General features: G+C 36.1%; 16 protein-coding genes and 2 long non-coding RNA genes across 30 annotated transcripts; 10 read left to right on the top strand and 8 right to left on the bottom strand.

Annotated features, from left to right (window-relative positions):
- The first annotated feature begins 3,367 nt into the window (after nucleotides 1-3,367).
- ackr4a (atypical chemokine receptor 4a) lies at nucleotides 3,368-6,679 on the top strand. Its single transcript, XM_026206311.1, has 2 exons — nucleotides 3,368-3,470; nucleotides 4,393-6,679. The coding sequence occupies exons 1-2, from the start codon at nucleotides 3,378-3,380 to the stop codon at nucleotides 5,503-5,505; spliced, it is 1,206 nt and encodes a 401-aa protein (XP_026062096.1). The 5' UTR covers nucleotides 3,368-3,377; the 3' UTR covers nucleotides 5,506-6,679.
- Nucleotides 6,680-7,736: 1,057 nt separating this feature from the next.
- Nucleotides 7,737-15,587, bottom strand: e2f5 (E2F transcription factor 5). 2 transcript variants are annotated; one of them, XM_026206307.1, is made up of 8 exons: nucleotides 15,255-15,583; nucleotides 13,978-14,087; nucleotides 13,037-13,198; nucleotides 11,966-12,074; nucleotides 11,519-11,804; nucleotides 10,149-10,283; nucleotides 9,996-10,034; nucleotides 7,737-8,772 (listed from the first exon to the last, which is right to left on the bottom strand). In XM_026206307.1, exons 1-8 carry the CDS (start codon nucleotides 15,450-15,452, stop codon nucleotides 8,663-8,665), a joined length of 1,149 nt encoding a protein of 382 aa, XP_026062092.1. In that variant the 5' UTR covers nucleotides 15,453-15,583; the 3' UTR covers nucleotides 7,737-8,662. The 2 variants fall into 2 exon arrangements, with proteins under 2 accessions (XP_026062092.1, XP_026062094.1); XM_026206309.1 differs by lacking the exons at nucleotides 7,737-8,772; nucleotides 9,996-10,034; nucleotides 10,149-10,283 and adding an exon at nucleotides 10,408-10,567 and having other exon boundaries at nucleotides 15,255-15,587.
- A 100-nt stretch (nucleotides 15,588-15,687) lies between these two features.
- lrrcc1 (leucine rich repeat and coiled-coil centrosomal protein 1) lies at nucleotides 15,688-25,821 on the bottom strand. Of its 2 annotated transcripts, none has more exons than XM_026206305.1 (20): nucleotides 25,709-25,821; nucleotides 25,047-25,124; nucleotides 24,731-24,936; nucleotides 24,494-24,559; nucleotides 23,556-23,723; nucleotides 23,202-23,371; nucleotides 22,925-23,077; nucleotides 22,583-22,782; nucleotides 20,870-21,044; nucleotides 20,576-20,724; nucleotides 19,453-19,657; nucleotides 18,873-19,012; nucleotides 18,541-18,742; nucleotides 17,845-18,030; nucleotides 17,528-17,702; nucleotides 17,288-17,451; nucleotides 16,897-17,105; nucleotides 16,597-16,734; nucleotides 16,366-16,501; nucleotides 15,688-16,200 (listed from the first exon to the last, which is right to left on the bottom strand). In XM_026206305.1, the coding sequence occupies exons 2-20, from the start codon at nucleotides 25,088-25,090 to the stop codon at nucleotides 16,090-16,092; spliced, it is 2,997 nt and encodes a 998-aa protein (XP_026062090.1). In that variant the 5' UTR covers nucleotides 25,091-25,124; nucleotides 25,709-25,821; the 3' UTR covers nucleotides 15,688-16,089. The 2 variants fall into 2 exon arrangements, with proteins under 2 accessions (XP_026062090.1, XP_026062091.1); XM_026206306.1 differs by having other exon boundaries at nucleotides 22,925-23,074.
- A 378-nt stretch (nucleotides 25,822-26,199) lies between these two features.
- On the bottom strand, nucleotides 26,200-39,075 carry ralyl (RALY RNA binding protein like). 2 transcript variants are annotated; one of them, XR_003276022.1, is made up of 10 exons: nucleotides 38,979-39,075; nucleotides 36,836-37,106; nucleotides 29,965-30,037; nucleotides 29,790-29,840; nucleotides 28,666-28,838; nucleotides 28,190-28,303; nucleotides 27,109-27,239; nucleotides 26,978-27,015; nucleotides 26,832-26,883; nucleotides 26,200-26,471 (listed from the first exon to the last, which is right to left on the bottom strand). XR_003276022.1 is itself a non-coding variant. In XM_026206310.1 (9 exons), the coding sequence occupies exons 1-8, from the start codon at nucleotides 39,045-39,047 to the stop codon at nucleotides 26,983-26,985; spliced, it is 915 nt and encodes a 304-aa protein (XP_026062095.1). In that variant the 5' UTR covers nucleotides 39,048-39,075; the 3' UTR covers nucleotides 26,200-26,471; nucleotides 26,978-26,982. The 2 variants fall into 2 exon arrangements, 1 of the variants encoding a protein (XP_026062095.1); XM_026206310.1 differs by lacking the exon at nucleotides 26,832-26,883.
- Nucleotides 39,076-50,748: 11,673 nt separating this feature from the next.
- On the bottom strand, nucleotides 50,749-54,687 carry and2 (actinodin2). The gene is made up of 4 exons (XM_026207218.1): nucleotides 54,543-54,687; nucleotides 53,075-53,119; nucleotides 51,933-52,081; nucleotides 50,749-51,773 (listed from the first exon to the last, which is right to left on the bottom strand). Exons 1-4 carry the CDS (start codon nucleotides 54,685-54,687, stop codon nucleotides 50,997-50,999), a joined length of 1,116 nt encoding a protein of 371 aa, XP_026063003.1. The 3' UTR covers nucleotides 50,749-50,996.
- A 2,941-nt stretch (nucleotides 54,688-57,628) lies between these two features.
- retreg1 (reticulophagy regulator 1) lies at nucleotides 57,629-69,028 on the bottom strand. Its single transcript, XM_026206303.1, has 9 exons — nucleotides 68,716-69,028; nucleotides 67,825-67,931; nucleotides 67,683-67,713; nucleotides 62,218-62,344; nucleotides 61,702-61,786; nucleotides 61,264-61,386; nucleotides 60,890-60,960; nucleotides 60,624-60,747; nucleotides 57,629-59,507 (listed from the first exon to the last, which is right to left on the bottom strand). Exons 1-9 carry the CDS (start codon nucleotides 68,955-68,957, stop codon nucleotides 59,050-59,052), a joined length of 1,368 nt encoding a protein of 455 aa, XP_026062088.1. The 5' UTR covers nucleotides 68,958-69,028; the 3' UTR covers nucleotides 57,629-59,049.
- Nucleotides 69,029-70,944: 1,916 nt separating this feature from the next.
- rnf182 (ring finger protein 182) lies at nucleotides 70,945-72,441 on the top strand. Its single transcript, XM_026206304.1, has one exon. The coding sequence runs from the start codon at nucleotides 71,336-71,338 to the stop codon at nucleotides 72,080-72,082; it is 747 nt and encodes a 248-aa protein (XP_026062089.1). The 5' UTR covers nucleotides 70,945-71,335; the 3' UTR covers nucleotides 72,083-72,441.
- A 912-nt stretch (nucleotides 72,442-73,353) lies between these two features.
- Nucleotides 73,354-87,989, top strand: ranbp9 (RAN binding protein 9). Its single transcript, XM_026206302.1, has 14 exons — nucleotides 73,354-74,001; nucleotides 76,550-76,661; nucleotides 77,408-77,460; nucleotides 77,707-77,874; nucleotides 78,103-78,125; nucleotides 80,332-80,516; nucleotides 80,637-80,749; nucleotides 80,972-81,080; nucleotides 81,173-81,327; nucleotides 81,820-81,958; nucleotides 83,879-84,000; nucleotides 84,193-84,344; nucleotides 85,542-85,653; nucleotides 86,707-87,989. Exons 1-14 carry the CDS (start codon nucleotides 73,785-73,787, stop codon nucleotides 86,835-86,837), a joined length of 1,791 nt encoding a protein of 596 aa, XP_026062087.1. The 5' UTR covers nucleotides 73,354-73,784; the 3' UTR covers nucleotides 86,838-87,989.
- Nucleotides 86,881-89,327, bottom strand: LOC113045709 (uncharacterized). The gene is made up of 3 exons (XR_003276021.1): nucleotides 89,205-89,327; nucleotides 89,029-89,084; nucleotides 86,881-87,015 (listed from the first exon to the last, which is right to left on the bottom strand). It is a non-coding gene; the product is annotated as an uncharacterized LOC113045709 (long non-coding RNA).
- A 1,566-nt stretch (nucleotides 89,328-90,893) lies between these two features.
- Nucleotides 90,894-92,976, top strand: epdr1 (ependymin related 1). The gene is made up of 3 exons (XM_026206301.1): nucleotides 90,894-91,285; nucleotides 92,045-92,253; nucleotides 92,338-92,976. The coding sequence occupies exons 1-3, from the start codon at nucleotides 91,047-91,049 to the stop codon at nucleotides 92,526-92,528; spliced, it is 639 nt and encodes a 212-aa protein (XP_026062086.1). The 5' UTR covers nucleotides 90,894-91,046; the 3' UTR covers nucleotides 92,529-92,976.
- Nucleotides 92,977-93,836: 860 nt separating this feature from the next.
- On the top strand, nucleotides 93,837-104,442 carry LOC113045706 (STARD3 N-terminal-like protein). The gene is made up of 9 exons (XM_026206299.1): nucleotides 93,837-93,943; nucleotides 95,862-96,137; nucleotides 96,301-96,378; nucleotides 99,526-99,603; nucleotides 99,825-99,878; nucleotides 99,963-100,080; nucleotides 100,248-100,346; nucleotides 103,397-103,452; nucleotides 103,552-104,442. The coding sequence occupies exons 2-8, from the start codon at nucleotides 95,934-95,936 to the stop codon at nucleotides 103,447-103,449; spliced, it is 684 nt and encodes a 227-aa protein (XP_026062084.1). The 5' UTR covers nucleotides 93,837-93,943; nucleotides 95,862-95,933; the 3' UTR covers nucleotides 103,450-103,452; nucleotides 103,552-104,442.
- A 696-nt stretch (nucleotides 104,443-105,138) lies between these two features.
- On the bottom strand, nucleotides 105,139-123,148 carry LOC113045704 (immunoglobulin kappa light chain). Of its 4 annotated transcripts, none has more exons than XM_026206295.1 (6): nucleotides 123,071-123,148; nucleotides 122,400-122,714; nucleotides 107,584-107,625; nucleotides 106,662-106,973; nucleotides 106,316-106,426; nucleotides 105,139-105,568 (listed from the first exon to the last, which is right to left on the bottom strand). In XM_026206295.1, the coding sequence occupies exons 1-6, from the start codon at nucleotides 123,117-123,119 to the stop codon at nucleotides 105,420-105,422; spliced, it is 978 nt and encodes a 325-aa protein (XP_026062080.1). In that variant the 5' UTR covers nucleotides 123,120-123,148; the 3' UTR covers nucleotides 105,139-105,419. The 4 variants fall into 4 exon arrangements, with proteins under 4 accessions (XP_026062080.1, XP_026062082.1, XP_026062083.1 ...); XM_026206297.1 differs by lacking the exon at nucleotides 122,400-122,714 and adding an exon at nucleotides 117,008-117,319 and having other exon boundaries at nucleotides 123,071-123,118; XM_026206298.1 differs by lacking the exons at nucleotides 107,584-107,625; nucleotides 122,400-122,714; nucleotides 123,071-123,148 and adding exons at nucleotides 107,114-107,173; nucleotides 118,399-118,707; nucleotides 118,800-118,842.
- Nucleotides 123,149-130,814: 7,666 nt separating this feature from the next.
- Nucleotides 130,815-157,377, bottom strand: amph (amphiphysin). 3 transcript variants are annotated; one of them, XM_026206292.1, is made up of 26 exons: nucleotides 157,262-157,377; nucleotides 152,172-152,252; nucleotides 149,636-149,690; nucleotides 149,458-149,552; nucleotides 148,098-148,193; nucleotides 147,815-147,922; nucleotides 147,591-147,676; nucleotides 145,226-145,301; nucleotides 144,055-144,137; nucleotides 142,175-142,313; nucleotides 141,892-142,014; nucleotides 141,672-141,773; nucleotides 141,491-141,514; nucleotides 141,200-141,226; nucleotides 140,682-140,858; nucleotides 138,836-138,868; nucleotides 138,172-138,213; nucleotides 137,657-137,815; nucleotides 137,187-137,240; nucleotides 136,571-136,618; nucleotides 136,288-136,341; nucleotides 135,964-136,005; nucleotides 133,784-134,080; nucleotides 132,972-133,145; nucleotides 132,150-132,251; nucleotides 130,815-132,063 (listed from the first exon to the last, which is right to left on the bottom strand). In XM_026206292.1, the coding sequence occupies exons 1-26, from the start codon at nucleotides 157,328-157,330 to the stop codon at nucleotides 131,959-131,961; spliced, it is 2,451 nt and encodes an 816-aa protein (XP_026062077.1). In that variant the 5' UTR covers nucleotides 157,331-157,377; the 3' UTR covers nucleotides 130,815-131,958. The 3 variants fall into 3 exon arrangements, with proteins under 3 accessions (XP_026062077.1, XP_026062078.1, XP_026062079.1); XM_026206293.1 differs by lacking the exon at nucleotides 138,836-138,868; XM_026206294.1 differs by lacking the exons at nucleotides 133,784-134,080; nucleotides 138,836-138,868.
- Nucleotides 157,378-161,885: 4,508 nt separating this feature from the next.
- On the top strand, nucleotides 161,886-166,116 carry otulinb (OTU deubiquitinase with linear linkage specificity b). 2 transcript variants are annotated; one of them, XM_026206290.1, is made up of 10 exons: nucleotides 161,886-162,001; nucleotides 162,246-162,412; nucleotides 162,540-162,746; nucleotides 163,370-163,420; nucleotides 163,949-164,019; nucleotides 164,124-164,230; nucleotides 164,313-164,453; nucleotides 164,602-164,718; nucleotides 165,042-165,311; nucleotides 165,495-166,116. In XM_026206290.1, the coding sequence occupies exons 2-10, from the start codon at nucleotides 162,345-162,347 to the stop codon at nucleotides 165,750-165,752; spliced, it is 1,290 nt and encodes a 429-aa protein (XP_026062075.1). In that variant the 5' UTR covers nucleotides 161,886-162,001; nucleotides 162,246-162,344; the 3' UTR covers nucleotides 165,753-166,116. The 2 variants fall into 2 exon arrangements, with proteins under 2 accessions (XP_026062075.1, XP_026062076.1); XM_026206291.1 differs by lacking the exon at nucleotides 163,370-163,420 and having other exon boundaries at nucleotides 161,888-162,001.
- A 1,500-nt stretch (nucleotides 166,117-167,616) lies between these two features.
- ankhb (ANKH inorganic pyrophosphate transport regulator b) lies at nucleotides 167,617-183,986 on the top strand. Its single transcript, XM_026206289.1, has 12 exons — nucleotides 167,617-168,382; nucleotides 170,694-170,910; nucleotides 172,503-172,621; nucleotides 173,591-173,674; nucleotides 173,971-174,141; nucleotides 174,347-174,481; nucleotides 175,022-175,114; nucleotides 176,163-176,258; nucleotides 177,631-177,760; nucleotides 178,665-178,788; nucleotides 178,922-179,021; nucleotides 182,870-183,986. The coding sequence occupies exons 1-12, from the start codon at nucleotides 168,287-168,289 to the stop codon at nucleotides 183,008-183,010; spliced, it is 1,506 nt and encodes a 501-aa protein (XP_026062074.1). The 5' UTR covers nucleotides 167,617-168,286; the 3' UTR covers nucleotides 183,011-183,986.
- Nucleotides 183,987-185,661: 1,675 nt separating this feature from the next.
- Nucleotides 185,662-187,742, top strand: LOC113045699 (transcriptional regulator Myc-B-like). 2 transcript variants are annotated; one of them, XM_026206286.1, is made up of 4 exons: nucleotides 185,662-185,815; nucleotides 186,483-186,930; nucleotides 187,198-187,320; nucleotides 187,602-187,742. In XM_026206286.1, exons 2-4 carry the CDS (start codon nucleotides 186,492-186,494, stop codon nucleotides 187,661-187,663), a joined length of 624 nt encoding a protein of 207 aa, XP_026062071.1. In that variant the 5' UTR covers nucleotides 185,662-185,815; nucleotides 186,483-186,491; the 3' UTR covers nucleotides 187,664-187,742. The 2 variants fall into 2 exon arrangements, with proteins under 2 accessions (XP_026062071.1, XP_026062072.1); XM_026206287.1 differs by lacking the exon at nucleotides 187,602-187,742 and adding an exon at nucleotides 187,447-187,584.
- Nucleotides 187,743-191,569: 3,827 nt separating this feature from the next.
- LOC113045698 (transcriptional regulator Myc-B) lies at nucleotides 191,570-193,820 on the top strand. Its single transcript, XM_026206285.1, has 3 exons — nucleotides 191,570-191,761; nucleotides 192,070-192,694; nucleotides 192,957-193,820. Exons 2-3 carry the CDS (start codon nucleotides 192,079-192,081, stop codon nucleotides 193,481-193,483), a joined length of 1,143 nt encoding a protein of 380 aa, XP_026062070.1. The 5' UTR covers nucleotides 191,570-191,761; nucleotides 192,070-192,078; the 3' UTR covers nucleotides 193,484-193,820.
- A 24,763-nt stretch (nucleotides 193,821-218,583) lies between these two features.
- On the top strand, nucleotides 218,584-246,586 carry LOC113045700 (uncharacterized). Of its 3 annotated transcripts, none has more exons than XR_003276020.1 (3): nucleotides 218,584-219,507; nucleotides 242,841-243,064; nucleotides 245,455-246,586. It is a non-coding gene; the product is annotated as an uncharacterized LOC113045700 (long non-coding RNA). The 3 variants fall into 3 exon arrangements; XR_003276018.1 differs by lacking the exon at nucleotides 218,584-219,507 and adding an exon at nucleotides 222,628-222,683; XR_003276019.1 differs by lacking the exon at nucleotides 218,584-219,507 and adding an exon at nucleotides 235,533-236,311.
- The last annotated feature ends 41,772 nt before the right edge of the window (nucleotides 246,587-288,358 follow it).

The raw sequence follows: 288,358 nt of genomic DNA, 5'->3' as shown, positions 1-288,358 counted from the left end.
CTAATAAAAATCTTCCACATGGCCCATCATTGCAATAATGTTATCTGTTATCTTTTTTAAGCATATTTTCTCTTGTCCTAGTGCTATTAGTGTCACTGATCTGCAAATTTACAATTTAAAGTTCAAATATTTGTTTTTGTTTTTTTCGACTTAAGCTTAGCCACATCTTGATTTAGTCAGCTGGTTTTAAACAATGGCACAGAAAGGCCAAAGTACCTTGAGTTTTCTTTACTCTGCCTCTTTCTCAGTACTCATAGAGAAAGAAACATTTTTCAAGATCAATTTTCACTTGTTTTCGTAAAAAAAAAAAAAATGATTATGTAATAGCTATCATCTGTTTTCCTGCAAGCAGAGATTTAAATCAATAGCAAAACCGAAAGCTGAATGGAAAAACACAATAATAAGTGCCTTATGAGATACTGCCCCTCGGCCATACAGATCAGTCATGATTAATCATCATGTGTCCCAGTATTAAAGACAGTAATTCATTATATAACTAAGCAGGGTTCTTTTTCAAAGCTGCAAGTGTGTTTCAAAATGTTTTCATCGGAGCAATTGTGTTACTGCCCCATTTTTTTTTTTTTGGGACATCTGGTAGTGATTAAATGTGAGTATAAAGCAGATATGAAGTGCACTTGGACTGCAGAAAGCAGCAGGATGAAGTGGAATGTGTGCCTAGGGCTGCTGTGTCTCAGCCTGCTTATCTTCAGTCTTCATGGAGAAGAGACAGAAAACAGCAGAGAATTTCACCCAAATTTTAATTTTGAAGAGCCGGATTTTAATCAGCTTGAGGTGAGTGATGACTTTGGTGGACATGCTTCTAATGAGGTCAATCACACTGGGGTGAGAGGGGCATTTAAGGGACCTATTTCTTGAGGCATGAATCTCCCTAAATATAGTTTATGACTTTTTCAAAGGGATAGACTGCATGAATGGCTTATTTGTAACCTAATTCCATTAGTAATTTTGCCTTAAATACTGTCATTAATAAGCACTTGAACATTTGTGACTGAGGTAATGATAAACAAGAGTTTCTGTGAATGTATTTGTGTGCTATCTGAGATCATTTCAGTGGTATACACAGCATGTCAGAGCATTACTGATACCATTCTGCAGATATTATGAAAGGGGCTAATGGTGCTTAAACAGGAAAAATATCTATGTATGATTTTTGGTGCTTAAACAGGAAAAATATCTATGTATGATTTTTATATGTTTGTGTGAATTTTGCTTACTTGAGCCATTTATCTTTTAACAATCCTTTTGCAAGATGTACAGAGTAAAACGACAGACGGTCTTCACAGAGGAGAAAAATCCAGCAAAGACCCTAACTGTTGTAAGTACTGATGACGTCATGTGTGCCTTTGCGCAATCTTCTGAGATGATTTTTCCAGCTGCAGCTTTAACAAAATGTAATAAACCCCCTACAGGACATAATTAAGGTTTCTCTTTGATAACCATTAAAATGCCTGTGGTCCTGCTTGTCACAAATAACTACACAAAGAAAAGATTTCATCTGTCAAAAATATCATCTGAAGCTTTGCTTCATAATTGTTCTACAATGCAGATAGCCATGTAAAATGTGTTACCAGAAATGTCATGTTTTCTATGTTTTTTTTGTTTGTTTGTTTGTTTTTATCTGAAGGTGAACAGCAAGACTAAAAGAAAACCACTACATCCAGGAAGTCTCAGTCCTTTAGGAGACCAGATTGCAGAACCAGTGGTATTTACTGTCCTCTGTCAGTTCATTAAATAAAATAAAGGTTATATTTACTGTAAATGGAGAAAAATGCTTTTGGAGTTTTGGACCATTATCAACACATGCTTCACGAGTCATGATTTTTATATTCTAAAAATATATTGAGTTGCTTTACACTGAACTGATCAATTGTTTTTCTCAGGAACACATCTATCACCGCACCAAGAGACAAGAAAGGGGTAAAAAACGGAAAAATTATTCTGGAAGGCTGAGCATGTTAGCAAGAATTGAAGTTACAACGGTACTCACTATCCTCTGATCAGCCTTTCAGCGTGCCATTTAAACATATTAATAGTAATTTTATATTATAAATAAAGACTGACTTGCCTTGCCTACCTCAATTAAAGCAGGCCCAGCTGACTGACAAGATGGATACAGAATGAAAAAGTTAAAGCATTATATGCATTCAAGGCTCCTTCCCAGGTAACATGTTGCAACGTATTTGCATTATATGAAGGGAAAAATGGTACTAAACAGACATTATTGTGGGTTCTCTCCTTACAGGTTCCCTGGATCAAGAAAAAAAGGAATATATCACCATGTTTCATAAAGAGTGTTTCAGGCTCATGTTATGCTTATGATAATCATTTATATTTCTATATCTTTTCTTCTCCAAGTATATTTTGGCTAACTAATAATCTCTATGGAAAATAAAATGTATTTACTGTACTGAATTCTCCCCCGTGTGTAATTCTCATTCGCATCACTAGGGGGCAATATTTACCCAAGAGATAAGCACTCAACCAGCTCGGCTTCTGTTAAGACGAAATGTTTGAGATCTGTTTATCTTCATCTCTTAATTACAATAAAGCATTTGTGTTAAAAATGTCGCTCTTTTATTGTGTGGAAAACACTGTAGATGACGAATGGCTTTCTATAAAGTTTTTACTGTCAAGCATAAACAGTCTATGTGTGTTGACCGATTCTCTGGGATATAAACTGCTTAACTAGTCTATCATTCCTCTTTTGTGAGTAGTTCTGCCAGTTAAATGTGCCAGAAAATAATTTTTGTGCCAGGAATATGTCAAAACACTTTGACAGTCCAAAATAAATAAAAAAGCAACACCCCTTCTTCCTAATCTACATAATCCTTGATAATAACAAAAACTATTACCTGCACCATTCACATTGTTGTTTAAGAATCTATAATGTTCTGTAAAAAGAAAAAAAGAAGAAAACATTTTTTTTGAATGAGATCACACAAGGCCAGTGAGTAATAACATCACTTTCACTCTGAGCCCCAAAATCAACCAAGCAACCATGCAAAAGACACATTTTGCACTTACACAGCTATGTACAATGTAAGTAGTGCAGGTGTTACAGTCAAAAGCACTGTTTTCTAAAAGCCAGTAAGCCAGAAAATTCAATACAATTAGGCTAAATATAAAATGAAATACAATAAATCCAGTTTTAAATAAAATCAGTGTTCACAAATTATTTTAAATAAGACAAAAAGAAACTTCACGTCAAATATGTTATGGCATTGCATTTATGTGATGCGCCTTCTGTTAATCTTTTAAAAACGACTTTAGGAGTATTTTTGTGGACAGCTGCTGGAAGCACATAAGAACAGATAGAGTCACATTATGTTTAGGTGTGGGAGCAAAGCTCTGCAGGCATGAGTCACAGTACTAAACAGACTCTGTTCTCACAAGAAGAGCAGACAGAAACACTCTACTCTGCCTTCAGGCAAAACCCTGAGTCTTTCAAGGTAAGAAAAGCTTTGCATTATCAGTTTTAAAAGATTATTTCGTTTTTGTTAAAAGTTTAATATGATCCAGATGTTAGTTGGTGAATTTGCACACTGTTTGGGAGATAAGTCTTCAACAATACTCATGCAATTACGTCTAATTTGAACATTAAGAAACAGTGCCATGAACTGTACTAAAATGTGAGTATCTGCTATTATAGTTTGTTTTTTAACTGATTAACATATATATAATGTTACAAATTACTTTGTAATTATTATCATCAAGCATGACTGAAATAACACTCATTTATAGTATGATTATATGTCTGATTAGTCAAAACATTTTTTGCTGGAATGACTGCTTAAAATGTAAATGTATAAAAAAAAATAATGGAAATGCATTCATGTGACCTTTTATTTATTTAAGGAAAAAAAAACACTGCACTTCTCTGGAAGAGGGAGTGTTTAAAGAGAAACATTAAAGTTTATTACTTGTTTATTTATTTATTGGTTTATTTATAGGGACCATGCATATTCATAAACATTGCTCTATAAATATACACTATGTAAATATGCCAGAATTAGTAACAATAATAATACTTTTCATCTGCATGAGATCTGCATTCAAGAAAATGTTGGATTACACAGGAAATCTGGAAAGGATTTACGATGTTTAACTGAAATGCATCTCTACCTTTTGCTTTATCTGTGATTTTAAGCATGCATTGAAAAGGCCATTTGATAAAAGCGGAGAGGGAATGTTTGGAATGAAAGTACTGTTACACGCCTGTGGCAATAAACATACTGTCTGGTAGCCATCTGCTTTCTCTCTGCTTTTTTGGAAGAGAATAGATCAACTCCTTATCTGTAAATCTGAGAAAGCATGTCTCTTTGCATATAAAAACCTAAAAGCTTTCAAACAAACCATTGTTTTTCTTTTCAGAGCTTAAGAAGAGGAATGGAGACCTCAGAGGAACACTATTATGACTACCTTGAGTACGAAAACAACAGCTCCAACTTCAGCTACGATGACTATCAAACCATCTGTGAGAAAGGTGACGTGCGCTCCTTCATGAGGATCTTCCTCCCAGCTGTTTTTGTGTTATCTCTAGTGATCGGTTTAGCAGGCAACGCTCTAGTTGTGGCTGTGTATGCATACTGCAAGCAACTGAAAACGATGACTGACACATTTATACTTCACCTGGCTGTGGCAGACCTGTTGCTGCTCCTAACCTTACCCTTCTGGGCTGCCGATGCCATCCACGGCTGGGAACTTGGGGTCACCGTCTGTAAACTCGTGTCTGCCCTCTACACCATTAATTTCACCTGTAGCATGATGCTGCTGGCCCACATCAGCATGGATCAGTACTTGGCTTTGACCCCAGGAGCCAGAAGCACAGGCATTACGCGTGCTTTTCAAAAGAAGCATTGCAAAAAACTCTGTTTGGTGGTCTGGACCGTGGCGTTTTTTCTCGGCATCCCTGATTTGGTGTTTTCAACAGTCAGAGAACTTCCTCATAAAAAAAGCTGCATCGCAATGTATCCATCGGACATGGCTCTCAAGGCTAAAGCTAGTTTGGAAGTGGTGGAGGTCATAATAGGCTTCTTGCTACCTTTATTAGTTATGTTGTTCTGCTACACCTGCGTAGGCCGAGCCCTACTGAAGCTCCCTCAGGAGAGGAGATGGAGGAAGTGGAGGTCCATCCGTGTGCTGCTGGTGATGGTGGGAGTCTTTGTGGTCACACAGCTGCCCTACAACGTGGTCAAGTTCTGCCGGGCCATGGACATCATATACACCTTTGTGACTCACTGTGGGGTTAGTAAAGAGCTGGACAGAGCTACTCAGATCACTGAGAGTCTGGCACTGACACACTGCTGTCTAAATCCTGTTCTGTACACTTTCATCGGTTCCTCCTTCAGACAGCATGTATTGAAGTGTGCCAAAGCCTTTGGAGACAGGGGGAGGAGGATGGCACGTGTGAGAGAGCAACAAGAAGTGGATATCTCCTTGAATTCTCATTCACAGTCCCAAGAGACCAGCACTTTCTCCATCTGAGCAAACTAGAGTAGATGTTAGAGTAGAGTAGATCCACCTGCCTGTGGAGCTTTAACTCCCACCCCCCTGCCCTTTACAAAATATGTACATACAAAAAGTGATAGCATAGGGATGTACAGGTTTATTTTAGTCAAGACATAAGGCTGTACTTTTTACCAGAAGAGTACAATTCTAACTCAAGTAAAAGCTGAGATGCAAAATGTCGATAGTTGTGTTTGTACAAAGTCCCTTTTCTATAATCTTTGGTTTTTATGAAATGAACGGAAAAAGAACAAGTCCGCGGAGTGATAAGAGAGATATGCAAGTGGCGCCTGACTACTAGCAGACTGATGATGAGTTCAAGTCATTCTTTATGCTTGAACTTTGGTCGAATCAAGACAAGATGGCAACAGTGGTGCCTGCAGTTGTACAGCCATATGCACTGTGCTGATTTGCCCCGTATACATTTCAGCAGATATTATAGGCAGCGTTTCTGTCGACAGAACCAGACATGCCATTAATTATGAATTTATCAGTCTTTTACATGCCAAAGTTAATTTCTGCATTAAATATTACACTAAAATAGAAGCAGAAAATCGTGCTATTCGCACTTTCATGAGATCAGGTTAGCATTTGCTGCATGGATAAAAAAAAGGGCTAATATCAGACAAAATTGCATTGCAGCAAATCCTTTTTTTTAAGGTGTTCAGAATAGAGCGATAGAATTCAGAAAGCAGTTATACTATTATAAGAAAGGTTTTGCATATAGGCTATGTCTTTATAATTTTTGTTCTATTTTTTTATTGTAGTCTATAGAATTATAAAATAAAATGCAAGTTATAATCGGGCCTGTTTTAGGCTTTTCCTTATTTTTATATTTTAGACAGCCATCAATTAATATGGTGATGAAAAAAAAAAACATTATTCGCCTTTTTTGTCATTGGATGTGCCTTTAGAGAAAAATGCACAGATTACACAATGAAAAAACTTTCTATTTTCAATTTTAATTATTTTGTTTTAAAGTAGCGTAGTAATTTAAAGCTTTCTATATATTTCTATCATGCCTTGTGAGGCAATTCCTTGAGTTTGTGAAGCACTCCTGTTCCAAGACTGAAAGCATTTGTTTTCTTTACTTTATAAAAGCACAACGTCTCATTGATATTGTGAGTGCACACAAATAAAACCCTTTACAGTTTAGAACGATGCATTACTCTTACCTTTATGAGCAAAAATGACTGTGTATTTTAAGTTGTTTCCACTGTTAGAAAAAAATGCAAGAGATCACACTGGCACCTCCATGTCCTACAGAGCGGGCTTCAGCTTCCTTCAGCACACTTCTAACTCAGAAACTCAGGGTTTAAATAAAGTGTAATTAGATTACATTAAACTTCATCCCTAAAACATTTTATTTATTTTTTTTTTGTGTGATTTTTCATCATAAGACTTCATGACTAAACGATGAGGCCAATTCTCTTTGGAACTAGCATCATCATAAAAGAATGTTCCTCTATGCAGAAGAAGATCATGTTCACTGACACAATCTTTTAGTTTATCACATACATTGTGCACATTTTCAGTTTTAATTGGTTCCACGCAGTTCATTCTTCAATGTACTGTATCATTTCAAGATGTTCAAATATGTTCTGAAGAATTTAAGAACCAGAGCAGCAGTCTTGGCAAACTGCTATGGGTCACATAACACTTGTATGAACACCAACACCAGCTGCAAAATCCAAACATTCTGAATGAAATCCATCGGACCTTTCTCTATACTCATAGAAGCCTAGATGTTTTATTTCTCAAAAGATACTGCATTTTAAGACTTTAACAAATAATATGCATTTAAAAGCAAGCATTATTTGACTAGTAGTTTTTAAAATAAGAGTTTTGAAAAGAAATGTTGCATATACAGTAACAGATGTTTTCATGAAATATTTAAATGGTATACCCTTACCTTGCTTTTGTCATTTTACTTCTTTGTGAATAACGTTCCTAATAATTTTTTATTTTTCTCGCTCAATTCTAAAATGTGTAAAATAAAGTAGGCCTAGTTGTGACGGAACCTTTGACTGTACATATTCATATAGAGGTAATTAATACTTATAAAGTACAATGGCCTTTAGAGACAAGACTATTTCTAAATTGAACACTTTTTTAACCCTGTGCTAAAAAGACTGATCAGAGGGAAGCAGACATTTACATATATAAGACAAACTACTGATAATAAACAGAGGCCTTGAGCAATATTGTGACACATCCCAAAAGAATGCTTTATATGTGATATATTGCAGTGTTACAAACAACTGTAGGTTTCTTACTACAGTTCAAATAATATTCTTTCACTTTTTAAATTAGGTAGGATTGCCTCTACACGAACAATGAAAACAATTTAGCTTTTCACAACAAGGTGAACAGCATAGTGATATTCCAACATGGCAGTCAGCAACGAAGACAAACAATAATGAGTTGGCAGTGTTTCTATCAATGGACTTCCAAACAACCAACATACAAATAGTTAGTGTTGTTATTAAATAGTTTGACATACGATTAAGCATTCAAATTAAAGTGTGTGTATGTGCTGTTAAATTATATTATACATTTTAATGTCATATTGTAGAGCTCCAGCTTACGATGTCATAAGATAAAAAGTTTGAACTGTTTATAACGTATTGTGAATAATAAGACAGGATGGCACAGAAAGGACAAGAATAATGAACAAAGAGGCACATGTTCCAACAAGTGTACAACCAAAACATAGTGTGTGTCATGTTTGGGTGGTTTTAATTCCTCAGATTACATTCAACTGCCCTCCATTCACCCCAGTGAATTACACCATCACTCATTAGGAACAATGAGCGAAGTCACAAAACTGAAAGCAAACTAATAACTGTATCAAACAGAAAGACAACACACACACACAGGTGTCTAAAGTACGGGTGGGAGGGGTTTATCTTTCCTGTCGGTTTCTCTGAAACAGTCACAGTTGAGGGAAGAGAGGACAACACTGTTAAGGTTTTAAGAACCCAAGCGAAGGATGAAATGTAAATGAATGTGAAACTGAGTGCAAGCCAAGGTTCAAGGAGCAGGCGCTGAGGCAGGAATGCAGCCGTTGGCAGTGTGTGTGTGGGGGCTCATTACCTCCGCTTTTGTCCTATGAAAGCAAGTGTGGACCGGTGCTTTAATAATTAAGAATCTGCACATCAAAAAGGTCACAGACTCCCTCGTTGTCATCAAGGTTGAAATTGTAATCCACACCAGGGTTGGGTGAAAGTCTCAACAGGGGGAAAACTACCGGGGTCAAACAAACACACACAAAGTTACACACAGAGTGCAGATTGGAGTCTATCCAATACAGATGGACTAACTAACTAAACAAATAGATAAATCTATAGAGATATACAGTACTATTAAACCAGAAAATTGAGGGGTCAAAAATATGTTTTTGAAGCTCTTATGCTCATCAATGCTGCATTTATGTATTCCAGTAAATTAAATTATCAAAAAAAAAATTTTTTAATTTAAATTACATTTTCATAGTTTGTAAATAATCTCTGCCTTTTTTCACTCCAAGGCTCCCCTCCTAATCGAATCAGCACTGAAATACTACATTGATTTAGAATTCTTTGAACAGAAAGCAAAACTAATAGATATATGCTTACAAAATCTTTTGTTGATCTTTAAAAAAAACATGTGATTTCCAATTTTATTTTTATACCTTTCACAACTTAAACTCATAACAAGGTTGCATAATGTACATCAATGCCATAAAACATCAAGCCAGAGGCAAAAATGCTGAGGAAAAACTGGCATGCATTGGAGAACAAAACATTGAGAAGAACCATCACTCAGCTGCTGTAACCCATCCTCCTCTGGTCAGGACATTAAAAAGATTTATTTGCACTGCTAGCTGTATGATTAATTGATAAGGACGGCAGTGAACTGCTTCAAATCAGAAATATGTGACCCTGGACCACAAAACCAGTCTTAAGTGTCAATTTTTCGAAACTGAGATTTATACATCATCTGAAAGCTGAATAAATAAGCTTTCCATTGCTTTATATTTGTTAGGATCAGACAATATTTGGCCGAGATGCAACTATTTTAAAATCTGGAATCTGAGGGTGCAAAAAAAATCTAAATTCTGAGAAAACTGTCTTTGAATTTGTCCAAATTAATTCTTAGCAAGGCATATTACTGAACAAAAATTAAGTTTTGATATATTTACAGTAGGAAATGTACAAAATATCTTCATGGAACATGAAGCATATACATACATTTCTCAGGGGTACACAATATTTAAAGAGAAAGCAAAATCATTAAACGATTTTTGTCATAAAAGAAAATTTGATAATTTTTTGACTATTGCTAAAAATATACACCAGTGACTTAAGACTGGTTTTGGTCACATATAACCAAAAGAGGCTGTTCAGTGTGACCACAAGGGGGCTGTGCAGAAGGCCGGCCAGCACTGACGCAAATAAATGACTGGATAACATTTTTTAAGAACTTACCATCTGAAGACATCAGTTCATCAATAAGGTTCGAAACTCCTGGAGTAAGGAGAAAATGGCAAGTGTAAATGTCCTTGAAAATACAAAATATAACCCTTTTTTTAATTACTGCTTCGGAAAAATCATATATTGTTATAATGGAATCCGTGTCACCTTCTCTCTCATCCCTCATTTCTTCAAGCATGGACTGCAGATCCTGACCCCCCATCTCCCTCTGCTGTTCTTCCGGACCACCTAGAGACCCCTTCATCAACAAACACTGACTGACAGGGGACTCAGAGTTGCATTCTTTAAAAAGAGAGAAGAAGAGAAATATATAAATAAAAGCAGTCATATTAAAATGCTGTGTAAAATCTCAGATGCACAGCAGCTGAAATGTTTGGGATCGGTATGACTTTTTTGAACAGTAGTGTATATCAGCGGTTCTCACGACCCCCAGCTCTGCACATTTGTTATGTCTCTCTTTGTTAACATTGCTGATTTAGATTAGTGGCTTGTTAGAAGTGAGCTCCGTGTATGAACTGTGTTTCCATTGACATGGTCTCTACACTGTGTTCACTGCTCCCGACTCCCTGAGCAGGAGAAATCTGTTGAAGTTTACCTCACTTCTCTTAAAACATTCATTCACGGATTTGTGCTGTGCAACGTCTTCACACAAGGACAAGTGTGACATAATATACCTCTGTAAATAAATACAATTTAAATTCACGTCTCGCACACTTCAATGCACTTAAAATGGAACATATACATTCACTTCGAACTGGAATCATGGCAAAATATCCTGTGATGTCCACTTCTCCCATTATTATAGGAGTTAATATATACACAATGTGTGTTTTTCACTAGCCTGCACAAATTATTTTTTTATTTATCTTTTCATCTGTATTCTCTCGTTTGTAAATCAGAGTAGTATTAGTGGTGTTCAGCAGTTTAGTACAAGTGCTCTGTGAAATGGGTGATTTGTCAGACTTCCAAAAACAACAAATCATGGAAGCCTGTGTACTAGAAGCGTCTGTAAACTTAATGGACTAGTTATTTTTGTATTTTAAGAACATCAGTCTTTGCCATTTTGACTGTGTACACAAAACACGCAAGACTTCATCAGTGAAGAATAGCAGTGGAAAAGCGAAAGTAAATGATAGGGACCATCAAACACTAAAAGCACAGAACTACTGCTACAAAGTGACAGCATACCACAAAATTCACCTCTAAGACTGTCTCTCCACAAAAAAAAAAAAAGAGTTTCACAAAGCCAGCATTTACCAAAGAGTGTCATATGAATCAGTTCTAAGGTTGGAAGCTGTATTAAAGACAAATGGTGGCAAACACCTTTAAAAAGAAGTATTGCTAATTATTTCCAACTGTATATAAGTGTCATATAAGGTTGATGTATGTCATTTTTTCATTGATGAATCATTTAATGTTCTCCTATCCTATTTTAATATGCAGAGAGAATAATGACTGATGCTACAAATGTCAATCATACTTTAAGGAACAGGGGCATGATTGAATAAAAGTAGTACCCATGAGCATGTCGGGGGACGTGGAGGACTGTGTGAGTTGGTGCTCTGCAGTGGGGCTTTTGAGCGGCCCACGCTTTAGGTCACAGAGCTCTGCTGAAGAGATGGGGAACCTCTGCACCCCTGCTGGAGTATTAGGAGGAGTCAGTATGGCAGAAATGTCATCTATAGGTGGGACACAGACAACAACAGGCTTGGAGCAGCTCATCTCTCGGTTTATCAGCATGACCTGGATGGGAGCCGAGTGACTTCGCAAGTTCACTTGGTACTTTTTCTGACCATTTTGGCCCTGAATCAACAACAACAACAAAAAATGCATGGAGACTATAAACAGCCAAAAAATGCAAACAAAAGCAAATTAACACTTAATAATATACACATAGATGTAAAATTCACTAAAAATATTCTCAAGTATAAATGGTGAATAAGCTCAAGGTTGGTGTTACGTACCATCTCAGGCACTGGGACCTCCAGTTGTGTTCCTGATGGTGCCATGACAGTTAAAAGAGTATCCCCACTGAATGCATCACATACGTCCTCATGTGTCACGTAGCTGTATGTACACAATGCTAAGGAACATAATCCTCTTGTATATTTTTTCACATATAGAAATGTACCCATGATACAGAGATAACATACATACATATATATATATATATATATATATATATAATGCAAGCAAACCCAACATTTCCCAGGGGAACACAATATTTAAAGAGAAAGCAAAATCATTAAAATATGAGATGGAGAAAACTATAATTCAGTGCTTTTGCATTCTCCTGAGCAACATGCATTAATTAGCAAAAACACAAACTGAGGATTGACAAAATACGAGGTGAGAGGAAAAAACATTTCAATGGTTTTGTGATCGCAAGCAAAGTTTCTCAGGTGAATGCTTTTTTTCTTGAGAGAGAATGCAAAAGCATCACAACATGAGATGATGAAAACATTTTAATGAATTGCTTTTGTGTTCTCCCAAGAATGTTTTCAACTGAAAGGAAAATCTGAGAAAACTTTTTTATTATTATTATTTCAATGTTGTTGTGTTCTATCAAACAGACATGTATTTTCTCAATGGAAAGCAATATTTTTTTCAAAGAAGGCAAAGGACTGCTAGATAATTTTTCCTCAAATCAAATTATTTCCATCACCATGTTCCCTTAAGAAGCTCTGTTTCATGACATTTTAAGTTCTGAAATAAAAGGCTGAACTTTGCATAAACCACTTTAATCCGAAGAGGAATATCTGGTGGGGTGAGGCTTAGGAAACTCTAGCATGAACCCACAATAGACTACAGACTGGAAAAACTGGACTGGGGCCACTGAAACACCCAACAATAACACCCCACAGTCAAAGAAGGACAGGTTATAGCACTCAGCATGTAATTAGGTGCACTCCTTTCACAATGGCATTTTACTGGAACTGTTAATTACCAGGGGAACCAACCAAAAAATTAAAAATATCAGACAAGACTAAAAAAAACACTACTTTTTCTGGCTGATAGACTGTGCATAAGGATATCTGCAGCTGGAGGAGTCTTCATTCAGGTGTTTGATGCCCTGTTGCAGACACGCTTTCTGCATGTCCAGTTCTCTCTCTTGAATCTCCAAATCAGCAATATTTGCCTTTAGAAGTTCTACCTGCTCAAGAACTTCCTGAGACTGGCAGCCTGAACTCTCCCCTCTAATTAAGACAAGCAAAGGCTTTAGAGCAGCGTTTCCAAACCAGGGTGCAGTGTAAAAAATATATTTTTTATATTCTTAAATTGCTAAAATGTTCAAAAAATGGCAAATACATTTATTATGTAATATCCATTTTTGATGTCGCCACTAATTATATATGCACCGAAATTTTGGCTGCCGAAAATAAGTTCACCACACAGGTTTCACTTTCACGTGGTGTGAGGCTCTGTGTATTATCCCGCTCTATGCGCTCTATTCATATAAAATTAATTAAACCGCCATGTTATGTTCACATGCTCTGATAATAATAGCTTTCTAGGACTAAACATTATATGGATAATGTTTTTTTTTTTTTTTTTTTTAAGCTAAATCTCTTAACAGCTCTGTACTGTTAGACCTACCTGAAAAACTAAAAAGCTATTTATTTATATATGTTTATTTGTGATCTCATTAGTAATTTGTTTATTTGTTCTTATTACTGTCTGCTTATTTGTAATTTATTCAATTCAAAGTTTGAAACCAAACTTGTGCTGCTGCAACAAAATTAGAAATTCAAGTATTGTGACAAAATAAATTTTGTAGAGTGCCACAAATTTGTTAAAATTTCCAAAGGGTGCTGCAACAAAAAAAAAAGGTTGGGAAACACTGCTTTATAGAATGACACACCTCAGCATATGACACTAAGCATGCAAATAATTCACACAACAGTACAATATGCATATAAAATGTTAGGGAAACATTTGATAGCACATTGACAACTTCTCTAATGTTTGTACTCACTTCCATTGAATGGTGTTTTTGGTCTTCTTTTCGATGAGCCCAACACCTTCCAGAACATTGGTGATATCGTAGATTCTCCTCTTCTGTTTGACTGCCAAACTGTCTGCAGCCTATGAAAATATTCGCAATATTATTTTCTGAGACCATCCAATCAGATAAGAGAAACTGACTATTTAGGGGACCAAACAATAGCTTGGTTTGATATACAGATTGATAATGGGTTTAGATAACTTAGTAGCTCTTGTAAATTATCAGAAGAGTTTATCGGGAGTACAGTAAGTGTGCCATGATGATAAACATGGACAGGGGTTAGCAACGGTCACACTGACGAAATTCACATAATATCTCCATTATTTGTCCTTGTATGACAGCTGATGGGAATATAATGGAAAAAAGCTGAAATATTCCTAAAATAAATATAATCCTCAAATATTTTTTTAAATAACTGAAAAAGTTAATTACAAAACATTAATACAAATAATTAATATTAATAAAAACAAAATCATTAATAACTAACTGAATTACTTGATGATGATGATGCAATTTTCTCCGTTTGTACATAAAATTTATTTTGCATTCAGTAGTAGTAACTGTCGGTTATGCTACTGATTAAAAAATATCTAATATTTTCTTTAATATGCAGAAAGTAATACATCAAAAACTAAACACAAACAATAAACAGGTTTCAAAAAATAATAAATAGAAATAAAAAATATGATGTGTGTGTGTGTGTGTGTAAAATACAAGTCAATGAATAACTACACACAAACAATAAATATACAGGGTAATATAAATATTTCAAACTTCTCGTTTAAAACTACTGCTGGAAGCACCATTTGCCAAAAGATACATACCGGTACATAAAAAACACTTTTAATTTTCTTTGGAGTTTAATGCCCTTTTTTGCTCCACATGAACGGAAAATAGCAGGTGATTAGACTGAACAATGTCTCCAATGATTTCTCATAGTGCGTCTCTGCTGCTTCAAGCGTCAGGTAACAAACACCTGCCGTGAGAGAAGCCCACGGGATTCTGTTCAAAATCCCCTGTCACAATAACATGCCATTTCTGTTCGCCAATTAACACTTTTAATTAACGAGCCAGACACGTATTTCTGTATATATTTAATACGATATATGTAACAAGCCTCTCTGGACAGCGAAAGTCCACTCAGGTAAGAACTGCTTCTTTGTGTGACTCCTGACATACCCCAGTCCTCACAGAACAGCCTGCCAAGGTTCATTCATTCCGCCACTTGTAAATGTATTTTAACCCACCACTTTGAGATCGAGCACTCCGTCTTTGGCCTCTTGAAGCAGAGTAACGAACTTGACCGTGAGCAGACCCAAACTCTTCTCATGGCGACTGGACCCGTTCGGTGTCGTGTGAGAACTCGCGCTGTTCGACTCAGCCATACAATCCAAAAGCCGGGAGTTCTCAGGGATGTAATTCAAAATCTCTATCTTTTTTCTCATTCAGATGGATGGAGGTTTTGTTTGTGAGGTTGAGCAACAATCATTTCTTGCACTTTTTTTTTTTTTTACCTCAGGCTACAATTCTACTGATGGCTCGAGGGTTTTTAAATGAGAGGAAATGACGTTGGATTACCGTTACTATGACTACGTCTCTGCCTGAGCGTTCGACCTCGAACATACAACTGAAGAATTATTTTAAATTTTAATAAATCTTCTAAAATTACACAACAAACAGTGACAACAAGTTAATAATTTAATTATACGATAATAAAAAAGCCTATCGTATATAAAAAGTGCAGTATATATTGCTTTATGCTCAAGTTACAAACGTTTTTGCAAAAAAGATGTACATGTATTTAACTGTATACATATACCGTACACATTATATATATGCATACCCAATTTATGAATTATTTTATAATAATAATAATAAAGAAAAAAAAATGTACAGTCTCTACGATTTTCTATATAATTTGAAGCACAAAGCCAAAAAACAGTAGGCAATACAGTAGGCTAGACACTCAGAAGTACAATAATTTCAGGACATGTTCTCAGCCAGACTGAGAGACATTGACATAAATCTTGAAAAAGACATCTTCCGAGTTTTTGTTGTCTTTGGCTTGTAACAAACAGGAGGTTAGAAGTCTTTCAGCACTTGTGTGAGGCGTCTCATTTTCTCCTCCATTACCATTTTATTACTCTCGGTTTCCTCAAGCAGCTGGCGCATTTCCTCTTCCACCTGGAGTACCTGTGGTTATTAAAAAAAAAAGAAAACAAATAAATATGTTCTTGAGAAAGCTTTCTCCAAGTAAATCATCCAAGTAATTCTAGTAATTCCAGTCTGCACACTTTGGTCTAGCATGTACCGACAATAGCAATATGAATGACAGTGAATCAATAGTGGCAGTAATACCTTCTGATTAGCCTTTTCTATTTGTTTCTGTTTGTCATTTGCAAGGCGAAGTATTTCAGCTTGATGGGAAGCTTGCAGAGATTCTAGTTGTCTACGGAAGGCATCATCCACACTGTGAAGCTTCTCCATTGCCACTCTAATAAAATAAAATTCAAAGAAGTTTCATATGTAAACTACTGTATACTGTATATGCTTCCTTAGCAAAATTAGGACCTGCTGCCCATCTCATACCGGTGTGCTTGTGAAGCCTTATCTTTTTCCTCTATAAGGGCTCTCTCTTTGGAATCAAAACCCTCCTTCATTCGCTTCACCTGGCTTTCAAGCCTGTTCAACAGTTCTGCCTTTTCCTGCCATTTTTTACTTGAGGCCCTGCAACATTAAAAATATTGAACATATTACTAAGCAACTGTGTGATGGTGTGAGTCATCAGCATACACCCTTTCAAACAACTAAATACTGTCCGTAATAGCAAGTTAGGGTGAAAGCTTGGAATCATGAGATGATAGCAGTTTATCTAGTGTTATTCCATACCTGTATGTCTCTTTAACCTCATCAAGCTCTGCCTCCTTATCAAGGAGCTGTTGTTTCAGCTCCTCCTTCCTGATACTGAGCTGCTCCACTGTGTCCCTGAGCTCCACTGCAGAGGCCATTTCCTCCTCCAGCTGCTGCTTCAGCTTCCGCTGGTCCTGCACATTCTCATCACGAAGTTTACGGATCTGATCATCTCGCTCCAGCAATGCCTATAGAAGGAAAACGTCAGAGAAAAGTCAGCCAGGCGATGAAACTATTACAACACATGAGATTTTTCACTTAAGAAGATGTAATAACATATTTTCTATAAATTTGAACTACATTAAATATCCATCTAATTTCTATCTTAGTTTATAGTTTAGTTTTTTTTTTTGAGTAAGTAGGACTTTACCTCTTTTAGTTTACGAATAGTCTCTGTCTGGTCCTCGACAATCTTAGCTTTAATCCTGAGTGCATCATTGTCTCGCTCGTTCTGCTTCTTTTGCGATTCCAGTTCACCTAACAAAACCTCAATTCTGGCCTCCAGTCGCCCACGGTCCTGTGCTAAGGATGCACCTAAATAAATGGACAAATACAAAAAGTAATGTCTGGGTTATACTTTCTATAAGTTTTCTTGAGGTTACTGAAGTACCTTGCTGTGCAAGTTCTTGGCCCCAGATCTTCCTCTCTGCCCGTAGTCCATCTATGACAGACTCTTGAGCAGTAAGCTGGGAGAGCATCTTGGACTTGTCCTTTTTCAGTAGCTCCACCTGTAGGTTTAGTCGTTTATCGTCCTCTAACCTGGATTCCAATGAGTGTACACGAGTCTAGCATACAAAAACAGAGCATAATGTCATTTATAAAGCATTACTAAAGTGATCGAAATCTGATATGTGATGATTTGACAAAAATCCACAAAGGACACAACAAAATCGAGAACTTTTTGTGAGTAAAATCTTTTGGTTATACCTTGAACTCAGCAGCAGCTTCACGCTTGGCTTTGAGGAGGTCAGCAATGCGTGTTTTCTGTTCTTTGACCATAGCTGTGAGCTCCTGCACCAAAGAGGCTGACTGCTTCTCTTTCTGCTGAGACTGGCTAAGACTTGACTTCACGTCTAAGAGTTCAGCAGATACCTGATCAAAACCCTCCTTTACCTACAAATCACAAACACACACACGCAAACGCACACACACAGAAAGGGTCACCAGTCAGAAAAGTCTGGGGCTCGTGTCATTAACATTTCTGACATTTCATGCAGTATTGTTAACTAAAACTTTTCAAACATTTTTGTTAACTGAAATACAGCTGAACAAAAATAAAAGTACTAAACTTACTTCTAAAATAAAAAAAATAAAAAAAATGAATAAAAACTCTTCAGAAAAATTAGGAAAATAAATTATGACAAAAGAACAGAAAATAAAATATAAAATTACTAAAAGCTGTAATAGTACATACATAATACTAAAACAGCACCGTTTTGAAATACTGCACTGACATTCACATCAGCACTGTTGTTTATTTCTGTTTTCTCAAAACTGATACATTTAACTTAAAAAGTTTTACAAATAACTGTTCTCCTCCTCAGTTGGTATCATATTTAGCATCGATCCAAGCAAAAAAAAAAAATTTCAGACTTAAAATGTTACCCCACAATTTAGATTTACCTCTGAGAAACGCTTTGCCTCAATGGTGAGAGCCATGCGAAATTCATCCTCTAGAGCAGCATACTGTCTCCTAGCATCAGAGATCTTCTGTTCCAAATCAGTCTGTTTCTGAGCAAATCTCTGCTCTATCGCCACCACTTCTTTGGCTACAGCCTCCTTAAACTCAGTCCCACCAGGAAGCAGCCGCGTTGCAAGCTCTTTCCTGTCACACAAAGTCAAACAGGTGCAAGATGAAACAGTTGAAATTTCCTGTTTGTAAACTGAACCATTTTCAAGCCATTACTCTTTGTATTAAATGATCATGGGCATGATTCTATGTGGTGCCTGTGTACCTGTGCATCTCCTCCCTAGAAGCCAACAGTTCATGCAACTGCTGCATCTTCTCTTTGTGCTGTCGAGCTGATGCGCGGAGTATTTCAACTTCCCTTTTTAAGGCAGATGCTTTATTCCCTAACTCCTGAGTCCTCTTCATCTGAAATAATACAGCAGGTCATTCGCTTGAAATGTTATATAGAAAACTATTTTATTTTGAAGAGTGGTTTCCAAGTAGATAACTGTTCAAGTAGCAGCATTCTCATGGCAGCCATTCAAACACATGCAAAAGGTCAAGTGTAAATATTCCCCTAACTCAATTCAAAGGATTGAAATGTCAAAAAGAAATTGAAACATGTTTTTAATTCCGCCATATGCCTGTATTTTTATCTGGGAACTGCTTCTGGAACCATCCAACAGAAAATGCCCTTTAGATGACTACCAGTATTTCTTTATTTAAGCATTCTTGTAAGTAGGAATAGTTCTTGTCGGCCCGTGAAGACTGGATGTATGGTTCAGACATTCTTTACATTATACTGGAGCACTCAGTCCATGCTATGGATCCGTCAATATTAAAGATATGGACTGCAACTGTTCTACCTCTTCTGCACGCTGCTGGACCCTGAGGGCCTCGGTTTTGGTCATGCTGTCCTCCAGACTGCGCAGAGCCTTCTTGTGTTGGTCTTCCCGGTTGTGCAGCTGCTCAAGCTGCTCTAACGTAGACCTGTATCTCTCCTCCAACTCCTGCAAACGAGTCTGCAATGCTGCCCGATCAGAGCGCTCTTTTAACAACATCTCCTTCAACCTAAAGGAATAAGACAGATTGAGCTGCTTCTTCACAATATCTTGGAAAATGCGTTCTCTTTCGCCATGCGTATTCATGTACACTTCCATTCAAAAGTTTGGAGTTTTGGAGAATTCAGATTTTTAAATGTTGCCAACATGCTGCTGCTACACACACTATGCTACATCTCCAATACACTGAACAATCGTAATGAATGAAAACATCAGTAAAACTTCTGTTTGAAGACAAATAATTCATGACACTATTACATTAATTTGCATTCTCACACACTCGGAAGAAGAAGAGTTAACAGAACAGACACTGGACTGTGAGGCGAGAGTCATTAGCAGCAAAGTGCTGCAGGGGTGGCAATTAGGATTGATTGATGATCTGTGGCAGACATGTGCCTGTCACCATGAATTTAATCTCCATTATAATTCAAATTTATCACAGTGGGCTATAATATTAGAGCACAATATCAGGGCCGACATCACGCCACAGAAACTGCCATGCAGGTGGGATGGCAGAGCTTCATACATCAGGACCCTGCAGTAGGGTCTCTGGAAACTTCTAATAAAATGTAATTATACTCAAGTGTATTCAGATCTAACATTTCAGCTGGAGCCGACACCAATTAGGTGCAATACGTCAAGCCAAAGATTCTCTCCAAACACTTGGACGGCTGAAGATTGTTAAGGTGTCCTTGATGGAAAAGAGTGCTTGAATGAGTGAGATAATAGATGTTGCAGCTAATTGCGTTTGTTGGTAATATATAAATATATATTGCTTTGACTCTCAGCAGTAGGACTCTTAATTAGGCTGCTCAATTTGCATTCATTTTATTATTCACACTGGTTTCAATGCAAAAGTAAAACAGAACACAGAGACAAAGTGAAACTATATTTCTCAATATTAACAGAGGACTCTACATGCCCTCACCTGTCTGTGGTGTGTAAGGCCAAACTTTGCAAGTCCTTTTCCTCGCTGGCTCGAGTCTGCAGGTTCTTGACCTGGTCAGAAAGTCTCTTTGCAGCCTGCTCTGCCTTCCAGCGCCGCTCACGCTCCTGGTCGCGCTCTTCCACAATTGCCTGCATGTAAACACACACTTAATTACTCTTTGCAAATATTAATTTTGCTCAATAAAGAGAAATGTTGGACACACACTTAATTACTCTTTGCAAATATTAATTTTGCTTAATAAAGAGAAATGTTGGACCTGTGAAGTTTGCATACCCTGTAGGTTTCCTCTTGAGATTGAGCTGAGCTTTTGTTAGGACTGGCTTTGATGTTTTTAGGGCACTTTTTTACAGACTCTGAGGTTTCAACAGACACAGAGCTCTGGACAGACGTCCTCCTACGGGGGACAACAGTCTGCTTTGTGGACTTCTGCTTTTGTGTATTTGGCACGCTGCAATGGAAGAAAAAAACATCAGCGTGAGACTGCTTAATATTAAATATTTTATATATTAATATTAAAAATAAAATAAAACATTGAAATGTGAGAATTACTGTATGTAAAACATAAAAATGTAAATGTGAATTGTGAAATTATTATTACAATTTAAAAGAACTGCTTTCTATTTTAATGTACTTTAAAATGCAATTTATTCCTGTGATGGCAATGCCAAATTTTCAGCAGTCATTTCTTCAGTCTTCAGCATCATATGATCTTTTATAAATAAATCTTAATGTATGTATTGGCATCACAGATATAAATTACTTCTGATAAAGCATTCTTTGGACGGCTGAAATTAAGATCAACCTGTACCAGAATGACAGGAAAACAGAAGTATGGAGAACATATAGAACATCATCTCTGAAATATGGTGGATCAGTGTGATGGCATGAGCATGCATGGCTTCCAGTGGCACTGGATTACTGGTGTTTACTGAAGACGTGACAGAAGACAGAAGCAGCCGGAAGAATTCTGAAGTGTATAGGGATATACTTTCTGCCCAGATACAGCCAAATGCAGTAAAGTTGTTTGGACGGCACTTCATAGTACAATTGGACAATGACCCAAATCATACAGCAAATGCAACCCAGGGGTTTTTGAAGGTAAAAAAAGTGTAACATTCTGCAATGACTGGGTCAGTCTCATGACCTCAACCCAACTGAGCAAGCATTACACTTATTGAAGACAAAAAGACAGAAAGACCCACAAACAAATAACAACTGAAGTCAGCTGCAGTAAAAGCCTGGAAAAGCATCACAAAGTAGGAAACCCATGATGTCCATGAGTTCCAGACTTAAGGCAGTCATTGCCTGCAAAGGATTCACAACAAAATATAAAAAAATGAACATTTTATTTATGATTATATTTATTTGTCCAACTACATTTGAGCCCCTGAAAATGGAAGGACTGTGTATAAAAATGATTGTAATTCCTTAGCATTTTATATTTGAATTAAAGCTTAAAGTCTGCACTTGAATTTCATCTTCACTGATTCATTTTATATATATATATATTTTTTTTATTTTTATTTTTTTTACATACAGTAATGGTGCATTAGTGTATGTTGCTGTAACTTTTCAACAGTAACTCTCTCTACAGATTCATGTTATTGCAACTTTAGTTTTGATTGAGTTAAAAGAACTGAATAGTGACAGTGTAATCATTCATGTGTACAAGCAATTTTAAGTAGGAGGAGCAAGGACAATTTATAAACTGCCCTGATTACTGAACCACTGCAAAGCCTTTGTCTAAAGGCTGGAGCTTTTCTATGATTCTGAACCTAAAGTTAGAAGAAAAAAACAAGTGAACAAGTAAATATTTTGAAGCCTCTCAAAACACAATTCAAGCTCTGTGCTGGAGCAAATTACATTATTAATCAAATCCAGTAAACTGTAATGAGATGTGTTTGTGCAACTCATGTCAATAAGCACTTGAAATTCAGTTTAAGACTAAATGCATTTATCAATATGAATGTGTACAAGTTACTTCACCAGTCAGATTGTTTGGGTTTGGTGTCCTTGGTAAGTTTTTTCCCTGCAGAGCCTCTGGGATGAGACAGGACTCTGGAAAGCCGTTGGTTCTCTTTTCCACTGTCACATTCGCTCGCTGATGTCTGATCGGTGTCTCTTTTTGCTTTATGTATCACAAAAGATACAGCGCTGTTTGTTTTAAAGCCATCCCCTGTAGGAACCTGAGTTCAAATATATAATTTAGATTTATACTATTTTTAAAATTTGGGATTGTGCTATTTTTATGAAAAGATTGAATTAGTGATCATTAATAATGAAATAAATGATAACTGAAATGTAGTAATCCATTTTCCCTTTCTTTACCTTCTGAATGAGATGGGAAACCTGCTGCTCTAGTATTTTAATTCGCTGCTCATTTTCTTGATTTTCTGCAGTTGGTTTTCCACCTCGTTGTCGAAACTGGGTCAGGATTTCATCAATCCGCGGAGTAGTGAGAGGAGCATCTGATTTTGCCTTGTGACCATGAACATAAACATGTCTCATAACCACCTCAAAATGATTCAAATGCCATTCTCAGATTAAAAACAAATAAATATCTGAGGAGTTTGAGAAAATAAACAGTATCATAAAAACAGTTTACCAGTTCTTCATTAACGCTGGCGTCTGATGAAATTAGAAACTCAAGAAAGTCCTCAAGACCAGGAACATCCATAGGACTGTCTTCTGCTAAAGGAGATGGATTTCCTATGCGATCAACTCCATCCAGTGTAGAAACTTGGTGCAGAGACTGAAGAACCATCTCTCTGTAGCCTACAAACAAAGGAAGAACATACTAGTGAAAAAAGTTGCCAACGTTTTCTATCTTTTACATATTTACTTTTTGGCCATTTTAGACCAAATTTGAGATTTTCCACACCAGTTCCATTGAATGATTTACAGTTGCCTTGTCTGAAAAAAATTTCTCGATTTTCCTTCAGGGTTTTTTCATACAAACCTGGCATTGAGCAGACTGGATTCTGTGCACCATCCTTGCTAAGAGTAACATCTTTCAGATTCTGCAGTCCCACCATGCACTGCAGCAGGTGGTTCATGCTATCCAAACGATTGCTGTGGAGCTGCAGGTACTTTAGTTTGTACTCTGCTCCATGAAGATACAAGAGACCTGAAAGCAAAGAGCAGTGAGTGAACAGAAAGTTGTCCATCTGTGAATTACACCTTCGTTCATAAGTTTGGGGTTCAATAATAATAAAATTAAATAAAAACGTTTTTTTTTTTAAGCAGGCGTGCATTGGTAAAATGTGACAAGAATTTAACATGGTTCTATTTCAATTAAAACCCATTCTTTTGAACTCTTTCATCAACAAGTCTTAAAAAAAAAATATCACGGTTTTCATAAAATTAAGCCACACAACTGTTTTCAACATTGATCATAAGAAATGTTTCTTGTGCACCAAATCAGCATATTAGAATGATTTCTGAAGGACCATGTGACACTGAAGACTGTAGTAATCGCTGCTAAAGAATTCAACTTTTGCTTTAAATTACATTTATGAAATATATTAAAATAGAAATAGCTCTATTATAGTCAATAATTATATATATCTTAATAAAAGTGTTATTTTACATTTTAATAATATTATGCAAAATTCATAAAAAAATCGAATAAAAAAAAAACTAATCAAAAGCAGGAAATGTTATTGCATGATTCACTGAAGAAGACATGTTGACAAAATGTTTGATTGTTGATTTCTCTCTTGCAAAATACATTTCAAGTCATTTAGAAGATACAGAGAGTGTGGATCCTGACAATAAAATCAAAATTACCAACCCCAGACTTTTTAATGTTAGTGGCATTTCTTATCTTACATGTCAAATGATTCAGAGAGCAAAAACAAACTACTCACACATTGATGGGAATGCAATCTAACCTACCAGTTAGGTCATTTATTTGATTGTAGGCCAAATTCAGTCTTGTGAGACTTCTCAGTCCATTAAGCCCTGAAAGAAATCCATGTATTGACAGATTACAAACCAAAGACACCTAATTAGAAATAATAACAGGAAGGAACGGTTCAAGATCACATTGAAAACAGACACGCTTTCAATTGACCATTAAAATTATATTACAAATTAACCACATTTTCTGCCCTAAAAAGGTGTTTTCTTTACCTTCTACTTTGGTGATTAAGTTGCAGGACAGGTTTAAGGTGCGCAGTGAGGACAGAGAAGCTAATCCCTCTATACGACAGATGTGATTTGATGACAGATCCAGATGTCTTATGTGCCATGCTGCCGTCAAGCCCTCAATCTTAGTGAGGCGATTACAGTGAAGATTCAGCGATGAAATACTGGGATTCAGTGGGACCTCTAGTAGACTAAAAGTAAATATCTTCAGTGAAGTCACAGTCACATACTGTAGTTAAAATACTGTCCAGCCTGTTAACAGGCACTTCTGCTGTAAAACTGGACTATGGGATAAACTGACCTTGAAATATCCCTATCAATTAGACAGAGCTCTCCAACAGCCATGATCTGCTACAGACAGGTTTCTGTCGTTATCAACCTGTCAAATATATAAGCAATAATCCACGACATCTGGGGTGTTACCTAACTGAATGTCACAACAATAATCGATGAAAGGGATACATTAAGAACAACATAACGTGTTTTTCTTTCACACAACTAGACGTTTATATACATTGCTGCTACAAAACGATTGAAGCTTAATCGAAGTAAGTTAACTGTTAAATTGGGTCTTTTAAATCAGATAAGACGAACTGACATACGTTAAGATTTATAACCTGGGCGCCTGACGGTTCATCACCTGACAACACAACACACAATGTAAACAAAGCCCAGACTGATTATGTACACAAATTTGATTGCGTAATTTGTGTTTATAACAGGTCAGTTATTCTTCTTAGCAGAGCTGCCAGGGTTGTATAAAATATACCTATTGATAGGTAACAGTTAACTTAAAGTTTTAATACAACTTTAATTTCAAATGCAAAGTGATGTGACGTTGGTTCGTTTTAAAGTCAGTTCGTCTGATAGCCTCGTATTACTTTTTGTTGATTTCACGATAACTTCCTCTTCTATTATACTATAAATGATATGTATAAAATTATGGGTGTTATAATTACCTACCTGACTTGTAGTAAACTCGAACTTGCCTGCGAAAGATTCAAAGATTGTTTACCGCTGTAGAAATTAAAAGTCCCGCTTACCAATTCCTACTTCCGGCCGGGTACTTAGTCACTTCCTAAAGACGGCTTTTGTTTCAGAAGTTTCAAATGAGCTCAGATGAGTCCCAAAAGACACTTACTATCAGTTGGCTTACATTAATTCACTGCTACAAATTGATGTTTGAAAATTGATGTTTGTCCGATTTTATTTCACAAATGCGTCACACAATTTTAAACAAACAAAAATATTTTCACTTTTCAGAAAAGTTATTATAAACTACAATAAAAAATAATACACAAATAGAGATGCAAACGTAGTTTATATTCCTAATAATGGGCGAGACATAAATCATTTTATTAAAGTTTACTTATACATAATTGTGCATTCAATAAACATGATTTAACTCTATACATAATTACTATGTCCAAAAAAAAAATTAAATGCCCATAAAATAAATGTTGTATTTATTTATTTGCAAACCTTTATGACAATTGACACTGAAATGAATAATATTTGCACGATAAAATACATTAATTATTATACATATTAAGTTACGTTTTTCATCCTTTCATTTTGTCTGACTATACATACTCATGTAGGTGCATGCATGACCAGTTGTACATGAAAAATGCATATCAAAAAATAAATATACATGAAAGGTTGAACAATTTGATCTTGATATCTTCCAAAAATAGTAAACTTGATAGCTGTGCTGGTCCCAGTCCTACAGAAAGGAAGAGAAGTGGAAAAAAAATAAAAATAAAAAAAATAAAAAAATTATATATATATATATATTTCTAATATAGAAATATCACGTAAATTCTGTTTATGCTATATTATTACATAATACATTCATCAGTATTTTAAAAGAAACTGTTGGTTATGTACTGAATGAAGCAAAAGAGGACTTTCTGTTTGCTGAATACTGAAGGTAAAATGATAAGACATTTCAGAGAGGTCAATACTCAGATATGAATGGCTAAAATTACTTTTAGTTTACAGGGCATAGCTTATGAATGTTTCTCATAAATTCTGGTTGAAAATAATGAGTGCAATGAATTGCACAATATTATGTTTTTCTTACATGGACAGCAGGGAGTCTCAAATCACAGATAGTGACGTCATCACACAAAAATCTTGAAAGACAAAGGCAATATATTTTTTCGATGATGTCAAATAAAAAGAGAGAAGAATGTTAAATATAAAGTGACATTAATTTGTGGTACAAACCTTGCTCAGTTGTCTACATCAGATATGTGGTTTTCTCTCTGGGATTTAACACACAGACAAATGGGTCTTGCTGATATATCAAATAAAAACAAAAGACATTTCATATTCAAATGAGTTCAATTACATCTCACCAGTTCACTGTTAGCCCGGTCACCTTCATCAGTCACTTCCCAAGACCCCGCTTCCTGATGTTCCTGATCCACATCCTCTTCTGTCTCACTATAGAGAGATTGATAGGCCTTCTCGTGCTTCCTGTGGGTGTCTACACAATATTGAGATCACGGACAGAAAGGTGAATGAGATAATGAGATTTAAATGCAGCCAACCGCTACAGTAAATATTTAAAGAAACTGTACACTGTTTAATGTTAATAGACTGTAAACATGCTATAGTAAAAACCTGTTATTTGGTTTATGGTAAATTCCCTTATTCTCTCTGGTAAAAAAAAAAAACTGTAATAAATCTAACAGGCCATTTAGTGTCATTTTATAATGAAATACTGTTACTGTACATTTACAGTTTTTAGAAGTGAAAAAGAACAAGTCATTTTATGAATTACAGAGGGAAAAAAGGACATTTTGACTATTATCCGATTTACCTGTGAGAAACTGTAAATTTGATGTTTTTTTATAATTTAAAAACATGTTTTTTTAGTATGTTACTTCTTGGTTACATTAGGGTTTTGTTACATTTTATGTTGTCAAGTTAATGTTTATTACATTATTGTTATGTTATGTTTGTTACCATGGTGGATTTTGTATTTGCATGTAAGACACTGTGCTCCTGTGTTTACCTCATTTGTGGAAAAGCTACTTGTGATGAGTTTTGATTCATCATGTGGCTTTCGCATGACCACCTTTGTTTTTTTGATGGCTGTCAGCATATCATAAAGGTACAAAACACATTTTAGTACTTCAGGAGGTTGGTATAATAAATTGTAGTTTTTTTTTACATCCTGGCAATCACAGCTGCAGTTTTTCTTGTAAATTTCAGTGTTTTTTTTTTTTTTTTTTTTTTTACAGTGTAGCAAACTTTCAGGAAAGTAAAACTAGAACAGTTATATGGATGTTTTTGTGTGTGTGAAGACACGATTGGTGCTGTTTTCGATTTCCTGCACTGACATTGCAAGTGAAGAGTAAGACAAGTGTTTTTAATCTATCTCCTGCCAACATGGCCTCTACCCTGACAGCAATGTTCATTTCATCCCCTTACCTGCTTCTGCTATCTGCTTCTGTTCAATCTTCTCTAGCCTTCCCAGTAAGGAGTCAATCTTAATCTTTATCTGGAACAGTTCTTTTTTGATTGTCAGGAGCTGATCGGATTTCACTTGGATAAAAAAACAAAACAATGTGATTTTATCAGCTCAGTTTAGTTTTAAAATGGTAATGGTTGGAAATAGATTATGAACTGTATGGACATGTTTTGTGAAAGTCCAGGTTAATGAACAGTTCTTAAAAGAAAATTTTTTTCTTAATGTGGAGTTCATTTTTTTATAATCTAAATAACCTTTTTTGACTGTAAAGAACCTTTTGTGGAATACAAAGATTCTATGGATGATAAATGTTCTTTGTGGAACCATTGATGCTAATAAAGAACCTTTATTTTTAAAAGTGCAGAGTGTTAGGTGCTAAAAATATGATAATGGAAATTGAAATATGACACAAATTGACTTTGAATGATGGACAAACCCATAGAGCATAAGGAACCTGAAGACAGCGTTCTTAGATAAGAAGAGCAGGTGGACATCTTTGGATGGAATGAGTTTTTTGTCCTGCGTGTTGAGAGTGAAACCAAACGGGAATGCTTGATAGGCATCACGGCTCGAGGGGAGGGTGCTAATTTTCCATGAATGTCAAAAATTCTGAAAAGACAAATATTTGATATAAAAATGATTAAACTGATATAATAGTTTGGCATCATAGGAAAAAGTTAAATTTTAAAATATATTACAATAGAAAGTAGTTAAATTAAATTGCAATATTTCAAATATTACTCTATTTTACTGCATTTTGATCAAATGAATTTCAGCCTTGTAAGCAAAAGAAGGTAAAATTACTTTTTTATATGTATATATATATATACACATTAATAATTCCTTACTGATTTATTCATTAACATGTCACTCAATTATTATTATTGTTGTTGTTGTTGTTGTTAAAATCTAAAATAGTATATACTTTAAGCTAGTTATGATAAAAAGAGAATACCTTAATATAATATAAAGAGAATATCTTAGTCTACATGCAAAAGAGCAAGATCACTTTTTAGTCCCTCTCCCCTGAGATAACACTTGATGAGCATAATTAGCTTTTACCTGCATATTTTTAAATAACCTCACTGAAGGAATTTCGCTCATTAGCACCCATATATTTTCCATTGAGATGTATAAAACTCAGCTCAGCCAAATGAGGTGTGAAAGCAAACACATGAAAATGTCAGAGGAAAGAAGCCTGCGCTGCTCAGTTAACGACCCAACAGCTTTCTGACATTCAGCTAATGTCTCACAGGAGAGGACTGCTCATCATTAGCCTGAGCAAAGGATCGAAGTCAAACCAATAAAATGACATTCTTTATGGTTATTAGAGGAAGCTATTCCTCTACTTTTTAGCTTTTAATTTTTTCTACACCTTACCTCAGTTTTTCATAACAGAGAAAAGGTCATACAAGACCAGGTGGATCTTAACAAAAAATGTAATTAGCAAAACTCTTGTAAGAAAGATCTTACCAATTCAACTACTAAAACACCAGCGTAACTGTATAAAAAGATTATCTTTTAATTCATGCATTTGCATAAGAGAATGCATATACATACCTGGTATAGAAATCGTCCCTGTAGAAATCATAATCAAATTCATATCCACTTATAAATAAATAAATAAATAAAAAAGATGAGAAAATGTTATTTCAGATATTTTCATATGTACTGATCACAATGCAAAAAAATATATTTTTTTTCTTTAATTTTTTTATTTTATTAGGTGGTTCACCTGTATAAGGAGAAAGGTCGCTTGGATCCCACTTTTGGCCTGTAAGGACGTGGTTCTCCAGCCATGTTAATGTCTGTGGGAAGAGCAAAGGACACTGTACAAAAACAGTATACGTTTTCCCTTTTAATCATAGTCTCCTTCAAATGAATGACTAACAATGGCCGGTGAATAAAATGGACTTAGAAAAGCATCTGCGCCCTGAGAAAGTGAATAGGCATTATGCCACAGAATAAATGACTGATGGCTCTCATCTGTCTCATCAGAAAGAGAGATGCTATCAGAGCAACAGCCTCAACACACTCACACACACACACACACACACACACACACAATCACTCCTGAGTGCCTTTCAAGGTCACCCAGCACGTTATCCAGAAGGACGGGCTGCCTGAGTGCCTGACTAAATCACAATTTGGGGCTTTAAGACATTTACAAGCAATTCCAGCCTTCACTTTGATGAAGCACAAAACAAACACTAAATCTGTGAAGAAAAATAGTGCACTTTCAGAGTTTAGATTAGTCTTTGCCTGACTGAGCCAAATTCATTATGGAAGCATACAGACCTTTCAAATGGAGACAGTCACGCTCTGAATATATTTATGAGACTGAAGTCTCAAAACATTTGAATTAACATATAGGCTATATTGGAAAATACATTCAAATTGAAAAGCAGGAGGGAAAACAGTTGACAGGGAAGATCAGGTTTGTTTCTTCCTCTTTAATTAGCTGTTTCTAATTACAGCTAAACTTCGATAAGAGCGAACATTTTGATTAATAACACAATCATTAATTTGACATTAACACAAAATCATTAAAAAAAAAAAGTTATCTTCAAATTAATGTAATTACGTTGACTTAAAGTGTTTGAGGTTCAAATGATAGCTCCATGATATTGATTTCGTTGTCTAACAGAGAAATCTAAAGGGAAAGCTGATACAGAAATTTAAATTCTGTCATCATTTACTCAACCAAAAAAGTTTGACAAAAAAAAAGAAAAAAAAATATTATATATTATAACATTATATTTAATGTGTCTTTTAGACAATTTTATCCAAATGTATTATATTACAGTGTTTCCCATACAGTGATTTATTTGTGGTGTCAAATAGATTTTTCAAAAGGCTTTGACCCTGTTGAATAAACATGAGCACTGCACGGTTTAGACAGTAAAAGAAATGGACACAGCGGAGACAATTAAAGTAAATTAGAAGCCCGCACTTCCTGGGGGTCGAGCCTACTGCACAGACTCAAACTGAGCTTGATGACGTAGATGTCACGTGAGCAACCTGTAAGTCTTCTAATCGCTGTGCCAAGAGAAATCTGAATCACCAACCGAATCTTGCAGAGGTTGTTGGATAATTTTATCCCGTTTTAATTTTATGGACTCTCTATGGGCTTCTCCCTTGACTTCATGCCTCCACGTCCCCCCGACTACTTCATAGACTAGTAAAAGATTGCCTGCGAGTTTCTCCTCCTGTCCATACGGTAATTTCTGCTGTGCGACAGAGAGTCGCTGGTTATGACGCAATCATTAGCCTATTTCTACAAAAACTGCTTTTATGGGGCCACAACGTAAGATACAAGGTAATGGGGCCTTTTATACATTTTCGTGTTTCTTTAGAAATAATAAATGGACAAACGGAGTCTTTAAACACCTCAGATGTAAAGTTATTTGCTGTCAAAGTGATGCCAAAATGAATGGGAGTCAATGGAATGCTAACAGCAGTTGGGGGTCCGCTAGCCAATGCCGGCACCCAGGGCTGCTTCAATAAAATATTAAACCCTGCCCCCCTGTTTAAAACCAGCTTCCAACGATCCAAACTCCCGAAGGGTGAAATCAAGTCCCGCCGTCTCATTTCAGATGCATTTCACTCAGATATACATCACAGCTGAGAAGAAAAGACGATTTCCGTTTCATGGTAGTAGCCCGATTCCGCATGAAAACCACGGACTTGGCAACACTGAACGTTTGTTTTTGTTTTTGCCACACATTTTGCCAGTAACATTTGACATTTGCAAAAATAGTATTATATTCCACGAAAGTTAGCCTTTAGCAATGATTAAGAACAAACAATCTGTTACGAGGGATTTAGAATAACAGAATTAAAAACAAATATCCAGATAAAATAATAAATAAACAAATAATAGACAAATAATAATAAATAAAATGTACTTTTCTTTTTGACTCAAGTAGGGGGTAGGAAAGCTCATCTAAAGATTATATCTCAATTCACAGGTGATTCAAAACCTTATTTAAAATCTGGTATGGTAAAACTGGAAGTTTGTGAGAAGAGCGCTTCTTTGTGTACAGCCGTTACCGGGGAAACCTCTATCTCTCCCACTCTACAAGCGCCTCCTGCTGGCAGAGAACCCAGACAGCAACATAATGTCGGCTCAGATCTGACCCACATCTGGCCCATGTGAAATACATGTGTGGGCCAGATCTGGGATGACACTTGTTGCAGTCTGGGAATGAATTTGCTATAGAATTTGAATATATGCTGCCACAAATAGACTATAAGTCTTTGGGAAAAACTGTATTATATACTTTTGACACAATACATTTATTTGAAATAGTCAAGCAAATATCAGAAGGTTTCAGATGAGATTTTAATATTCTGATCAAGTATTTTTAGGTTCTCGTTCTCATTAGTGAACAGTGAACTTTCAGATGGTGACACAATGGTTAATCAGTACTAATTTACATAATACATTGGCATACACTTTCCTCCAGAGTCATACATTGCATTCAAGCCATATATTTTTTTTAGTTCATACATTCCCTGACAATCAAACACTTGATGCTAGTGCAATTCTCAACTTTTTGAGTTACAGGAACGATTGATTTCCTATTTTGATTTGTCTATTTGATGACATTAATGGGGAAGCAAGCAATCGAAGTTCTCGATAATGGTTTTGTGAGATCTTAATAATTGTTTCTTGGGAGTCAATACGATCCAAAACAGGCTGAATCATCCAATAATCAAAGGATGGTCCCACGTCACTCCAGACATTTCACTCGATATGTGTCGACCATCTAAAATACCACCAGACGTGGAGCCATATCAATACTTTGAGTTAAGTTTACCAACAGGCCTCCTCTATTCAGTATGCTGTTCTCTCAAAGGTCTGTCAGGCTTAGCGTAGAGAGAAGATTGGCATTTCTCTTAGTGATGACCTCTGCTTAATGTCAATGTGTCTGCCTGTCAGCTTAAAAGAGTTAGATCATTTGACGATTCACTTTGCAGTCACAAAATTCATATAGTTCTGTTTTTGCTAGTAGCCTATGAGTATTATTCAGACACCTCTGGTATTTGTTGTATCTCTTTTACTAATTAGTTTTTTTTTCCATACATGACCTACTTATCAAACATCTTTTTCACTTCCTTTATTCATTCTTTTTGTGGCATGATGTAATTCAGTGACTGATGTGCGCAATTGTCTGGAACGGTTTGTACACTTGAGGAGATCATATCCATTTTCAGTGCCGCTCATTATCCCTGGAGTCTTGTGTGTGCACAGCTACAAATGCTGTCTACGATGCTGTCTTTCATTAGACACACAAAAAACATGGATGCTCATCATGAATAGATGCAACTCACATGCACAATTAACAGTTTTTGGGGTTTAGGAAATTGTATTTCTGAAAATGTCTAATTGGTAATTTATTTTTTAACTACTTGGCCTGTTCAAAACTGCGTTTCAAATTGTCTGGATTAAGTCAAAGAGTGTGAAAAAGTTAAAGGACTAAACTCTGTAGTCAAGGAGAAAAATAAATAAATCATGCCTAGTCAATAAAAGGTGATGTTTTGACAAAAAAATCTAAAATTTCAGACAGATCACAACATTTTTTAACTAGTACAAGATTCTTATGTATTTCCTCCTTGAAAGCTTTCAGCAAAGTTGAACAAAAGGTGGTAGAAAGAGAGAAAGAAAGAAAGACAGACAGAAAGAAAGAAAGAAAGAAAATATTTATAATCTTAAAAATATATATATTTCATCTGGCTACATTGAAATTTACTGAAAATGAAATATTTTTATGGTAAAAAATAATATTTTATATTAATTACTGTTTCACATCATTATATTAAATAAAATAACATTTTAATATATTAGTATTTTAATATTGTTAAAATTTATACTATAACTACATTAGGTTGCACTATATCATTTGAGATCAAGTAGAAATTACTTCTTAAGGAAACACCTGCATGAAAACCTCTCACTTTTTACAACATGTGAGTACATTTGGTTACTTGTCATTTAAGATGCCTTCCATGGGAAACAAACACATTTTTTATATGCATGTTTTAATTGCATTTAATTGCATGTATTTATTAATAATTAAACATATTTAATATATCAAAGAAAAACAGGACTATACTATTGTGTAATTACTAACATTTCTTTAAAAATTTAATTTACAAAACTGCAAAATAATTTTTTATAAATAGTCATATTTTATTGATTCTGTTACAAATCAAGAATTAAAAGCCCTTATCAGAATTATGGTACTTATTTGTCTGTAAAATACTTACATCTCTGATTCCGCTTCCCTTTATGCATTGTTCTTCTGTACATGTCCATAAGGTTGTGCATACTATATTTTAAGGAAAAAAAGACTCCTTTCCCCTTGAACTCACTTCACCGTAGTGACACTGTGAAAGACTGACTCAATAGAGTTCAGCATACAGGCATGCACCATTCCAGACCGTACCACCAACACATAACGGGGGTGTTGACAAATATGCAATAAAAATATTAAAAGAATCAAAACAATTATAATTTACTAATCAGGACCCAATAAATACTGTGGTTTTGGATCAATACAAACTAAATAAATAAAAATAAATAAAACATTATTAGAAAATATTGTTTTGTGTTTATCTATGTTTAAGAACATACATATCTGTTATAAACATACAGTATGGATAAATGTATGGCTAAATATATATGAACAGTTGATGTAGTTTACACTCTTGTCTCAGATTGTCTTTAATCGTGGATCATATTGTACATAAAAATCAAAATAAAATAAAAAACAGCATCCCACAGCTGCTGTCATTTCTTTGAAAAGTTTTAGTAGTTATTGACAATGTAATCCCAGAGGCAATTCATGCAGGAATATGCTTTTTCCTTTGAATTAATGACAGGCTCTGAAATTGAAGACATTGTGATGCCTTCATATCTGTCAGAGGGTTTTGGATATAGAAAAACTTATTATAGTGACATGAATACACACGCACCTGACAGTGATATTCTTCTAAAAGCTTTTTAAGACAAGCTAAAGAAAATAATGAATACAAAGTCTTATACTGAGGTCTGAGAGATTCTAAATTGTCAGAGAAATTTAAGGTCCTATATCTGACTCATACTAATTTTGAAGCTTACATAAATCTTAAGTTTGACACAATATGGTGTTCTTCAAAAAATCTGACAAATATCAGATTTTTTAATATCAGCTTTTTATGAGCTTTTAGTAATCTTCTGGAATACTTATAGATTCTGCTATATTTTAAAGTAAAAGCAATCCACGTGAATTGAATGTGGTCAATAGTTATGAATAAATCCTCCACAATAAGCGTTTGTTATGACTTGTCTTTGCTATGATGCACCACATAGGATTTAAATCAAACTTCGATTATGAATACATAAACACGTGCATATACACCTATTAATTACTCACACACTACTGGATGTTCAAAAATAAATATATGAAATACACGTGAACAGTAATATGAAATCTATACCAATACATATAATGTTAGCAATGCATACACACTTGTTCACCTGTATTTCATATATGTATATTTGAACATCCAGTAGTGTGCATGTATATGTGAGTAATTTATAGGTGTATATGCACGTGTTTTATGTAGCCTATGTATTCATAAGCGAAGTTTGATTCATAAGCGCCTCATAGCCACTGCAGCGCCATGGATGTCTAGAGTATATTTATATTGCCATCTAGTGGTTGACATTGGCCAATTTTCATTTAGTAAAAAGACATTTAGATCTTTTGGAAAAACACTGCAAGAATTGCACAGTGCATCTCATTCAGTCGTTAAACATAGTATTGCACAAAAATATGTTCTCCATAATAAAATGCACTTATGAAATGCAGACTTTCTTCTGTGTGTTCTTATATTTTTTTCAGCTTTATGGTTCATGCCAGTTCACCTGTACTTCCTCTTGCCAACATAGGGGGGCAATAAAGCACTGTAAATATGAGTCACAATATGTATGTACAGTATGTATGTATGTATGTATGTACCATTGTATGTTTATTTTAATAATACTAGACTGCTTTGGTTACTATCTTACAAATTAAAATAGGAGCAGTGATTTCTCAACTGATAAGTTGGAAAGAGCCCAAAGTCATCTAAAACCTACAAAAACATTTGAATTTTCATCAAAATACTTTTTTTCCTGAAATTAAACAAAACAATTTGCTTGTTACAAATACTCTGCTCTGTATAAAGTATGAGTATGAAAAAACTAATATTTTTCACAGGAAAAGATCAATTCTCCTGGGGAGGGGAGTGGGGCGTTAAATGTAACAGTTTAAAAAAGTTATATTAACCTTAAGGAAAATCAGTCCAGCACAAAATATCCATTGGAGTTTAACTCAAACCGCTGCTGCGACATTGCCAGCAGGAGTTTAATATTTAATAAAGAATGACAAATATTTACCAGGTAGTCATGGGAACGGCTATGACCAAAGATTAACTGTCTCTGTAGATCTCACATCTTTCTGTCTTTTTCTCATTTTCTCCTGCTCTGCTTTTTCTACCTTCCTCCTCATTTTCATTGAAATCCTATTTGAGTCCAGTCATTTATATCAATACAAAGAGAGATTAATTTCACTTACCTAAGGTCTGTCCAGCCAGGACCCTGGCGTTCTCACCAGCCACAGCCGATCGAGCGTTCCTCTCGCAGGCATACTGGACGAAAGCAAAGCCCTTGTGCACAGAGCAGCCGGTGATCTTCCCATACTTGCCAAAAATGAGCTCAATGTCAGTTTTCTTAACCACAGCAGTGTTGAGGTTACCAATGAACACTCTGGAATTCAGTGAGCGAGCATCTGTCTTGTTTGTTATATTGCTGGTTTGAGTTTTCCCAGTCATCCTTCTCAGGATGTCCTAAAACATACATAAAACAAATGTGTTTGAAACCTTAACATTTATATTGTTTCCATATAACACAAAGAACTTGAACAATTTTTTAAATAATTAAAGTAACTGTATCTCTGTCCTGATAACTCTCTGAAAACAGAGTGTAGCGTGGTAATATTGATGGTAATGTTAATTTGTGTGGTCTTGGAATAGATCTGCTACACTGCTCCTGTAGCGGCAGAGCAAGTTCCAAGACTCTCTACTTCCAATATATCCACAGACATGGTGCAGTCAGCTTTTTCAAGATAAAAAAGGGAAAAATGACATAGGGTAAATTCAGTTTTACATCGAAATTTCAATTGCAAATACAATTGCTAACAAGATTTCTGAATATTCTATTCCATTCTGTCTATAGAATCTTTATAGAATATTACTTTGCATACACAGTGTATATCATAATTTCATTGGAAAGATGTGAAAAGATACACAAAACTATCTAATAACTATTATTTATATTATAAAAAGGGAGCTGACTTAGATTCAAAGCACATGTATTTGTAATTTTTTATTATTTCATGTATTGAGTTATACAGTGGAGCTTCAGCAGACTTATTCATGATGTACCTGTTCATTCCCTAACCCATCTCAATGGCAACATACATAAAAGTTTATGATAAAGAAAGACATTTTTTACTGTACCTACTCCACCCATTCACACCCTCCTTCCAAATCAAACTATTGCTAATTAACTGCAGTTGCTATACACTGAGCAAATCTATATATATATATATATATATATATATAGGTGATCCTGTGATCACTCTTTTCATGTATGCAGAGACTATACATCTGGCTGATGTGGCAGCACTATAGGGTTGACACCAGAGAAGACTCCAGTCAGGATGAGCTGTGAGGAGCACTAGAGTGTGAGAAAGATGAGACGAGTGAAGTTCACACTCAAAAAAAGCTTCTGATATACTGTTAGGCTTCTCTTGTCTGCCATGGCAAGTGATAACAAAGTGTTTCTTCAGGAATCTCTTGTATGTTTTAATTGTAAATATAACCAATAAAAAAAAATCATTGGTGTCAAGGGTTTAGCTGACGTGCTTTATGACTAACACATTTGAACAAGTTAATCAAGGTGTTCAAGGATACTTGAAAATTACAGGCAGGTGTTTTGGAGAAGGGTTGGAATGGAGTCTACAATGATTTCTTTGGTGAGATCCCCGGAGAGGGGATTTTCTCAAAATAAAACATAGCTTTATTTTGGTGAGACTGTATCAAAAAAAGTGAAACAACCACTTTCATCTATAATTATATTTCGTGGCATTTAGTCCAAGTCCGTTAGCTTCATAACAGACAGTAGGGGTCAGGAAGATTTTTTATTGTTCTTAAAAGAAGCCTGCAATGCTTTCCAAGGGTGAATTTGTTTGAATAAAATTAGAATAGAACTGTAATATTGTGAAATGTTAATAGAGTTTAAAATAACTGTTTACAATAATATTTTAATATATTTTTAAGATTTTTATTAAATTGTGGAAAAAGCTAAATTTTTAGCAGACATTAATCCAGTCTTCAGTGTGTCACATGACCCTTCAGAAATTATATGTATATTTATTTTGTGCTCAAGACACATTTCTCATTATTATCAATGCTGAAAACAATTATGTTGCTTAATATCTTTGGGGAAACTGTGATTTTTAAGTATACTTTAATTTACAGAAAGTTCAAAGAAACAACAATTATTTAAAATACAAATCTGTAACATTACAAATGATTAATTTTACTTTTAATCAATGAAATACATTCTTGCTGAATAAAATTATTTATCTTTCAAATTTATTTTAGAATAACATAGGCTTTGTAGTCAGTTGGACAAATTTTTGGGGCAGATCTCACCTGTTGAAAAGAGATTGTCTTCATCCCTCCTGGGGTGGTGCGGCTCTTCTCTCTAGAAATATGGCACATAGTCTTAGAGTTTCTAATGTTGACTAATGGGTGCCCAGGTCAGGAAGCAGACAGACTGGCTAAACCGACTGTCTGCTAGCGACCTCACGTCACAGAAGTCAGTTAATTCTTAGCACATAGAGACTCTTTCACCTAGATATCTCACTATAGAGACTGTGCCTGTTCCCCGAACTAGAAAATACAAAAAACGTCCAAATAAATTTAAAAGTAACAATTGAATTGATGTTCAACAAATAAAAAACAGATGTAATACAGACAAACAAATGATAAAGCTTAGCTTATTGAATATCAGGTCCCTGTCTACGCAAGGACTTTTTGTAAATAATATGATCACTGATCATAATCTAGATGTGCTCTGTTTGACAGAAACCTGGCTAAAACCTGATGATTACATTATTTTAAATGAGTCTACCCCCCAAGATTACTGTTATAATCATGAGCCACGTCCAAAAAGTACAGGGGGAGGTGTTGCTAGAATGTATCACAATATTTTCAGTATTTCTCAGAGGGCATGCTTCAAGTATAACTTGTTTGAAGTAAAGGTGCTTCATATAACAGAATCCAGTGAAGAAAATGATAAATCCACTGTGATGTTTTTACTGGCTACCATATGCATGCCACCAGGGCACCAAAAATATTTTATTAAAGAATTTGCTGATTTTCTATCTGAGTTAGTGCTGGCTGAAGATAAAGTTTTAATTGTTGGTAATTTTAACATACATGCTGATAATGAAAAAGATGCATTAGCATTCATAGACATTTTGAACTCTATTGTGGGTTAGACAACACATCTCAGAACCTACTCATTGTCAAAATCATTTTCTAAATTTAATACTGTCACATGGAATTAATGTTGATGGTGTTGAAATTATGCTGCCAAGCAATGATATCTCAGATCATTATCTAGTCTTGTGCAAACTTAATAGTTAAAACTGTTAATTCTTATACTTGTTACAAGAATGGTAGAACCATCCCTTCTAGCACAAAAACTGATTTGTAAGTACTCTTCCTGATTTATCTTAATTCCTCAGCATATCCAATCTTTCAGAACAACTTGATGATTTAACAGAAATAATGGACTCTCTCTTTTATAGCATTTTAGATGGTTGGTTGCTCCTTTACGTTAAATAAGATTAAGGAAAACAGTCTGACACTGTGGTATAATGAGCACATTCGCACCTTAAAGAGAGCAGCCCTGAAAATAGAGCGCAGCTGGAGGAAAACAAAACTAGAGGTATTTTGTATTGCTTGGTGGGAAAGTCTATCCTAAGTATACCCTATCCTACAGAAAAGCATTAAAAACTGCTCTGATTACTTTTAGTCTTTTTTTGAAGAAAAGAAACATAACCCCAGGTATTTATTCAATACAGAGGCTAAATTAATGAAAAATAAAGCATCAACAGGTGTTGACATTTCCAAAAAACACAGCAGTAATGACTTAATGAACTACTTTACATCCAAGATCGATACTATAAGAGATAAAATTGTTACCATATACCTATAAGCTACAGTATCACATCAGATACAGTGTCACATAGATCGTTATAGATCCCCTGAAGAACAGTTCCACTCATTCTCTACTGTAGGAGAGGAAGAACTGCATAAACTTGTTTAATCATCTAAACCAACAACCTGTATGTTACAGCCTATTCCATCTAAGCTCCTAAAAGAGGTGCTTCCAGATGTCATAGATCCTCTTCTGACTATTATTAATTTGTCATTGTCATTACGATATCACTCCAAAACCTTCAAACTGGCTGTTATTAAAGGGGGGGTAAAATGCTCGTTTTCACTCAATATCCTGTTAATCTTGAGTACCTATAGAGTAGTACTGCATCCTTCATAACTCCAAAAAGTCTTTAGTTTTATTGTATTCATAAGAGAAAGATAGTCTGTACCGATTTTTCCCGGAAAAACACGACTGACTGGAGGCGTGACGTGTGGGCGGAGCTAAAGAATCACGGGCGCCAGTAGGCTTTTGCGTTGAGAGCGTTTGGAAGCTGTGACATTACCGTGAGGAAAAAAACCATCATCCAAAACAAACCATGGCTAACAGTCAGATTCAGCGTATATTTATGATCCAGAGGCTGAAACTGAACGAGAGCAGCAGCAGCAACGACTTGCTCCGAGCGGGGCCCGAACCCGGGTCTCCGGCATGGGAAGGGACGCACTAACAAGGAGGCAGAGATATTTTAAGCAGTTTTACTCACCGCCTGCGGTACAAACACACAATTGTGACCCTTTTTCGTTGGGATTGCATCATCCTTAAGAAATAAACGATACACAAATCCGTCGTCAAACTGGGCCTTGTTTGTAAAACAAGCATCTTCGAAATGCAGGGAACAAACAAAAACACTTGCACCTCTCCGTTGATGCTCTGTAAAAATAAACTCCATCCACTGGTCCCTTAATGCTGTTTTTTCTTTGGTAATCTGTGCAGGGTTGTCTTGCCCTGGCAACCAAAAACACACTCCTTTTGTGACATTTCGCGACGCTCTCTCTCTGATCAGTGATTGTCTGTGCTCAGCCTCTCATTGCTCTCATTGCACCGATGGAGTTTTGGTTTGCCGCTGTTGCCTCTGGCTTGCTTAGTTGGGGACACTTAATATCCAGTGATATCGTCATCTTGATTAAACAGATACTATTTGGATAAGTGTTTTGACACAATCTGTATTGTTTAAAGCGCTATACAAAAGGTGACTTGACTTTTTAAAATCTTACTGACCCCAAATGTTTGAACAGTAGTGTATATGCTAAAAGTTAACTAAGTAAAGCCTTAGCAGGTAATGTATGTGCATTTCAAATGTACAGTCTTTCACAGCCAGGCTCTTCCCTGCACCCTCCAGCTTTTTGTCCAGTCAAATGTTCTTTAGAATGAAGATGCCTCTCCACTTATTACTAACTTCTGAATAGTAAACCAAGTTCATGACTAAACAAAAGTATTTAAGCTATAAGAAAATAACTATTTGTGATTAAGAAATGTGCTTAAATTGTGATAGAGAAGGAACAATGTAACTTTCTCAGAATCCTTTATATCAGATATACCATTCAATACACTACAAAAAAATAACTATTTCATCTGTGAGACAGGGAGTCTGTTATTCTATCACATTCCCCATTCAAACTTTCTTTAAAGTACTTCACACTTCTCCTATAGATTTAATGGTTAAGGGTGAATGTATGTGACCATCAAAACTAAATAAATGTGGCATCAAGCCATCTCATTTCTCTATTAAAAACATCTCATACATTTGAATAGCTACATTTAGTTATAAATTATTGTTCATCTTGGTCCTAATGGTTTTGTTGTGCATTGCAACATTGTTTTTAAATACAGATAAGAGTATGAAAAACGTAAATCAAAGTTTTATATGTCCACATATAGTATTTATTTATTTAACCATACTGTACAATAATCAAGATACTATTGTTGCACTTACAGTATTGTTCAAAATAATAGCAGTACAATGTGACTAACCAGAATAATCAAGGTTTTTAGTATAATTTTTATTGCTACGTGGCAAACAAGTTACCAGTAGGTTCAGTAGATTGTCAGAAAACAAACAAGACCCAGCATTCATGATATGCACGCTCTTAAGGCTGTGCAATTGGGCAATTAGTTGAAAGGAGTGTGTTCAAAAAAATAGCAGTGTCTACCTTTGACTGTACAAACTCAAAACTATTTTGTACAAACATTTTTTTTTTTCTGGGATTTAGCAATCCTGTGAATCACTATACTAATATTTAGTTGTATGACCACAGTTTTTTAAAACTGCTTGACATCTGTGTGGCATGGAGTCAACCAACTTGTGGCACCTCTCAGCTGTTATTCCACTCCATGATTCTTTAACAACATTCCACAATTCATTCACATTTCTTGGTTTTGCTTCAGAAACAGCATTTTTGATATCACCCCACAAGTTCTCAATTGGATTAAGGTCTGGAGATTGGGCTGGCCACTCCATAACATTAATTTTGTTGGTTTGGAACCAAGACTTTGCCCGTTTACTAGTGTGTTTTGGGTCATTGTCTTGTTGAAACAACCATTTCAAGGGCATGTCCTCTTCAGCATAGGGCAACATGACCTCTTCAAGTATTTTAACATATGCAAACTGATCCATGATCCCTGGTATGCGATAAATAGGCCCAACACCATAGTAGGAGAAACATGCCCATATCATGATGCTTGCACCTCCATGCTTCACTGTCTTCACTGTGTACTGTGGCTTGAATTCAGAGTTTGGGGGTCGTCTCACAAACTGCCTGTGGCCCTTGGACCCAAAAAGAACAATTTTACTCTCATCAGTCCACAAAATGTTCCTCCATTTCTCTTTAGGCCAGTTGATGTGTTCTTTGGCAAATTGTAACCTCTTCTGCACATGCCTTTTTTTTAACAGAGGGACTTTGCGGGGGATTCTTGAAAATAGATTAGCTTCACACAGACGTCTTCTAACTGTCACAGTACTTACAGGTAACTGCAGACTGTCTTTGATCATCCTGGAGGTGATCATTGGCTGAGCCTTTGCCATTCTGGTTATTCTTCTATCCATTTTGATGGTTGTCTTCCGTTTTCTTCCACGTCTCTCTGGTTTTGCTCTCCATTTTAAAGCATTGGAGATCATTTTAGCTGAACAGCCTATCATTTTTTGCACCTCTTTATAGGTTTTCCCCTCTCTAATCAACTTTTTAATCAAAGTACGCTGTTCTTCTGAACAATATCTTGAACGACCCATTTTCCTCAGCTTTCAAATGCATGTTCAACAAGTGTTGGCTTCATCCTTAAATAGGGGCCACCTGATTCACACCTGTTTCTTCACAAAATTGATGACCTCAGTGATTGAATACCACACTGCTATTTTTTTGAACACACCCCTTTCAACTAATTCAACTAATTGCCCAATTGCACAGCCTTAAGAGCGTGTATATCATGAATGCTGGGTCTTGTTTGTTTTCTGAGAATCTACTGAACCTACTTGTAACTTGTTTGCCACGTAGCAATAAAAAAATATACGAAAAACCTTGATTATTCTGGTTAGTCACATTGTACTGCTATTATTTTGAACAATACTGTATCTAATGCATCTTTTAATTCAAAATTTGTGTTTGTATGTCTACATACCAGTAGCTGTTCCTGGTGCTGTGCTTGTCCAGATGACAATCTCTACATAAAAACTATCAAACACTTCACACAGAATACATAAAAAACAATCTGAGAAATCACCACAAAAGCTTTTACCATTCTAGTAAACAGCACACCTCACCTACACTAAGCTTTCACATCTACATTCATGAGATAATGAAGGATAATTTGATGTTTATGTTGTTCTTAAGAAAATCAAAAAAGATATAGAAGGCATAATGTTCTTTTGTTAACTATTTAGTGCCATGGCATTCTTTTAAAACCTTCTGAAAGTAAGCAGACATTTATTTAGCTCTTAAGTTACTCTTTCTGCTGGGTGATCCCAAATAATATCAACCAGGCATGTGTGAGTGGGTCACTAGAGCTGGTAACACAATGAACTGCAGTTGACTTGACAGGTGCATGACAAAACAGGATCAATTTAAGGTTTAAATCCATTCACTATTATATGAACAGGGCACTGAAATAGTCTCAAAACATCTCCCTGAGGTCATATTTGTGTCAACATAGATAACAACAGAGTCTGCTGACATCACTAATAACTCAGAAAACAAAACAAATAATGGAAAACATTCACTGCATCTCTGTGTGTGTGTGTGTGTGTGTGTGTGTGTGTGTGTGTGTGTGTGTGTGTGTGTGTGTGTGTGTGTGTGTGTGTGTGTGTGTGTAAATAAAACATACCTAAAAATATCCAAAAACAAACTCACAAGTAATATAAAAGGGGTAATTCACTGCTTGCAATGTGACTGTATTAATTTTCATGTTATGATGAAAATATTTGACCTAATTTGTGTAATTTGGTTAAAATTGCTTGTCAATCTCTCATTATGCTACATTATCACCAACTTTTGGATTAAGTCATTATTAACTTGTTTTCTTTCAATTTGCACAAGTTTTGAATTTAGTTTATATCAAGTTTTTGAGGGAAAGCACCAATATTAGTGGATAATTTTAAGTTACAAAAAACAATAAATCAGCGATGTTGGACAATTTTATAGAAAATGAACCGGGAAAGTTCACGCATAGACAAGATAAGTGATTGAGATTAAAAAGTATATAAAAAAAAAATTAGAAAATAACTGATCATTTCACGAGATAAGACCCTTCTTCCTTGGCTGGGATCGTTTAGAGCCCTCTGATGATGCATTTAAACTGCATTTTGGAAGTTCAAACTCGGGGGCACCATAGAAGTCCATTATACGGAGAGAAATACTAAAATGTTTTGCTCAAAAAAAAAAAATTCTTTACGACTGAAGAAAGAAAGACATGAACACCTTAGATGACAAGGGAGTGAGTACATTATCTGTAAAAAAATAATAAACGTTCTTGTTTGTCTTTATGGGGTGCAGTCTAATGAGTTAATACTTCGTTTATATATATACAGTATATATACATCGCTCTGTCCTTTCTCTGAGAAACACGCTGATCATTTCCTAATGATTTTGAAACGTGTGAATCCATCAGAATCATTAGAAGACAGAATGGCGATTCAGATTACGTGCACCTCTAGTTTTCTCTTCCTCTTCTCTAAGGCAGTGCAGCATGGCCTCGTCCCCTTTTCCCCTTTGATCTATCCACCTTTTCTAAATAAGCATATGGCATGATACTTACATCTTATTAAAATTGATAAGTTAATAAACATACTTTATCTTTATTCAGGTTTGTGGAGCAAAGCTCTTATGAAGACTCAAGAATTCTCTCCAGGTATCGTATGGTATATACTCCCATCCCTTCTAGAATTCCCAATGAGAGATAAGCCTTACTTGGGGAAAGAATATTTCACGGCTGGCTTCCCCCACCTTGACTGACACATTCTGAATAGTAAATCATTCTTCAGAATAACCTTCTGCACTACCATTCTCGACTCTAAAAGAACAATATTGATTAAAGAAAATGGATTTGCAGGAAGACTGTGTGCATCTTATCTTGTTGAGGATATGATTGATTATTATACTTTTATATTTTATATTTACAAAAGGAATATTGCAACTGGCTGAATAAAATAAAAGGCAACTCTGTGAAAGTCGTATGATTTTCTTAAAACTTTGCTGGAGGTTTAGGGTTTTAATTCTCAGTAGTATCCTCTCATAGACCAATCCTTTTAATAAGGTCAAGACCATTCATAGCAAGGCTATGCAGTGAATGAGACTGTCCGACTGTGAAATGCAACCGATTTAAATAATTGAAGTGACAAACGCAGATAGTTGCATGTTCAGAAGGTTTTTCATTTCACACTAGATTCTTCAAGTTAGGCGTATTGGGTTTTGAGTCCTTAAATCACAAGAACATACAGTTGCCAATATTTTTAAAGAACAAGAGAACACTTAAGGTTTTAATTTGGTATCAAATAAAAATAAAAATTAAGTTTTTAGCTGCTATACCTTTTTATTCCTATTAGAACTATCTTACAAAATAATATAAAACAAGCAAGAGGCTGAAGCTACTGCAAACTTCGGAACCAACTTAAGAGTCATTAATCATGCATGCATTAAAAAAAATTATAGCCTACAGGCCTTGCTCATAAAATAAATAGACTAATTATAGTTTAAAATGAACGTCAACATGATATTTTAGCCATCCCACGTAATAAAAAAGAATCTAGCACCTCTTCGAAAAATAAACCTCTAAAATCTCAAATTAACTCAAGAAATACAGGACAAGCATCTCAACATTTGACAACGATCTAAAATAAATCGCGAAAGACAGCAGCTGAAACACTGAAGCTACTCACCAATCAAAGAGAGCTGCATCAGATGAGACGGAGAGCGAGTGCAGAGCTGCGCTTCTGGATCGCTCCGATCTCTGCTTCACTGGATCACGTGACAACGACTGCTGTCCGCTTCCTCATCATCCACCTGTCCATACTGCATCCATTCATCCACAGCTCACTTATTTGCTTTATATAGCTAGGTTTCATCAACTTCGGGCACTTTTATGTCCCAGGGGTTGGTTTGTATTAAAATTAAGATTACCTTATGATACTAATCTTGGTGGCTGATCAAATTACACTTAGCGCAAAAGCAGTTTAAATAAAATTTCCACCACGTAATGATATCAAACACTATTAGAGATCTGGTGAAAATGACCTGAGATGACCTTTAACCTTGATTTTTAAATCTTTCTAATTGGCTAGACTGACTTCTAATAGGGCGAATGGCGTTCTGTTAGTTTCCCGCTTGTGTCTACACCTTACGTTACCCCAACCCTAAACCTAACCTTACAATAATGCATGCAGATACGGTAATAATATATATATATATATATATATATATATATATATATATATATATATATATATATATATATATATATATATATATATATATATATATATATATATATATATATATATATATATATATATGAAGAGTTCAGATGCAAAAGCCTCTAAATGCCATCAGAAATTTTCATCTAAAATTGGGATTTTTATCAGGCTCCTATATTTATGTTCAGTTATTTCACTTCAATAGTCTGGAAAAGGACCTGCACATTGCCATTAAGGTAAAATGACTCAACCTAAGCATAGGAGCTTGATAAAAATCCCAATTTTAGATGCAAATTTCAGATGGCATTTAAAGGTTTTTGCATCTGAACTCTTCATATATATATATATATATATATATATATATATATATATATATATATATATATATAAAACCTGTTTTGGTTATATTTAGCTACTCATTGCAGGACACCAAACTGCAAACATGTGGGAAGAGTGGGAACAGCTCCCCCCTGTCAATAATCTAGCACCCCTCAGCAGCTGCCTTCCGAATTCTCTGGCCACCCCATTGGTGTATTAGAGCAATCTAATCACGACAGTGAACATCACTCATTTAACTGTAGGGGGACCCAAAGTCGAAAAAATACACACACACACACACACACACACACACACACACACACACACACACACAACTATGTGCAGTTGCTTTATTTAGGTTCGCATAGCCAGACCTCAGGCTGTTATTAAGCATTTAAATATTTACAAGCTTTGCATAGTGCATAGTTTCTGCTTATTTAAACTGATCAAACTCTTTCACTAAAACCCAGTAAGAAATGGAATTTAGGAATTCAGGAAATCAGATTGTAATTTCTTCCAATATCAATCACATGTCTCTGATTCAATAAAGAATTACATGTGTTGCAATGATTCAGACTGTCTAACTTTTTTTGTAGATTCTAGAGGAGCAACAAAACTACAACTTTATCTTAAATTAAATCTTTGAGAATAACCTGAAGTGTACCAGACAACTCCGTCTGAACCAACAGTTAAAAATGTTCCTCTTGGGTTGTCAAGCATTTGCACGTCATCACATGCTTCAGAGCCTGCATGACGAGGTTGACATCTTAATATGTGCAACAGTGCTGACTATCTTCTCTTCTTCTTCATACTCTGTGAGCACATTTTACTATGCTAAAATTAATCTCTAACACTTTAGCTTTTAATAAATTCCTGCTTTTATAGGAACAGACACACTTGAATGTATAAATAAGTCATGTCATTCTATATTGATGTTATTTTTTCCTAAATTAAATTAAATTGATGAATTTAGCAGACGCTTTTATCCAAAGCTACTTACAGTGCATTCAGGCTAAACATTTTTACCTATCATGTGTTCCCGGGGAATCAAAACCCCAACCTTGCGCTTGATAGTGCAGTGCTCTACCAGTTGAGCTACAGGAACACACCTTATTATTAATAATAAAAAAAAAAATTACATTTAAATTTAATTTAATTTTTTAATTTAATAAAATATGCATTTTCTCATTTGAAGCTCAGTACAAAGAATCTGTCATCAGTGTTCTGTAAGCATGTCACCCAGAGAGATATAGTTAAACTATAGTTAAAGTATAGTTAAAACTGTTCATGTAACTAGGGCATCTCTCATTTCGCCAAAAGGTTACCTTCAGTAGCCTTCATTAGGCAACTTACAATGGACAGTTTTAGGACTGTATATGACTAACATCTGGTTTGAAAAACCCAACCGAACATTAGTCAAAGTCAAAATGCATTTGTCAAACAGCAGTATGTGTGTTATTTTACACGCTCACTATTGAAAAAGAAAAGCTTAACTTTAGAACTTTTCAGTGGCAACATTTCACTGTACAGAAGTGCAATCAAACTGTTCAAGGCCAGATCTTCTTACAGTCCCTTTCAAGAATGCAGTTCTACACAAACTCACTTACTGACCACATTAAAATGAGAAACTCTGCAGCACTGCTAAACACAGCAGACAGAAGTACACTGCTAATTTCTGTGCGTTTATGCAGACGACATATTTACCCTCATTACCATTCAGGAGCTTTTCACATCCGCTTAATGACATTCAGCTGGTCCCGCAGGTATGCAGGCCATGGAGAGGTGCAGTAAGCACAAACCGGACTCATGCTGACTGAGGCATTAAGCAACAGTTCAAAGTCTCATATTTACTATATCCCGTCTCAAAGCCCACCACAAGCCAATTAGACAGTGAGGAAAGAACCACAACAGACGTGCCAGAGGTATGAAATGCAAAGCTGCTGATCTGCACTTGGGTAACATATCCCAACTAATTTCTTGCACTCATGTTGCCTGGCATAATGAAGTATGTCAATAAATTCTACAGTTTGTCCCTGGGAGAGTGTGTTGGGTAATCCAAGTATTAAGTATATTGTGTGTGCTTTATCAGTTCCTTTTTAGTTTTAGATTTGCTCGCTGAGGAATCTTCTGAGAGTGACATATTTACAGTGCACTTGCAGTTAATGCATATTTCAATATGTTCACTGTCTGTGTGAGTAGTCATTAGTGTCATATTGGCATGCCAAGCTCCATTAAAACGGTTATCAAGTGCACTCAGTTTTTATCAGCCTGAGGGATCATTTGGCTGAATGCTGTTGTGAATAATTTAAATATCGGGTATTGGGTACTAATGTTTAGAATAAATGACATTTCTATTCCACACAAACCTGTCTACAGCAGGCATATATGTTCAAAATAATAAATAACTACGTAACTTGTAAGTTGTATATTGTATATTATGAATGACTTATTTATTTCCCCTTAGAAAATATCTCTTTGAGCTCTTTCGTCTATTTTCTTGTTCCCCTTTTAAAAGCCATTGCATAACCAATCAACTTTATGTGTTGATTCTGCATTTGCAGGATTCAAATTATGTTAGTAACTCAATACATTATTTTTGTTGTATTAGATATACCAATCTGTCATTTCATGGGTTTTCACTTGTATGTATATCAAAGTTTATATTGTGAACTTTAGGATTTACTCAGAAAATGTATTTTGAATGCATGAATTCCTGTATTGCAATATGATGAATTTGTTTCGCTGTACTGAAACTATGAAGCCGTTGTGATATTTTTGATGTTAATGCATGTTTAAAAAACACCAGCTTTAATTCAAGTCATTTATTTTTTAATGAAAATATTAAACAAAAAAATGCATTGTTTTTATCAAAGTAGAAACTACATTAAATATATATATCAAGAATTCACATAACACATTTTGAGAAAAACTACCATACAGATTTATGTATCAGTATTATTCAAATACCCTAACCCTACATTATATAATACATAAATATATATTGCTTCACATTACCACTAACAAAACCCCCAAATATATGGATTTGTTTCCCAACATGGCATTTCAGACAGAATTATGACCTGAGACATCTCTAGAGTTACTAAAACATCAATGCAAAAACTATTCCTGGATGATACATAACTTGTTTCTTTTGCACTGACCTAAACTGGTGCTAAATCTGTATAAACATGATTGAATTTGTAAGTTCTCATCCAGTTTTTTCTTCTCATTTCTTGTAGCCACCCATATAGCCTCTCAGGAAGTCCTCGAATCTTGGAACTGCGTACTCAGGGGCCACATTTTCAGGGAGATTCTCTTTGGGGTCTTCCGCGTTGCTACTGGTCCGGGCTGCAGGTGCAACTACATTCACGACGCAAAGGGGGTCAGTGGCGGGGTTACAAGTGGGGTGCAGGTGATACAAACCTGTAGGTGATCTGGCCACCAGCTTGGGCTGACAGTAAGGATCTTTGGTAGGATCACATCCAAGGTGAGCGTAGGAGGGCAGAGGTCCAAGCGGGGACCTGTAGCCATAAGCAGCGCGCAGGTGGTACTGCAAACACTCGGTGTCTGAAGGATTGCAGATACGCAACAGTTCCGCCCTCTGCTCAGCTGGCAAGAAAGGCTCTAAGACTGGAGCGTAATAGTAAGCTGGCGGGGTTTTAAGAGACAGAGGAAGTAGAGGGGACAGAATTGGAGCAGGAACCTTTTCTGGGGCGAGAGAAGGCTCTTCTTCTTCTGCAGCTTTTGGTCTAACAGCATAGAGGCAGTAGGGGTCGAGGTAAGGGTTGCACACTGTCACAGTAGCTTGCCTCACGGGAACAGGCATGACCATCTTGGCTTTGGGTTTGCTGGTGGATTCTGCAATGCAGTCTGGGTCATCGGAGTTAGCACAGGCTTTGTAAATTTCGCTCAGGTGAGTGAGGTAATGGTTGTAGGAGCGTCCCTCTTCTACTCTGTGCTTGTTCTGCAGGTAAACAAGGTACATGCGATCCATGTCCTCAATCTGTGGGGTTAATCACAGAGAAACAAAATTGGGCTAATAAACAGCTCACAAGAAAGTTTACTTCTTTTTAGGACAGTTAGCCTTCATGAAGTCATAGAAAAATCTCAAAAAGATTTTGACCCTGATTAGCAATCTCTGTTTTCGTTTAAGGCTACTCACTCCCTCCTGGTTGTTGGTCTGCATGAAGTATTTATACCAGCCCCAAAAATCAGGCAGACTCCTGGAGTAGGCAACATTCCTCCTGCTACGGACCAGCTTTTTCAGCGATGACATGTTGTCTGTCTTCACCTCAGCAGCGCCATCCATAGCTGAAACAGCACATGACAACACTAAGAATCATTTTAGCATAATTTAAAGGAATAGTTCCATGTCATTCCAAACAAGACCCTTGTTCATCTTCATATTTTTGATGAAATCCAAGATCTTTCTGACCTTCTCGGAGTTAATAAAAAATATCTTAATTAGTTTTCCAAAGATTAACAAATGTCTTAGGGGTTTGAAACAACATGATGGTGAGCAATTTATGATAGCATTTTCATTTTTGTGTGAACTATCCCTTTAAATACTATTCAGACAACACATCAGTATTTTTATTTATTTATTTAATCAAAATCTGACAATAATGTATTTTATTACTTAGCATTTTGACGACTTCACTATTATTAAGTGCTGGGTAATGATTAATCACATCCAAAATAAAAGTTTTTTGTACATAATATATGTGTTTGTACTATGTATATTTATTATGTATACATAAATACACTCACGTGCATGTATATATTTAAGAAAAATATGTTATGTTTAAATATTAAATATATTTATATATATTAGAAATTGTATGAATATAAATATATACATGTAAATGTTTTCTAAATAAATACTGTGTATATACTGTGTACATAATAAGACAGTACACACACATATATTATGCACACAAAAAACATTTTTATTTTGGATTAGATTAATCAAGATTAATCATTGGCCAGCAATACTATTATTATAAAACATGAAAATCTCTGACATGATTTGATTGAATTCTTAAGAAATATTTGGATTCTTAGCTTTGCCAGTGTGTCACAGTTTATAATGTACTGTATAACCTAAAATGAAAATAAGAAGGAGATTCTATTTTGAGGCGAAGATGTAGAGCAGCTTTATGTGAGACAATGAACCACTGGCATTTTGCAGGTGTGCAGCATAATGATTCATGTTTAATGGCATTATCTAACATCTGAGCTTTGATGTCAGTGCCATTTACAGTATACTGCTGATGATATAATTGCACATAAAGTCCAACTCACCATCCTCTTCTTCATTGCGTCCTACAGGACCAGCCTTCGTAAAGTCTGTTTCAGACGTTAATAAAAAAAAAAAATGCTTATAAAACAAAAGAAAGAAATAACTAAATTGAATTGTTATGAATCAAATGTCACACTTCTGAAATAAAGTAAAACGCCAACCGACAGTCAGTTCACAGCAGGCATTTTTTCTGTAAGCGAAGCCTGTGTCTTATTGTAGTGATTACCGCTCTGTCTCAGCTCTCAGAGCTCTAAGTGCTCTAAAATGGGACCTACACTTCCTTGACCCCCTACAAGTGTACCTGTTAAACTTCAAAGGGATTGGGGAACCAGCCCACAGGCTGCTGCCATAATTACCACTGGTGTAAAATAAAATGAAGGATGTAAATTGGTCTGTACATGCAACATTATTTGTGCCATATAGTATGTCTGCATGTACAGTCGGTCTCTTTCGATAGCTCATGGAAAATATACAGTTTGCTACAGTTGAAAGTCTCTATTTAGAAACTGTTTGACTGAAATCACTTCACAAAGGTGTTCACAAAAAGAATAACAATACACAATGCACATTTGTTTTCTGTGGTTTTGTAAATACTGTGAAGTTTCTGCAGTAGAAACCAGATGTGCTTTGTTTCAGAGATGGATTCTGAAACATTTGGTTCATGTTTTATAATGCTAATGGTGACTTACAGTGATTTATGATGCTTTATATTCCTACGGTTCACAGAATGTTTTTATTTATTTATTTATTTATTTATTTATTTATTTATTTATTTATTTATTGGATCAAAATGGATTCTCACCTGGCATAAAGACAGTTGCAAAAGCCATTCCACAGAATATAACAGATAATGTAAGTCTGGCCATCTTTCTTGATTAGTTGAATCCTGAAAACAAAAGCTGAGAGAGTGATCCATATCAGGGATTCAGGGATATTCTAAATAATAGTTGGCCAATTGGGGTTTTCAATGTAATTGGGATTTTTCATTTATTCTTATATAATAATGAACTTTTTAACTATTTTAACTTTTGAACCATCAATGATTTGTTTAAAATGATCTGCTGTTGTACAAATTATTTTTAATGGACAGACTTCAATTCATATTCTATTGTTCTAATATGTAAAAATATAAAATATAATATGTAAATTTTTGTTTTGTTTTTAAAATTGTTACTTTTTAGATTTATAAGAATTTCTTAGGCTTTCCCTGCAATTGTTTTACGTCTTTTTGAATATACCTGTCTTACATAATTCCCAAAATGTGTTTTTTTTTTGTACATTGTTCAGTAATGGGGAGGGGGGGACAAACACATCATGAATAACACAACATAAATAGAAATCCATGTAAGATTATCAAATAAATAAATAAACATTTTGAAAATAACAATTTCCCAGTGCTCATACCTCCACTTCATTTATTAAGAATATTTTGTTCTATATCAGTCAACTGAATGAGAAAAAGGATCTTACCTGTTCTAGGAGAAATATTTGAAGATACTCGTAAGGTGCTGGTGGGCTCTGAAGGGGCGTACTGAACTCTGCACACAACCCCTGCGCTCCCCTTCAAACCCTCTGAACTGCTGTGGTGAACGGCAAAATTTTTAAAGTGCTCCATGATCATTAAAAAAAAAAGGCATGTCATATGTCAGGAGCTTGCTGTTGGCCTTTTCGGGATTGGCTCTTGCAAAATCAGCTCAGTGACCAATGAGAGTCCTGTAATTAGGGAGAAAAGCAGCAAGATCCAACTTGGAAGATGGAGCCAGAGGGATGCAGACATAATCAAAGAAATACATTTTTACAGATTGATGAATGACGTGCCACATCTTCCACTGAGACACAAACACGACACAAAACCTTGTGATACTGAACAAGTAATACTTTCTCCATTCTACCACATGAATTATGACTTTATCGGTTCATGCACTTAAGATTATTTCAACAAGAGTTTAAGAGTTTATCTTATTCTCAGTATTATGCAGATTTATAAAGTAAACTACAGCTCTATGGAATTCCCTTTTCTTTTTTATATATATAAATTAATCTAAAAACTTCTTTATGTTATAACATATAAATGAGTTTTGTTTAGGCAAACATATTATTTAATATTACTACCCTAACATAATTTACTAACAAGAAACTCTTATAGTATTGACAAAAGTATCATTTTTGTGTGAAAAATCTCTATTTAGAAACCTTTATACAATAACGTTCAAGCACCCACATCATCTTCCTCATTCAAGGTTTTTAGGTTTAAGTCATCTATGGCAAAGTGACAATTGCCTAATGTGAGCTAATTAAAAAACAGACTGCCCCCCCCCCCCCCCCCCAAAAAAAAAAACTCTCTCCAACAAGCAGATTCCTGTCAGCAGCTTTTGAAGGTGTTATCTGTCAGTTTCTTCACACTCACTAAAGATTCCACAGGAAAAGCAGAAAGCGTCGGCCGACACTGTCATAAGAACCCGAAGGCCAGAAGGTTACAGGCACACCAGATTTATACAGGGGCACGAGCTCCAGTAAAAGTGGTCTAGCAACACCCCTGCAGGATGCTATAAAAAAAATCAGGTTTGGGTTAACGATCCAACTACTTTTTTGACAAGAACATCATAGATCAGAATGATAGCCTGTCAAGTATCATTTTAGGTGACTCCTTCCCACCATATATTTCTGCAAAAATCTATAGGTGAAACTATATGGTGGCTGCTCTTGATTTAGAAACAACATCTGCAACATGCAACTCTCTTGGCATATACTGTACTGTATGTGACTGAATGTTTAATAGTGTCCACTAAGATCCATTCATCGTGATGTTGGGATGGCCAGATCAGCATGTCCACTGTTACACATATAATTAAATGTCAGGCCTTCTGCAAACAGGTGTTTTACATAGCACATAAACCTGCAATCCAACCTAGAAGCAGCTGAGCACGCAAACACGATATGGCCTCATAATTCCAACATACCGCATGTAGAAGAATGTGACATGTGCTCACAATTTTGGAACACCTGGCGCCAGGAAGAGTTTAAAAATCACTTAGAAGACAAAAAAGAATTCTTTGCCCTTCCCGGAAGTGATTTTTATTCATATATACATTACCTATATTTACCATATGTCTACATATCGTTCCACAAATATCGAAATGCCCTGTTTGTGACTTTTTGTTTAGCTTGTTACAGAACAAGGGTGGCTGGAAGGTCAAGGTGGAAAAGCTCTGAGGAATTTTCACTTCACCTGTATGTCTCTGTAGAGTTTAACAATTGCATTTTATGGAAAACCAAAGGCCTAGAAAGAACTCAGGCTTGTTTTCATGTAAGAAAAAAAGCCAAGTAAACAGAAGTTATGTGCATGTCACTGTGTAATTTAGGACAAGTAACTGTATAATTTCAATTGGTGACATGAATCAATGAGATAAAAACATTATTAAGCTAAATGTATACAAATAATATGTTAATGAAACCTTTTGTGATATGGTTATCTGTATTTATCTATATTGTGATAATCAAAGTAATACAACAGGTCTGTCAAACTGTGCAGACAATCATTTTTCATTTTTCTCTTTCTTTGAAGAACATTGCGATTAATATGTGTGGCAAATTAGAGTCTTCATTGTGGTTTGTTTGATTTTTATTTTGGTCCTGAGACACAAATCACAGCACATTAAGCCACTCACTTCAGAAAGAAGTTCTGCGGTAGTAAAAACATCTCCTGCTGCGCCTGAATCTTTTAAAGGACTACCAGATGCAGAATTATGGAAGAGTTTATTTCTAATTGTTTCAGTATGTTAAGCTATAACCTATACAGTCAGTCATGTTGCATCTTGTGCATTTGTTCAGACTGAATGTAACTGAAAATATTGGTGTTGTTCTTTTTTATCTGCTTTATGCATGTAATTATAAACATCTCTCCATAAAAAGCTGTCATAATATTTATATTCTTGATAAATTATTTCAGATTTGAATAGTCGAAGCAGTTTAACTCATGTGCATTGGATGCAGTCCTGAAAAGTGATGAGTATAAATCATACACATTTGAAACATGACTTTATTTTGGTAAAGTTTAGATGATGTATGGATAGTGTGCTTTACAAGTGTACTACGAGTAAATCACTGGGTGCTTTTTAAAAGTATCAGATTTATGAAGAGGACTTTTCCTCCCATTTACCTATAGTGAAAACACTAGTACCTGGATCAAATGATAGTGAATAAATGTTTCATCTATTTAATCATGCATTTGGTGACAATTAACAATACAATTAACAATTGTAATTATCATTACAATTTAATTAATTATAGCTTTTTAAGTTAAATTTAGCTTTTCCATTTCAAAATTACAAAACATCAAGTTTTTAAGTCCTTAATTTCTAGAATTAATAACAATTTGTTTTAGAATTTATATACAATTATAATTAAAAATATAAGTGTAAGTGAAGAAAAAAAAATTTAAATGTGAAATTTAAACCAGAATGATTATGTTTTGACCTCATTTAGGATTTTTTTTCAAAGTCACTTAAGATTTTTCCATTGCAAAGCCTCATTCAGAATAATGACATTAACCACAATTTTGAATTGTACGGTTTTAATTACATTCTGGAGATTGTTTATACAACTACATTTTGCTTATTCTCTTCTGCTCTGACAGACAGACTTGCACAGGCATATAAGGCAATCATATGTGCGTGGCAGCAATCTAATAAGAGAGATATATAGGAATAAATAATACATTTAAATAAAAATAAAAAATGATCAAACTGACACTGATTAGAATCATTTTTGGATAGCAGTCATTATAGTGACTGGCAGAAATTCCTATTCGGCCAATGTGTTATAGAAAGCGTTTGATACATCTCAAAACAAAATTCATTATACATCAGAAGTTTGTTAGAAACACTAAATTTAGATACACACCAAGCAACACACTGTGAACAGAAACACTCTTGGTTATATGTCCATCTGTACTTACATTGATGAAAAGGCTATTATGAATAATGGGTCAGTTGATAAAAGACTGAAAGCATGATAATGATCCCCAAAGAGACATTTTGATTTATAAAACTGACTAAAAGTACAAGTGTCTTCCGTCTACATTTTTCTTGGGGATTAAATACGTTTTACATTTTTGCCTGAAAAAAAAAAAAAATTAAGGTCTTTGTGTACATTAAAGAGAAAGATTTCACCCAAAAATGATCATTATTTACACACTTTCATTTTTTTTTTTTTCAAATATTGTGTTCTGTGGAACACAAAAGATAATATTTAGTGTTACTGTTTTTTTTTTTTATAAAATGAAAGTCAATGGAGTCTAAAACAACATTAAACACCATTTATGACAGAATATTCATTTTTGGTTGAACCATCCCTTTAAGCACTATTTGATGAATATCTAAATCATAATCTAAACTTTGGTGCATATGTGCTCTAGTGCCTAGTTGGTTCACTCTAAAAAAATATTAAAATAAAAATACATCCAGTATTTGTCACACGTGTACTTCTCTACAATGTGTTTCTGTTTGCTTATAAGTGCATTCCTGATTGTCAGTTAGTGGGAGGCCCTTACACTTTGGCCATGAAGCTTAATTTTATGAGTAATTATAGGAAGTTGAAAAAAATATTTGGCAGCAAAATAAGGAATATCCTGTATCTACCAGCCCTTTAACAGCTAAACAAATGACTTTACTCTGGTCCATAACCCTCTGGTCATTGGCGGGTTGGAGGTTGACAGGAAACACTGTGAAAACCATTTCCTCCAATGACCCACTAAGATGGAGCTACGCCAAAACCAGCCACAATCACCTTCCCAGTGAAATACATAAATAGCCTCCTTCCACAGATGACTTTGTTTTTATAGCCAAACAACTGAATCACGCCAGCAAAGTAAAACAATGGAATACCTTCATTACTCTGGACCTTTCCCTGTAAACCCAACATTTATCCTCCCACCCACATCCCATCACAGAGGGAAGCAGAACCCCTCTGAATAAAATCATTGGTGCCCCAGTAGTTTGGACAGAAAGCCTGAGGAGGGTTTGTTAGATTTAGACGTTTCTGAACGGCTCGAGCGGTCCAGCCCCAACTCGCCCTCCAGCTGTTCCAGCTCTGACTGGTCCAACAACTCGAAGTCCTCCGCGTCGCTGTCCGATTCCTCAGCCAGGGCCTGGACCAGCGCAGGTGCTACAGCCGCCTCCAGACGTTCCTGCATGGCCGCGGTTACTGCTGCTGTGATTACATCTCCAGCCAGCCTCTGCACAACCTCCAGGGCTTGGGCCACGGGTTCCTGCTCTGACTGTGTGGACCTGACCCTGCTGGGATGGGCTGGAGGGGTGGGCATCCCAATGCTCAGGTCTTCATCGTCATCTCCATTTGTTCCCAAGCCATTGTCCAAGGAGGGAAATTCCGGCAGTCCACCGTCGAAGACTTCCTCGTCACTTCGCCGGTCTGAGTCTATTTCAAATAAATAATATGGAAAACGCTCCATTAAAAAACAAAAAACAATGAGATATATAAACAAATGCAACTGGAATACAGTTTAATATAATATATATTATTGAATGCCTCAAACCTATATACGCCATCAAGGTTTTAGACATTACATACTTTTACAAAAAATGGCTCTAATACATAAAGAAAAATTTTTGTTTTTTTTAGAAACCTGACATACATTCAATACTTAAATCTCCTTTTTTATAATCACACCATGCTGCTGACTAATTGATTCCAGTGTACTAGTACATATTTATTTAGACTTTATTTATAGTATGCAACATATAATATACATTGAATACAAACAGGTCAAAAGTTTGGGTCAGTAAAAAAATTTAATGATACAGTTCATTTAAAAAATAAGGTAAACTATTAATATTGTGAAATATTATTACAATTTTAAATCACTTTTTAAATAATGCTAATTTTTATCTATAAGTATTTTGGATTTAAAAATGCAGTTTATTCCTGTGATGGTAAAGCTGAATTTTCAGCATCCAGTCCAGTGTCACATGACCCTTCAGAAAAATTAATTCTAATATGCTGATTCCCTGCTCAAGCAACATTTAACATCTCTTACTGTTATTAGTTAAAAAACAGTTGTGCTGCTTAATATTTCTTGTGGAATGAGAAATATTAGATAACATTTTAGATTAGGGAACACATAATCAATATTTTTCCCCTCAAACTCCTAATTTGTGGCTTTATGTTTAGGTATTGGGTAGAATTAGGAGATGTAGAATATGGTCATGCAGAATAAGGCATTAATAAGTGCCTAATAAACAAGGACTAATAAACAGACAATATGCTAGTATTATGCATGCTAATAAGCAACTAGTTAATAGTGAAATAGTATATTATATATATATATATATATATATATATATATATATAGACACACACACACACATACATACTGTACACACAAACACATACCAGTTTCTAGAAGTTAATTTGCAGGGGGTGGGGGCTTTGTTATGTATAGTCTATCTGTATCATTTGTTATATTTAGACCATATTTGGACCTGGAAAGTCACCCACAAACAGATATTTCCGGAGAAGGTAAGAGAGCTTTACCTTCAGAGTTTTCTGACTGAGGTGTGTGTCCCTCTGAAAGGTTAAAGGTGCCATTGTCAGTCCATGTTATTTCAGAGACCTCTGTGTCGGATACAGACAGCTCTTTGCACACGGTGGAGTCCATCTGTATTAGATACTCAATATCAGTTCACACACAGACAGGAAATGGACATATTATGTATATGATATTATTGTCATATCCTAAAGCCCTCACAGTCTTCATAAGCGTGAGTGACAGTAACTTGCCAGTGTGGCAACTCACTGACCTTGGGGAAAAGTGCCGACAGATCTGCTTCAATGCTCTCTCTCTTGGCTTGTGACTGGAGTATCCTTTTCTCTTAAGCAGGAAAGGATTGAGGAAAATGCAAGTCAGCCATTACTTGAAATATAACATTAAAAACCAAACAGAATCGATAAACAATACATTAGTGTAATTTAAAAACTGCGTGTATACTATGCTTTATGTGCTTATTAATGGTTTGCCTTGTTAGCTTAGCAACATGCTAATGCCAAACTCCATTGAATTCATTCAGATGAGTCACCCTTACTTAGTGTTAAGTGCAAATTGTATTTTGGGGTCTAGCTACGCTGGAATTCATGTAAAATTCAGTAATTTTCTATGTGTGTATTTTAGATGTACCATGATTCTCCTTTATTTTCTGAAGAAACTCGCCCACTCCAAAGTCCAGTTTCTGCAGAACTGGTTCCAACCACATCCCAAACTCATGTGACGACACCAAAGGCCAGAGAAAAATGCCCAGCACTGCAGTACACAGATGTAGAAACTATTAAAGTGTGCGTCACTCTTACCAGTGCGTTTATGAACCTACTGACTGCCAGGAAGAAAGAGAAACCAGAGACTGACTGGGAATATCGTCATGGTAACATTACTAGGAATCCACTATCACATGACAAACAGACTGCTGGATGTTATCGAGTGTGCTGGAGGTAAATCCAGGAAAGGCTATGCTCACCTTAGCCAATAGTAGCAAACAGTTGTACAAAGACTTTAATGAAAAGACATAGCAAAACCTATTAATTACCATCTTTTTTGTGTAGGACCTAATTTGGTGCTTACCTAAGATGTATGAAATAACAACCCCTGGAATGTAACGTCCAAGTATTGCCAGAAAAGAACACATACTGCACACCAGCAGACAGAACTGCAATGAGACAGTCATTTAAAATAGAACAGTTGACATAAAATACTTTAGAAGAGTCAATAAACTGCGGTGTGGCATGCTATACTTTAAATCTATTTTAAATATAATTTTTAAAATTATTTTATCATTATTATACATGCTTTTATGATATTCATTTATATATATACTTTTTTATGCATTAAAAAATTTAAATATTACAAATATGCTTTCAACATGCATCACTATTTGATGCACCTGGAAACATCATCAGTGATGATATAAATTAATATTAAGACCACTGTCAGACCATGAAAAATTACAAAGAGAAGGCAAAATGGTGGTTAAAATGGGGAAAATGTAGAAGTAATTAAGAACATTTGATATGATCCAAATACAAATTTTAACCTAGCATAACCTACACAGTATTGAAAAAAAACTAAATCTGTCCATACTTTGCCTGGATTCTGCTGCTTAAAAGAGGAAGTCTCCTCAATGAAGAGCTTGAGGCTCGTCCAGAAGTCTGTGAAAGGAGATCCTGATCCAGACTTGCCCTCCTGGACAGAATCAATGACCTCCCAGCTACAATTAAAAGAGCAGTAAAATAAATGATCATCAAAGTTGAACCAGAAGTTAAGATGCCCCTTTCTGCAAAAGCACATATTCATTCATTAATTCAATTAAACAATGTAAACTTTATTTATCATTGCATATCTTTTGAACACATTTGCTGCTATATATTTGTAGTCTCAACCTCTGGAACTGTGATATGACACAACATGCCTATACACTATACAGGACATGTAAATTCATGTTATGGAGGATGGAAAGAATTAAACAGAAATGTAGACCTTAGTCCATTATAATAAACTGCTGTCAGTGTCTATAACATTAGACAGTGTATAAGCCTTTGAATGCAGATTCTAGCACTATCAGAGCAGACACTGCATTTGTGAAATACTTCTCAGTCTGAGTGATGACTGCAGAAATGTACAAGAGGATTCTTATAATATCTAAAATGGGTTCATGAGATAACTGTAAAGGAGGCACCCTGCAAACGCCTGGTTTATAAATGAGGGAATCACTGCCAATTGTAAAATTTGCCTTCACTTATTTAACGGTTCACTCAAGATTGTTTTAAAATATGATTACATATCAATCTTTTTAGATCCTTGACTGGCAGCGTACATCGTCAAACATATTTTTAATTACATGAATCACTATTCCATGAGCCTGCTGAGACTCTTTGCCGAGTTTAAATCACATTTTATGTTATGTGGAAAGTTCCCTTTCATGGAAAGTATAATAGCTTTATTAATAAATATTGGGCAGCTAATAATAACATCAGGTAAAAAGTCAAGTAAATATTTCTTTGGTCAAACATTTGGCTGTGAATGAATTAGCATGACTTTCAGAACGGGGGAATTTCTTGGCATCTATTAAAAGGCGGCTTGTTAATGCCCTTTATCTGTGGTAATGCCCCCTATCCCATCCCCTCACAGCTGTCGCCCAATGTTTCCCATCTCCAAAACAAACTGAACAATGCCACCTATAAGTCGAAAACATTTCAAACACAAAATCCTTCAAACAAACAAGCTTCACATAACCCATGCAATTAGGAACTCTCCTACAGATCCGTTTCCTCCAAAAGGTCGTAAACCACCTCCAACTTTACAGAGAAATGTTTCCCCGGAGGTTTCCTATTAAACAGAGCACATGGGGGGCATGTGACTATGAGGCAACAGAGCTCACATTAGCATTTCACCATCTAAGCCAAAGTGCCAGAGAAAGTGAGGGCAGGCTCGCCCAACCCAGACCAGAGCTGATGACTGGAGATCAATGAGGTGTAATGCTCACAACACAAGTGTTAAGAGATTTCATCAGATGAGATCTTTTTTACATCTTTTTGGAAATCTGCGTGTTGACTAACACTACTTGTTGTTTGATAGTTAACGCTATTTGAAATCATACCGCATCACATGCTTGCTACTGCTTAATGTTATCATGTGAAAACCAAATAAAGTTTGCTGCCTCAAGAAAGTCCAAAATCTTTTAAAACCAAAGAAGATGGGTAGAAAAGCCTCTAATGTCTCTGCAAATGCCAACAACAGGTGACTCTGGATTCTGAGAACCAAACCACTCGACTAACTTTAGCTGACTTCCATGCTAATCGCTAAAACAACAAAGAAAGGTACTTATCTGACACTCAAACAGACCCAGTGACAGAGCACTAAAATAGCTCAAAACAAACAGCTGGGGAATGCCTCTGACAATCAATAGTGTCTCTTAATATTTTACAATAAATGTAAAAGGACCTTTGGCTTTGGCAATCGCAGTACTTTTACAATGTTTTTAGCTGTGGGCCTGTTCAAGTACACTTTGTCGCACATGACTGACAGGTTCCATGGCTGTGTGGTATACATGCACGTATCAATACCTATAAAGCACTTTTGACAATCGACATGATCTTCCTCCTAGCAAATGTTCCAAAACAAGCGTCACTATGGAGACAGTCCCAGATGCATGATGACTGACATTTGTAATAATTTGGAACGAGCTCTTATATGAAACCTGACAAACCTAACTAATGCAAGTAAGATAAATTACTCGATTCAAATAAAGTTTTCCTAAAAAAAAAATTAAGGAAATAAGACACAAAATAAATATCCAAGTCATATAAACAAAACTAGACACTTAAGTCAGGTATAACTCACACTGATTCCTAGTAAGTTAACAACCACTCTTTGAAAAAAAATTTTTCAGTAGTGTATGTGTATGTGTATATATATATAAAATTTTTACCTCAGTGCTGATCCACGGTCTTCAGCAGTCATCTCAAAATCTCTGGGTTTCAACATGAAAGGCGTTCAGGTAAGTCAGAAGGTGAGTGTGTGAGTGTGATAAGTTCCAGAGTTCAGACAAGAGTCACAAATGAAGTGTTGCATGAAGCCACACTAGCTAGTGTTTATGTTGACCAAGGCCTGAGCTTCACTATTTCAACCGGTCAGGTCTAAAAATACCAGAGTCACACAGCATTCCACAAGCAGGCATCAGAGAGACAGTGTTGGGGCATGAACACACACACGTACAAACACTCCACATAATACCCCCTTAATACCTCTCTTCACAGAATGAGACCCTCTCAGAAGAGTATTTAATTACACAAATTTTTCTCAATGCAAGTACGTGTGTAACAAAGAATCTCCCTGACATCACAATAATAATAATCTCTCTGTTAATCTCACTGATTTGTAATAAATTACGGTTTCATTGTGAATTGTAAAATCTCATTATATTTCAAGATATTTTACATTTATTTATATGTTAAATTATATTTTAAATATAGAACCTCTTTAGCGCAACATATATAAGTTAATATTATACAATATAAATAACACCAAACAACTGAATAATAAAACTAAACTAGAAAACATTCCGACGAGTCAGCTATATCATGAAAGCAAAATCAATTTAGTAATATTCTCAGGACATGGGTATTTTTTGTAAATGTCCATTGGGGGCAGGTTGTCACGTTTTTATTGTTTTATTATTATTTCCATGCATTTAAAATATGCATATATTAAAAATTTCCATTTGAGACATTTTTGTTTTATTTTAAAAAATTATAAAATGTATTTTATTTACCTGTGCTTAACAATTAAATATTTAATCTTCACAAATGGTATGAAATAATTTTCATAAATATGTTTGAAATGGTCAAAAATTTTGTCAACAGTTTGCTATTTTTTTATATTTAATATTTTTGCTTTTCATGATTGTTTTATTGTTTACATTTTGCTTACCCCAGTATCGTTTGCTTAAACACAAAACCATTATACCTAGTTAATAACTTTCAAAAACTGTTTTCTATGCAATACTTCAGACTATAAGTACAGAAACTGACTTTCCAAAAATGACATTCCCAAATAATGAGAGTAAAAAGTGTAAAAACTTGCCTAGTCTCCCCTGTGTAAACAGATAACTGTTGTCTTTATTATTTATATGACCTCTTTATTTGTATCATTCTATCTGTTATGATGATTTGGTCACTTGACTGTGATGAAAGGACCATGACTTGTCAATTGGTCAGCGAACAAATAATACCAGTCATCTAAACCTCACTCATCCTTCCTCCAATGGGCCACTGAGTGGAGGACACACCCTTTGTTAGCTAATATCCTGTGATGTGATTGGCTTCTCTAATGGGACCCTCCAAAATCCTCCCAATAAGAATGGCGAGGAAATGCACTCTTGAGCACACAAACGGCTGTGTCATTTTACTCGCCGTGTCACCCAGTCTGAAACATAAACTCAAGTTTCACAACACGACATGCTTCCACAAGACAAAAACAACCCACTCCAGTGCATGCGTCACAATCTACAAATAAACATCACTACAGATTAAACATATAAGTACATTTGTACTGCAAATATATTGTGAAACATTTGTAGAAAAGAAATAGTAACTAAATTTTGTATTACCATATAACTTCTGTTTCATAAAAACACAAAAGTTCTTAATGTGGAACATTCATCATCATCACACTCTATATATAAATTAACTTCTATGAAATAAACAAAACACAAAAAGTAGGGCACAACTGAAAGCTATGGGAGGGACAGGGGGCAAAGGTGTCAGAGTGAAGATCCGGGTGAAGACAACTGGTGGAACAAGACTCACATCAACAGCAGCCGGCAGAAATGAACGAGCTGAGGCAATCCTGCAGCTGTTGGTCAAGTCCCCAAGGTTTTAATGAGACCCGTCTCAAATGAACACCACACTGAAGATTACTACATTGGCATCTCACCCACTGGAGCACAATGGTGCCATTGCTTTTGTTTTTACCATAAGCATGTAAACAATGACAGGGAAACTTTGGTCAGAGTACAGCACGACACAAGCCAGATTAAAATAATGGAAAGCCGAAGGCCATTGATAAGCAGTATTGGATAAATTCATCAAGCCTCCCACTAATCCAATACTTTAATAAACTTAGGCCGACTTTTGAATGTTCTCATATGCAAGGATTTGTTGATTATATAATCTTGGTTCACTTGGACACACTCTTCAAACTGCTGCATAAGAAATGTTACCAGTGTTGTACATTTCTAAGTTTCAAAAGGTCAGGAATGCTTTGTTAGATTTCTCAATTAGTCTTGTTCTCACAACAGCTCCTTCACAGAAGCACTGGATTTCACTGACATTTCTAAACTCACATGACAGGCTTTATGCTGTATGTCATCAATAATGCCAATCAGAGGTATAGGACGCTCTCTAGTGGCTACAGACTGGACTGTAGCTTATGATTGGGAAAAATACATTTATAAATACATAATACATTCAAATGTGTGCCCAAATCACATTTTTGAGTCAAGTAAACTTTAAGCGCAACTATTACTAAAATTCTGTCATGTTGTTTCAAACTCATATGAATCCAAAATGAATTATTAATGAAAATAAATGCAGCTTTTTCTCAAAATGAAATAATTATATATATATATATATATATATATATATATATATATGGTGATCACTGTTGATCAGTTAATTCGAAAAACTTTTTTCAGAAAATAATACTTTTATTCTGCAAGGATGCATTAAATTGATCAAAAGCCCTTTTTAATGTTACAAAAATTATATTTCAAATATTTTTGTTCCTTAAGGAATCCTTTAAAAAGTGTCTCTTGGTTTTTTTAGTGCTAAATTTTTTTAGCACTAAATTAGCATATTAAAATAATTTCCGAAGGGTTATGTGACACTGAAGACTGGAGCAATGGCTACAGAAAATTCTGCATTGCCATCACAGAAAAAACTACAATTCATAATATATTAAAATAGAACTTTTTTTTACTTTGAACAATATTTTATCATCAATAAGTAAACATAGCCTTTGAACAGGTGTGCGAGCTCTAAATTTACCTGCTTGTCATACTCCTCCATAGAGCAGCTCCTGTAAGATGAAAATAAACATCCATGGGATCTACACTGGTGGTGGGCAAATGTGTTTCTATTCTTACAGTAACAACAGTGACACATATGAATATATGAAACAAACCCACACCTCTGGATCTGGAAAGAGACACATCTCCCATCAACTGTATCATCACTAAGAGAGCCACACACATGGAGAGGAGGTTGAACACCCGACAGGGACTAAGAGACACAAACCTGCATGAAAAAAACAACAACAACAACAATCAGGTTTCCCATCTTTAATCACGTGCACAGTTACAGTAAACGGACATCTATCTCTCTATCACTTTCATATGTATAGTGCTTGTTTTTGTTTGTTTGTTTTAAGATAAAAGTTGCAAAATGATCTAAGATCTGTCATCATGCTTTTAAAAACAATAAAACTAAATGCTCAAGTGTGGTTATTAAATCTATGTATGATTTACATGACTTGTAATAAATAGAAATAATAATAACTTATTATTATTTCTATTTATTACAAGTTATGTAAAATCATGTGGTTTGAGGGTGAAACTAATTCCTAATCGCACTCCAAATAATGCCATGTTAACCCAAATACAGTATTTGTCCACATGCCACAACAAGATTTATTTAAAACAAACAAATACCATAAACATATTGACAGCTTGCATGCCTGCAGGGAAATGCATATTACATTTTTGAAAGTTTGTCTTCAAAAAAGGTATCATGCAATGCAAAAGAAACAATTGTCACTAGCACAAAAGGTCCTCCACAGTACGAACAACTGTGAAGTCCAATGGAACCACAGATAGCCTACAGAGAAAATGGTCAAAGGAAAATGCCTTAGGTTAGGCCTGCTGATTTAATTAGGCAGAGAAATGTAGAGCATTGGAATGCGACAAAGACTGACCCATTGATGCAATATTTTATTTAAACTCCAACATCACTATGTCTTAAAAGAAAATGTGATATCTGCATTCATGCATGTAATAAAAATATGCTGCGTCATGTGTCTCACCAAAACGCTATATTTGTAGTTGCGAAGAAAGCGGAAGTCCATAAGGGTTTTTTCCAGTTAATCAGCTTTGATATACGGCACAGAGGATCAGTGTCTGCAGGGTGTCGGACTCTCGAAGGCTGCTCTTCCTCTTTCTCCGCCATCTCTCCTCCTCCACCTGAGCTGACTGTTCTGGAGGAAGTCTTTCCCACCGACTCCACCTCTGAAGCATCCAGGCTGTCGCATCCACCCTGATTAGCCATCGCAAGCCTCGCTCCTCGCGCGCGCTGCCAGCTGCTGTTAATTTTGTTGTTGTTTAGTCGCTGACGTCACTCAGGGGCAGCCCCGGGTTGCTGTTGGGAACTCTTACGTCATCGTTCAGTCAGCTGTGCTCTGGATGATTTAGGCTCTGCATGCAGTTTATTGCTCAAGATTACAGCCAAATCAACGTTTTGTTTGAATGCATTCATACTGCAAGAAAAGGATGCGTTTTTTCTATTCGTCTTTTACTTCTTCTTTTAATTCATCATTAGACATCATTCTGAGGCTTTGAAAATATTTATTCTTTAGCCTATACATTCTTCTTTTACAGTCATATGTAGACATATGACTCATATGTAGATCTGATACTTTATTTTGAAGACAAAAAATATGAAATTAACTTGATACGCTCTTTAACCACTAGGGAGCAGTCTACATTACTGTAAAGTGCTTGTAAACAGCCATTTGCAGTGGAAAAATAAATAAATAAATAGAATAATATAAAAGTATAAAATCTCTAAATAAAACATTATTGAAGTATTATTATTTTTTACATATCGTTGCCCTTCTTCTGCTGTTTAATGTCGTGAAGTTGTGACATATGTATGTGTATAAGTATGTGACCCTGGACCACAAAACCAGTCATAAGTAGCACAGGTGTATTTGTAGCAATAGCATTGTATGGGTCAAAATGAACGATTTTTATTTTATGCCAATAATCATTAGGATATTAGGTTTAAGACTATGTTCCATGAAGGTATTTTGTAAATTTCCTAGCATAAATGTATCAAAACTTTTTTATTATTATTAGTAATAGTCAATGTATTGCTAAGAATTCCGTTTGGACAACTTTAAAACCGATTTCTCAGTATTTCGATTTTTTTGTACTCTCAGATTGCAGATTTTCAAATAGTTGTATCTCAGCCATATATTGTCCCATGCTAACAAACCATACATCATTGGAAAGCTTGTTCAGCTTTCAAAATGATTTTTAACACATATAATTTCAGACAACCTACTTCCATAAGGCAAACAAACTACATTAATATATAACAAAACATTTATACTGTATTTAATTAATATTTAATCATTAAGTTAATATAATTATGGTATCAAGTGCGACAATTGCCCTCATCTCTTTTAATGCCAGTGTTGTGGAACTCCAAAGCAATACCCTTTTTTCATTTGAGAAAGAAAAAAGAGCTTGCTGAGACATACAAACATATACAAAGTCTTGTATATATTATACTTACTTGATTGATTACATTAAAAAAACGAAAACATTTGAATGTTTATGCAAATGTGACATGTGACATTATTTAATTAAATATGCACTAGTTTGCATAATTTTCTAAACCAGAAACCTGAATATTTGATAATGTCAGTTTCAAAATTCTCGTTTCATTTTGCTGACATATTGCAGTTAAAGGTTTTTACAGAGGGGATTCTGGATATTTATTTTTATCACTCTAAACAGCCAAAAAAAAAAAATGTTATATGGGGGTAAAATGTTATATGAACTCAGATAATCTAAAATAATATAAACAAATCTTTCTGAATATAGATTGTTTAAAATAAAATGGTAAAGTCTGGTGCATTTAAATGCAAATTAAGTGAAGATTTCTGGTTCATTGCATATAAAAATAATCATTTTGAGAAAATTTTAAGCCTTTAAAGATATGCACTGAAATTGAAATCTATAGATGCAAACAGATAAAGTGGATTAAAAAGCCCTTAAAGTGTATTTTGAATGTTTTCTTTCCTCTGGTCTGAAACATCACATTATAAAAAGCCAAATAGTCATACCTGCCTTTGAGTGACAGACTCAGTGAACAGTACTGACCTAATTTTTGATATTACATCGTGAACTGGCAGGTATTCAAAATTATTGCTTGAGAAAAGTTTTAAATAAATGTAAAATATTTCCTATTATTGTATAATTCCGAACTTAACATGATTTCAGATAAACGTCTATTTCTGTTTGGAATAATCTTGCATCAAGTAAGCAAAAGCAGCACTGTGTACCAGAAAGAAGTGTGAACCACTAATTGGACTGAAATTCAGTGGCAACAAAAGCCTTGGCTAGAAAATTCCAGCCCTGGTTTTACAGGGTCTGCTTTGTTGCAGCAGTGTTTGTTCTCTACTGCTGTGTTAACAGTTATCTTTTCGGTGGTGGCCTCTCCCCACCCTTCCACACAGTGCATGAAATGTTCCTCAGCACAAACCCGTCCAGAGACACTGTGGCACAGTACAGGTGATGCTCCGTTCTACATAGGACACCATCCAGACACCAGGAGTGGCCCACCAGCTGCTCACAGCCATGATCCCACACAGCTTTGACTACAACCAGCCGATGAGAAAGCGTTGAGAAGAAGGAGACATGATGGGACAGTTCCAGGAAGATGTGGTGGGTGGCTTCACCGCAGAGGAACTGGAATGCAAGATCTGCTACTGTGCATACAGCCTGTCAAGTCGACGGCCCAAGATCCTCGAGTGCTGCCATTGTCTTTGTGCCAAGTGCCTTGCAAAAATCCTCGATTTAGGTGAAACCTCTCCAAACGCAGTGGTCTGTCCGTTCTGCCGCTACATCACAGAACTTCCTGGAGAAGATGTGGACAGTCTACCAGATGAGTATAACTTGGTGCTGGCACTGCTGTCCATCAAGACACAGAAGCATCAGAACCTTAGTGACAACCAAGGTGAGATTCTCCTCAGCCCCAGACGCCTCAACTCTCTGGTGGGACACTCTGCCTCAGCTTCTCCCACCTCGATTCGTTCCAATTACGTGGTAATCACCATTATGGAGCCTCGGCAGGAGTCTGTTATTCCAGCTCGGGGTAGGGATTACCGGTCTTCCAGCCAGGACTCCATGGCCTCGGTTACTCAGAGATGGACAGTGTGGAACTGTGCGGCCCTGTTGTGCCAGACTTCAGCACGTGTCCTGGTCTGGCTGCTGGGGCTGCTGTACTTCAGCTCACTGCCTCTAGGGGTCTATCTGCTCATCATGCAGAATACCACGATGGGGGTGTTAATGGTCAGTCTGGTACCTGTCAGTCTTCTCATCGTCATGGTGTACGGCCTTTGCCAATGCCTGTGCCGTGAGTTTTGGGACTGTGTACTACCATAATGACCAAAGCAAAAAGTGTTACTGTTATGTGTGGATATACAATGATTGGATGGTCCTGCCAGTTTGTGGAAACTCATGATTTTTTTGGTTAATTGGGTAAACGATGTACACTTAATTGAAAAACAAACAATAAACTTGCACAGATTTAATTTAGTAGGCTATCATACAAAACAATGTCGTGCAAGAATGCCTGAAAATAGTATCCACCTCATCAAAATTATCCACTGCATACATCTTTTTTATAACCCGTCTGATTGTTGAATGTGCCTTTTCCGGGAGTGGCTCTAATGGATAGATCAATAATTATGTCCTATCTAGGATTGTTGATGTACTTTTCTCTGTCTGAATGATTAACATACAATAACTTTTACAATAAGGTCCCATTAATTAAAGTTGGTTAATGCATTTACTAACATCAACTAACAATGAACATTATATACAGTATGTTACATACTGTTTACTAATCCTTGTTAATGCTAGTTGATAAAAATACAACTGTTAGCTCATGTTCATGTGCATTAAATAATATTAACAGACACACTTTTGATTTATTGAGTAAATGTGGTATTTAATCAGATTAATTAAGTAATATTAATTAACTACGATTGCATAACAAAGATTAATAATGAATGCGGTTAACAACAAATTGAACCTCATTGTAAAGTGTTACAGATGATTGCTATATAAGGCCTACAACATCTCATACCGAATCATGGGTAGGACACATATTTTAATATTTTAATCATGTTTATTAGTTTGACTTTTCCATGTTTTTCTTGGAACACAAATACAGTACATGTGAAGAAAGAACATGTCTGAGCATATTTTAAAGAAACTAATCTGCATATGTTTTTACAAACACAAGTTTTTTGTGCTATGTGTAAACGAACACAAGTTTTGTACGGAAAACACCACTATTTACATTTTTATATAAAGAAATTGTATATATTGTGTTTCATAAAACTTTTGATGCTATTTAAACAAGATTAAATGCACTGACACTGGCTTTTCAAGTTTTAGGCACAGAAAACTCTCAAAGGAGGTCACTAAAAAGGCCCCAATTGTAAGGGGACCCTAATATGCACCCTAACTGTAATGTCCCATGATGTATAAAAATTATGAAATAAATTAACGAAACATTATCATATGTAAGTGTGCATATATTCTCACTGTCACAGCCGTCTCAAGCAGATAACAACCCAAGTGAGAAGGAGGACATGTTATTGGTAGTCTGTGTCTAGTCATGTACCAAGTGCTCGAGGAAGTGTGACTGGACCTTCAGAGAGCCAATCAGATCGCTGGATCTCACACTAACAACAAACAAAAGATCGGGGTTCCCTCAGCTACTGTCTTTCTGCTCATTTTACGCATTTTACGTCTGTCCGATCAGTTGGATGTCGTCTTAAATGACAAGGATCAACTTTCTGGAAGTCTGTTATGTTTTTAAATGCTACCGTTTCTCTGTGTTGTGATTAATTCTCTCTAGCGTCTTGCTAACTCTATCAGAGAGGCTGTTTGCGGGCTAATCGCAGTTAGCTGGCAGGCTAGCCGTCCTCTTCGAATAAAACAAGCCCAAAATCTCAGCAGCTCTTCTCCTGTGGTGTCTGACAGTGGTCGCTTTAGCCACTGGACACTGATAGAAAGCTGTCCAGCTAAAGATAGCTGGCAAGCCGTTGATATCGGCGGCAGGAATCGGATCGCGATGTCAGGACCGTCATCGGGCTGTGGGTTTCTGATGTCGGTTGTCGTTCACGGAGACTTGGCTCTCAACGAGCAGGAAAAAGAGCTCAACCAGCGGCTTAGACGCCTTTACCCGGCCGTAAACGAGCAGGAGACCCCGCTCCCCAGATCCTGGAGCCCCAAAGACAAATTCAGCTACATCGGCCTGTCTCAAAACAACCTCCGGGTGCATTATAAAGGTAACCGAGACTAGCCGCAGCAGATGAACACAAACACCAAGTTGTTTACCAGCTAACGTTAAATGTTGAAGGCATAGGCCAGGTTAGCTCGTGTCAAGTTGCCCCTCTGATTAATGATATAAAAATACACTTCTGTTAGCTTCTGCGTACTCGTATTGTCTGAATCGAACCTATTTTTAGTCACACAAACTGCTAAAATCGTTACGAAACGAATGATTTAGTGTGATAATCGAGCACATTAGCCGATATAGTAAACGAAATGTTTACTAGAAACTTTAATTACTAATAACTCGCTGCTTAGACGTTTGAATAAAAATAGCCTCCCTTTAGCATTATTTAGCACCATTCCTAGCAGTCAGCATTGTCCAGATTATGTACTGTACTGCTTTAATATGTTTTATTCAGAACGGTGTTTGTGTGTGTGTGTGTGTGTGTGTGTGTGCATGTATTACACGTTGTCTTTGAGAATAAATGATAAAGTTATTAAGTTTGAAAGTATAAAGTTCGTGTACTGTAGCAGCGAGCTATAAAGCTGCTTCTTCAGACATTTCCGGAAGCACCTACTGTATGGAGTTTCACAGTTGAAATGCACTCATTGTCAGCTCTTTTGACAAAACGATCTGTGTGCAAAGCCTATGTCTTAATACACACATGCTGTTGTAGGTGGAGATCGAGCCTGACGCAGAAGCTCTAGGAAAGGCCTGTGTGGGTTTATCTGCACAGGCAGGTTTTCTGCCATTGCGTGTATGTAAGACTGTTACTAGGAATTCAGCAGATAAAGAAAAGCTGTAATATATGTATAATTTGATTACAATATTTAGTTATTAAACAAGCCTCTGTAATCCAGTGAGGTGTCTGCCATTTCCCTCAGCTGAGTCATAAAGGTAGGCCACAGAGGTAATTAGGCCAGTCAGTGCTGACGACAGGTAGGTTTCAGGTAGACTGCCTTAAATTACCAGTAGGCCAAGATATCTTAATAAACCTACAATCTACATATAAGCTTATGAATTTACTTCAGATAGAAATCTGATTATCAGAGGTTCAGGATTAAAATGTTACAAAAATTGACAAAGATGCATCACATATTTCACTCTGTATAGCCTCTGTATATATGTTTTTAATTGAATTGTTAATTGGATATATTTTAAATAGTCTCTATATGATTTATATTTTGTTGTATATTTGAGACATCAGGCATTTTGGTTTATATAGTATGAAAAAGTGAGAATATGGAGCTCCAACACAAGAGAAACAACACCTTAGTTTTATGTAGAGGCCCAGACTGAGCAAAAATTAGTAGTTTGGTGCAGCAGTTGTTGTTATTTAGCTATATAATCAAAAAGTGTGATTGTAAATTATTCTATTGTAAATCAGTGAGATCTTTTAAACAGTATAGCAGAATAGCATAAATATCACTTATCACTTTGAGTCCCAGTAGTACGTCTTCGTAAGAATATATTTAAATGCTTACTTTTGTAATAATTGCTATGTAGTTATAATTTCGGGGGGAAACACATAATGCAATGCAGTGCAGTAAAGTGATGTTTGAGAGATGTACAAATAAGCATTCCAAAAAGTTGTTACTGAATTATTTACAAAATATTATTACAAAAAATTGAATTACTGAAGTTGCATCAGTCCAGTCTTGTGATATTAGTAATGATATATAAGTTATTATTATTTTTACTTTATAAAATAAGATTTCACAAACAAAAAGTATTTTTAGAATTTTATTTAGAACCTTTTTTGTAAAAAATAAAATAAAAATAAAAATGGAACATTCCGAGGCCAGAAAGCATAAAGAGTATTCAGTAAAACAGGATTTGATCATGTTTGTCAGGTAGAGGGCATAGAAATTCATGAGTCAAATATGATGCAATAGGCTTAATAATGTGTGGGAAAAATTTAGTTTTCTATTTCATGCCTGTCTAGTTATGTGTTAATAGTGAGTAAATAATGGGTTTAACGCCTCTACAGACACTATAGTGACCTATAGCTTTAGCTATACTGTATGCATTTGCAGTCTCTGAGGTGTTTTTGATAAACTGATTTACTGCTACTTTTGTATTTGATGTTGGTCACTGACATATTTGTTCAGAAAATTAGATTTTTTTAAAAGTAATAATAGTTTCAACTGTCTGGAGTATTTGACTTAAATGAGGTGGCATGCCTTTTAATAAATAAATAAATAAAACTTTGGCTGTTAATAATAATAAATAATATTTTTAACAAATTTCTGACATTGTTTTGTTGGTTATTGCTAATTAAAATGACAATAAATAGGAATCCCCAAATTTAGAGCATACTCGCATGAAACAAACTGCCATTTTTAAATATCAAGCCGAATGTGCAGTGTCTTCGCTGTTGCCAGGCAAAATATCATCAGCCTAAAGTGTACAGCTCTCACAGCAAACACATTTATTATTTTGCTAAGTGTTTTTTTCCATGGCGACCTCTGGCGATGTTATAACATTACAAATGTTCTGGTGCTCCTTGTGAGTGACACAAGCCATTAGCAGTTGTAAATGATTGTGTTTATGTCATCCAGGTCATGGAAAGACCCCAAAAGATGCGGCATCTGTCCGTGCAACACACCCTATTCCAGCTGCCTGTGGGGTCTATTACTTTGAGGTGAAAATTATCAGTAAAGGACGAGATGGGTATGTGAAGGATTCAGTATTTTCTTAAATGACTTTAAGAAAGTGAGCATTCCCTTTTAAGGGAACATTTAAAGGTGCACTCATTAACTGTTAGTTTATGTGGCTGTGTGTAACAGTTGTCTTGAACTTGTCTTGAACCTAGTGGCTTGGATGTAGCATAATGCAAAATCTTCAATTACTAATATCTTTGAATAAAATCTCTATTAGAAGTCGGCCATAATTAATTTATTCGGAGAGTAAAATTTTGGATAATAAGAGGCTTACAGAAATGATTAGTATGTGATCTCAACATGGCTGCTCCCATGAGGTGACCTGTTCCATGAAAAATGAACAATTCAGTCCAGATTTTTCATAGTTAACTAAAACTAAAACCATATAACTCTTAAAATAAATGTGAACTGAAATGAAACAAAATATTTTAGCTGGTTACTAACATCTCATTTTCATATAGTTAAACAGGATATACTAAACTAAAACTAAAATATAAAACATTTATATAATGTTTGAATAAAATTAATATGTAAATGTAAAATATACAAATATGAAATGAATTATTAGTGATAATAAAATAACTCAGTCTCATGTAGGTATACATGATTTTTAAATCAGTTATTCATTTCTATAGGGATAACCTTTTCCTAATCAGGAAAAAGTTATTGTGTGTACCTTTTAATATTTAGGCTGAGCAGTTTTAACCTTCTCTGCTGCAGAACATTTGATCAAATAAACGCTGTTTTTGTGAGCAGGTACATGGGGATTGGCCTGTCAGCTCAAGGTGTCAACATGAACAGACTGCCAGGTAAAACCTCATGTTTTCAGGTTGTTTTTCTAAAATGTCTATGATCACTATAGATGTATTATAACACAGTCTATATAACTATTTTGTAGTTTAGATGGAGCTAGTGGGCATGTTAAGTTGATGTGTTCCCTCTGTGAGCTCTGCATCTTGCCAGGGAAATAAAAGTTTAGAAAGCTTTGAGTTTCTTTTGTGTTTTTGTGGTTTATTGTTTCCAAAAAATCAGCAGAATGTGTACAATGTCCTTAGGTTGGGACAAACACTCATATGGATATCATGGAGATGACGGCCACTCCTTCTGCTCATCTGGCACTGGGCAGCCCTATGGTCCCACATTCACAACAGGCGATGTGATCGGCTGCTGTGTGAACCTCATCAACAATACCTGTTTCTACACAAAAAATGGTCACAGTCTAGGTAGTAAACATTTGAATTGCACATCAAGATCAAATGCTTAACTGTGGATATTTGTTTTTTATTTATTACTGGTCATCAATTCAGTGAGCACTTTAATACACGTCTGCAAGAATATTTTTAATTTAATATGATTTAGTAATTTAGCTATTAACACATTTTCTATTCCCACCATTTCTTGAATTAAATCTTGAATTTACTTTAATAATAGTCTTTTTTTTTTTTTTTCAGGGATAGCTTTTACAGATTTACCGGTAAGTCTTTATTTTTCTTAAACACCTCTAAGCTTGAAATTATTTTTTTGGTTCATTATTATTTTATACACTACCATTCAAATGTCTGGGGTCGATTTGATAATTCATTTGATCAAAATATACCAAAAGCAGAAATATTGTTGTGGTTTAAAATAAGCTGTCTTTATATTATCAATGCAATTTATTCCTATGATGGTAAAAGTTAATTTTCAGCCGTCAGTCTTCAGTGTCACATGATCTTTTGGAACCATTTGGAAACCATTGTGTTGCTCAAAATTTTTGTGGAAACGGTGACACTTTATCAATATTCCTTGATGAATAGAAAGTTTTTTTTTTCTTTCTTTTAGAAACGGTGGTGAAGTCATTTAAGTTTTGTTGTGGTTTGTAGTATGTAGTCTATCCTCCAATAGTTAACTCGGATAAATCTATGGCTGTTTACATTCTGATTACATGCACATGTGTTTTGTGAAAAAGTTAAATTTTTTATTGTTGTTGTCTAAATATTGAACTTGTAGTGACATATCATTTGTAGCTTTATAGATATGTTTTTGTGTTTCACTGCCTGGAGGTCATGGGGTGATTGATCATTTGTATATTTTTCATTCTGTTGTAATATTTTAGATATTGTTGAGGAAGCTGTTTGCTATTGTTATGTCTTTCCTTCTTTCTTCATCATTTAAAGATGTTGGACTGACAGCTCCTAAGCATTGCTCTTGTTAAATGAACAGAGGGCCTGTTTGGGGCTAAAACAATGATCCATTCAACAGAAAACACAGTTGGCTGGGGACCAGCATTCATGCTACTCTGAGTACTTCTGTGAAGTATGTCAGTTTAGCAGTTCTGAGCTTTCTTTCTATTGGAATATGAGCACAAACCCTCCCAGAATTATTCTACAGAAAGCATCAGAAAATGACTAATATGGGTCTGCCCCCGACCTGACCGATAATTATGTAATCTTGGTTTGAAATCTGATTAAAATCTGCTGTTTTTCTGAACGCCCATGCTAGACATAAACAAGACTGGATTGGTAATGGGGCATACCGATCATTTTCCTGGTGTAGAACGCACTTAAGGGGCCGACAGAATTCTTATTTATTTTGCCAAGGACCATCACGCACGGACAGCCAACAGCCAGTGGCCCATTGGTTTGTCTCCTGTATTGACAGCGTAAACAATCCAATCCAAATGCGCTATTAGCGGAGCATTGAAGTATTTTGCCCATCGTTTATAAAGATCGCTTCACCCCAATTTAAATTATTATTATTATTATAGTTATCAATAATTAAAACAGAAATTATAGAAATGAATACTTTTAGCAAGGATGCTTTAAATTGATAAAAATGATGATATAGACATTTATAATGTTAAAAAAAAAATTATATTTCATATAAATGCTGTTCTTCTAAACTTTCTATCCATCAAAGAAACCTGAAAAAAAATCTACTCCGCTGTTCAACATAATAATAATAATAATAAATGTTTTTTGAGCAGCAAATCAGCATATACGAATGATTTCTGAATGATCACGTGACACTGAAGACTGGAGTAATGATGCTAAAATTTCAGCTTTGAAATCACAGAATTGAATTAGATTTAAAAATATATTCAAATAGAAACCAGTTCTTTTAAATAGTAAAAATATTTAAAAATATTATTGCTTTTGCTATAATTTGAATTAAATAAATGTGGGTTTGGTGAGCAGAAGAGACTTCTTTAAAAAACATCACAGATCTAACTGTTCAAAAACTTTTCTTTTGACTGGTAGTGTATATCATATATACACAAACACACACACACACACACACACAGAACTGTGCAAAAGTCTTAGGCCACTAGTATTTTCACCAGGAAAAAATTAAGTCAGTTATTTCTATCTTTTGCTGTAATGTGTCAGTAGTAAACATCAGTTTACATTTCATAATTATTACGATTAATGGTGAAATTAATTTTTGTTTGGTGAAAATATTAGTGGCCTAAGACTATTGCACAATACAATGATGGTGGGCCGCCTGAACCAAAAGATGCCAGGGCCCATTTTTTTAGTCCCAGTCCAGTCCTGGACATAAACAAAGGCATATTTTTCATCATCTTTTTAAAGATCTCATTGTGTGTATGTACACATCATTAGTAATAAAAAACTGGTAAATTTAAATAGCCAGTAACTAAATAGTCCACATTTATTAAAATGTGCTTATTTTGCTTTTAGCCCAACCTGTATCCCACAGTGGGTCTACAGACCCCAGGGGAGGTCGTGGACGCCAATTTTGGGCAGCATCCGTTTGTCTTTGATATTGAGGACTACATGCGTGAATGGAGAACCAAAATCCAAGCCCAGATTGACCGTTTCCCCATTGGGGAGAGAGAAGGAGAATGGCAGGCCATGATTCAGAAGTGAGTACTTTTGATTTGGAATATTTTTATAAGGTTTATATTTTCAAAACCTTTCCAGAGGTAATGTATGGATATGCTGTTTTGTCTTTTTTTTTTGACCTGTTCGCTCTCTTTCATTAGAATGGTGGCCTCGTATCTGGTTCACCACAGCTACTGTGCCACCGCTGAGGCCTTTGCCAAATCAACTGACCAGGCTGTACATGAGGAACTTGCTTCTATCAAAAATAGACAGAGTGAGTCTTCACAGGCAAAACAAATATATTATCCTTCAGACTTGGGTCTTATTTTGGGTTTGTATGATTGTTAAATTCAACATGAAATCAAATTGGCATAGTTTCTGGTCCAATAATTGAAATGAATCAATCTGAATAATTTATCACTGCATCTCAGCATGCTTTCAGAGTCGAACATTCCCAACTCCGTGCCGAGTAATGATTTCACATTTGTGACTGCAGAGATCCAGAAGCTGGTCCTGTCTGGCAGAATGGGAGAGGCTATAGAGACCACTCAACAACTTTACCCAAGCCTGTTAGAGAGAAACCAAGACCTCCTGTTTATGTTGAAGTAAGTGTGATATATGCCATATTTTAGGAATTAGCTAACATCTTCAGTAAAGAAACCAAATGCATAATGTATCTACATCTCTCTTTTTCCAGAGTGAGGCAGTTTATTGAGATGGTGAATGGCACTGACAGTGAGGTCAGGTGTCTCGGTGGGAGGAGCCCTAAGTCACAGGATTGTTACTCGGGCTCCCCCCGTCTCTTCAACAGCCCTGTTAACAAAGCCAGCAGCTCCCAGACCTACCAGACAGGTACGTATTATATCCACTAATACAAAAAAGGAGCTTTTCACCAGAGAAACATTTTAAGTTCCTATAAGTACCCTCATTTTGACGTTTCAGCACCACAGGAACTGGGAATTGTTTTAATTGAAGGAATGCCTTTTGCGGAGACTAAATTGGCTCTTACTTCAGAGTAGGGACTAACTCAGCATAATGGGAACTACCAGGGGCATAAGTGTATGTTGATTGACCCAATGCATGCCATACAAACTATTAATTAAATTGTTTAAATTGAGTTATATTTGCGTAATAAAATAAAATGCTGACAAACACCAAAAATAAAGATGTACATCATTAAACTGACAGCATAACAGTTGTACCAGAGGGATGTTGGCTTAGATAGGTGGACAGACAGGGGCTTTGGAGTCAAAAAGGTTGAGAACTGCTAGTTAGGTCATCTTTAAATCAAAGCTAGTCCTAAGCCAGAATTCACTGATCATTTGCACTTTCCTCTTTCTCCAGGTTTTGATAGTAATTACTGTAATGGAGTTTCAAGTAAAGGCCACACCTCTTCCCATAGTCACAAGTCATGTCCCCCTACCATGCCAAGCCCTGAGCTCGGCGTCCTGAATGGCAGTCGGGGTCAGCAGACCAACGTTAGGTACGTCTTTGCTCCACAGCACATTGAAATATCCTTCAAGTTTACATGAAATGAAAATTCACCTTGTGTTTTGAATATGCATGTTGAAATTAGACATGTGCCGGTGTTCGGTAATGCGATATATCACGGTAATGAATATGCACTGTATTGTTATCGTGGGCACTTCTAAATACTGTGAATGATTATATATTACAAATTATTCCAAATTTGGAATGCATTTTAAGAATAGTATTCCCATCAACTGGTCAAAATGCACAATGCTGCTTGAAAGACCCATGTGCGCTCTGATGTAAACAAGCACTGCATGAGAAGCACATAGGGGACCACATGAAATGTAGAACACACTGAATGTAAGCACATTCACTCTCTGAAAACAGGTGGCGCTAAACTGCAGAAAATGCAGCCGCTACCCTGGAAGCCCCATAAATAAACCAGCTGCACCACTTTCTAAAACTTGCTTAAATAAATTTTAATAGCCATTTAGATTTGTTGATTTGCTATGAAGTTCATCAGAGTGCCAAATACTTAAGCATTCTGACTTACTAGGCTATTTATTTAAAAACATTTTTTTTTTTTCATTTTAATCTGGACTACAACATGCCCTAGATATTGCTTGAAAGTGTTTTGATTCTTTATTTTTTAATTCAAAATTTACATTAGGGCTTCATTAGTCAATTCATTAGTAAACATAAACTGCCAATGAAAAATTCTTCTGAACATTCATTAATCTTAGGTATTCCAATATTTAATAATGCATTGTTAAAATCTAAAGTTATAACTGTTTTATTTAATGAGCTAACATAAACTAAGACTTGTATTTTTTAGCAAATGTAGCTATTGCTCATTGTGAATGTTAATGGTTAACTAATGAGGTTTTATTGTAAAGTGATACCTAATGGTCTTTATAGTTCTTTTGCACTTTAATCTATGCAAACGTTATATATTTTTCAGTATTGCTTTGTTTTTAAATGTTCTGTTATTTTTGTTATAAGAAAAAAATTATTTAACCTGTTATACTTTTTAGTTATTTTAATCTAAATTTCAATACCGTGATAATAGCATGAGCAATTAATCGCAACAGGAAAATTTAATACCGGCATATCCCTAGTTGAATGAACAGTTTGTGTGGGTATACATTATGTTTACCTTTTTTTTTTTTTTTTAACCTATAAAAATGTATATTTAAAATGTAAAAAAATTTAAACTTCCCGGTAAAATTACAGACTTTTCTACACCCACATCTCAAAATCTGAAATTTGTGGTAAAATCTGTCTGCTTTCCTTGTCCGTGTGTCAGCGCGCTGTTAATACTGCGGGAGCTCTCAGTCTCACTACAGCTTATAACTTCAAAAATTCACTGGCGATTGCATCCTTTTGTACAGATACAAGTTGTAATGTTTTGTCTATGTTATGTATCTAAGTTAACTGATAAATATCATAGGATGTGTCATAGAATGGGCTTCAGTTTATTGTTATAAACTCCTCAGGAGTTATTGTCATTTCACCTTAGGTAGCTATTCCTTTTTAGATGCTTGTTTTTTTGAACATTGCTACATCATAATCATAATAACAGTGTTCTAATCATGTTTTCATGTCATATGTTTATTTTTAACATTCATTTTCATAACAGTCTTCAGTTATTTTCATCATCTCCATTACGGCCATGCCCCACCCACTTCACATGCCCCGCCCCCGAGTACTCAATTAGTCGTTTTTGTAACTTATTGATGATTGAAATGAGAAATTGCCCAAAATGCCTAAATCTGTTCACTCAGATGCATGTACGTCATAATACAGAGGAAACGTTGTCATTGCTTCAGTTTCATTGCAACTTTAAATCTGACGGGCAAAGTATATAGGAACAAAGTAACTGTACAGCACAAAACAAGCCTGTTGTGTAAATGTTGACTCTTCCTTGCAGTGCTGAGGTGGAGATGGACGTTGATCACTTCTCAAACGGATTGTCTGAATCCTCTTCAAATGGATTTCTGAATGGCAGCTCTACTCACGGGATAGACTTGGAGGAATGTGATGGAGATATGGGTGAGAACATTAATTGGGCTCAGTCTTCTGATGATTTCCTGTGTGTCTGCAATGAAGTTTGTTGTGGGTCAAAGGGTTTTCCTATGTGATCTGTTTATTATATCGGATGTTGTGCGTGTGAATTTAGTCAATTATGTTTCGCAAATGAAGCTTGTGTTCCATTTTAAAAAGGATTAAATGTTCTTTACACAGAAGTGGATAGTGCTCAGTCTAAGAGGCAGTTGTGCGGAGGGAGCCAGGCAGCCATTGAGAGGATGATTCAGTTCGGCCGAGAGCTACAGAGCATGAGTGAACACTTGCGCCGTGAAAGGGGAAAAAACTCAGCCAATAAGAAGATGCTCAAGGTACTTCCTTTAATATACACCAGTGGCGAGCTGTGACTTTTTTAACAGGGTATGCTGCTTGATAAGATTAAGACAATAAGAAGATATAACAAACACAGTGGCAGGTGTCGATTTAAAAGTATGCACATTTCCTACCTTATTTGTAAATGAAATTCATCTTTAAATCCTTCTTCTACTGTTTCAGGTTTATCCATAGTTATTCAAATGCTAGAAAAAAAAAATTGCTGGTTTTCCAAGTAAAAATCACCAAATAATGTTTACATGTAGTTACATTATGATACATAATATTCAGAGGGTGGGGAAAGGTCTCTGTATCTACTGAATTATTTTTTTATTCCCAGTGAATAGGAGTCAAAACTCCCACAAAGGTGACACTAGGCTACCCTAATATGCAAATTACCCAAATATTGCCAAGTTGCAATGTTGCAAACAACAATAAAATCAGAGAAGGACTTTAGCTGCAAGCGACATGAGCATACGGAAAACAAAGGGAACAATAACATCTTAATGTTCAGAAAAATGTTCAGAACTTTTTTCACAAATGTGTTTTCAGTGGACTTTTAAAATTTACTTTGCTTGAGAAAACAAAAATATAGTTACACAGTTGTTTTTTTCCTTTGATTCTGGTGAGTTGGTTTTGCATCAAACACAATGTGACTTTCGGCAATTGAGATCTGACAGCAACAGCTAATTTTTCCATTCGAGTGCTTCACGAGTGCTTCGCGGACAGCTACCCTCGCACAAGAAATCAGCCACAGGCCAGCAAACCAATGAGAACACACTACAGTCCTGACGAGTCATAGTGACAGAGCGGAGGCGACAAGTCATCCGGAAGCTTCCGTAACTGACGTAGATTCACATAAAAATACTGCCGCTTAGAAAATAAATCATATTACTTACTCCTAACTCTTTAAGATTTAAGTTACATTTTAAATGACAAGGGATCAACTTATAATCATGTTTATATTAATAACCCCATTAAATTATTCTCTCAAATGGCCTGGGTATGTGGAGCATTCGCATCTTATATATACACTTGTTCTGAAAGTTGAATGTATGGGCGTTTGTACTTATAATCACATATATGATTTAAAATGGTCTTTAGGAAAACATAGTATAAAGTGTATTAATGCTCAGTAAGCATAGAGATGTATATACGTTTTATTCTAAAACCTCTTACTGTCTCCGTTCTTGCAGGATGCATTCAGTTTGCTGGCATATTCAGATCCATGGAGCAGTCCTGTGGGCTACCAGCTAGACTCCATCCAGAGAGAGCCTGTCTGCTCAACACTCAACAGTGCAATATTAGGTAGGCACCACTAGTTTTCTTATGTTGGAACATTTGTTCTCAATCTTTTCAGGCCAAGTACCACCTTTGAACAAATCAGAACAACTTTGTCACCACAGTGATCCCTTTTGTTGCTTTCAGAATTAAGAAAAGTGAGCAACATTATGCTGTATTTTGATAAAAAAAATTTTAAAAAACATTCATGGTGCTACAGATCCCTCATCAGCCCTTTTGTAGGTCTATAGAAGGATCCTGTCACATAACACATGAACAGACTGTTTAGATATTTTGCAAATATTACAACATTAATATTCAAAGTTTACAATCCAAACACATTATTTATGAATTGTTTTAATTTTATCTTCTCGTTTGTTTTTTCTCATCTCTCCCAGTCAAGTCTTCATTTAATGTTGACAACATGCTCAAAACTGCATCCAGTGTATTTGAGCCAAAAAAAAAACCTCTTTTCCTGAAACTAAGCTAGGTGCTTATTGTAGGGAACAATAAGGATAATATCTTTTTTGTTGTTGTTGTTCGATCACTCGTTTTTTTTGCTGATCAATGCAGCTTCCGAACAGTATACTCGGTCCACACTATGATGTCATTTGTGTATTAGATTATATTTATATGGCATGAACCCTAGCATTCAAAACAGTAATATTGTGAAAATAACCATTTCATATTTCAGTATATTTCAAAATGTAATTTATTCCTATGGAAAGCTTTATTTACAGCATCATTACTCCACTCTTCAGTGTCACATTGCTTATTATTATCAGTGTTGAAAACAGTTGTGGTGGTTTATATTTTTGAGTACTTTTTTTTCAGGATACTTTAATGAATAGAAAGTTCAAGTGAACTGCGTGTATTTAAAATAGGATGGTTCTGTAACATTATGAAAGTCTTAACTGTCCCTTTTAATCAGTTTAATGCATCTTTGGTAAATAAAAGCATACATTTATTTTAAAATATACTTGAATGGTGGTGTGTATTGCTGTTTATTAAAGCTTATTCTTGAATCTAACAATTCAACATTGGCATTTAGCATTTAATGTAACTGTTTCTCTCATGCAGAGACTCATAACCTGCCAAAGCAGCCTCCGTTGGCGCTCTCCGTCGGCCAGGCAGCTCAGTGTCTGTCCCTCATGGCTCGCACAGGCAGCGGATCCTGCGCCTTCGCATCAGTGGATGATTACCTGCACTAACCTCTGGAGAATCATCCCTTTAAATGACCACGTGAAAGAGGCCCACGTCATCCCAGACTACCCCCAAAAACTGGGGCCAGCTTTGAAACCATGGCCTGATGAACTGAGCCTCCACATGGCCAGACCCATCCTGGCTCTCTGACGAGACTGGACCCTCTTCACCCGGACCTAAACTGGCCTAAAGACACATTAGGAAGAGGGGTTCTTAAAAGTCAGATAAAATCCCCAATTATTATGGTCTTTATTTTTTTTTCCTTTTGTCTTTTTTAGTTTGGGGGAGGGGAGGAAGTTTTGGGTGGGGGGTGGGGGGAGGGGGGCAGCAGGCTCTGATTGTTGTTTCCTAATTTACAAGGCATGAGGAAAGTTATTATGACATAATTATTGTTATTATCAGTAAACTTGCATATAAGATATATTTGTTCTTGGTTGAAAGCTGGCAGAGTGAGCGAGACCGAATAACTATGCTCCCACCTCGGCAACATCCTGCTATTTTCAGGTCTCAGCTTGTGTAATTTACCATTTATAAAAGAAAAAAAAAAAGAGAAAAAATATTGCAATTATATTAACATGAGGAGTGGAACATTTAGTTATCTTAATGTAAAAAAAAAAATTCCAACCCAGAAAACCTAACACTGCTGGAGTCCTCCTTAGTGGTGGTGTGTAGTGTAGAGCGTTAGTGTGAGCTGTCTTGAGTTATGCCCTTTTTTGTGCAAGCGCACCTTCCCTCTGCCAACTGCACAGCAGGATTGATGCAATGTTCAGACACTTTGATTTGTAATTGTATTGATGTCTATGGTCTTTTCATCCACCCGATCTCTTACTCCATCTTTTTAAAAGTCCATGTTCAGGCGTTCTGTCATCATCGTTGCCTGAACTGTTTTTTTTGTGCAGTTTGGATGTGCGACGGGAACACGGTGAAATTAAGGTCATATGCCTGCTCGATTGTTTTTTCTCCTCTTGTTTACCGGTCAATCCCTCAGATCATCAGTACTTTTAAAACAAGGAGAATGGTACAGTATTGTCATCAGCACTGTCTTATCATTTTCAGTAATAAAAGGTAAATACCCAGTTGAACAAGATATACCCGTCTGTTTTGACACATTTCAGCGAGTGTTTTAACGTTACACAAGACCATTAAAAAAAGCCAAGTTTGATTTGTCTCGTCACACATTTAAAGAAAAAGTTCACCCAAAAGTGAAAATGGTGTAAATTCTCATTTACAAAAACTTGTGAGACTTCGGTCACTCTTTCGTCACATTAATGAGGATGTTTTTGTTGAAGCCTGAGAGGTTTCGATCTCTCCACTTCCAGGTAACCAACACTTTAGAGATCCAAAAACGTGAGAAACACATCGTGAAACAATGCATATGAATTAAACAGTTTAATGACTTTTTTTTTAAGAGATGGAATAATTTTATAGGATAACCAGATTTAATTTAGGCTTTTATTTACATATAAATGATTAACACACATTTAGCGAATCACATATGGTAAACATGGAAGCTTGTTTGTCTGTATATTTGTGAATTAAATATACCTCTTTAGAAGACTAAACTGCTTGATTTTTATATTAAATCGTTTTATAATGCCTTAATAATCTTTCTGAATCTTATAAGTTGTGGTTACCTAGACTTTTAATAGAGGGACAGAAACCTCTCAGGTTGTATTTAATCTTATCTTATCTTAATGTGTGTTTTGAAGATTAAGCAAAGCTATATGGGTTGTAAACCCAACACGAGTAAATGACAGAATTTTTATTTTTGGGTGAACTTTACTTTTAGCTTCCTTGTAAAATGCTATAACCATAACTTGGCCATCATAGTCATTTAGTTTAATCAAATTAATATTATGTACAAAGTAACTGACAAATGAACTGTTGATCTTTAGATCAGGTTTAAAATTATTGAAGTGTAGAGTCAATTTGCACAGTGCTTCTTCCACTATTAAAAATGTTCCAGTTTCAGTTTAATTTGTACACTAGATATAAGGTGAGTCATTTCTTTTTAAATGACTTTATCTTATTAAATAATAAGGTTTATAAAGTTTTTTTTTGGCTCGCACCCCGTTTCTTTTTGAGGGACAGAAGCTCTGCATCTGAAGATTAATATACACAAATGAGGAAATGACAATCTATGAAGTTTGCTGAATGATTAAAGGAATCAAATGGTTTCCATTTAGCTGGAGATCTTACTTTTGGGGTTCTTTATCAAATTCATCCGAGAGCTCTCGAGGAAGACGTTTTCTCTTCTGTAAAACAGATATAACGTTTCATGATATTTTGACGTTAAATACACAATTTACTGTGAACTACGTTAAGAGTGTATGAGCTTTTCTTGGAAATAATAATGTAGTAGACATCCTGATGACCTTTTGTTCTTGAAATTTGGAGCCGTCTGGACCCAGTGGACTCACTCACAGACCTTTCGGCTGCTTCCAGTTCATCTTTAACTCTCTTCAGAACCATAGACAGTAAAAGAAATGGACACAGCGACCCCATTGGAACTCAATTGAGACAAATGAAGCCCAGTTTTAGCGTTTTTTAGCACTTCCGTTTCTGACGCGCAGACTCAAACGAAGCTTGACGACGTCAGCAACCTGTCTGTCAGATGTAAATCTTCTAGTGGCTGTGCGTGCAAACTGCCATCGTTAATCTTGCAGAGACGGCGAGTTTGAGCGGGGAGTTCTTTGTCGTGAGTGAGCAGGAGTAAGTATTCAGATTAATTATTTTGTATAGTATTTTAAAATGTAACGCCAGTACGCCATATTAAGTTAATTGCCTGCGAGCTTCTCCTCCTGTTTGTACGGTAATGCGACAGAGAGCCGAGTGGTTATGACGCAATCGTTAGCCTATTTTTTACAAAAACTGTTTCTACGGGGCCATAATGTAACATAGAAGGTAATGGAGCCCTTTATATATTGTCGTGTATCTTTAGAAATAAATAATGGACAAACAGAGTCTTTAAACGCCTCAGATGTAAAGTTATTCGCTGTCAAAGTGACGCCAAAATGAATGGGAGTCAATGGGAATGCTAACGCAAGTGAAGTTCTGCTAAAAGATGGCAGCCCCCACCCGACTTCAACTTCCGGTCGAGTTCCTTGCCCCTTGTTCAGAACAGCACTCTTTAGCGCATCAAAGGCGACCTCCTGTGGGAGATCATCATCACTGGGTTCAATCTGTGAGTCTCTGACGATCAGACATTCTGTCAGTCTCTTTAACCAGATTTTAGTACACACGAGACGGGACTCGCCATATTAAAACCATAGACAGTAAAATAAATTAAAAAGACAACAACTCTAAACCATAGACAGTAAAAGAAACGCAGGCAGACTAAAGTCAAAAGTAATCGGCACCAAAAGATGCTGCCACCTTGTGGTCTGGATGTGTCAGTAATATAGGCTCGTAAGCAAACTGGTGCAAATGGCGGCATTTATAACCTATGATAATAACCATAGACATTAAAAGAAATAATAACAGCACATACTGCTGATACTGACTGTGTGGTCAGATTTGTAGGTAACATGTTATTTCAATGTACAGAGATAAATTGTTATTGTTCGTAATTTTCTAGATTAAGAACAAAAAAGTAGACACTAAACAACATATGTTGTTGTTGGTGCTGTATTTACCACCACATAAACTATTATTTATACTGACCGTTTAAATTGTGTGGCATTATAATGATAAAATCTTATGGTTCGAACAACAAAAATGTAAATAACGCATGAAATTTGCAAATACTATATAATAATACTATACATTAATAATAGCAGAGTATATTAATAATACATTTATTATTATAAGGATTATTAAAAATACTTAGTATTATTATGGTGAAAAATATTTTTTTCTTCAGAAACAATTACATTTTCAAATTATACGTTTTAATATTTTAATTATTAATAAAATATACAATAATATTATTAATAAAAAGTAATAATATTACTTATATAGTATAATATATTATGATATATTATTTTTTCAGTTAGTGAAAAATAATGAAATAGGTTTGTCATGCGACTGGATATATCTGACCAATCAGTGTTTCCGACGTGTTTGTGACATGGATGCTGGTGCGGTGAGTTATTTTGGATTAGGCACCGGCGCACTGGCGCAGACACTTGCTGAAAAACCCTCTCCTTCACTTACAGGCCTTGAATATTTATGGGAATATTTAAATCTTATTTAATTATATCTTATCAGCGAAAGACATGTCAGGCTTTGTAGTTTTTGCGCTAGTACTCTCATTATCCTCGATGGTGCTTTGTGCGGTCTTTCCTCGGTCAGCAGCGGCGCCGCAGCCCTGTCTCGCGCCGTTACAGTGGGAGGGTCGCACCGTCGAGTATGACCACGGGACGGGACGAAACACAAGGGCAGCGGTCTCCTATGATGCGCAGAATCAGCGAATTAGGGTCCTGGAGCAGAAGACAGGACACACACCATGCAAGAAGTACGAATTCATCAAATGCTACGAAATACATTTTAATAGGCGTTCTTATCACTTCAGCAATGTTTTTGTCTTGTTTTCTATCTAAAACGTCGATACAAATGTATCTGATAAGTAAAACAACGATTTGGAAAGTCTTATTGCAGAACAATAAATCAAGATTAACTATTATCATCATAATCATTAAAACAAAAATTATCTATAATTGTAATATTGGTCATTCAGTAACACCACCAAATCTGGGTAATAATTTAGGTTAAAAATATCAAGGTAATAATTTTGGAGTATACTCTCTCTCTCTCTCTCTCTCTCTCTCTCTCTCTCTCTCTCTCTCTCTCTCTCTCTATATATATATATATATATATATATATATATATATATATATATATATATATACACACACACACACACACACACACAGAGAGAGAAAACAAACGTGAGGTATGTAAAGTCCTGTTTTCTCAAAAGATTAATTGACAAAATAAACAGATATTTTGTATTGTTTTTAAGCATAAAATCATTCAGATTTAATTCTGAAAACAAGACAAGTAATTTATTATTATTATTATTTATTAGTTGTAGTAGTAGTAGTACATTTTATTTTGGTCCGTGCAAAATATGATTGCTTGAACTGTTGTTTACCATTGTATTATTGTCAAGATTAGAATGACCACATACAGCTGAATCAATATGACATTTTTTTTTAATAAAGTTAAAATGTGCTTGTATTAAAAGTATTTGGATTGTGCAATTGTCTTTGAGGTTCTTTGAGTACATCTACTTGTTCAAGAGTGGAGTGCTTTTCCAAATAGAGGAAATTACTAAGCAGTGTGCAAAGATCGCTCTGACGGAGGCCTGGGACCCTTATGATATTCCCCTGAACTCCACATACGAGGACCAGTACTTCATCGGAGGACCTGGAGACATGATCGAGGTCCAAGAATGGTCTGATCGGAAACCAGCTCGCAAAAGTATGTTTATTATAAGTATGTTTATACCATTATATCCTGATTTGCATGGTCTGAACTTTGCACATTTTTTTCTGTCTTTCACAGATGAAGCTTGGGTTGGAGTGTATACTCTGAAGGACTGCTATCCCGTGCAGGAGACATACACCAAAAACAGTAGCGTGACCACGTCCACTCGCTTCTTTGACCTTCAGCTGGGCATTAGTGACCCTGGGGTGTTCGACCCACCCAGCACTTGCCAGTCCGCTCTGACTGAGAAGATGACATTTGACTGTTGAATACCTCGCTCTGCTTTACATGCACAATAGACATTAACCACAATACAGTAGGCTTTAATAAACAGATTCTAAATAAATTACATAAGACTGTCAAAGAGCACACACAATGATTGCAGGTACTGTTAAATATATTCAGCTTTGAAATTAACAAAAATATCAGTTTTAGGTTCAAAAGTTCTTGTTGATTTACAGTGAGAACTGTGCCTCATATTATTGAAGTCTCATTTTTAATATCCCAAATTTGGGGCAAATTACAACTGTGTGTTGTTCTGATCTAGGATGGACTAATGTGGCACTTAATGTTTTGTTTGACAGTTAATATTCTGTTTGTCTACTTATTGTTTTATTTAGCCTTTAAAATGATTTACAATGTGGATGTTTACAGTTTTTTTTTTCAAATGTTATTAAAGAAATGTATTTGATTTAAATAAAATTGTTTATCTCACTACTACCGTTGTTGGGCAAATTAATTTAATATATACCTTTTATAAGACAATGTTTTGCATAGACAAAAATTAAAGCTTAGGTGTTTTGCTCAAATCTGTAGAGGTGTGAAATAAATAATCTAAATAATTAACAGTATAAATGACATGAGCTAACATTATGTTATCAAATAATATGATAGCATTTTGAAGAGATGAATACGATTATACAGTGACTCTAAAACTAAAAATGTCTATATTTGCATTAAAGACGTCACATCTAATCTAATATCACATCTATCATTCCGCAAAAAGAGTAATGAAATTATCATTAGAATCAGAATGAGCTTTATTGCCAGGTATGTTTACACATACGAAGAATTTGTTTTCATGACAGAAATGTCCACAGTGCAACAGAATGGCAGAATAAAAACACAGATAAAAAAAAAAAAAACCTTTAACAAGTAAATAAAGAATAACAATATACAAATGTACAATTGTATGTGCAGGTATATTACAATGTACAGTTTTGAATGTACAGATAAATTGTGTGCAAATTTGAAGTGCAGACTAAGTGAGTTTGTTGATAAATAAGTTAGATAATGATAAACTACAACTTCCAGTTGATTAAAAGTCAAAAGTTCATTCTTAGAGAAGCTGCAGCATTTGTCTGTAGATGCTACCTGTCTTTCTAATTCAAAGGAATTCAAACAGCTTTCTTACAGCTATGTTATTGTTTGTTATATATTTAGTGGGTGGTGTAGAGCTGAATATAATTAATGAATTACAGTGGAGCAGTGGGTAGGTCTGACTCAGTTCGTACTTGTACTACATATCCCAGAATTCCCTTTCCAAAACAACACACGCTATTTCCTGTATGACCGAAACGAGTGTCATCAGATGATGCGGAATTTTTAGCGATACAGGTGCATCTTCACTGCTTTATCGTTTGACTGTAATACAAGGCGTACTTTTATAGGATTGCACAGCAAGGTAAGCGACATGATCGATATCTCGCATCTATTTTGATAAACCGATGCTAAAATGACAAGAAATGAACCTTTGATGTTCTCTAAGTTGACTCGATGTAACCGGAGATATTGTTTTTTATTAGAGATTGTGAGTGTGTGTTTATTTCGCTTGTTACTGTCTTAGTTATCATGACAGACATTTGTGATGTATAATTATGACACAGTGTTTCAAATTTTGCTTTTCCTGTTATATTACAGTATTATCATGCTAGGCCATAGCATGCAAATTGCTTTGGCAGATCTCTGAAATAATCACTTCAGAACATAAACAAAACTAACATAATTAGTTTGAGTTATGTCCGTTGTATTCTTCAGCTTTCCTTATTATGAAAGGAACCAGGCCCAGTTTATATCAGCTGGGGCCAGCATTGAAGCCAAATTATATTGTCAGTAAGGGTAATCCAAAGTTATATAAAGTACAGCATGAAGTTAGAAAACTTCCCACGTATACGTCTTTTTAGGGGAAGCACATGTCCTGCCTAGTGTAGTTATGTCTGTCTTACAGGCATTGTCTCCTCAAGGCATGAAAAATTCCTGTGCTGTGGTTTTTGGTAAATTACATAAGTAAGGGGAACTTGTCCCAGTAACCAACAGTTACTGTTCTCTTAAACTTTTGCCTTTTTTATATATATATAATGTTTTTAGATTACTTCCTCATGATTTTCCTGATAAGACTGGACTACATTTTCAATTGTAGTTACTATCCACTTACCACAGCAGACCTTGCAATTGAATTATAACAAGGTTTGTTGATTTTAACAGGATTAGTCCTGGCTTAGTTATGGTTGATAGTTTTGTAATTCTTAGTGGCATGATGTAGAACAAGTTGGAACATTGTTGTCTTTTCATCATAATTTTACATTGTCCTGTTTATTACACAGTTACTTACAATAATAAATACTATATATGGACACAAAATATTAGAGTGAGTTAAAATTATTATTCAAAGAATAACAGAAAACCAGGGTTTCCTGAACCAAGTGGTTAGTTATACATTGTCTTCATTGGCAGCATGTTCTTATTCTACATATTTTACAGCTGAATGCCTCGTTCGTCCAATCAGAATTGAGTAACCCAAAAAAGCGTGTCATGGAGGGCAACAGTGCCCACCTATATTTCCAGCAGCCCTGTTTCTGAAGTATTTTCCAATTCATTTTCTCCAAATAGGTCACTGTTAAATCGTTGCATGCTATGAACCAACTATGAGAAGTACATTACAAACAACAAGATTGTCTACTTAACAGCTTTAATGAAGATAAGAACTACAACCCCCAGAATGAATTGGAAATGACAATGAAATGAAAACAACAGATGAATATAAAAATATTGATTTAACGATGTTAATTGTGTATATAGAAACAACATTTAAAAATTATTTCCAAAGAAAGTGTTCTGTTTTGGTGCAATTTGCTTGTTTTAGTTCTCTGATTGATGGAGAATCATGGGTAATGTAGTTTTTCACAAGGAATTCGGCTTTTAAACAAACTTGTTTAAAAATAAGTTGAAATAATGCAGACTGGTGGTTTCAGAAAAAGCATATACCTTTAGTCAACAATATTGCAACTCTGTATGTGTGCCCTTAAAAAGTTATTAACATTATTATTATTAACTTTATTGTTAAAAATAAATTCCACTTTGCATAAAATGAATCTGATTTTTATATCTGGAACCCATGCTGCATTCTATAATTGGTGTTCATGTTTCATCACTTTCTTTGTGTGTGTTCTTTGGCTGTGTGTTTTATAAATCTATCCACTGAGTTACTATGTTTAATGGGTCTGTTGATTTAAAGACGTCACAGAGTCCTGATCAAATGACAGTAATAACTATAAACCTTTGATCGCTGTGTTAAAATGCCTCCACTTTGTGTGTAATTTCAGAACTAGGCATGAGCACAGAGTCTCACTCTCCAGAAGAGTGAGTGTGAATGGAGTGACACGAGTGGACGAGTCATGGACAGCCAATGCAGCAGCAATGTGGGTTCACGGGCAACTTTAGGGGGTGTGGGCAACATTAACCCAACACCCATTTCGTCCCGTATCGAGTCCTATGAAGGAGGAGAGAAGAAGTGCATCTCTGATGTCCGAAGAACCTTTTGCTTGTTTGTGACCTTTGACCTTTTGTTCGTCACCTTGCTGTGGATCATTGAGCTCAATGTATGTTGTAGTAATACATTTCCACTATATAATAGTAATAATGTGAAGTTCTTCGCATTTTTTAAATATATGTGAATTTGAATACTTATTTAGTTGCAGTGCATTTAGTCTGATACATGCATGAAGGTTTGATTTAATTTTTTTTTTTTCTATATTCATCCAGGTTAATGGAGGCATAGAAGTGCAGCTGAAAAAAGAGGTGCTGGACTATGATTACCGTAAATCTTTTTTTGACATATTTGTGAGTACTGGCTTATACAATACCTTCTATTTCTGAAATACTAGTTTATTATTATTTAAGATGTGTTTTAAATTAAATATTTTAGGTCAGATGGGTTTGGCTTGAAAAAAAGTTTGGGAACCCCTAACTTAATACAGTGCAAATACATGTGTGCACAAGTAAACAGGACCAGCTTTGTAAAATACATTACATTTTTGATGCTTTAGCAGGGAAATCACCAGCATTTAAAGGTGTGAATTCTGATGAAACTGATTGTGGTAAAATTTTAGGGCCAGTCCATCCCACAGTTCCTGTTTCAAAGATGACTCCTCTCACTTAACATATGACCTCACGTATGCTCTTTCAAACCACATAGTTTCTGTCAAGGAAAACAGAGGTCCGGTTTCATAGAAAAGGTTTAGATTGAGCCAGGATAAGGCCTGTGTTTAATTTGGTGTTTTTTTGTTATGTTTGTTTGGGGGGGGGGTTCCATTTGTTTTTTAAATGTGCCTTAGAAAAAGCAATCTTGATATAAATCAATGTCACTAACATATTTTAAAGGGATAGTTCTCCCACAATTGAAAATTCTGTCATTAATTCCTCACCCTCATGTCGTTTTAAACTCTTAAGATCTTTGTTCATCTTCAGAACACAAATTAAGATATTTTTGATGAAATCCGACAGCTTTCTGACCCTGCATAGACAGACAGCAACACAACTGACACATTCAAGACCTAGAAAGGTAGTAAGGACATCAGTAAAACTGTCCATGTGACATCAGTGGTTTAACTGTAATTTTATGAAGCTACAAGAATACTTTTTGTGTGCAAAGAAAACAAAACAACTTTATTCAAAAGTTTAAACCAAAAAGGAAAACCTTACAGGTTTGGAACAACATGAGGGTGAGGACATGATGATCTAATTGAGCTATTTAACCCTTTTATCTAGGGGTCACATGCTTATAAAGTGATATGTTTCCTTGATATACACGTCCAGTGGTTCTGAAATGAGTGTTTAAAACTTTATTTTGAATTGTTTAAATGTGAGAGTTCCTGCCTTAGTGTGATGCTGGATAAAAAAATAAAATAAAAACAATGTTGTTTTTGTTTGTTTCTTTTTTTCTTTTTTTTTTCTTTTTTTTTGACAAATTCGTATTTGGGAGATAAGCCTGTAGACTTTGCCCTGAAAGCCTGTGTGTTTTGTTAATACACTTGTGCCATTTTTAAAATGCTACCTTCATTGTTTAAACTTAAAAACGAAAGTTTTATTGTAACAAATCATTTATGAAATGTTGATAAACCAGTCCTGGAATATTGATAGATGTCAGTATAACTCTACAATACAAAAATTTGCAGAAATATTGTAAAATACTATTACAGTTTAACCCTTAGGGGACTAAGCCCTTTTTGGTCCGTTTTCTCTATTTTTACATTTCGGCTTATAAACCATATGTAATGAGGATGGACCACCATGTATTTGGTATCAATGGATTCAGAAGACCCTAAGCTACCATAAGCATGCATGCAATATGTCTATAAAGGAAGTATGACTGAAAAATTGTACAATAAACTAGAGAATTTCAAAGACGAAAATGAGATTTTTGTCAGTTATTACTGAAAATCCTACCTCACACAACAATAGTTAAAAGTTTTTGACCCAAAAATATATTTTTCAAACTCTTTGCTTGACATAAATGGGTTAATGTTCAATCAAATGTGTAAAGATCAATTAAATAATTAACTTTATTTACAAACAGTCCTAGGCCGTTCTTTTTATTTTTGGGACTAAGCCCTTTTTGGTCTGTTTTCTCTATTTTTATATTTGGGCTTATAAATCATATGTAAAGGAGATGAAACATCCTGTGTTTGGTATCTATGGATTCAGAAGACCCTAAGCTACCATAAGCATGCATGCAATATGTTTATATAAAGGAAGTATGAGTGAAAATTTTTACAATAAACTAGAGAATTTCAAAAACGAAAATTAGATTTTTGTCATTTATTACTGAAAAACACACAATATAGAACAGTTTTTGAACAAAGAAAATATATTTTTTCAAACTTTTTGCTTGACAGAAATGTGTTATTGTTTAATCAAATGTGTAAAGAACAATTAAATAATTAACTTTTTAAAAAAAACAGTCCTAGGCATGCCAGTGAGCAAAGAAACGCCTGTCCAGGCCTTTCCAGTAATTGTTCCAGAGCTTGTTCTGCCGTAAATCTTTTACTGCTTGCCATTTTGATAAAACAATTCTGTAATAATGCTGTATCTCTCTCGAATTTATCTCTTTGTGCTCGCCAACACTCCTATCACTTTCTGCTATCTCCACGTGATGCTGATTCTCCGATCGCTCGAATTTAGCTCTTTGTGCTCGCTAATACTCCGATCGCGTTCTGCTTTCTCCACCCTGATGCTGATTCTCTTAACGCTTATTGATTACATGTCTTTTACTTAAGTCCAGCCAGCTTTTACAAGGCTACAGCAGAGCTACAGAGTCCTCTGAATCGCTAGAAGACATAACCTTCCTCTGATTGGGTTAGAAAAAGACTCCTCCCAGCGGCAATTTTTCCATTGGCTGTTGCGTGTTGAATCTGCCTAGCACAATCGTTTTCATTGGCCTGTTTACGCAGTGGTATTGCGCAATAAGGGAAGCTTTTATATACAAACTGGACACCGCTGTTTTCAGCGGAATCTGAGGAAGACGGCAAAAAAACCGCATCTCTCTAGCATTAATAGTTTTTGAGATAACTACACATTTGTAAAAGTATGCCATTTTGGGCGGTACCGCCTAATCCGTCCCCAGAGGGTTAAAAAAAAAATATATATATATTATATATATATTTATTTAAAATGTAATTTATTCATGTGATGGCAAAGCTGAATTTTTAGCAGCAATTACTCAAGTCTTAAATGTCAAATGATCCTTCCTTCAGTGGTCAAGAAACATTTTTTTAACTATGTTGGAAACAGGTGTTTAATAGTTTTGTGGAAACCATTTTTTTCTTCATTTATTCTTTGATGAATAGAAAGTTCAAAAGAACAGCATTTATATTAAATGGAAAACTTTTGTAACATTATAAATGTATTTACCATAAGTGTAATGTATAAACTGTATATGTTGTATGGACGCAAAATATAATGTTGTCGTATGAACGTTTCCCTCCTCAGGTCTTGGCTGTGTTCCGCTTTGCAGCCCTGATTCTGGCGTATGCGGTGTGTAAGCTGCGCCATTGGTGGGCCATTGCTGTAAGCGGCTTTCTACTTTATGTTCCTCTGTCCTCCACCAGAGGGCGCTGTTCCTTTACACATTAATAACTTGCTGTATTTTTTTCCTCGTTCAGTACTTAACGTGAGTTGCTTGCTCAAAACAACTCGACTGAGCTTCGCTTAAACGTATATTTATATGGTTTAATCAGATGTATACATTAATGTAATGATCATCACATTTCCTCATTTCTTTATTACAGATAACTACAGCAATCACCACTGGTTTCTTAATAGTGAAAGTGGTTTTATCAAAGGTATGAGATGTTTATCATTCAACTTTTTTAAATGGAGGTTTATTCACTTTTTACATTAACCACAAATGTCCTTGTGTTGTCCAGCTTCTGTCACAGGGAGCGTTTGGGTATTTGTTACCCATAGTCTCCTTCATTCTGGCATGGATAGAGACGTGGCTGCTGGACTTCAAAGTCCTGCCCCAGGAGGCCAGTGATGAAATCAGTGAGAAGCTAATATATAATCACAGTGAGACGAGCAAACAGGAATAATCTGATCTATTTTTATGTAAAGATCATAGATCAGTAAAGGCTAATGGATATTGTTATAACTTATGTTGATTGTGATTTGCTCATACAGTATGCGGCTAACATGCGTGTCCTGTGTGGTAGGGTATCTTTCAGTGCAGAATGCGCCAGATCGAGAGCCTCTTTTACACCAAGGACCCGTCCCAGACAGCCAGTTCTACTCTCCTCCTGAGTCCATGGCAGGTAATAACTCACTAACCGCTCAGTACTAGCTGGACAAGCATGGAGATAGTTATGTGGGCCACATAGAAATCATACAGTCATGTTGTAATAACTCGTTTTCCTGGTTCTGTCACTTGATAGCTTCAAAGATCAGTGACATCCTCTTTGCAACATTTTCTTTATATTTATGGATTTTTGTTAGTTTGTAAACATTTTTGTAGTCAGTTTATTTATCACGTGTCACGGTTACATACTAGAGATATAGTACAAACCCGCTACCTTTATACAACATTAACAGACACGTATTTTCCTGGAAATGCCACTGTCAGAGCTCAGGTGCACTGCGGTGAGCAGTAGAGATATTCAAGGAAAATGACATTTAGAGATGTTGCAGCTGTATTAAAGTGCCTTGGGAAAATATACCATTTCCTATTGATAAATTGTAGATGTTGCTCCACTATGATTTTATATGTAACACACACTAAAATTGGTTATTTGAATGGTAAAAATCATATATTAAGCTTGGTGTGTTTTAGCATATTTATAATAAAACCCATCATATTTAATTGTTACTACTGTAAAGCTACTTTAAATAATTATGGGATCCCCTTCAGTACTTTTGGGATCATTGCTTTTTGAAATAGTTTTGATTCTTGTATTGCGTCAATGAACATTTTAATAATAGTATATTTATTGAACAAAAACAAATTATTTATCACAATAAATAGAAAATAGTACAAACTTTGCTATCATTGTTTAATAATTGATTTGAACAACTATTAACTTGTGATACTATTCTAAACATATGACTTTAGCTAAAGTATAAATACTTTGCGCCTTTTGTCTAATGCTGGTGACTTTTAGTTTTTACCCCCCTGTGGCCCACCTTCCCTCGAATATTTCTAAGATGTTTCACTTTTATGATTTATATTCACACAAAATCTGTTGCTCCATCAATATTCAATAAAAAATATATTTAGTTAGATAAAGGTGAGAACTGAACTAAAGTGTGACCATTTATTTTTGTTTAGTTTTGTTTTCATTCTTTGCACTTCTTAATAATTGAATCAGAAGTGTCCATTCCATTGTGGGTAACTAAACTCTTTTTGACATTGATGCAGTGTGTGTCCCTTTCATATTTTATGCATTTTAAATGATCGCAGATGTCTTTGCATTACCCTCTGCCTTCATGTGCTTTAGATTCACAGCCTAGACAAGATCCATTTTCTGTGCTGATTTTATTCAGATGGATGTTGTTCATCTTATTAAACAGAGCTTATACACACACACACACAAACACACACACATACACACAAGTTTGTTTTTTTGAAAAGTGGGGACATCCCATAGGTGTAATGGTTTTTATACTGTACAAACTGTATATTCTATGGCCTTCACCAACCCTACCCCTAAACCTAACCCTCACAGGAAACTTTGTGCATTTTTACTTTCTCAAAAAACTCATTCTGTGTTTTGAAAAATGGGGACATGGGTTATGTCCTCATAAGTCACCCTCTCCTTGTAAAACCTGTGTCATACGCATGTCATTATACAGAGTTGAGTCCTGATATGTCACAAAAACAAGAGCACACACACACACACACACACACACACACACGCGCACACACACACACACACTGTGGCTTTGGAGTAACCCTTGCTGAATCTGTGAAAATGTGATTAATTTAAACAAAATAAAAGGGATCATACAAAATTAATTTTTTTTATTTAGTACTGTCTTGAATAAGATATTTTACATAAGATGTTTACATTTAGTCCACAAGACAAAAAAAATGCTGAAATTATAAAAAATGACACCATTCAAAAATACTGTGTGTGTTTACCTGGATGATCTACGACAGTTTTTTTTGTTGTTGTTTTGTGATGGTTGTTCTCGAGTCCTTTGTTTGTTCTGATCAGTTAAACTGAGCTCTGTTCTTCAGAAAAATCCTCCGTGTCCTGCAGATTCTTCAGTTTTCCAGCATCTTTTGCATATTTGAACCCTTTCCAGCAGTGACTGTATGATTTTGAGATCCATGTTTTCACACTGAGGACAACTGAGGGACTCAAACACAACTATTAAAAAAGGTTCAAACATTCACTGATGCTCCAGAAGGAAACACAATGCATTAAGAGCTGGGGGTGAAAACTTTTGAACAGGATGAAGATCTCCAAATGTTTCTTATTTTGATTAAATATATTCATTTTTTCATTTAGTACTGCCCTTTGAAGGCAAGAAAAAATACTAGCATGTTTTCTGGAAGACAAGTTAAGTACAATTTACCTTGATCTTCAAATTCAAAATCTTAATGTATCGTGTTTCCTTCTGGAATATCGGTGAATGTTTGAACCTTTTTTAATAGTTGTTGAATCCCTGAGTTGTCCTCACTGTGTAAAAATGGATTTCTAAATCATACAGTCACTGCTGGAAAGAGTTCAAATATGCAAAAGATGCTGGAAAACTGAAGAATCTGCAGGACATGGAGGATATTTCTGAAGAACAGAGCTCAGTTGAACTGTTCAGAGCAAACAAGGGACTCGAGAACAACCATCACAAAACAGTTGTACTGTAGATCATACAGCTTACCACTCACAGAATTAAGAACCAAGGGTTTCCAAACTCTTGAAGGGGGTTATTTAAATCATTTCGGCATTTTTTTTTTTTTTTTGGACTAAATGTAAACATAATTTATGTAAACTATCTTACTCAAGACAGTACTAAATAAAAAATAGCATGCAATTTGTATGACCTCTCTTTTTTTGTTAAAATGATTCACATTTTCACAGATTCTGCTAAAGTTTCACAAACATATATATAAAATATATATATATTACTACTTCCTGTTTCCATCAATATTTTTTCAGTTGTTGCTTAGAAAAACATCACGGGCAACAAAATTGTGTACTTTTTTTTAACAAGAGAAAATTGGAAGTGTGAATATTTTGATGAATCTAACATATCTTGTGCATTTATAATAACATCCCCACTGCTGTTTTTAGGCTTGTTTGTTTTGTTCAAACAACAGCCATGTTCTGTTAATCACACTAAATCTGATCCTTTGTTTCTGTAGACTCTGATGAAGACTTTGATGATAAATATGATCTTGAGAAGCCCATCGTCTAGCAGGTATCAATATTAAGTTAGTTTTAAAAAAAATATTAATTCCTCAGTTGATCTAATCGAAGTAATCATAATAATACATTGTTATTTTGCTTTTTTTATTAGGAGCTCCGAATAAACACTGATATTCATAGTTCAACTTCCTCGACCTCGGGCCGTGTGTCTTACTATGGGTTTTTGTACATTGGTGACCAGAACTAGACAGTCACTCTGCCTTAAACCAACGCCATGAACAGTAGTTTGTTTGTTTATTTGTCTCTTTATGCCCACTTAGTGCAATCAAATATTATTTTTAATTTTTTTTGTGTGTGTGTGTGTGTGTGTGTGTGACTTAATTTTTATGCAGAGTTTATGCAGTACTTGAATTGAAAAAATGAAGGATTTTAATGTGTATTTTGAACTTCAGTGTAACTAAACGACTGCTATCTCACGTTTACGCTCTTATATATGTGTATTAATATTTCCATTCTTCTGATCTCACATACATCACCGAAGTTGACCTAAATGTGAAAAGCAGTATAGTCTCTGGTCTGCACTGACACTCATCATTGTAAAGATTTTCACTGTCTGTTTGCTTTTTAAAAAAAATGCTTTTTCTACCAGTCTGTGAGTTTTTGGAATGAACAGAGAGATGATAGAGGCTTGATTTACTTGCAAAATAAATTTTTGCGTGAAATGCATTTGAATGAAGAAATATATTACTTGTAATGATGCATGGAAATGTAATACGTTTTAATGTTTGTTTTGGCTCCTCTTCAGTAAGCATTCTTAAAACATCTTAAGTAAAATAAATCTACTCCCTGTTGAGTTTGCTTTTGCCATGCTTACTGAATAAGGGCTTATGTACCTGGTGCAGGTCTGGGACCTCCGGTTTTCATTAATTTATTTTAAGAATCTCTACAATATGCACCTATCACAAAGCCTCAGATATGCAGGATGATGGCAGATTGTATTCTTCTTTTGTTGTGCATTAAAACAATTACTTTTTTTATTAAATGTGAGTCTTTATGCATGAGTTTTTACCGCCTGAAAGCGTGGGGAGCGGAAACCCCAGCTGAGAGTCAGTTTGTGCTCTCACGGATAGTGCAACCTCCTCACCCACAAATAACAGCTTCGATCAACAAAGACAAACATCCTGCAGCCGCTAATAAATTATCAGCCAATCATGCTGTGGTTAAACTGCTGCACGTTGTCTTTCCAGTAAGCACCTCTGCCTGCGGTGTGTACATATCCAACCACATTTTCCTACCGCAGCAGTTTCAATCAGCATCTTGATGTTTTCACATTCAAGTATGTTTTCACATTTGTGTATTAAACTTAATTAATGCATAAAATCTGATTAGGGAAATTATCTTTTGTAACGTAGTAAACTATATGAAGATGTTAGGTGTAATTGTTGTTTTAAGTAATAAATTATCTGTAGTAAAATAGTACATTTTAGCCAGTAATTTAGCAGACATGATAGGCAATTTAATACAATTATAATAGTATTTTTTTTTATTGTGTTTATATGAAATACTGGTATCTAATTAAATATTTATCTGATTCATGCTGTATTTTATTGGTATTTTGATTTGTTGATGATGCCTGGGATAATATAATAATGTTAACAGTCATGATTTTATAAAAGAGCATTCATAATTGAAAAAGTGCATTTGTAGTAGAAAATAAATTTTACTACACATGTAAAGATAACATTCATTTCATGAGCAGATTTTATTCGACAAATTCAGAGAATGCAACAAAAGCATTACAATGGGAGAACAAAACATTTTAAATTTTATACATTTTTTTTTATCAAAATAATTCATTTTAAAGATTCAAAAATAAATTGTGCAAAGCGGATCTACAACAAATTTAAAAGCCATACATTTGCGCAGAGATAATATTGCTGCGGATATGCATCTATTCTTTAGTTAGCAAAATGTGCTTTATGTAATAAACCTTTGCTTGCTTGATATTTATCTTATGCATTAAGTCTCTGAGCTTTTTTTGTCTTTCTTTCCAGCATTTCTCTGTAATAGAAATATAGACACAATGCAAAAAAATAAACCGTTCTTCACGAGCATGACTCCATATGCATAGACAAACAGGGACATGCTTGGAATTTGCTCTGAATCTCCTGTAATAGAGAAAAAATAAATCAGTTGTTAATGATGTATGTTAATTTTATTCATATTGAATATAGGTATAGCAAGCCTAACATATCTGTGCACATTTTTGATAAACACAGGTAACAGTTTATGTGAATTAAATGTTTTGGCATGAAGCTTTGTCTTTTCTATTTGGTCCCTTAAGGTACAGTGTCAATAAAATGTAACACTTTACAATAAGGTTCATTAGTTCACTAGTTTACATGAACTAAGATTGAACAATACTTCTGCAGCATTTATTAATCTTAGTTTTTGTTTTGTTTTTTTTCAGTGTTTACTAATGCATTATTAAAATTCCAGGTTGCGCTTGTTAACATTAGTTAATGCACTATTAATTAACAATGAACGACTATTTTTATTTACTAACATTAACAAAGATGAGTAAATACTGTAATAAACGTATTTCTCATTGTTTGTTAGTTAATACATTAACTAAAGTGAACAAATGACATCTTAATTGTAAAGTGTTACCCAATAAAATTGTAAAATAGGATCAGTCAGGTCATAATGGTTCAGTGACTCTATAATAATAATAGTCAGCATAAAAAAAAAATATGCGCAACTGATTATACTCTTAATTTAACTGATCCTTGCAAAAAAGTATTAATATAAAAGTTGGCTCGGAGATTTTGAAATACAATAATTGTTACAAGTCCTTCCAATTGTATCTTCTTTCAAATATGTATACATTAATCAATTCATTTTTATTTATTCACCTGATATTTGCATTATGTTGGGCTCCTTGTTGCTGGATGTAGGACATCCGATGTAGGATGTCCGAACATCAGCTTTATCAGGTTTAGATTCCTCTGCCGGCTTACTGTTTTCTAAAATATAACAATACATTGACAAAAATTTAATATATATATATATATTTTAGTTTCATCCATATGTTAACTGTAATGTTTAATTCAGATAAATATAAAAACATGTTTTATACATAAGGAAACTTTTTTTATAATGAAAAGCTGCAATTTTGTATTTTATGTTTTTATAATTAAAATATATTTCCACATAATTTAACCCATATGACTGTAGTAAATCAAAGTTTCTTCAAATTACCTATCTTGATATCAAGATTCTGAGATTTTCCTTCATGGGTAACAGTGCATCTGTAGTCGTCGTTTTTGACCTTGTCTTTATCCATAATCAACATACTTGTCACAGTGACCTCTGAACCTTCGTTATTTTGCTCCACAGTGTTTCCCCCTGGATCATTCCATTGTCCTCCATCTTTTTTTTTCCACTCAAATTTCACCAAGTTAGGAAACATGCCTCTAGCCTGGCATAACATTGTCTGTCTGCCGTGGTTGTCTTTTTTCGATGGTAGGTATCCAGACAACTTTGGTGGCTTGATTTGGTCATTTCCTCTTTCTTAAGAGAAACACATATTGAACATAGCTTCAGCGATTAATGAGGGAAAAAGCAAAAAGAGAAAGACTGGCAAAGTTTTGACTTCGATATTATACAACTTTATACAGTATGTTTGAAGAAACTCTGACACTCTTTCCTACCGGTTACAATCAGCCGTGTTCCAGATCCAAATCTTTTGATCCAGCTCACCCAGATTAAGTCTATTACATATACTTCTGAATAATGCTAAATCTATAATTGATTTTGACCACTGTTCCTGATGGTCTGCATTATTTTAAAGGGACAGTTCACACAATAATGAAAATTCTATCATCGCCCTCATGACGTTCAAAATCTGTATGAGTTTATTCTTCTTTATAGATGATATGAGTGTCAGTGATATGAGTGTCAGTAAATGATGGCAGATTTTTCATTTTGGGTGAACTGTGACTATGACATATTTTCTCCTTCATTATGCAAACAAGCAGACTAATGAAGCAGCCTTTAACTGCTATTCTAGCTATTCTGCTCTCTGTCTCCAGCTCAATTACACAGGTAATTAGTGTGAAATTAAGTGTACACTGTTTGAAAATCGGCTTAGAGGACCTTAATTATATAAAATGTTTCTTACCAGTCACATAAAGTCTTGTACCCGTACCAAACTCTTTCTTGTTCCCACAGTCATTTGTTCTTGAACAAAAAGGTATACAGCTTGTGTTGTTGCTTCATGTTGTAGAATATCCCTGTAGACTCTTTATATACTGACTAAAAAAGGAAAAAAAAAAACCAAATAATTATCTTGATTTTGGTCACTGAAGTGCTTAACACTTTTAATTAACTTCTTCATTGAACAAATCCAGCAATAAAATTCTGTGCAGTGTCATATAACTCTATTACCAGTAGGGCTACAATAGTTTATTTACAGGTCTTCTGACTCACTCAGGGCTAATACTACTGTAAGTGCTCTGTAGGGTCAGTGGCAAAGGCGACCCTCTAAACTTTATGTATCTAACCCATTTTTAAACCTTTTGCTTCTTTTCCCAAGTTCTCAGGATCGGCAAACAGCCTTTACAATTAATTAAATTCATATGTTTAGTATTTATGTTATATATATATACAGTCTTGTTCAAAATAATAGCAGTACAATGTGACTAACCAGAATAATCAAGGTTTTTAGTATATTTTTTATTGCTACGTGGCAAACAAGTTACCAGTAGGTTCAGTAGATTGTCAGAAAACAAATGAGACCAAGCATTCATGATATGCACGCTCTTAAGGCTGTGCAATTGGGCAATTAGTTGAAAGGGGTGTGTTCAAAAAAATAGCAGTGTCTACCTTTGACTGTACAAACTCAAAACTATTTTGTACAAACATTTTTTTTTTCTGGGATTTAGCAATCCTGTGAATCACTAAACTAATATTTAGTTGTATGACCACAGTTTTTTAAAACTGCTTGACATCTGTGTGGCATGGAGTCAACCAACTTGTGGCACCTCTCAGCTGTTATTCCACTCCATGATTCTTTAACAACATTCCACAATTCATTCACATTTCTTGGTTTTGCTTCAGAAACAGCATTTTTGATATCACCCCACAAGTTCTCAATTGGATTAAGGTCTGGAGATTGGGCTGGCCACTCCATAACATTAATTTTGTTGGTTTGGAACCAAGACTTTGCCCGTTTACTAGTGTGTTTTGGGTCATTGTCTTGTTGAAACAACCATTTCAAGGGCATGTCCTCTTCAGCATAGGGCAACATGACCTCTTCAAGTATTTTAACATATGCAAACTGATCCAGGATCCCTGGTATGCGATAAATAGGCCCAACACCATAGTAGGAGAAACATGCCCATATCATGATGCTTGCACCTCCATGCTTCACTGTCTTCACTGTGTACTGTGGCTTGAATTCAGAGTTTGGGGGTCGTCTCACAAACTGCCTGTGGCCCTTGGACCCAAAAAGAACAATTTTACTCTCATCAGTCCACAAAATGTTCCTCCATTTCTCTTTAGGCCAGTTGATGTGTTCTTTGGCAAATTGTAACCTCTTCTGCACATGCCTTTTTTTTAACAGAGGGACTTTGCGGGGGATTCTTGAAAATAGATTAGCTTCACACAGACGTCTTCTAACTGTCACAGTACTTACAGGTAACTCCAGACTGTCTTTGATCATCCTGGAGGTGATCATTGGCTGAGCCTTTGCCATTCTGGTTATTCTCCTATCCATTTTGATGGTTGTCTTCCGTTTTCTTCCACGTCTCTCTGGTTTTGCTCTCCATTTTAAGGCATTGGAGATCATTTTAGCTGAACAGCCTATCATTTTTTGCACCTCTTTATAGGTTTTCCCCTCTCTAATCAACTTTTTAATCAAAGTACGCTGTTCTTCTGAACAATGTCTTGAACGACCCATTTTCCTCAGCTTTCAAATGCATGTTCAACAAGTGTTGGCTTCATCCTTAAATAGGGGCCACCTGATTCACACCTGTTTCTTCACAAAATTGATGACCTCAGTGATTGAATGCCACACTGCTATTTTTTTGAACACACCCCTTTCAACTAATTCAACTAATTGCCCAATTGCACAGCCTTAAGAGCGTGCATATCATGAATGCTGGGTCTCATTTGTTTTCTGAGAATCTACTGAACCTACTGGTAACTTGTTTGCCACGTAGCAATAAAAAAATATACGAAAAACCTTGATTATTCTGGTTAGTCACATTGTACTGCTATTATTTTGAACAATACTGTATATATATATATATATATATATATATATATATATATATATATATATATATATATATATATATATTTATAACCACCTGAGACCCAGCAGGCAGAGTAATACACTGCCCATTGCTCATCTTTCAGTTCAGATATTTTCAGAGCCAGATTTGACGGTTTCCTTACTATTGTAAATGATTCAGGACCAGCATCATTGTCTGTAGTTCTACTTGAAATTCCTTCTTCTTAAGGTTTGTCCATACTTTAATCGATACCAGTAAATGTAGTCCCTGCAGTCTGAAGGATAATTACAGTCTATAACAACTGTCTTATCCACAGATTTAGGCGATGACATTTCCTGTTGCAGCTTCACATCTCCATCCACTGCAACAAAATAACAGTCATAAAAACAGTATGTTGCCCTATTTGTAAGATATAGTATAGATGTAATAATGTTGAAAACTTAAAAATGAGAACACTCACCTTAACATAAAAGGTAAATAAGAAACAAAAAAACATAACTGCATTTGAAGACTCATGATGGTAGAGAGTGTCTGGAGAGCTTCTGTCTTCATTCTGGCATGAGGGGAGGTCATATGAGAGGTTTATGATATTAAGTTTCCGGGCTTCATGCTAATCTGAGTTTGTTTTGTGGTTCATGTTTCAGATGTGACAGATTCTACAACTTCTACTTTTATCTATGAACATAATAAAATTAGCATAATGTGGTTTTGATGTTTTAGGAAGAAGTCTCTTATGCTCAACAAGGCTGCACTTGAGCAAAAAGAGATATTCATACTATTTAAAATAATTGTTTTCTATTTGAATATATATTTATTTATTTTTTCCCCAGTGATGGCAAAGCTGAATTTTCAGCAAATCAGCATATTAGAATGATTTCTGACAATTCTGGCAATTCCACAGTTTTGCCATTAAAGATTAAAATAGAAAACAGTTATTTTAAATTGTATATAACAAAATGCATAAATGCAGTCTTGGTGAACATGAGAGACTTATTTCAGGAACATTACTAATGTTAATTATTACAACCACCAGTGTACATAAATTCTTGTCAACTAACTTTAAACTCATCTTTCTTTATATGTGCAAAATGTTATTTCACCAACAAGGTATGCATATTTTCAAATCCCAGACATACTTTAATAATTTCTACTATGTAAGTGCAGCTATAAATAATGGGTTTGTATACACATCTGCAGTCTACTGGTGTTTTTCACCACATTTATGAAGACATCCAGCAGGTGCCACACCAGAACCCAATTTCTAATAATTTCGATATCAACTGCATATGTTTCCCATCCTCATGCTTCTGAGTTTGTATTGAGGTTCATGATTAGGATGACACCTCAGACTCAGAGCCCCTTATTCAAAAACAGTAAATTGAATCTGGTCAATTTTTTTATTTCTCTGCATTCAGTAACAGCTTCTGCATTCAAGATATAGATGTTGTAGTTTCATGTATTCCCTGAATTAAACCCATTGCCTTGGTGTTATTAGCAGCATGCTCTACTGTTTGAACTACAGTACTACATTAATGTTTATATAAAGTTCAGAGAAGGGGTTGTGGTTTCTGATCAAGACAGGAACCCTGCAGTTTTTGTGCAAAGCCTCAGTCTTTATATTTACTGTGCTGACTGAGCTGTAATCCCAGCATGCACAGTAATACATCGCTGAATGCTCTTTTTTCAGCTTGGTGATTTTTAAAGCAAAATTATTAGATGCTTTCTTTTCTGATTTGAACTCATCACCAGCATCATTCCCTTTTGTGGATCCATCATTAATGTCAGCATACAGAATTCTCTTGAGTGTTTCTCCATCTTTCTGCTGATACCAGTGGATGTAGCCCCAGCAGCGCATATTTAATTGACAGTCTATAATTGCTAACTTTTCCACTGCTTTGGTCAGTGAGATTTTCTGTTGCAGCTTCACGGCTCCATCCACTATACCTTAAACATATATTTGTGCAATGTAATTATAAAAGTAACACTAACATTTTCTGGGTAAAAAGCATGTAATGGGTAACAGAGAGATGATATGAAGATTAAAAGGCCCAACATCAAAAAACTTACCTTTACATATAAGGAGAATAAAGAGCAAAAAGTTTAGTTGTAGCTCAAGTCTCATAATGGCAGATATAAGGCTGGTATGCTTCTGACTTGCTGGGATGGCAGTGGATTTAATTTCTATGAGCAGCAAACAGGAAGTTGTTTTGTTATTGAGTTTCCTGTCCTTCTGTTATTCTGAGGCTTAATGTGATACAGCTCCACACTATGTTTGAGTCTTTTTTGGTTCAAATCAGTTTTTTAATATTACATTGTGACAATTTTTTTATAACAAAAGGTACAGTTGGTACAGCTCAAATGGAGCAAGCCTATGAAAACTTTTTTATATAGATGAAAAAAAAAATATTTTAACTTGAAAATGTTTAAATGCAACAAACACAAAGATTAAATTTCTTGTGTTTTGAAATGCATTTTTAAAATTATAATTTCCCATCATTTCATCATCTCAGATATCCTTATTTGTCAGTGACCCACAGACAGCTGCTTATTTCAGAACTTCAGCGATATGTTTCATATAACAGATATTAGAATATATGTAAGAAGTAGAAGAGGCATTGCACAAAATAATATAAAAAATCTGACATTAAAATGTGACAATATAATAATAATAATTAATTGTGTGAAGTTTCATTCTGTGAAAGCTTTAAAAAAGACTGATTAATTTTCCAAAGGCAATATGCATTATTGATTGTTCTGTAAATCTATGTAGTGGAAAAAAAATTGCAGCAAATATTTGAGAACTATAGAAAGTGCACTAAATTATTTTTGGCAAGCCCCCAGACAACATCCATACCACAACCACTCAACATAACATAATTGCCTTCGCCTCTCTTATCGCTCGCAAGAGAATTTTGTTATTGTGGAAGTCCCCTCAACCGCCATTAATCAAAGTTTGGTTACATGACATTTTAGGCCTTTTGAAACTGGAGAAAATCTAATTCTCACTTAGGGGGTCAACTGGCAGGTTCTATACTCAGTGGAGACCACTACTTAACTATCTAGATAAGCTGCCAGCTCAAGAATTCTCTTTGTAAAATCCCGCTATATGGTTATATAGGTACTGTTCCTTCTGTCACGGTCCGCCAGCGGCAGATAGCCCCCTGATTTTGTTCTGTTCACCCTGAGACACTCCAACATAACAGATAACTCGATTTGATGTCCGAGGAGTAGGCAGCAAGTCTTTGATATTTACTTTGTACAGTTAATGATTAACACTAGCAACTTACATTGATATCTTTAATTATTACTGTATAGGTATAGGTGTATATAAATGTATATATGAGTACATATAAAGGTTTATATATATATATATATATATATATATATATATATATATATATATTCTTTTTTTATGCGTAAGTAAATTATGGGCTTGGGAAGGGGGGAGGTTAAGTTCATAAAAAGAAAAAAAAAGACATTGTATTCTTGTAGACACTTCATGTTTGTCTTTTGCAATTGATAAATAAATGTTATAAAAAGAAAAAAAAGAAAGTGCACTAAAATTGCAAGGAGCCACTTGGAATTGCTCTGTTTATTTTATCATGAGTTTTTGTGTGGGGCTTCAGTTTTTAGACTCACTGTGTTGCCTGAGACCCAGCATGCACAGTAATACATCGCTGAATGCTCCTTTTTCAGCTTGGTGATTTTCAAAGCAAAATGATCTGCTGCTTTCATTTCTGATTTTATGGATTCAAAACCAGCATCATTTTTTGCAGATCCATCTTTAATGTCAGTATACAGGATTCTCTTTAAGGTTTCTCCATCTTTCTGCTGATACCAGTGGATGTAGCCCCAGCAGTTTCCTTGTAATTGACAATCTATAATGGCTAACTTTTCCACTGCTTTGGTCAGTGAGATTTTCTGTTCCAGCTTCCCGGCTCCATCCACTGCAGATAACAAGTCACAAATCAGATTTCCTTTTCATTAAGCCTATAGACTATTAGGTTAGATGCATAATAATAGTTATTTAATACACAATAGTTTTATAACACAAAATCAGTTATAAGGCTACACGATAAAATACTCACCTTTGCTTATAAACTGAATAAACAGGAACAATGAAAGCATCAGAGGAGCATTCCTAGCATTCATGGTGGCAAAGAAAGTCTTCTTCTGTGTTTCCTCTGTAATGAAGGTGGATTTAATTTCAGTGAGCAACAAACAGGAAGTTGCAATGCTATTGTGTTTTCTACCCTCATGCTAATTGAGTTATAGATGTGACGTGATCTGAAGCTCTAAATTTACCTTAAGTTTATTCTTTTCCATCAAGGATTTATGCATTTAAATGATGAATTTTTATAATTTCTACTACTTTTGAATCAGCCTGTTAGTTTGCAATGAGAGTGATCTCAAATGGTTTTTAGAATGCCTCAGCACCGAAAGAAATAAGTAGCCATATAAATATAATTTAAATATAAATATAAATATATTTGGATGTGTGGTTAAAGTTCTTTGTGATACATTTGTGATACACAAAGTGACATTAAAGACATAACCAAACATTTCTGGCTGTTCATGAATTCCCTTTTGCTTGTTGAAGGGAACAGACAAGGCCTGCATGTTTCCACTAAATTTCATAAATATCATTCTACCCTGTATTTTTGGTTTTGTTATCTGCAATCACATTTGTTACCCTAAACAGCAATATTTTTGGAGTAACTGTCTTTCATGGTTTATGTAAAAGATATTAAAGTGTTCTCTCACCGTCCCTGCGTGTACCTCCTTTGTTTCTTTCAGTTTTATGCCATATGCCAATACAATGTCTTTTGCTTCATTTATAGCAATCCCAGAACCCCAATCTTTTAAATGTTTCACTATCTTTTTTATGGTTCTAGTGGAGAGAATTACCAGAGCACAAGCCTGTTACCTCACATTTAATAGACAAAGTGTTACCTTTAAGCTTCACCAAGACCTTTTGAGGTTGTTTTAAGCTCAAACTTTCCACACCTATGATGAAGTAAATAGAAAATCAGTTATTTTAACTAAGTATTCATGGTTGTTTTAAGGTTTACTTACCATGGATCATTGTGAGAACAATAGTGCACAAGTTTATGAGCATCGTTCTTTTGGTTATGTAAGATTATATATGGTTCAAGTTTCCTGTACACTTCTAAACAATATTTAGCAGAAATCTTTCAGTTACACCTTGATGATGTCATTTCCTGAGGTGGAGCTCTAATAAATGTCAATGTGCTTTCGTGATGCAATTTGCAAGGTACTTTGGGTAAAGTATTAAAAACGATAAAATTATACTTTTCTACAACACTAAACTAATTTTGATATCTCATCTGAATTCTCTTCAATTTATTATTAGTCATTAAGTAATTTAGTACAATAGCACCATCCACTGTTAGAGAGCTGCATGTTAAGCAACTGTTCAAATATCATAAACATAGCAAATTATTTGCAAGTTCTTCAAGAAAAAGTCACTCCCAAAACAGCTGCTTTGAGTAAACAATTTTTTTCCCCAATACTATTATAGATAAATCTGTAATCATCAGCTACATTGTTCTCTACTATAGAAGAGGAAGAATTGTGCAAACCCGATTCCAAAAATGTTGGGTCACTGTACACATTTTGAGTAAAAAAAGGATTGGAATATTTTACAAATCTCATAAACTTATATTTTATTCACAATAGAATATAGATAACATATAAAATATTGAAAGTGAGACAATTTGAAATGTCATGTCAAATATTGGCTCATTTTGGATTTTTATGAGAGCCATGCATTCCAAAAAATTTGGGACAGCAATAAGAACAGCTGGAGGACAAATTTGAACTTATTAGGTCAATCGGCAACATGATTGAGTATAAAAAGAGCCTCTCAGAAGTCAAGATGGGCAGAGGATCACCAATTACCCCAATGCTGCTGCGAAAAATAGTGGAGCAATATCAGAAAGGAGTTTCTCAGAGAAAAAATCCAAAGAGTTGGAGTTATTATCATCTACAGAGCATAATATAATCCAAACCATATTGGATGCCCGTGATCTTTGGGCCCTTAGACGGCACTGCATCACATACAGGAATGTTGCTGTAATGGAAATCACAACATGGGCTCAGCCATACTTTCAGAAAAAAAAGCCATATCTAAACATGATCCAGAAGCGCATGCATTTTCTCTGGACCAAGGCTCATTTAAAATGGACTGTGGCAAAGTGGAAAATTGTTCTGTGGTCAAACTAATCCAAATTTGATGTTCTTTTCTGGAAAACTGGACCCAAGTTGTTATCAGCGCTCAGTTCAGAAGCCTGCAATCTCTGATGGTATGAAGTTGCATGAGTGTGTGTGGCATGGGCAGCTTACACATGTGGAAAGGCACCATCAATGCTGAAAGGTATATCCAAGTTCTAGAACAACATATGCTCCCATCCAGAAGTCGTCTCTTTCAGGGAAGGCCTTGCATTTTCCAACATGACAATGCAAGACCACATACTGCATCAATTACAAAATCATGGCTTCGTAGAAGAAGGATCCGGGTACTGAAATGGCCAGCCTGCAGTCCAGATCTTTCATCCATAGAAAACATTTGGTGCATCATAAAGAGGAAGGTGCGACAAAGAAGACCTAAGACAGATGAGCAACTAGAAGCCTGTATTAGACAAGAATGGGACAACATTCCTATTCCTAAACTTGAGCAACTTGTCTCCTCAGTCCCCAGACGTTTGCAGTCAGTTATAAAAAGAAGAAGGGGATGCCACACAGTGGTAAACATGGCCTTGTCCCAACTTTTTTCGATTGTGTTGATGCCATGACATTTAAAATCAACTTATTTTCCCCTTAAAATGATACATTTTCTCAGTTTAAACCTTTGATATTTCATCTATGTTGTATTCTGAATAAAATATTGAAATTCGAAACTTGCATTATTCACAATTTGTACAGTGGCCCAACTTTTTTGGAATCAGGATTGTATAAACTTGTTAAATCGTGCTTCCAAAAGTCATAGATCGTCTTCTGACTATCAATTGTGATCAATAATTCTTCATTGTCATTAGGATATGTCCCCAAAACCTTCAAACTTGAAAAAAGCTGTTAAAGCTGTCTAAAGTGAATTAGGTAAATAGCGTGTTTATTAGAGTTCACAAACTAGGCTATTTAAAATATTTTAATTAAATAATGAGCACAAACATCAACATCACAATTAAAAGATGTCGAATGTCTCCCCTGCTGCTGCTGTTTTCAACAGCTTTTCTGATGAAAGCAGGTTTTTGCCACGATTTCCTCTCAGAGATAGCACTGTGTTGTCTCCACTCCATTGCACGCAGTAATACGAGCCAGCATCACCGGACTCCAGTCCTGAGATAGTCAGTGTCACTAAATCAGCGTTCACTGATCCAGAATATTTACTGGGGACACCCAGATCATTTTTGCCTGTTTTCGATCCAGCTTCGAAATACATTAATCTTTGGAAAGCTTGATCGTTGAGTCTGTACCAGTGGAGAGCGTTGGACTGAAGGTTTGATGAACCCACGTTGCATTGGATTCGAGCAGTTCTACCCCTTACCTTAATCATCATATCTGTTAGATATTTAGGTTCTCCATTTGAGCAATCTAAAACTATAAGAGAAACCATTAATATGCAATATTTGTGTTCACACAATGATCAGGCATAGGCTGTATAGCCTTTTATGTACAACGGCTTTTCAAATGTTTATTAACTAAGAGTTAGCATTAAACAGAAGCTTACAAACAGCCTCGCCATCTTAGCAACATTAGCTAACATACACCGCTGGAGCGTTTTCTGTTAGCCTACAACCCATAGCGAATTGAGGCAAATTACAGTAGGCCTACTGTAATTGTTTATGACTTTATAACTACTACTACGTATTACAAGTAGACCAATAAATGGTGTTTTGCTTCAGAAGTTTGAAAGATCTGGATACGCCAGACGAACCTCAAGAGGAAAAAAATATATATTAAAAAAATCACTGAATAATTGTTAACTGAAATATGTTAACAGAAATCTCACCTATTAAGACTACTATCAACCCAAATGTTATCATTCCAGACAGTGCCATGTCTACATCTGTCGTTTTGGAGTCTGAAGAATTATGAAGTGCATCTGCCAATCAGAAGCTAATGATAATGGCCTTGTGGTTTCCTCTTTGCACATATATCTCGTCGTCACTATCACAAGAAGGTTTTTCAAACAAACTAAAACAAAGCTGTATAAATTATGGATGATGGGAATCAACACTCATTTAACACTTGTAATATTAAAGCACAATTTAACTCTGCTAAAAACTTTCTGTGCAGATGCAAACAGCTATTCTTCAGTGGCGCTATATGCATTAAAATATTGGTAAACAGGTTAAGAACTTTTGAGTGAAATATTGTTCAAAAACATTCAATAATATTATGATATAATAATTAGTAATATATCGTGTGTTTCACAGTGTGTCTGTGTATTTAAAAAGTGTTACTGCTAAATTGGTCACAGAGATAAAATCAAGAGTCAAAGAGTAATATATAATAGTAATATATTTTGTAATATAAATTGTAAAATCTACTTATATGATTTTTTATTTGTTCAAATGCCAAATCCTGTACATACACAGCCTAAGTTGTATTAAAATGACAATTTACAGTAAGTACAGTTTATAGTTCATGTATAGGATGTGAGTAAATCTGCTCACTGTGGCTGCTTGAGTCCCAGTAGGTGCAGAAGTAAACAGCAGTATGAATCTTCTGAGTGTCACCCAGTTTTAGATCATAAAGCTTTGTTTTGTCCACGGAGAAATCATTTGCTTGAGGGTTATTGTTATTACGGGTGACTTCACCTCTTGGATTGATATAGAGCAGCCTCGATGGGGCTACACCATCTTTCATTTGGTACCAATGGATATAGCTCCGACTCGTCACATTGCAGGGCAGATACACAGTTTTCCCCTCTGCCTTAAGCAAAGCCTTTTGACCTCGACCAAAACTCACTCCCAGAACTGCTGCTTTGATTAAACAAAACTCTTTACATTAAAAATCAATGCATTTAAATATTTTTAGAGTCCTCATTTTTAAACCCCTAATAAATGCCACTTACCTGGCATCTCTAAGAGAATAACAATATAGATGTATAAAAACATCATTTATCTAGTGATTTCTTTTCTGCTTAGTGAAATGCTTTCTATCAGGTTTCACACTGCTTTTGTATGAACTGCAAAAATGGGGTGCTGATGTCATTTCCTGAAATGGAGTTACCTTACAAGCAATTTAGCATGAGCCTTTTACACTAATTGAGTTTCAAATTACTTTATAAAGTATAGCAATAAGTGCTTTATAAAGTATAGCAATATAAAATATGGAGTTTCCTATATTATCCCCATATATAAGATATATGTTTATTATTAGAAAGATGGACCTTTTTCCTGTAAATATCATTATATGAATGATACCAATTCTTAAGGTTATTTTAATTAATGTAAATTTTTTGTGAGATCATAAAACTGATATCTATTGTATTTTGTCCAGTATTAACCATGATAGTAATGTTTAGCTTTCAGCATGTATCCTTTTTTAGTTTAGTTTTGTTTTTCTATTACAGTTATTGTATAATATGTTTTCTGTAAAATGTGAGAATTACAAGTGTCCAATTGCTTTTAGTGCCACTTTATTGAATTTTCCAAGATCTGATTTATGCTTTATTAATTAATATCAACCTATTTTATTTGACCTATTTCACCACCTTCAAGTTTTTAATCTTATTTAATTTCATCATGGATCATTATGAGAGAAACAGGTTTATCAACATCGCTCACTCAGATATGGAAGACACGAATATTGTATTTAAAGTTTCCTGTACACTTCTCAACAATATTTTGTAAATCCCACTGAAGAAAATTGTTCAGTACCCTGATGTCATATCCTGAGGTGGAGCTCTGATAAATGTTAATGCTCTTTTAATATGTGGTTTGATCAGAATCACAATAAAAAAAAAATCTAGTAAAATACAACTTATTAGAAGTAATTACATTTTTTAATTTAACTTGAGTAGAGCTTTAATACTTTTAAAAAATATTATCTTTTCCAGCTCAATAGCACCATCCATTGTTGGAGATCTGCATGTTAAAAAAGCAAATGTTCAAATATTGGAGATATTTAAAAATGTAATGCAGAAAAAATAAAGCATCCCTGCTGCATTGCTCTTCAAGATGCATGAAAAGTCACATTATGTCACATTTATATTTAGAAAAGTCTAATGAAATCTAATGAATGCTCTCAATATCTTTAAGTTAATGTACAGTATGTGCGTGAATGTTTTCACTGTGGTTGTTTAAGTCCCAGTAGGCACAGAAGTAAACGGCAGCATGAATCAGTTTTGTGTTGCTCAGTTTTAGGTTATAAAGCTGTGTTCGGTCCACGGTGAAGTCATTTGCTTGGGGATTGTTGGTATCATGAATAAAGCTGCCGAGTGCACTGATATACAGGAGTCTTGATGGGGCTTCACCTTCTCTCTTTTGGTACCAATGGATATTATTCCAAGGTTGCAAACCGGTCACATTGCAGGGCAGATATGAAGTTTTGCCCACTGCTTTGAACAAAATATGTTGACCTTGTTCCAAAGTGACTCCAACAACAGCTGCTACAATTAAACATAACAGTTTTTTTTTATTTTATTTTTTTATGAAAATTTCAAAGGCTTAATTTCAAATGGTACCTACCTGAAATCTCTGAGAGGAGGACAATATACATGTATGCAAACATCATTCATCTAGCTGAGAAAGATGTTTGGAGTAATGCTCTGTTTTACTGTTGTACACAGCTGAGCCGTAGACGTTCAAATACTGTTTGCTGATGTCATTTCCTGACATGGAGGTTCCAGAGCATAATATGTCTTTCCTATACCTCTGTTTTAATCATCACATTTTAAAAATAATGCCCTTTTAGAGATCTAAAATAATTGAGTAACTGATTTGTTCCATCATCTGTTTCCACACTCTTTTTCCACAGTATTTTTACCTTAAAATGCTGTAACACTTTTAATATTAGCAGTGTAGAATGTTTTCTCAGAGGTTTTATATGATGGAAGGTATTTAGGCTTAAACAATCATTTACTGTTGAAAAAAAAAAAAAAAAAAAAAAAAACAGGCATTAAGGAAAGGCCTGCAACATAGTAGGTTGTGTCATGATTTGTTAAAATCATTATCATTTTCACAGCAATATCATTACCATTACATTTTACACTGTAAAAATTTACAGGATTAAACAGTTTTACAATAAATAATTGTAGTCAGTAATTTACTGTGAAATCAATAAATGCTGGCTCATTTTCTTACAAATTACTGTAAATGAATGGCACAATGATGCTAACATCACAGTAATTTACTGCACTTGTTTTACTGTGAATTCACATTATAAAGTTTTCTGTGACTATTAGAAATGTAATTGTTTGCTGTAATTGTTTTGAAGTCACAATAATGGTGATCAGTTCTTATTAATTGTTTGGGATCTGGGACCTTGTATATTCATGTTCAAATTTCTTATTTAGTCATGTCAGAAGTGTAACAAATAAAAATATTTGTCAAAATGATGACATAGAATATAAAATAAGCTAATTGCATGACTAAGTTTTTTCAGATTGTTCTTAACACAGACATGAGGATTTTATTTCAGCATTATTTAAGCATGAATATTAATCAGTAACTTATTTTATATTCATAACTGTTGGTGGATGGATCTTTCGTAATAGTGAAGCAACTGCTGAGATACGTCTTTGAAATATGTGATATCAATACTCAACATAATTAAACACAACAATTGTAACTCAACAAAAACAACATTTACAGCATTAACCACATTACAGAAATGAACAATGGAAATTGCTAAAAGTGATCCAAAAACAAGTTCAATAGCACAAATAAAATCATCGAGAACTAAAAAGAAATCTCTACAGCATTGTCTATTCATGCTGCATTGCATGCTGGGTGCCTTCATGCACTGTAGAAACACAGCTGTTTATTACTTTGAAAGTAATGCAATTATTAACCTGCAGTATTAGCTTCGCACAAAATATTTTACCAGTGTTTGATAACATTCTGAGGTGGTATTTTTATTTATTTATTTGTAACCAAGTCCATAAGGTTTTCCATAAAACTTTATTATGGTCAAAAATGTTGATTATGGAGGAAGTGATGCCAAAACTGTAATTTGAATGTGCATATAAGTAAATAAAACAAAATACAAATTCGTCGTCATATTTTCTAATTAAGATTAACAGTTTTGTAACAGATGTAAAATGGAAATGTAATTCTTGTCCCCATACATTTCACTAATTAAGATTGATATCTGGAACTGTGACAAGTAAAAATGAAAACAAAATCTATGCATTTTAGAACATTTAAAATACTGCATAACGTAATTATTGTAATTTTGTTCCATATTAAAAAATGTAAAATAACTTTTGATTGCCAAAGAGACCGTTTTAGCCTTTTGTCAACAGTGCATCTAAAAATATTGTGTTTAGGGCTCTTTCTTCTGAGACGCTTTTGGAACATTTAATAAAATAAAATATTTATTACCAAAAGCAACATCACAATGATATTATGTCTAATGTCTCCTCCTTGCTGCTGTTCCATATAAATGCCCTTTGATGATGAAAGCAGGTTTTTGTAATGATTTCCTCTCATAGTTAGCACTGTGTTGTCTCCACTCCAGTACGCGCAGTAATAATATCCGTCATCACTGAGCTCCAGTTTTGAGATTGTGAGAGTCAGTGTCACCTTATCCGCAACGCTCACCGATCCACTTATTTTACGGTTGTCATTTTCGTCTTTTTTTAATGTTTTCGATCCAGCTTCGACATACATTAATCTTTTGACAGCTTGATCCTTGAGGCTGTACCAGTGGATAGCGTTGGACGTATGCATTGCTGAATTCATTTGGCATCTGATTAGAGCAGCTTTACTCTTTGCCTTAATCATCACAGGTTCCGGATACGTTATTTGTCCATTAAGATTATCTAAAACCATAAAAGAAACCATTAAAATTCGCTGAGTGTCAATGAAGCACTTATATTTTGAAAAGCTCACGAACAGCAGTTGCTCCCTCCTGAGTAAAGCAGTTGTATGCTGCTCGAGTGTTTTCTCTTAAGACTTGTTAACTATATTTACGCTTAGTACAAGAAGGTCTATGCAACAACAACAAAACGTTTTTGTTTAAAATGTTTTCAAGATAGCTTGTGCGAGACAACCCTAAACTGAACATACCACGAAATGGCTAAGTGGAAATGCCTTTTAAAAATCCAAAATCTGTGAATAATATTGAGCAATTGTGATTGTATTATTTTAGTAAATAAACAGAATACTAAAGTCTCACCTATTAAAACTACTATCAACCCAAATGTTATCATTCCAGACAGTGCCATGTCTACATCTGTCGTCTTGGAGTCTGAAGAATTATGAAGTGCATCAGCCAATCAGAAGCTAATGAAAATGGTCTTGTGGTTTCCTCTTTGCGCATATCTCGTCGTTTTTACATAGGCTGAAAAAAATCTATGTTAATGATGGGCGATGTGAAGCAAAATACATATAACACGTGTAATTTTAAAGCGCAATTAAACCCTGATTAAAATCTTCTCCAGGGCAGTAATCAATCAAAACTGCTCTTCCTCAGCAGTTCTATGAATTCAAATAATGGTAAACAGCTGAAGATGTTTTGAGTAAAATTCTGATCAACAACATTCAACGATAGCACTATGATATATTTAATAAGTGCTATTGCTAAACTGGTCGAAACGATAAATAGACTCTTTTTTTCTTCTTTTTTTGTGTGTTTATTTTGTAACATATGCCTAAATTGTAAAATCTATTTAAATGGTACTACATTCGGTTCATAGGTTCAAGACTTGTTGAATAAATCATTATGTTTGTGATATGTCGGACATGTCTCTGGAACTTATGCAGAGCTTAATTTTCATATTTTTTGATACAGAACTTAAGTGAAAGTCAGGACACTGCTGTTGCCACAATTTATTTTCACCACAGAAGGACAACTGATATTTCAAGCAAGCTCTTCGTCAAATTTGAAGAAATTACAAAACCATAATCCCAATATAGACAAATATTTCATGTACATATGTCTCAACATCTGTTGAGATGCACATAACAAATATGTTATACATTTGACACATTTGGAGTTACCTTGGAAGCCATCTTTAAACAAATTTTAAGAGATCCACCTTTTTCTTTTGATATATGTGAAATATAGCAAAGCTTAAGGTTTGGTCTTTTATAGTGAGGTTGATATTAATGTATGGGGAAAACAAAACATCTGGAAAAAACCAACAAACAAAATAGGAAATACACCCATAAAACAGGCAGGCCAGATATATTTTTTTTTTACTTTTAAATTATTTATTTTTTTGTTCAGGCTAGTATTAGCCTATTAATCATGAATATGATGTAATGTTTAATTTACAGCAAGTATCCTTTTTTATTTATCTTTGGTTTTGCTAATAGCTATAAATTATTTTATCAAATGTTTTCTGTAAAGTAATGAGAATTTCAAGTGTCCAATTACTTTTGGGTGCCATTATATTGGGATTATTAAGGTCTGATTTGATTATAAAGGTATTAACCTATTTAACCCTCTTTAAACCTCCATTATGAGAACAACAGTGCACAAGTTAATGAGCATCATTGATTTGGTTATGCAAGATGTTAAAGTTGATAAAATCCTTACAGTTACACACATAAGTTTGATGATGTCATTTCCTGATGTGGAGCTCTGACAAATGTCTTTGCTCTTTTTCATAATGAGAAACAGCTGCATTTCTACCACACCTGACTGATATGTATGGTATCTCATCTTAAATATATATGCTTTTCATCTTAAAGCTGAAAATACTATTTTACGGTTCAGTGGCACCATCCTCTGTTGGAGATCTGCATGTTAAACAAACTTAAACTTCAAATGTGACATATATGCTCTTCAGAATGCATGTTGGACTCATTGGAAAATCTTCTTGCATTCATTTTAAGTTCTCTTTTTTTCCACACATAAAAAATCAGCTCTAAGAATATCACATTTATAGAAGAGTAAAACCTAATCAATGTTGTATAATGACAATATCCTTAAGCTACAGGCGCATCTCAATAAATTAGAATATCGTGGAAAAGTTAATTTATTTCAGTAATCCAACTAAATTTCAACTTGTTAAACTCATGTATTAAATAAATTCAACACACACAGACTGAAGTAGTTTAAGTCTTTGGTTCTTTTGATGATTTTGGCTGACATTTAACACAAATCTACCAATTCACGATCTCAACAAATTAGAATACTTCATAAGGCCAATAATAATAATAATAATAATAAATAAATAAAAATAAATAAATAGTAAATTGTTGGCCTTCTGGAAAGTATTTTATTAACTGTACATGTATTCAATACTTGGTAGGGGCTCCTTTTGCTTTAATTACTGCCTCAATTTGGCGTGGCCTGAAGGGGATGAGTTTGTGGCACTGCTGAGGTGGTATGAAAGCCCAGGTTTCTTTGACAGTGGCCTTCAGCTCATCTGCATTTTTGGTCTCTTGTTTCTCTTTTTCCTCTTGACAATATCCCATAGATTCTCTATGGGGTTCAGGTCTGGTGAGTTTGCTGGCCAGTCAAGCACACCAACACCTTGGTCATTTACCCAACTTATGGTGCTTTTGGCAGTGTGGGCAGGTGCCAAATCCTGCTAGAAAATTAAATCAGCTTCTTCAAAAAGCTGGTCAGCATTTCTTGGTAAATGGGTGCATAGACTGTGGTTTTCAAAAAAACACAATGGACCAACACCAGCAGATGACATTGCATCCCAAATCATCACAGACTGTGGAAACTTAACACTGGACTTCAAGCAACTTGGGCTATGAGCTTCTCCATCATTCCTCTAGACTCTAGGACCTTGGTTTCCATGTTAAATACAGAACTTGCTATCCTCTGAAAAGAGGACTTTGGAGCACTGGGCAACAGTCCAGTTCTTCTTCTCCTTAGCCCAGGTTAGATGCCTCTGACATTGTCGGTTCAGGAGCTGCTTAACAAGAGGAATACAACAACTGTAGCCAAATTATTGACACGTCTGTATGCCTTGACCCCAGCCTCAGTCCACTCCTTGTGAAGTTCACTCAAATTCTTGACTCGATTTTTCTTGACAATCCTCATAAGGCTGTGGTTCTCTCAGTTGGTTGTGCATCTTTTTCTTCCACACTTTTTCCTTCGACTCAACTGTCTGTTAACATGCTTGAATACAGCACTCTGTGAACAGCCAGAGTGTGTGGCTTAAGCCATGTTTGTGGCTTAACCTTCTTGTGAAGGGTGTCATTGATTGTCTTCTGGACAACTGTCAGATCAGCAGTCTTCCCCATGATTATTAAGCCTAGTGAACCAAACTGAGAGACCATTTTGAAGGCTAAGGAAATCTTTTGAAGGTGTTTTGAGTTGATAAGCTGATTGGCATGTTACCATATTCTAATTTGTTGAGACAGTGAATTTTGTTAAATGTGAGCTCCAATCATCACAATTAAAAGACGCAAAGACTTAAACTACATTTCATTTATTTAATTAAGGAGTTGCAAAATATGAGTTGAATTACTGAAATAAATAAACTTTTCCATGACATTCTAATTTATTGAGATGCACCTGTGTGTGAATGTTTTCACTGTGGTTGTTTAAGTCCCAGTAGGCACAGAAGTAAACGGCAACATGAATCAGTTTTGTGTTGCTCAGTTTTAGGTTATAAAGCTGTGTTCTGTCCACAGAGAAGTAATTTGCTTGGGGATTGTTGGTATCATGAATAAAGCTGCCGACTGCACTGCTATACAGTTTACTAGCCTTGACAGGGATGCACCTCTCAGTATATCCATAATTGGATTGAAAGAACATTAAGGAAAGGCCTCTAACAAATTTCATCCATATGTCATTTTTTCTTTCTTTTTTTTTTTACTATAAATGCACACAGTCAAACAATATTTTCACACTTTTTGGAGACTTAATAAAGCTTAATAAAAATATTCTGTTCCATCAATTGTTTAAGTGCTTTTTTTCTTCACACATCTCATCTCATATTTTTCTTCTTTGCCTTTATCTTTTTTGTAACCATGTCCATAAATATTTAATAGAGCTTTATTATAGGCAAACATGTTGATTGTGAAAGCAGTTAGCCACAGCTTTTTATATAAAATAAAATGAAATAATTGTCAATATAGTTATTATGATTAAGATTAAAACAAATGTAATATGATTAAGATGAAAATGATTGAAAATTAAGATTGAGTTGTGAAACTGTGACACATAAAATAAAAGGAAAACCTATTCATAAAAGACATTTTAGAAAAAAAAATAGAATTTGAATGTAAGACATATAAAAATGAAGTAATAATTTGTGTTGAAACAAAATCACATTTTAATTAGCAGAAGATTATTTATTATTGTTAACAGTCAATATGGTACAGTGGCCTGTCTAGCAAACATTGTAAATTGTGCTTCTTTCTTCTGAGACAATACACTTTTGGAACATTTAACCTAATTCTTTAATTAAATCTTGACAACAAAAAGCAAAATTATGTCTAATGTGTCCTCCTTGCTGCTGTTCCGTATTAATGTCCTTTGATGATGAAAGCAGGTTTTTGTAATGATTTCCTCTCATAGTTAGCACTGTGTTGTCTCCACTCCAGCGCGCGCAGTAATAATATCCCTCATCATCGCGCTGTACATTTGAGATAGTCAGTGCCACTTCATCACCTTTCACCGTTCCAGAAAATTTACGGGGGGTATCGCTGTCTTTTGTGGCCTTTGACGAACCAGCTTCGAAATACATTAATCGTTTGAGAGCTCCGTTTAATGGAGCTCTGTACCAGTGGACAACGTTGGACTGAAGGGTCGATGTATCCACTTTGCATTGGATTCGAGCTGCTCTACCAATTGCCTTCATTGTCATAGGATCAGGGTGCGTAATTTGTCCATTTAAACAATCTAAAACCATAAGAAACCATTAAAATGCGATGTAAACCATTAAATAAACACAAGAACCCACTAAATAAAAGCTCAAGGACCGCAGTTGCTGCTTAAGCGTTTTCTGTTAGCTGTAGCGCTACTTGTAGACAACAAAAACCTTTGCGTTTAAAATGTTTTCAATATAACTATGAAGTCACTGAAAATACCACGAAATAAGTGGAAATGTCTTTTTAAAATGAAACAACAACTGAATAATAGTGAGGTATTGTGATTGAGAAATGTTTATAATTATAAGAGAATACTAAATTCTCACCTATTAAGACTAGACACAACCCAAATGTTATCATTCGAGACAGTGCCATGTCTACATCTGTCGTCCAGGAGTCTGAAGAATTGTGAAGTGCAGCAATGATGATGACCTTGTGGTTTCCTCTTTGCACATATCTCGTCGTCATCACTACCACAAGAAACAATCTAAAACAATATGTATACATGATGGGTGATGGGAAGCGACGTTCATTTAACACGTGCAATTTAAAAGAACAGTAGGGCTAAGCTTTGGGTTATAAAACTGCCTCCTTCTCAATAGCACCGTTCTTTTTTCTTTGCTAAAATGTATGGATTCAAGTGTGAAGAGGTTTTGAATAAAACTATTAAAATAATATGAATAATAATAATGATGATAATTATATTATTTGTAATAAACTGATACACTAAAATCTATTTTAAATGATACTATTCATGCATTTGTTCAGTTAGACTATTTATTTAGTATTTTACCAGAATTTATTTTCACCACACAAGGACCAGTGCTATATTAATATCACTAAGATTTTTATGTACTTTCTTAACGTTGTTGTTATTCTGTCAGTTTTATTTATTTTTGTTTGTCTTTATATGCTTTTATTCATATTTATTTCAGCTTTAGTTTGAGTTTATTTTAAATTAAACTAAATTGAAATGACCAAAGTTGCCATGGCTGAAATAAAGTAAGCGTGTTTTAAATGGAATTTTATTTTAGTGTTGTTGTTTTTTCAAGTATTTTAAGGAACAAAAAATTAGAAATATTTAAGTTGTAACTATAATAACCCTGACAATTGATATTTCAAGCAAGTGCTTCATCAAACTGAACATTACAAACACTTAAATACCCATAATCTCTAGACAAGTAACAATGACATGTTTCGTCTTTTAAAAAATGTTGACACATGTTACAGATTAGATACTCTTGCAATATTCCAAAATCACAAATCTAAATATAGTGTGTACAAAAAAATAAAAAAATAAATAAAACTAATAGAAACATGTATAATGTGTCCATTAACACTGGGGCAATTGTAATTAAACAGATCAAAATAAGATCATCCACCTAGCCTGTGCATACAGCTCAAGTCAAATTGAGAAGTTAAACAGAAAATGACAGTGCAAGTACATGTTTGCATTCAACATTTGCCAGTATAGTTCACGTATAGGATGTGAGTAAATCTTCTCACTGTGGCTGCCGCTTATGTAGATCCAGTAGGCACAGAAGTAAACGGCAGCATGACTCTTTTGAGTGTTTGTCAGTTTTAGATCATAAAGCTTTTTTTTCTCCACGGTGAAGTCATTTGCTTGGGGATTGTTGGTATCAAGATTAATAATACCTCCATGACTGATATAGAGCAGCCTCGATGGGGCTTCACCCTCTTTTACTTGGTACCAATGGATATAATCTGAAGAGCCCAGACCAGTCGCTTTGCAGGGCAGATACACAGTTTTGCCCTCTGCCTTAACTAAACCCTTTGGACCTTGATCCACAGTCACCCCCAGAACTGCTGCTATGATTAAACAAAAGCAAACTTCAATATATTACAAAAAAATTACATTGTCTATTTATCATAAATGTCACTTACCTGGAATCTCCAAAAGGAGGACAATATTAATGTATAGAATCATCATTCATCTGGTGATAAATGTTTAGAATTGGTGTATTGCTGTCTTTGAGGTTTTCACAATGCTCTTGCATGAACTTGTGCTGATGTCATTTCCTGAAATGGAGTTACCTTAGAAATCATGTTAATTAAATTCAGCATGAGCCTTTTTAAGTTTGGCACACTATCCCCATCTGTAAGATATGATAAATCTTATATCTTATATACTGTATATATATATATATATATATATAAATACACACACACACACACACACACACACACACACACACACACACACACACACATATATATATATATATATATATATATATATATATATATATATATATATATTATGTGTGTATCTGTGATTATGATGATATCAATAAATTAAGAAAAAATTAAAATTAAGATATTATTTTTTTCAGAAAAAAAAATAATAAACTGACAGCCAGATGTTTTGAACACTAGTATGGTACAGGAACGATAGACATGATACAATATTTCGGACATACAGAAAGTGTATGTGTTCATTTTAAAAGTGTCTTGTAGCAAAGTTATTTTGTAAAATGTTTTCTGAAAACATAATTGTTTAATTTTTTATTTAATTAAAAAGGTTTTTAAGACTAACAATGAGACATTTTGTCTAACTATTGATCTGTGGTGTATTTTATTGACAGGGGATTTGAACTAGGATTACTAAGATTCTTAAAATATAACAATGTGTGGTTACATTTAATTTGATACCAGATTTTGCTGAAACTTTACTAATTCAGGGTCTCAGCTGTTAACATTAATTCATGCAGTGAGCATATATATTTTGCATTTATTAATCTTTTTATGTTAAATTATAAAAAATAAAATTATTCATTGAAGTTCATGTTACTTCAAAGTAATAGACTAATAGTTTACAAAAAAGTAAATTAAATTAAATATAACTAAGATTATTACATGATGTAAAATTATTGTTCATACTATAAGTGTCTTTGTTTAAAGCAACTTCACATTGATAACGCAAAATTTCATTGGAAAAGGAGAAATGTACCTAAAGATAAATAAATGTCTCCCCCTTGCGTTAATTGGATGTCTTTACAAAACATAATATATATAGATATATATATAGATATATTTAATTTACGTGCCTATACCAGCATGTAAATATGATATTTATACTGATGCTGTTTCCATTCGTGAAAATGAACCACAATACATATGAACTATTCTTTATTCAGTTTACAGATAAATTAGCACAGATATGTAGATCACAGAAATGCTCTACAGTGAGGCTTACAATACGAACACAGGAGTGATGCTGTTTTTCCATTTCAGAACCAAACAATGAAGACAATGATTACTCTATCAACCAATTACATATATTGCATATTTTTTTAGATTCCCCACCCCAAACTTCCCCGTTCATCATTGGCTTAAAAAATATAAAGTTGAATAAATACAATTTCTCCAAACATAAAACATCATTCACAAATTAATATTTCCACGTCCATATTCAAGGATAAATTCTGCATTTATGTCTTTGAGAATAAAATACACATAATGTCTGTAATTATAGGGAGCTACATGTTGTGTTTTGCAAAGCTGTATTAGCCAGGTGCAATATTTCAGATTTCTTCTCACAACATTTCTCATGCTGTAAACTCAACACATATCCATATTCATCAAGAGGACTTTGATTAATTTGGCATAAACACTGAAAGTCTCGGCCATAAACTATGTCAATATCAAACATATGCCAAATACCACCACCACAGCTGCACACGGCCAGCCGTGAAACTACAGAGAACACTAACGATGATGCAATGTCACATTTATATCTGAAATATCTCAAAGAAAACACCTAAGTTTTGTGTAACACTTAGAATGGTTAAATAGATCATATCACTACAAATTCTGATAAGATTCGCTGTAGAGCAACAAAGTCAATACAATACACTTGGTGCAGAGAGGAGAGGGTTACTTTTTTGTCTTTAGAGGGGAAACTCTCACTTTAGTTCTTCTTTAGACAGACAGGGATTACATGTGGAGGTCACCAGAGTTCCAACAAAGCACACATCAATTCGTTGCTGCTCACAGGTAAACAAACAAAAACAGGGATTTTATCTTGGTTTGCGAGAAAAGGTTGCTCATACTATTACGTCATGCTTGGTTATTTTCTTTATGCTCTGAGTAGGTGTCTGTGTCTCCTCTTGCTTCGTTTAGTCTGTTGTGTTATTTCCTCTTATGTGGTATTTGCCTAGTCTGACTGACAGCTGTCATCAGTACTTTAGACTTCACGGCGAGTGGCTCTGTCTGCAAACGTCCAGATCCATGCGCCTTCTGACGACACACTCAACCCATTTACTCCAGATGCTGCGTAAAGTTTTCAGGAAACAGTCCTTGTTGAGCCGAGGAGCCATGCTGTAGCCAGTCGCTCTCTCTGATGCCAGTGAGCCAGCCGGCATCCTGACGAAAGATCAAAATGAGCATCAAAATCAGGTTATGATTATCATAAGAAAAGAGAATCATTCAATACAAATCATATAGCCTACCTGATCTTCAGTTAGCTCTGTGGGTACTACCAAAACAATGTCTCCTTTCTTCAGCTCCAGTTCGTCTGTGTTTGCTGCTTCAAAATCATGCATCGTTTCAACCTACAAGACAGCATAAGAATAAGAAACATAATGGACATTAAAGCTCAGTGTTCATTTTCACCACACGGCTCTGTAGAATACATTATTCTGGTGTGTCAATAGCGCCATCTGGCGGTCACGTGTTTCATTTGATTGGCGGCACTTTCTTTCAGTCTCTCTCTTTTTATAAATATCGGCGTCATCTTGTGTCTCAGTAATCGATTCGATTGTAGTTAATTAAAGACTACAGCAGGCTATAGGTTAATTCTGCAGTGGTCTTCTTGTTGGTAGGCCGACTGTTTTTGTACAGTGCAATGAGCAATTTTTCTCTTAGAGAAAGCTTTAAAGTTACTGTATAGCCACGTTATTTTTCAACTAAGTTGATTGTGCAAGGCTTCCGGTTTCAGCCGCTTAGTTACTGTAGCTCTGCAAAACAGTTTATTTTGCTGCTTGATATTGCAAATTGGTATTTGTTATCATAGTATGCTAATTTATAATCATAATTAGAGACAAATTATTTTTTTACCGTTTACTGTATTTTGTATTCTGTGATTATACAGTTACTAATCAATTGGAAGTCTTGCATATTAGAATATGGAACATGGATTTTATTACCACGTTTATTAATTTGGCGATTAGCCGCGTAATTACCTGAATAACGTAACGTTACAGTCAGCAGTTGATTGTAAATGTACGACTGTACTTTATCCTGTACTTAAATGGTGTTTGCTTTTTATCCACCTTGAAAAGGTATCCAGGAGGCATTCCAGAGGAGATGTCTTTGGTTGTCTGGCATTCTGGGATCACCCCATTGCCACTGGTTGCAATTGGAGATATGATATCACCATCACGGTCATCATCACCTTCATTACTAGAGGCAGGCTCAATAACAACAGAAGGGATAGGCATCTTTTCCTGAGGTGAGGCAAAAAAGAAGCAGCATTACTCAACATGCAACTCAAATGACAAACCTAAAGGTAAGGTTTGCAAATACATTTATGTCAAGTAGCTTTTCACAACTAAACAATACACATGAAACAGACTACACATACATAATACATACTTAAATGTAATAAATTAAAATCAACCGAATAAAATAAAAATGGATAACACTTTACAATAAGGTTTCAGTTGTTACTAGCAGACTAGAACTAGCAGTGAACACTACTTTTACAGCATTAATTTCTACATTTACTAATAAAAAAAATTTAAATCAAAAGATGTATCTGTTGACATCAGTTAGTTTGCTGTTAACCAATGTGAACAAACAATGAAAATGTTTATTTTTATTGACTAACATTAACCTCTTCTGTTGCATAAAGACTAAATGGGGCTGTTGTGAAATATTACCAAAAAATAAATGATGACATTTCACACATCAAGATACTAAATAAAAACTCAGCAAAATAGTTTTGTGTTATAGCATTTTGATTCAAATCTAAGTATCAGAGAGTTTTAAAGTAAGGTTCAGAATGGTTCCATAAAGAAACCAGGGTCTCGTATAAAGACCAAGGCCTGCATACCAAAGTGCAGAATCACAGGTGAATATCTACCTCCTCTTTCCCATTGTTTGTAGCACCCTCCTTACTGGTTTCATCCCCTGGTTGGGGCTCAACATTATCAGGAGCATCTCCTGGTTTGGGCTCAGTATTATCAGGAGCATCTCCTGGTTTGGGCTCAGTATTATCAGGAGCATCTCCTGGTTTGGGCTCAATATTATCAGGAACTTCTCCTGGTTGGCTGTCAACCTTATCAGGTTCATCTGTTGGTATGGGCTCAACATTATCTGGTTCATCTCCTGGTTTGGCTTCTAGTGAACTGGCCCCTTCCTCTGATTTGGCATCTATAGTCTGGAAGAGGTGCTCAGGAGTGAGAGCCAGTGTTTGAACACTCAACACAAGCCACTCATGTGATGGATCGGTTTATAACACCATGAAGGGGAGCACTCAGAGTATCACAACGAGGGGTGCAGGGACCAGTTTAACTCCTGAGGTTAAAACTGTCCCTAATGTGGAATGGCAAGTCAGTTCTCAAAAAAAAACTTGAGTTGACTTGAGTTTCACCAAAAGTCAAGTAACGTACTTTGGTTTGGGGAAATGTTCAACAGATGGCATGAAGGAACAGGGTCGCGATTCATAGTGGATTGACCACTATCTACTGGATGAAGAGGAATGGGTGAACATTCCTCAGATCATAGTGACTGTATGATCTCAATATACATGTGAAGAATTCATCTAAAAGTTCAACCACGAACCAAAAATAAATGTAAAATGTAACCCATTTTTGACCTGTCAGCAAGTATAAAAATTCCAAAACCCTTTAGAATTCAAAACTGCTGGATTCAGATTCAGCTATGCATAGATAATATTTACACCTGAATAAAATGTGACCAGGGACCACAAAGCCAGTCTTATAAATCTCAAAATTGTTATTTAAACATCATCTGAAACTGAATAAATAAGCTTTCCGTTGATGTATGGTTTATTAGGATTCTGACATTATTTGATCGAGATACAACTATTTTTAAATCGAGAATCTGAGGGTGCAAAAAAAAGTAATTAAAAAACTGAGAAAATGGCCTTTGGTTTTGTCCAAATAAATTCTTAGCAATGCATATTACTAATCAGAAATTAACTTTTGATATATTTATGGTAGGACATTTACAAATTATCTTCACGGAACATGATCTTTACTTAATATTCTAATGATTTTTGGCATAAAATAAAATTTTTTACCTGTACAATGTTTTTTTAGCTACTGCTAAAAATATACCCCAGAGACAAAAGACTGGTTTTGTGGTCCAGGGTCACATATTTACTTCACTTGCTTAGCCATTTAATGAGCTTAGAAAGAGAGAATGTAAAATTACTGCCCATAAGAATGGAGTCACCATGGAAACCAAAAATAGTGATTTGGGGGTAATAATAGTCATCAGTTAAGTCACTATTTAAAGGTTCAGTAAGCAAGGGAATTGTCGAGTTATGACATCATCTCTGTTTAATGGGCTTTAGTGTGTGCAACCTTATGTGGATCAAAACTATTGTAACCAGGGAAGAAAACATGAAATGAAACTAAATTGAAGGTACAATCAGAAATGGCAGAAACAGTGGCAGTGTTAGTCTTCTAATTATCTCTTATGTCAGAACTGGATAGTGTTTGTTATTGTGCTGCCAGGTGTTGCAACTGCTCATTGTACCCTCAAAAACGTAAAATAATACATACACATAAACAAAAAGATGGGTTACAGGTATTGATTAATGCCACAGCGCATGTTAGAAGTCTCCATCCATCAACACGTACTGTTAAAAAAGCATTCTGCGAGGCTAAATGACAACATGTGTGACTACCATCCTGTCCCAGTGGATCAGTTTGGTAAACACACCAAATTTCACATGAAGCCAGATGATGATTTAATATCAGACTGAGACTCTATATAATATCTAAATAATTCTGTTACAGGGTATTCTACAGCACTCACCAAGAATGGAAACTGAAAAGGAATCCAAGTTAGTAAGGAAATATCCTACAATAACAGTGTTTAAATAAACTTCTTCTTTTAAATGAATGTATTTTCATATGGCTTCATGATGATACAAAACAATTAGCGAAAATAAATAAATATACATATGTACGCATACATGGATAAATAAAAATACAGTAATTATTTAGACAGCAATGTTGAACTAATAGAATGAAAGAAAAATATAAACTCTATTAAGACTTAAATAGTTACCGGAGTCTCTTCAATGGGAGACTCTTTATCCTCAATAGTGGCCTACACACAAAGAAATGTGGTTGTCAGCATTATTACACATTCATTTATTCAAATGATTAACGACACATACTGCAATGATTAGTCAACAAATCTGTCTGGTCATGTCAGTGTCTGGCTTCCCTTCACAACCGTTACTACTTCATCTCTATCAGAGCCTGGATGCGTATAAACATTTCTGTGAACTACTGGTCAAACAAAAGTGAAGCTAATAATAAAAAAGCAGTACTCCTAATTTCTTAATTGGAAGGCAGTGAAATTATAAAATTATTGAAGTGAAATTACCAGAGGCGCCTCTGTAGGTGACTCCTTCTGTGCTTCTTGGATGGAAGCAGATTCCTAAATGCAAATACAAAAATATGCATGCTATCTCCAATTTCTGTTATCCTTCCAAATAACACCACCTGTTTTCCTATCATATCTTGCATTTTATACATAATTCATTTGGACACATTGCAGGCTATTTCTACAGAGAACAAGGATTTGTTAGATACAGTAACTAACCAAGTACATATGTGACAGTTCTGAGTTTCTCTTATGCAATTCATTAGACATAAGTTATAGTTACCGGGGCTTCTTCACTGGGTTGCTCCTTTTCTATGTCCTCAACTGGAAGCTAAAGAATGGTTGAGACTTTTTTATAAACAATAAAATCTCAGGCTCAACCAAAGTCTTAGCAAAAACTGTTATTTTAAGATCCACTACATAACTGTGCTTCTGACATTTTTCTTTTCATAATGCAAAGTAAAACCAATACTTAAAACTGATCCCAAAGCATGTGTAAATTAAAATGAAAGCAATAAAAGGAATAATAATTAGTATGGCATTTTACACAAATTATATAATTTGTGTAACATATATAAAAATAATTTATGTAACTGGCTAATAGAAAAAAAAAGAAAATTCAGAGCTTGCCCTCATAGCATGCAATTTCGTGTTATGGAAAAAAAAAATCTACATGCAATTTAAAAAAACAACTATATGTACAGGTATGTACACTTATGTCAATAATATCAAAATAATATCAAAACATTTGTTAAATCAACGTTAAAACAAATCAAATGTTTTAAATAACAGAACTTGTGGGTTCCAAAACAAATGGGTTTTACAAAAAATACAAAAGGCAAAATGGCCAACACGTAGGCACTGTGTTTTGAATTATTTTTCAGAGGTACTGTACATACCTCAGCCTGCTCAGCTGCCTCAGTCTCAGCAGACACTGGAGACTCCACAGTGGTCTTTATAAACAAGAGTACACAGATATGATCAATGGCTACAGATCATTTATGAGGGAATACATGTATATGTAGCCAAAAAGATAACACGGTGATCATATCATTACAGCAAGGGCAATAATCATGTTTTATGCACTGACGGAGAATGATAATGATGATGAAAATGTTTAAAAACAAGGATATTGATGAAAATTATAAAAAAAAAAAATAATAGTATCATCAGATTGATTTTAATTAAGATGACGATTATGACAACTTTGATGAGAAAGAAGATGTTGCGATGATTGTTATCACAATAATGATGGAAAGCTTTGATGTAAAAACGTTGACAATGGTGTTGATGATGATGATGATGATGATGATGATGATGGCGATGACTATTTCTGATGACTTTTATAGTTGAACTCTTTGTCACTCACTGTGGCCATCTCTGCAGTGGGGCTTGAAGCCGTGATCTCTGCTGGTTGTGTGTCTGTAGGAGGAGTGGTGACAGGACTCTCCCCACCCTCAAGTACAGAGGCTGGGGCTGCTTCACCTTCTCGTTCAGCTACATCACCCTCTGTGGCCTCAGCCTCAGACTTTATATACATTTATAAGAGAACAATCAGAAGGAATGTCCAATGACACATTCACTGCTTGACCAGTATAAAACCCTTAAGTTTAAAACCACTTTGAAAGATCCATACTTTGCAACAGTAGTTGTACAGTCAGTACAGTGGGAATTTTAGGCACAACGATCATGGGAGAGCATGGCAACAAAATTATGTGAAAACAAGAGGAAAAACGAACTTAAAATATAAATATATATATTACAAAGAAGCATTCATGGAAATAAATAAATGGTCATTGACACTCATTAAGTAAGAGTTTTTTAAGGGATAATACAGACCATTACAATCCAAATCTTTCCTTACTATCAAATGACTCAACTCACCGTCTTATCAAACTCAGCCACAAAAGATGGGACTGTTGCATCCTAAAACATAACAGAAAATAGAGTTAAGCAAATCAAATTTACTTGTGAAATCTGAAACAATCAGCTACAGTAGGTTAGACTGGAAATATATATATATATATATATATATATATATATATATATATATATATATATATATATATATTTTATATATAATTCCTGGGAGAAATGATTTAATGGATCTTTTAGGGAAAAGGAATAAGTAGGGAGCATTACAGCATTCAATATAAAATAGCATTAGGTATATTAAAGCAGTGCCACAGTTATTTTTAACACCGGGTTCTGCATATTAATTTTAAAATTAGGGTAATCATTTACAAAAATAATTTCATTTGTTACTTGTAAGAATAAAAAAACATATCAGGAATAATTTAGAAACTCCCTGGGGTAAATTTAGTTGTAAATGGTGAGATCCATAATTTTATTCTTAACTTTTTTAAAGATATTCTTAAATTATTTTAAATTCATTTGTTTTTAAACAAAACCACCAATTCTATACATTGCAAAAATGCTATCTTGCTGGCTGTTGTGTATGGCCACATTGACAGTAATTCATAATGTCATTAAGAATTCTCTTTTAATCTGTTGAAAAGTTAGATTAACTTTCTAAGCTCCTATTTACCTTCGAAAATCCGTTAAAAGCCTTGTTGGACACCTAAACCGAATTAAATAAGTAATTAGCATGTTAACCCTTAAAGACATGTATTTTAATTACACAGACTTGGAGGACTGTAAATTCTACTTGAATTTATTAAAACCAACAAACTATGAAAGCAAGCAAAGGAGAGAGGAGAGAACAGGTCTTGGGACTGATGTCTGTGGGAGGGGCTCCAGGGTCCAAAGGGTTTTGTAGCAGGAAAATAGTAATTCATCTGCAGACAGGAAAGGAGGGGAATATTCTTGCCGTAGTCTACTCTGCACTAAACTAAGCCGAGTGGCAGGAAGTCAGGTACCTCTTCCAGCTCTGTATCTATTTCTTGGTATAACTTTCCATATCTCCGGTTTGCAACTTCATCTTCAGACAGGTCTGAGTTCTCTGGCTCTTTATGACAGGCCCGTCCCTCTGCAATCGTACTTTTAGGATTAGAGGTGTCTTGTTGCCCAGGAAAGGACATAACAGGGTCTTGTGATGGAACAGCCTCACTTGGCCAGCCTGCTGTAAAGTTTCCTTGGCCATCAGAAGAGAAGAAGCCACTGCTATCACTCACCTCCTGCCAGGAGCCTTTACTGGAGTTCTCAGAGTCTGCAGCTGGTGCAGGAAAAGCTGCCCACTGGGCAAACCCATTGGCATGTCCAGTTTTGTCATCAGTGACATCAAAGTCTTTTTCTTCTCCACCAATCTCCTTTGTCCCAGTGGTTTCCCAACCCCCTGCCCACCCCTGATTGTCCTCACTGGTAAATGGGTCCCCAACGCTTTCATTGGAAAAAGGATCAGATGTGACATCATTAGCAAATGGATCCTGATTGCCCCCAGTAGCAAAAGGGTCTGATGTGAATTCAATGGCAAAGGGGTCTGTTGCAAACCGTCCTTCACCTACTGGCTGGGTCTCTGCAAATGGATCGGAATAAAACCCACTTTTTGGACTCTCGGTTGATAACCCTTCAGTACCAAAAATATTGGTTCCTGGATCACTTCCAGGAAAGCCACTGGGATCTTGGTCCGAGTTGGCAAATGGATCCTTCCCATTCCCGAACGGATCATCCCCTGTTGATGCAAAAGGATCATCCCCTGTACTAAATAGATTATTACCTTCAGTGTCAAATGGGTCTGAACTCGGAGTAGATTCAAGAACATTTTGAGGTGTATTTGCTCCTGCTTTGGCTGGGTCTGAATGCGAGCCATCCAAGCTTTCATTTTTAAGCTCTGAGACACACAGTGTTGCTTCAGGCTGATCCCAGTTAGCTGCAAATGCATCACCAGCAAATCCAGAGTCAGCAGAGGTAATCTGCCCGGGGACACCATCAACCGTGCCCCAGTCTGCAAAGCACACTTGGGCCACAGTGCTTTGTTCTGATGCCACAACTGGATTCTCATTCTCGGCACATTCAAGCTCATCATCTGCACTGACCCACCCACTGTTTTGTCCCGGGACATCACCCCATTCTTCAGCAGTCTCGTACTCTGACCCAGATCCATCTAAATCAACCTGGCTAGACAGGCCCCATCTGGAACTATCTCCCCCTATGCCCTCCATGGTATCCTGAATCTCCTGACCAAACTCATCGGTGAATATGATTCCAGGCATTGGTTGCAAGCCCACTGTCTCCTCTTTATCTCTCTCCTCTGACATGCAACCTGCCTTTTCTTCTGCCCATTCCACTTGATTTTTAGCCCAATCTGTCTGACCTTCCTCTACTATCTCTTTCCCCTGTCCTGGATGCTGTTGCTTGACCTTGTCACCCCCCACAGCACAGGGATTACAGTCTGGGTTTGGCTCAGGATAGTTTTCCGGATTCCAGGCTCTAACCTCATCTGTGGCTGCCTCTTCTTGAGGCTGTGATGCTGCCTCTGTAGGCCAGGCTTCGGCAGGTGGCCATCCCTGCACATCCACTGCAGGTTGAGCATTTCCAGATTCCTCTGTACCCGTGGTGGCAGAAGAGCCAAAGTCAGCTGCCCAGTTGGCAGTGAAGCCAGCATCTGCTGCCTGATTAAGGAAAGAAAAATAACAAGTAGTTACTGTCCAAATAAGTTTTCCCCATGATGGGGGCCAACAGAGGAGGGCTGGGGCCAAAAGAAGTCCAATTTAAGGAAGAATAATTTGATTGAGAACCACTGTACATGAATATGCGTAAACCGCAATACAATGTCACACTGGAGAAATGGGGGACAGATTTCTAATTTGTAACATTAATGAACAAATTAACATTTTAAAAAGTTGTATGCCATATTTCCAAAGTGTTGAGAGCTGGAGGTCAAATATGCCATGAACTTTAATCACATTTGGAATTGCTTTCTACTAAGACACTCTCGTCAGTCATTACTTACGGGTTGTGCAGGCTGTGCAGCATTTCCCTAGAAATGAACAGAGATATCAGAGGTATTTGCTGTCAAATTAGTGCTCGACAGGAATGCGTATAAACTTGTAATGAAATTACAGCAATATCTCCACACTTCATATCAGTGCAAATTTATTGTTTTACGAGACTACAAAGCAAACGTTTTTGACATCAGGACAGAACACAGGATTTTGTGATCAAGTTACTTATAGCACCAAGATTGTTTTCCTTTACATCAGCTCATATAGATCAAATAGTACAGACAAAAAAAGCAGATTACCGTCCAAAGATCCCAAGGTAGTGTCTGTAAGAAAATAATATGCAAGAATGTTAGCTATTTCCTTTTTGATTGTTTCATGTTATTACAGTATATAAATAAAAGTGATTGCTAATCCATACAATTTTTATTTGACCTGTCACTGTCTATAATTTTTTATACAATAAGCAGAGTAAAGAAGAACCTGAGATATGGGTGATTGGGTCTGCCCAATAGGTGTACTGGCATCAGGCTTGAACGGATCAAAATCCAAGTCCAGGAGAGATTCTCCGGGTTTCTCATTTGGCTAAAGTAAGGGCATACAAATGAAATGAAGGTCAAATTCTGTACAAGTAAACTGTTTTGCTCTAGCAGATGTTTTGCTTCTTCCATACTACCAGTAAAATAAGTGAATGCTCACTCACCTGTGGAGATGTAACACTGATCTCTGGAAAACCTCCATCAAACAGGTCAATTATCTGCTCTTGTTGGAGCTCCTTGGTTGGAGTAACTTTTGGAGGAGGTGGTTTTGGAGGTCCCATCTTGAGCTGATATGAAGAGATACCATGTGTGCATTTGAACCTCACAAATCAAAACCTCAAAAATACTGGTCAAGGACAGCATTGTATTAACTTTAGTGCTGCACATCATGAATAAACCGCATCTTCATTCTGAATGCTGCTGTACTTGGAGGGGTTTCAGTCCTACCTGTGAAGGTGATTTGGGTCGAGGTGGGCCAGGAGATATAGGCCTTAGTGTGTGGTTGGGGCTGGCAGCTGGGCTGCTGTCAGGGCTCTCATCATCAGGTGGTGTGGGAGTCCTGGCTAATCGCAGGGGACCTGAGTCACTGTCAATAAAAAAATGACACACAAATTAACAGCTTGTCGACTCATTATAGCTTCTTTTATTTTGAATATATTATTTTCACTAGATCAGAGCTCTTGGTGGAGATTTCTAAAGACAGCTTGCAACCAACATGTCCGGGGTTTGATATGTGATCTATTTAAGAGATGGTCTTACTTCATCACTATTTCCATTATGTCCATGTTCAGATAAAATTATCACAATGAGCTCTGCTTATCACCTGCATTTCACTTAGAAGCTATATTTGGATGTAATGATGTACCTTCAGTGTAGGACAAGTTTAACAATCACTAAAAAATAATAGTTAAATAACAATGGGTTATTTTGTAAATTACAAGCAAGAGAGAACAGTTTTTAAAGCATAATTATCCATCACGTACCAGAACAACAAAACTAAACCCTATCATCATCTGCCTCAAGCACAGTGCTGTTGAACTATGGGGGTCCACTGCACTACAAACCAATTTTTTTGCACAGGACATTTACTTACTAAAGTTCTTCTGTTACAAAGAACACAGTGTTTCTTTTTTTCTTTCTAAACTAAGAACAGTATACCTCCAGTGTGTATACACACAATAATAGTCCATGCTATCCCACTTACCGCTTCACTCTGTAACGGGAAGAACAAGAACAGAACCAAACCATATAAATGTATGATTAAAAGCCAGAATAATGGCAGTAATCTTGTTTTCTTATCATTTTTCATTATAACATGTAGGGATGTAAGGATTAACCGTGAGCCGGTTGAAAATCGGTTAAAATATGTGACTATTCAAATCAGCTGATATGCTAAACAAATCGCAATTCAATAAGGGGGAGGAGTTTATATGAATGTATGTGTTAGGGGAACTTACTGTCTTTAGAAAAGTTTAGATGGTATTTTTTTTCTTTTCATCATGCTTCTGTATAATGCATATTAAAATTCATAAAGTGCAGTGCTGTTTTGTTTACAGCAGAAACCAAGGAAATGCTTCAAGTGCCACCTGCTGCCAGAGAGTGAATATGCGTCTCATTCAGCTTGTCTGCTGTTTTGGTTTCATGTAGATATTTTTTATGTATAGTTTCACAAAACTGAAGTCAAACCATTCTGTTTTTCCTTCAAATTTCGAAATTATACAATCTATTTTAGATTAAAAACTGCTCATGTTGAATGTATACTGCATCTTTGTTTGGATCATGATTAAAATGCAGTGGTTGCCTCTAATTTTAAATGGAAAAAGCACAAACATACCTTATTTATTTATATGAATAGATTTATTTTATTTGTGTTACTTATTTATTTGATTTAGGTCTTGGTTTAAAAATTCTATTTAGTTTTGGTATTTATATTTAAATTATATTTAAGTTTTGTCATTTAGCAGACACTTTTATCCAAAGAGACTTACAAATGAGGACAATGGAACAAGCAAAACCAACAAAAGAGCAATAATATGCAAGTTAGTATATTAGAATATTATTATAGTGTTATATTTCAATTTGACAAAGAAACGTGCAGCATTTTGTCCAAGTAATAATAGTAATAGTAATAAAGGACACATTTAATTTATAATTTGACTTAAATGTCATTTTATAAAAAAAAATCATGAAATCAAAATCATGAATCTAATCGTGAGTTGAGTAAATCGTTACATCCCTAATAACATGACAACTGTCTACTATGTAACCATCAGCGAAAAAAACATTCTGTGCAGGGAGGTTACTGAAAGTTAAAGACTGTTCCTTACCTGGGAGCTCCCTGAATCGTGAACATTTTGTCTGAGTGCTGTTCAGCGAGTTTATTCATCACTTCATACAGCTTATGACAGAGCTGAATCCAAAACAAAGAGAAATGTGAAAACATTTATTAAAAAAACTCAAGCACAATTAGTTGCTTTAGGCAACCTTACTGAAATAAATGTTGTCATTCAGGTACTGTGGTACTACTGAATATGCTGTTGTGCCTACTAAAATTTTTATTTTCATTCCTTTTTATTGGCATAAACTTGTACTTGATCGCACAATCATTAATAAAACAATAGTATGCAAAACATAATACATTCATAATAGTCATTTATTATCATCTTCATGAACAATGAATGCTCAAATGACTTTTCTTAATGTGAAATAAAGTAAAACAAATGGTATTTATTCCTACAATAAAAGTACAATTAATGCATGTGTCAATAGCAATGCACTGATGGCCACATGATGTGTCTAATAATAAACATAATCTAACAATGCAGAATTCCTATCCAAAACATTATAACCTTCAGTGCAGACCCATAATGACAGATGTGGGTGAAAAAAATATCACTGATTAATATCTCTAACACTAGACAAACAAAGGCTAGAAAATAAGATAAAGAGCAATAAAATAGTATTTAGTTATCTATTGGTTTAATGTAGATCAGGCAGTGAATTAAACAAAAAAGTTGCTTTCCCACACTGCATTGTTAAATAGTTAAATAGCCCTAGAAATATCACTCAATCGTTCAACAGTGTCTCTTCTGTGATTTAGAAAACACACACACACACACACACACACACATTTTCTGTCTTTCATGAGTAAATAGCAGCAGCACAACTTGCAGCTTGAATAGAAAATTACATTTCAGACAAAGCATAAGAGCTTTTCTCTGAATAAGCTCCTAATCTTACTATGTAAAACTGTGAATTGTCATAAACCACTCTTGAAAACACTGTAGCCTGTGACTACTCTATAAACCCTCATATAGCAGGAACTATTCCTAGGATGTCAGTCTCATTGTGTTGATGTTACTTACTCACTACGTGTCTAGAAACAAGTATGACTCACAAGGAGGAACGTGGTTTGTGGGTTTTTCTAGCACCCCTTTCATTGATTGTGACATTCAGGAGGAACATCATGTTTAACATCTTTAAAATAAACCAACTCACAAAAGAGATCTCCCTATGGAATCGGGCTTCCAGGCTGGAGACGTTCCGGAAGGTGCTCACGTAGAACCCCACCCGACTGCAAAGAGCAAAGAAGAAGAAGAACCATTAGGCTCCAGCCTCAAACAAGTGTGCAATATGTTGAAGAAGCATCTGGACAATGTTCAAAGATAAAAACAGATGGACGCCCATGATGTCATGAAGAGTTAAGGAATTCAAGAACTTAGGAATTTAGGAACTTTGTACCACATAACTGAAAATTACTACTAATGTGATGAACTAACACAAACCTCTGCACCTCAAACATTACTGTACAGCAGCAAGATATTAAAACTTTTGAATCCTTTTTAAACAAAGAATGGGAAATCATATTTCCAAGTTGCTGTCATTAGCTAAAATGCCTCTGCTCATGCTTGTGCAGCGGTACGAATCATAAAATCATAAACAATACAAATCTAAAGTGAAACGGCCATTTTTTATGTCTGCAACAGTTGTGATTGTATCTAAGTAATTTTCTCTGTGGTCTGAGCTGAATTGAGCATGGCTGCAGGGCCTGGTGCAGAGAGGAAGCTGCTGATTGGATAGATTATGTAACTAGGCTGTTGCTCCAGTGAACAGACAGACCCTCTCAGCAAAAAACATAATGCTTACCAAAGCATATTCACCACAACATACAACTGACCATAATTTACATACACCTTACTTGTATTACCATCAAAACACTGTCTACAACAACAGTCGTTAAAGGTATAGTTCTCAGTCGTGCTGTTTCAAACCTCATCTGTTTTTGTCCAAATAATAAAAAGTCCTTGGGGTCCAAAACAACATTAGACCAAATTGACTTTCACTGTATGAAGAAAAATCATCTTTCCATGGTTGAAAGAAAGACAGACACAGAAGGAAAGAAAGTCTGGAATGACATGAAGGTTTATAAACAATGACAGAATTTTCATTTTTGGTTGAACTGTGTCTTTAATAACACATATGTAGAGTAAATCAGTTATATCAATATAGTTCCATGAAAAATCATTGTAAGTGCTCTAAATAAACTGGTGAATAATTCTAGACACTTACATTCTAATCGTTGTGACAAAGCAGATGACTCTTGTTGTGTAAACCAGCTATTTATTGCATGCAACCATATCTACCATATCCTGCTATTATCATCAATGCATTCAATCAACCATGCAGAAATACACTACCCTTCAACCAGCACATCAGACCACTAGCTTAATACCACAGAGTTCCTTTAAATATTAACTCCCGCCAGACAAACATGAAAAGCAAGGATGTTTTTGCCACAAGACAAACAGTATTCAATCTACATAAATTGCATTTTACAAATGTGCCACAATTTCTTCTTAGATCACTGCAGCATATTCGTTTCTCTTTAAAAGTCCTGATAAAACAACATCTTACCTTCTCTAATGTTTGTAACCGTAGCGGTGTTCACAGCCAGCATGCTGTGCAACTAATGGATAAATGCTGAACGCTGGGATGTAAACGTACATTCCAGGAAGTCCTTTGGTCAAATGAAATCAATATTATCGGCCAAAGCCTTGTAGTGTAAGGGCACCAGGCTGTAACTATTACTGCCACCCCTCTGAGAGTACAATAATTATACTGGGAATGATATGGCCAGGCTTTTGTTATATAAGAGATTGATGGCTAATTATTGAGCTAGCCTTGCATATAATGTTGTTCACCAGTTAGTGTTGAATGTGAACAAAGTGTTGCAAAACATGACCAACCGAAATGTCCAACTAGAACAATGCAAACAACGAGGCAATTTTAACTCTCTTGGTCTTTTTCGCACAATATAGACATCTATAATGAATGCATACAATTTATAATCTGGTGGTCTCATCATATCAAATGTTTCTTAGCAGAATTAAAATAATGAACCAGCTACTATAGAAAGACATCAGGATAAAAAAACTAATATATTTAAAATAATTATAGTTCAAATCTATTAGCGTATTTCCTGACATATCACTTGAGACTTACTGATATATAAAATATAATTCAACTTTATTTGGAGTACTGCTTGAGCACAATGCACTTTTCTCAATATTAGACTAATATGTGTTTTAATTAGGATTGTATGGTCTTTGAATAGTATCGATCTTAAAATGCAAGAAATTCAAAGTCTACCTAAAGCAAAATATACTTAATATACTTGACGCCTTTAGGTCAATCATTCCCTTCAAAACGAAAGTAAAGTTAATCCTCTGCGTCTTTAGTGGCTCAGATGTCAGGAGTAAATGCATCATAGGACGGATGTTTAATCATACTTCCAACACACATTTATGTTCAAACTACAGCAAAAGTGAATTTTGCATCTGATGACTGCTTTAAAATGTCTCACCTATCCCAGAGTGTGGGCAGTTCATCCTGAAGGCCAACGTTGAGATCATCAAAAACCTTTTGGGCCTTTTTCAAGTCTTCCTCTGCCTACATGCACAAAGATATGGCACATATGTTCAAGCTAAAGCTCAGATGACTGTATCAGCAATTCTATGGTTTCAGCAATTGTATTCATAACATTTTAAAGAACATGATGTGATGCACAAACAGAAAAGACTTGTATACTTTTGCTATCTTCTTATCATTCCTCATGGTTGAAGTCTGCAAGGTCTCAAGATGGTGCCTTGCACTGTCATAGTCAATTAACTTCCTGCTTCTCTTTGCAACACGTATCTGGAGAGAGGGAAAACACTTGTGGTTACTATGGTTACCTTTGGGCTGAATGTTCTGCATTTATTCTCAGCGCTGTGCTGGCACATGCATCATCTTAAACAATATGGATGATGACAGGGATCTGAATGATTCATCCCTTAAAACCAACTCAGCATGAGTAAAATGACATTGGAACCTTGAGATCGGGGAACTGAGTCAAATATGTTTCCAGTGTGTCGATGGTAGAGTCTACCAGCTTCTGATGGAAGTCCTCCCACAGAGCATCACAGTTCTGCAGAGGAGACAGGACAGCCATCAGCCAGATTAACCGAGAGCATTTAACAAGCATGAGAGGTTTAACAGAGAGGCAGAAGAGACAATCTACTGTATAACCCCCTTTGAATATTATTATGTGGCTCCTGCAACATAAACAGATGAGTTTAAGTGTTGGATTTATGATTCAGCAGCAGGGAAATTAAAATCTAATTAGGCTCTTACTCATTCACACAGAATGCAAATCAGATTCAGGAAGATGAATTCATCGCTCCCCCTCAGTGCAGTGTGAGTAAACAAAAATGAGTGTCCTTGGGTAAATGAAATTGAAATTCTCTGAGGACAGTGTTGAGTCACAGCCTCACTCATATACTAAAAATGACATATGTCAGTATCCACTATTAATAACTCCGTCCCTCAAACAACAGCATCTGTGTGCAGAAGCACAGATGTCATGGTTTGATTTATTTTTCATCAATTTGACATATGAACTTTCTTTCCTGCTTGTGTAAAAAGAGCTGCATCTTCTGCAATTAATCTTCAATAGCAAAAAGGCCATGACACCTATTTCTTTCCTCTAAATAATAGTTATATGCATACCTATATGCTATAGTTTCAGCTATTAAATTTGCTGTATGTGAATTTAAACAACCAGAGAATTAACATGACCAGTTGTCCCTTCTGAATCTATCTCATAAATTGTCTGTGAAATGCTTATGCATGAGCTGCATGATAGACCTTAATGGCACAGTGACTTGATCCCATTTTCCCTAAAAGGCACAGCATTTTAGTATTGGCTCTGGTACTGAGTACAAATCCCTCAGCTGTGTCATGTGAGAGACAGCCAAAACCTCTTGCCTGTTCTTAAACCCCAGATCTCACCAAAACAGATAAGAATGTTCTATAGTTGGTGAGAATGAATGCCATTTTTTTCCCCAAATGAACACAATTCTCAGGTTATCAGAGGTCAGGTATTTAATTTTCACCCACTTTCACAGTTTTTGAGCATATAAAGCTGTGAAGAGAAATCAACAACACCTATCCTTGATCTTTAGCAGCTATTTTGACGCTTTGTTACATATGCAATTACTCAGCTTTTCCCTCAAGCCATCTGTATGATAGATCTCATCAACTTTTCACCACTAATATTTCTTATTTATTTTCTCTATAATAGCAGTAGTATATTTTATGATCCTTAGAAAATATTCTTCGCTGTAAATTTCAACATCAGTATTTTAAATGCTAGTATTAACACATGGAATCACAACTATAATTTTGGCTACCTTTCCAATGGTCATGACGTCATCTTTGCCGTGCCAGTCAGGCTCATATACTTCATGAAGGGACTCTGTCAGGTTCCTAGAAGCTTGCTGCATCCCTGTAATCATGATAAAAGAGAAACCAGGTCAGTATAGAGTAAACGTGTCTGTACTCGCATGTGTGTATTTTGCAATGTTTCACCTTTCACAGCTGCTATGTAGGCCTTCATCTCCCTCTGTAGCCTAGAGCCCTCAAACTATGGATCAGAACACAAAAGAGGAGATTTATTGTAATTTTTATGGTTCATCAAATTAGGCATTAAACCACACAGGCTATCAGGGTTCAGGGTTCGGATTTTATTCACATCTGTCAATGGTTTTCTAAATGGCAGTAGTTTTATAAATATATATATATATACTACTTTTGAAATGTTTGTTTATATATATATATATATATATATATATATATATATATATATATATATATATATATATATATATATATAAATACACATTAATTCTGAGCAGTCAAAATCATGAAGTGAATCGAATCACAGTAAAATTCTCTTCATGCTGCAGATTATAATAACCAGACTTTCAAGTGATGGAGAATAATTGCTGTCCGTGGTGCTGAAATCACGGCATCACACTGAAAATCACTGGCAGTCATACAAAAGATGTGCTCACAATGAGCTCTCCAGTGAATGCAGCAGATGGAAGTCATTTCATTCTCTGCAATCTTCACAAAACCCAGCAATCATGAGACAGCAAAAGGCCACAAGGAGATATGAAATGAAAAGCCCAAATGGCCTCGATCAGCTCTGATGATCTTTCTCTATGGTTGAATAATGCAGATGCAGAAGTCTGAAATATGTCAGCATAAAATGAGCATTTTAAATCAGTGTCTCATCACTTTGATAAAAACACACACAAACATTTCAACAAAAGTGCTAGTGTTGTTTTAAAAGACAACTTAATTAGTGGTATATTGTGGCCACTAGATGCCAATATGTAATTTTGTGTGAAATATTATAATGGTTAAGTTAGTTTGACTAAAGAATGGGATTTGCTTGTTTAACATTTACAGGGTCTGGTGTCTTTTACAGTCACACCAGTTACAATTAGCCAGTATCAGATTGACAGTATATTTCAAGGCTGTGATGCAGAGAATTGATGTGTACGATATCTCAGTACAGTTGATGGCTCCGTGTATCAGCTCCAACAAGCGTTTTATGAGCCAGACTGGCAGCATATGGTGTGTGGGATCGGTTTTGGCTGTGATTGGTATCTTCCAGCTGCAGCGATTGACTCTGACTCAGCTAATTTAATTTGAAACAATTTATTTTGCAATGTACTTCACTTTGCACAAAGCAATTTATCAACATGGTGAAGTACAGATCAAAGAGTCCTTGATGTACCCCAAAAGAATGGGAGGTGGGGGGGGGGGTAAATAATTGGAGAAGTTTGGAGGTGAGCAAAGGAGAGAAGAGTGTTTCTGGAAGCGCTGGCACATTGGAGCATAAAGCAGTCTAATCAGGATTAGTGAGGACAGGTGGAGAGGGTGGGATTAGGCTGCTGCTTTTTCTTCTGCAAACACACACTTCTTCTGGAACTACACATTCCCAACCCATCTGCCCTCACAGACACTTCACTATAACTCTAACACTATAATTAATCAAATTATTTGAGAGAAGTAAATTAGTTTTAAATATAGATCTGTTAAAAATAATTCCAGTTAAATAGTGTGTTGTAACTAGGCCAATATAATTTATCCGGCTGTAAATACAGTATGAACTACAGTATTTTCAGTAGTGATGATATAAAATTAAGCATCTTAATGAATATCATGATGCCCATTACGTTTCGTAAAGATTTGTTTTGTGATGTCTTGTGACTCACTAGCAAGAAAAGCATTAAGGAAGAAATGTTGCAACAGCATCTTTGATTTAAACTTTAAAACTAAAAGTTGAATGAAGTTGAATGTTTTAATGCATCAATTCAAAATTCTGACTCGATTCACATTGTGTCACACAAACATTTGGGGTGATCATTTTTATATTATTACATTATTATATGATAAGAATATACCAGAAGTAAATGTAAGTAGAATATTTTAAATAAATATTAAATTAAATAATTCATTTTTGTGATTTACTTTTGTTCATTTAGTAACCATATGTTAAGGCTTTTAAAATAGATTTTACTGAATGTAATTGGCAAATTTGTTTTAAATAACAGTTCCTTTAATAATAATAATAATAAACATTCCTTTAGATGCTGAGATATATAAAATATTGAGATATAGGAAAAATATTGAGATACTGAGTAGCTCATGCAAAGTGTACTGCATTAGCCCAAAGATTTCTAAAGAAACAGAGAGATTCGTATCTGTGCTGAGCATCCTGTCAGTGCCTTTGTAGTACTTTGGCATTGAAGTGTTGTAGTGACAGTAGTAATGAGAATCATTAAAATACTTTTCAGACAAAAGAGAAAATGTGTCTGCACCCTAGTATACAGGAACTCTTATAAGATAAAGATTGTCAACGGTTATTTTTTCACTAATAAAAGTGATATATTAACACAGAATGAGAGACAATAGAAATGAATGCTATTTAAGTACAACATGGCTTTCTGCTGCTAGTGAGAAAATCAATCCACCATAACAATCACACAGAGAGCCATTATACCGCAAAAAAAAAAAAAAATCAGTATTGCCCTACAGATCAGACTCATCTTACCTCCTGTCTTTTGAAGTTCTGCACACACTGCTCAAACTGTTCATCTTTTGTCTCATCTGCCTTTCCCAACTTCTGCAGAACCTGAAAACAGTCAGAAAAACAAGGAGTAAAAATAAAACATCACACATAATTCCCAAATATTTTTTGTAGTCTATATAAAAGTTGCATGTCTAAAGATCATAAAATGAATGATAAAGACCAGCATGAACATTGAAAAGGATGATGTAGCGACCAGTTCCCACAGATTTCTCATTGATTCAGCCGAGCCATGACTGAATTCCCATGAGGGAATCCTCAAACAGTGAATGAACACCCTGTGGACAGTATGACATGCACACAAAGAAAGGGCTGAGCAGGAGCCGGGGAGGAAGAATGGGCATAAATAACACTTCCTAGTCTGTCAGGTCTCTCTGCCAAAAAGTACTTCTGTCACATGACCACTTCACTGCATACCCATAGTGACTAACATGTGAAATAGCTGTCATCTGTTACACAGACAATTAATTTGCTGAGCACAAGAGGAATACCTGTTTCCATTTTTTTTTTACTAGTATTCAAAATCTGCTCAGTTTTCGCTATATCCTTTTTATGAAACTTGAAATGCTATACACAGTTTGATGCAGGCTTCTGAACGGAGCGCTGATAACAACTTGGGTTGTCCTTGTCCTCTTTAGTCTGGATGACATGGCCACCCAGTTTTTCTAAAAAGAACATCAAATTTTGATTCGTCTGACCACAGAACAGTTTTCCGCTTTGCCATGGGCCATTTTAAATGACCCTTGGCCCAGAGAAAACATGGGCTTCTGGATCATGTTTAGATATGGCTTCTTTTTTTGACCTATAGAGTTTTAGCAAATGGCACCGTGGATTGTGTTCACCAACAATGTTTTCTGGAAGTATTGCTGAGGGTTGATTTTTTCACCAACAATGTTTTCTGGAAGTATTGCTGAGCCCATGTTCTGATTTCTATTACAGTAACATTCCTGTATGTGATGCAGTGCCGTCTAAGGGCCCGAAGATCATGGGCATCCAGTATAGTTTTCCGGCCTTGAACCCTAAGCACAGAGATTGTTCCAGATTCTCTGAATCTTTGGATGATATTATGCACTGTAGATGATGATAACTTCAAACTCTTTTAAATTTTTCGCTGAGAAACTCCTTTCAGCTTTGGGGTAATTGGTGATACTCTGCCCATCTTGACTTCTGAGAGACACTGCCACTCTGAGAGGCTCTTTTTATACTCAATCATGTTGCCGATTGCAAATTGGTCCTCCAGCTGTTCCTTATATGTACATTTAACTTTTCCATCCTCTTATTGCTGTCCCAACTTTTTTGGAATGTGTAGCTCTCATGAAATCCAAAATGAGCCAATATTTGGCATGACATTTCAAAATGTCTCACTTTCAACATTTGATATGTTGTCTATGTTATGTTGTGAATAAAATATAAGTTTATGAGATTTGTAAGTTATTCCATTCCTTTTATTACTCAAAATTTGTACAGTGACCCAACATTTTGGAATCAGGTTTATATATATATATATATATATATATATATATATATATATATTTGGCAATGAATCATTTGACCAATCATTTGGTGTCAGATTCAAATGTATTTTATTGCTTATTGATTTTGGTCGACAAGAAATCTGTGGTTGCTTTGACAAGAATTTATTGCCTGGAAAGGATGTCTGGCATTTGCAAGCAAACTGAAGGTGGCAAAACATCTGTTACAGAGGACAGTTAAAAACCCTCAAGTGTTATGTTTAAGCAATGTTTACAATAACATGTTTTATGTGTTTAATATGTACAGTAAACTGTACACAGTACAGTATGGTACAGACAATAGCCGTGAGGCTGTTACCTGCCACCACACGTGAAAGTGAGAGTATAGGCCTACAGCCCAGGTCTCGATCAGTAAACCACAGGGACGGCCCCCGGAAACATAAATAATGTCATACAAAAGCTCTGCATCACTCCTGGTTGTGAAGAACGTGCAATCTGGATGTTTTCTTTGTAAGACACCCACACGTCAGAAAAGGCTTTGATATGGATCAATAGATAACATTTCATCATACATATATAATGACATCAGGAAATTATCTACGTTACAAAGACACAATGCTTTATAATCAGAAAGAATACTCATAATGCACAAAAATATTGATAAAAATAACAAATAGAAAATAGAAAGGGTTCAGAATGTTGTTTTTTTTAGGCTGGGATCAGTAATAAATAAACCAAATACCTCCCTTTGTTTTTAGATATTGTAAACTCTATTTAAATATATAACTATTTAAAAGTGCAACGTAGTTAAAATATAGCGCTGTATCACTATAAAAGGCAAAGAGCAAATTCTGTATGTCTGTATGTTTCAGTTCTTAACAAATTCCCTAAACTTCACATCTAGAGCCAGAGAATCAACACTGAACTCTCCAGAAGGCAAAAGACACTCATCTAAGACACAAAGCCCGGTCAGGAAACACTATACAACAGTAGCAGCCAGCCTATGAAATATTAACCCAACTTAGGCCTTAAAAACACACTCCACTCTGCCTCATCCAAACAGGCCAGTGATGTCCTCCAGAATATACTTCATAAAATGTTTTATAATGTAAAAATCTTATAGCCTTTCTAAATAACGTGGAAAAGCAAATGTTTTACAGCAAATTGAACAGTGCCACAAAAACAGTTTATTTATATATGATTTCCCAATATTTGGATGCTAACACCTATCCAGCAATACAAAAGAGCACAAGGCAAATCAATTTACATGCTTTTTGTCGTAATCCTGCTTAGCAAAGGCATTAAAATGTTTGTAAAACATTAAGTCCAGCGCTTAATGCTGCATCCGGTTCACAATTACATTGTCATGATGCATCAATCTTCCTGTGACAGCAAGCAACAGGATTATGAGTGATTTCAGTTGATTGTGAGGTATTTCATCCCCACCAGGACTCAGATTAAAGGATCCCTTACACCCCTTATCATGTTATCTGCCCTGGTCAGGATCTTCTTTTCCAGAGGCAGTAAGTTGTACCTTTTCTTTAATGTGGTCTTAACCCTTAAGGCAATCATGTTACACTAGATATTTGTCTGCATAGCTTCAGTTCTGCATCATCAATTCTGAAATTATAAATTGTATGATTTAGACAAATTAGAAATGATACCAGAATATGACAAACAAATAAGATTCATACATTTTAAATGAGGGGAATATTACTCTGTGTTGGCAACAGACCAAAGCTTTAATTATTATAATCAAGCGTGAGTCATCATTTAAAAAGGTAAGTTTCATGATTGATTGCTTTTTAAATATTGTGAGGCTATCCAATGTAACAGTCATTAATAACTGGTAAAAGGGGCTTATTATTAAAATAAATTATCTTAATGATCTCAGCATAAAATTCTACACAGATAGTCAACATGTTTCTTCAAAATGAGCCTCTATATAGAATATAAACTTGTACTGTGGTTAAAAAAAATCACACACAAGCTAAGGAGAGAGAGAAAGAGAAAAAACATTATTAAGTTGCTCCACATTATCTTAATTTTTAATAAATTTAAGGATTTGGGGCAGTTCATGACAGACAGCATTTAAACTGACAGACCTCCATCAAGCTGGTTAATCAAGTCTTTCAACAGGAACACACCAGCTAAACCAAACAACGTTTCAAAAGCCAGCTTAACCATTTTAAACATGAAACATTAAGTTTTAGCAGAAGATATATGGACCTAATTAAAATGGCAAATACACAGTTTTTTTTTCAGAGAAGTTGCAGTGACGCTCTTAAATTGCAGCACACACGAGATAAACCTAACATGAACATACAGTAATATAAGCACTATCTCACTTTTTGCTGATGATCTTTACCACTTTACCATAATTCTGTTCTATTTACAGAGTGTTTTGGCATCGCAAAATCCCAAAAGGCAGAGCAAATAAAGCTTTCATCAAGCATCCACCAGGAATCCACCAGAAATTGTCCCACTTTTCCACAGTTCAACCTAAAAAGCAGCTCCACCACAATGTGCCACCCATCGTTCTAATGAAAACACGAAACATATCTCAAGGGAATCTTCACTTTCGCCTTCAGGCTGTGAGTGAACCATGGGTATTAAAAGAAAAACAATCCTCTTACTGCAGCTCGGCTCGTACTCGGGGAAACCACTAACGTTACTGTGCTGTGTCCCAGACGCCTTCAGTTTAATAACTGACAGACATTTCATATTCAAATGCTAAGTATTGCGCTGACTGTCTAAGCAAAACCACGAAAACCAAACCCATTGTACAACTAAATACCAGTTTACTGTCAATAAAAAAATAAAATAAATCATCAAGCAATAGCGACATGCACCTAGCAGTCTATTTATATCTCGTTTTAAACAGAGGAAGACTGTTGCGTGTCTCTGTGCAACCAGATTAAGCGGCCTTCACGATCTCGTGGACACTCGGAAATCTCCTCCTGCTAGTATTCATACCGCATAGAGGAGGGCATCCCCCACCTCCCCTTCTCCTGACCTTGCAGAGAAAAAAAATCCAATATCTTGAATGGATAACATCGACAGAAATGCATGGAAAACCGATACATGCCAAATTCAGACAGGAAAGGTATAGCGAGACAAACACTGCATCAGTTACACATTATAATCTACTAGCCATCCATTGCTTACAAACTCAGATGAATCGTTTCTCTTTCAAGAAGGTGTACAGAATAAACTCAAGACCTCAAAGTATCATAAGTCCTCTTGGGTTTAAGTGGGATTTCTGTCACGGAGCAGCTCCTCGGTCGCTTTTAAATGGCAGTGCTGGCTAAGATTGCAGTCTGCGCATTTTTGACTATGTTTCAGGTCTGATGCAGTGAAAATGTAAACTATGCATGTGAGAAAGGAGAAAAGAAAATACATTTTTATGTACGCTAAGATATCCAGGTTTAATCGCCCAGCTGAATCTCCTTCCCCTGCCCGGAGCATCTGCTGGACAGCTCCACGAACACAAAATGCTGTCTTTGGTTTTGGCTTTATCAAACGTCCTCTTACAATCAAGTCATTGTTGATCTATCACAAATAAGAAAATTAAATCCATACCTTTTCCTGCGCCCGACTGAGCCTCTTTTGGACGTTTTTGGCAAATATGCCCGTCTTTATTTCAGCCATGGCTGCTAGTGCTCTGAGAGGAGAAAGTCGACGCTTCAGCACCAGGAGAGCGGAGGAGCGCGGAGGGGGAGGAGCGTCATTTAAAGAGACAGTACGCGACACAGCGAGCCCAGACCTACTAAAGTCATACAGGCCATGGATTGTTATTTTTTTTTTTTTATTATCTTGTTTTGTCGGGATAACGACTTAATTATCTCGTGATCTAGATATAATAAGTTATTTTTCTCGTGATCACGACATAACAAAAGTGGTTTATCGTTATCACGACTTAATTGTCGTGATCTCGAGATAACAAAAGTTGTTCTCTAAGTTACACTACTGCGCCAACAGATGGCACCATAGACCTGAAACTGATGGGGTGCAATTATAGGCTACTGTAAGTACGCATTTGGGACAGAATAATGACCTTCCTCGTGATCTTTATAATTTGTGCAGTATTGTTCATTACTGACATTTAGTTAATTAATAAATTTGAAATGGTTTGAATCATTATGATTATTTTGTCTATCGTTAAATCCTTGCTAGATGCGTAACTCTTCAAAGATTCACCACCGCATGCCTATTCTGTCCAACCCTGATTCTGTCTGCACCAGTTTCTTTATTCGTGCATCTTTGAAGTTGGCCTGCGTGATTTTTAGTTAATAAGCAGTGTTTATCTAGGACTCAATTAAGTATTTGTAATGTGCTTATCTTCCTTATTTGTAAATTTATATTGATAAGAAATTTGATTTATATATGCAAACTGTAGCCTATAGGATAATTTAATTAAAAGATGTTCTAGTGTTGTAATCTTTTGTATTTTCTACATGTATTTGTGTAAACCACAGACACGCATAAACACTCTTTTCAAACAGCATGCCAAGCTTAACTAACGTAATATCAGTCACCACATATCCTACATGACTACTAAAAATTATATATATTGTAATTTCAAATAAAAGGAAAATAAAGTGAGTTGAATCTCAGCAGCTCTAAAAGATGTTAGAATAGTTCTCTGCCTGTTTCTGCGTTGTTGGTTTATATGAATTAATTAAATATAATGATCAAAAGTGCACAAATTATAGCGATCACGAAGAAGGTCCTTATCCCGTCCCAAACGTGTACAGTAAAGTGGATAAACACCTCATCAGTTATTCATACCTGTCAACCCTCCCGTTTTTCCCGTGATTTCCGGAAAATACTTGATTTCCCGTATTTTATCATTCTATCCCACTATCATCCCGTTTAAATATTTTCCCCTATTTTTCCCCTGTTTTCATCTTATATATATAAAATGCCACCAGATGTATTTTATATGTTCCAATTTGAGCTTGATAAGTTTGAGTAATTTTGAGTATAAATAATGGTTACCTCTTGGGCTAGTTTAGAACATGCAACCACAATTATTACTGACTGGACAGTTGTCCAGAAAACAATCATCAACACCCTCCACAAGGGTAGCCACAGAAGGTCATTACTGAAAGGGCTGGCTGCTCACAGAGTGCTGTATCAAAATATATTGATAGAAAGTTGACAAAGTGAAAAAGTGTGGTAGGAAAAGGTGCAAAAGCAACAGGGATGACCACAGCATCTGGAAGACTGTCAGGAAAAGCTGATTCAAGAACTTTAGAGAGCTTCACAAGGGGTGGACGGAAGCTGGAGTCAGTGCATCAAGAGCCACCACGCTCAGACGTCTTCAGGAAAAGAGCTACCAAGCCACTTCTGAAACAGAAAACGCTAAGGAGAAAAAGAACTGGACTGTTGCTCGGTGGGCCAAAGTCCTCCTTTCAGATTAAAGTAAATTTAGCATTTCATTTGGAAATAAAGGTCTGGACTCTGGAGCAAGACTAGAGAGGCACATAATCCAAGCTGCTTGAAGTCCAGTGTGAAGTTTCAGAATGATATGGGTGCTGTGGCATCTGCTGGTGTTGCTCCATTGTGTTTTATCAAGTCCAAGGTCAATGCAGCCACCGCAGGAGATTTTGGAGCACTTCCATCTGATGACAAGCTTTATGGAGATGCTGATTTCATTTTGCTACAGGACTTTAGTTACTGCCCACAATGTCAAAACCTTAACCTCACAGAGAATCTATGGGGTATTGTGAAGAGGAAGACATCTGACTAACATCTGACTAACAATACAGAGGAGCTAAAGGCTGCTATCAAAGCAACCTGGGCTTCAATAATGCCTAAGCAGTGCCCCAGGATGATCGCCTCCACGTCACGCTGCAATGAAGTAGTAATTCATGCAAAAGGAGCCCCAATTACGGAGCCCCGCACATGACATGCAAGAAAAAATAAATGAATTGTGCGCACAATTTACTAATTCATTCCCCCAATGTACTAAAATGTGAACACGATTACTATTGCGTTCCCTCGATTTACTATTGGGTTCCCTCGATTTGCTAAATCGTGCACACAATTTAGCAAATCGAGGGAACAAATTAGTAAATCGTGCACACGATTTAGAAATCAAGTGAATGCAATAGTAAATCGAGGGAATGCAATAGTAATCGTGTGCATGTTTTAGTACATTGAGGGAACGAATAAGTAAATCGTGCAAACAATTTATTTATTATATCATGTGCGGGGCTCCGTATCCAATCAAGTATTGAGTGCATAATTAAAACTGCTTTGGAGATCCTGAACATTTCATATTTTCTTTTTATTGATCTTTGAGAAAATATTAAAAAATTTTGAGATATTGAATTTTTTTTTCTTCCTAAGCTCTAAGTCATAACCATCATAATTAAAACAAAAAAACTCTTGAAATATTTCAGTTTGTGTGCAATGAATCTAGATTTTATTCTATTTTTAGGTATAAAAAAATAATAATCTTAAACAACATAAAATTGTAAATTACATAATTTTAGTAAAAGTCAATTACTGGGAGACTTGAAGGTTTTATTTTTAATCTGCTATGAACATTTAAAAAACAGGTCAAGTTGACCCAGTGGTGGTTCTAGTGTTAACTGACCATAGCGGAATTACAGTCATTGGGGACACATTGTGTCACGATCGGGACCCAGGAAAACACAGAGAGATATCCAAATGCAGGTATGTCTTTTATTGGGGTAATCCAAATCGTTATCCAGTCCAGGCAGGGGTCAAAACCAAAATAGCCAATGAAACATAAACAGACGGCAAGAACAAGACTTAGAATAGTCGTGAAAACTACAAGGACTCTGTGACACATACTAAAACATACAGGGTATAAATACACAGGAAAATGACAATGTTAATGGGGAATTAGCTGAGTGCAATGATTAATGACCAGTGACAGGTGAGTGCAATGATTAGACAGAGATCGTGGGGAATGTGGTTCAGGAAGTGACAGACACCGTGGGGAAGGAGTACATCTAGTGGTTAACCAGGGAACACGAAGACACTGTGACACATTGGCAAAGCGGGTGCAATGTGGTCTTTTTTTTTTTTCCAGTGTTCTTAATAATATACATACTACTTTGAAATCATTGCATATGCAAAATAATAATAATTTATTTATTAATTTGGATGTTTATTATGAAATTTATAGAATCATAATAAAATCTTAGATCTATTATTATTAGCCTATTAAAAATGATAAGTCTCTACAATTCTGAGCTGTGTGCTGTCATCTAGAGGATGAAAAGATATCCTGCACTGCCTTGGCCTGGGCAGATTACTAGTGTCAGATGCCATGGGCTCTATTTTGGTCAGACTATTTTAAGTTTACAATTCAAACACATGTATCTCATTGGTCATGTTGAAGGATAACAAAACAGAAAAATGGCAGACGGCAAACCCACAACTGTTGATGTAAAGTAAACTAGTTTTTTTTTTATTCTTAGTCTCCATGGTGGTGATGGGGAATTGCTGTATGTCCACACCATCAGTCAACACTGAAAAAATAGAATTTAAGGAGGATCGGAAATTGATGATTGTAACCAGTGCAGGCAACAATTTGGGACTTAATAAAAAGGACACAAACAGGATTCAGTACTGCACAATGGTGTCTCACCTTTATCACAATGAATCTGGTAATGAAGGGTAAGTTTATGTTTCTTTAAACTGGTGTTTTTCTTTTAACAATTCACAAAAACACTGAACACAGTTTACAAGACCTGCGCCATTGTTGCCAGATCTCGCTAGAAAAACGGATACAAAACAAGCAAAAAGCAGACGGTGCGTTTTAGTGTTTCTGAATAGAGTTTTAAAAGATTTCAGATTTATTGTTTTGTACTATTTATTGTTATAAAATCGCATAAAACACAAAGGATAAATAAATTGGCTATTATTGAATTATAATGAATATCAATTTTTTTTTATAATTATATACATTATTTATAATATATTATATTAGATTAATGCTAATATCATAAGCTTTTAAGTGACAAAAATAAATGTATGATGTATGACTATTCTATTATTATGGTATGCTAAATGCTAACAAGCCCAAATAGGCGACTGTGTAGCCCCAAGAATGCCCTAAAACTTGGAATGAAGGAAAATTTTCTTATGAACATTGAACTGATGAATATGAAAAAACAAGAGTCGATTAAAATAAGAGGACATGGCAACAGTAAACTAGCAGCGCGCCGGGAAAACTAAAATTCCCACAATCCTCTATTCACAGGAAGTAACGTATTCGAAGGCTTTCGTCTTGTAATCTTCATATTTTGTAGTCCCTCTATGGCAAGACAGTAAAACCAGGTAAGTTTAATAAAAGCACCTTCAACTGTTTTGTCTGAGAATGGTTAGTAAACTGATGCGGTTCTATCAGTGGTGAGATTGTGGAGTCTGAGTGAAAGCGGAAGTGTTCTAACGTTAACGTTACTTGTTTTCGTTTGTTAGTCGCATTAACTTGTTTCCATTGTGATGTGCAGAAGTGCAGTGTTGTCACCTTCAATCTGTACATTTTATATTAAGTTACATTTATACTTCCCCTCTGCATCAGCCCGCCATGCCGAGATGCAGGTTGGACGTCTCTGTCCATGTGTTGTTATGATTCAGGTGCAATGATGTGCAAAATCTCCAAAGTCACCGAGTCCAAACCATGAACAAAACAGCAAAATCTACTTGTGATTCTGACCGACAGAGTAAAAAAGTCAAAACGAGTCATGGGTATGCCATAGTACTGATTTCCTTAACGCAAAATATAAGTTGAGAAGTGATAAATGTAGTCAATTTTAACATCTTATATCTAAGCATATATTATTTCATGTTGAATATAACTGATCCTTCTCTTTAGATCGACCCAGGGCACTCAAGGTCAGAAAGCAGATGTGAAGGGCTGTGCAGCTGGAAAAGATGCTTGTTCTCCTGGACCTGAGAGAAGCTCGGAGTCTTCCCACACTATGCAAAAACGTTCTCAAAAGGAGGCCAAATCTACTCGTAGTGACAGTCCTTCATCCCAGCAGCATCTGATGAAGACGTCGCCTGCTGAAGATGAAAAAGGGTATCCTTCCTGTCAATTCATCTCTTTCTGTGCATGCACTATGGCTTTAGATTGTCATACAGTAGGTGCTTTTGGGTTGTGCCACTTTTTACTTAAGTGTTTATCAAGGCGAAGAAAAAAAACAGTAAATAAAATCAATACTTATTATAATTCTGTATGTCTGCTATTATTTGAAACTGAAGCTAAACTAAGAGCATAATGTCAAGGGTTAAGACAAAGTAATTTTGGAATACATTTAATTTGCATTTTATTTGCATTTCAAATTTTCCTTTTGGATTTCACAATCACTTTTAGTGATATGCTTCACTCTGCACCAACCATTTTGGGAAGATGGTACTTTTAATAATTAATTACTTCTCTTTAGTACATTTCAGTCAGTTTTAATGAACTAGTTTTACACTGGCAATTCACTATATTGATACCCATTTACATTTTCCCCAAATTATATTTTTCTGGATTAAATTATAATGGTTAATTTGGTTATTATTATTATTATTATGTTTTCATTTTAATATTTCTGCACTCCAAATTGTAATAGCCAAAAAGCATGTCTAATCAGCTGAATTCATACATAAATATTATTTTTATAATTTTTTCTTAGCAATAATATGACCCTGTGACAGGTTTTATTTTTTTCAGAAATGCAAACACTGGAATGAGCCTCACAGCCTTGGGTTTGTATTAAAGGAAACGGCACCATTTAATCACACAGAGGCACTCGGTACATGCAGACGTCATATTCAAATAGCACTCTTTTTGTGCTTCACACTGGTCCACACACTAGCAGACGCTAGTCCATATCACATTTTGATTCATTTTACAGCCCTACTTTTGATTTATTCATCCAAAATTGGCCAAATTCCTGATATTCCATGTTAAATTTAATTTTTATGACTGGATTCCATGATTCTGTCTGCATAGATCCCTATGTATGATATACGTATTTCAACCAAGTGTAGAATGCTTTGATATAAATATATTTGAATTGCTATGGAGAAAAAGTCACTTGACAAGCAACAACGGTGTTAAGCATTAAAAAACGAAAAAAACACTTTTCTCATGTGCATCTCTTAATCACAGGCAGCTTTATGTAATGGGCCCTTCTTAAATATATGGTTACGTGACAAATATTATGCACTAGATTAAGGAAGTGACACAACTTACTTTGCACCATTTTGCAATGAGTCTTTGTTGTTTCATAGTGATGCGGACCTGTACAGAGACGAAGACGAAATTCAAAAAGAGCTGCAAGACAAGCAGCAGACAGAGTCAGGTAGCGCTCAGTTTTTGAAGAATGTTCAGTGTGTATTGAAATGTTGTAAGAGATTTCCATGAGGTTGTTTTTGCCTGAGCTAGGGGTGTCTTTCTTCCCATCAGTGGCTGCTGGTGAGGCCCAGAGCAGCGTGTCAGCTGCAGAGGATCTTCAGACCTACAGTCAGAGAGAATGGAAAGGCAACACCACAAAAAGTCTGCTAATTCGAAAGGTGAGCCTGCCTCTTTCACACTTCACTGTTTCTTAAGTGTTTCCTTTTCAAAGGGCATTGCTCACACATGCTTCTTTTTTAGGGATATGAAACAATAGCCAGTGAGTTCAAGCTGCGCAGAGTAAGAGGTGATAACTATTGTGCGTTAAGAGCAACGCTCTTCCAGGTGCTCAGCCAGTCAAAACAGCTTCCTGCCTGGCTGCGTGACTCTGACATTCGCGAGGTAATTTAGCCTTATTGTGCTTCAAGACGTCCTCACTGATTCTGTACTTGCCCAAAGCAGCATAACTTGATCATTATATTTGACATATCAATATAGAATGTTATTATGTGTTAAATTAATGTAATGCATTGTAAATGTCCCATTATAGTGGCCAAAAGAAACTCAGTCTGATCAGGATTTTATTAAGGAGTGGAAGTTTCCATTTGAAACTAGTAAGAGCAAAGTGCGGCATCTTGAACAATGTCTGGAGCGACTGAAGCAAAGGGTAACATATATTTTATTTTTTATTAATTGTTTATGTATGAATATCTATATACATCACCGATCAAAAGGTTTGGGGGAAAATGTTTTAAATGTTTTTTAAAGGCATCTCTAATGCTCACCAGTGCTGCATCTATTTGATCAGAAATGCAATATTGTGAAATTGTATTATTGTTTAAAATATACTTAAAATATTTTGTCCTTACTGTCTATATTGATCAATTTAATGCATCCTTTCATAATAAAGGTATTAGTTTCTTTAAGAAAAGTTTATTTATTGCATACTTAACTGTACTTGCTGGCAATATTTTATTGTTTTATCTATAGTGGGAAGAGAGTGTCCAGTGCAGAAGTCTTGAGCAGAGGGAGCGTTTGTGCCAGGAGGTGTTCAGAGTTCATGATGAGGAGTATGAGCTTCTGGAAGCGCTCAAGTTCTTGATGCTGAGGACTGCCATTCATTTGCACTCCGATATGGAGAAGGGCTCTGATGTACCCGAGTTCTGCTGGCTCCTCTTTGCTCGTGACTCATCCAGATGCCCTAAGACGTTCTTCACCAATCACCTCAGACACGTAGGCTTCAGTGGTGGGCTGGAACAGGTAAGTGCAGTTAAAAATAAAAATGTTTACAAAAAATCTTTAGCTTTGTTTATTTATGGACCAATCATGTACATATATTTAACTTCTAGCTTATAATATCTACTGTTGATTCATTTGATTGCAGTGTTTCAGTGGTTGAATATTATATGAAGGAACCTCTCCTGATGATATAATGTTGTATAGGTGGAGATGTGCCTCCTGGGTTATTCCCTTCAGCAGACGATGCAGGTTGTTCGGCTGTACAAGTGTGAAACTGAAGAGTTTATTATATACTACCCAAACGACCACAAGAAGGACTGGCCTACTTTATGCTTGCTTACAGAAGATGACAGACACTACAATGTACTCGTCTCCCAAAATTCCTCCAAATTTGATGAATATGGTAGGCCAAAGTGGAATCTACCTTCAGATGGACAACCGAGCAAAACAACACGTCTTTAAAGAGTAAATGGCAATCACACACAATCTACCGAACTCAGGAGTTACAATCCTTCATGTTTTCCACATAGCTGTTCTTGAGTTTATGATTTGGGATGTTTTTTCTTTCAGTTTATAATTCTTATAAATGTAAAGATTTGCTTATCCTTATTCTGCTACCTATGTAATTTTAGAATAGAAAGATCAAATTGTATGCATTTCTAAATAAATGATGTGCAATAGTTTTATGAGACACAGCTGTAACTCCAGCTAGGATGGAGGATAATATTTTTTTGATTTAGTTGAATATGAAATTAGTTGATTATGAAATAATTAGTTTACAAGGTTAATTATTCCTTTTCTTATTGCAATAAATTTAAACTGTAAATCTAGACTTGCTCTTCTAATTTTCTAGATTTTGTAGGTGTTAATTTAGCTAGTTTATTGTGCCATTCAGGATGAGATCTTGGTGTCCTTTCACTGGTTTCAGTATCTTCTTGTATTGTTTTTTTCAGATGTCGTCATTTTAATAGTCTGTAATTTATTACTTTGCTGAGCAATTTACACAGCGTGGGTAGGAAATGAGAAACCGGCACAGCTCAATAATTCATACAGCATCTGATGAAGCATGCAGCACTACACCAGACCGCCTCCATCTCAGATTAACTGTTCACTAAAACTTTTTAATTAAATTTTATGATGAAGGAGTAAAGAAATGCCAGAAGAGATGTTTCGGAATGCATGAATCGGTAAAAGATTTAGTTTTGGTAGGTGTAATAGCCAAACCAACTTCAATTAATCTTGTATGGTTTACATTGCATTGTGACCAAAAAAAAATAAAATAAAAAATCTTCATTAGAAGATCTAAAAATATCTATTTTGGTACGTATTTTATTAGCACCTTTATATGCTTCTGACTGACCAAGTTGTTCTGTGCTTAAAAAAAGGAATAGCTTTAAAATCAGTCCTGTTATTAATGGGTAACCAATTCAAATCTACGGTGCGTTCTCTGTAGTTGCAGCATTTTGTACCAAATGTAGTTTATCACTGCAGTTCTTATAGGCAATCCAGTTTAAAATAAAAAAATTAAAGCAAGAGATAATAAAGGCATGAATCAATATTTTTGCATCATCCTGTGAAATAAAAATCTGAATCAAGCAATATTTCTAAAATAGATAAAGTGGGACTCGGTAAAAAATGTGAATTGAAATTAATGTGAAAAGTGAAATTTAAAACTAATTAACTATAATGACAGCAATAATAAAAAAAAAAAATGATAGCCTCTAGTCCAGTAGATATTTTCTTTACAGTAATTTCTTGTTCTCATTATTTGTACTAACAAATTTTTATTCATTATGCTATGTGACTTCAATTTGACTTTTTAACAAAGTTGCAAATTATGAAACAAACCAAGTGTGTTAATGTTTAATTAACCATGATTTGTTATATGATTCCAGATATTTAAAAAAAAATGTTTGTTCTTCAATAATAATACAAAAATCAATAGTTATTAAGAGTGGAAAATATTATTTTATTATAATTTAAATAATAATAATTGTATCATTTATAATTTGAAGCCATCCTGTGGCCCCTTTTCTGAGATTTCTGACTCCCCAATGGACCCTGGGCTCCCTGGTTGAGAGCTGTTCATTATAAATCTATTTAATACACATGGCGCACAAAAAGAGCTGTCAGTCAAAGTGACATCCTCTGTCACGCAAAATCCTGTACGGTTGTCATCTTTGGGTGAACGGTCCCTTTAATTGTCAGTCCGTCTCACGAGACTTGTGTGCTCCGCAGCCCCGCCTGCTGGCCGACAAATAAGATGTTGTTCGGTTTTCACTTTAAGTTTCACGAAATCAACTTAAATTTCGTCTAAAGTTTGAGTCTCATTTTGATATTTTATTTATTTTGTTATAAAATATATTTTGTTAACATTCATATCAAATGAACGTGTATGCCTTATGCGCATGGAATATAAGGACGGAGACGGCTATTTGATCTCCCTGCCCCGTGCTCATCCCTTTAAGCAATCTTTTCTCTGAGAATGATCTCTATTTTAGACATCTGGGTGTTCAGCAGTGTGTTTCTGTGTTTTTCTGCACGCAGTAGGTGACGTTCAGAATAGGAGGGGCTTTTACGCGCCGATCGTCCCCCACGTGTTGTTAAGGAAGGATGATGATTTAAGAACAGTTAACCAAGTGGTCATCTACAGCAGAATAGTGCCAGGCCCAGCGACTCCACGCATACGGCTTTATACCTGTACCGTTCTTAATTGATAATTATATGTTGATTATATGTATTTATTTATTTTCCTCCCCGCTGATGGGTGAACAATGGAGAAGCCGTCCGTGGAAATTTCTGGTGACCCTCCTATTTTCCCATGCACCAGATCATTGTTTATGATGCTGTTGTTGTGTAGGAGGGCAGGGACGGACCTGATCTCGGTGGATTTCTGCTAGAAAACACTCAGAACTCGACGGGCTGTGACCGGCCTCGCATCCTTCCAGATCCGAGCAGCTGATGTTGGCGGTGCTGACGCTCTCCTCCCGGCGATCATGGTGAAAATCCCGGCGCTCACGCACTACTGGCCTCTCATCCGATTCCTGGTGCCTCTGGCCATAACCAACATAGCCATCGACCTCGGCGAACAGGCAAGTGTGAATGTGTGTTAAATACAGCGCATCATGACGGTTGTGATTTGTGATTGGTTGTGTTTCTTTGGAGCTGGACACTGCAGCAGTGGCATCCCTCATCCATACGTGCTCCTCGCTATAAGAGCTCTGTGGCTTGCAAACTTGTGTTGGGTTTTATTTCTTAAGGAATCAGTGAAACGGCGGCCGTTGGTAAACAAGGCATCATCACAAACAACATGACCCGATCAGCTGTGTGTGTTCGTCAACAGCTGGCCATACAGCGCATCCAGTAACATGTGTCACACCGAACAATGCGAAAGCAATCTGAGATGAATGTGCACTTTTGGATGGGCTGATTTAGTTGTTACCTCTGCGTGAACTGGCCTTGTTTTTGTCAATCATTAACGAATGTTTTGCTCTTACAGTAGTTTTTATAACAGTCATTGCATGTCTGAAATGGATTGGCTACAAAGACAAATATTTTTTATGTTATGTTAAACTCATAGTTGTGATTTATAAAAAAAAAAAAAAAAACATTCAGAGAAAGACTGTAATCTTTTTGAGTAAGCGATGATTTCCGATATTCACTTTTTTTGTTAAATCGGTTATCCGTTTCTTCGATATTAGGTGGACAAATAAATTAATACGTTCGTATAATAATGTATTGTTAGGATAAATATACAACTTTTAAAATAAAGTAATTTATTCTTCACCATGAAATGTGTAACTCAATTACATAATAATAATCCATATATTAATATTGTTTTATTTTTGTGGTATTATAATAAGATATTTTTTGGTGTCAAAAGCAAAAACAAAACTTTCAGACTGGTTTTAAATATTGGTTATTAAAAAATATTGGTCGCACTTTATTTTAAGGTCCAATTCTTGCTATTAGCAAACCGTTAACTATGACGTAATAAGCTGTTTATTAAGAAACAGAGAAAAAATAGAGACACAATTAGCGTAGCTTCTGTTCCAACAAAGCAAAAATGAGTTTTTTCAACCCAAGCTAAGGAATAATAATGTACATTTGATCAGATATAACTGCAGCACAAGATTATGAGATGCATTATTTGAATGCTTGGCCAAAGAGATGTGTAAAATTAAATGAAAATGTAAATGTAAAATTCAAATATTTCAAAATTAGAATGGATTTGATGGACACAACTCACTATACTGAAGAATTCATTGAAGAAAACATTGCCATTCGATTTTTGTTAGATATAAATTCATTTTTCAGAATCACTAATGCCGGAACCCTAAGAGCCCGTCTGCCCACAGTAACAGACAATCATTATCTCACTACACATTGTTCTTAGGCGTTGAAGATGAAGTCACAGACAAAGAGTCAGAGTCAGAAGAAGGCAGCAGATAAAGAGAAAAACCCTCCATTCACACATCCTTTGACTTTATCTCTTATTGTACACGTCTTGCTCCTCCTATCAATTCAGTGACTGACTAGCTACTGTTGTATCATTCAAATGAAATCTTCATTTAAACATAATCATTATTCTCCTGCAACAAGTATTACATAACGGTGCCACCACGTTAGAGTCAAGGTCAGGGCAGAAAAGTTTATTCATTAGTGCAATAACACCCACAGCTGTAGAGCGAGTAGCACATCTCAGCATTTTCTAACAGGTTTGACATCTGACACATTGCCACATCACCTTCTCATGGTTTGATGGGGATATATTCTGACATGTGACAATAAAGCTGTAAAATTGTTCATAATACAGTTAGTCATCATTGAGATGATTTCTAGTTACTGTAGCTCCACATTATTCAAGATTACAAGGGCCGTTTCTGATTACAGTTTACAGCTGTTTCTCTCAAGAAAGGTCCATGAATGAATGTCTTCCTCTTTCTGCTTGACACTTTTGGTTAGTCATGTTTAGAAATCTGACACATGGTGCACTGTGACACTGTGAAGTTTGTATTTTCACAGACGTGTCTTTAAAGACAAATACTTTTAAGAGTAAATTCTGGGTTAGTGGTCCAACATAGCAACATAGCAAGCTGGATCTTTTTCTAGGGGCCTTGCCATAAGAAGCATTTAGTCAGTTGATACAGGGGTAGTGTTGTATATCTTGGGAATAGAACCCTCTTTGTGTAGAGGAATGTTTCATCCCTAAACATCAGAAATTAGATTGTTTTAGACAAAACCTTAATCTAGATTTAGTGTGAATTCATTTTCTAGATTCATTTAGATTTAGAAGAGGGTAATCTATATCTAGGTTTGTCTGCATTTTTGTAATCACTGTACTAAACCTGTCTTGTACAATGCTTAAAAAAAGCATTTTCTAACTTCTCTCTTCCTCTACAGGCTTTGAACAGGGGTATTGCGACAGTCAAAGAGGATGCGGTAGAAATGCTGGCCAGCTATGGTCTGGCCTACTCTCTCATGAAGTTCTTCACTGGCCCTATGAGCGATTTCAAGAACGTAGGGCTGGTGTTTGTCAACAGCAAACGGGACAGGACCAAGGCAGTCCTCTGTATGGTCACCGCAGGAGCCGTGGCTATCATTTTCCACACTCTTATTGGTCAGTCTGCCAGTTTATTTTTTCCTCACATATGCCTCTGGTCTTGCATGACTAGTTTGTACTAAAAGTACAGGGAATATCACTTTGTTTTTCACTTTTCCAAACAAACGTGTCATGATTGTGGACTTTGTAAGCAATGTTATGACTGGAGAAGAACCTCCTTTTAGCTCAAGTGGTCTGAATCACTCAGAGCCCACTTATCTTTTCAGATGTAGCCATTCTCTGGGGAAAACAAACCTCATTACACAAAAGAACATTTGATTCCAAGCACGGTCTCATCCGCTGTGTTGACGGAAGGGCTTCTTTGCCAGGTTACTACATGCCTGTTCTGTGTACTCTGTGAATGGAGAGGCGTCTCTCAAACAAACTCTATTCAACCTCACAGGGGTAGCTCGCCATTTATTTCTGGAATTGTGTTCACTCACTATGATTATATTGTCATTAAACAAATTGTGCAAAATGCTGCACTCCTACTCAGCAGGAAATAAGTTCTGCCACCCATATTTAGCAAATTACAAATACTTAAGTTTGTGGGATGTGGTTAAAAAGGGCTTAGTCATCATGAAACCGTGTATTTATAGAATCCAATCCAAAAATTAGTTTGAAGAATAAAGGATAGTTACCTTGAATATGTCAGTTTCTCTAGCTCAAATACATTTGCATTTACACAAATAGCCATTTACATACGAAGCCAGAAATCAGAGCCATTTCCAGCCACTCAGCAGTACCCATATGGCAGTTACTGCTATGAGTACATGGAGAAAAAATGTGACCCTGAGGGATACAGGATACAAGCCAGCACCATCTTGGAAGAAGGCATGGATTTTTAAACTACTAAGCCACCACCTGTCCGCCATACGTAATGATGTGCTTTTAAATGAAGAAGTTAGGGTGTGTTAGCATAACATGGACAATCTCCATCATCTTGAGTGTGGTTTCAGTCAGATTATGGTCGTTTGCGCAGTCGGAGAGTTTGGAAGAGCTGTGTCATCCATCTGTGGTTCACGTCACCACACACATTCCTGAGAAAAGTGGGAAAAAACTGGAGAAATGGGAGACACCAGACCTTCATAATATAATATAATATAATATTATATTATATTATATTATATTATATTATATTATATTATATTATATTTAGTGCTGTCAAACGATTAATCGTGATTAATCGCATCCAAAATAAACGTTTTTGTTTACATAGTACGTGTGTGTAATGTGTATATTTATTATATGTAAATACACACACATGCATGTGTTTATTTAACAAAAATATGTTATGTTTATATAATAAATATATTTATATTTAATATAAATTATATGAATATAAATATATACAAGTAAATATTTTTTAAATATATACTGTATGTGTGTATTTATATATGCATAATAAATATACACATTGCACACACACTTATACCATGTAAACAAAACTAATCATTTTGACAGCACTAATTATTTATTATATTATGTTTCTCTGTCCTTGCATGTTATTTGTGCCAGTTTTTGGAGTAAAGCCAACATGTTGAATATTAAGTTTATAATAATATTGACTATAATGCATATTAATCTTGTTCTGACTTTTTCTTGTTTAGCCTACACAAATCTGGGCTATTACATCATTAACAAACTGCATCATGTGGATGAGTCTGTGGGGAGTAAGACCCGGAAGGCGTTTCTCTATCTGGCTGCTTTTCCTTTACTTGACGCCATGGTGAGTGTATCGTGACGTCTCCACCCTGGATATTTAGCTGTAATGTCGTAATGTGCTCTCGCTCTGGCCGTCAGATCTGGTTCGCCTGCCTGGCACAGATGGCAGAGAGTATGTGTGTGTAAGCGTGGGTGGGAAGGCCAGGCTTCAGAGCCTTTTCAGATCTGGAACCCATCAAGCTCCTTTGGGTGAATAACAGCCCCCGCAAACATCCTGTGCCTGTCAATGGAGCCTCAGCTGCAGCAGTGTTTTGTTTGAGAGAGCGGACCCAGTTAACAGGGTGTCCATGACCCCTAGGGGAAGAAATGTGGCACTGCAGGGGGCTTACCAATGATTGCTTGTTTTTTATTTTTATTTATCAAATAACAAATGGAAATTTATGTTAAAGAAAAATATAGTATTAACAAAACTAAAATGAAGAGGCTAAAGTTCTGCAAAATTTCCTAAGAATCAATCAATCCACAGAAATATTAATCTTGTTTAGAACTAGCAATATATGAGCAGCATATTGGAATGATTTCTGAAGGATCATGTGACACTGAAGACTGAGTAATGACTGCTAAAGATTCTGCTTTTCAATCACAGGAATAAATGACATTTTATAACTTTTTTTTTTTTTAACATGCTGTTGTTATTGAATTTTTCATCTAATTAATGCAATAAAAAATCCAAACCAAGAAATTTGCACATTGATTTATACTGTAATATAAAACTCATGAATAATGCTTTAATGGCTTTGCAAGGTTACCATCAATGTAGTAAGGGTTAGGATGATTCCAAGGGCCCGATGTGGGAGGGGGTCCCCGGAATGTAGAGGTGGTCAAAATGCTGTTCACGGGGCCCAGAAACTTTAGCAGCACCCTTGTATAGGACTCAAAAACATCCATAATTGAATATAATATTAAATGAATATTAATGTTCCATCTTTCTCTATCCATTAGCAGGATTAGCATATTGTATCTGTGGTTTCAGGCCTGGACTCATGCTGGAATCCTTCTGAAGCACAAGCACAGTTTCCTGGTGGGATGTGCGTCTATTTCTGATGTTGTTGCACAGGTGTGTTTCAGATGCATCAAATCAACATGTCATTGCTTGATTTATTATGTCTTCTTACACTCTTTTTCTGTATTGATGTGTTTATAAGAATGTGAATGTGGTTGTGTATTGAAGGCGAAGATAATGGGTTATGTGTCTGTGTTTATCATAGTGGTGGTGTAATTTGTTTTTATTAATGATGTTTTTGGGTGTGAATTAATAATAGAGTCTGTATGTGTCACAAGAATGGCTATATTTATCACTGTCATTGTAATAAGGTTACACGGTTGTCTCTCTCTCTCTCTCTCTCTCTCTAGATTGTGTTTGTCGCTATTTTGCTTCACAGTCACCTGGAGTGTGTGGAGCCCTTGTTGATCCCAATCCTCTCTCTGTATATGGGCGCTTTGGTACGCTTCACTATTGTTGGTTTGGGTTACTACAGGAAGATTCATGACAACATCCCAGAATCCAGTGGGCCTGAGGTTGGGGTATGTCCATTGACTCTGTTTACACCAGTTCAACTAAAGGGTATTTTACTATGCAAATCTGTCACTGTTGACCTGCTCAGTTCGGTATCACAGCTACACTGCTCAGTTTATTGCTTTTCTGTATTAATTTCTCCTTGCTCTGCCCCATCAAACCTGTGAGAATCCTAAAACTGTGCTATATAGTGAAACCCGTTCTTTGTAATAGGGTGATGCCACTATTAAAAAGATGCTAAGCTTTTGGTGGCCGTTGGCTCTCATCCTGGCTACGCAGCGGATTAGCAGACCCATCGTCAACCTGTTTGTGTCACGGGATCTGAAAGGAAGCATAGCTGCCACAGAGGTTAGTGTGTCCCATGGCAAGCACACGCATGCTTTTACAATATTTACATATGAAATCATAGTCACTGTCATTATTTTCAGTAATTTAGATACAGTGTATGTGTGAATATTTATCTAATATTTAAATTTAGCAATACATTCACAGTGAATTTCAGCTTCTCTTATCTGAAATAAAATTTAGTAAAATGACTAAAAATAACACTGAGATCACAACAATTAAAGCTAATTAGAAATGTAAAAAAAAAATAGAATAAACTATTTAAATAACAAAAAAATAAAAGCTAATTTAAAATAATAATAAAAAACTATATTACTATAAAAAAAAAATAATACATAAGTAACTCATTTTACCTTAATATACTTTTAAACTAAGTTTATAACTATAATGACAAAACAAGCATTTAATATCAGTTTAGTTGTTTGGTGCCTAGATGTCAGAAATATTTTACGTCACTCAGCTCCTCTACAAAAGAAACATTCATTAGAAACAGATGAAATTGTGGGTGTTTAATGTTCCCATCATCTCACCCTTGTTTTCCAGGCTGTGGCAGTTCTCACAGCAACATATCCAGTGGGTCATATGCCGTATGGATGGCTCACTGAACTCAGAGCTGTTTACCCTGCATTTGACAAGGTAGATGTTGTTTTACCTTAAACTAACACTTTTTTAATCCTTAATCATACAGTTCTCTGAATGCTTAATACTAATCATCCCCCGCATGTATACTTAAGTTAAAATGACAGCTTTCCATCTTCTCCTCCCAGTGCCTGAACATCAGGAAAAGGAGTCAGTGTGGTTTATTTGCTTTTTATTTATACCACATGGTCTAATTTTGTCTCTTACCATTAAGGTATGACATCATTAGTTTATATCTTCCACCTTTTCTGTGTGCTAATAGTGTAGTGTCTATTATCTTGTTCTACTTCATGACAAAGCAATTCTTTTTTTGGGTAAATAGAGTGGGTTCGTGGAGACAGAGCTGCAGTCCCAGAGACTGTAATTAAAAAAGGTGCACAGTAGGGTGTGGTTATTTATGAATGTTTCAGCGGGATACACAATTAGGAAGTCCTCAGGAAGTGAGGTGACGTTCTGTGGCCACAGGTGTCTGGCCAGCTGTAGTTAATCATTTTACGGATGAAGATGATGTATATTACCGTTCAAAAGTTTGGGGTCTGTAATATATTTTTAATGCTTTAGAAAGAAGGGTCTTATATTCACCAAGGCTGCATTTATTTGATCAAAAATATAGTGAAAACTGTAATATGTAACATTTCTATTTTAAAAATGAAATTTATTCCTGTGATGCTAAAAGCCCTCATTACTCCAGTCTTCATTGTCACATGATCCTCACAAATCATTGTAATATGCTGATTTGACGCTCAAGAAAGATTTATTATTATTATTATTATTATTATTATTATTATTATTATTATTATTATTATCAATGTTGAAAACCTTTGCGCTGCATTTATTCAGGATTGAGGAACAACATTTATATATATATATATATTTATTATATATATATATATATATAAAAATATATAATAACAAATTTATAAATATATAATATTTAAAAAAAAATTATGATATGCAGATTCTAAATGATTCTCAAAACTTATCCTGAAGAAGAAATGAACTCCTTTCTTGACATCTGCTGTTTGTGTTTGTTCTTCTCTTCCAGAATAACCCAAGCAACAAGCTGGCCAACAGTGGTACAGTCGTGACAAAGTCCCACATCAAGCGCTTTACTTTTGTTTGTTTGGCTCTCTCTATAACGGTAAGTTCATCCACATTCTCCTCTGTCACCATCTGGCTTCAATCACACTTCTTTCATCCTTTACTAACAGCAGTTACGGAAGTTCATCGAGTTCAAAGGGGCTGTAGGAGTTTATTGTGACCGTGGGATGTGGTTATATTCTTTGTTTAGCCAGTCGGGAGGAGGAGATATCTATCTACATTTACATTTACATTTATTCACTTGGCAGACACATTTATCCAAAGCAACTTATAGCTGAGGAACATAACAGGTGATTTAAGTCATAGCAGGCCATATATGAAAACAAGAAGATAAAAGCATGCTGTACTACTTTTTGGTTTAAATCTTAATTTGTGACCATTAACAACATATGTTCCATACATTAAATTAATATGGGTAGTATGAGTGCTGTTGCTTAAGTCCCACTTACAACTTCTTCCTTAGGTCTACATGTATAGAATAGAAACCCACACTAGCTTAATCTGTACACACTTATATTACCTTATACATAAATATACATAAATCCAAAGACTCTTATTCAGCTACTTGAACACGTTGTTGTAAAGCCATAAGGAGTACATTAGGATAGTGTGTCTTGTAATTGCGAGTGCTTTTAGAGTCAGACTAAATGATTAATTGATGCGTTCTTCCTCAGTAACAGGGTCAGACCTTCCCTTCCTGACCTAGATTAAAGCCTTCATGGTATTACACTACAGCTATCATTTTTATGCCATAATTTCACCTCTCTGACAGCGATCTGGAGGAAGAATTATGATTGTATGAGTCCGTGTCTCTCTTCTGTTTACTCTTACATAAACACTATATAGTTTTGCCCAGATGTTCTCCTCTTCAATAAAATGTTGCATGAATGCATTGCCTTGGATGAATACTGTGGTTTCTTTGCTTTTAATGAGTCACTCAAAGGCATAGAGATTCTGTGTTGACATTTTGCTTTGGAAAAGCTAGAAACACTTAGAACTTGATTGTAAATGATGTATCATTGATGGTTGGTTTGTGTTATTGATGTTAAGAGGTTCTTGTCTGGTCATGCTGTTAGCCATATTTCAGAGGCGTTTCTTCACTCAGTCACTATAGATATAATCAGTTATGAGTGTAAATGATAGCTTTTTTGATAGCTCTGTGAGCAAGGTGAGTATAATGTTTGCTCACATGTGATCTGACCCTAAAATCAACATGTATACTATGATATTATATTCTACTAGGTAACCAGAAAAACCAACGTTCCATTTCATAGAAGAAAAAAAAACAGAATAGCATATTTTTGTTCACCCCGTTTCTTGTTAACTGCATTATATTTTACTCTGATTTATTTGACTTGACTTTTACTGTGTTTGGATGGCTCCGTTCAGGTAGTGTGTCTGTCTCTGTGCAGCTCTGCTCTGTGGTGTTCTGGGCACCACACATTTCTGAGAGGATCCTGGTGGACATCATTGGCGTAGATCATGCCTTTGCGGAGCTGTGTGTCGTCCCATTACGAATTTTCTCCTTCTTTCCCATTCCAGGTATTGCACTTTAAGTCAATTTGCATAAACACAAACATTGTTTATTATTTTGGGGGGGGGGGGCATATGTACTGTATACTTATTTTAGCATCTGGTAGAAAGTACATAGAAAGTACAGTTTAAAAAAAAAACTAAATATTACAACACTCTTAATGGATTTAGAAAAGTAAATATACAGTAACAAAATACAGTAATGTTTATTTAAAACATAGATTTTTTTATTTTAATATTTTGAAATGTAATTTATTGCTGTGCTGGCAAAGCTGAGTGTTCAGAATTATTACTCCAGTTTTCAGTGTCACATAATCTTTCAGAAATCATTATAATATGCTGATTTGCTGTTCAAGAGTCATTTCTTCTTCTTATTGATGTTTAAAAAGTTGTGCTGCTTAATATTTGAAAGGAAATTGTGATTCTTTTATTTATTTTTTTGTTAAATATACATTTTTGTAGCATTTTACATGTGCGTTTTGAACAGTAGTCTAAATTGAACTTTGTGAATGTCCCATGTTCACATTCTGTGTGGAAATCTGCGGCCCTTTCTGCAAAGTTCTGTAGCTGCGCATTCTCTGAGGGCTTCTCATGACAAACAAAACAGATGTTTCAAGGTCTCATGCAGTGCATTATCAAATGGACAGATGGTCTTAGGGTGACTGATTGCTCTTTGAAAATGCTTTTTGAAAAGCCAAAGGTCAAAGGTCAAGAGTGGTCATGCTTCAGTTACAATTCCTCAAGCCTAGAGAAACTGAGAGCGAAAGAACCACAATGAAGCTCAAAGTACCATCCAAACTAATTGCACTTCTTTTTTATGATATAACCATACTGATAGCAATGAGTGACATGTAGAACATGTTTTCACATGATTGCTTGAGACCAGTTTTGCGTGCACTGTTTTCATCCTCAGTGACGATTCGCTCTCACCTGACTGGTTGGCTCATGACCCTGAAGAAGACCTTTGTCCTGGCGCCCAGCTCTGTCCTCCGCATCATTGTCCTCATTAGCAGTCTCATAGTGCTGCCTTACATGGGGTAAGTGTGTTGTGCTTGATGTACTCACATAAAAAACATATAGGACACTAGTCGTTGTACTTCAGTGCATCAGACTGTATAATAAAATCTGTTAGACTGAATTTAAAAGCTTTCTGCGCTTCAATTTGTGCAGGGTACATGGAGCCACACTTGGTGTTGGATCCCTGCTGGCTGGTTTCCTCGGGGAGTCTACTATGGTTGCAATCGCAGCATGCTATGTCTACCGAAAACAGGTGCGAAAACACAGAAGCCTGAAGGTTTTTTCTTATGATAAAACTGCTTTGTGTTTGATGTGAATACAACAAAAGGGCATTCACAATTCAATCAAACACCTTTTAACAATACATCAGTGTGATGCTGTGAATTAGGGCTGTAGTACTCGAGTCCGGTCTTGGACTCGAGTCCGGACTCGAGACATTTTTCTGTCGTCTCGGACTTGTCTCGGACTCGTTGAATTTGCACTCGGACTTGTCTCGGACTTGGCCATTGGACTCGCCAAGTCTTCTAGTTGGTCTCGACCGAGTCCAGCAAAAAAATTAAATAAAAAATGTCTCCTTCAAAACAAAACCGCATTTGCATGATGTCGCGACTGAAAACGTGTGGAAAATGCTAGGCGCGCCGCTCTCCTTATTTCCGAAGCACTGTAGCCTGCGCTCGCGCTCCAGTGGCGTCTGCTGTTGCTGGGCAACCATGACCCACTCTCCATGATGACGCAGAAGTTTCAGCAAAGAATAAATGGATTTCCAGCACTAAACATCCCTTGTAGTAGCTTTGCTAATAGATTCATTTAAAAAATGGCTTTCCTTGTACAACTATGATCATCTGTTTCTCCATCTTGCCTTAGCTTTCAGTATTGTTCCGGGAAAGGATGTGCATGACCAGTGGTGCACTTACTGCGACCTGAAAAGTTTAGATGTTTCTAATTTAATTTTCTACCTGTTAGATTGTGTTTTATTTACGTCTACACCTAGATAGCCTTTGATAGCCTAGATAGCCTCTTTTTTTTATCAATAAATGCGTAATAATGTATAGCCTTATGCAACAATTACATATGTAAATTTTAAAAACTTTATATATGACATTACATATTTACATTTTCATGTAACAGCCAGTATTTGTATCTGTAACAATCACAAAATTTTTCCTATCTGCATTCGGATACAACATCGTACAGTTACTTGATAAGACTGTTATGACTTTTTATATATTTTTTCGTAGTTATCACTGAACAAGTATGTCGTGTTAAACTGAAATAATTATTAATTTCTAAAATAATATTTATCATGCAAGCAGAGAGTCATGACAAACGTTTAGTGATCATTTGAACACGACTGAATCTATTCAATGCACACATTCTCATTACGCAGAACACTTTGAGCGAGTCTTAATGTTAATGAACTTCACTACACAGATGTGTGTGTTCCGCGCAAACCAGCAAAAGGTAAAGATGCAAACATGTAGGACAAGTAGACAATGTATCCGAATCGAAGCTGATTATTAGCCTACTTTTGAGAGAGAACTGATTTGGTTTTTGAGAGACTGAGACGCGCAGCGCGGCTGTTTGATTGGTGAGCGCGCTGTGCATATTCCATTCATTCGTATCATATGGTAGCCTAAGCTTTCAATATTTGCCTTTTAAATATATACAAATAATATAACGTGTAGCTATGATGTATTATTTTAGGTAAAATTACTCTTGCAACGCTCTGATTTCTGAGAGATGCGCAGAGAGGCGACAACAATGCCGTGTTTGATTTGCGCTCTTTTCACTCATAAAGTTTAAATTCATTCACTTCTGGCGCTGATCCCCTGGCTCACCTGTTATCTAGCAAACACCTGACTCTGTCAGCTTTAGCCGAGTATTCAGGCAGAATTATTCCTTGAGCGTTATTCGTTTTTTAAGCCATTATCCGTGCCATATTCGGCTTCAGGCACAACCCTAATTATTACATTACATATGTTATTTTTACATGCAACATAGATAAGGTCATATAGTAACAGCTCCACGCAATATTGTAATTCTAAAATTCACGTCGTACTTGCAAACACTTTGTATGCATTATGGTTAATGCATGCTGGAGTAGTCGATTGTTTCCGACAGAGCTCGACTAGTCTATGCAAGCACTAAGTAGACTAAAATTTCGCTGTATTTATGTGCGCATGCCCAGTAGAGCCAAACGTATCCATTCTAGCCTTGCTGCGCGCATTTGTCATATCCCGAGCTTTGCGTGTGTCTGTGCACTGTGCCAAGGCATAGTCATATACATTTTTGACCACAGATATAATGTCAACAAAAAATTAAGTACATAATAATTATAAAAGTTCCAAACTTTGTTTGTTTATCCAAGTTTAGCTCCCAGGGTCGGACTGGGGGTAAAACCAGTACTCATTAGCAAGGCCCCAAAGGAAGAGAGGGCCCTTGAAAAGTATGAATCTGAAATATATATTTTTTACCTGGATATTTTCATGGGTGGGGGCCATGGGGGCCCATCAGGACTGCCTATGCATAGGGCCCAGGATCTTGTTTAACGCCCCTGTTAGCTTTAACCCTCAAGCTCTTACTAGACACACTAATCTTCCAGGTGTTTTAAGGCCAGTTGGAGCTAAACTTTTCAGGACATTGGCCATCCAGGATGTAGTTTGGAGACCCCTGTCCTACAGAGTTGTTACTTTGCACATGCTTTTTGATCATTACAAATAATAATGTAAAATGATTTTCTTAGAATAGGAGATATGCTTTCTCTCGCATCACAAACATTATCAGTAGTTAAGTATGTGGTCTTGAAGAGGACCCTTTTTTCTCTCATTTGGACTCGGTCTTGGACTTGGACTCGAAACTTTTGGACTTGGACTTGACTTGGACTCGAACCTCTTTGGACTCGGTCTTGACTAGTCCTGGACTTGGACTTGACTTGGACTCGACAAAGCCGGACTTGACTACAGCTCTACTGTGAATCTACAAACATGTTCATTTCAATAGTATATTGTATATTTTAAGCATACGCACATACAGGAGAGTGAGGGTAGTTATTTAAATTTCAGTTACATAAATGTGCTTTCTCTAGCAGGGTTTTTTTTTTTTATATCGGTTTCAAAGTTCAGTATTTCAGTCTTCCAAACTAAACCTTTTTTTTTTTATGCAATAAAACAGACTGATATGTAAGGCAAGGGTCAACTATATCACAAAGGTAGATTTTATTAACCTAAATGTTGAACTGTGTACTAAGAACAAAGGTTTTTTACCTCCATATATTTCAGTTTCAGACAAAAAAAAATTATATTTTTGTGGGGGCAGATTTTCATATAATTTAATTGCTGTAATTTGATGCAGTTCATTAAATAGTGTTGCTGTCTGTCTGTTAAAGTAATGGTTTTATGTTTTTATACACTACTGTTCAAAAATTTGGGGTTAGTATTATAATTTTTTTTAAGAAATGTATAGATTTATTGGATAATACATGACAGTAAGGATGATGTTACAAAAGATTTCTATTTCAAGAAATGCTGTCCTTTTGAAGATTATACTCATGCAAAAATCATGAAAAAATGTTTGACATTTTCTAGTTTTCAACATTGATAATAAGAAATTTTTCTTGAGTACAAAATCAGCATGTGAACACTAAATATTTTGCCATCACATGAATACGTTAAAATAGAAACCAGTTGTTTTCAATTGAAATAATATTTTACAATCGTACTTTTTTTTTTTATCAAATAAATACAGCCCTGTTGAAGAAAAGCGATAAATATAATAAATAAATATTTGTAAACTTTTAAACAGCAGTGCATGTTACACTTTACATTTGACTTATTTCATGAAATTTAACTGAAATCCCATTAAATTATGATTTCACAACTCCATATAGTGACAACACGCCCCACTTTTGATTTAAAAAAATTTAATTACAATTTTACAAACTCCACCACACGTATTTCATTGAAAAACCTTTGTAAATCGTTCTTAAACTAACCCGCTTCAGTATAACAAATTATTAATTAATGGCTTTCATGAATTATTTAAATCAATTTGTTTGGTCTTCTGTGGGAAAGATGATTAGCATTTGTCTTTCTGCTCACACAGAAGAAAAAGAAAGATTCTGATGAAGACATGACCATCGACGGAGAGGACTCTGCCCCCATGAATGAGGTCAGGGCCGGGGGCCGCATGGACGACTTTGTGGAGTTGAGAGAAGAGGATGAGGAAGAGCTGGAGGAAGACTGATAAGGAGATTCAAAGCTGACTAGGATGCGTCGTGGGAATCGGGGCCTTCTTGCTTTCTCGGGCAGTCTTTTTTATTGCTTACTGTCCCCTGCTGTCGCCTTCCCCTCCTGCTGAAGCGAGATCCCAGCTCAGCTTTTCAGTGTGCACACAGTTCAAATAAGCACAGAGGGAGATTTAGATATCAGTCGTCCAGACTACAGTCGTCTGCTGCAGCATATCTGTGTTACAGTACACACGCTGACATACGAATGCGTACACGCGGGTCTTCCAGCTGCCGTCGGGAGATTTTATTTTTCTGATGCAGGACAGTGAAGATATTGATCTGTACCAAAGCAATGTTGTGCATTAACTGCTATTTTTTCTGTATGCTGATCTTTAATGTGCTGCCGTCCTACACGTTTTGAATCTTGAAAAGGAAAGACTACACTAAATGCAGTTACATCATCCGCTTGGAATGTGTTTTCTGTTTCTTCTTCTTCTTTTTTACTTCTAATGTTTAAAAGACAGGACAGACTTGATAAGATTTGTGAAGTACAGAGGCGGTGACCTGTGTTACTGCACAGTTTCAACATGTGTTTTTTTTTTTTTTTTTTGACTTTATCATTACAAGAAATGTCAACAGAGGATATAAATATATATAAATTAGAGATTTTTATTGGAATTGAGAATGAATTTGATGGACTTCTTAGAAAACAACAGTTTCAGAGTGACACATGGTTGAGGTTTATGGGTCATCTCTAGAGGACCTATTTTTTTAAATATACATACTATATGTTGTAGGTGTATAAAATATGGTTCATTATGTATGGGTGATGTTGTGAACTATGTATATTGTAGGAAAAGAAAGGATTGGACTGTGTTTTCATAATTGCGTCTTTTGAAAATATTTTTTGTTTTATCTTAATTTATTTTGGGCATTCGTTTTGTATCTCAGGATGTTCATGATGGGAAATATTAAAGTAATATAAAGTCTGAATAATGATCTCTAATGACCTTTTTTTCTCTCAATTTTCTCCATTTGACAAAGATACACACAAAGCTTCTAAGGATGTTTTAAGCTGGTGTTTGTTTCATTTAGATTATAGTGAAGTCTGGCTGAGCTTGTTCTGTATTTGAGATTTCTCGGACAATGCAAAGTCATGATAGAAACATTTATTATAGTTTCAGAAGTCTTCAGTCCTCCAATTAAACAGTGAAAATGTGGTTTAAAGTGGTCTGTGGTGAGGTTCTTGTGTTCTGTCTAATATTAAAATAAAGGTAAGTGTGTGTTTGTCACATTTACTGCAGTTAGTGAAAATTCTGCAACATAGGACACAGAAAATTATCCTCTAGATATCACATATGGAGTCTGACTAATAGGGAACTAAACTGGGTCAAATTGACCTCATTTGCAACGTAATTAAAATGAGAGCGAATTGATTTCATAGCAGTGTAATGACGCCCTCTATCGTGCAACTTTGACGCTGTCATGAAATCTGAACACTTAATATTAGTGCAGGATTGAAGCACTGCATGCAAAGCCTTTGAAACATTTAATCTATAAACTTTACTAGTATCTTTTTTCAAGTTACTAGTACTTATTTTTTAGATACTAGTGTCGTTTCCATTAAGTACTTGTACTTATTCATTAACTACTAGTGCTTATTCTTGAGGTACTAGTGTATTTCGTAAAGTTACTAGTACTTAATCATAAGATACTAGTACTGATTCATTAGATAGTAGTACTTATTCATTAGGTACTAGTATTTATTAATTAGGTACTAGTACTTATTGATTAAATACTTGTACTTATTATTCTATGGGGATCCGTCATTGAGATATCAATATTGAGTTTTGACTAGTATGTATTCCACTAGTGAATAGTACTTAATTTTTATGTAGCCTACTAGTAGTTATGCATTTGGTACTAGTATGTATTTTTTAGATACTAGTACTCATTCATTAGACCCTAGTACCTATTAAATAGATACTAGTACTTATTTAATAGATACTAGTACACATTTATTAGATACTAGTTCTTATTCTAAATGTTACTAGTATGATTTTTTATTTTACTAGTATTTTATTTATTTATTTTTTTTGCTGAACTCTACTGTAGCCATTTGGACTAGTCATAACATAAGACGAGTAAAAAAGCAGATCTGGCTAGTAAGAATCAGAGGCAGAGCAGGGCAATCTTTTTTTTCTGGTTAGGAAAACGTCATCAGTGAGTGGTAAACTTTTAAATAAATGCGCACGAGTATCGACTGATTGGACTGTATGAGAGTTTTTATTATGCAATAGTAAAAAAAGAATTTGTGAATTCAGGATATTTATTTGTGTGTGCAAATTTTAATTATCAGATGTTTACTGTGTATATAATGTACTCGGTAGCCTACATCAGTCTATATTTGATATCCCAGTTTTCTAATGTTAAATTATGTTGAAGGCTGGTTTAACTCCCATTGGTCATTGTCCTGAAGATCAGGGGGGAGAAAAAAAATTAACTGTACCTTGTGAGCAGTTTTGTAATGCGCACAGTTTACCAATCTAAATTGACAATCTGTCCCCACAGTTTAAAATCAGTCCACACGAATTGTAAAACCGTGCACAATGTTTATTTATTTTATTCACTGTTCTTCACTGTTATTACTCTTCCCAGAACCTAGGGGGATTCCATAGAAAAAGTCTCTTGTTTTGTGCTTGTTTTCACAGGCCTGGTTGCTTATTTGTCTCGCGACATCTGGCAACACTGCTTTGGACTTACTTTCACGCACTGACATCTCGCTGAATTGTCGGTCTTTATTCAGTTTCACCACATCTACGGTAAGTATTTCTGAATGATTTATTCTCACATTGGACGTTTTTATCTATCTATCTATCTATCTATCTATCTATCTATCTATCTATCTATCTATCTATCTATCTATCTATCTATCTATCTATCTATCTATCTATCTATCTATCTATCTATCTATCTATCTGTCTGTCTGTCTGTCTGTCTGTCTTATATTGTTCTCTCTCCTTCTCTCTCTATATATGTATATATAACGTTATATAAATTATATACACTCTAAGCAATAAAAAAAAAAATTATAAAATGTGTCGTCATTCAAATGTAGGCTACCATCTTTTCCTGTTTCTATTGACACTGCAAACCATGTAGTTTTTTTTTTTTTTTATCTTTTAAAGATGTATAAAATACGCTTCGCCACGGCTAAAATGAGCGCTTCCTCAATGTTTGAATTTCTACTTCTACTCATTTATGACATATAAATACGTAACGTTATTTATATGCCTATGCTTATTCTGGTCCCACGTCTGCACGTGATGCGAAATTTTTCGTAGGACCTGCTTCCGTTCCGGTCAGACTCATTCGCACGCGTATGAATGGAAGTCAGAGGAACAAAAAGAGCACTGTGATAGCCCCTTTAAGATAAATAACAAGTTGTGCAACATTTAAAGGGCGGTTTTATCCATTATTTATTAACAGGTATTCACCATGGCGCTGAATTCATGTATGGCGAGTAAAAATTACGATTTCGACTACGAATCTTACCAGCCCTATTTCTATTTCGACAATGATGATGAGGATTTCTATAACCAGCAGCACGGACAGCCACCGTCGCCCATTGACTACTCCTCGATTATCATTAAGGACTGTATGTGGAGTGGTTTCTCCGCTGCGGCTAAACTGGAGAAGGCGGTGTCGGAGAGATTAGCGTCGCTCCAGGCGGCGAGGAAAGAGTCCTCCAGGAGCGACAGCTACCTCCAGGACATGAGCACTCCTGTTGCCTCACAGTGCATTGACCTGTCAATGGTGTGCCCTTTCCCGCTGAATGACAGCTCAAAGCCTTGTAGACCGTCATCAAAACCGACTTCCCCAACACTGCCGCTGGACACTCCTCCGAACAGCGGGAGCAGCAGTGACAGCGATTCCGGTGAGTAACGGTCAGCTTTTTCTATGCGGATTAAAACGAAGTGTACCTTACACTTTTAGATAAGTTTCCATTTATTAGTTGTTATTACTGTTGCTTATTGTGTGTTTTTTTACAATGTTGTAAGAAATTGTGGTGGCTAATACTAGATTTTAGCGTAAAATGCGTAAAGATACGCCCTGCTCACTGCATGTTATTCTAAGTAAACTTGTCTAGACTAGAATAAGCAGACCGGCAAATTGACGTTTTGTTTGCTTTTAACGCAAACAGATGACGAAGAGGAGGAGGAAATCGACGCAAGGCATCAGAGCCCCGTCGTCCTCGAGCGGTGTCACGTTAATATTCACCAACACAATTACGCCGCGCAGCCGTCCACGCGGAGCGAGCATAACGGTCAGTTTTTTTTAATGCGGATTAACACTTTTAAATGCTGATAAAAAGTTTTACATAAGTTTCCATTTATTAGCTGTAATTTTTTCTGTTTGTTTTTTTCTTTCTTCTTCTTCTTCTCAATGTTAGAATTTGTGATGGTTAAAGCGTAAAAAGTAGATTGTAGCGTCAATTGCGTAAAGAGACGCCCCGCCCACTCCACAATATTCTAAGCAAAGATGTCTAGACTAGAATGAATAAGCAGAACGGCAAACTGAGATTTGTTCGCTTTTTAACCCAAACAGATGACGAAGAGGAAGAGGAAGAGGACGAGGAAATTGAAATTTATATTTCCTGCACAATGTAAAGTCATGATAGAAACATTTATTATAGTTTCAGTTTAAGTCTTTAGTTCTCTAATTAAACAGTGAAAATGTGGTTTCAAATGGTCTGTGGTGTGGTTCTTGTGTTCTGTCTAATATTAAATTGAAGATAAGTGTGTGTTTGTAACATTTACTGCAGTTGGTGAGAAGTCTGCAACATAGAACACGGAAAAGTATCCTGTAGATGAGAGCGAATTGATTTCATAGCAGTGAAATGACGCCCTCTATCGTGTAACTTTGACACTGTCATGAAATCCGAACACAGATAGTTACACATTCACTTCTGAGGGCTCAGGTTTTTGGATATATTTATTTATTCATTTATTGAATTAACTTCAATAAATGGGCGTCATCGTGAGACACAAAGCAGCCATTACAGCATGTTAAAAAAAAATTCTGTGTATTCAAAACATTTCCAAATTCATTAACTATAACATGAAATATCTTGATTCTCACCTTTTTATAGATTATTTTGATCTATTAGGCGATGGGCAAAATAACATAATAATGTAGTCTATGAACTATGAATAAAAACCTGTGTTTACTTAATTAACATATGGGTGTCATGCCATAACATATTTTTAATACGATTGACTTCATATTTAATCTGAATTCAACATTGAAGATCAATGTGAATAAAAACATTGCAAGTTACTACTTATTGATATACTAGTTATAACACGTTCGTTGTACAAAAATATGGCAAATAATATTTAAATTATCAAAGAACATTTTCACTGACAGTCTAGTAGAAGCACTCTCAAAAACTCCCAATTTAAATTACTGAAGCCGTTTATACTATGAAATTAATATCTTACAGATTCGTTCTTTTGCACTTTGTTGTTTCTGACCAGATCATTTTCCAGAAAGAGGTATTCAGACAGTGAGAGAGTGAAGAAAACACCGGTATTTTTAGCGATGACTTATCTGAACTCCTCTGATTGATCTCTGCATTCATAAGCTCAACAGAATTGTGTGTGATTGGTTATAATGCGCAGTGCTGTACAAACGCTCAGCACCAGCCAGAGAACTCAGATTTGAATTTAGCATATGATGATATAACACACTGAACTCACACCGTTGTGATTGAATCAAACAGACCTATGGAAAATATTAAATGTTTTTGTGTGTGTGTGTGTGTGTGTGTGTGTCTTTTGGAAGCTGCATTCAAAATCCACTTGGCTCAAAAATCTGCGGGGATACGTGCCCCTCACTTTGAATGGGCATGACACCTCTGCTACTGGGAATGTTTCTTCTGGTAGCATCTTATAATGTTAAATTCATTAACAGTAATTAATGCATTACGTGTCAAAGGCCAACAATTTTTTTATCATTTATGCATATAGTAATAATAATTTAACATTAGTAAACGTAATATGGAAAAAAAAATTAGTTAACATTTAATAGATTTTTTGCTGTTATAATAATACAAAAATAATACAATCATTGTTAATTATAACTTCCTAATCCCTAAAGCATTAAAGTGAGAGTTCACTCAAAAATTAAAACGTCATAATTTACTAATCCTTATGTCATTCCAAAACTATGACTTTCTTTCTTTGAAACACGAGAGAATAATTTCTGAAGAAGTGTTTTTGTTGATATAGTAGAAGTCAAAAAGATTCAGTCTTATTTTGGACCCCATTCGACTCTTATTGGATGATCATAAAAAGTTTAAATATTCTACTTAAAATATATTATTTTGTGTTTTACAGAAGAATGACATGACTGTCGGATTAGAATGACATGAGGGTGTGTAAACAATGAGAGTTTTCATGTTAGCCTGAACCAACTTTGGCGTTTGATTCAACTTGATTCAGTGTTGCAGTTTAATCTATTTCCCTTAATCAAACTTTCCCCCTACTGTACATAGTACCATTTGGGATATGTTTTTAGCATGTTACCTGGCAGACATTGACAAAAATCTGATGTGTAAATGTGATGAGTCATGATTTGTTTGGCCTCCACTCAACGATGAAGTGCAGATGGTCCAACACTATGTATGGTACACTGCATTCCCATGGGGTCAGGCTTTCCCTTGCGCACACTTGGCTCTGAGATTCAAACCTTTAATAGTAACCCCAGTGTAAAAGCCCTCCCCTCCCCACCTCCCTCACACCCATGACTAAACATGGGCCCTTGGCATTCTGCAAACTAAGGGAAGGCAGGTCGAGTTGAATGTCTGGTAGTAAAGCAGACCTGTCGATTCTCAGAAGCATAGTGTGAGAGGGTGGGGCCTTATGAATCTGTGCTAAGCCATATATCACACTTCATTATGCCATCTTGAAAAGTATCAAGTGCTCACATAGAATAGCATCACTATTCAATCATCCAGATTTTTTAAAGCTCTGTGATCTGTGGGACACAGAAAATATTATTTGTAGCATTAAGTGAGTGAATAAAAGTGAATTGTAACCACAACTGTTTAAGGCAAAATTATCTGTGAAGAACAACAACAACAACCAAATAAATAAATAATAATAATATCAAAATGGCTTCTTCTTTTCTTTTTTTCTGTTTTGAGCTTGTTGGTCACTGGAAAAAGAATGTGTAAATGCAGGTTTTTTCTTTTTTTTTTCTTTTTTACAAAGAAGCAGTACAGCTGGTTGATAAAAATGTTTACTGAGCACCAAATCAGAATATTTGAATGATTTCTGAAGGATCGCGTGACACTGAAGACTGGAGAAATAACTGCTGAAAATTCAGCTGTGCCATCACAGGAGTAAAATACCTTTTAGCACTTTTAAATTAGAAACCAATCACTATCAACAAATCTTACAGACTCCAAACTTTGATAAATATTGTTTTATTGTGCCCATACAGAAATATTTTGAACAAAACAATTAAGGATTATTATGGATTATACAACTAAATCAATATACCACTGGGCTACATTTTATTCAACAATTTGTTCCCAAAAATATTCAAATTAGGTCCCAAGACACAAATAAACACCAGTTTAAAATAACCTTAAAACGGTTTAAGTATTTGAATCGTGCTTAATATAACACTCAATTAAAAAGCGTAATTACTGCAGATAAACTCAATGTTTGCCTCAGACAGATTAATTATTATATCACTCAATTGAGTTCAATCCTGATAATTATTACAGATAGCCACCAGAGGGAAGCACAAACCACTTCTCTGACAGAATCGAGGTGTGCTCCTTCATGCATCAGTTCAAGATCAAACACTACATCAGACTCATTTTGATAATCAGTAATAAAACTGACTCTAATTTTGATTTATTCGTAATAAAGTGATGATGATGATGATGATAATTATGATGATGATGATTACAACATAGCCTATGTAATATGCAACATTACAAATAACGACCGTAACTGCATTAAATAACAATAAACAATTCACATTCTCAAAAATAATCGTCAAAGTGCTTAATGTTATTATCAGAAATAATTACTTAGGATAATTAGGATGTCTGTGGATTTATTTTATGAAACAGTTACATTTTTGTGATATAAAATCACCCCATCTGACACCCAGCACAATCATCTGTGAGAGGATCTAGTAATCGGTGTCAATAAGAAGCGTTGGGTTCTGCTGTAGTCTACTACACACTCAATGATTCTCGGAATTATCCTCATGCATAACTCAAGTGTTCTCATAAACTCCGCCCCGGAACAACTCCGCGCTAACAAGTAGTACCATTTGTAACTCGTTTCCATTAAATAAGGTCACATCTCAAGCATTATTTTTCATTTATACATACATTTTTATTCAGTTGTTCTCATTTCATATGTTTTATTAGATCAATTAACAAGAAACGAACAAGTTTGTGTTCTGTTCATCTTTCCACGCCCTGCTTATTTGGCGGGAACGGCGCATGAATATCTAGGAGAGTAAAACAACCTAGGAGGGGGAAAACAAACCGTAGTATTAAAACTCACGCCAGCAGCTGTTCGAAATCTTGCAGTAAGTGACAAGCAGTCGCTCGTGTGCAGCAGTCGAGTTTGCGCGGCGCCACCCACTCCCACTTTGGACTTACTTTCACCTGATAGTTCACATACACTGACATCTCGCTGAATTGTCAGTCTTTATTCAGTTTCACCACATCTACGGTAAGTCTTTCTGAATGATGCTTTATTCTCACGTTGAACGTTTTTATCTATATATATAGATATATATATATATATATATATATGGCCAACCTTATGTCTTTAAACCTTTTGGATCATAAAATCAAGACTATATTCTTAGATATTTTAAGTTTACATAAGTTTTCTGTATTGTTTAATGCGTGACATTCAGTTGATGAGTTTGTAAGATAACTATACTGCACTGAAATTTAGACCTAAGATGAATAACAAGTTGTGCAACATTTAAAGGGCGGTCTCATTTAAAGTGTTTATCCATAATTTATTCACAGGTATTCACCATGCCGCTGAATTCAAGTATGGCGAGTAAAAATTACGATTACGACTACGACTCCTACCAGCCCTATTTCTATTTCGACAACGAGGATGAGGATTTTTATAACCAGCAGCACGGACAGCCACCGGCGCCCAATGAAGACATATGGAAGAAATTTGAACTGCTCCCCACTCCGCCGCTCTCCCCGAGCCGGCGTCCCTCGCTGTCAGACCCCTTCCCCTCCACGGCCGACCAGCTGGAAATGGTGTCGGAGTTTCTCGGGGACGACGTGGTCAACCACAGTTTTATTTGCGACGCGGACTACTCCCAGACTCTACTGAAGTCGATTATCATTCAGGACTGTATGTGGAGTGGTTTCTCCGCTGCGGCTAAACTGGAGAAGGCGGTGTCGGAGAGATTAGCGTCGCTCCAGGCGGCGAGGAAAGAGTCCTCCAGGAGCGACAGCTACCTCCAGGACATGAGCACTCCTGTTGCCTCACAGTGCATTGACCCGTCAATGGTGTGCCCTTTCCCGCTGACTGACAGCTCAAAGCCGTGTAGACCGTCATCAAAACCGACTTCCCCAACACTGCCGCTGGACACTCCTCCAAACAGCGGGAGCAGCAGTGACAGCGATTCCGGTGAGTAACGGTCAGCTTTTTTTTATAATGCGGATTAAAACGAAGTGTACTTTACACTTTTAGATAAATTTCCATTTATTAGTTGTAATTATTGTTGCTTATTGTGTTTTTTACAATGTAAGAATTTGTGGTGGCTAATACTAGATTTTAGGGTCAAATGCGTAGAGACGCCCCGCCCACTGCGTGTTATTCTACGTAAACTTGTCTAGACTAGAATAAGCTGACCGGCAATTGACATTTTGTTTGTTTTTAACCCAAACAGATGACGAAGAGGAGGAGGAAATTGACGTTGTCACGGTGGAAAAGAGAAAGTCCGCGAGAAAGCCTGACGCAAACGCAACGCATCAAAGCCCCGTCGTCCTCAAGCGGTGTCATGTTAATATTCACCAACACAATTACGCCGCGCAGCCGTCCACGCGGAGGGAGCAGCCTGCAGTCAAGCGGATTAAATTCGAGAGTCACATCCGGATGTTAAAACAAATGAATCACAACCGCAAATGCGCGAGTCCCAGGACGTCGGACTCTGAGGATAACGACAAACGCAGGACTCATAACGTTCTCGAGCGGCAACGGCGGAACGAGCTCAAACTCAGTTTCTTCGCGCTGAGAGACGTGATTCCTGACGTGGCCAACAACGAGAAAGCTGCCAAAGTGGTGATACTCAAGAAGGCGACGCAGTGCATAGCGACCATGCAAGAAGATGAACAAAAACTTATGTCACTTAAGGAGCAATTAAGGAGGAAATGTGAACATTTGAAACAGAGACTTGAGCAGCTGAGCAGTTCTTAACTTGCTTGGACTTAATTTATGGACTGAACTTGTTTTAAGTGTCCTTGTATGATTATGTCAAGTCAATACAAGGTCTTGAGGGTGTGGCAAGTAGTGAGCAATCTGACATTGATATATACAGTTACACTGCCTCAATCTGAACATAATGGAGGTTATACTTATTTGTATTTAATTTAATTTTTTAGTAATGAAATGGTCTGCAGTTCCATTTACTGTTTACCATTAACTTAATGTTTTGTTTTTGTAAGTTTTGTACATATTGCATATATGTATTCAAGATGTTGTTGATTACCGAATCGTAAAATGCATTTCTCTATAAAACTGTGTTTTTGGCTAATCCTGTATTGTGGACTCATTACTTTTGCTTATTTCACTCTCATGATGCCTTCAAAGCCCTCAATTAGGTAATCCATTAAGAAAATACAGTCACACACACACATTTGATGTTTAATAGATTTGGCATATTTTCAGTGTACGTAAGACACTATTTTACATAACTTACCTTGGCAGTGCAATCATCTGTTTGTAACTTTAAGGATGACTAGTGCTTGTGTCAGAGTTACACTCTCTATTTACAAGTATCAAAGCCAGTGCCTTATGTAAATCTCACATCTACATATTGATTTCATGTCACTGACTGTTAATGATCTTGACTACACTGGTTTGAGTAAGTGGTGTTTGCAGTGGGCTCAGTTTTTGTTAACTGCATGTTCTACAAGAAAATAAAGATGAGCATGTCTGATTCTGAGAGTACCTAATTTAACTTTCTTATAAGAGCTTAGATGCACCTGCTGGTCAAAAATGTCACATTCCCTTCAGGGGATGGGTTTTGAAGACCATACTGGAACAGGGAGTTACATAAGCAAACCATCTTATTTCTTTCTTCAACTCACAAGTGGCATATTTGTGAAAAAAAAAACAGTATTTAAGGGTTCGGTAGATGGCATACATACTCCTTTTCATACCCAGTTTTCACTTTTTTTTTTGCCCATAATTTTCCCTGATATCATTTTTTTTTCTTTTTTTTTCTGCTAACTGGATGTTGGACGATTAGTAACTAAACTACTGCATGGATGAAGACTAAATCAGACTAAATATGTTCTGTGTGCCTTTTTTGAACACATGCTTAAACCTTATCTATTCACACTTTTAATACTCTGTGGAACATGATTTAAAAAATAAAAACATTAAAACATGCTTCAGTTTGTCAGGCATCCTCAAATGAGCCACTTACACATCCAGAGGTAAAGGCTGTGATTGCATTTGATGGTTTACCTAATCATACATGCATTATTCTCATTACAATAATTTCTAGCGAATACATTATGATTATTACATTCTTTATGGTAGGTAAGAGTCTTTATGACCAACCTTGGGCCCATGTAGATGAAAACTCAGAGAAGGAAGACTCCTGAAAAAGTGACATCTATCACAGACAGTGTCTACTTGTCTGATCATTTAGGGTAAAAGTTTTAGTGTCAAACACTATGATATTTACAGTCACTGTAAGGATGATAATGAAGCTAAACAGACTATATAGTATAAAATTACGAGGCAGAAAATATTTTCTTATCGTTTTGTGGAGTAATAGATGAAGGTGTCGCGCGGTGACGTCAAGCCCAGATCTGACTCTATGCAAAGCGCCCCACGACGCGCGTGCAGCTGAGCACATGGAGGAGAGAGGACGTACACTTAGCAGCCTGGCTAATGTAGCCCGTGGGGCGCAAAATATTGGCAAATGAAGAACATTTCAGATCTGAAAAGTGGACTGACTTGCCTTAGGCTTCCTACATGGTAAGATCCTTTTCTATTGTTGCGTTTAAGGTGTATCCTGTTGTTGTGAAACATCTTAGCTTTAGCTTAACTGTGCTCATGTTTTATGCCACAGGTGCTGTTGGGATTTAATTCCGTTTTATAAACAATAGTCAATATCGATTTGAATGGCAAACTCGAAACACTTTATTGTAAACTGTTATTCATTTCATTATTAACAATTTTATTATTGTACATTCATTCGGGTAATGGACTTTGTATGTTTATCATCAGTGATTTGTTGTTGTGATTTGTCAGAGCTTTTCCTCTTGATTCAGCGCCACATAATATTGGCGTTTGCAATTTTCTATTAACTTTTATGTAGGCATGACATTAATGTCACAGTTTTTTATGTTACCTATAGAAAACACTCAGTTAATGGCAACTTTATAGACTTTGTATAGAGTTTGTCTAACTTGGTTGTCTAGAAGTGGTTAATTAAAGTTACTCCAGTGCACTCGTTTTTGTAAAAATAAGCTACATTTTTGTAAAAAGAAACATACAATTCCAATGTTACTCTTTTATGCGCATATTTGATAAATTGCAGTTATTTTTTATCAGCAAGCAGATCCATTGATACATTTTAAAATATGATGCATTAAATGTACCATTAAATGTATTTTCCAGAAAACAAATTAAGGTCGGGTTTGTAGTTTTATTTTGTCTTAATTTGAAGGTTTTGTCATTGTCACTATTTAAGCAGTGCCTGTCTTCCCGCTGTACAGCATGTTGACGGAGTCCATAAATTATTTTCTAAGGCACTCCGTCTGTCATTGGAGTTAGGACTACCCTGTAAGAGATTTATGATCTGGAAGTCATGAGGAGGTTCCCTCTACCGTTATATGATGTCAAATGGTGCTATAAAGCATGGAATCCTGTAGAAAATTGAATGGGAGAAAGTATAATCCTACATATGAAAATAACACAGTGACTGTTGGACTGGCATTCCAAACCCTCTTTGCGTTTCTTTCTTCTGTGGAACACAAACTTTTTTTTTTCGTTCATGCAATAAAAGTCGACAGGGTGCTGTGTTGTTTTGAACGCCAATGTCCATTGACCAAAGCATTTGAAACATTTTTCAGAGTAACTTCTTTTGTGTTCTGCAGATACAATTCTTCATACAATTTTTATTTTTTCCCTTCTAGTTGTCCCTGAAGTACTGCTGACACTTCCAAATGTGCATCTCATCACTAATGCAGGAGCATTGTGCAGATCTGTAAATTAAAAGGAACATACTTGCCTGTACAAAGCTGTTCCATACCTTCAGTGTGTCCCTTGAGAGCAGACCTGACTCAATCAGATAGCTTAGATTTCAGTCTGTTACTTTGTGGTTGAACGGTCACTATTATTAAGTGGCCCACGCATGGGTCCCCTTTTCAGTGCAGCTGAAATTTTCAGTTTAGGATCATCTGTGTTAACCTGGGGTCTAAGACGGTGGGTGACCATGTTTACAGGGAATATGGCACATCACCCTCAAAACAGTTGACATATAAATTGTCTTTCATATAAACTCTATACTGCTGACTTCATTATTCATTGGTCATGAAGCATGGATTCAGATGCACCTGGGGAGATGTAGCAGCTGGTGGACCATACAGAAATGATTGCTGCAGCAACATGGCTGAATTAGTTTTTATTAGATGAGCGCAAATGTTGAACTTGATGCATTGGATGGCACTTTGTAGAAGTTAATGATCCAGAAACAGAGCTGGCTGGTTGGTCTCCCATATGGGAACACAAGTTAGTGTTTGGTTAAGGCATCACTTTTCTGATCCCATTATATAGCTTCATGTGTGGGTTTTCAGAAGTTGAATGGGCGTTGTTGTTATATAGAGGTTTGCATTAGGGATGGGCGTTTTCCGCAAATATCACATTCAAATCCATTTATCCTTTGCTGGAATTTCCACGTCTTCATAGAGAGAGTGCGTCATTGTTGCTTAGCAACGGCAGACGCCTCAGGAGCGCTTCTGCCCGAGCTCTTTGGAAAGAAGGAGAAAGTGGCGCACCTAGCGTTTTCCACGCGTTTTTAGGCCCGATATGTGAACGGCCCCTTATTCATTCATTAATTATTTTTTGCTTGCATACGTCTTCAAATATGTCGTGGAGAATCACAGAAAATGACCAAATTAGGTTTTATTGTGAACTTTTTTCTTTTCTTTTTTTTTTGCCAAAATTCGAATATAATTTTTATTTATCGAATAATTAGAGCAGAACGAATATTCGAATGTTCGACTCTCCGTGCACACCCCTAGTTTGCATAAGCTGAAGCCCAAACCCGGTCTGGAAATGACCAGGGGTCTCTGTAATAATTTAACCTTCGTAATCATCGGGAAGGAGGAGGCGGGAACCGGCGAACAATCAACTGAAACTTTAATAATCAAAAATAAACACAAAACAGCGCATCAGCCCCTCACGGATGACTGATGCGCACAAATAAAAACAAAACACAACTAAAAGCCCAGGCCTGGTCCTCTCTCTTCCTTCACTGTCGTTGCTCCAGTTTTGTATCCTTCCATCTCCTCCGTGGGACTCGAGACCGGTGGGTCGAGCAGGTGTAGTTCATCTCCAATCACTCCACCGGCCTCGCCCGTTCCCACGACTCTCGGCCCCGCCCCACTCGTCACAGTCTCATTTATAAACGTTGCGTATGCACAAATTGGGCATAGAAACATGCGTACGCAATTTTTCACGCACATATCATGATTTATAAAAAATTAACTTGGTGTAAATATGTACACACCATATGGACATTATAAACCGGGGTAACCAACCCTGCTTCTGGCACTTACTTCAATATTATGGTAGACACTCGCTGGATTCAAAAATAAAAAGAGCTAAAAGATGTTCATCCACAAAATGGCATACATTTAATTTTATTTTAATTGTTTAAAACAAAAAAAGTTTTAAAATACTATTTGGCCAGTGTAAAATAATATCAACAATATTTTATTCTAAAATATATCTGAAAATAACTTTAAACCATTTTTTTATGGATATTTTCATATATTTATTATAAAGCAAAACAAGGATACTGGATAATTTTTATGGTTGGGTATCGATTGGGTTTTATACGATACCGGTGGCATTTCGATACTTTTAAAATGGTACTGGAGCCTAAACAGTGCCTGATACTGATACCGATACTTCTATATAAATATAATAAATAATAAATAAATAAATCCTAAAAAGGATAACATTAAAGAACATTAAAAAGATTTAAAATAAATCCATAGCCTTCACACACTCCTTGCATACTCTCATTTGCCAAGCTTCCCTTACTCTAAGGCTAATAAATGTATTTCACGATCTGGGTCATTATTTAATACAAGACCACACAATGTTTCTACTGTATCTCTTTTAATCTCGCTGATATTTAGTTAAAATGAGTGCTGTCTGTCTGTCCCTGTTTTTAATCAGTTGATACAGTGAATGACTGTATCGTTGTTCTTTATAAAGTAGCAACAATGCCATTTGTAAAGTACAGTCTTAGGCACATTAGTATTTTCACCCCAAAAAAGGGTTAAGGGTTAAGCCAGTTATTTATATATTTTGCTGTAGTATGTCAGAAGGAAATATAAGTTTACATTTCCAAACATTAATTTTGCCATCAATTTTAATAATAGTCTAGTGAGATTGTTGAATGCACAAGCAGTCTGACAACAGACTGCCTTAGACTAAGACTTTTGCCGAGTAGTGTATGTATAAAGGATGTATTATTAAATTGAGTATATTTAAATATGTATAATTAAAGTATTTGTTCATATGTGTTAAGGGCGAATTTGTGTACAGTTGGTACCCAACCCTAATAATTTTTAGCAATAAAAATGTATGTGTGTGGCAAAAATTCCATTATCGTCCCCATCTCATAATTCCTTAATGTCTCGGTGTTAAACTTGGTGTCACGTGGATGGGACTATGCATGTAAATGATATGCAGATGAGGTTATGCATACTAAAACTAGGCATTGAAAGTTCCATAAATGGTGATTTCAGGGAGGAGATGGGGTGTAGATGCAGGTATGCACATTCTTGACAATCCTTCTGCCATTGCTGTTTTGTACAGTAAGAATTTTTGCCAAACCATAGCCAGAAATATTGCTGTGAAATATTTACTTATTTGATATTTTAGTGAATAGTTTAATTTTGAATGCCATTTCATTACAAGTAACAATTTCGGTTTCCTTTAGAATCAGACATAAACAAGAATTGATTCACAATTCAGGGAGAGTGTTCAGTAAAAGCTGTAAATGAATCTAAATTTATTTAATTTCAAATAATTTAACTAACCAGCTAATATTTATTAAGAATATAGACAAAACATGTATTAGTGTAATTGTCTATTGGCAATATGTTTAATCTGTTCTATATTTATTTTTTATTTATTAAAAATAACATGAATTATCTATTTTCCACTTATATAAATCAGTTACAAAAAAATCACAAATCCCTTTACTCTACTCTTACTGTAATATATGTATCATGATACACTAATGATTCATTATTACTTAAAATTATATTGAATAATACAAAAAAATAACTCCACATGATGTTTCTCTCTTTGCCATTTAGTTCTTTCAGACAATGTGTGTCTTTAATCATTTCTGTGCATGGCTGCAAAACGTAATGCCGAAATACACAATGATATGTTTTAAATAAATAAATGTAAAACAAATAATGATCGTTTTCTAAAGTATGTTTTCATGGGTGATTTGGGATTGGCAGTGAAGCAGCTGTCACATGACAAGGACAATATGATGAATGTAGTATGTTACAAACATATACTATTTACATACAAAGTAATTAAGTCAAAGAAGTATCCAGTCTGCATTTCTAGACACAGCCTCCCCTATTTTATTTCCACCCTCAGTGATTAAAACCAGAAACGCTGTGACTCTTAAAGGCGTGGTTGTACAATGCTTTGCTTCGACTCATTGTTGTAGTCCAGGAATGTTTTATATTAAAAGTTAAAGATTAATATGTTATTTCCTTTTACATAAATTGCGAACTCAACCTAATTCATCACAAAAATGGTTCAACCTCATATTTTTTATCAGACAGCAGACATCTATTGTTACATCATAATAGAAACATTCTGTTCATCTGTAGTGAAAGTCAGACTGCGGTTAGGATGGTCACTCAACCACGGCCTGAACTCCTGTTCTCTTTCATTTACATAACCAGACACTGTATATTTTTCTCAATATCAAAGACCAGAGAAATCTTTATTTAAACTCTGTTCCCCTGCGGAGTGACGGAGTTGTAATTGCTGGTTGAGTTCGGTCCATTTTTGGCTCTTAGCATTGAGCATTTAATGTCCCTGAGTCTCATCCTGTCCTTCTCACACGGGGGTCATTCAGGGCACTTGGAAACCTCCCAAATACTGAGAGAAGCAGCTCCTCTCTCTCTCTCTCTCTCTCTCTCTCTTTTTGTGATACTGCAGTATGCATTGGCTCTTTAGGGATTGATATGAAACTTTATCTTCAGCAGAAGCTTCCATAAGAGGCTCTGATATTTAGCCAAGTGCTCAGCTGTTATGTGTTATGTTACATGCTTTGTAAAAGATGTCAGAGACCGGAGTTATCTTATTGCTCTCGCTCACCCATCACCTAGTTCTGTGGATCTCAACTGGTTGGTCATGACCCAAAATTGGGTCACAAATCATTGTTAATTAATACCAAAATGGATTTTGAAATATAATAATTGTTTCCTTACGGGTTTCCTCAAAGCTCCTATGAATTATTTTGCATCACCCATATCATTCAGACAAAGGGTTCTGCTCATGACCTATGAATGGCTTACTTACAGTTGTCTTTGCACTGCAATCCAAGATAGAAGGAAGCATTACACATCTGATGTTTAGTTACTGTTGCAAATGTTTTACACTCACATCAATACATTGCCCTGCCATAAACGTGATGGCTATATTGCATTGTAGCTTCTTGTCAAAATATAGGTGATCAAACCAGTTCTTGATGTAAATGCTGAAGCATTCCTTGAAGGCTAGAAGTGATCAGATGGCACATATTTTATCTCCCAGCTTTTTTACGAGCATTTTATGGATCAGATAGCAATTCCTAGAGTCCAGGTTTGTTCGTCATGGCTGAATGAAGCAATAGCTGTGGTGAAGAGAGTGGCCTTCCCTTTCATGTAATGGGATGAGTAGTTGAGGACTCAATGACTTGGGCTCTTCCGCAAAAGCTCTTCATTTCCCCAGGGAGGCTTGAATTGCTCTGGCCTGCCCATGTAAAAGAGAGGAGATAGCCGGCCATCTGGAGAACACGATATTATCACCACTAGTTCCTGTCATTTTAAGAGCCCCATCATCCCCCCGCTAGCACATCATCTCTCTTGGCCTTAACGCATGTTAAATGGTATGTTAGCCATCAGCTGTCATATATTTTATGTTGTCTTGTTTTCTTTTGTTCATTTATATCTGCATGGCTATTGTAAACCACACTTAAATGTACACTGAGAGAGCTCAGTAACATGTCCTTTGTGGGTTGTGTTTATGTCGGTGTGTATGTTTGAGTGTTGGGGTGTGCTTGTAAGTTTGTGTGTGTTAGAGTATCATGTTCTCCTGCACACACACGGATGTATAGACATATTGCAGCCAAACACAATGAATTATTAAACTGAGCTCATATTGTGTGCTTGTTGGAAGCTGCAAACAGAAGCCACACAACAAATGTGAAATTTTATATATATATATATATATATATATATATATATATATATATATATATATATATATATATAACAAAAATAAATTTATATTTATAATATAAGCTCACTCTTTGTTCTCAAATAACATCTGAAGGAATAGGAGGAATTGTTTGTCTCTATATATTTTCAGATTAATGTCTAATATTAGATACTGTATTTTGTCTAAATTAAATCTTTAAATACTACAAACTAAAATCAGTCATTTTAAATTGTGCAAGTGAATTGTCACCACAACAATATGTATGAAGAGTGCATGTTAAAGATTACGGTTTACAACTTAGTACTGTATTTTTAACAATAAAAAGTGTTATTTTAGTATAAATATACTATTGTAATATTTATATTTTTTTTATTATTTTATCTTTTAATTTTAGTTTTTGGCAATTTGTTTTTTTTTTATTTATTTTTTATTTTTTATTTTTTATTCCAGGTAAAGATTTTTTGTTAATGATGACAGCATTGGCATTGCACAGTTACATTAAAAATATCATCTGATGCTAAATAAAAAACTTCTAATAATGGCTGATAAGTAATCTAGTACCAATATATTTTGATACCTTAAATGTTAAGGTATTGAGCTCAAAGTAGTTTTACACTTACATTCCCATCCCGAGAAGTGTGCTAAATTGGGATGAATGTCTCCTGATTTGATTTACCTAGATGTCCTGTGGTGAAGGGCGAGTGAGTTTGAAAGGTGTTAGTTTAACTGGCAGGGGGCTTTCCAGAACAGATGGGACAGTAGTTGGGCATTACATTCTCTACTGTGGTGGTGTTAATGCTCTCTGGAGTCTTATGATGTAATGCTGCTGAGCAGATGCCTGCACAGATCTTGATGTAAGAAAAGAGCAATGAAGTGTGTTATCCGCAGCCAAAAGTCAAGAGCTAACTGTGGCATGAGTGGATGCCTGACTAATATATTTACAAGAGTTCTTCTGGATATGCTGGTAGTGTGTAATAGGAGTTTTATTTACATTTTGTTATGTAGTCTTAATTTTTTTTTTTTTTTTTTTTTTTGCATTGGTTTGGTAATTAGTCAGTCTTTTCCTTTTTTCTGACAAAAGCAACACTGTGTGTGTGTTAAAACAATAAACTACAGTTGTAGGGCAATACAAAACAACAGTTAAGGCTGTTAGAGGACACCTGGCCAAACAGTTCCTTTTACTTCCCCTGTTTAGGAGTAAATGTCTTGTGATAGTTCCTGTTAAACATTATTCATTGAAGCTAAGGCTACAACCGTCAAGGTTGTTGTAATTAAACATTTTTAAATTGTAATGAAAATGTCTTAACTCAGTCTTCCTGTGCATCACAAGATTTTTCTGGTGATGCATCCAAATGTTTTGTCTGCCTAAAACCCTTTACTTTCTCACAATCGACTGCAAGTGTGGCGTTCAGATTATCCTTCATCCCATCAGCATCTGATGTATGGAACCAATATATTTTATTTTTATTTTTAGAAAATCACTCTGATGCATTACAATACTATAGCAATTATATAAATATATTACTATACCTTTATGTGCTAGATCAGTGGTTCCCAACCTTTTTCAACTCACGGCCCACACAACCAAACACAAATGTTTGTGCGGCCCACTTCAAAAAAAATTAACTGACCCCTCTATTGTTGGGTTAATAACTTAGTACAGAATCTAGATTGTTAACTGTATTTATTGAATGAACTAGGGCTGTGCGATATGGACAAAAAAAAAAAAAAAATCAATTTGATCAATTTTGAGATTGTGTCACACACTGATATGCTTTTACAGTCATAAATGCATTCAGGATTAATTTGAAACATATTTCCAAAAGAAAACCTATTAGAGCTTTATCAAAAAGTTGTAACGTCTCTAGAACAGACATGAGTCAAAATTATCACTATAGTAAAGATGTAACAAAATGTATAGACTTAAAAAAAGATCCTGTTTACAGGGACTTATTTTTTTCTTTTTTGTCATGTATTGTTCATAGAGCTCAACAATTGTAGCGGTGCCTCAGGTGTTTGCAGTGTGTATACAGTATGTGTATGCGGTCAGCAGCGAGAGCGCATAAATATAACGCGAAAGAACATTAAAATAATGCACGAGTGCAAATCTCTGTTCACATGCAGATTTCCTTTGCTCTGTCACAAAACCAGACATGAAAACCACTGTGCTAGATAATTGCAAAAGTAATCAATCTAAAAATAGATAGAACAAAATCAATATTAACTAGTGTTCATTCTTATACAGGTGCATCTCAATAAATTAGAATGTCATGGAAAAGTTCATTTATTTCAATAATTCAACTCAAATTGTGAAACTTGTTTATTAAATAAATTCAATGCACACAGACTGAAGTAGTTTAAGTCTTTGGTTCTTTTAATTGTGATGATTTTGGTTCACATTTAACAAAAACCCACCAATTCACGGTCTCAACAAACTAGAATACTTCATAAGACCAATATAAAAAAATGAATTGTTGGCCTTTTGGAAATTATGTTCATTAACTGTACATTTACTCAATACTTGGTGGCACAACATTTCTTGGTAAATGGGTGCAGTGATTTTGGTTTTCAAAAAACACAATGGACCAACACCAGCAGATGACATTGCATCCTGTGGACTGTGGAAACTTAACACCGGAGAACAACTTGGGCTATGAGCTTCTCCATCCGTCCTCCAGAATCTAGGACCTTGGTTTCCAAATTAAATACAAAACTTCATATCCTCTGAAAAGGGGACTTTGGACCACTGGGTAACAGTCCAGTTCTTCTTCTCCTTTGCCCAGGTAAGACACCTCTGATGCTGTCTGTGGTTCAGGAGCTGCTTAACAAGAGGAATACGACAACTGTAGCCAAAATCCTTGACATGTCTGTATGCCTTGACACCAGCCTCAGTCCATTCCTTGTGAAGTTCACTCAAATTCTTGAATCGATTTTGCCTGACAATCCTCATAAGGCTGTGGTTCTCTCAGTTGGTTGTGCTTTTTTTTGTTCCACACTTTTTTCCTTCCACTTAGCTTTGTTAAAATGCTTGGATACAGCACTCTGCGAACAGCCAGCTTCTTTGGCAATGAATGTTTTTGGCTTACCCTCCTTGTGAATGATTGTCTTCTGAACAACTGTCAGATCAGCAGTCTTCCCCATGATTGTGTAACCCAGTGAACCAAACTGAGAGAGCATTTTTAAGGCTCAGGAAACCTTTGCAGGTGTTTTGAGTTGATTAGCTGATTGGCATGTCACCATATTCTAATTTGTTGAGATTGTGAATCTGTGGATTTTTGTTAAATGTAATTACCAAAAGACTTAAACTACTTCAGTCTGTGTGCATTGAATTTATTTAATACTTTATTTAATGCAATTACTGAATTAAATTAGCTTTTCCATGACATTCTTATTTGAGATGCACCTGTACTTATGTATGCACCTTAAACGATAACTCTTAAAACAAAATGTTTTGCATTTCAAAAGTTCTTTTATGATTATCAGAGCTTATAACAAATGAAAGTCAGAAATCTCAAAATATTATAATATTTACATTTGAGTTTCATTTAAATGATCATCCCTACAATATAAATTAAGGCTGTCTCTCGTTCTTTGAAACCACAATAAAAGAAGACCGTTGACTTGGCAGTGGTCCAGAAGACGGTCATTGACACCCTTCACAAAGAAGGTAGGTTTCAAATGGTCATTACTGAAAGTGGTTGCTGTTCACAGAGTGCTGTATTAACTTTTTCACTATATATATATATATATTTAGATGCACCTGCAAAATGATCAAAATAAAACAATGGATTCTGTACCCTTTTGTGTTTAATCCATAATATGTAAACATTATTATGAAGGTAATAGTTCTGTAATTAGGTAATCTATCTAAGCAGTGACATCTTAGGCTGCTTAAGCTAATAGAGTTGGTTTTTCCCTTTGTGTCCTTGGAAGCAAATTTCATAGTGTATTTTCCCCTTCTTTGTTAAATCACATTCATATGAGATCTTTAATTGAATACCGTTTTTGATGGTTTCTGTAAATATGGATATTACTGAATGCTGGTTATGCCAGAGCTTCAGCCATAATGACTTTATTTAATTTTGAGACTTGAACAGGATGAACTAGCTCTCTGTTCATTACCATTGCCTTGAGGACTGATTCAGCATGACTGATTCTGGAGTTCTGTCTCATGAAGGCCTTTCTCCTCTCTCTCTCTCTCTCTCTCTCTCTCTCTCTCTCTCTCTCTCTCTCTCTCTCTCTCTCTCTCTCTCTCTCTCTCTCTCAATTAGTCTGTGGAGTAGTCGAAATAGGATGAGCCAAAGTGCTTCACAAATTGATTTAAACTACTAAGGAAGCATCTCACATGTTATGATTTGAATCCAGAAGGCGTGATTTTCAAACAGCTGAGCTGAGTTTGGCTTTTTTAATGAAGAAAACTCAGCTGGGTCATAGACCCCAGTTGTGGCATGTTTCATATGAGGAATGATTTGTGGAGCTCATATCCTGGTGCAGCGTGTGAAGATTCGGTCCTTCATTCCATGTACAGTTTCACAGGGCCGACTGCCTCAGCTGTCCCATGTAGGCTTTTCCTGGAAGTGAGACTTGAAGATTTCTTCCATGAGTCTTCTTGGAATCACATTTTTTTTATTCTTAGAGATGCTTTTGGGAGTCTTGTTACAGCCACGTGTCACAGACCTACATGACCTCGTGGAATATTCTGCACTTGAATTCATCCATGCATTCTTATGACTGATATTCTTGCTGTGTTGGCCAGTGACCAACTCTCTGCATAAAATCAAAGTTGAGTAAACTGTTTGTGCATTTAAACAGAACAAGAGTCCATGGAGACTCTACTCTTCCAAGTAGGGCCCTTGAAAGCAGATATTTAGACAAAATTATGAAACCTTTTTTCTTGATCTTCCAAGCTATAAATAACTCAACGTTATTCCAGCTCCACTGTAAGCCTTCTTAGAAGCCGCTGAGAACAGGCTGTGAAAATTTGTTTAAATTTACTGATTAGCAGATAAAATGGAAACCCAGATGTAACAATATGCTAATCGTTATGTTCAGTGTAACTTATTTCTGTTATTTATTCTGATTTTGGTGTCAGATTGAAAATTCAAAAGATGCCTTTATCTTTGTGGGTCACTCAAGGTGATTGATCATTATATATTTGTGAATCCACAGCATTGAAATGTATAAACACCCTTGTGCTAAAGCAATGTGCATGTACATGAGTTTAAATTGAAATAATTGGCTTTCACCATGTTGCATGTTTTTTTTCCTTTATGTTGCTTGTTTTCGCAGATGGAAAGCCTGATCATCGGCCCTCACACAATATTGGCCCATTGTTCGGAAAGAAGGATCTCACAGTTTGGCCCGACTCCAGTGAGCTTCCAGTAAACTCTACATTTTTAGAGGGTCTTTATATCGGTGACAGCTGGCCACCTAAAATATAATAGAGTAATAACTTCTGAACGTATTCACTAAATAACAGGAAGGAAATTAGGAGTTCTTGTGCAGTGTTATTCCAGTAACCTGGTATTCTACGTAACTTGACCATCATAGCTAAAGCCACAGCACCATCTTGCTTTGTCAGGATCGGATTGTTCAAAAGGACCACTTGTATGTCCTAAACTGCCAGTCTTGCAATGTTATATAATCTAATTGAAACCAGTTAGTACTTAAAAATATCCACAGACCAAAAGAACAGAAACACCCTACATCCAGAGGAAAAATTGAAAGGAGACTTTCAATAGTTTTATAGCACTGCCCTTTCTTTAGTAACAATCCTCTTGAGAGGATCTTTTGAAATGGTTAAGAATAGATTTGCATTTCTCAAATAGCCGTGTTGCCAATTGAGTCTGCGAAGTGTGAAGCAGTCTCATCTTCTTAGGTGGCGTTCGCTTTCTTTCTGTTGATTATGAATGAGCTGTCATTCTCTCGTTCTCTCTCAGTTTGTCTTTTCCATCATGACACAGTGATTTACTGATCTACCCTCTCATGTTCCCTCTTTTTTGCTGAGTCACAGCGTGTATTTAAAGAGTTGCAGTTGGAGACCGGAGTGGTATAACGGGATTTGCTTACACCTCGTGAATCGGTTTGCTGCAGTCATATTACAAGTGGAAGATCTAAAGCAGGACAAACGGTGTGGTTAGCTATGTGTACTCTTATTAGCATGTAGCAAAAACCAAAAAGACCAAACTAGGATGGAGTTGAGAGGCCGGCAGTTTCTATTTTAGATCTGCAGTCTGTAATATACACACTTAGGCTGCCAGGTCTCTTAAAATACTTCTGATCTCAATCTAGTCCAAGAATTGGCATCCTGTTCAGTGGCCAGAGATCATCGCTGTTTCTGGTCGGTACGATATCATTATAATGACTCAGTAAAGAGCAAAGTCTGTTTCTCCCCTCTTTCTTTAAGGTCATTTAATTCTAGGGATGCATCGATCCGATACTCGGGATCAGTATAGCTTCTGATACTGGCATTTTATGCTGATCGGGTCTCCAAATCCGATATTGTGCGTGTACTATTCTGTGTTGTTGTTGAGTCCCATGAAAGGAACGAAAACATCATAAAGCACCAAAAAGTTTTTATGGACATACTTCGTGTTCTGAAGCTGTTCCATAGTTCAATATGAGGTACAGATTAAAATTATTAAATTCATGAAATTCAAGTTCACAAACTTTCTTTCCGCTGCAACTGTCTGTCATCCTCCACTCAGCAATCAAACTGTGTCTCGCGCTCGGTTACTACAGTCAAAACGATGAACTCTTTCAAGAGCGCACAGTAGGGGAAGTCGTGGCCTAGTGATTAGAGAGTTTGACTCCTAACCCTAGGGTTGTGGGTGCGAGTCTCGGGCTGGCAATACAACGACTTAGGTGCCCTTGAGCAAGGCACCGAACCCCTAACTGCTCCCCGGGTGCTGCAGCATAAATGGCTGCCCACTGCTCCGGATGTGTGTTCACAGTGTGTGTGTGTTCACTGCTGTGTGTGTGCACTTTGGATGGGTTAAATGCAGAGCACGAATTCTGAATATGGGTCACCAAACCTGGCTGAATGTCATGTCACTTTCGCTTTTTTTTATTTTTTTTTTAAGTAACTGAGGTTTAAAACTGTTCAAAGAAAAGGCTCAATAAGCTTACGCACTGATTTAATACACTACATATAAATATCTCTTCCCTTTGTACTAGTGATGTCTGCTTTGCGAACAAATCGTTTGATTTAACCAGTTCTTCTTAGTGAACTGGTCGAACCAGTTCACCAAATCGGACTGAATCGTTTGAACTGGTTCGCGTCTTCAGTTAACATTAATCCACAAATTACTTAAATTATTCACTTTTTAACATGGCTGGCGCTCTCTCTGAATCGAACTTAACCAATATCCTGGAGTAATTCATTTACTCAAACAGTACACTGACTGAACTGCTTTGAAAAGACAACTGAAGATGAAGTTGAGCCGAGCAGCTTGTGTGTTGTACTTTGCAGACACGGAGGACTGCGCAGCATGTGACTCCGTGTTGTATCAAGCTCATCATTCTGCGCACAGGATGTGCATAAGCGCTCTGTGATGCTCTATATTGGCGCCTTTAGTATTATAATACTTTTCTGTGCAATAAAAAAAGTTATCAGTAGTCTTTCTTGTTCTGTTGCTGCCTTTATTACTGTGCTATACATTTAAAAGAAATGTATTTTATATCTATATAAATGTGTATATACTTGTGTATATACTGTGTTTTTTCATGAATGTATTTTACAACAATACAAAGTGTAAAATTATGATTATATATTTTTTTTCATTTTGTTATTTTTAATTCAAATGAAGTTGTCTTTATGTAGTAGATGATCAGGTCAACACAGAGAAGTATAGAAATTCTACCTTGAACTAAAAAAAAAAAAAAAACTTGTGCTGGGATCGGATTGGATTGGTATCTGTAGATACTCAGAATTTTCGGGATCGGTCTGAAAAAATGGTATCTTGCATCCCCATTTAATTCACTGTGTCTCTTAAACAATTATTTTCATTCTTGGCCCGCTTCCTGGAGCACACCGGAGATGCCAAGGAAGAGCGCAAGAGAGAGATGAATGTTGTTATGTGGTGAGAAAAGTGAATGCCTTCAAAGTTTATAAATAGACATTGTGTATCACCACTATATAAGAATGCTTAAACAATCAAGGTGTTTGAGATTCCCTGTCTTTGTGAGGAAAATGAATAAATCCCAACATCGCCAGGTCCCAACCCAGAAGGCCTCGTGCCAGTGCAGCTTAACTCACGTTTACCGTAAACAGGCTGGAATCCGGGCGTCTGTGTGAACAATGCACTGACTTGGCTGCCAAAACCATAACCCTGTGTTTATGACTTCAGAAGTGAGGCTCGGGATTGTGTAATAGCACGACTGGCTTTACAGCTGAGTACCTATGGAATAAGTTAGATAAAACCTACCTTTGAAACCCAGTGGCCTCTGAAGGATGTGCTGATTAGAGAGGTCAGACTGGATTGAGTCACCATACTGGGTTCTGTGAGGTATATCAGACTCCAGGCAGTGTGGGAGTAATGACGCATTGGAGTTTTTACCCAATAATTTAATTTCAAAGAAATGTTTTTTTTTGTTAGTTTTTTTCCCTGTGACTGCGCAACTATGAAGTAGTTCCAAGACATGACAACATATCACTTTATTTGTTATTTCAAAGATCCTTTCAGACTGCCTGAGCAAAATAACCAAGAAAAACAGAAAATGACAAAGCAAACATGACACACACAGTAGGATAAAATTTATTTATTTGAAATTACTTGGAATATCAAAGGAAAGCTCTTTGTATGCCATATAAAATTAAATAAAGATATGTTTGTCTGATATCCTGTAGATATTGAATAGGTGATTCTTAGGTGGCCTCTATAAGTGCATTAAAAACTCTTTCTTTATTGTTCTGCGCAGGCATAAATAAGTGTTAAAGGGATGGTACACCCAAAATTGAAGATTTTGTCATTAACTACTCGACCTCGTGTCTTCATTTTCGTAACACAAAATTAAGATATTTCTGATTAAATCTGAGAGCTTTCTAAGCCCTGCATAGACAGACAGCAATGCAACTGAAGTGTTCAAGGCTCTGATAGGTAGTAAGGACATTGTTAAAATAGTCCATGTGACATCAGTGGTTCCACTGTAATGTTATGATGTAATGTTCTAATACTTTTGGTGCATAAAGAAAATGGAAACAATGACTTCAACAATTCTTCTCTTCTGTCTCTTGACAGACAAAACTACCACTCGTTTGGAGCAACATAAGGGTAAATAATTAATGACAGAATTTTCATGTTTGGGTGAACTATTCCTTTAAGATTTCCACAGTCTGCTTCTACTTATCTTTTTGTGTCCAACTAACATCAGTGAAAGGCAAAAATAAATACCGGTACATTTAAAAAATTGAAATATTATTCATTATTTACTTTAATAAATTTATCAAAAACTTGTTCATGTTCTGGGTATTCTATAGTCTTTGTGCATACTTGAAGTCTAAAGCAAAGGCATCCAGAGTTTATTTTACCTTTGTCATCCCATCTATGATTACTATAATATTTGGTAATTGTCTCTTAAGTGATGAATGGTAGAAGTTCAAAGAATTTATCCCAGTGATTAAAGGGACAGGCATCTTTTACTGGTGGCTCTCCAACAGGGGGTCATCGAGGTCTGACAGACTGGAAAGATCATGACACTCTCATCTTGTGCTGAGGGGCGTCACTGAAGGATGTTCCATCTTCTTCAGCCAATAGAAGAGGGGCTCAATTGCTTAAGGGCTAATTTTGTTGTTTGTGGCTCAGCATGTGAGTGACTAAGACCAAAGTCAAGAGCTAGACTGTCCCAACACCCCTCAGGCCGAAAGGGCACCTGTTGTGCCGGCAGTCCGTTGAGATCTAATTTATGCAGCACAGCTGTAGCCCTTGGTGACTTGTGTTGACCTCTCAACTTTGCTTGATGGCTGTGTGATCTGGACACTTCTGTTACAGGGTGAAAGGAGTTTATGCTTCACTTGGGTTCTCTGACATGTTACTTATATTTCTAGCATTATGTTACTTATATTCCTGGTCATACCGCATTAGAAGATGTCATTTCACGTGTTTCACAGGTGTTGACATTTTCCCTAGCCCCCCTTAGTTAATTTTGATGATTTATATGAAAGTTAATATACGTCACTTCGAGCTGTGCTAATTCAACCTCTGTGTGTTAAACTAAAGATGTGAGCATTTCCTGCACTGGTTGTGTGGCATGCATATGGAAAAAGGGTAAAGTGTGTTAAGTTTGGAAAAATATTGAATAAATGGACATGCAAGAATCCAACATTTATGTAGACATACTAGACGTAAACATACTGTATTTGACTATTTAATATAAAACCACTGATATAAGACTAGCGGATAGAGGAAAGGTTTAGTGACGGAAGTGTGGGTAATTGAGTTTCCTTCCACTCAGCACGGCTTACTTTTCTTCTTTCATTTCTTGAAAAGACTTCTGTGTGGATTTGTGAGAGGTGGTGGAACAGTGATGTGATTGTATAGAGGAAGGTTCGAGCACCCTTTTCTTTCTCTGTTAATGCCAGCTAAGATGAATATTAATGTCCAGGAGCCAACACACATCGAGTCAGTTTATATAAACTCTCTGTTGTCCTTCTGTTCTCTCTCTGTTCTCTCGCGAACTCGCACACAGAGTCTATTCATACTAGCCCTCACACATCAACACACACACACACACAGGCACACACACAGGCACTATTTATACGATGTCTTACACGTATGGCATGGGCACATAAAAAAAAAAACATTGTAGCATCAGATATTTGCACCATTCAGAACTGGATTGAGAATCATTAAGGAAGTCAAATAATACAAAGTGGAATTATTCAGAGAAACTATAAATGTAATCTAATAAATAAATACATTTATCAATTTAAATGAAGTGTGTGTATTTTTATATACGTAGACGTATAAAGTGTAAAAAATAGCTATTGTTATTATTGATTAAATTGTAATTAAATAATTGTATAAATATAACGTGTAATCAAAAGTATTATCAAATGTATATACAACATTGTACATGGTTGTAATTATTATTTCACTTGAATTTTATTTTGATTTATTTGATTATTTTAGAAATTTTAGAAAAAATGGTGTACTGTCAAATCGATTAATTGCATCCAAAATAAGCATTTGTTTACATGTGTATGTAAATGTGTATATTATATTCAGCGATTTGACAGAACTAATTTTATTTACATTCAAAATTTCAGCACTGCCAGCTGTGTCTGCTGCATCAGGGATAGGAAGGTTTGGAGATGTGTGCTTAAGTTAGTGAGAGTGTGTGTGGTTTTAGTAGCCTGCATGTATTGGGTTTCATGAAGGAAAGGCCAGCGGGCCGGCTGCAGGCCTGTAGCTCAGCTGCAGTGATCTGTCAGTGGATTTCTGTCAGATCAGGCATTTCCTCTCCACAGTGGCGCCAGCCTGCCTTACCCAGCACACTATAGAGCCAATCACTGGATGAAAGCATGTTTAAATATTTGCTGGGGGAACATATAGAGTTATTGTCTCCATCATGAGACTTTGTGACCATTGTAGGGGCTGTATTATTATTTTTAGTCTTATGTTTTCTTTATCAGTATTGAGGAAGTGAATTGGGGATTTTGGAGTATGGTAAACATTTACATGAACAATCACAATGCATTGTCAAGAATTAGACGATTAAAACTTTTACAATAGCCTGTGTTGCGATATGTTGTTTTTGTTTGTTTGTCCACAGCAGAAATGTTTATCATGAGACAATTCTTTAATATCTAGTTTGTCGTCTTTACTTTGAATTAACTGATTTAGAAATTTAGCAAAATACAGTAACTATTATATTGACTAATATTTTAAACTGATACTGTTTACATGGTTTGTAAACCAACACTAGGGCTGTGTGATTTTTTTCTGTTTATTTAAACAGACTGTAAAATGAAAAACCATAAGCATGACAGGTATATTTAAATGACAGTGCATATTTCCGTAATATTTTAGTTTTATATAGTTTTTTTTTTAAACTGTGTATACAACATAAGCTGAGATATAGCACAATAAATTCTTAATTAATTTGCAACAAACTTATAAAGTTTTGTTGCCAACAATGAAGACTTAAGGTCATTGCACATTGAGTCCGAAATTTTTGCAAGCGTTTTTTCGTATTCGTGATCTGAAAAATTTATCACACACAGAGACCCTGCACACTGAGTACGATGCGCATTAATGAATGCGTTCCGGAAAAAAACTATACAAAATCACGTCTTCAAGTAGTGAGGATGATTTTTTTTGTTGTCTCTCTTCTTAAAAAGAGAAAAAGAAAGAGGAAATATTGGGTCCATCCACTCCTGTGATCGCGTAGAGAGGAAGGAGAGTTCCACCAACTGGAACCACATATTATAAAGACCACCAATTTCTGTGAATCAGTTGATCCTGAACAGAGACTGGAAGTATGGGCCCGTGCGCGCACGCACAAACACACACACGGCTTACAGGGACTTGGTGTGCTATAACTATGACTGTGATATAATAATATTTGTAGTATTTTTAATACAATAATATTTGTATATATAACTGTAGGTATCTGAGCACTTGCGATTCTTTCACCACCATTGCCAGCAGTTTTACGGTGGCTCTGAGTTGTCAAAACGTCTCTCAATATGCATTTATACAGTCTATGGTTTTTACGGATGCGAAAAACACAGAAAATTTAACTTGTTACGAATTTTTTTTTGACGGATGAAAGTCTCGGAGGCAATGTGCAATCGTGATTGACATAACGTGAGGTCAATTTTTTTGTTTTTTTTTTACTCAGTGTGCAAAGGCCTTTAGGCTTCGAAGCTCGCCCCTCAACATGCAACATGCATTCAGCATTTTAGCAGCCCAACACTGAATATTATATTGTGGACATTGTATTTTATTAATAAAATAAAAATGTAAAAAATTACAAAACAGAAATTAAATTAAAATGATCCTCCCTCTAAATAAATCAGTTATTTTTATTTTGTGAAAAATGGGCCAAAAGAGACCTCCGTACTAGTAGGCTACCAGAAAGGGCAACTTTTTTTTTTTTTTAATCCTTGCATAGGCCTACATGATAAATATAAAAATTCATTATATCTTTACTACAAGTTTAAAAACAATGCTACAATTTTTATATTTAAGGAAATTAATCTTACCATCATGAAATGTCTACATAGGCGATGGTTTAAGGTGCATGTCGGCAATGTTGTTTTAGCGGGGGTGGGGTGTGAAGGAGCTGGGGCTTAGGTAGACGATACTATCGGATATCGCAATATTTTTAAAGGCGATTATCGATAAGACATTTTTGACATCGGCCAGCCCTACTGTTCACATCATCAATATGTTCTGCATCTCTATTGGCTTTTTCACCACATTAAGTCATGTGGGACAGTAGTCCAGACTCCAGAGGTCTGTTTACCATAAAAGGACCTCACACATGACATTAGTCTTGATGACCTGTTCTGATAATGATAAGCTTGAGGAACGGAAGCTCACTATTTCATTATACAACCAGCTTGGTTTTGCTTTGCCCGGGTGTATGGACTAGCACTGTTTCTTTATGATGTCACCGGGCCCGCCCGAATTCCTATAGAAGCTGTGGATTTTACCATGTGGTGTTACTTTTGTCTCCCTACCATCCTGCGCACCATCATCTAACTGTGTTTTCCTGGGATTGAGGCCCATGGGAATAGCTCTGCCCCTCCTGTAGATCTGATAGTCAAGCCAGTTATTGTTGCATTGTTGCTGTTGGAGATTTGTTTCCATTAGCCAGAAGTGCTGCTCAGCTGAGAGAGTTAGCTGAGTACACACAGACAGGAAGATGTCAGATTCATCTCCATTACAGACAGCAGAGTCAGCCGAGTGCCGAGAGAGAGGGGCTGTTGGCTGTTGGAGGAAGGGGAGGGGCCGAGAGACAGAAGGGCTGGGGCCATTGATGAAGGCTGATCTTTTTTTCCTATATGGGCTTGAGAAAGTTCACAGAGTTCAGACTGAGTCATCAGCACACCGCAGATCTCTCACTCTCAAACATTCTAGCAGAAAGGAAATATTCTGTAGAGCCATGATTCTTCATTCAGGTGTTTGCATGTAGGTTTTGTGAGGGGAATTTGAAATGAGGCAGTTTAGCGAGTGGGGAATATTCATACACAACAGAGTTGTTCCTGTTAACTGAAACTATTACAAATCAGTCACTGAAATAAAGCTGGGGTAAAATTAAATATCAGTGTTTCGACAAAAAATTGCAAATAACTGAAATATGTTTTAGTATTACTAAAACTGAAATAAAGCTAATTAAAAATATTGGAAAAAAGAAAACTAATAAAAACGACAAAAGCACAGAAAATTACTAAAACAAAAATGAAGATTGAAAATATAAAAAACATTAAAATAATATTAAATACTAATTTTGCATGTTATTTGTTTGTAGTTGCTGAAGGGTATTCTAACTAGATGAAGCCTTATTCCCTTCTGGATTATTTAAGGACTGCGGTTTAGTGTTGAGCAAAGTTTTAACACCTCTAGACAGAGACAGTTGGTTTAAAAAAAACAAAAAACAATTGACTAATTGTACACTTATGTATACCTTTTACGCTCATTTGAGGTCTAAAATTAGTTTCATACTCTTGGGTCTCTTTCTTTATAAATATAATTAGCCAAACTGAAAAGCTAGGTCTGTGGTGCTTGTAAAAACACTTTAGTTGCTTTTAAAGGTCCACAGAAGTGCCTTGAAACACACAGCCAGCGTTGCCAACTTCTTTCGATGGAGAGTAGCTAAAGCCTCCTTGAAAAGTCGTAAAATGTCACTAGATGACGTCATAAGCAAATTAACATATTCATGACATCAGTGTGTCATATTGTCTTGCCTCCCTGTGCTCAAATACTGCATTTTAATACAGCCAAATTCTCAATTTAACTGTTTTCATTGATGTATTTTATTGTTTCTGTTGTCAGAGAATGGAATGAGTATAAAATATTGACTGAAACGCAACTGAAATGTTAAAGAGATGGGGTCCTATTATGCTTTTTCACTTTTTAGAATTTTAGTCAGTGTGTAGTGTGTATGTTTGGGCGTAAAAAAGATCTACAAACTTACTAATCACAGAGTCCACTCCAAATGGAGATATTTTGTTTGAAAAAAAAATCCCTTTTCAAGAACTACAACAAATGGTTTGTTTGGACTACAGCATTAGTTTCCAGGGTTTTGTGATGTCAAAGCAGCCCATTTGAATATCATTAAATGAATATATATATGATTGAATATATATATATATATATATATATATATATATATAATGATTTATTATTACTATCATTATATTGTTGCTTTTGTTAAAATAATCAAAAGATTGTCACACCATAAATATTAAATTTTTCCCCCAGTAGTCTGTTTTATTCAAACAATTATTAACCATTTTTTCATTTAGATACAGAAGAACTTTGCCTGTTGAATATTAAAGGGGGGGTGAAATGCTATTTCATGCATACTGAGTTTTTTACACTGTTAAAGAGTTGGATTCCCATGCTAAACATGGACAAAGTTTCAAAAATTAAGTTGTATGTTTGAAGGAGTATTTCTGTTCCAAAAATACTCCTTCCGGTTTGTCACAAGTTTCGGAAAGTTTTTTTCGAGTATGGCTCTGTGTGACGTTAGATGGAGCGGAATTTCCTTATATGGGTGCTAAGGGCGCGTCTGCCGGAAGAGCGCGCGCTCCCGTATAGCAGAGCAGAGAGAGGCTGTGCACAGACAATCACTCATCACAGCGAGAGCGTCGCGAAATGTCACAAAAGGAGTGTGTTTTTGGTTGCCAGGGCAAGACAACCCTGCACAGATTACCAAAAGAGAAACAGCATTAAGGGACCAGTGGATGGAGTTTATTTTTACAGAGCATCAACGGAGTTGTGCAAGTGTTTTTGTTTGTTCCCTGCATTTCGAAGATGCTTGTTTTACAAACAAGGCCCAGGTTGACGCTGGATTTGCACATCGTTTATTTCTTAAGGATAATGCAGTCCCAACGAAAAAGGGTCACGATCGTGTGTTGGAACCGCAGGCGGTGAGTAAAACTGCTTCAAATATCTCTGTGTTGTTAACTTAGCTATCAGCGCGTAAGCACATCAAGTAAACAACATGCGATGTTGTTATCAAAATGCACTTTCCACATGTACAGCTTAAAAAAAAAAAAAAAAAAGACGACAAAGTGGAACTTAGTCATTTTCCAAAACCGCTAAGCAAATATATACAGTTTCAGTACATACCACATAGAGAAGCCTTTGCTGATGCTGCTCTTGTTAAATTTCAGCCTCTGGATCTGTGTCACAGCTTCCAGACTCGCTCAACACAAAATCCTACTGGCGCTCGTGATTCTTTAGCTCCGCCCACACGTCACGCCTCTAGGCGCTCGTGTTTTTCCGGGAAAAATCGGTACAGACTATCTTTCTCTTATGAATATAATAAAACTAAAGACTTTTTGGAGTTATGAAGGATGCAGTACTACTCTATAGGTACTCAAGATTAACAGGATATTGAGTGAAAACGAGCATTTCACCCCCCCTTTAAAAACAAATTAACAAACAAAAAAAATCTGGATCTCCAGGTCTGCCATGCAAATCAACTGTTCCTGCTCATCTCCAGACTGGATCACTTCTCTCCACTTTCTCTAATTGAAGAATCAGTTATTAGATCTGTCAGCTTTAAGAATTGTATACTTAGATTTTTGGGGTGAATCAAACTGTAACACTGTGTGTCCCAACCAGATGTGAGGCTATGCAATAAAAAGTGTGTATTCCATGTAGGGACAGCTGTAGGGGAAAAGCTGTTCCTGAGTCTGCTGGTTCTTGTACCCGTGTATTTTCCGGAATCGCAGTGTAAAGGGGGCTATGGTTGATGAGGGGTGAATACTTAGGGGTAAGAAACAAAGAAAGGTGATCAGATTGTCCCAGGTGGGGGGTGGGGTCACAATGTAAGCTCCATCAAAGTTTTGTCTCCTTTAGTATGGCAGGAAACATGTTGATGGAACTATACAGCTAAATTGGGAACACTGCATGCAGCATTATTCAATGTGGTGGCGTAATTTCAACTTGATCAGGAAGACAGGGCGGGACATATCAAGCAGCCCAGCCCCCTTTTTAAAATAGCCAATAGCATTTTGTTTATATCTGCTTGGGCCATTGAGCTCGGTAAAGCCAGATTTGACAGACCCCTCCCTAGATTCAGTACTAAAAAAAATAAGGGTCATAATCATGCTGAGGCTGTGTAGTTTTAAAAGTGTTTAATACATGCCGACTCGTGCATATGATCTCATCTCAGGACAAGATCAGACTGTGAGCACTTCCGCTGTTCGCGTGACCAGACGAAACCACACCTCATTTGCCCCAATCGAAAGCACCGTACAGGAAATACTACTGTGAACATGTGACCAGTCTCAGCCGTATCTTATTTATAGTGTTGGTAATCCTGAATCTGTAAGTATTACATTTATGGATTAAGGGGCCGTAATATTATAATGAGATCCTTTTTCAATGTCACCTAGCGGAGTGAAATCGGATGCATTAATTTTTTTCAGACACTTGCGAAAAAGGCAAAAATTACTGGGTTAATCTTTTTCACATTTCCTCTGTTGGTAAATGCACCGGGGACCTAATTATAGACCTAGAGATAGAAAAGTCTGATTTTCATGATATGTCACCTTTAAGACTAACATATTTATACTAACACCCAAAAAACTTTAATTTTGATTTCACAGGGACTTTAATCCTTGACCTCCTTCCAACGTTTCTGCTTCATGAGCATATCAGTTGTACTACTAAAATTAATGTTATTTCCCCATGCTTTCCCATAAAGCCTGGAAATACCGGCATTCAAGTTTCTGCAGGTCTTATCATAGTTTAAATAGTCAGAATGATGCTTTGGCCGTTAACATTTGCAATGCAAATCTCCTCTTATACTGACTTCTCATATTAATATATTACTACTGATTTTCATATCAACTGTTTTTAGTTTATAGATTCATCAAAAACAGTTTGCGGTTTCCTTTTGTGTTCTCTTGTGAACAGTGTAGAGTTGAACCCGGATCATGAATGAATGACCTGTCCTCCAATTCTTTCTCAGAGCATACATTCATTAACATCCGTGTTATAGACTTTATGAATGAAGACTATCTTTGACGCATCAAGTAGTAGTGAGAACTCACAATAAAATGCATGCTAATGCCAAATGCATGTTTTTCTGGAAATATTAACTAGAGACTGTCCTTGCATCACCCTCAAACACGCATATAAAGATTATGGTTTGTTAAAGAACTGAACTGGCAGAATGAACACAGTCCTCTACCACCACCACTTGACCACCTGCCTGATACGAATAGAGAGCGTATTGTATTCATAATTCTTCCATAACAATGCAATGTGTTTATTTTCCTGAAGCAGCAGGACTTCTCACCCTGACTTATGCGTTCTCAATGCGATTGGCATTTTGGGTTTCATATGATTCACTTGTTTTTGGCTGGTTAATACTTCCCCTTCTATCATTTTGCTGTTACATCCCATTGTCTGATGTGATGGGGCCAGAAAAAGAACATGTTGCTATTGTGCGGAATTGAAACTTGGAATAGAAAGGTATCTGTGTGCCTTTCATATGTAAATGCATGTAAAACAGGACATTTTTCTTTAAAGATGGTGACCGTGACCGTATTTATTGCATGTCTTGGGATATATTGTTGTGTGAATAAAAGAGTAGTATTATCTCTGCTGTAAACCTGTGGTCTGGTTTTCTTTGGGAGTGAAGAGTCTTTAAATGTTTAGTTGCAGGTCTATGTGCATGTTTCAATTGGGCTTTTTCTTTAAGCCGAAAGGCATACTACATGTACTGTATACTGGGCTGGACAGGAATTTCGGTAACACTTTCTATGAAGCCCGTATTTATAATACATTATAAGGGTATTCTTAAGGCATTATAATGAATGCATAATGCATTCTAAAAAAACTTATAATATGTTTTATCAACAGGTTTAATATATTATAATATTTACTTATTTGTGGTTATAGTTTTTAAGAGTATGATCATTTAACACAATGAACACGTGGCATCCACTTTTACAATGGATTATACTTTTCATAGTTATAATGTATTAAGTCTTATATCTTCCCATTTTTCTGATGCTACTTTATTCAAAGCGGTCAAATACCACTTATAAGTAGTAATAATAATAATAAATTCTCTCAAACAGCCATAAGAACAGATATCAGATCAGATGACTCTGTAATATGACACATTTGCTTTGAACTATTTTTATTGTATGATTATTTTGATGGCACCCTTTAGAGAGCTGATGATAAGTAACTCTGCAACTACATATCAACTAGCAGTCATTAGAGTATTTGAATGTCTGCTACTGTAAGTATATGCTAACACTTATTTTGATGCTCAACCAACAGATAAACTGACTATACATCAGCTTATTCTACCATACTAGATTCTACCATTCTTTAGCATACTAATACTCTAATGATGACAGTTAGTTGACATGTAGTTGCAAAGTCGCTCATAGTCGACTGATTAAGGGGACCATGTAAATAAAATGTAACCATTTAAATATTGCATGTTCTTTCAGTTACAGTATTAATCTCACATCAGTTAAATGGCATACACTCCACAGGAAACATTCAATATCTAACCACTCACAAGCTGTAGTAAGATACTGTGCAGATCTTAAACAATGTCAAGATTTTATACAGTCCATTTTACTGCAAATGAAGTAGATTTAATATGATGTTCATTGTGTGTTCATTGTAATGCCTTAAGAATACCCTTATAATGTATTATAAATACGGGCTTCATAGAAAGTGTTACTGAAATTTCTTAGGCTGTGTCTTTTGATATTGGCTGTCAGTGAAGATACAAAAGAGTTACATTTACTTGACTTTATATTTAGGAATAGATTCTTCAGTCACTTCACTAAATATTTGCATCTTATTTTAGTAAGCAGAGAAATTAACTTCTAGTGACTTTCAAACTGGACAGTTCATTAACAGCTGTACAAAAGTTTAGGGTCAGTACCATTTATTTAGCCTGTTCAAGAAATGTATACTTTTATACAGCACGGATGTATTAATGTGACAGTAAAACATTTATAATATATCAAAACGTTTATGTTTCAAGTAAATGCTGTCCTTCCTCAAATAATCTTGAAGATTAAATATCATGGCTTCCTTAAAATTACATAAAAGGGATAATTCACCTAAAAATGAAAATTTGATGTTTATCTGTTTACCCCCAGGGCATCCAAGATGTAGGTGACTTTGTTTCTTCAGTACAACACAAACCACTTATAAGTCTGTGATCCACCATCAAGCAAGAAGATGAAGACGCCTCACGCGCCTGCTGCTGAGAACGCGCTCAGGAGAGTCCTAACAGTTCGGACACTGTGTGAATCAGAGGTAAAAAAAAAAAAACCTTTTTAACTACTGTTCATTTTCTTGCACAGACAGATCATTTTTCTTTTTTTTTTTTAGTTCTTTGTTTTAGCCATGATTCCCATCTACTTCCATTATAAGAATGACAGACTGCAACGGTTTGTGAAAAATCTTTGTTTGTGTTCTACTGAAGAAACAAAGTCACCTACATCTTGGATGCCCTGGAGGTAAACATTAGGTTTGGAAACTGAGGTTCACAGGAACCGTGAGCAATTTCGAAGTTTTGGTTCTGGTGCGACGTGTGACCAAACACTGTGAACAGCCCTGCCCTGTTCTGATGATTCTGCGTTTCCTGTAAAGGATATCACAAACCAAATAACAGTAACGCAGCCCTACGTCTTTAATTACTGAGCACATCGTTTCCATTCCAATGAGCTGCACTCCACAGATTTGCCCGCTGCGTCATGTTTTTAACTGCCGAACGTTTCCCACAACTGTATGTGCACCTTTGATATCTGTGCACGTCGTTTTGTCTGACTGTACATGTACCAGCAGCGCGCAGCACCTTCCGCCTCTAAATTACATTATATTTGCTCCATATTGTTATTAATATACATACTGACTTCAGCTTGCCCCACTGAATAAACAGACGGATATTTTTGTGTAGATATGAGGGTTCGATTATTTAGTATACAGGTCATTTCAAGAGTGATAAAATATTTATTTTTATGCATTTAAAATGTTTAAACATGTGGAAACCACTCATTGCATCACACCGTCTCCTGACTGCATTATTATTTGTAAAATAGGGGCTTTATGGAGTTTGTGTGTATACATGGTTATAAGTATTACAGTTTATATTTCATAAATAAAGGGAAATGAACAAGTGCCTTAAACCTCAAGGGACCATTTAGCCAACCAGTTTATTCCTGCTGGAAAAGCTAAATGTTCTTGAACATGTAAAAAACATCAGCTTTAAAACACATGCTGGCTGATGGACTAGGATTACTCAAAATTACTCACTACCTTCCAGCAACGCTACATTCAATGAAGGTACAATAGTAAAAAACATAATAGTTCATTTAAATGGAACCGGAATCGGAAGCCGAAAATTTGTATACTGTAATATGTTGAATTTTGACATTGCCAACCTTTAAATTAAGTTGACATTAAGTTGACAGTGAGTAATAAACAGTATTGAGCATTGAGTAGTTGAGTATTCTACATTTTTCCTTACCCTTATTTTTGTAATAGTTGTTTAATGATTTCAATGGAATGGGAAATTTCTAATGATTCTCAACCCTAGTAAGCAGATAAACATTGAATTTTCTATTTTATGTGAACTGTCCCTTTAAGGTAGCACTGCTGTTTTTGACTGGGGTAATTCCAGCTTTTGTGTGCAAATTTTGACCCCAAATTTTGAATATTAAATTCTTATCACCAGTTAAATGTTACATTGCATTTTCTGAGCAAGAGATTTATTTTTAATTTGTTTATAATCTTATCTTTACCAGTGAAATGTCACAATGCTGTTCTACTAAATATTTTGTAAACTCTTTTCTCCCCTTGATTGAATTCCTGAACTAACTAAGGAACCTGAGATATATTGGAATATTTCATTGTTTTATTACGGGGACATCCTCTTTTCATTGACTCTCTTCCCTTCTTCTGTCTAGCCTCTGCAGTGATTAATCATTATTCATGAAATCCTAGTTTATTTAAAACATTTCAGGGAGGCTGTGACTTATTGTTTTGTTTGTTTTGTCCACATTTTGAGCTCTGTTGGAGACATTAGATGGAAAAAGTGATCAAAATAAGAGGTAAATAATAAGTAATAAGTGATAAAAGGTTATAATAATAAGTGGTGTGGTTGGAGAAACCAGATCTGATGTGGAGTTTACTAGTAACCTCAGCATCTCTGATTTCAACAGTAAATTCTAAATTAGTTCCAGACTTTTTTTTTTCTCAAGAATTGAATTGGAAAACATAAATGATCTGTGCCAGCAATTAGGCAAATGTGTGCAGCGTGACAGCGTCTCAATGTTCCTTTCCGCCGATTTAACACATCGGGGGATTTTAGCTTTTATCTGGTTCCTCTTTTCTGGTTTTTGCTCCTTTAAACATGGTGGGACTCATACCTGTCAATGTGTGTCACACAACCTCAAAGGAGACGTCAGTGGTTACCGCCTAAACAGAATGCGAGCTTGCTTATCTAATGGAACGCAAGTGAAAGTTTCTTCTGTGGGTTCCACTGAGGCTCATGTTCCTCGAGCAATGGTTTATAACCTATCTGAAATCGAGTTTATGTGGAGTGCGCATTTTTAAATTTCAGTTAAACTACTTTCATACTCACATAATTTGGTAGTCCTAGTCGTCAAAAACACACCCTTTGAGGTAAATGACTTTGGACCAACTGCTTCATCGACTCTCCTGAGGCTCAATGATCTTGAATTATAATACCAAAACAAAGAATACCAGATATGTTTTATTTATTTATTCAAATCTACTTTAGCAACAAAATGTATTTCTACAGCACATGCAAACTTTTGATATACAGGAGTAGATCTTGGACAGGATGTGCTCCTAATAAGTTACAAACAGGTGATAAAGTGTTTACTTTCTTCCTAGTGTGACATCATATGGATGTATTAATTACATTTAAGTGAACTGTTTGCTTAAGCTCACCTTCGATTTGTGCTAAAGCACTTCTCGGGTTTTGTGGTCTGTTGGTCATGTTTTTCTGTTGTTTTTCTTCACTTGACTGACCACGTAAGTGGGGTTTATGCTGACGATAGCTGTATATTACTCACTCCTTCCTGAAAATGTGTGGGGACCCTCCCCTACAGTGGGCCATGGCCAAGAATGTAATGCACACCTCTGCAGCATTTGAATACAGCACAGTAATTTCCAACCACACGTGCATCTCTGTCACCACAGGGAGTACGCCACCTGATCCGAGTTCTCTTAGCGGAAAGAGAAACCAGAACTTACTACGAGACTAAAATAGATTGAAGCAAAAAACCCAGACAATCATTCCTTCACATTTTTTCCCCATTTCTGTCATCAACCCACCTATTCTGTTTTTTTTTTCTTTAATAAGCTATAAAGAAAATTGAGCTGGGACTTTACCTAAATTCATGCGCCAATTCAAAGAATTGTTTGGATCTTGCCCATTTGTTCTAAATGTTGACATTGTCATCAATATTTATAAATATGCTGTATATTACTACAGCAAATATTAGAGCCACTGTCCATGCATTTAGACAAAAGTGGTTGATCATAAAGCAGCATTGTCTTTTCAAAGTCTTTTCAGAGCTGTTGACTTTCATATTTAACCTGATTATTAAAGTGTGATTACTCGGTCATTGAATCACACTGAATCACATTTATGTATCTCGTACAGAGTGAAAGACAAACCGCAGATAGAACGGAAATGAACCTAAAAGGACTTGGGCGTTGCTGTTAGTTTTGTTTTTGATCAGAAGACTATGATTTAACTCTGTGGTGATCAACCGCTCTGCCCTGATTGTGATTCCAGCTGATGGACATGGGACATCATGTGAGCTCTAGGTGCTAAAGTGTGTGTTGTGCGGTTGTTGCGCTTCATTGGTACGTCATCGCTGGGAGCTGGTTATAGATTCTCACCCAGTCTCAAAATGGAACGACGGCAGCGGAGCGCTCTGCTGGATCGACATGACACAGCAGGTGTTCCTCCCAACATGGCATCCAACATATGGAGGGGTGGGAGGGAGCCACACGTGAAAGTGCTGTAATGCCTTATGAAAGGATCAGGTCACCAGGCTTTGGATTGTGACGGGCTCCATCCGGCCCTGGTCATGTCCTTATATAGCTCAAGACATTATGGCCATGTACTCAGAAAGGTTATAGCATAATTTGAGTGATCATCCTTCATAAACTTGTAAACTTGTTACAAAAGTAAAATGCAGTAATTACACATTTTGTCACCATTTACATGGACTCAAATAGGCATTCTTAAAGTGATAGTTCACCCAAAAACCTATTAATTGTAAACAGAGTTTACAATTTGTAAAATTGTAAATGTAAAAAGAGTTGTTTTTTTTTAACTCCGAATAAGATTTGTTATTAAGAATATGGGTAACTTATTTTGTGTTCAACAGAGGAAATAAACTAATACAGGGTTGAAACAACTTGAAGGTGAATCAGTGATGATAGAATTTTCATTTTTTGGTGAACTATCCCTTTAAACTATGATCTGACCTGTGACTGATAAGCTTGGATCAATTATGCTTAAATTCAGAGAAAATGTGTGGTAATTGATCAAACTTCAAATCAAAACTACCCCCTCCCAATTTCCAGTTGTGCTGCAGTAACTGTTTTGCCTCTACATATATCATATGCATTTTGATAATAATAACAATAAATATTTATAGAAATAATAAAATGGCAATATAATAAACTGTTATATTATATTTATAACATTTATTGGTTTATATTATGACTTTTAATGACCTAATCTGGATTATGACTGCATACTAAAAGTACTTTTTATTAAATATCTAGTATAAAAGGTGTAGTAACCTCACCTCCTTTCAATACATTTCAGTGCTGTTAAATGGCTTGCACGGATGATGTGGCTAGCCTCAGCTGCTCTCACTAGTGTGAAGTTTTACCAGTGAACAGACAGTGTTCTATCTACGAGAGGGATGCTATGATGTGTGATTACAGGTTTAATCTGACAGGGCGTAAAAGTGTTACGGAGAAACATAAGCGTGTGCCTGAGGCCAGTCCAGGTGAGCCCGGTCTCATGCGTCACTGTGTTCAACTCTATTGACTTTCACTTTGGAAAAAAATAGGCAGCACAAGTACATAAGTTCATTTCACTGTGACTTCCATATAATGGTCTGGAGGGATTTACCAGGTATAATCCTCGTCAAACAATCGTTGCTTTGCGGTTTAACCTTGTGTTTTTTTTTTCTCTGTGTGAACAGACACCATTTTTAAACATTAGGTCATTGTTAAACTAAACCAAAGTGTTGGTTAGTCAAAGCAAACAAGGCATCTGTTTACAATACATCGAGCATATTTGCCTTTCATCTTTTCATAAGAAACTGTAGACACATGGTTGTCCAATAATCATTTAGCATTCAGTCTCCATTGTGTCATGGAATATGTCATCCAGATTAAATCTGTCAGTGCTATAACAACAAGTGTTAAATTAGCAAATTAATCATGTTTCAGTTCCGTTTGCCGGGGTCTACTTTATCTGAGATCTTCAGGTCTTTTTAACAGTTAGAATTTTATCTAAAAATGTGGTTTTATTAGTTTCTTGGATCACTTCCTTCCTGGGTTTTTGTCTCTCTAGTGGGCGTCACTGAAGCTTTGGAACAGCTTGAAGTTTTAGCTCCTCAGTCTGACCCCTTCCTCCTGTTTCTCTCATTGCCACCAGCAACCTCTTCTTTACATGCTGTTCTTCTATAGCACAAGACTCCCCACCGAATTCACCTTAAACCCCCAGCTATTCTTAGTATGTTTCTTGATTCTTCCCAGGATTCTTTTTTCCGCCTTCTCTCTTTTTTTTATTGTATGGTTCTAAAAAGTGAAATTTGTTCATATTATACCTCTAGTTCCTGCCTGTCTTTTTGTTTTTTTTGGTTTTTTGACTTTTCTGAGCTACACATTTTTCTCATCAGTGTGCCGCTTGCCGTTGTGAGACAGGAGAATTAAATGTCCTATAGAGGCTGTTGTCTCTCTGAGGGGCCTCTGAGCGTTTTCCCTCGGCGATGAGTGCAGCTGCGGCAGTAAAACCTCAGCCGTCAGCAGCTGATAGTGATCTGTGTTTGCAGTGCAGCATCTGCATAATCAGTATTCATGACTGTGTCTAGGTGTAAGCAAGTTCTCTTAATCATACATGGTAGAACTTTCCCTTTTGTTTTTCTTTTTTTTTTCCTTTTTTTTTTTTTTTTACCTCACCCACATGTACCTGGCCTGGCACAGCTCCAATACTACTCGGGCATCCTCAGAACTGGTTTGGATTCTGTGTTTGTACAGTAATTCTGAAGAATGCCAAATCTGCACTATTAGTTCATGCTTGATTGGTGTAAATGTGTTGTGTTGTGTTAATTCATTCATGGCCTCACTGGGGCTCTTATTTTAATGCTAGAGGTTGAAGTGACCTTGTTAGCACTCAGCATTTTTTTTTCTTATGTAGAACTACAGCATCCCTTTATATGTTTCCTGTCTCGCCGATATTGAGCACATAGGGTTTATGTAAGGTCAGTTATGTTATGTAAAGTCATTTAGTAAAAATCTATTCATATTAAATACAGTAAAAAATATTTGTTGTAAATTAATTGAATTTTATATTTCAAAAGTGATCAAACGGTTAATGTTTTAATTAATTTTATTAGAAAATATTTGAATAAAATCAGTCAAAAATCAGTATTAAAGGGGTTGTCTGATGCGAGTTCAAGTTTTTCTTTCTCTTTGGAGTGTTACAAGCTGATTGTGAATAGATAAGATCCCTGAAGTTGCAAAGACTAAAATCTCAAAACCAAAGAGATATTCTTCATCAAAGTTAAGATTTAAACACGCCCCTACATCTCCTATGTCACTGGAAATATTTGTGTAATGCCTGCCAAATGTTCACGCAAAGAAAGAAGGTGAGGTTTCAGTAACTGCAGTTAGTGTTGAAGCAGCCATGTCAGGGAGAGCTGTGTGTTTCTAGGCAAAATCATTTTATTTGCCTTTCCTTAAAGAAGATGCATTTAGGAATCTTTTAGATTACTTATAACAGAACATTTTATTGTCAACCGTTTGGTGAACCTAGGAGAGGAGGTTATTCTGACTTTGCTGGGACAATCTGGTGCTTCTGAATAAGCTACTGTATGTTTTGTTATTAGTTTAAGTGTTTGCTATTGACTGTTCAAATGAGGAGTTTTGAGAGAGAGAGAGAGAGAGAGATGGTCACACAGTGGAGTCAGCTGAATTAACCCTCCGTGGCTTGTGTACTGCAAACACATACGAGCTTCATCACTGTGTCTGTCTCACGACTCTGTGTTTTTTTTTTTTTTTTTTTTTACATTAAAGCATGTCAACATATTCTGTTACACCAAATACACAAAATAATGATCTTTTAAAAAAGCATCATATGACCCTTTTAAATCATAAAACAGAATCAAATAAAAAACTTATTTAAATACATAAATGAAAAAAAGATTGAATGGGCCCTAAATTAAAAGGTATCTTAATCTGTAGAGTTTAATTGTGAACAGAGTATTATGTTAAAAAAACATTTCTCATATGGAAAGTTTTTCCTTCCCCATTAATGGTAAACAAATACCATGTTAAATATTGATATTGAATAAAAAAAAGACTGTTGGCCATATCGCCCAGCCCGACTGTGATGGCAAAGCTGAATTTTCAGCAGCCATTCATTGTCACATGGTCCTTCAGAAATTATTCAGTGTTGATTTGGAACTCAAAAAACATTTATCATCAATATATGATGATAATATAAATAAAACTAATAATAATAAAACTTTTGATCAATTTAATGCATCCTTGGGGAAAAAAAACATACTGGCTGCACTGGAAAAATGTTAAGTAGTTGATTGAATATAGCTTCATTTGCTTTTACCATGTCGGTATAAAAATTGAAAGTTACGTACGATAGTTGTCCTGATCATCTGATAACGTCCCTGTATTTAGGGCTGTTGATTCTTCTGGGTCATTTGAATAATGTGGTTTGATCGGCTAATTGCCAATGCTGATATCAAAGTGTTTCGTAAACACTGCTTAAATGCTGTGAATATTATGAGATCACAGAATTGTCATGGCTTGCCTTTTCAAATCAACCATACAACAATTTTTATTGAAAATCCACAGCACATGTTTCGCAAGTCTTGACAGGGAAAGCAGTTTAAATTACCATATCTTACGATCATTGACATGATAAATGATGCATAAGGAGGATTCAGAGTTCTTAGCATCGCAGTCTAATTACCTTCAAAACAAGCTCACAGATGGAGCAATTACAATATTTTAGACCCATAGGGAGGCATTTACATTGGCATTTACATTGGTAATCAAAAGGACAGCAATTCTGGTAAACACATGCGCTGTGTATCATTATTTAAATAATCAGATCCGATCCCTCTCTCCAATCCCCAATTGCCCCCCTGAGCCAGATGAAACAGCTGACCTATTTGTCAGTGACCCCTTACTAGAAAACAATGCGTAGCCTTAGCATTGAATCCGGGAAGACAGGATTGCAATGGCTTTGTGAGGATGAGTGTGACATTCTCAGATTTCACGCTGTTATTCCAGAGCTAGAGGGTCGATGCCGGCTTCACATGTGTCACGTGTAGCGGCAGTCACCTGACCTGAGTGTCAGGATTGTTGGCAGCGATAGCCTGAAGACTGACTGACATTTAACTGAAGAATAACTGCTAAGCCCAAATCAACTGTGTCTGCACTATTGGAACTATAAGTCCTCTGTTTGTTCTGTTTTGCCTATAATAAACTGTTAGTCACATGAGCGCTTTCATGTTTAGCAGGGTGTTTTTTGCTTCAGGCTCTTGAAAGCAGCTTGTGGAAGCCCAAAGTTATTTCTCCTGATTCACAACCTATTATGGCAAGTAAAGTACAACTATGTAATACCGACTAGTTATAAAAGGCTTAATTGTTTTCCCCTGTCTGTGTTTGTTGCCTGCTGGCCTGAACATCATGTTGGTTTAACCCCTGTTAAAGGATGAAAGAGATGTTTGACTTTCCGCAGCACTGCAGCAAATTCCTCGAGATCAGTACAGACTGACATTAGGCTCCTGCAGATATTTCAGCGCTCATCTGGTTTGTTAATGCATGTACTGAATGTATTTTGCAGCCAGAATGTATTTTGTACAAACAGACTTTCTGTGATCAGAATAGTTATTGTATCACTTGCCTGAAAATAAATATTTTGAGTAAGTTATTATCTAGATGTTAGTCATTGGGTGGTTTGTATGTTCTGTTAAAGGGAATTTCACCTAGCTAATTTATCAGATTATAAAAACCTCGAAAAACGGAGTTGATAAAATGCTGTCTTTGATCTTGTGAATATGCCACCACATGGCCTACTTTTTGGAGGCTTGTTTGACGTCTGTTTGAGCAGACGGGTTAATGTCGTTAAAAAAATTGGTTCAATACATTTTAAAATATAGTTAAGTAGAAAAGTTATGTTAATTACTAATAATATTTTAAAATCAATTTACAAATCAACCAATTCAACTACTTCCCAACATTTGAAAGTGAAAGTGACTTGACATTCAGCCAAGTATGGGGACCATACTTAGAATTCGTGCTCTGCATTAAACCCGACCAAAGTGCACACACACAGCAGTGAACACACACAGTGAACACACACCCGGAGCAGTGGGCGGCCATTTATGCTGCGGCGCCCGGGGAGCAGTTGGGGGTTCGATGCCTTGCTGAAGGGCACCTAAGTCGTGGTATTGCCGGCCCGAGATTCGAACCCACAACCCTAGGGTTAGGAAAATCTAATATACAAATATACTGAATTTAATTTTTTTTAGCACAAAACATATCAAAAACATACCAAAGTAGTTCTGTAAATTAAACCTTGCTCAATTAATTTAGGCATCACAGCATTCTAATGTCTTTTTTATTAGACAGGACAGTTTAGAGCAGAAAGGAAAGTATTGGGTGGAGAGAGGGGGACGGAGGGCACATTCATAATCTCAGATTAATTGCATTTGATTATGAATGTGATATCGCGTAGCTTGCCAACGAACTACGTCTCTGTGTATTAAATGCTGCTCTATCTGAATGTACGTGATTGAAATTTACTACAAATCACAGAACAGGCTTTACTGACGAGATGCGCATGACTATCGCATGTGATTTATCATGCAGCCCTAGTTACCAATATATTTGGCGTCCCTTTTTAGAAAAAGTACAATAGAAATGTTTTTTACTGTGGTACTAGACCTTTCAAACTCTCAGTATTTTGTTTTTGTAAGCTCAAAATCATCTTTGCAACTTATTTGGTTTCTTCCTAGAATGTTGGTGCATTTGTTTGAGAGGCCGAAAGGAACATTTTGTGTAGAGAGTGACTTGTTGGATTATCTTATCAGTGCACTGATAATGGGCTGAACATGCCCTGTACTGATGGATTGCAGCGTCCTCAAAGAATGCCGGCTGAAATCAGACATGACATGGACGGGAACCCGGGGAGATTTGTAAACACGCTGATAGCAGCAAAAAGGACTATTGTCAATATGTGGCTCCAAACAGCCGTGTTGAGATTACGCTGGCCCGCTCACTCACACACAATCTATCATAATGTGCCAAACTTTCACCATGGTGGCATTATGGATGCGATGGGAACCAAGCAGGCCCTTTGTGGAACAAATAAGTGAGCCTCTAAAAATACTCCTCCTGCTGTCCTAGTAACTCTTAGTGATAAACCCAGCCACGTTTGTGACAATGTCTGAGTCTAACGACCTAGATACACTAGCAACTTTTTTTGGATCCCATATAAAATTGTGTGGATTTCCCACTATGTACCATCTTTCACGGGAGAGTTTGTGCTAACTCTATTGGATTCCTAGATGACTAGACATCCAAAATGCTGTTGTCAGAAGAGAATTACTGGGTTCAAAGGTCAACAAGAAAGGATGTACACAATACAATAAAATTTAAAACCATTCACTTAGGTTTTATTGTACCATGTTCTGTTAGTGAATCATTCTGATCAGATATTAGATACAACACTTGTCTGTTGAAAACCATTATGCATTTGCTGTGTTTTTGCTTGCTTTATTAACCTAGAATCATAAATAATGGTTCTTCCATGCATGCAGTGATGATTACATTTGTTTTAATCTAAAAAACCTGCTGACAACCTTCTGTCATTCGATAAGATCAGCCTATGTGTAGGCTGATGGTTTTTTGTGTTAGTGAGAGAAGCGATTTGATCAAACACGGCTTAACGTTGATAGTAAAATCTGGTTCCCCTGGTGTAGTTTCCAAACCCTCGACGCTGTTTAGCTACAGTTCTTTTATTAAGAAACCTGAGCACTTAATAAGTGAGCTCAAGAATCCATTTTAATAACACCAGTAAAACTTTATGGTTGTACTGTTTTGCTTTCTCTTATTATGGCCCCATTTTTACAGAGAGTGAAGTAATGCTGTTTTTGTAAACAATGATAGTGTCTTTTCATTATTGAGCAAATGGATTCACACATGTGAAAAACACACATGAATTCATAATACATTTCAAGTGTTGGTTCTTTTCCAAGGGAACAAAATCAAAATTTTTATCTGGATTAAGATAAAATGGGAAAAAAAATGTATGCCCCAGTAAAAGGCTCTATCATATCATATATTTTATCATAGATTTTTATATATATACATATATTTTTTAGATTTAGATTTTTTTATGTATTAGTTTTCTGTTTTATTTTTTATTTTACTTTATTATTTTTTTTTAGCTTATAATACTGGCCACAATTTTAATATCATAATGGTGAATTATGTATTATTCATTCATTTATTCTTTATTTCTTTTTAAATTTTACATTTCATTTTATATTTTATGTACTGTATCCCTACCAACAAGTAAGCCCTACATAATGGTAAATTTTACATGGGCAAGCACCAGTGTTTTTCTTAATAATATGTGTAATTACTTTACATGCATTGTTTATCTTCAGCAGTGGGGAATCCACTCTGATCTCTTCTTTTATTAGAGGCATTTCTCGTCTGCTCCCACATGAAAAAGCCCAGTGAGCAGCAGAGCGCTGAATAACGCCTCTCTCATACTGACTCATCTGCTCCTCTCTAGAGCTTTCTTCACACTCTGAGGTGAGTCTACAGTGGGCGTCTACGACATGCAAGTGATCTTTGCTGCTCAGCGGACACCCATGCTGCCCCATATTCAATTCCCGCTCTAAGTGAGAGCTGCTTTGGTGCTGGCATGAGCCAGACCCCTTTGGCAGGACCCAGGCTGGTTGGCCGTCCCAGGCGTAGTTTGGCTCAGTGCGTTTGGTTTCCAGAAGGTTGGTAGTATTGTGGTCTGGCTCTGATTCCTTGTTCTCACAGAAATTAGTGTTTATTTTTGCCTGCCCCACTAGTCTGCTACCTGTGTGTTTTGCACATGTTTATTTGCCAGTTCATCTGAGTGCATTCCACATACACTCATATAGTATAGGTTAGGGAAGACATGGCCTAATGTTTAGAGAGTTTGACTCCTAACCCTAAGGTTGTGGGTTCGAGTCTTGGGCCTTGGGCCCAGCATAAATGGCTGTCCACTGCTCCTGGTGTGTGTGCACCTTGGATGGGTTAAATGCAGAACACTAATTCGGAGTGTGGGTCACCATACGTGGTTGTTTGTCACATCACTTCACTAATACGCCAAAACTCTGTAAATCCTCTTCTGCTCTTGCTGTGAAAAAACTTGCAGAGAATTAATATTTCATTTGAGGATTTCATTGCACCGATCACGCAAGCCTGAAAATGTTGGCTTATTTTATACATTAATGGGTGACTTGTTTTTGTACCTTTCTGTTTTTTAGTTTAAGACTGCGCAGATTTACGCAAAAAACACTTCTCAGACTATACTGTTAATCACATAAGACTGTGTATCACATGCTCTTCCTCTGTCTGTGTGTTCTATGATGCTTTATGGCCTATAAATAAATCTAATTACAAATGGCTTTAAAATGGCAAATAATGCTTGTTAATAAAGTTTGTCTTTTAGTCACACTTTGGATATAAAGTTATTCCGATCATCTCAAATGTGATCCGTTATGGTCTTTGTGTGTACACACACACACAAAAACAGTGGTTTTAATCATGGTTTTATCTGGTGAATGGAATTTTTTTTTATGATTTTTTTAAATTTGAAAGAATGTTTTCTAATATTCTTTTCTTCATTGTTATTCAGTATCATCTGTTTTTGTTTTATTTCATATTACCCACAAATGTCATTTCTTTACAGTGGTTTTGTTCATGGAAAGAAATGAAAGCTATAGCGTATGTTAATATTTACAGGAACTGCTTATCTTTCTACACTACAATAAAATAATAAACGGTAGTGGCTTTCTTTTGTTTATCATATACCTGTTTAATATGAAATCCTGATTATTATCTCTATTATCATGGTTAATTTAACCTTTATCTGACCTTTTATGCAGGGCATTACAGTTAACCATAACCATGTTTTAAATTGAAAGTAGACTTCGATACTGTAAACCTGATCAAAAAGCTGATTAAGGAAAGTGTACTCTAAAAGTGTAAATACCAACTAAGAAGACTCTCAAAATCTGCCAAAAATATTGTGTAGCTTTTAAATGATTGTTTTCTTTTTTAAATCAAACTAATAAAGCTTGATTGTTGAGTGAACTATGCCAGGTTGCTTGGTATTAGAAGCTGGTGACAAGGAGGGTATTGGAATTAAACTTATGACTGAGAAGAAAATGAAGTGAAACTCTTGTGGGGCTTTAAATGGCAGGTTTAAAAACTATGCTAGTAGTTGACAGGTTGTATTTCCTGTGTGAGATCACTGTGCAACATCCTCTGCCTTTTGTGAGATCAAGTGAGTTCATTTATTCTTTCCATCTTGATAAGTAGTAGACAAATTAGGGGATAACTTCATCTTTTTTAATAATTTCTTTTAAATATTTACCTTTTATCTTCTCTTAAGCTCATAGACCTACAGAACCCTGTGCAAACAACTGAGTGAAATCTGCTTATGACTATAATTTCCTTTTTTTGTTTTGTTTCTTTGTAGGATGAGAGAAAAATATAGCGGATGTGAGCAGTCCCTTTAACTTTCATAATGGAGCTTGTTCTTTTTCCCATGTTTCAGTCTCAGGTAAATCACCGTACACAGTGGTGCTGTGACGAACCGACACTATTTCTGTCAGCCTGGGGAAAACATTGATATCTCATCATAGAAAGTGATTCTCTCTTGGGCATTCAATTACAAGAAACCTCAAGTCCCTCAGCAGAGAGTAAAGAAATGAAGAGCGAAAGTAGGAGGTAGAACAGATGAACGGGGGCCTAGTTCTTCAAAAATACCCAGCGCTTCCTGTGCTGTCCTTCACACATCTAAAACCTCAGCACATGAGCAATTCTGAGAATCATCACCACACTCTTTTTATAAGGAATTAACCCCTCTGACACTTCAAGAAAGACTTTAAGGGGTTCCATATTGAGCTCAAACACTGTGCTATTTATAATGCTGAATGCGTCATTCGTAAAATGTCATAATTGACTAGTTAGTAGGTTGTCTGAACATCTAGTCATCTACTTGTTTTTTTTTGTTTGTTTTTTTAACTGTATTATTAGACTTGGGGTATATCCACCAAACTCCAATCAGACACATTTCTTAAGGTGTGTTCACACAGGATGCATGTTGTAGAAAAACAGCATGTTACAAAGCCCCGATCATGCTTTTTTTTTTACTTTTTAACTCTGTGTTTTATAATGACTTGTCGATTTAAAATGAGCCCACATAGCGTGAGATGCAGAAAAACCATCTAAGATCCAGTGCAAGAGATAGTCATACAATCATAGAAACATATTTAAAAATATATAGTTATTGATTTGTAATGAAGTTTTTAGTTTATATAATTATCATCAGTATATGCACTTTTTATTTAGTTACTTGTAGACCTCAGTAATTGACTAATTGACCCAACCCTAGTGTGTTTGTGTTTGTGTGTAGTGTCTAACAGTCAGAACAGAGATGGCCTGTGCTTGTGTGTAAGATAAAAACAGGAAGTCCTTCCCACCCAGATATGAACCGTAATGAGCAGCAGAGATAGGTGAGACAGAAGAGTTTTGTACAGATCTGTGTTGGCGTTATCTCTCCAACAGAAAGCACTTGTCTTTCTGATAGAGCTGACAGGTCTGTTGTAATATCAATCCGACTGAGCTGCTGGGTAACAGCCATGGCTCTTTCCCTGGAAGCCAATCTCAGTGCTCCTCCTGCACAGACAAACCCAAATACCAGCAAACACTCGCTTTATCACTCAGCTCATGCAGGAATCTGTTGGGAAATAACGGCTGATGTTAAGAAATAACTGAAAGTCCCTGTTTTTGTCAAGTCTTAGAGTGCTGTTGTTTTTGAGAGTTGGGAAATTTGCATATACACGTAGATGGTGTCTTTTACGAATCGCACTGATCCTCATGCTTTATCATTCCGAAATATTAAAGGGATGTGACTGTCAGTATTGTAAAGGCATCAATCATTTTGAGAGTCCTTGTGCATTGCTTTGTGTACCTTGTGAGATTATTTTGGCATCGGGATGTTGAGTGTTTTCCACTTCTATACCCATAAAATAATCGCTGGTAAACTGTTATTTGACCTGTCAGGGTCATCGCCAGTCGTTTCTGATTTTCTGCCAGTTTTATTGCATTGCATCAGCTCCATAAATGACAGGTAAGGCCAAATTTAGCTAAGTGGACTTGTCCTCTGTGCAAGCCAAGGACAAAAGACAAGGTCAGATTCCTTCTCAAGATTCAACACCAGCGTACAGTATTATAAATCAGGATTGGGATGTACTGGACACTGAATGGAAACTTTCAGAATCAATCCAGATTTCAGAAACAGTGTATCGTACTTATTGTTTTTTTATTTTTTTTATTTTTTTATCAAGACTAACAGTAAAGGGAGAAATGCTCATTTATTGTTGATCCACAGCACTTTCTGACAAATGAAAGATTTGTTGTAATCTATTTTACTCTGCTGCATTTTATCCAACTTTATCCAATATATTTTCCAGCTTTTTGCAAGCTGTCTTTTTACATAAGGATTAAAGACCTATTCACATTAAGAACGATAATTCACACCATGAATTATTACTCTAAATGTAAAGCCATAATATTTACTCTAATCCTATGCAGATAGGCATGGAGATTAGTCTACCTAACAACTATAAAGATAACATATACTGAACCATATGAATATTAACAGTCAGTCAGAATCCAATCAACTTTAAACAGTATTTAAAGCCACAGATAGTATAAGTTTAGTGCATGATTATATGCTAAAACAATGTTAGCTCAACAAAAATAATGCTACAGTTTGCATCAAAATTCTTTTGAGGCATGGCAGCTTCTAACAAAATTATGTTTAAAGGGGTCATCTGATGTGATTTCAAGTTTTCCTTTCTCTTTGGAGTGTTACAAGCTGATTGTGAATAGATAAGATCCCTGACAGACAGACAGACAGACAGACAGCTAGCGGTCTTAACCCTCCGTGGCTTGTGTACTGCAAACACATAAGAGCTTCATCACTGTGTCTGTCTCACGACTCTGTTCCCTTTCTGACTTGAACTGATGGTAAAACTAAGGACATTATTAACTGTATTTACATTTATTTTGAAAGATGAAGCTTGCAATTATGAAAAGGGGTGTTACATTTCCGACAAGTGCTTGCAGTGTTCGGCCAATCACAATACATTGGGTCAGTTGGCCAATCAGAGCAGACTGTGCTTGTCAGAAGGAGGGACTTTGTAGAAAACTACATGTTGAAGAGAGGCGGGGCGTAGAGGACCTACAATAATGTACAATATTTGAAAAATGATGTGTTTTTTGAACATTAAAGCATGTCAACATATTCTGTTACCCCAAATACACAAAATAATGATCTTTTATATGACCCCTTTAACCCACAAACTAGTTAGAGTTAATCTTAATAACTTAATAATTAATTAATAACATGAACACTATTTAAGTTAATTGCTCAGAAAAATGAAGTTCTTCCAACTAATGGATTTGTGTGCCTTGAACAAAGGTTTTGAGCTGAAATGCCCAGCTATCCTAGCACAGGCTAGATGTAACTGATTTAGCAGGTGTATTTAATAAACAAGATGTTACTTGTCTCTGGCATTACCGCAGTCATTGCTAATAGAGTCAATAGTGTTTACTTGCATGTGGTTTACTCTTTAGCACAATGGTATAACCACAACACAACAGGGGCTCTTTTAAATGTCAAAAATAACAGCATTAAACACCAACAGGTCTTTCCCTTCACTAAACAAAAGACAGAAAATAACACTTAATTTTAACATTTACAGTACTCTCCTTATCCAGTCTTGTGCAATTTTTCATTTGGATATTTCTAAAGTTAAAAAGACAATTTTAATTGAGTCACTACACATTCACACAGAAATTTTAATTTATTAAGTTATATATTTTTTTGTCTTGCAACCATGCATTTAGTTGTGCATTAAAGTGAAAAATTCTGCTTAAATATTTGTTTGTTTCCAACACAAGACTGACATATGGCTGTGGAACACCTAATATATTAATATATGCATAGAATATGCACAAAGAATGTATGGCACAAGTAGTACGCTTAAGGTGCGTTTTTCCTTTTCATAATTTAGATCTATAAATCACCGTCCTCTTGTATGGGAAAAAAAAGCAGCTCTGATATGACCAAACCAACTTCAATTTTTCACAGAATAAAGAAACTACAGTAAATGACCACAGTGTTTTAATTTTTGAGGGAACTTTCCCATTAGTTAGGAAAATGTGTCCACTTTCACAACAACTGTGACTGTTATGTGCCGTGTTTGAGGTTTTCTCACATGGAGCCTACCTGTTTCTCTTTCTTCACAGTTGACACATGCTTGCTTAAGACTAAACATAGAGTCCTCCTTTAGTGGAAACCACCGCCTCTCTCACAGTGTCCATTCGAAACAACTGAGAGAGGAAGTCAATATTATGGTAGGAGGATGTGTTTGGGTGCCAGGGTTTGGTTGTGGTCAGAACTCTGTTGTTGTTTGCTTGCTGTGGGATATTACTCTCGCGGCAGACATGGCTCTCTGAATGTTGCGGTTTCTTAGGCCCCTATGATTTCTGCAGTGTGGAAAATGTAGACGAAATCGAAGAATCCAGCCATTAAAATGGAATTTAATGTAGAATGCTACAGAATTCCACATGAACGTCATCTCCAGAGCTGCAAGATTAATTTGTATTAAATCATAAATTAAGAAAAGAAATGTAAGAAAAAAAATTCATAGCACACTACTATTGAAAAAATTTAAATAATTGCTTAATATACGTTTATTTTTTTTTTCTTACTAAATTAAATTTAAATGTATTTACATTTAATTAAATCATTAAAATGGAATACAGAACAATTAATACAGAAAACATGAAATTTGGGGGAAAATAAAATGGGCCTTAGATTCTGCTGCACACGAGAAACAGCGTCTGTTTGTGGGTTATGTAATCAGTGACGAACCAAATTCCCCATTTAGATGGAGTCCTGAGAAGGCCTAGTACTTTCCTTGACAGTTGCAATGACCTTGCTTGTCTGAAAGAGGACGTAAAATATTTATCATAATGAAGTGCATGTGAGCTCATACAGACTTTGTAAAAAGTGAAAGGCAGAAAAAAAAGAGTAAAAGAAAGAGAAGCACATGGTGGGGGAGAAAAGGAGTGGAAAGCGAGAATGTTTTGGATCGCACTTCCCTCACTAACTCGTTCCTGTCAGGGTTTTCCCCTCATTGTGGATTGTTGTTATTGGGGGTAACTGAAAGTCCAGTGATGGAATCGGTAACAACGGCGTGTGTGGTGGTGAATTTTGTGGATTTAAATGATGTAAGACGATCTATTGCAGACCATGAACATTTTAAGGGATTTTCATGCAGCCTGATATATTTTCCAGCTCAAAATCTTAGTTGATTTGGCTGAGGTTGAAGACCTTAATTCAATAATAAAGATAAATTAATGTGGTGTCTGAGATGTAGTGATCCATAACTACATATGCTACGTTTTTTAACTGCTGAATCCATGTGAATCCCGCTCTCTGACGTAATTTGCCTGAAAGCACGAGCACAAAGCACACTGAAGCTGAGAATTTGAAGCCTTCTCTAGGGAGATCTCTTGCTTACAGTGAAACTTGAGCAACAGCGTCTGTGCTACAGCTGTGTGGTAATGTACTACAAAATATTCTGCGGTCCTGGAGCATTTCAGGTCAGCACTGTGATTAGCACACAAATGTGGAGTAATGTCTCAAGGCCAAAATGAAAATAAACAGAAGATCAGGATCATTTACTGCAAGAGCAAATCTCGACTGTCTTTTTTAATACAGACTCTGCTAACCAGACACTGCGGTCGATTGGACTTTCTGTACATTCTGTCAAATGACACAGTGGAGTTCTAGGAAAAATCCTTCTAGGAAAAAACATAAATATGGAGTGCACTCTTCACTGTTGGAGAATGTTTATTCGCTGCTCTTTAGTTGTTTCTCTTTCCACTTCTCTTTCTGCTACTTCTCCCCGTCTCCTTTAAATGTGATCGTACAAACAGTATTGCAGATGAGGACAGTATTTGTGGAATTGAAATTCGGAAGGTGTTCAGACTGACCAAGATTTTCTTCTTTAGTCAAGCATTTAAAGGGATAGATCACCCAAAAGAATAAAATATATATATTGAAAGAAATGTTTGAATAAAGTTGTTTTCTTTCAACACAAAGTATTATTGTAGCCTCATAAAACTTAGGTTAAACCACTGAAGTCACTGACTATTTTAACAATATCCTTACTACCTTTCAGGGCCTTAAACGTGGTAGTTTCTTTTGCTGTCTTTGCGGAGTCAGAAAGCTCTCAGATGTTATCAAAAATATCTTAATTTGAGCTCCAAAGATGTACAAAGGTCTTATGGGTTTGGAACAAAATGAGGGTGAGGAATTAATGATGGTATTTTTATTTTTGGGTGAACTATCCCTTTAAACTTTTCTTCAAGTTCAGATGCTTTGTTGCGTTTGTGATGTACAGAGCTGGTCACAAAGGTCAGATTAATCCTGTTAAATGGTCTTATTTATAGTATTCATGATTGAGACTAATGTTGAGTGGTTTTCTCAGGTTCTCCTGTTTGTACATCTGTTAGTTATGGTTGGCACATTTGTAATGCTGTTAAATAAGCAGAGAGCATCTCAATGAAGCATATTGTAATACTTGTGATCAATCCCACCTTTGGCTGTAGGCCAGTGTGCTCCATCTTCTTAATCGAGTTTAACATGTGCTAAACAAATGAATAAAATCAGCTTCATACAACCATGAATGTTTCTCACTGTCTCTTTTACCATATTGCCAGGCATTTCCTCTTTATCATGCACTACAGATTTATGTTACAGTTATAGATCAGAAACTCATTTACACTCGCCTTTACCTTAATTTGGATTATAATGATGCAGATCCTTTAACACTGTCTGATGTTTTGTTCTGCTGTCTGACAGTAATCACATAAAGTGCAGCTGGTCATCCATCATTGCTAAATTACATGATTCAATATTAGGGAATACAGACCATGTTTTTAGTCAAGCTTCTTTGCAGGTCACACTGTACTTTCTGTTCTCTCACACTCGTTTATTTGTTTTCTAGAATCCAGTCCTAGCATCAGTCACCCTGCCAGTGAGGAATACGGCGAAGAGGCCGTCCTGTGAGATAAGAGACCTACACCGGACAGCATGACCTTCAGAGGACTGGACTGAACTTGGACTGTGTTTAGGCAGCATGAGAGAGAACAACCTCATGCTGAAGCCATGAGTCACTGCCATCAACCTCATTTAAACCATAGCGCTGATGTCACTGGATATGTTAAATAGGTGAGATCCACCTCTATGTGCCACATACTGCTCACAAAACACTGCATCCATGTGAATTGGTGGTAAATTGGTCTAATGGTGGTAAAAGCTTAAGTCTTCAGAAAGGGATCAACCAAGTATTTTTGTATATATATATATATATATGTACACTTATATATTTATCATTATTGTTAACATTCATAACAGGTCTCCGTGATGTTTTTCTTTGTTTGAAGGGTTTAAAGGGGGGGTGAAATGCTATTTCATGCATACTGAGTTTTTTTACACTGTTAAAGAGTTGGATTCCCATGATAAACATGGACAAAGTTTCAAAAATTAAGTTGTACGTTTGAAGGAGTATTTTTGTTCCCAAAATACTCCTTCCGGTTTGTCACAAGTTTCGGAAAGTTTTTTTCGAGTATGGCTCTGTGTGACGTTAGATGGAGCGGAATTTCCTTATATGGGTCTTAAGGGCACTTCTGCCGGAAGAGCGCGTGCTCCCGTATAGCGAGGCTGAGCAGCACAGACATTTCACTGATCAGAGCGATTCACTGATCAGAGCGAGAGCGTTGCGAAAAGTCACAAAAGAAGTGTGTTTTTGGTTGCCAGGGCAAGACAACCCTGCACAGATTACCAAAAAAAAACAGCATTAAGGGACCAGTGGATGGAGTTTATTTTTACAGAGCATCAACGGAGTTGTTCAAGTGTTTGTGTTTGTTCCCTGCATTTCGAAGATGCTTGTTCACAAGGCCCAGTTTGACGATGGATTTGCGTATCGTTTATTTCTTAAGGATGATGCAATCCCAAGGAAAAAGGGTCACGATCGTGTGTTGGAACCGCAGGCGGTGAGTAAAACTGCTTCAAATATCTCTGCCTCCTTGTTAGTGCGTCCCCTCCCATGCCGGAGACCCGGGTTCGAGCCCCGCTCGGAGCGAGTCGTTGCTGCTGCTGCTCTCGTTCAGTTTCAGCCTCTGGATCTGATTCTGGATCATAAATAAACGGCTGAATCTGACTGTAAGCCATGGTTTGTTTTGGATGATGGGTTTTCCCTCACGGTAATGTCAGAGCCTTTAATATGTTTTTCAACGGCTCTGGGTAATGTCACAGCTTCCACATGCTCTCAACGCAAAAGCCTATTCACGCTCGTGATTCTTTAGCTCCGCCCACACGTCACGCCTCCAGCCGGTCGTGTTTTTCCAGGAAAAATCGGTATAGACTATCTTTCTCTTAGGAATATAATAAAACTAAAGACTTTTTGGATTTATGAAGGATGCAGTACTACTCTGAATGTACTCAAGATCAACAGGATATTGAGTGAAAACGAGCATTTCATCCCCCCTTTAAGCACTGTATGCAGCGTGTAACCCCAGAGTGAACCAAGTGTGTTATAATAATAAAATGCGTATTAATCTGTGAATGCATTTAAAATCTATGGATAATGCAAAGGTTATAATGCCCTTATGTTTTAATGATTAGGTGACTGTAGATATATAGTGAGATGGTTTAAGTAGGACTAGCCGTTACTCCTCTTGGGCTGAGGATTTTCCCGTGCATCTCTGCTAAAGCCCAGGTTAATGGAATTGCTTTAGATCTGGTTTTTGGGGATTGAGAAGCCTCTGTTTAGATTAATATGAGCACCAGGGATGCCGCCAGTCCTCTCTAATAACACTGAGGGGTGGAGGTCAACGCAGGGCACGTCTAATCTGGCTAGACTGTTTCGTCAGTGGATTCTCTCATAATCCTCTTGCTCTGACTGCCACCGAGACCATGTGACCGCCTGTGTAACAGAAACCATGAATCTCAGACAGCAGGGCAGCTAAAGGGTTTTATGAATTGTAAACAAACTTGCATGCATTATGAATGATGAAATGAATCCAAATCTGCCTGGCAGGCTAGATGTTACCCAAATTTAAAGAACAGTTCTCTAAATATTTCCACCCTCTTGTTTAAATGTCAGGTGCTTCCTCTTTTACATTGAAGAGGTTGTGTATCTGTTATCCGTACCCTCGACTGGAGTATTCAAATTAGACTGAATTCCTTGGTAAAGTGGTCTCTGACCTCTGTCACGGGACATGTTGTACTTTATCGTTTCTGGGTGGTCTTGTCTCGAAGGTCCTGTTTCTTAATGCCAACTTCCTCACAGCTTTTTAGCATTAAATGTAGTATGACAGGTTACACATCCTTTAAGGGGCTCCCGGATTCAACTGCCACATGCAGCCTGTGCCTATTTGTTTTGCCAAAAGACAAGCTGTTAGGTCAACATTTCTCAATTCTGTGCAGTTGTATCTTGCTTCTGAACTCATCTGACCCTCTCACATCCTCTAGTTTTCCAGACAATTTCTTTTTCTTATCACTTTTTTCCTTTAATTTCCCTCCCCTGTCGCTAAAACTCTCTCTGTTCTTTATCTAAGGGCAGCAGGCCAGGCACACGTGTACCTCTCTGAAGAAGGCCAGTTCAGTGGAAACTAGCAAGCAAACACACCGAAAAGGACACACACTCCGTCAATGTCAGCAAATATTTGGTCACAACTTTGAAGTGACAGTCGTTTGAAACAGGGATGACGTTGTCTCTGTTAGAGCAGGTGAATGTGCAAGTTTGCTGTTTAAAATCAGTGTGATTGATTCATTGCCATGTATTCTGAGCTTTTTACTAGTAATGATGTACAAGTCTTAGCTTTCGTAAGACCAACATGGCCAGGTATTTTTAGAAACAGGCTGTGATGTAACGTGACAACATGCTGCTGTCACCTGCGAGACCAGCTGTGCTGATGGCTCAGAGAAATGGACTAATGAGAGTCCTGAAGAGAATGTGATGCATTGAATAGTGGAGTTATATAAAGATGGTTTACCACTTAAAGGGATACTCCACCCCAAAATGAAACTTTTATCATTAATCACTTACCACCATGTCGTTCCAATCTGGTAAAAGATTTGTCTTCAGAACACAATTTAAGATATTTTGGATGAAAACCTGGAGGCTTGTGACTGTCACATAGACTGACAAGTAAACTAAACTGCCAAGGTCCAGAAAAGTATGTAAAGCATCGTCAGAATAGTCCATCTGCCTTCAGTGGTTCAACCGTAACGTTATGAAGCGACAAGAATACTTTTTGTATGAGAAGAAAACAAAAATAATGACTTTATTCTACAAGTTTCCTCTGTCTCTCCCCACATCACTTTAGTGCCATTTTGGAAAACACCTGCTGAACGGAAGATAGATTGCAATCTACCAAACAGCTCCATATAACACGTATACTCTGTTATACAGCTCCATATAATACATAAATATAATAAATAATTGTGAATAACCTTTAAAGATCTTCTTTTTCTTTTTGTAATGCATTTTATTCACCAGGCTGACATTTATAGTTGGATGCGTTGGACAGCAATCCACAAGTCATTCTTTTAGGTTAGGCTATTTCATATATGTTAATATAAAAGCAATTATGCTAGCATTCTTTTACGTTCCTGAGCATCCACTCACATGTTTAACTTTTAGTCTGCTTGTTATGTAAAAAAAAAAAAAAAAAAAAAAACTTTATTATAACATTACTATATGCAATAGCCTACAAGATAGTCCATGATCACTAGATTTTATACAGGTGTTGCTATAATGATTTTGTAAATGGTGATCAGCAAACAAATATTGATAATGTTGAAGTTACTGCTTTTTACCTTGGTGTGACTTCTCACGTTTTGCAGACAATGCAAAGGCAGAGTACATTAACTTCAAAATAGGGGTAAAAATGTTGTCAATCAATTTCCAGTGGCTTATCTATATTTAATTTGGCTGGATAAGTAAACTTTAGTAATTTTTCTCAGTTTCACACTTGAGTGAGTTAAGGTCTTTTGTCTTTGTAGGGCCGAATATATATTTATTTATTTATTTAAATTAAATGTGTACATATTACTGTTTAAAAATTATTAACTTTAATAGGCAAGGATACATTCAAGTGATCAAAACAAGTGATGAGTATTTTGTAACATTGCTAATTTCTTTACTGTTTCAAAGAAAATGTAATGAGTATACAGGAATTTATACTTTCTATACATAAACATAATATATTTTTTTTTCCCCCGCAAAAAAAAACAACTTTTTTTCATCATTGATAATATTCACACTTGTTACATGAGCACCAAATTGGCATATTTGAATGATTTCTGAAGGATCATGTGACACAGAAGACTAGAGTAATGATGCTGAAGATTAAAGGGGTCATCGGATGCCATTTTTCCACAAGCTGATTTGATTCTTTAGTCTTAATGAAAAGTCTATAACATGCTTTGAATAAAATTTCTCAATAGAAGTATAAAAAACAGTTTTTTAACCTGTCAAAAACAGCTCTTCTTAGAGCAAGCTGTATTGTTGCCGGTCCCTTTAAATGCTAATGAGCTCTGCTGACCCCATCCCTCTCTTCTGAGGTGATGAGCAGACTGTGAACTTTAGCCGCATTTTGGCACAAAACTTGATAACTAGCACACAAAATGTGAACATTTTAGGCAGGTCGGGGTTCAGCACATTCCTTTCAAAAACAAAAGTATCATTAATCCTGTGCATCTTCAGCTGTTCAGATGTCGGGAGTAAATGACAACTGCTATGTTGATTATTACAGCCAACAACAAAACACCTCAATCAGTTAGGAGCCATTCTTGTCTTCCCCTGCACCGGCGTCGACACAATGGCGGACCGCTCACAGCTCACTTAGGGCCTTGTCAGTCAACTAACTGATTGGAATCTCAGAACGGCCTGATTTGAGAAAGGGGATTTTAAAACAGGGAATTGTATCATTATAGGGTGGATGTTTACACATACACCTCCAACAAACATTCATGTTCATACGACAAGTAAAACTGAATTTTGCATCCAAAGATGTCTTTAAGCCATACCACTGCAGGAATTATATATTATTTAGAGACTTATATTACAAAATGTACTGACCTGTTTAGATGTTAATTAAGCCTCACATTTTAAAAATATCATGCTGCAAGTTATATCTGATAGGAAGCACTTTTTGCTATTAAATTATGCTACGATCTGTTTTAATGGGAGGTAGCACACATTGTCAGAACACCGGCTCCGCTCCTCCCAACTGTAGACGCAGGTTTACAAGCCACATTTTCTTGCATTTTTCAAGCAGTTTCTTGACTGATTTTCGTACACTATAAAATCTCCTTATGGTTTCTCGGTTTGGCCATTTTGAGCATCCATAAACAACGCAAAACACATGCATTTTGAGTTACTGCTAGTGATTCATAATGGAGAAAAATCACTTCCTGCCTTCCAGCTGCATTTTGCACATCATCAGTGGCGTCATGTGCAAACCAACCTATTGCAAATTTGTTTGCAATCCATAGTCAAGTTTTTGCTGATGAGGGTTCATCACAGGGTTAGCAGGGTGTCCAGCAGTCAGGACTTTATCCTTTTTTTTCTGGCAGCCTTGATCCCTCTGGATTGCTTGACATTGCATCATTTATCTGTATCTGTTCCCGTATGTTAAGTGTAGTGAAAGTGCGTCAGAGTAAGGGAGAGCAAGGAGATCCCCTTCTGCCACGTGGAATATGAACAAAGACTCTAGTTTGCCTCAAACTTTCTCTCTTTTGCCTCGTAGCACGAGAGGTCCCGTCACGCTCGACTGCTGGCATTTACACTCCTCGGTCCTCTCTCACCGCAAACCTTCCCATGGAGATTGGCTCACTTTGTTTCCTCTAAGATGAATGTCTCTTTAAACCTCTTGTGGCATTTGAGTGAACTGCATTTATAATACAGGTTCCAGCTCGGTGGTGATTCATCGAATGGGAACTACCCAGGAGTTTGCTGCATCACAGAGCAAATCTGGTCAGATTCCTCAGAAACATTTCTTTGACGTGACCAACAAGTGTATATGAATGCTGTCTCTTAAGAAAGATCAGTTTACTGGTCCTAAATTACTTTCTGTCCATCCATCTCCACCACTGTCTTTTCATGTAGTGGTTTGTGTAAATAATATGTGTGACATTGCTTCGCCGTCATCAAAGGTGACCTTGGTTAATTATTGATTGGGTCAGATGATTAGAGGCCTGACCTCTGTATGTTCTCGTCTCCCTGTCGTCTCAGTTTTCATGTTTACGCTGTTCCTCTTATTCCTGGAGAACCTCATATGATGAATTGTGGTCTGCTGTTATTGCTGGGGGAGTGTTGGCGCCTTTACAGAGACATGAAATGTAAAATTACAAATGTAACCATGAATGTCAAGACTATTACTTTGTTTAAATGAAATATGTAAGAGGTAATGTATAGTCAGTTGGTCATTATCACTAAATAAACTCTGACAGGGTGATCAGGTTGAGCCCCTGAAGGGGTTTATTTTGTTACAGTGACCGGCTGACTCGAAGATGTCCCGCATATTACCGTGCTGTTGCCAAATAAATGCATAAATTGACTTGAAATATTGTTTTGAGTTTTTATTGTTTTTATTCGAGACCATGTGATTGAAGGATTATAATAAGGAAATAATAATAGCTAAAATATTTCAAAATATGGTTTTGAGGTTTTATTATAACGTGAGAAGAAAAATGCTTCTGATTGTTTAAGACATTATTGCAGATATGGGAAATCATAATAGTTTAGGGGCTATTATTCAAACATATTTGACTACTGAATATTGTGACTGACCAGCCAGAATCAGGCAGAGAACTGTGAAATAGGATTAGTTTGTTCAGTACAATGAATGAAAAAGATGGGAGGAAAAGCACCTTGACCTTTCTGAGGCATTCCCTCATCGTTATGGCCCTTTGGCCTGAATGCCTTAATAAACCCTCATGAAATTAACCCTTAATGCGAGCCACTGTGCTGACTCGACAGCCATCGTTCGGGTCAATCTGAGTTTGATTATTCTGGCCCTGGCTGACCAAAGCTGCGGTGGAGTCAGGTCAGGAATGAAGCACCTGTCACTTGTATATAATTTGCAAGAGAATGATGAATGTGGCTGTAATGCCTGAACTGCTACAGAATTAAATCCAGTAATGAACATGTAATGACCTCATGATTTACAATAGTTGTTTGCCTAGTGTTGTGTTACATTAAAGTGTTTACATGGCCTGTAAAGTTCACACAGCGGTCACAACGCAGCACCTCAACCCCTGTTAAAGCACTTGTCACTGAAGTTATAGCAGCAGAGGGATGCTTTGACATCTCTCTCGGTCCACAGACCTGTAGTGGAGTGGAGGCGGTGAGAATGTGCTGACAGTCTGAGGCTCGCTCGCTCTCTGGGGTGACCAGACGGCTCCCGCTGACTCGGCGCCAATCGCTCAGTGATGTCTGACTGCATTCAGAGAAACTGAATGAAAACTCTTCTGATTGAGGCTCGGATAAACAGTCTTCTTTTCTTACTCAAAAGTAGTTTTCTAAAATAAATAAATCAATAAAATGTACATTATATTTCTACTTTTAAATGAAACTGTATTTAATTAATCTTTTTTTATGATGGAATTCTGGATCATTTTGTGCGTATATGTAGTTCCGCCTTATATATTTTCATATTTTATACACACACACACATATCAAATAATATCAAATAAAAGATACTCAGAAAAAAACAATAATAGTAAATAAAGCTGAGAAAATACTGAATACCAGCTCATTGTTTGTGCTTTGGATAAAAGTGTCTGAAAATTGATTAAGAGATGTTGTGAGGGGGAGAATTTAGAGGAAGAACAGGATCAAAATATTGTGAATTTGAAAAAAGAAAAAAAAAACTGATTAATCTGATCCCTTGGTTTGGCATAGATCACCATTCAATACTTGTAGATCATAGAGTATAGATTTAAATATAGATTCCATATAAAGTACATGCCAGGTTAATGGCTTTCTGATTGTGATTTTCCTTCAAGCTGTTTCACAGAATCACAAGAAATTCTCAAGCAGCACCAGGATCCTGCTTGAGATCAATACCAGCATCACAGACCAATGTTTGATCGTTGACCACAGGTTGATTTTTGTATAATCTTCAAGACAAGAGTTCAGCACCTAATACCCCCAATACCCTGTAGAATGCTGTGATGTTCAAGAAGAATAAAAGCTCGCCGCCTTCTCTTTCTTCTGTTGAGTGAATTGCTCCAGAGGCTAGCTCACTGAATACTGATGTGTTAAACAGAGGTCACGCAGTCATTTATATTCAACAGTGACTCTTTGAGGAAGATGAAAACTGATCGATACTGGTGTAAACCCTCTGAACCAATGCTGTGTGTTTCGGGAAAAGTAAAATAGGGTCTTGTGGAGGTCTGTAGGACAAAAGGAGGTGACTCTTACATCCCCATGAGAACAGCAAGGAGGATTTATTAGACCTGCTTTAAGCACGCAAACTGGTTCAATGTTCTCAAGGTCATTTTTTCTCCTCTAGTCCTCAGATTTGTGTGCAGACCAGCTAAATAAAAATGCAGTGGCTAGCGCTGTCACATCAACACAGTTCCCCCGTTACATTTTCCCAGTTGCCCCAAAAAAAATAAAAATTATAAATAAATAAATAAATAAATAAATATTACTGGTCATAAGTTGGTATGAATCCACTGGGACCTAAAACTCCAGTTTCTAAGCCCCTTGGCCCCCGAGAGACAATCATTTATCTAACATGTCTGGGAGGATGTGAAGCACCTGAGCCAGTTAGGCAGGATGTGATGGATCACCGTACCTTCTGCCTCAGCTGTTTCCTGCTGATCGCATCCCTGATCCCTCCCCCATCTCTGTTTTCTTTTCTCTTACCAGTCTCACCATCTCTTCCTATCTCTCGGTCTCCCCGGTACTCCTACACCCAGCTGGGACCAGCTTTTCCATCAAGCCCAATTGTCTTTCCGAGCTGACAGTTCCCTCCACACACCCGCAGTTGACCTGCTCTTTATTTGTGTTGCCTAAAATAGCTGGGCTGTCAGTGTATCTGTGCCACTGTAGCGCGATATGGAGTATTAACTTTATCAAAGTCACTTGTAATGTCTCAGCGCTGCTCGAGTCTGCAACAGAGCATTTTTCAGCATCACACGTTTGATGCTCCTCTGATGTGTGTACCATCAATAGTCTTGCTAGACAACTAAAAATACCTTTCAAAATTCCAACACATACGTGAAATAATGATTTTATATTAGTGTTTCTTTCTTCCTTCCTACAAGTCATTATACGGATGTTTTTGTACATGTGTTTGAGAACTTAATCGGTACTATTTAGATTTCTCTCTCAATTTATTGTTAAGCAAATGTTTTATATAATAATTAATGTAATATATAATTTAAGCCGCTTAAAGCATTTCTCACAGTGGTGGAGCAAACCCACTATAATTTTCTTGAATTCAAGAATGTAGCAGTTTTAAACGTCAAATGTGTGGTTTGTTTATAAAGCTAGCAGCTTTGTGAAAAATTGCTTTGACATTTTTAGAGATGGGAGCTATTTTAGCGTTAGATCAGTAAACTTAACTTCGCAGTCATTTTCAGTGATGCCTCGTTGAAGTTGGTTTTGTGCTGTTGATGTATAGAAAGCCAGGTTTTTGGTTTAAATTCAGCACTATTCTAATGATTCCCTCTGAGAATTTACCACTTGGTGCGAGTCACATTTTAATTAGCACACTGGATAGAATTGGTGTAGCTTCCTATTAACATCTGGGACTGAACTAAATTAATGTACTTTGCCAATTCGTTGCACATGATTGGGTATTACATTAAGTGTTTTAGGCCACTATGAACAGAAAGGAATCAAGGATATGCAAAACTGGGAAGTAACACAATTCAGTTTTGAATTGTAATTTTTGCACAGGCTGTCAGCAATCTGATAAACATTTTTTACTGGGGGATTTAGAGCTGGGGCGATAAACGCAGCTCAGCTGATAAAAAGCTGCTGTTCCTTGTGCATCTACTAGCCTTCTATTTCCATTTGGATCAAGATTTGGCCCGCTTAGAAAGATGTTAGTTCTCCATTTCTAAAGCTGTCCTCTTCACAGCCACTAAGCAGGTGTGCGTCAGCTGGACTTGTCCTGCTCTGCAGCCAAAACGGGGATAACAAATGGCTTGGGGGCAGTTGGAAAGAGAGAGTGAGAGAAAGCGAACGAAGGAAAGAAAGAAGTAAAATAAGAAAGCGGCACAATTCTTGCCCAAAAAGGCCTCATTAGGAGCAGAGAGGCATGTGAGGGAGTCAGCTGCTGGGGTGATAAAGGCAGCTGGAGGGATCCAGGAAAAAGCAGCACAGAGAGGCCTGTGTGGGACTGGACCTTAGCCAAACCCAGAGGCCCTGACTCACATTATATAACCCTACAGTGGAAAGAAAACACAGAAACAGTACAGCTAGACGATATATGACCAGGAAAAGTGTATGTTTTGAATTATAGACAGCCTATTTAGTGAAAGGGGCAAAAGTGCTTTTTGCCCCAAGAAAGTTGTAAAACAAAGACAAGATTGGCTTCGATTTTTATGGCCTGTGATGTTGCTCTAAATGAGATTTTTCCATTTAGTCAATGCTTTGCTTATTAAAAGTGTTTGAAATAATGTTCGTATTGTAATATAATGAACATATTTTCATACGCATTGGCCATGACAGTGAATTCTCTGACAGTGAAGCTGTAGCCAAGGTTAAATTGTTGCCTGAATACCAGGGATATGCAACATTCAACATTGCACTGAAAATGGCTTTGTTTCAAAATTACAAAAAATCCAAAATTCTGATTTAAAGAATTCAAATTACTTGTAATTCAGGGATGATAGATAGATAGATAAATCGATAGATAGATAGATAGATAGATAGATGGTTAGATAGTTTAGGTTTTACCTTGAAATGTTTGTTTTTATATGGATGTATGGCTGCATAGGCAGACAGATGTAATGATTTATAATATAAAGATTATAGATAGATAGGTAGATTGCTAGCTCAGACAGTCCATATTCTTGCATCAGTTGCTCAATATCTTTTGATCTCATCCCTTCACAATAGTCCCGTAGCTCTCAACAAACAGTGAACATTTTGAAAAAAAGAGGAGGGATTCGCATGCATATTTAAGGTGACATTTCTGCTGAGCAAATTCAGCCAGCCGTAGAATGACAATAGCAGGATTAGCATTAGCACCCACCCCCACGTCACATCTCGCTCTGGCAGAATGCTGCGCTCATCAGTTCCAGCACTGATCCACAGACATGTCCAGACTCATCCCATCCAGCACTAGACCCTAGTATGAGAAAAACACCCCTGATTTTGGGTCCCATGAGATGGAATTCCAGATGGAATGTGGTATTCAGTCACATGTAAAGGAGGCATTAAAGTGCTACACGCTTTAAGTCTTTCATCCTTGTAAAGGTTCCCCACAGATACGTGTGGAATGGCCTTAGAGAGCTTTTTGTGACAGTGAGGCAGTGGAATTATATATATATATTGTGTATTAGTTTTCAGACTAATCTTATTCTTATTCATTATGTTTTTAGAAGAGATGTGTACCATTTCGTTTTTGCGTAGTGTGTTTTAATAGTCCTTTCCCGCTCCGTATGGATTTGTCTTCTGGAAGCTGCAGTCTTTTGCAGCAGCGGTGATTATCTGGGCTGGCTTGTCATCAATCAAACATCAGTGCACAGACACTAGTGACAGATAAAATGCCTTCTGCCTTCCCTGAAGAGCTGAGACAGGCGTTCTCCACCAGAGGCAACACAGCAGAGGGTTTCAGATCAGTATTAGCACATTTCTACTGATTTTTTATTTATTTTACTTCTCACAGGTTATTTTTGGGAAAGATTTTTGCATGCTGCCACAAACACTGGCTTTCAAGATCTAGGTGGTGTCTCTGTCTTTTTTGCCAAGAAGCAGCAGTAGAGATTTTAGGTGTTAATGGTGCATTAAGTACTAACAGATTTCAAAATAAGTGTTTATGATCTGTAAAACTGTGACATGGCAAGTGATGATAGATTCATTTGTTAAAGGTGTAGTTCACCCAAAAAATCTGTGCTCATTTGCTTCCCCTCATGTCTGAACCTGTGCAACAAAATAACATCACACAAGTTTGGAACCACAAAAAAAAAAAAAAAAAATACTCATAAACAATGACAAAGAACTTAATTGAATTACATTTTAAAGTAAAAAGACTTGTATGTAAAAACATACTCCAAAGTCATTTTATTCAGTGCATTAAACATGCATTATTATTGTAACCATGTAGCACTGAGCAGCACAAAAATATACTAACCCAAATATAACACTGCAGTGTTATTAAAGGATATTATATTCTTCCCTGTAATATCTCTGTTATTAAAAAGTCTGTTAGCCTACGGTCATCGTGCAAGATTTGTGATTAGAAGGTCAGGAATGTTGTGTTAATTGAGCGTGAAGACCTTCTATTTGTGTAAAATAGGCATAGTAGCTTGTGATGCTGTCAGTGGGTTCTTCATGCCTGCAGCTTGTGCTGTTTCTTTATGAGCTCCGTCAATGGCCATAAAGAGGCGTCTGTGCAATGTCTCTGTTGAATTGAACCGACTCGCCACATGATGCTCCTCTTAGACATGGTGCTCACTGAGGGTGCAATCATTGACATCTCCACATAGCAGTTATTCAACAATGCCATATATTTAAGTGTTGTCTTGCATCTTAAAAAACTTATGGGCACTTAAGAGATTTTGGTTGTGTGGGTTTAGTGTTTATTCCCTTTCAACTGGTACTTTGAGTTGACCCTCAATTCAGTTTTTTATACTCTTGGACCCCTAAGGGTAGAAGATTTGACTTTAAAACAAAAAGGGTCTTATCCTCAGTAAAACTTGATGTAGATAAGGATGCTGCTTTCAGTTACTACAAGGAGAAGCCTTGAGGGGCAAAGGACATTTTATAAGCATATTCTCTGAATGTGAGCATTTTATTTGCACCAATAATTGAATAAGATTAATGAAGCAATTTCCATGCATCTGCCAGATGATTTGATCAAATTGTCACATACCTGGAGAATCCTGCTTCAGTGTTGCAAAATTATGAAAACATCTGTGAATTTTAAAATTTTGATTTAAATTGGTTATATATGTAAAAGTCTCTGATGAGTAACAGAAAGGTAAATGAAAAATGTTCAGTGAATATTGGTTTTTATTTTTTGAAATTTATGAATTATGTTCTCTTGGAAACCCATGACTTTACCACAGTGCTGTAGTTGGGCTACACTGGAAATGGTTTATTATTATTATTATTGATATATTTAATGAATCTAAATGAAAATTGTTGTCCAGTAATAATGTATGACAAGGAAAATCTTTCATTTCATTGAAATTCTTTCATTAAAAAAAAAAACAGTTTTCAATTAAAATATTAAGCAGCACATCCATTTTTACTGTGATAAGAAGAAATTTGAGTTGAGCAACAAATCAGCATATTATAATTATTTCTAAAGGAACATGTGACATTGAATATTGCAGTTAAGGTTGCTGAATACATACATATATATACAGTGGGGCTCGAAAGTTTGGGCACCCATTGCAGAATCTGTGAAAATATGAGTAATTTTCAAAAAATAAAAGAGATCATACTAAATGCATGTTATTTTTTATTTAGTACTGTCCTGAGTAAGATATTGTACATAAAATATTTTAACATTTATTCCACAAGACAAAAAAAATGCTGAAATTATTCAAATAACCCCACTCAAAAGTTTGGGAACCCTTGGTTCTTAGTACTGTGTTCTGTTACCTGATGATCCTTGACTGTCTTTCTGTTTTGTGATGGTTGTGCATGAGTCCCTTGTTTGTTCTGAACAGTTAAACTGAGCAGCGTTCTTCAGAAAAATCTTTAAGGTCCTGCAGATTCTTCAGTTTTCTAACATCTTTACATATTTGAACCCTTTCCAGCAGGGACTTTATGATTTTGAGATGCACCTTATCACACTGAGGACATTTGAGGGTCTCAAACACAACTATTTAAAAAGATTCAAACATTCACTGATGCTCCAGAAGGAAACAAGATGCATTAAGAGCTGGGGGGTGAAAACTGTATATATATAATAAAAAGTAAATAAATAAATAAAAATCATATTTTCACAATCAGTATTTCACAAAATAGAGCTTTCATGAGCATAAGAAACTTAATTTAAACATTAAAAATCATACCGACCCCAAACTTTAGAATGGTCGTATATATTTTTAAGTGCATTTACAAATGTATCACATCATCATACTGCTTTGCTTTCTCTTATTAGGCAGATGGGATCTGTATATATACAGTAACTACCTGGGAAGCACTTTCTCTGGATCTCATCTACTGTGATCTTCTACTCATCATTTAAACACCAGAGAAATTCAACTCCAAATGTTTGCACCGAGACAAGGAATTTAGTCTGAAGCTCGCTTGGTCTGGCATCTGCTTCACTTTAATCTGAGTTGTTTAAAGACATAAAAGAAGTGTCTTTATATCAAGGACATTCTGACAGTCTTGGTGGTAAAAGAATTACAAACAGAAGTTCTAAACATCTGACAGCTGCAGGCCAAGACTAGCGTTACTCGAAAGGGGGAAACATCAAAGAAATGCCTCATTTGGTGCCAAAATTTCTCCATCCAGAGCTAAAGCAGCGGCACAAGTATGAATAAAAGTCATTTTCTCCTGGTTCTCTGGCTTTGGCAGATTGTCTTTTATTCATTCTGTGCAGCGAACACACAGTGCTCGACTCTCTGTAAGTCTGTTTGCCTAATCTGCTACCCATTTACCAGCTGCTCTTCTGGCAGACTGCTGTTTTGGTCACCATGGAAATATCCAGCCGGGTCTGTGATGGTTGTTTTGGCACATTGCCTGGATAATGAGGTAGCGCTGTCCCATTGGTTTTCTTTGCACTCTTCATCTTTGTTGATAGAGTGGACAGCCTTTAATCGATGAAGGGCAAATTTAAGATATAAAAGCCATGTGCCAAGCCCAATCGACTGCCCTCACCAGCTGGTGGTGAATTTGTGCCAGCCTTTAACAGAGGCCAGGCTGTGTGTGTGTGTGTGTGTGTGTGTTTGTTTGAGGGACAAGACCCTTCAATTGTATCCTCCTGTGAAAGGTTCAATATAATCAACTTCACTTTTTCATAAGCCAAACAGTGCATGTGACGTTCAATTACTTCTCAGGCATGTCAACAAAACTTCATTTCCTATTTGAAAGGTGACGCTGTTTAGTGAGTGAGAAGGACACTTCATCATGCTGCTAATTGGTCAAACAGAGAGTCTGTCCACATGGAATTGTCACATCTAATACAGCTTGATATCGGCTGTAAAGGTGACTTAGAATCATTAGTGACTTCATCATTGATCACTGCTGACTCATTATGAGCCATAAACTAGTGCCACTTGCATGGGTCTTACACTGCTGATGCACAATATAGGCAAAAGTCTGAAAATAACTGTTCTTCATGATCTTAAACCTTGTGATCAAAAAGCTATGACTTTTGTTTTTCAACACTTTTATAGAAATGTGTATTATATACTGTATGATATTATTGTTTGGTATTTTAGTTTAATTGTAGTTATTTATATAGTTCATTTTATATTTAAATTATAAATAGATTTTCTATTTATATTAATATTTCTAGTTAATGTAAACTATAACAACATTATAGCAGCATATGTAGAAATAATATATATTAATAAAATCAATATTATTTTTTCTTTTAGGGCTGAATAGTGGAGGTATTTTAGGCAGATAATATATATATATATATATATATTTTTTTTTTTTCACACAACTTAATTCCATTACTTTCATGTGTACTCTTTCATAGTTTTGATGACTTATAATGATGAAATTATTATAAAATATGTTAGCACACAACTTAATTCCATTACTTTCAATGTAATAACTTTTTATGTGCTACCAAACCATCAACTGGCATCATAGATTATTATTTAAAGAGCCAGTAAGATGAAAATTCTAAGCTTCCTATCACTGTTTATAAGTCCTGTACAATAGGTTTAAATCCATCCAAGGTTAAAAAACATTGTAATTTTGTCAAAATATCATTTTAAAATTACCTCAATTCTCAGAGATCCCCAAACGGTTTGCGCGAAGCTGTTCAAAAGATTCAGTTTCCTTAAACCCCACCTTTCGGTAGCATACAGTGTTCTGATTGGTCAACTAACATAGTCAGTTTTGATTGGTTGTTCCGCACACAACTTCATGGTAAAAATGCGTTAGCATCTTTTTGGGGTGAATTATGTCTTATTCCTCTCATCGCGAAGCAAACAGTAAAATAAAAAACTTGAACAGTCTCGCTGCTTTTTCTTCTGTGTGTGCATATTCAAGCCGCACGCTTCAGTTTGAATCTGAATAGCGCGTTCAGTGTGGGGGCATGGTCACATTAGATATAATGAAGGGAGACGTGAAAAACAGATATCGCGTTGTTTTCATATGGATTACTTTATCACAGAATATCTTCACTTTAATGACGTGTTTGTAAATGAAGATCAGCAGCGCAGACAAAGGCTGCAGACAGCACACATACTGATAAGACGCTCGGGAGAAAACAAACACATAACTTCATAATCATAATGATTCGGAGATGCTCGTTGGTCTAAATAAAGTTGGTAATGAACCCTCTTTTATGGCCAAGTGCTTTGAAAATCCTGCCTTGTACTCACCGAGATTAGAAAAGCAGTCATCAGTGAAATGTTGTGAACACAACAAGGATTTGTTGTACTGCTCTGGTATTGTGGTAAAAATGAATTTTAGTCATTGGTTCTTCTGATCTTCATTCTTTGGCAGTGAAAATAAAACAAACTTGCCTTTACAATTAAAAACACACTGTCTCCTCGACATGATGCTATCACACCAATCAGAGCGTCTGTGTGTGGGGGGTGGGGCAGGTCAGAGTTCCGTTTCTCCCAAGACGGTAGGCGGAGATTATTATGCAAAGTGTTTCTAGTGACGTACATAGAGATGGGCAAAAGATTTGAAATCTATAACGACTCGTTTCAGTGATTCAGAGTCGACTCCTTACTTTAGAAGCCAATAACGTGTACTTTTTGGTTTAATTACTTTGTACATTGTTTACACTGATGGACAGCTACATCATATACTGTAATACAGGTATTTTTGATTTCCCATCTGTGTGGCTCTTTAAATATCCATTATAAAATATATATGATCTAAATATCCATTTGTCATTTGCTTTTATCTTCTAGCAGAAAAAAAAAACAATAAAAAAATCTTTGAAGACCTCAATGTCTGCTTTTGTATTTGTATTTATAGACTTTCCTGCGTGTACTTCATGGTATTATTGGAAATGAGCCAGTAACTATTCTAGAGTCCATGCTGGTATTTTAGGATCGGTCTGTTCTGTACTCACTGCTGGATGTGGCAGCAAATAACACCAAGTGATTGGCTGCGGTCCCAAAGATTCCTCGTGGGGGTTATGTGGGACACCAAGTGTGCAATTACAGGACAGTTATGGTATAATGTGCACATCAATACAACAATATCTCTTTGTTTCAGAGTTTTTTTCTCAATAATTCACATCGGCACATTTATCAGCCTGTGCCAAGATGTGATATCAGGTGAGAACAAGTTCTTCCTCTTTGAATTTCTGCTCTCTCTCTCTCTCTCTCTATTTATAACAAACAACAGATCAGTAGAGAGGGAAACCTCGAACAGATATCAAGACGTGTGGTTTTATTGGTGGGTGCAAATCCAGGTTTAAAGGAACTCTCTGAACTGTAACGAGAAACAGACACAAGCTTTTGTGGCTGCGCTGCAGACAGCCAGCGGACCGATGAAGCAGTGTGAGCTGTCAGATAAGGAAGCCTTCAAGGGGAATAGTGAAGAGGTTTCAAACACCTGAATACTATAAATAAGACTGCTGGGGGTTTTATCTATTCATATGTATTAAAGTTAGTTTGCACCTGAACTGTTCAAAGACAGACAGGTGAGAGATCTAGGAATATCATCCAGCTGCAGTTTTTTCAGAGAATCACAATTTTTTTTACATTTTTCTCTGAATCAGGGTCATTGGCTTAACAGTCACTGTGTAGTGGGAGCAGTAAAATAGAGATATTTATTTATAGATATATATACACCACATGCAACGTGCCTATCAATGGGCATGGCAAGCGCTGGGGTTCATGTATCCATACTTAGAATATATACTGAAGATCTGTTTACACTAAATACCACGTATACAGCAAATACATCAGGAACATTTTGATTTTGTCCTCCTCTATGTTCTCGATTTGTTGCCAGAAAATCCTTATAATATTGCATTGTGAAGCAGTTTTTATATATGATCTTATAATCTTTATAACATTAAGACGTCAGTTCCACACAAACTTTCAGTCTATATATTGCTTCTTTATATATTTTACCATTTTAATACAAAAATGCAGTAAAAGCATGAATATTATGAAATGATTTATATCATTTTAAAATAACCAATTTTAATATGTTTAAATGTTCATTTATTCCTGGGATGGCAATGGTGAATTTTCAGCATCAGTACTCCAGTCTCCAGTGTCACATGATCCTTCAGAAATCATTCTAATATGATGATTTGGTGCTCAAGAAACAAAAAACATTTCAACATTAATGTTGAAAATGGTTGTGCTGCTTAATAGTTTTGTGGGAACTATGATGAAAAATTATAAATGTCTTTACGGTCACTTTTGATTAGTTTAATTCACACTTGATTAATTCAAGCATTAATCTTTTTTTTTTTTCATAAAAAATCTTACCCAAACTTTTGAACAGTTGTGTATTTGGCCATATTGTATGTAAAAATACCCAAAAAAAAGTTATTCTTGTCTATATGTTATAAAACATTGCCAAAGTCATAAAGCACAGTGCGGATACAGTGTTGTACTTGTATATATGGTAAGTCTATTCATGCAAGGCCTTTCTTTGACACACAATCTTTACGTGTCTGTCTGCTTGTATAGAATTATGCCATTGATCTTTAAACTACAAGGTTATCCAATAAGACTCAACTTTTCAGTAGCTTCCTTAAGACCTTGTACACAATGGCTCTAGTGTGCTCCAAGAACACTTCTCCATCAACACTACCATGAAAAACAGCAAATCGTCCATCACTGCTTTGTGCGTAACTATGATTTACTGCTTACCATTCATATTGGGGGAAGTCGTGGCCTAATGGTTAAAGGTTTGGACTCCCAATCGAAGGGTTGTGAGTTCTAGTCTCAGGCCGGACGGAATTGTGGGTGGGGGGAGTGCATGAACAGCTCTCTCTCCACCTTCAATACCACGACTTAGGTGCCCTTGAGCAAGGCATCGAACCCCCAACTGCTCCCCGGGTGCCGCAGCATAAATGGCTGCCCACTGCTCCGGGTGTGTGCTCACAGTGTGTGTGTGTGTGCTCACTGCTCTGTGTGTGTGCATTTCGGATGGGTTAAATGCAGAGCACAAATTCTGAGTATGGGTCACCATACTTGGCTGAATGTCACTTCACCTCACCTTATACTGAGGGAAAACAAAGTGCATTCGAAAAACATTGGTTATTTTAGTGTATTCGCAACTGGCAGAGATCCAGTGTACCATCATATTACTCATGGTTCACTGGATCTCTGTCAGTGCGTATACACTAAAACCAATGTTTTTTGAATGCACTTTTTTTTTCCTCAGAATATGAATGGATGGAGTCCTATTATGCTTTTTCACTGAATTTTAGTCAGTGTGTATGTTTGGGCATAAAAAAGATCTACAAAGTTACTAATCACAAAGTCCACTCCAAATGAAGAACTTGAATTAAACTAATCAAAGGTGACCGTAAAGACATTTATAATTTTTCATGATAGTTCCCACAAAACTATTAAGCAGCACAACCATTTTCAACATTGATAAAAATAAGAACTGTTTCTTAAGCGCGAAACAACTGCAGGGACGCACTGGTGACATATAACACTGTGTGAATGCATAGGCCTGCCTCATGAAGAGCATTCATTACATTCACACAGGGTTATATGTCACCAGTGCGTCCCGGCAGTTGTTTCGCATAATAGTTGTTAAGCTGCTGATTGGAAAGAATGCTGCCTTCTTGTATTATAATGCATATGGCATTGCCTACTCAGCAATTTGCCGTTTGATATGTTGTGTCAAGCTGAGACAGGGAAAGGCAGTGTTACCTCTTATGTATGAACATGTCCCATCACGGCAGCCCGTGGAGTTTTCCCAGTTTACCCAGGGTGTGCCTGACTCTGAATTACATAATGTACCTGTGCCAGTGACAAATGTCTGTTAAAGTGCTCAGTTCTCAACAGATTCAACAAAGCGGTTGGGCTCAGTATGCCAGAGGGAAAGAGTGAAGAAATCCACAAGGTCGTTCCCGGGCCAGGCTCCAACTCCCGTCATTCATCTTTCATGCTTCTTTAAGTAATTCTTTGAAAACTAAGCAAGTGTGTTTTGCTGCTTTCATGGACTTGAGCCCTTCTACAGCTGACTTTAGATCAGAAATGTTTGTGTTGCTGTATCTTACGGGTCTAATCCTATCACATGTGGTGTCAGGCTCTCTCCGAGGGGTGGAAAGAGGCTTTGTCACTCACATATTCCATGTCCCATTATTGAGTGGAACTGGATCCTTTGCAGTTTTGGATGAATTAGCAGTTCTGATGTTCGTTTAGCTGTATGTATTAAGAGTTGTTTTGTTTTTGTTTTTGTTTTTTTTTGGTAATGTACAGTAACCTCCAAAAAGTAACCTCCAAAAAGTATTTGGGCACCCAAAATGAAACATCTGTCATCATTTACTCACTCTCGTGTTGTTCCAAAGCTGTATAACTGTCCTCCTTCTGTTGAACACAATATAAGGTCATTTGAAGACTGATTTAATCAGTTTTATAAAGTCAGTGGAGTTTACAATAACATTAAATACCATTGACTTTCAGTGTATGGACAAAAAAGTCCAGAGGCATTTTTCATCTTTTATGTTCCACAGAAGAAAGAAAGTCTTACAGGTTTGGAACGACGTGAGGGTGAGTAAATGATGACAGATGTTTCATTTTTGACTGAACTACACTTTGAACGACTGTATGATTTTTTTCCAGTGGTGTGACAGACTAGTTTGGTGTAACTTAGATTCATAAAAAAAGTGTCAAATATATGTAACATAAATAAAAAAGTCAGAAATTGTTATACAATACACTGTGTCCTTATTTTGAACAAAAAATAATAATTATTTTAGAATATTTAGAATCTGAAACTTTTAACATTATTTTTTAAAACATGTTTGTGCTGTTCTTTAAAATAAATGCTACTTTGTTTAATATTTTGCTATATAATACAATTTAGTGCTATCAAACGATTGATCACGTTAATCACGATCGATCACATTCAAAATAAAAGTTTTGTTCACATAATATATGTGTGTGTACTGTGTATATTTATTGTGTATATATAAATACACACATGCATGTATATATTTAAGAAAAATGTTATGTTTATGTATTAAATATATGTATATATAATATCAGTTACAGTATTGTTCAAAATAATAGCAGTACAATGTGACTAACCAGAATAATCAAGATTTTTAGTATATTTTTTATTGCTACGTGGCAAACAAGTTACCAGTAGGTTCAGTAGATTGTCAGAAAACAAACAAGACCCAGCATTCATGATATGCACGCTCTTAAGGCTGTGCAATTGGGCAATTAGTTGAAAGGGGTGTGTTCAAAAAAATAGCAGTGTCTACCTTTGACTGTACAAACTCAAAACTATTTTGTACAAACATTCTTTTTTTCTGGGATTTAGCAATCCTGTGAATCACTAAACTAATATTTAGTTGTATGACCACAGTTTTTTAAAACTGCTTGACATCTGTGTGGCATGGAGTCAACCAACTTGTGGCACCTCTCAGCTGTTATTCCACTCCATGATTCTTTAACAACATTCCACAATTCATTCACATTTCTTGGTTTTGCTTCAGAAACAGCATTTTTGATATCACCCCACAAGTTCTCAATTGGATTAAGGTCTGGAGATTGGGCTGGCCACTCCATAACATTAATTTTGTTGGTTTGGAACCAAGACTTTGCCCGTTTACTAGTGTGTTTTGGGTCATTGTCTTGTTGAAACAACCATTTCAAGGGCATGTCCTCTTCAGCATAGGGCAACATGACCTCTTCAAGTATTTTAACATATGCAAACTGATCCATGATCCCTGGTATGCGATAAATAGGCCCAACACCATAGTAGGAGAAACATGCCCATATCATGATGCTTGCACCTCCATGCTTCACTGTCTTCACTGTGTACTGTGGCTTGAATTCAGAGTTTGGGGGTCGTCTCACAAACTGCCTGTGGCCCTTGGACCCAAAAAGAACAATTTTACTCTCATCAGTCCACAAAATGTTCCTCCATTTCTCTTTAGGCCAGTTGATGTGTTCTTTGGCAAATTGTAACCTCTTCTGCACATGCCTTTTTTTTAACAGAGGGACTTTGCGGGGGATTCTTGAAAATAGATTAACTTCACACAGACGTCTTCTAACTGTCACAGTACTTACAGGTAACTCCAGACTGTCTTTGATCATCCTGGAGGTGATCATTGGCTGAGCCTTTGCCATTCTGGTTATTCTTCTATCCATTTTGATGGTTGTCTTCCGTTTTCTTCCACGTCTCTCTGGTTTTACTCTCCATTTTAAGGCATTGGAGATCATTTTAGCTGAACAGCCTATCATTTTTTGCACCTCTTTATAGGTTTTCCCCTCTCTAATCAACTTTTTAATCAAAGTACGCTGTTCTTCTGAACAATGTCTTGAACGACCCATTTTCCTCAGCTTTCAAATGCATGTTCAACAAGTGTTGGCTTCATCCTTAAATAGGGGCCACCTGATTCACACCTGTTTCTTCACAAAATTGATGACCTCAGTGATGGAATGCCACACTGCTATTTTTTTGAACACACCCCTTTCAACTAATTCAACTAATTGCCCAATTGCACAGCCTTAAGAGCGTGCATATCATGAATGCTGGGTCTCATTTGTTTTCTGAGAATCTACTGAACCTACTGGTAACTTGTTTGCCACGTAGCAATAAAAAAATATACGAAAAACCTTGATTATTCTGGTTAGTCACATTGTACTGCTATTATTTTGAACAATACTGTATATTAATATCAAAATATACATGTGAATATTTTAAAAAATATAGTTTATTTGTGAGCATATACGTTTACATAATAAATATACACAGTACACAAACATATATTGTGTAAACAAAAACTTTTATTTTGGATGTGATTAATCATGATTAATCGTTTGACAGCACTTATGCAAAGTCATGTAGTGCAGCTTCAGCGATTAAATGCTTTTTGGGACTGATGTAGATATAAATATTTAATAAATTCCATTGTAGGGGTCTAATCCCCATGTTTTTTTTTTCTGTATAAATCTGCATTAGCCTAAGTCTACACAAATACGCATTATGAATCTACCAAGTCCACATACATCAACTCATGAGGTTATGGTTCAGCTATTCACAAAGTCTCCAAATTACGGATCAGTCTTTCTCTAAAATAGAAGCAACCCCATGCAGCCTCTCATCAGTGGGCTTATCTGAAGCAGACAGACGAGGCATCCATTCACTACACAGTGTAGTCTAATGAGAACCAGCACGGGACGTATAGCACCACCCTCATTCCTAAATAAACATTGTTTAGGTGACTGTAAATGATGTGGCTGGTTGTGAATATTGCACTTGGTGGTAGGATGTTTTCATTGATTGCAGATGGTCGGGTTCAGCTATAAAACCACAAAAAAGGAGCACTGTTAAGTGTTATACAGTGGTCACCCATAATGGTTAAACCTCCTCTTTATTTTTAAGCATGGAAGGGTTCAAATAAAGGTGTTGTAATTAGTGGTTGGTCAGCTCTTATATCACAGTCTTCACTGCCACACTAGCTGTTAACTATCTTGTCTCTTTGAGGAGGAGTTGAACTTGTGCCCAGACAACTGCAGTGACTATTGTAATTATGCGTCAGACTGGGGCCTGCTAATTTGGGTGAGTGTGTTAGATGCCTGTATGTGTGTGTCCCTCTGTTCTGCCTGGACACAGAGCGCTCTTTTAGACTTAATGTCAGCGTTTGCTCAGCCAGGCTTTCCGTACATCTCCCCAAACTGCCTCCAGACACTACACCAACAAAGGAAATGAGGAGACAATGGAGGTTTTTATAGCATCCAGGGCTGTAAAGGCTCAAACGCACAGACATGTGAGAGTGTGTAATTTATAAAAGAGCGTATAAATCAGCAGTTGTGAGGTCTCCAGATGTTAGTAGTGATACGGGAGTTCAGGCTGAATGCTCAGAAGTATGGTGGTTTAAATGTGGGTTGCAAGGAGAATCTTGAATCTGTTCTCATCCCGCTGAGCCGCTTCATCAGTCAAGAGATTGTTGAGGTGATGATGGCTCTGGTCCAGAAGCCAGCGAGCTGCATGTGTGTAGGTTGTGTTTTAAAACACTCACTGAAGGAACTGAAGGAAAGGCTGTTTCTATTTGGCAAATCCTATACTATTTCCAAAAGCTCAGTGAAAAAGATTCCATCCAAGATCACTATGATATTTTGAAAGCAAACTATATTTTTCCAGCAACGTTGCATTAAATTGAAACATTATTTTACTATTTAAAAAAATCACCATTATTTCAAATAAATGCTGTATGTAAATTGAATATATACTCACTATCATTCAAAAGTATCTTGTACTAACCAAGGCTGAATTTAAAATACTTTATATAGTAACATTAAGTATTACTACAATTTTACTGTTTTTTTTTCCTGGGATGGCAATTCTATTTTTAGCAGCCATTACTTCAGTCTTCAGTGTCAGACGATAATTCAGAAATCTCATTTATATGCTTATTTAATGCTCAAGAATTTTTTTTTTTTATTATTATCAATGTTGAAAACAGTTGTGCTGTTTTTAAACTGTGATTCATTCCTTTCAAGAAAATAAAAAAATGATAATATAAAGTTCAAAAGAACAACGTTTATTTGATAATGAAATAAAATTGAATGTGTCCTTGTTGAATAAAAGTATTAATTTCTTTTTAAAAAAAACTTACCTACCCCAAACATTTCTATGGTATTGTGTATTTACATAATTAAAATATATGTAATTATGATATTATATATGAGTTACTTCCTGTGAGATTATTACAATGTTCAATATGTGGTTTCTTCAATATTTTCTGTACTACTTTCCATCACACTCTTAAAAATAAATGTGCTTTAAAGGTTCTTCACAGCAATGCCTTAGAAAGAACCGTTTTTGTTCCACAGAGAACCATTCAGTCAAAAATTCTTTACAAACCACATTTTTCTTACCTTTTTTATAATCTGAAGAACCTTCTTTCGCCACAAAAAACGTTTGAAAGGTTCTTCAGATGTTAAAGGTGTCTATTGAACCATTTAGACAAAAAAGGCTCTTCTATGGCACCTTTATTTTTAAGAGTGTACATACAGTAGGTGAAGAAACTGAAGTGTTGAGAAGTCCGAGCGTCAGTGCTTTCTGTTGCTCCATGATCACTTGAAGTGAGCCAGTAAGACTGGATCTGGAAAATGAATATTCACCAGTGAGTGGGTGAAATCTGGCAGTGAGATCTGGAATGGAGTGACTACACAGCAAGGCAGTGCTCAAGCTCACAAATCCAGTCAACTCACTGACTTTTGCAGTCATACTGTAGTACCAAATATCAGCACAGATGTGAATACCTCACATTCTATACACATGAGGTAGACAGCGTCATGGGCTTTTGCAGGTCACTGCTCCACATTGTCATAAAGGAGGAATTTCTTCAAGCTGTTATAAGGTTACTGAAGTTTCTGTCCTGACATGACATTCACAGGAGCTTTTTTTAAAAAGTCACCTCTTGCCCTGTGAAGCAAATGCCTGTTGGGTCAGAAATATCTCTCTTGCTTTCTTTCCTATCATGTTATTGGTTCACATGAGGTGTGCTAGTGAAGGCACATGATGTCCGGCTGAAATCTCACAGCTGAAGCCTATATGTGACCGTGGACCACAAAACCAGTCTTTCACGAGTTCAAGCTTACATATAATTAGCTGAAGTATGATAATGCATATTTGGCGTGCTGTCCAGGGAAGGGCTCCGAGCTCGCGAATAGCCCGAACCTGGAGTACCCATCTCCTTGTATGAGTGTAAAATAAACTCACAGTGAGGATATGGGGAGGAGGAGGGATGCTGTCAGTGGATAGAGGTAAGTCAGCTGTATTTATACTATGGTGTTGATTAACTTGATTGTGCTCCACCGGTGTTTGATTAGGCTAAGTATGTGACGCGCTCCTCCCGAACCTAGTTAACAAAACATCACTTGTATTTTTATATTTTAAACTAAGATTCATACATCATCGAGAGCCGAATAAATAAGCTTTCCAGTGATGTACTGTAGGTTTGTAAGGAAAGGACGATATTTGACCCGAGATACATCTGTTTGAAAATCTGGAATCTCAGAGTGTAAAAAAATCTAAATATTAGTTTTATATAACATTATCTTTACTTTATATCCTAATGATTTTTGGCATAAAAAAGAAAAATCTATATTTTTGACCCGTGTGATGTTTTTTTGGCTATTGCGACAAATATACCCATGCGATTTAAGATTGGTTTTGTGGTCCAGGGTCACATATGTTCCATATCCACTAATACTAAACAGAAAAAAAAATCAAATACATAAATAAAAAAGGCGGAACAGGCTCTCTCAGTACTCTTAAAAGGAAAAATTGACCCAAAAACTCAAAACTCAGTCATTTACCCAGAATCGTGTGCTAGTTTTCTTCCCTATGGAACACAAAAGCAGAATATTAAGAATCTTCCAAATTCTCTTACTGTGTTCCATAAAAGAAAAAAAAATGCTTATGGGTTTTAAAAAGACATGAGGGCAAAAAATGAAGACAGATTTGTCATTTTTGGGTGAACTATCCCTTTAAGCTGTGTGTCAAAGGCCTCTGACACACTGTCCTTTGCAGCGCGCCAAGCCAACTAATTCCCCTCAGCTGCTTTCTTCTGTACAATGAGCAATTCGTGACACATCTCGTTATGTGTAAACCAGAAGAGGGAAGGATGAGGAATAAGAAGAAGTCAGGATGGTGGAAAGTGGAATTAAAAGAGGAGAAGAAGATAGAGACAGAGGAAGAGAGAGAGAGAGAGTAAGAGACTGAGGGATATTTTTAGGAGTCTCCTCTCTGACCACTTCAGTGGCTCGGGCCTCGTGCCTGGAGCTTCTGGTTTCATTGTGCAACCCGGCATCCAACGAGACGCCATTTAGCCAACCGGAGACAGGGCTCACTTTGTCTGTGTGCACCACAGTGAGGGTACCTAAAGACAACTCCAGCCTCCGCTACTGCTACTCAATAAAAGGGAACAGCTGTATTGAGGCCACGCTCCTAAAAATAACGTTCCCAGTTTAATTAGGGGCCGTCAGGATTCCTCTGGATCCTGCCAAAAGGCCAGAGTTTGGAGGGGAATCAAGGTCAGCTGAAAAAAACAAATGAGTAAAAGCTTTCTTTGATGTGCCATTTCATTATAGTTGATTCTTTCGAATATGTTGATGTGTTGTTGTTGTTTAAAAGACCACTTTTATTCATTTAGTCTAGTTTCACATGGATCATATTGCAGAACCAGTATTTATTTTAAAGATGGAGTGTGTCTGTGCCGGTCTTAAGTTCCACTGTATACACACGTGAAAGATTCCTGTGGGAATTACAATTAACTGACTGGTCTGGAGAACCCTGGGATAGTTTAACTCTGCCCTGGCCACTGTTAATAAATAATGAGCAGCACATTACCTCTGTCTAATGATTCCATAAGCTTCAGATTATTATTGTAAAACTCTATATCCGCTGTTTGCTGGCATGATTCCTGTGGGAACTGAAGCTGAAAAAACTGCTTGTGAAAGCAGCTGTGTTGAAGTGACATTAAATTCGGTCATCATTTTCTCACCTTGCGCTTTCTTCCTTATATTTCTCATAAATGCTGTTGGTAATTGGTTGTTCAATAAAAAAGTAAAGTAAGAATGCAATTTTTCCTGAAGAAATGTTGCATTAAAAGCTTAATAGTCACAAGCAAAAATAAATGTGCAGTCTCAAAGCTTGTAATATTGTAAATGTTGTTTTTGATTTATTTATTATTAAATACACCAAATGCATTTTATGATATTGGATTGCAGTTATTGGGCTATTTACTGTTGGGTCAGAAAGAAAAATAACATTAATTACAAAACAGATATCAGACATGTCTAAACAAAAATAATGAAGATTGTATTCTTTTTTTTGTGTGTGAAGAAAAAAAAATAAGCTTGGAAGAACATAAGGATAAATAAAGAACAACTTTTCATTTTGGGGAAAACGTTCCCCTGAAAGTATAGAGCAACTGGTCAATTAGTGGTTTCCTGGTTTAACATTACAAGCTCATGTTGTTCATTTGTACACTGTAAGAAAATCCCTAATGTTTCACTCATGAGTGACTGCCGAATTTTTAACCTTGATCTTTACATTCTTGCTTTTGATGTTTAACTTTAATTTGGTCAAAATGCTGTTGTTTCTATTACACCGTGTTTCTCTTTTTCCATGAATTTAAGAGGTAATGATTTTCCAGCACAATACATAAACTAACCAACCATTACAGCATTGACAGTGGAAATATTCTTCTTGCTATAGTCTTTAGTTACACTGTCTTCTCAACAAACACGCTTTTATTCTGGCCAGGTTCTTGCCCTCTTGCCACATTATTCTCATTATGTCATAATCCTATATCCCTCAAATACCATATTTCACTGAATGCAGCCTTTTTTAGATGCATATACGCTTCCCAAAGGGGTTGGAATCAATAGCCGTTTTGTGTCTGAGAGCAATAGTGTAATTATTGGTCTTTGGCTGTGTTGTATTGGGTCAGTGGAAGCCTTGCTGTTTCAGCCCTCACTGCCCCCTGTGTTGATTCTCTATTTTAAGCATGTCAACAGTTTGCATTGATAGGAACCAATTAAAGAGGTCATAGGTGAGGTAATTAGCAGTAATTATGGGAAAAAGACGACTGAGTGCATGAACATGCTTAGACGAGGTCACTGGTCACTATCTAATGTCACAGTCATGTGGCTCAGCTACTTTATGAATAGCTGATTCAACATGCTTTTGCACTTTTCTTTTTTAAAAATGTATAACCTTAAATGCACCAGCGTTATTTGCATATTTTATTGAAATATTCACAAATCTTTACTGTTGTAGCTCAGGCTTTAGCTGGACTTTACCAAACCGCGCATGCATGTGGTCATTTCTGTCTCCTGTGCTTTGTAACTTTTGAGAGAAGAGTTAATAACGGTTGGCTGGTGTTAATGAAGCATTAAATGAAAGTGCTAAAGGTGGGTTTGATCAGTCATCAGTGATGGTGATAGCCATGATTACCATGACAAAGTAATATAGTTACTAGAATTAATGTTTCTCCTTCTATTTTATCACATCACTACACTGTTGCAATGTGACGCGACAGCTGTGCTATAATCAGTCAATATTGTTCTAAAACGCAATATTTAAGCTAAGTGTACTCTAAACTGTGCTGAAATCAGTTATTATGTGATGTTAAATAAATAAATAAATAAACTTGGGTAGTATGTTTTCTTTAATAACTGGGTATATGCAAAAAAATGATGTAGAATTTGGTGTAGAAATGTTGATTTTGGTGAAGAAATTTTCACTCAGAATTGGTTGAATTTCACATACAATTAGAAAGAAATGGCAAGTAACACATTGAATGAAATTACAAGGTTTGAAGTAGAAAAATTGCATTTCTTCTAACACATACAGTGGATCCAAATTTTTTTTTTTACTTTTAAGAACTTAAGTCACATTTAGATATCAGCTTGTCATTAAATTAAACAAAAAATACAACCCTTTTTTTCATAAAATGTCGAAATCATACAAGTTGGCGAAATTTCAAATATCAAGTTGGAGAAATAGCAAATTTGCACCCAAACATGCAAACACAACGTAAAGCTAAGCACGAAGCCCCATCCCTAAACATAACCATGTTTGTTACAAAAATATAAAAGCCTATGAAATTTGTATTTATACTAAGTGGTATGATTTCATATGATTTCGCTGTCTTTGAATTATCATACATGTTGTCATAAGAGTGTGTTGGCATTTCAAGTTTCGTCTCCCACACTGCGAATGTTCATTTCTAGCATTAATAAACGTTGCTCTACCTCAGTGAGGGATCGTATTTGTCCGAGGTGCTCTGAAATATTGGAGGTCTTGTTTGTGATGCGTGAATATGTATAATGAGCAGCGCTGTTGACAGAGTCAAACTCCCCTCAGGACTTCCTCATAAATCAACAAGGTGTGCTGACCAGAAGTCTCCATGGATATTTCTGCTTCCAAGAACTAGGCAACACATTTATTTCCAATCATTTCCCTGGCCTGACGCTTCACAGAAAGAGACTCTTTTAACCATCCTGTGTGAAGTGCTTAAAATATTGGACACATCTTACATACTGTACCAGATTCAGTAATACTAACAAATATGCAGACTGTATACACAACCGTAGTGCAATTAAACTCATAACACAGCTCAGTTGTAAGCTAGTATTCATGATGCATATTTTCCTGTGCTCTTTCCACAGTCTCACGCGGTCTTACCTCTGCTTCAGATAAACAGAGAGCACACAGCAGCACATTCCTGCTCTCACATGGATGCAGTATGTGTTTCTCCACTTTCTGAGAAGGAGGCTCCTCTCTCTGGTTGCTGTAAATCATATTTGTAACCTTGGACCACACAGTGTAGTGAGCTCAGCCCAGGCCACAGGCGCAGAGGATGGGACATTGAATGGAGAGATACTAAACAGTGCAGAACGTGAACTTAATTGAGGCTCTACCAAATTATTAAAGGAAACAAGTGTCCTCTTTTGGGGCTTACTCTGGAAATTCTCTAGAAGTACTGATCTGAAGTTATGCATTGATGTATATACAAACAGAAAGGCAACATTTCAAAATAAAAGTTTAGCTTAACTCGAAGAAACCAGTACAGAAATATCCCCTAATGTAATGATAATATTAACAGGGTGAAATATTAACCACAATTTTTACTGAACAATATTATAAACGCAAAACAACCTGATCAGCTCTTTGCAAAGGAGATGAGTGTTGCACTGCATGAGGCAAATGGTGGTCATACCAGATACTGACTGGTTTTCAGACCACCCCTGACCCTCCAATACAGTAAAACTGCACATTTTAGAGTGGCCTTTTATTGTGGCCAGCATATTAATCATGCTGTCTAATCAGCATCTTGATATGCTACACCTGTGAGGAGGATGGATTATCTTGGCAAATGAGTAGTGCTCACTAACACAGATTTAGACAGATTTGTGAACAATATTTAAGAAAAATAGGCCTTTTGTGTACATAGAAACAGTCTTCGATCTTTGAGTTCAGCTCATGAGAAATGGTATCGTGAAAAGTGCTATACAAACAAACTAGAGATGAATTGAATTGAAGTGAATTCTTTCGTAACATGCTGCACAACTCCTTGTTCAAGCTCTTGTTCTGTCCAGGCTGGACTATTGCAATGGCAGGTCTGTTGGCAGGTCTTCCAGCCAGTTCTATCAAACCTTTACAATTAATCCAGAACATGGCAGCAATGTTCATTTTTAATGAGCCGAAAAGATTGCACCTCACACCTCTGTTTATCAATTTGCAATGGATACCAATAGCTGCTTGCATAAAAGTCAAGGCATTGATGTTTGCCTACAAAACATTACTTCAGACTTAAAGTATGTGCCCTCGAGAATATTCTGTTATGCAAATGAGCGTTGCTTTATTGTGCCATCCCAAAGAGATACAAAATCACTTTCCCAGACAATTTAAATATTCCCTTCTAGTGGAATGATCTGCCCAACTCCTTAGCCATCTTCAAGAATTCGCTAAAAATGTATCATATAATTAAAAAAAACTTGCTACATGTACTGTGTTATGCTAACTGATTCTTGTTATAGCACTTGTATATCATTGCTCTTTTGTTGATTTTGATTACTTCCATTGTTCTCATTTTTTTTAAGTCGCTTTGGATAACAGTGTCTGCTACATGACTAAATGTAAATGCAGTGTACAACTGAAAAATGACATCCATATGTTCCACAGATGAAATTAAGTTATGCAAGTTTGGAACAATTAGATTTTTTGGTATTCCAACTGTCTCTTCAGAATTCACACTCTTTTGGTTCAGAGGAGGGGAATTTTGCAACTCATTGTCAAACCACTCTTTATGTCACCTTTGACCTTAATTCTAAGTTCTAAATTGAGGTCAGTCATTTAAAGCCAGTTGCCCACTTAACAGCTTGAGACGTCAACACCACCTACAGTACTTTTGTGTGTTCGTCTGCTGTTTACAAATAGAGAAGTGATCAATTAAACTTATGCCTAAAGCATTTCTCACATTTCTCACGGTTACGTGCCATGTATTGCAACACCTTTGGCAGCAAATAATGAAGCTTATTATAAAAACTAGAGGAACGTAAACCATATGAACAACAATCAGTCTTTGTGCAGCAAAAAATTGGACCACACTACTTTTGTTTGGGCGTGTATAATATGTCTGCTCAGTTCTTCAGTGTGATCTGGAGGTGAGGAGCTTATTAGTCACTACCAATGTGACTTCAGTACCAACCACACAGAAATTCCTATCCTTTTGTGTTCTTATTGGCTGAAAAATGTTAGTAGGGTTAAGATGGTTAACATTCCCCCAGCTGCTGCACAGTTCTGAGCAACACCAACACCTTTAGTTTTGAAGAGTTACATAAATTAAGCTCACAAATAGAATCAATAGTCTCACATTGTTTGGGAAATGGGTGTTTTTTTGGGGGGATGGGCGGGGGGTGGGGTTAATAGAACACCAAAATGACCTCAATTAAAGCAAAGAAATCACATATTATGTCTTAGCATATTACTGTAAGCGTACATTTTCTTTAACTTGCATTTTGTATAATGATTTTATCATTGTGAAATGTGTAGTAATAATCATGTGCGGTTTGAATATCTGCTTGAAAATACATATGTCCTGTTTAAAAAAAAAAAAAAAAGCAAAGAAAAAATTAAGAGTATAAAAAAAAATTCACATTCAGTTGTAGCCTAACAGTTACTGTATTTTTGGGGAAGCTTAAATGTCACTGATTACAAAGATCCTTTTCATCACTTGTGCCACCAAATGGATCAACTGTCCGAAACCCTGTGCAATATTTTACAGTTTAATGAAACCGCATCAAGGGCAGCACAGCTATTTAATATCCATAATGGCAGCAGGCTTTAGGTGTCGGCACAGAGTGAGCAGTGCTAAGTGGGGTATCTGATAGCTTTATCTGCTCCTCTTTAATTAAAGTGAGTGAGGTTTTTTTTTTTTTTGGACCAGAAAATGGTTAAGTGTCACTGTCCTATTTACCATATGCCACACTCATTCCACATTGTGCATGTTTCAGTAAATACAACTAGCATGTACAGAATGTGATTTTGTGAGCACAGTTTAAGATTATCATTATAAAGAGCATAGAGATTTATAAATGCCTTTTGTTTGAACCCTATAACCTTAAACCCTGCTGACTAGAGTTCCAGTAAATTCCAGATGAACTTATCCATTTTTAATTTCACACCACTGACTTATTTATCACCTAGACGTCTGAGGAATCCATTTTTTGCAACTGTAATGTTGTAGCGTCTGTGAAGTCAGTGCACGAGACAAAACATTTCTTTCATGTCTTTGTTTTGAGCCAAAACACAGAAGGAAACAACAGAAAATTACCTTTATTTACCCACCCACCTGTAAACTACCAATAAAAACTGAGTTGGGATCAAAACAATGTATCTAATAAGATAAAGCAATAATTGTGATGATACATAATCATTCTCTGTTTTCTTATCCCCTATCTAGCTTGGCACATGAATTCAGCGAACTCTATTTTCCAGTAAACTGGTGGTTCAGTATTACCTGTGTCCTTTGGTTATAGAGCACCCTGTGGTCACATGCAAGGGGGGGCTAATTCACTCTAAACGAAATGAAATTCACAATTCTTGGAGCCATTGTGCCCTGGCAGCGGTCATGCTGTGCTGCTGACAATGTCAGAGTACATTACACCCGATGTGGGATGGTTGTCTTTTTATATGGAGCAATTACGGAAGACACCTACTGCTGTCAAGACTATTATAAAGGGACACGCTGACCAACTGTCAGGCTGTTTGTGTTCCCTATACTACTTTTGTGAAAAACCAAGGGCCCTTGAGTTTATATTTAACCCCTGGGTGATAAAATCACACAATAAAATCCATATTTTTTCATACTGAAAATTACATTTAAAAATACTTTTTCAAACTGCACATAAGATAGCTGTAGATCAACCCACCAGTAACCAGCGATGGCAGTGTTGACCATCTCTGACGGGGGTCCTGATGAATACGGCTTTCAGAGCTGAACCTGCAAACAATTATGGATTAGATGACTGGAGGGTGGTCTTCATAAGGGCTGACCACAAAAGGATAAAGAATCAAACATGTGGCACACAGTGGCTGGAGCTAGCAAAAGTTCACAAGAGGCCAGTGTGGTCACAAGACTTCTTTGTTGTTTCAGAGGTTTGGTTTGGGTTGTTCTCTATTGGTCAGCTGCATGCCTCCCAGATCATTTTGAACTTAAACATCCGCAACGTAACATATATTTGATTGCATGCCATTCAAGTAACTATTGACAAACTGAGAGCCTCAAGGACCCTTTATTGTTCTGTCCCATTGTTTGCTGCACGGCAGGGCTGTAAATATCTTTGACAAGTATTGTATTGCTACTTGGTCCCTTATCTTGAAGGAACATAGTTTAGATGAATGTTCAAAGAGCGGCAAGCGTGGGCATGCACTGATATGCCGATATATATATGTTTTTAGTGTTTTATTTTTTCCCTGTAGCACTTTTGGCATGACTTTGCTCGTAAAAATAAAGTTAACAGATTCCAGCAAGAAATAAATGAATAAATAAAAATCCTCATTAGGCATATTTGAAGAAACTCTGACCTGGATACAGATGTGCAGATTCAATAGAATGACATACATTTGATTTCACAGCTCAGTTGAGTAAACCTGTCTGATAATGTGTACTTGACAACAGAAGATAATGATATTAGACAGCAGTAGCGGCAAGCACAAGCAGGAAACAGCCGTTACAGCTGCGCTTTGTTCTTTGTGTACCCAAAATGCCGATCCTGTCTTATCTTAAAGATATATGAGTGATTTCCTGCATTCTCTTGGCACACATTCAAAGCCTGCTATATGCCTGGCACTGCTGCAACATTTACGGAGGAAGGAAATGCCATATATGGTCTGGCAAATCTGCCGCACTCTGAAATAGTACAAAGTAGGCTGATACAGCTTTTACTGTTGACATATTAACATGAATGTACTAAAACGCTTTCAGTTAAATGTGGTTCAAGGATACTTTCCAGTGGTGTCAAAATATCAAACCAATGGTCATCTGCAGACAACTGCTAGAACTTTTCCCAGCACTTTCATTTTTCTTTTCTTCTCATTTTTTTTTATCTATTGTTTTATCATTTTAAAACTATAAACTTTACGTAAAGCATTGAATTTTTTTAAGTCAAACTTATTCAAATGCTTATTATGGCATTTTCATGAAAACTAGTGCTTTTCATTCACAGAATTTTAACTGAAAATTTGGTAAGAGACCATTATGAATTCTAAATATCTGAATTATTTCAAATGATCAGGTACAAACTGCACCTTCCACATTTAATGTAAATGAGAATATTATTCTAACAGCACACCACCCACACTGACAGATTAACTTTTATTCAGTCTCTTTTCAAAAAAGCCCATTGCCATATATCGCATTTCACTGCATTGAGGAAGTGGCGGTTCATATCTAAGATGTGCTTTTTGACTGCTTTGCTTACATTTGATACTCAACTCCTTTTAACTCCCACAGCTGCCAAAAGAAACCTCTTTGAACTCTAGCCTTGAGGTCAGCCCTGCTTAATGGCTTAAAACTCCATACTTTCCTCATTACCCGCACAGACAGTTGACTTTACTTGATCTGTCTGACTGCGGATAACTTGATACTACTGTACCTCTGTCACTGCTGACTCACAAATATTTGTTGCTGTCACTCAGCAAACTTTGCATGACAAAGAAGTGATTAGGCACTTCACTGCATGGTATTCATACTGCTATGCTTCATCCAAAAAAAAAAAAAACTTTAACTATGATAGCAGGAGTTAAAGGGGTGTAACAGTTTTCCCCTATTGTCACATACAGTTTTGTTTTATCTGGCCTGCAACAGTGGTTCTGCCATCCAAATGTCTCCAGACACCAGCAGCACTGACGTTCCATGTTATTGGGATAGCTTGATTTCTTTTTCCAGCTGTTATCAGCCCTCCCGGACAAGTAAAGTGGAGCCGAGAGGATAAAGTCACCCTGCCAGTGAACAGCAACCTGAAACTGAGTAAGGTAGTTTTGCCAAGCAGCTGGAACAGCATCCAACAGGCACATAGTCAGGCATATCTTCAGTATTATTGGGAGATATTAATGATAAGGGATGCATGATATATCAGTAGCATATTGGATAGAGATTTTTAAATTTGATCACATTGGTTGATTTTGGAAATTGAATTGTGTATTGTTTAACATGTTCAACTCTCTGCATACATTTTTTGTTTTTATAATATGTGCATTTATTTGATCACTGCTAGTGTCAGCCCTTGTGCATAAAACATGTCTATTCATGATAAGGTCTAAATTTGCACACTGATACGCAAAAGCCTAGACTCTTTCAGAATGCTTTGTCCGTACATGTTTTAGGTCCGAACAGCTGATAGCTCTGCAAAATGGCAGAAACATAAAGACCAGCTGTCATAGTTGAAGCTGGACAGTGCTAAAACTTTACTAAGGGCCATAAAACCCTGTTGTTATTCACCCTGAGGTGCCTGGGTGTGTGTAAACATAGCTTTGTCTGGGCACACAGGGTCATGGATAAACCATGCATATAGTATGTACATTGACCTGGAAACCTTAAGCATTTGTTATTAAAGGTGGGAAATAATGAGATGAGACCGACCTAATCCTGGGCCCTGCTCACACAGGACTTAAGAGGAGATGTGAATTGACTTTTATGTGGAATTGCATGTATTAAACGCAGAGATAAGCATGTGTTTATAGCGAGGGAGCATGTTTACTTAGATGCCATGAGTGACTGTTTACCACCAAAGCATTTAAAGGTACTGTATAAAGTGTGTTGTGTCACTGAGCTGGTGTGCACATAGGCAGTGTAACTGAGCTGTGTGTGTTTTTCTGTGTGTTTCAGTGTAACTCCATTACTGCTGTCCTGCTCTTATGAGTGTGCAGGTGATTGTGAGCAGCTGCTCTGTCTGCAGTAAACAGTGTAGAGCAGATTACACTAATGCCCCATAATCATGGTTACATAACCCACACACTCATCCTTTGTTTTGATTTCACATTCTCTTCATTAAACGCCACACAGCTTTGCTTTCAAAGCGGTATTGTAGGGAAAGTAATGTTGCGTTTAGCTTTCATCAGCCATCAGTAACAAAGTAACAAGGTATTCTGCCATGTTTGTGGATCATTTTGGTTTGATTGCACTCATCATATCCTCAGGTGCATTGGATGGTAAATTTTCCATAACACAATTTATAACAAATTATCTTCTCTGACAGCAGATTCAAATTAGCATCATACTGTTTTCAATGGAACAGAGGATATCTTATAAAAGCAGAGTGTGGTCAAACAGTGTGTATTTTCAGAGGGCAAATGAAGCTTTGCGTAACAGGCAAGGATGTGATTTTGGGTGCCGCTTTAAATTAGTAGGATACAAGGTGAAATGATCAAGACCCATGATGTATTGCGCTGCCTGCTTCAGCTCTGCTTTTTAAGTCCAATTTTTTTGTATCCCTTTCGATTTACTGTGGTTTGTATAAAACCTGATGATTTTTTTCATACCTAAATTCTAAACGTTGCTTTAAAATGTTTATTTCCAGGTTCAAATTACATTTTAATCCCACATTTAAAAAAACGTTCTCATACTTTTTTGGAAGCCACTCTATATATACTGTGTACAGTGTATCTATATATAACAGCACATATATACAGTATGTTAATACCCTAAACATTTACAAGAAATGTCTCATGTGTCCTGAAGCATGTTGTAATGTTTGAAACATATATGCTCTAGTGTGACAGCACAGAATATTTTCCCAGACTGTGAGGCCCTTCACATCCTGTCAGGCTTACACGGAAAGGTTTTCAAAGTGAGCCGTTACCCATATACCCAGGGCACACCTGTCACCCTGGCAGTTAAGTTTCAAAATGAGTACAATTCCAGGAATCCCACCATGTTAGCGCCAAAGGGAAACTCCCATGGATACGATTGAAGACCTCCCTCCTCCTTTCATGCACTGAGGAGCAAAGGAGAAGGCACTTAAAAAGACACAGATTTAGTTACATCCGAAAAATGTGTGATGTTTAAGAATGGGAGATGTAGTACACTTGTATCTATTTAATCAGAAACTCTAAATGACTTTTAGGGTCTAGAAAATGTAATCTATTTCCATTTCTTGTGATTAAACCTTGTGTCTTAAATGAACACTCCTATTAATCCTTACATATCTAATCAGTGCAAAGCAGCTGTTCTTAAAAAATATGTAAGCATACCTACATTGTACTAGGTTGTACTTGATACATTTCAGTTAAATCTAGTGACCTTGGGAAGCTTTATCTCTGTATTGTACCTGCGGCACTTTAAAGCTCACTTCATTGCTCCTCTTTGAAGATACGGCATATTTGACAATGCCGTCTGTGATTTCACAACTTATGGATTACAGAGTTTACACAGAGTCTGCTTTTCTCAGACTAGTTAAAAGACTGTTGACTTACTGACAGAAGTGACAGTTCACTTTTAGTTTACTTGATTAGTTAAGAGAGATAAAAGCTCAGTTTTACGTAAAGGTGAAAAGCACATTTGCACTTTACTTGCTGTTAAGCAATTGATTGTATACAGTATCGTTCAAAATAATAGCAGTACAATGTGACTAACCAGAATAATCAAGGTTTTTCGTATATTTTTTTTATTGCTACGTGGCAAACAAGTTACCAGTAGGTTCAGTAGATTCTCAGAAAACAAATGAGACCCAGCATTCATGATATGCACGCTCTTAAGGCTGTGCAATTGGGCAATTAGTTGAATTCGTTGAAAGGGGTGTGTTCAAAAAAATAGCAGTGTGGCATTTAATCACTGAGGTCATCAATTTTGTGAAGAAACAGGTGTGAATCAGGTGGCCCCTATTTAAGGATGAAGCCAACACTTGTTGAACATGCATTTGAAAGCTGAGGAAAATGGGTCGTTCACGACATTGTTCAGAAGAACAGCGTACTTTGATTAAAAAGTTGATTAGAGAGGGGAAAACCTATAAAGAGGTGCAAAAAATGATAGGCTGTTCAGCTAAAATGATCTCCAATGCCTTAAAATGGAGAGCAAAACCAGAGAGACGTGGAAGAAAACGGAAGAAAATGGATAGAAACCATCAAAATGGATAGAAGAATAACCAGAATGGCAAAGGCTCAGCCAATGATCACCTCCAGGATGATCAAAGACAGTCTGGAGTTACCTGTAAGTACTGTGACAGTTAGAAGACGTCTGTGTGAAGCTAATCTATTTTCAAGAATCCCCCGCAAAGTCCCTCTGTTAAAAAAAAGGCATGTGCAGAAGAGGTTACAATTTGCCAAAGAACACATCAACTGGCCTAAAGAGAAATGGAGGAACATTTTGTGGACTGATGAGAGTAAAATTGTTCTTTTTGGGTCCAAGGGCCACAGGCAGTTTGTGAGACGACCCCCAAACTCTGAATTCAAGCCACAGTACACAGTGAAGACAGTGAAGCATGGAGGTGCAAGCATCATGATATGGGCATGTTTCTCCTACTATGGTGTTGGGCCTATTTATCGCATACCAGGGATCATGGATCAGTTTGCATATGTTAAAATACTTGAAGAGGTCATGTTGCCCTATGCTGAAGAGGACATGCCCTTGAAATGGTTGTTTCAACAAGACAATGACCCAAAACACACTAGTAAACGGGCAAAGTCTTGGTTCCAAACCAACAGAATTAATGTTATGGAGTGGCCAGCCCAATCTCCAGACCTTAATCCAATTGAGAACTTGTGGGGTGATATCAAAAATGCTGTTTCTGAAGCAAAACCAAGAAATGTGAATGAATTGTGGAATGTTGTTAAAGAATCATGGAGTGGAATAACAGCTGAGAGGTGCCACAAGTTGGTTGACTCCATGCCACACAGATGTCAAGCAGTTTTAAAAAACTGTGGTCATACAACTAAATATTAGTTTAGTGATTCACAGGATTGCTAAATCCCAGAAAAAAAAAATGTTTGTACAAAATAGTTTTGAGTTTGTACAGTCAAAGGTAGACACTGCTATTTTTTTGAACACACCCCTTTCAACTAATTGCCCAATTGCACAGCCTTAAGAGCGTGCATATCATGAATGCTGGGTCTTGTTTGTTTTCTGACAATCTACTGAACCTACTGGTAACTTGTTTGCCACGTAGCAATAAAAAATATACTAAAAACCTTGATTATTCTGGTTAGTCACATTGTACTGCTATTATTTTGAACAATACTGTACATTTGCATGTATATTGTTTGTTTAAATGATTTTCTTTGGAAATAACTCCTGGTCCTGAATGATAATTCGCCCAGACAGCAAGCAATTTCAGCCCAGATCTGGCCCACATTTGGCCTGCGTGAAATCCATGCGGGCCAAATGTGGGCCAGATCTGGGCCGAAACTGCTTGCTGTCTGAGTCAGCAATCACATTAAATGGTTTGATGCAGATCAGCATCTAAACCGTTAGTGTTGCACACTTACATTGTTTACACTGAGCAAAATTGTCTGAATGATCTTCCATTATTTTGGAATTATGAATCAACCGTGCTTAGCCTAGAGAGCTTGACATTTTATCCCTTTGAATTAGTTCTCAAGAAATCTAGAATAAAAGACTGAGTCACTGGCATCAGATCAAATCTGTGCATCAGGATTAGATTAGAGTATAGATTTTCATGTGACGCACACACATTGCTCTTTTCTTTCATTGTATTAATTTCAGTAAAACATGAGGAGGTCATGATCCCTCTAGTGTCTATAATGGGCCAATATGATTAGTTTCTGTGAAAGACGGCTCGTGTTTCAAAAGCTGTGCTGATATCAGATATCTTCTAAAGTGTGTTGGTAGCACAATAAAAGCTTATAATTATTCAACAAATCTGTAATTGAGAAGTGTGTGGTGTAGAGTTCCCGCTGAAAAGGTGCATTGCCAATTCTTTGGTTCCGAGCAGTAACATGACATGAACATGTATAAGAATATATATTGTGTATTTCTCTCCAAAAATCTACATGTATTGTGCATTTCCAGATCTACATAAATCTCAAATCCGCTTCATTTAAAACACAAACAAGTGAGTCAGCAAAATCTTCTGCTTATCTTCTGTCAGTACAGTCCTCCTGATGCATCCAGGGCTTTAGACAAAATGTCTTTCACTCTGCCTCTCTATTTGTGTGCAAATTAGGAAAAGAAAGGAAAAATTTTGAGAAAATCATATTAAATGTAATTTGGCCATTTATTGACATAAGGACTGGCCACATGGCGAAGCGTTGCTCAAAAGGAAACTATTGTCTGCCTAGTTACTCCAAGTTAAATCATTCAGATGCATAAAATGAAGTGCTTATTCCTGACGAAGAAAAACACTAATTTTGACACAGTGCAACACATTGCAAAGTAAAAAATTTTAGAATTTCCCTCAAAATGTTTTTTAAATTAAATGCATGTGTGTGATCGTCCTAAACTGATTCGTTCTAAAACACAGATTCATTCATGAACGAAACAAGTGAGTCATAGCATTATTCACTCAGTTAACACATTCAGAAACAAAATTTACTCACAGACACCGTGACCACTACCAAGTGTTGCTCAGCTGAGTCATTGAATCATTTACATGATTCGCTCAGTGACAGTCCACTCACTCATTTGACGCATTGCTGTCATTGTTGTGGCTTTGTTTACTGGCAGATAAAAAAAATAGATAAAGTAACAGGCTGTACTGTGTCTTATGTAAGTTACTCAATATGAACAGTTTATTAAACTGTTGTATAAAACAATATCAGACTGGTGTTTGTGCTGTTATTACATTCAGCATTAATTACTGTTGTACTGATAAGAAGATGAAGGTAAAAAAGATTATAGATTGACATATTGGAAATATAAATGAACCTCAACACCTATGGAAAGTGCTTTGCAATCATAATCTCACGCTATGCGATAACATTTTGTCATGAATATTAAAGCAGGTTTTCCATCAATTTTTAATGCATCAGTTCAACACCCCTTCTTACTGATAAATGGGATGAAAATCCCAGTCTAGCTCAGCTAATGTGAAATCATTAGAGATGACTGATCACTATTGATCATAAAAGAGATGTGATATGAGGATGACAGACCTGTGAGTAGTTTAACCACATAAGTGTGATGGCGATCTCATTAATGCTCCATTATGAATCAACTGAATCGCTGAAGTGGAATTTTAACTCAAGTGCAGATGTTTGCACTAGAACATTCATCCACATATGAATGAGAAGGCTTTATTGTGAAAGAGTAAGCCCAGCATGTTCCCAGGGTTACTGACATCTCCCGAGACGGCAGGCACAGGTCCAGCATTGTGCACTATTTGTCATGTAATGACCCAATGAGAGTTTGATGTTGTGGTAACCCCATAAAAGGCCTCTGTTGTGTTTGAACTCACCTCACACAGAGGTGAAGAATGACCCCCTCTCGGCCTCTAACACATCCTGGGAAGTGAAGGCACGCTAGCTTTGAGAGTTGAAATTCAGTGCACGTGTCCACATGGCTCTATTTTCATTTCCAGTCGTCTGGATAAAGACTGAAAGAGGAAAAACAGAGCCACAGGTCTCTATGAGCATCTGACTACCTCTTTATCAATGAATGCAGCCCTCTCTGACCCTCTCCGCATAATACTGCCTTTGTTGGCGAAGCCGTCTGTGCAGTTCTTTACTCGCGTTAAGTTACTTCCTAAATCCAACTGTCACAGACTACAACTGACACCAGAAGGAGCGTGCGTCTGTTTATATATCAGCAGGCAAGTGTTGTTTATTTACCCTTGTGTTAAATCAGCAGCCCGCTGGAGTCATGGACTGTGGCTGTAAAAGATCCCTGAGTGGTACCTTTCCACCTAAACACATCTGATTTATGGCTCATAAATTCAGAAAGCAGGCCTCTATACTGCTGTTCAAAGGCAAAGTGCTCTAACTACATATTTTTGTCTGTGACATCAAGTTTCTTGACAGACAGATCGGTTTTGGTACATTTTATTAGCTTCAGTGTTGGCAAGATAACCATCTTCTGTATTTCCGAGGAAGCCCATAATGAATGAGTTAATCTCAAAATCATGATCTGAACTTTATCAGTAGAGTTAATTAATCCGAGACTTAGGTTAATGCTTAAAGACGATTTGGGTTGGACATGCATTATAATCGGGCTGGTTTGAGCACCAAGAAAACTATGAGCTTAATCATTTCTATAACATTCCAGCAATAATGAGTCATATACCGACAAAGCACTGGTAATGTTGTGGAAATAACATCTAGAATCCAGGCGTCTGACTTCATGGAAGATTAACGGCAGGTGTGAGGACCCCGCATTTGATTTCACTCCTGTTTTGTATAAAAACATAAACAGCTTGAGTATGGTGGTATCTATCTTAATGCCATAGATTACCTAAAAATATCAGTTCTGTCATCATTTACTCACCCTCATGTTGTTTCCAACCCGTATGACTTTGTTGCGTTGAACACAAAAGAAGATCTTTATAAGAATGTCTACACTGCTGTTTTTACATGTATTTAAAGTAGATGAAAACTGGGGATGAAAATGAGCATCAAGTTTGGAGCAATGTGAGGGTGAGTAATAGATACAAATTATTCATTTCTGAGTCAACTGTTCTCTGTTTTCAGCAGTCATTTTAGTCTGTTGAAGTCTGAGTGAAGGTGGAGACCAGACAGGGAAACAGAACTGTTTGGTGTTCAGAAGCAGAACGAGTTGAGAGTTGAGAGCAGGGTCATGGAGCAGGGCCAACCACCGACAACAACTTCCAGGATTCAACTGTAATCCCTAGTCTCCAAATATCTTTTGCACTTTGCCCCCATCTTTGTGTGGCAAATAAAGAAAGAGAGAAATACCGGAGGAAATCATATTAGAGGTAATGAGGCTGTTTGTTGACATAAGGGCTGCACACATGGTCGAACGTTGCTCAGAGGGGAACTATTGTTTGCCTTGTTATTCAGTCGAATCATTCATAGCAGACTGTTGCTGAATGCATTAAAGGAAGTGCCACTTCCTGCAAACTGCCAATTAAAGAAAATATCATTTAATTCACCCAACACAACATTTTAGGAACACAATATATCAGCAGCTTTAATATAAAATTGACTGTATTATGTCAAATCGGATTTTACTTTAAAAAATGATTAGTATATATACAATTATAACATATATCATGCAGTAAAAACAGTAATATTGTGAAGTATAACATTTTTAATATATATTAAATTTATATAATTTGTTTTTTGTAATATACATGACAGACAGAACTTAACATTAATTGCTTTTGGCATTTCTTTGAAGATAAGATGCAAATTAAGTTAGATAGACAGATGAGATAAATATAAATGGCTCTCATTCATTTTGATCTCAGACAGGAAGTGCTGTGCAACCATCAACTCAGCATCAGTGTTATCCCACCCCTTTCTTACAGACAAATGAAAAGAGAATTTCAGACTAGGCCGGTTAACGTGAAATCATTGAAGATGATTGATCATTATAGATCATGACAGAGACTTGATGTCTCTGTGATTTAACCTCATCTTCTCTCACAAGGGCAGAGTTTGTCCTCTAGCCTCTTTGTCTCTCTGAGAATCCCTACACACAAAGACCCAGTCTTGAAGTGTATCAAATGAGAAAACAGAGTAGATTTACATTCATATGGTCTCTGACGTAAAGCTTTACCTATAGATGGTGCCTAAGCTAGTGCTGTTGCTCCACCTGCAGGCCTCCCTCATGAACTCTAACCCCAGAGAACTCTGACACCCCTCAAAACTTCATCCAAATAACCTTGAGATTGAAAACCAGAAAGTCTCACAATGGCAGAAATTGAATGTATTTGTTTCTCAAAAACAGTTTCTTACATGTGACAGGTTTATTATAATCTCTAATTATGTGTTTACCAGTCAATCTATATAGGGAA

The sequence above is a fragment of the Carassius auratus genome, chromosome 27 (assembly GCF_003368295.1).
Source record: "Carassius auratus strain Wakin chromosome 27, ASM336829v1, whole genome shotgun sequence".
Taxonomy (NCBI): Eukaryota; Metazoa; Chordata; class Actinopteri; order Cypriniformes; family Cyprinidae; genus Carassius; species Carassius auratus.
Note: the sequence above shows the minus strand (reverse complement) of the source record. Positions and strands in the feature narration are given on the sequence as shown.

Bases quoted from the DNA above. Each gene is read 5' to 3' on its own strand.
- ackr4a (XM_026206311.1), top strand. From the start codon at position 3,378: ATGAGTCACAGTACTAAACAGACTCTGTTCTCACAAGAAGAGCAGACA. The intron at 3,471-4,392 runs GTAAGAAAAGCT...TTTTCTTTTCAG, and splicing joins AAAACCCTGAGTCTTTCAAG to AGCTTAAGAAGAGGAATGGA.
- e2f5 (XM_026206307.1), bottom strand. From the start codon at position 15,452: ATGAGAAAAAAGATAGAGATTTTGAATTACATCCCTGAGAACTCCCGG. The intron at 10,035-10,148 runs GTGACACGGATT...TCCTTACTCCAG, and splicing joins AATGAGGGATGAGAGAGAAG to GAGTTTCGAACCTTATTGAT. The intron at 8,773-9,995 runs GTAAGTTCTTAA...TGACCCCGGTAG, and splicing joins TGAACTGATGTCTTCAGATG to TTTTCCCCCTGTTGAGACTT.
- lrrcc1 (XM_026206305.1), bottom strand. From the start codon at position 25,090: ATGGCTGTTGGAGAGCTCTGTCTAATTGATAGGGATATTTCAAG. The intron at 16,735-16,896 runs GTATGGAATAAC...TTAATGTTGCAG, and splicing joins GAGGTTAAAGAGACATACAG to GGCCTCAAGTAAAAAATGGC. The intron at 16,502-16,596 runs GTATGAGATGGG...TTATTTTATTAG, and splicing joins AAGGCTTCACAAGCACACCG to AGTGGCAATGGAGAAGCTTC.
- ralyl (XM_026206310.1), bottom strand. From the start codon at position 39,047: ATGTGCCATATTTCTAGAGAGAAGAGCCGCACCACCCCAGGAGGGATG. The intron at 37,107-38,978 runs GTGAGATCTGCC...TGTATGTTTTAG, and splicing joins AGACAATCTCTTTTCAACAG to GACATCCTGAGAAGGATGAC. The intron at 27,240-28,189 runs GTAAGGGGATGA...AATATTGTGTAG, and splicing joins GAAGCAGATAGCAGAAGCAG to ACACCCACAGGAAGCACGAG.
- and2 (XM_026207218.1), bottom strand. From the start codon at position 54,687: ATGGAGCACTTTAAAAATTTTGCCGTTCACCACAGCAGTTCAGAGGGT. The intron at 52,082-53,074 runs GTGAGTTGGACT...GTGCTGTTTCAG, and splicing joins ACGCAATGAAGAAGAGGATG to CTATGGATGGCGCTGCTGAG. The intron at 51,774-51,932 runs GTGAGTAGCCTT...TTAACCCCACAG, and splicing joins AGACCAACAACCAGGAGGGA to ATTGAGGACATGGATCGCAT.
- retreg1 (XM_026206303.1), bottom strand. From the start codon at position 68,957: ATGGCTAATCAGGGTGGATGCGACAGCCTGGATGCTTCAGAGGTGGAG. The intron at 60,961-61,263 runs GTACATCTAAAA...TTCCTGCTTAAG, and splicing joins GAAAATAAAGGAGAATCATG to AGAAAAGGATACTCCAGTCA. The intron at 59,508-60,623 runs GTAAAGCTCTCT...TATTTGAAATAG, and splicing joins TCAGTCAGAAAACTCTGAAG to ACTCAGACCGGCGAAGTGAC.
- rnf182 (XM_026206304.1), top strand. From the start codon at position 71,336: ATGATGGGACAGTTCCAGGAAGATGTGGTGGGTGGCTTCACCGCAGAG.
- ranbp9 (XM_026206302.1), top strand. From the start codon at position 73,785: ATGTCAGGACCGTCATCGGGCTGTGGGTTTCTGATGTCGGTTGTCGTT. The intron at 77,461-77,706 runs GTAAAACCTCAT...CAATGTCCTTAG, and splicing joins CAACATGAACAGACTGCCAG to GTTGGGACAAACACTCATAT. The intron at 80,750-80,971 runs GTGAGTCTTCAC...TTGTGACTGCAG, and splicing joins TTCTATCAAAAATAGACAGA to AGATCCAGAAGCTGGTCCTG.
- epdr1 (XM_026206301.1), top strand. From the start codon at position 91,047: ATGTCAGGCTTTGTAGTTTTTGCGCTAGTACTCTCATTATCCTCGATG. The intron at 91,286-92,044 runs GTACGAATTCAT...ATTGTCTTTGAG, and splicing joins GGACACACACCATGCAAGAA to GTTCTTTGAGTACATCTACT. The intron at 92,254-92,337 runs GTATGTTTATTA...TGTCTTTCACAG, and splicing joins TCGGAAACCAGCTCGCAAAA to ATGAAGCTTGGGTTGGAGTG.
- LOC113045706 (XM_026206299.1), top strand. From the start codon at position 95,934: ATGGACAGCCAATGCAGCAGCAATGTGGGTTCACGGGCAACTTTAGGG. The intron at 99,604-99,824 runs GTAAGCGGCTTT...TCTTTATTACAG, and splicing joins GCCATTGGTGGGCCATTGCT to ATAACTACAGCAATCACCAC. The intron at 100,347-103,396 runs GTAATAACTCAC...TTGTTTCTGTAG, and splicing joins TCCTCCTGAGTCCATGGCAG to ACTCTGATGAAGACTTTGAT.
- LOC113045704 (XM_026206298.1), bottom strand. From the start codon at position 118,842: ATGTTTTTATACATCTATATTGTTATTCTCTTAGAGATGCCAG. The intron at 106,974-107,113 runs GTAGGAAAGAGT...GTTTCTCTTAAG, and splicing joins AACACGGCTGATTGTAACCG to AAAGAGGAAATGACCAAATC. The intron at 106,427-106,661 runs GTAATTTGAAGA...GTTATATTTTAG, and splicing joins GAATCTTGATATCAAGATAG to AAAACAGTAAGCCGGCAGAG.
- amph (XM_026206292.1), bottom strand. From the start codon at position 157,330: ATGGCTGAAATAAAGACGGGCATATTTGCCAAAAACGTCCAAAAGAGG. The intron at 141,774-141,891 runs GTGAGTGAGCAT...CCCTTACTTTAG, and splicing joins TCAGTGTTACATCTCCACAG to CCAAATGAGAAACCCGGAGA. The intron at 136,619-137,186 runs GTATGTACAGTA...ACCATTCTTTAG, and splicing joins AGGCAGCTGAGCAGGCTGAG to CTTCCAGTTGAGGACATAGA.
- otulinb (XM_026206290.1), top strand. From the start codon at position 162,345: ATGAACAAAACAGCAAAATCTACTTGTGATTCTGACCGACAGAGTAAA. The intron at 162,413-162,539 runs GTATGCCATAGT...CCTTCTCTTTAG, and splicing joins AAAGTCAAAACGAGTCATGG to ATCGACCCAGGGCACTCAAG. The intron at 164,454-164,601 runs GTAATTTAGCCT...GTCCCATTATAG, and splicing joins GTGACTCTGACATTCGCGAG to TGGCCAAAAGAAACTCAGTC.
- ankhb (XM_026206289.1), top strand. From the start codon at position 168,287: ATGGTGAAAATCCCGGCGCTCACGCACTACTGGCCTCTCATCCGATTC. The intron at 173,675-173,970 runs GTGTGTTTCAGA...CTCTCTCTCTAG, and splicing joins TTTCTGATGTTGTTGCACAG to ATTGTGTTTGTCGCTATTTT. The intron at 174,482-175,021 runs GTTAGTGTGTCC...CTTGTTTTCCAG, and splicing joins GAAGCATAGCTGCCACAGAG to GCTGTGGCAGTTCTCACAGC.
- LOC113045699 (XM_026206286.1), top strand. From the start codon at position 186,492: ATGGCGCTGAATTCATGTATGGCGAGTAAAAATTACGATTTCGACTAC. The intron at 186,931-187,197 runs GTGAGTAACGGT...TAACGCAAACAG, and splicing joins CAGCAGTGACAGCGATTCCG to ATGACGAAGAGGAGGAGGAA. The intron at 187,321-187,601 runs GTCAGTTTTTTT...TAACCCAAACAG, and splicing joins CACGCGGAGCGAGCATAACG to ATGACGAAGAGGAAGAGGAA.
- LOC113045698 (XM_026206285.1), top strand. From the start codon at position 192,079: ATGCCGCTGAATTCAAGTATGGCGAGTAAAAATTACGATTACGACTAC. The intron at 192,695-192,956 runs GTGAGTAACGGT...TAACCCAAACAG, and splicing joins CAGCAGTGACAGCGATTCCG to ATGACGAAGAGGAGGAGGAA.